General features: G+C 42.5%; 2 protein-coding genes and 1 pseudogene across 4 annotated transcripts; 1 reads left to right on the top strand and 2 right to left on the bottom strand.

The window, feature by feature from the left end:
* Nucleotides 1-124,679: 124,679 nt before the first annotated feature.
* Nucleotides 124,680-280,669, bottom strand: TOP3A (topoisomerase 3alpha). 3 transcript variants are annotated; one of them, XR_015690256.1, is made up of 19 exons: nt 280,566-280,669; nt 239,581-239,760; nt 239,303-239,431; nt 239,141-239,215; nt 218,961-219,050; nt 218,756-218,860; nt 206,837-206,871; nt 206,207-206,336; nt 205,536-205,588; nt 204,990-205,083; nt 196,337-196,375; nt 167,965-168,043; nt 167,725-167,796; nt 126,203-126,268; nt 126,082-126,117; nt 125,911-126,000; nt 125,688-125,799; nt 125,277-125,588; nt 124,680-125,072 (listed from the first exon to the last, which is right to left on the bottom strand). XR_015690256.1 is itself a non-coding variant. In XM_087674498.1 (18 exons), the coding sequence occupies exons 3-18, from the start codon at nt 239,312-239,314 to the stop codon at nt 125,336-125,338; spliced, it is 1,341 nt and encodes a 446-aa protein (XP_087530624.1). In that variant the 5' UTR covers nt 239,315-239,431; nt 239,581-239,760; nt 280,566-280,669; the 3' UTR covers nt 124,680-125,335. The 3 variants fall into 3 exon arrangements, 1 of the variants encoding a protein (XP_087530624.1); XM_087674498.1 differs by having other exon boundaries at nt 124,680-125,588; XR_015690260.1 differs by lacking the exons at nt 239,303-239,431; nt 239,581-239,760; nt 280,566-280,669 and having other exon boundaries at nt 218,756-218,856; nt 239,141-239,161.
* On the bottom strand, nt 148,052-149,730 carry LOC148038714 (uncharacterized; annotated as a pseudogene).
* On the top strand, nt 184,736-185,584 carry LOC148038713 (uncharacterized). Its single transcript, XM_087675567.1, has one exon. It carries the CDS (start codon nt 184,736-184,738, stop codon nt 185,582-185,584), a length of 849 nt encoding a protein of 282 aa, XP_087531693.1.
* Nucleotides 280,670-288,358: the final 7,689 nt, after the last annotated feature.

Genomic DNA, 288,358 nt, shown 5'->3' with positions numbered 1-288,358 from the left:
GGAAGAGAAGAGAAGAGAAGAAGAAGAGAGGAGAAGGTGGAAAGATTCACCTCCAAGATCCCTCACTCCTTCACTCCCTCACACTCCCTCCCTCAAGCACTCACAAGCAAGCAAGAGAAGAGAAGGAGAAAAGAAGAAGAGTCCACTTTGCCACACACCAAAGAATGAGCTCTCATTCACTTTTTGAACTTTATATACAAAGCCCTAAATTCCATTTGGGCAGTCATCGCCTTTTTACATGACCGCTCATAGCCTAGGCCCTTTTTCCATTGTCATTCTATCCTCCTTGTTTCCCTCCTACTGCCCATCTACATTTACAATTTGCAAAGGTCAAGGCCTGAGTCAAGGCCCGACACTTTTAAAATAAATCACGGTGCGCATTACGCTCTTTTGCAGAAGTATTGACTTGTGCTTTTTCTTGAGTGCCTCTCCCTCATTTAGGACTTTTTCATACTTGTGTTTATCGATTTTTCTTGGCATGCCTTCGTTCTCCATTTCACTTTTACCTTGGCTTTATCTTCTGCTTTAGATTTTCTTGGTTTTCCACCTTGTTTGTTTGAGGGTAAACATTACCCCCCTCCTAGTCCCATGGCACTTGTTGGGGGATTAGTCAGACCCTATTGCTGGAGTGGCCAAGTAGCTTTTTGAGTTTGGGTATGAGTTATGTTGGAGGGATTTATGGAACTGTAGGGCCCTTGAGTTGGAGAGAATCCCTTGTCTTGGAGGGATGGATGGACCTATTAGAGGGATTAGGGAACTGGGGCTAGGTAGGGGCCTTGATATTGGAGGGATTTTTGGAATTGAGAGGCCCTGGCGTTGCATATGATCCTTGGTGTTGGAGGGATGTTGAGGGGCAAGTCCATTTTTGCAATTCAAAATGGTGTTAAATGGATCGATGGTTGGGGGATGGCTTGCGGATATATTCTTCTTTGAAATTTAAGGTGGTGTAAGATGGATCCATCCTTTAACTCTCCGTGGCTGAGTTCACATGCACTATTCCAAATGAGTTTCTTTATTCACTTTCTAAGCATGGCTGTTGCGTTTGGCCCTAGGTTTGGTGGGTCGGCATGGTAGGATGTTTCACAAGATGGAGAGCACATTACATGGATGATGGGGTCTTTGAAGCAGGTGGTGGGGCCTTCTGTTTTACCTAGAAAGGAAAGAAAGGTGCAGTTTGTGTGGGTGTGTGCCATTGTCATGTGGTGCATTGTGTGCAAGCTAGTGGGATAGAGCTTAGGGTGACAAGTCTAACCATAGGCGAGTGTTACCTCCCTGAGTGTGTCTTGCCTTTGATGTGTCCTAAGCAGGAAGTGGGGGATCCCAATGAGGCTAGGGGGTTAGGGATGGAGCCTGCCGACTAGGGCCACCGAGCACGCCTAACTTGAGGACCCCTAGGTGTAGTGGCTGTGGTGGATGTGCAACTTGCGGTGGAGACGTGTGATTCCTTTTTTTTTCCACTGATAATAATAATAGTAAAGTTACATAGTTGTGACGAAAGTTCAACCTTCATCATTAGAGTGAGGTGGGGAAGGAGGCTTAATAGATTTACAAAGGAATTGGCAGCTTCGGAGATACCCCTAGAGGTTTAGGCGGACTTGAAGGGTGGTGAAGGAGAGGAACGGATGATTGTAGCAGGTGAAGCGGCTGTCATTCATATCCTCTAGCACAGCTAAGAAAAATGAAAGCAGTAGAGTGTCACACATCATTAATCGAGCCATCGCTCAACTATCTGTAGCATTAGGATCAAAATGGAACACTGGGAGGCCGTGTTCCTACGGGGTGGGGTCTTGCCTAAGAAGTATCCTAAGCAATCTAAGGTAATTACAAGTGGTAATAAAAGTAGGATCAGGGTATGAGGAGAATGTGTTAGTAAATTGGATTAGGGTCTCATACAGGTTTTCTAATGTGAAGGTGAGGGCATTTTCATATGTAATACAATGGGGATTATAGATTACAGGGAAGTTGTAGCAACTGTGGACACTGGGGTCAAAATCTACTCCGACCCTTTGAGGATAGGGCATGAAGGTTGGGTTGTTCCTCTTGAATGGTTGGGTGTTGCAAAAAGCCACCCACATGTCCAAGTTGGCGTCGTAGATTCTTCTTCTCCATGTAGGCTGGCATTCGTAGATGGGCATAGACCTCGGCACCTCAAAAACTTTATCTTGACAAAATTCATCATCTTCAGTATCCCATAAGGTGGGGTTCTGCTCTCTCTCCTCCAGCCACCTCTGTTTGAGTTTGCTGCCGACATTAATTACCTCCTCCACCACCTTGATGGGTAACACTCTTTGCAGGGTGGTGGGGAATTGGAAGTTGAGGTCGAAGGGGCTCCTGGCCATCTCTTGCCTTTCCCAGATTGAAAGATCGGTGTGGAAACTTGCTAGGTCATCATTCTTGATTGGTGGAATAGTTACATGGGCACCCTTACTCCCTTGGTATTCCATTTTTTTCGTGTCTCCTCCACCATTTGCTTCCTTCTTTCTCTCAGTGCCGCCTTTCTTTTTGTAGAGGTATCTACATGTTGTTGCTCTTCAGGCCTTGAGGAAGGAGGCGGTGGGACAAGTTCGTCTTCACATGGCCCCATTTCGAAGTTCACTTCCACCTCCCTTTGCTGGCTTGGTTCTTACTGCTCCTCTTGGAGGAACCCGAGTGCGTCCACTTGTTGTGAGGTTAGGCCCGCAAATAGGAGATAATGGCGTTGTTCATCCCGGCTTGGGCTTGCTCCCCTAGGTTGTAGTGGCATCTAGAGTCCTAGTTTCTTCTTTACGGCCATGATGGGCTCTCCCTCCTCTATTTGAGTGATGTCTAACAGGGTATTTAAGAAGGCACGTTGTTGCATTTGGAAGGTCATTTGGGAAGTTTCTACTTTGCTTTTTGCAAGTGTTTTTCTTTTCTCATCTTGAGCCAGATGGCATGCCAGGGTTCTTATCCGCTCTTCAGCATGAGTTTCCCACTCTTCAGCTCTCTTTGCCATCTTCGTAGAGCTCTCCTCCTACCTGCATGCTAGAGATGTTATGATTGATTCTCATTCTTTCCCTATGTGAGTGAGCTCTTCCTTCTCTTTTCTCCAGTCTTCCTACTCTTGTGCTCTCTCTGCTTCCAGCGCAGCAAGCTCCTCCATGCCCGCTTGAAGTTCTCACATGTGCTTCTTCGAGCTTTGCCTGCTATAGAACAAGGAGCTTATATCCCCTTTGCATTGCAACAAGCTCCTGTTTCTCTTTCTCCAGTCTTTTTTTCCATTGTTCTTCATCATCTTCCTTGGCCCTTAGTTCTTCTTTTAGCATATGGATTTCTTTGTGTTGCAAGGCCACTTGGTGGGTCCTTTCTAGGTAGGAGGCACTTGCTACTTCCCTTTCTGTTTCTAGTGTCGCCACTACCTCTCTCTTCTCTTCCCTTGCCCTTTCCAATTGAGCGTAGAGATCCTTGACATGCTCGTCCTGGTTTGTGGCCTTCAGCTCCGTGGCAATAGCCTCTACCCTTGGTCACTTGGGTCCCTATTGGGATTCGGCATTTGCAGTTTTCACTCTTGTAGTTGAGGTGCCCGCACTGGGGGTGGGCATTGGGGTATGTGCCTGATTGACTAAGAATTTCACCCATGCCATGAGGTTACTGGCATCCATTGTGGCAAGGGTACATGGCGTTGCTGTGATAGTTGGCGTAGTGGGAAAGAGGGTAGGTGGGTTCAGGTAGAGTGTGGCTTTTCCCTTTCCTTTAGGGATGGGTGGAGGCAAGTATTTTGCTACTTGGGCATTAGTTCCTAGCCTGTCCTACCTAGGCGGTCTCATTGCTGCTAGTTCCTCCTGCCTACACTATTGTTCAATGGACATGTGTACAGCTTATGCCAGGTCCTCCTCTTCTCTTCTTTTCAAATCCTCTTCTTGTTTCACAGCTCTTTCTGACTCAGCCTTGGCTTTAAGTAGGTCTGCTTCTTCTTTTTTCTTTATCTCTTCCTCTTGATTCTTCTTTGTTGCCTTCTTTTTAGGCATCTTCGCAATCTATTTGTTGGATTGAGCCTCTTGCTCTTCCTCTTCTTCACTAATTGTCCTCTCACTTGATGGCTCTTTGTCATGACGAGGAGGTGACTTCTCAAGTGTTTCATTTGATCCCTCTTCTCTGTCTGTGCCTCTTTTGTAGCCTCTTGGATAAGGGCAGTCAAGACTCCTCCATACCCTATGAATGTGGCCTTGGCTGAGGGCTTCTTCCTATCAGTTTCCTTTGATGCTGGGGATTTCCCACCCGCCGATTTACTTCCAAGGTCAAGTGTCTTGGCTAATTGGTTTATGGTTTTCCTAACATAGCCTTTGAATCCACTTCATGCAATGAGCGAGCCGCCATGTTCTCCAGCACGAGTACATTGATTCTATGCATGAGAGAATTGTACCTTAGGCTGGAGAAGAGGGTGTGGATCACCTTTGCTTGCAATCTAATCTCTGCGTTGGGAATGTCCTAGATGCTTATACCATAATTTGTTAAGACACTTTCATTCTTCATCCCCAGACATCTCTTTTGTGTTGCTTCTCCACCCTTGGTTCCAATCCTAGTGCCTTTTCCACTAGGGTCTTTCCGGGCAGGACGTGCATCTGCTTAGTTCCTTTCGTGCTCGCCAAAGACACTATGATTCCACTCTCCTTGTGAGGGTTATATATCCTCAAGAATTCCACACACCTAGTGTGTCTAGGCTCTTATCCGAACTTTTTGATATACGTGGCAAGGTTGCATTGATCCACAATCCTCCTGATAGCTTCTTCACTGGTCTCACCACTCCTTTGATATTGTGGATGCTCCTATACTTGAGCTGGTTGTATGCTCGATTTTCAAGGGATGGCCGTACTTTTCCCTTTCCTCTTCCGTGAAAGGTAGGCGATGGGGTCAATCTTGCTGCGACATCTTCCACTCGTGTCATAAGCCATGTTTTGCCATTACTGCTTTTCCACCTAGCTTTACCAAAAGACAAGATTTCATGCTAGGCAGATAAATCTATTTTAGTACATGATTAGACTTTTTCCTTCAATAGTCTAAGTCCATTGCTCTCAAGTTTTATTGTCAATTCCTCGGTCACAAAATACTTCATCCTACCATTGAGGTCCCTCATGTCCTACATGTGTTATTTCCTTTATGGTTCTTGTTGTGTGTTTTGGTTTGTTACCATACCTCCCCTTCTTTGAATTGAGAAGAATCCTTCCAAGGATTAAGGGGTTAGAGGGTGACGGTCATTCAACACCTAATGTGAGAGTGTTATCTTCACATGAGCCAGGCATAGAAATTCAAATTATAATCGAGATGAGCATAGCTGTCAATGTCAAAAGGTTGAATACCTATGTGTGTAATATAAGTGAGGACGTCAAGCAAGAAGTATCCTGAGTCCATTCAACTAGCGATATGAAACTCCTCCTCTATGATGATGCAATCTAAAAACGGATGTCTCTCAATGTGCTCTTCGAGGGGTCGGTTACGAATAGAAGACACCACCCTATAGGACGTTGGAGCGACATAGGTTGGGTCATATTCAGATGCATTGATTGCACGTTGTTGGTCAACATTGGTCATTATTTGGTGTGCCACTTGCTCCCATTGCAATCGTAGAGTGTACCATTTCTGTAAGAAGGAGTTATGGTGGACAAGCTATTCCAACTCTGCGATTTCTTGATTTGTGATCGGGGTTGTAGTCTTGTTATATGATATAATGAGATGTTGCTTGATGGCTTGTTCGTGGGATATCTCAGTTGCAATTAATTCCAGAGCTACTACAAAAGCCTTGACAAATACAAATTCTGACTCTTCCCAAGAGCAAGAGAGTGCTCGTACTTCCATTGCTATAGGTTCATCCAAGAGGCCTAAGTCTAGCCGTGCGCAACTTTTAGCCAAGGTCATGAAAGTAGCATCTAAGAATTGGAGGAAAGCAACCAAGTCGTCCCTTGTATTTTTAGTTAAGTTTGCGGCCAAAGTTAGAATTGATCGTCGTTCATACAAGGGTCGAAGGCCGGGGGGTGGTCAAGGCTTGACAGGGCTAGATAATTCAACTGTAATGGTCATTGTGTGGTTTGCTCTTTAGGTTGAAGTTGGGTTTCCCATTTGATGTTTTTGGTGGTGGTTGCGATTGCCATGAAACTAGATGCATGTGAGATCTGAGTGACATCATGTGCAAGAACTGGGTATTTTGTTAGTGCCAATCACGGAGATTGTGGGTGATAGACTGGTTCATGCTTTGTGGAGTCAGGCTTTGGAGATTCTATGGGCTTAGCGACCTGATTCATTGGCGGTTGGAGTGTTTCTTGCATGATGTTGTGGGTGGTCAAGCTTGAGGGAGGTGCTTGCATAGGGCCTTTGGTCACTTTGGTTTTAGGCATCCAAATCCAGGTATTGGCCTCATAGTAGCCTTGTGTGTGCAATAAGGTCTTAGGGACCCATTGCGGCTTGATTGTGCATCGACATTTATGGTTTCGCCTTGGCCTCCTAGGTTTTGGTGCAGATTTTTAGCCTCGCGAGACCATGGGTTTCTCTTCCAAGGTGGTGCTCCTTGTTTAGGTACCTAGTTGAACTGGGGCTTATGGGCTTCAGTGGTGATTCTAGTGGGTTGCTGGCCTCAAGGCTGAATAGGTTGTGACAAGTCACGACCTTCCTTCTTAAGTGTGACTGGGGATCGCTCTATCGGTGGCTCTGTGGACTTGGAAAGGGTTACGCCGGCCTTGCTGAAAGCAGTAACAATGCAAACAGTGCCTACGGCTAGGCGGATACACTATGACTTATAATCGACAGTGCAATGAGTTTGCTTCTTGAAATTCCATCATAACAGTGATTCCATGCCCACATTCTTAGTGCTGGGTGACACATAGAAGATTATTGTCATGCTTTCAAACTCGATAGAAACTGCAACCTTGCATTTTCCTAACAACATGTAGGGTTGTCCTCCATAAGGTAAGTTTAGCACTAGTGGGCTGCAATTGCAATTTGCCGATTTGGGTTCAATGGTCATGAGTCAAGATATTTAAATCAACTCCCTCATTGATCAACGCGTTGATGGTGCATGTGTGTTTAGCGGTGACTATCATGCGTAGGTAAGCTGGTGGTATTACTTCCTCATTTTCACCATCTATTTCAGTGATAGTTGCTACTCGCACGTGGATGTGGGGTGATGTCATTGGGGGATCATGCAATGGGTGAGTGGGAGGGAAGTACTTCTTTATCCGGCTACCGTTGAAGAAGCCAAGCCTTCACCTTTTAGGGTTTTGAGTTCCCTGTTGCCAGTTTGACAGATGCATTAGGGGAGTTTTGAGGTCTCGAAAATGCCTTTTAGGATGTGGAGAGAGAGTGCTCTAGACCAATAAGAGCAAAGCCTCCGTAACCGAACTTCTATTAAAAATAATTAAAAAATCATTTTACAAAAATATATAAATATAATAATATTACGAATTTGTATTTTTATTATGTATTTTTAGTCTCTTATATTCATGATTATGACATCTTTTGCATTAATGGCATAGAGTCTCGGCTACTTTTATTTAATGATGTTTCTAGATTAATGATAATGACTGATGTAATCGAAATTCAAATTGGTGAAAAGCATGGCGCTCAGTTTTTTCCCTCCTTTCTTTTATTCCTCTATTGTTTTTCCCTCCGTTATGATAGCCTAGTCCTCTCTCTCTCTCTCTCTCTCTCTCTCTCTCTCTCTCTCTCCTACCATGGATATAAAAATTGGACCTTCAACAAGGCGTCCAAGATCCCAAATCACATCCATATTAGTGTTTAACTCATTCCAAACTGATGGAAGATGGATTCCTACTATCATTAGCAAAGGTAGTTGGATCACCATGCAACAAGCAAAACGTGGAAAAAGGCAAAGACATGAGAGCTCGTTTATCTCTGCTTGGAAGGGCAGAATTCGAGATTTTAAGCTTAGAGCAAATAAGAATAGCATCAAAGAGGTACTAGTGCAACATGTGTTCATGCATAGAGAGCTATGTTTGAAACCTGGATCTTCAAAGCTTCCAATGCATAGACCAAATTGTAAGAATTTGATTCTTAAAGTTTTTCCTTTCTTAAACATGGTTTAGGTTTTTCCATTATAATATTTGTTTGTCTTGTAGATGTCTATCCCTCTAATCTTGAGGAATGGCAACCAGTGGAATCTATTATTGATGTTATTGATGTTATTGATGTTATACATGGTTCAATTAGAGAAGAAATATATAGAGACAAAAAGAAGACAGAGCTTGCAGAGAATGGAATATTCTTTTATGACCATTCTTATGTTATTCCTATGCGGCATTGCCAATGGGGATCAATAAAACTCCTTCCTTTGCTAGATTTTTCAAGCTTTGAGTGGCCTTTGCCAAGTCCAACTACTAGTGAGGGCTATAGATGTAAGATATTTTCTGAGATCCAAAAAGCACTAAAATCTAATATCTCAAGTAGGCTAAGCAAAGTTACTTTATTTATGCCTATTAATATATTTATTGATTTCTTCTCTAATATGGAGATAAGAATAACAAAAACCATGCTTTCAGTGAAGAGAATTACATATGATCATATCATACAATTTGTTGATGAAGGATGGGATACAAGGACAGAAGGAAAAATTATATGTAAGATAGATCAAGACTCTATAGCTTGTAAATATATGATTGCTACTCAAAATTTTATCCTTAGCTTTTACTATAGTCGATGGCATTTTGTTGGTAGTAGTCTAGTTGCTTTAGACTAGAATCTTAATGATTTCAGCAAAGATCCTATAGTGGATCTTGATATTTGGTTCAACGAGGATATTATTGCAATCTTAAAGATCAGAAAATCATGTACGCTACATCAAGTGAGGATGGATTTACAAAATGAAGACATTGAACTACCATGCTCCTTTGTATTCCAACTTGACAAGAAACGAGTAAGTTTTCACATCATATTATATCTACTTAGATGTATATCAAGATCTCACTTTCTAACTAACAAACATTTGTAATTTATTTTTTGCAGATATCGAAAAGGAGAGAAAATAATATACATTGCAAGGACATTCAAGAAAATATATCTTTACTATCAATATAAAATATATGTACAAATTTTGTAGCAGATGTCTATCTGCCATCTCTATGAGATATACAAGGGCTGAAGGGCAAATTTCTATATATGAAGGCTTACAAGGCGATATGGAAAAGCTATTTCTTTTTTGGAGAACTATCCTTTCTAGGAGTCCTTTTGCCTTTCTTTGATGTCTTGGCTATAGAAGGTGTTGAAGCTGTGGCTTCACCTTCCGTGGTTATAGGCACCGCATCTCCTTCATGATGCAAATCCCCACCAATCTCAGTTGTTGGTTGTATACAATTGACCATTATATACTTCAAGAGCTTTGCTCTGACATACCAAACATGCTCAGATGTATAGTAATCCTTCGAAAACTGTCACACATTTATAGAAAAAAGAGTTTTAGTTCAATATTGTTCTTACAATAGATTATATTTTTATCATCAATGGACTATTTGCAATTAATATCTATCTTAAAGTTTAGCATCTTTCATATTACCTTTACATGTTTATCATCATTAAGATAAACAAAGTTAACCATTCTTCTAGCATTTGCAATCACCCTCCAGCCACAAGAATGGCTATCATCCTGATGGGGACACTGCAACCACCAACACAAAGTAAAAGTATAAAGAGGACGAATGGTAGTTCATAGAATAAACTCATGTTTCAATTATTTTAATGAATAACTTACCGCAACTTGTCTATATTGCATTGTTGCAAGCAAATCGGACGGCATAGGGGGTCTTTTCTCTAGCTCTTCAATTAATCTTTTGGCACCTCTATATATAAAATATGTTGAAATTTAGAGTACCTACAAAAAAAAGAATTGAAATATCAAGGAGCCCTTGGACAATATAACTTACAATTTAGCATTTCCATGGCTTCCTTTCATAGAGTTGATTAAAAAACATTGCTTATCCACAAGTCTATTGCAATCAAGATCCAATGAGAACTAAAAGCAATCATATCTCAACAAATTAGTAGGATAAAATCTCAAAAACTCTAATAGAATATTGAATCACTTACTTTTCATTATATGGAATTATAAGGAGCTCCAAAGTATCAAAGTCAATCAGATTGAGCTAGTGCTCAATAAAACTTATATCAAGCTCGTTCCTCATAAAGAATGAGATAGATAGATCAAGAACCTCAATTTTTTGTTGTATATCCAAAGGAAACTCATGCATTATACACCTAGAAAAGGCATAAAAATAGTGAGTATAAACAAGAAGAATCTTATTGTTAAAAAAATATCAAAAAGTATAAGTAATTATGGATGGATATACCTTAGGCCAACAAGAATAATACTGTCTCTTTTTTTATCCTTAAGAATCTGAACACATACAACATCAAAGGAGATAACCTCAGTTCTTTTGCCTAAGTCACCAGGTAAGAAACAAAACACACTGAATCCTTTTGGATTAGCTGCTTCTAGAAGGGTGGCTAGCTCATTTTTTAAAGGACTCTAGTTGCTCTGTTTCCCTTTCTTCAACCCTTTGCCTCCTATACTATCTCCATTTATCTGTCTGTTCCTCTTTAGCTTTCTCCTCTTTTTCATGTTGCCTTGTATCCTTCTCATGGGTGCCCTGAGACCAGAATCATCTTTCTTTCTCCTAGCTGGGGGCACATTAAGGATATTAAATGTCTTCACATCAGTGAGGGGAATTGGCTCAAGGACCTTTGAAAATCTATATCTTAGCCTCCTAAGAATTACCATGTCCTTGTCCGTGAGTGTGAGCCTATGAGCATGAGCAGCACAAATATAGGCATCTTGAAAAAACTCAACTAAAAAATCCTCTGTGGCTTCTTGTATACAATTAAGAGCTGTTCTTGTCCATCTGAAACTATCCAAACTATATTTGTCACAAATTTCCCTGACAAGCCTCTGAAAAGACAACTTTGGAATTGCATTGTCAAGAGTCTTTACTGCCTTCCTAATCTCCCTTAGGCACCTGACATTTTGAGAAAACTTTCTCTTTGGCTTTGACTTTCTAGAGAGCTTCTGAGGCTTTGAAGACTAATGAATCTTTGATGCTAAATCCCTAGGATCAATCTTCTCCTTTCTTGCTGTTGCCTTAGTCCTAGCCATCTGCCAAAAAAAGACATGTTACTTCTTCTCCAGCATGTCCAACGAAACGCGAGTCCTAGACAAGAGGTATCCATGCTGCATGTCGTTTTCGCGTTTCAGCTGAATTTTTCTCGAGCGTGTCTAGTGAAACGTAAGTGTCAAGCAAGGCGCCTCATTGCAGCTGCTTCTTTTCACGTTTCACCGGACTTGTTGTCCATTGTGTCCAGTGAAATGCGAATTTAAGACAGGAGGCCTCCTTGAAGCACGTTCTTTTCGTGTTTCACCGGACAACTCATGAATATCATAGAAATCGACAAAACCAAGAAAAAAGAGTTTTAATCTAAGGAAAGCTTTTAAAATTACATAAAATATCCACAGAATTAGAGAAGAAGTTTGAAGATTTCCTTAAATCTCCACAACATGAAGGAATGCTCTCACTGTGGAAAAAATTCTTTTGTAGTGCTGATAAGCTCATAATAACATAAAGAATTAAGGAAAAGTATCAAAAGAATGCATTGAATGGAGCTTGTTATTGAAAAGAAAGATGTAGAAACTATACATTCTTTTTAGCTTGTTCTTCACAATCTCAGCCTAATGACAAGAATATGCTCGAAGGTTTCCTTTGTTGGGGAAGCAATGAAATGCTTGGAGATTGGAAGGAACACCAAAGGTAAAGGTGGAGTAGCAATGTTTTCTGCTTATTGCTGGAAATGCGGTGAAAGGCGAAGGCGGTGAATTTGCATGGACTCAACGTTCTTGGCAAAGTGCTAATAATACATGTGTGACGTATTCTCGCTTACCAAAAATTTTTTAAAACTTGGAAAAGTGTTATGTAACACACATGTGACGTATTTTCGAAAAAAGAGAGTGCGCACGTCTTCTGAGGAGTTTGATACGGTATGTTAAGTGAGACACGTATGCACGTATTCTGAGGCATTTCGTGCATGCAAAAATATTGGAAATTTCATTCAAATTTTCTGTCCCGTTTATTTTTCCATTATTACACAAAGTTTTTCGTTGGAACTATCACCACATGCTTAACGGTCAATATAAAAGCATTTCAAAGCCATTTCTCCGACATTGTCTTCTTTTCTGCCGAAATTTCGTCTCGACTTCCCTTCAAGGTCCTTGCTTCCTGTGTGGAGAGCAGTTCAACAATCTTTGATAGGTAACAAATTTTTTTTATTACAAGTATTTTAACAAAACAAATTTGATTAATATAGAAAGAATTTTTAATAACACTTGAATAATTACAGATGTTATGTGCTTTGTATCTTTTAAAAGCAACATAGCTTTTTCAGAAAGGATTTTATCATAAATTTCTATGTTTCCATAGAATTAATTTATAGTTCATGTTTCTCTTCTTGATTTGCATCTTTTGACCAATGAAACGCGAAATAATATCCATGTTAGTGATATTTTGCTAAGTATCGTGTTTCACCGGTGAGATATTGAAATAATTTTCGTTTTCAAGGTAGTTTCCGGTGAAACGCGATTTCTTCATAGGCATTTTTCTTGGACACTTTAATTTTCGCATTTCACCGGTCAACTAAAAAAATTTCTCCTTTTTTGATTTTTTTGTCTTGAAAAATGCAATTTTGGGGCCTCTTTCCATGGTTCCATCTTGTTTTATTGGATATTGGTTCTATTATGCTTTGTTTTCAAGGATAAATATTTTCCTAGTCAAGATGACAAAGAGGAAGCTATCTCTGGAAGGAATGGATGAGGAGGAGATAATTGAGACATCTGATGATAGGCTCTTTGATTTTTTACACACCACTGGAAATTCTTCCAAGTTTGGCTATATCAGGGAAATTTTCAATGTTCCTTTTGATTTGAAGGAGTTATTGGAGAATCTTGAAGATAAACTTAAGGAGTACAGATGTTTTTATGATAGACATGTGCAAGGTTTGGAAGTCAATGGATTTGTTCATTATAGTGATGTCATGGGAGCCACCAGTACATCCAGGTCAACTTGGCTAGGCAGGTTCAACCTCATTGATGAGGAATTCAGAAAGAAAGAAACATGTTGCCCTTTCCACAGGTATCAACACCAATGCCTTCTGATCCACAAGGACATAGGATTTATTGTGTATCTTCAGTACATGGAAAATTCTTCTCCAGATATAGACCAACAGGGAAAGCTAGAGGATATTGCAAGTATGGATAAGGAGGTCGAAGAGAAGGAGGAGATGTTCCAAGAAGATGTTGAGAATCAACTTGTCCAAGGTTTTGATGTAGGTTTGTTCAAGAGTGTGATGAAGAAGGTTCTCTTGCATGTGTTCCAACATTTCTCACTTATCTTATCAACAAGAAGAGATATGTGTTGCTAAATGATATTCAACATATTTTTTATCTTAGAGAAGATTATTGCTTAGCAATCCTTGCAGGTTGGGGCAAAAATGACATGAATTTTATAGGTTATGAACAAGAACCACTAGCAAGTCTTGATGTTGAGGGAGAGAATTTCCAAGTTAGCTCTATAGCCTTACATACATGTATTAATCAGATCATAGAATACGAAAAGGGGAGGCTACCTACAGAAGAAGAGTTCTTGCAGATCCAGAAGAAACTTCATATTGATGATGTAGGGTATGAAGAGAGATTGAAGTCTCCATCAGATGAGAAGCCCAAGAGTTCAATAAATCTTTATGATGATAGTCTTCTTGAAGAAGACGAACACCCTAAGGTATGAAATATAATTCGAAGTTACCCATTGAGTTTATGTTAGACTTTATTATGCATTATAGATAAATATCTTATATCTTGTACTGTTGTGGTTTGTTCTGTAGATTGAGATTGAAGATCTAGACAACTTTCTTGGAAGGGCCAAGGGCTCTAGGCCAATGAAGCTTGGAAAAAATCAAAGCCTTGGCCATTATATTGGAAACTTAAATAATCAAACAATTGTAATATATCATAGTAGATTGTCAAGCTCTCCAAGTCTACCAATGATGGCTTTGAGAACTATCTCAAAGGTAATTCGATCTCAAGTTTTCAGCAGAGGTTTGGACAAGATCATTTTAGTGGAGAAGGAAGAAGCCATAAGAGTTTTTGGCTTCAAGCCTGGATACAGTGGATCTAGAGCTGGATATTTTGGAGTTCTTGGCTCCTATTTGCTCTCTTATGTAGGAGATAGTAAGAATTTGAAGCTTCTTCCAAGCTATTGGAAATAAGAGTTTTTGAAATACTGAGGTCTTATTGAGTGGGATGAAATAAAAGATTCCTCTAGAGGCCCTGTCGAGCTACCTGAAACCAAGGACTCCTCTGAAGGCCCTATTGAGGTGCCTGAAAGTAAGGACTCTTCTGCAACACAATCAGACTAGAAGATGCCAAAGATTAAGGGTTTCTTGAAACCCATCTTTTCCCAACTCTTTGTTTGGTTTGTAACCATTCTGTAAATCTTTGCTTTGCGCAAGAATTTAAATATCTATCTTTTCTTCTTTGGGTAACAATTTGTATAGTCCTTGCTAAAGATGATGTATTGCTTGATGTGGTTGTATCTTTAAGCTTGAATTTATGCCAAATTTGTTGATAGAACCATTGAAAGACCTCTAATAAACTGTTGGCTTTGTGTCTTCCACCTCCATGTCTTGTGTGTCTGAAATATTTTGTTCTTGCTTGATAATGTGATTTTTCCATACCTTGGGTTGACAATATAGATAGAGATCCATATTGTTTAATAAAGTATGGAGCATGGTTGTATAGAATATGTTGCATAGTCAACAAATAAAGAAAGTTATTAAAAAATATTATATGAGTTCGATAATGAAGAAAAAAACATATACAAACTTCTTACCATATAGTGAGTAAAGTGTTGATCACCCCAAGCTTCTATCATCGCCTTTTTGAAAAGGTTCAATTGGTTTTTAAAGTCTTTGAGATCATCATCATTCCATTCAATCTTATCACAATAAAAAAACACTTTGTCTAGTGTTTCCCAAACTTTAGCTTTTCTATTTCGAGCTTTTCCATTATCAGTGTGATCCTTAACTGCATTATGTAGGGATTTCCACTTATTAAATTTAATAGTTGAGCCACCATTTCTCGAGTTTATCTTGCCAAGTGAAAGCCTAGAATTCTTCTAGTCTTCACTCTACCAATAGATGGTTTTTTTGGGACACAATTACCATCCTTAGACTTTTGAAGATATGGTTCAATAACAACATTGCCACTATGCAAACCAATTGCAGAGAGAACTTTTTCAACCTTTGTTATAGCATCTGTTCTAGTTGATAATGGCTTCAGCTTCCATGCAAATCCTATATAGAGATGAACAAGCTTTTCAATTATCCTCCAAAGTACATGAAGTGTACAAATATGGGCATTCGCTAAAGGAATGTCCAAGACTGGTTTAAACTGTGGATCCTTATTGTGCCTAGAGGGAGCTCTATTCCAATTGCTTGAGTTTAACTCTGCAGCTGGTGACATGCAGTATAAGCAAGGAGATCTCGAGTTAGCTCCCTTTGATACATTATACATACATTTGAGTGTCTTTAGGTCACCAGCTATGTGCCACTCAATCCTGTAGTTCCCAAATCCTTCAACAAATAGCTCTTCTCCTGCTTGTTGCCTTTGAATAACATTAGGTATTGATGTTTGATAAAAAACTAAATATAGTATATCAAAATTCTCAGTATCTACCTCAAATCCTCCTAGCCACCAGATGTTATATTCAAATTGAACACTAAATGATGTTGAGTGATTGCAATGACCTGACAAAAGTGCTCTATTCATCAATGTGATAGAGATTCTCTCCAATTTTTTACATTTCAGAATCTCACTTTCATCAAGTTTAATCATAAATCTAGCCACTCCCTGTGCCTCTGCTCTACTGACAAGTCATAAACTTTGATCATTAAGCATTGTAGGGTGGGGAAGTCAAGGAAAATATTGTTAAATTCATTGAATGTAACCTCCTTTTTCTTGCCCTTGAAGCTAGCCTTGATATGAAAAGGCTCACCTAGAATCTCCATCACTTTGTTATTAACTCTCTGTCTGATAGTCCTAACCACAAATGGCTTCAGAAGTATGCAATTGCGTACCTGTCCTTGCTTCATATTTGATTGTAAAAGTTGGAAAAGTTGCATATAAGCATCTCGACTGATACCAATACTATCCAGTGTCTTCTGTACTAACTCACAATCCAAAGAATGATCCTTTACAAATGACTCCAAGCATTGTTTCTTTGCCTTTTTAAATTTCTTCTTCTCCAAAATATCCTTTGAAACTACTAAAGGAAGAAGATGATAATAAAACTGAGCTGCTTTTAAAGAATCTCTTTCACTTGCATTTGGTTGTAGAAGAGATCTAAACAAATTAACAACACAAATCAATGCAAGTAGTTTAAATAAAGCCATATTTAAGATTTTTGAAGTGAAAAAAAATATACCTTGCTGCTTGGATTCTTTTACCACAGCCTCCTCCTCCTCGTTTTAGATTCTCAATATTTTTAAGGGCTCTTTGTCGATTTCGAATGCCTAATAAAGTTTGCTTTCGTTGATAAGCTTTGATACGCTTTTCCAATGAATGAATTTTTTGTTGACAATCCTCTAGCTTCTGCAACAACTTTATATTGTGTTTCATCAAAAGATGATTCTCTAGTCCAAGGATATCCTTTTCTGCAACAAGATTAAGTGTATAACCTAAAAATCCATTGTAGCCATCACCAATAAACCTCATTAATGACGAGCTATTATAGAAAGGAGGAGTGCTATTTCTGCTAGGATCTTTGGGATATAGCTTTCCATCTAACCAAAGATCAATATTCTTCTTTCCTGCAAACCTTAGTATATGTTTCATAGACTCTATAACTGTGATAGATTTTGTTCTCTTTCTTATTGGTTCATACTCACTTTCCAACTCAATATGAAGATGATAGAGAGGTCTTTTATGAGAGCTACAGAGATCATTAGATGATTGATCCATAGCTGAGTTACAGAGATCATTGGGTGATTGATCCATAGCTAAGGATATAATTAGAAGCAAGAATGAAAACAAAGAAGAGACTACTAAGGAGAAGAAAAAAAGAAGAGAGAAACAATGGAGGGAGACAATCGAGTATCCACCAAAATTCAAATTGAATATTACTTTTCACTTTAATGAGGAGAGGTAAGATCTTCATTATGACAACCTTGCCAACTTTATGGCAACCTAGATTTCTAGGTTTGATGTGACCACGAGAATATCACGACAATGACTTATTAACGAATTTTGATATTTTAACTTACCAAAATATAAACCTTTTAAAAATTCTATAAAATGATTTTATTTCTTAAATTGTTTTCTCTCTCTAGGATCTCTTACAGGGCATTTTCGAGACCTCAAAACTCCCCTAATGGTTCAAACCTTAAAAGGTTCGATCCCCCGAAACTTTAGCTTTTGCTTATGTCCTTTGATTGAGTATAGCAGTACTAAGTCACCCTGTTCAAAGTTGCGCTGCTTGACATGACTGTCAACCAGCTTTTGCATTCACCTTCTCACATATGAGCGCATGGGTGGCTAGAAGCTAGGTTTCTGTCAAGTGTCTGAGTTCAATCAAGCATTCTGTCCATGCCCCTTTTCCATCCCATCTTTCTTGAAGGGCAACCTTGAGGCTTGGTACAAAGAATTCCAAGGGGAGGATTGCCTCTGTGCCATATGTCAATCTAAAGGGGGTCTACTGCACAACTGTCTTATAAGCCGCGCGGTAGGCCCATAAGGCCGCCATCAACTTGTTATCCCAATCAATGCATGAAGCTGAGACGAATTTAGTTAGGACGTTGATCGAGATTTTATTGTTGATTCTACTTGACCATTTACCTGTGGGTAATAAGGTGAGGATTTTTTATGGATGATTAGGAAAGAGGACAGGAGGTGAGCTATCAATTCATTGATGAAGTGGGTGCCTTGATTGCTAACTAGTTTGATGGGGCAGCCGAATCGTGAGATCACTTGCTCCCATAGGAACTTAGCAGTGGTTCGAGCGTCATTCTTTCTTGTAGTTTGCACTTTTGCCCATTTTGTTAGGTAATCAATGGCCACAATAATATATTTAGCTTGCGAATATTGTGCTGTAGGACTAATAGGTCCGATGAAGTCAATCCCCCATTTCTTGAAGGGTTGTCATGCGATAATTGGGGTTAGCTCCATGTGATCCTTACGAATCGGGACTTTGGTCATTTGGCATTTGTCACAATGTTTCACGAAGCGTGTAGCATCTTAGAAAAGGATAGGCGATCACAATTGGGACTATAGTACTTTGAGAGCTATCGATTCCTCGCAGAAATGTCCTTTGGCGATTCTACCATGTGCCTTTGTTAGCACATCATGCATTTCATGTTCACACACACATCTACACAGTAGTCCGTCTTGTCCCAATGTGTAAAGTTGGCATGCTATCAACTGGTATGGTTGGACCTTTAGGATGAGCCGCCTAAGTCGGGCTTTATCTATTGGTCACTCTAGCAGTCCGTGCTCAAGCAATTGAACTATGTCATCTACCCAATATGGCATCAAGTCATCTCTAAACAAATCTTTTTCACTAGATAAGCGAAATAGGTGTGTGCTTGGCAATTCATCCACAATGCCTTGGCCAGCCAGTTCTCTTGTGGGGATATAGATGGTCAGCCATGTAGTGCTACTTCCCCTTATACACTACCATGGAGAAGTCAAATTCCAAAAGTAGAAGAAGCCATCTAGCAATGCGTCCTGTAGCACACGGTTTATTAACCAGATACAACAAGGCTTGATGGTCAACAAAGAAGGTAAAGGGCGTAGCCAAAAGATAGTGCTAAAATTTCTTTACAGTAAACACCATGGCCAAGCCTTCTCTTTCTGTCGTTGAGTAATTCGTTTAAGTCTCAATGAGTTGTCTACTAGCAAAGCTCACTAGATAATCAAGGTTGTGCTCACCAGGTTGGCACAATACGGCTCTTACCGTGAATTTTGAAGCATCGATGTGCATGTGGAATGTGAGTGTCCAATCTAGGGCTCGTAGTATTGGAACGGTGGTTAGGGCCTTTTTTTTAGTTTCTCATATACATGTTGGCACTCTGTAGTCCATTCAAATACAAACAATAGCTTGTATAGAGGTCTACCAATCAATGCATAGTTTAACACAAAGCGCCAATAGTACCTAGTGTGTCTTAAGGAGCATTGAACACCCTTGTAATCAGCTAGGGGTGGAAGGTCGATAATGACCTTGATCTTCAAGAAACGTGTGGCAATGCCTTTCTTTGACACCACATGTCCTAAGATACATCTATGCTTCACCCAAAACTAGCATCTCAATGGGTTCAATGAGAGACGGTATAGCCAACATTGTTCAAAGACCGCTTGAAGCCTATTTAAATGTTCTTGCCAAGTAGAGTGAATGCACAAGTCGTCCACGAAGACTTCTAACTCCTTCCTTAGCATGTCTTTGAATATCTTACACATCAGTCGTTGGAAAGTGGCTGGTGCATTAGTCAATCCAAAAGGCATGACGATGTAGGCAAAAACTCCCCATTTAGTGGCAAATGCCGTCTTATGCCTATCATTTGGGTGCACTTGCACCTGATTGAGATTAGGATGGACATAGCCAAGAGATGATGAGACGACCAACGTGCCCACACACCCAATGTGTGCATTGTGGTGGAAACCACTTGCCATTTGAGTGTCAAGACCCTAGGTCATGACCTTGTGCTAATTGTGGTAGGTTCGGCCATGACACCATGCATTTTCAATTACCTCGGAGGCTCCCATACCTGCAACCTTACGGTCAACCCTACCTTGCGAATAGGCCACCGAACTTCTTTGGAAGGGGAGCCCCATTAGCTCTTCCAACACCAAATGATTCCAAACCTACCATCCCTGGGATATCCCTGGGATGGAAATTAATCCTATGAGTATCCCTAGACCACCTGGACTCTATGTGACCCATCCACCGAGTGACACCCTAGTCCACTATGTGGACAAGCCTAGCAATGATGAGCCTTATGTAAACCCGTACATGTCATACGATGAGGAAGGCAATGCTATCCTCATGGACTATAGACCAGTACTAGTGATGGTATTGGAAAGAGGGAGAGGCAAGGGCCTAGGGGGGCAAGCCCAAGAGCCATTGGACATGCGATTACCCAAGGCATATTTCTTTGCGCTGCCCTGAGAGGGAGCAAGCAAACAGAGATAAGGCCGACCTAAGATGCGCGAATCTAGAATCACTCATCTTTTTTTCAACTACCCTAGGCAGAGACCATCCTCTAGTTTGGCAAATGAGCCATCGATCCATTGGGGTTATTCAGTGTCAAGACGCTCGATGGAGAGACCACACCTATCCCATTGCATGTCATGGCCCGTGCGCAAACGAAGGAGGCCATCATATCATTACCAAGGCCCAACAACCTTGATGCAACCTCACTTGGAAAGAAGAGTTAGAGAAGAAGGAGGAATAGATCAAACGCTAAGGTCACCCTCAAAACCGAAAGTGCCACAACTTTGCCAGTTGGAGGGAAAGTCATGGATGTAGAAGAAGAGACGTCGACATCTCGGACGGGTGAAAAGAGAAGTGCTAAGGTCGGGGAGTACCCCAACCCAAAGCACCAACTCGAAGCCATCAAGAAGGGGAAGGAGTGGGTGAAGGAGGCCCAAGAACACCTAAAGGACATTGAGCCCATATTGGAAGATGAGATCAATGATCTCTCAAGAATAAGCACCTCGGTCTCTCCCCCACAACCAAAATCAAGAGAAACGATGGCACCTCAGGCAGGGCCGCCTAGACAAAGCCTAAATGCTCCGGGACGACAAGCCAATCTGGGCCATTGGCCAAGAACCGCGGACATAGGAGAGAGGCAAGTGACTAGCAACCTCCTCAACACACTGGTGACCACCCCTGTGACTCTAAGCTTGGGTGACCTGCTTAGGCATCATCCTATGCTATGGCTAGAGCTAAAATGTTGGGTCAAAGAATCAAATGAGCCAATCATCGCAGACTTGCCTAAGCATGATGCAGAAACTCAAATACCAAGTCTTATGCTGCACCCCATGCCTAAATCCTTGCACGTCAATGATTTTTGGGAAGGCACGGAAATGCATGTAGTCCTCCCAGTCCTATCTCCGGGGGATGTCACAAGAAAGGGAATTGTAGACACAAGGGCAAGAGTGAGTGTACCAAGCCATCCGGTGCTCCAAACTTGGGGCAACCCACCAATTGAGACTGCTAGATTTAACGTCATATTGGAAAATTTTGAATGAAGGTGAAGCCGTTCGAAGTGTTAAAAAATCGGCCAATGAAGATTGCTAGAATCTAATTCTTAGTTGACTTCATAGTCATGAAGGGAGTGGACTATGACATCCTGCTTCTGGACCAATGGTCTTATCTTCTTAAGCAATCGAACAAAGGCTATAAGAGTAGAGATAGACACTTGGAAGGCTATGCCAATCGACCTAAATGCCATCTCCACCATGTTGAAGGACAATGGATAGCAGACTAAGGAATCCTATGGGGGTCTTACTAAGTATATCCTGTGCCCTGAGGACGAGCGAGACTAGATGCACATTCTATCAAGATTGTGGGAGAGAAGGAAGGAGTCTCACTTGTAGCTTTCTTGCTTGCATAATGGGGGAATACACACAAAGGTGGAGGCTGAAAACTGTTTTCCTCTTCTTAGTTGTGTAAGCCAAAAGAACTCTAGTACAAAGAAGTAGAAGAACCCTATATATGGGTCTCAAACCAAACTCAACTAACTAAGGTGGCATACTAACTGAGCCACGAACTAGAGTAGATAAGGATAGCTATCATGTAGCTATTATTCATGGGCGGTGTACCAACCGCATCTGCAACTGACAAGTCGGTGACATAAATGCACAACGGTCACCCTGGCATATCACGAGTGGAGCTCGATATCTCAACACTCCCCCTCGAGCTCAATCCCAATTCCTGCACACCAAGCAGGTCTCTGAACTTGCGTAGCTTCTCTGCGCCCAATGCCTTCGTAAATATGTTAGCTACCTGATCCTCTGTGCTGACATAAACTAGATCAATAAGACCTAGTAAAACCCTCTCCCGCACATAGTGATAATGTACCTCAATGTGCTTTGTTCTAGCATGATAGACTGGGTTATTTGCCAAGTGTATACTACTCATGTTGTCACAATAAATGACAACTGGCCCATCTGTAGGCTGATGCATATCATAAAGTAGCTTATGCAACCAAGCTACCTCACATGCAGCCATTGTTGCACCCCTGTACTCAGCCTCTGTGATGGACAAGGAAACTGTAGGCTGTTTCTTGCTGCTCCAAGTGACTGCAGCACTCCCAAAAGAGAACACATATCCACTGGTAGATCGTCTATCAGAGATGCTACCAGCCCAATCAGCATCAGTGTATCCATGCAACTGTATCTGAACCCCAGTCTCATAAAATAGTCCATACTGCAATGTGGACTTCACATACCTGAGTATGCGTCTAGCCGCATCCAAATGTGGTTTCCTTGGAGCCTGCATAAACTGACTTACCAATCCAACAGCATAGCTCAAATCTGGCCTGGTAATAGTCATATAAATCAAGCTTCCTACTATGCGTCTGTACATAGTAGGGTCTTCCAGAAGCTCACCTGCATCTGCGCTCAGCTTCACATTCTGCTCCAAAGGAACTGAAATAGGCTTACAGCCTGTCATCCCATATTTGGACAACATGTCCAATCCATACTGCCTCTGCAAGAGCTGCATCTCACTTGGTGATCTAATCACCTCAATGCCCAAGAAATAACGCAACTCTCCCAAATCCTTCATCTCAAACTTCTGCTTCAATAGCATTTTCACATGAAGGATATCTTCATCACTGTCACCTGTCATAATCAAATCATCAACATAAATGACAAGTAGCATAATACATTTCTCTGTTCTTCTCACATAAAGTGAGAAATCTGCCTTGGAAATCTGAAAGCCAATAGTGACAAGATACTGTCCTATCTTGTCAGACCATGCTCTAGGTGCTTGCTTCAAGCCATACAAGGCTTTCTTCAACCTGCAAACAAACTCAGGATGAACAGCATGCACATAACCTGGTGGCTGCTCCATATAGACCTCTTCTTGCAAATCACCATGCAAGAAGGCATTCTTTACATCCATCTAATGTAAAGGCCATCCCTTTGATGCAGCCATAGCAATGACTGCTCTTACGGTTGCCATCCTTGCAACCGGACTGAATGTTTCTTCATAGTCAATGCCATATGTTTGTGCATACCCCTTGACTACTAATCTTGCCTATCAGTGATCAGCTCCTGGACATGCATTGTAATTGGGTTATTAGAACATGACCTACGTTGAGAGGCAGTGAGGTACATTTAGCCATATGACCCATTTTACCACAGTAGTAGCATTCAACATTACTGTTTGCATTTTGGCCTCTTTGCCATCCACCACCACCTCTTTGGCTCCCCCTGCCTCTAGAGTTACCATGTCCTCCTCCATAGGACTGGTTTTCTTGAGTTTGCTGTATATTCTGATTTCTACCATGGCCTCCTCTACCTCTGCCTCTACCTCTTCCAGCATTTGAGTAGAAGACAGCTTCCTTTGAAGTTCCTCTTGAAGAAGATGCACCACCATTTCTCTGCTCCTCAGAAATTAGAAGAGCAATCAACTCCTCAAAATCAGGAAATCTTTCACGAACTGAAATGGATGTCCGAAACTGTGCATAATCCTTTCCTAGACCATTCAAGGTCACAGAAACTAAATCATCATCTTCCACTGGTGACCCAATGGAAGCAAGTGCATCTGCAATCTTCTTCACCTTCATGTGGTAGTCATTGATGCTCATACTTTCTCTTTGCACATTATGCAACTCTTGCTTGAGCTACATTTTCCTGGCTTGTGTATTTGTGCTATACATTTTTGACAAAGTATCCCATGCCTCCTTTGGCGTACTTGCATCCTGAATATGCACAATCATAGAGTCTGAAATACTGATAGACAGCCAGTACATAACTTTCCTGGCTCTCTCATGCCATGCTTTGAATGCCTGCATTTGCTGTTGATTGGGAACATCAGGAAGAACTGGTTCTTCTTCATTTCCTGCAACAAATTCCCAATATCCTTTTCCCATAAGGAAATTCGTCATTCTAAACTTCCATGCTTGGAAGTTGTTCTTGTCAAGCTTTTCAGTGACAATGTGTGAGAGAGAATCAGACGCCATTACAAAACACTGCAAAAAATTCTGTCACTGCAAAGAACGCAGCTTCAGCCTCACAAGGGCTAATCTGCAAAACTGACGGAAGTGGTATTTGACCACACAGTCACTTCCTAGTGACAATTTTGCATCAACAGGCAACAAGGATGATTCTGTAACTCCCAATGTCTCTGCGCACAGGCATACGATGTAATTTCTATAGTAAATTTTCATCGACCTGTAGAATAGTGGTTGCATAGCATAAAATTGGGTCTTTTCCTAAGTGCGTGCAGAAAACTTCCGCCTCCAAAACAGGCCCCGAAATGGCCTCAAATAAAAAAAACAGGGCCGCCGAGGGCTAAAGCCATATCCCGTAGCATGTACTGCCCTCTTGCTTCACCGCGAAGGGCGTCTCAACCTGAGACAATGCACTCTTACAATTTCCGACTGTGCTACCTGTAGAGATCTGCTCCCAAAATAGAAAATGAAAGCAACACTGCTCCTCTTACCAGAACACCGCGAGCTTGTCTTGCTTTCTTGAGCTCCTTACCACGAACAAGGCTCTGATACCATGTCAAGATTGTGGGAGAGAAGGAAGGAGTCTCACTTGTAGCTTTCTTGCTTGCACAATGGGGGAATACACACAAAGGTGGAGGCTGAAAACTGTTTTCCTCTTCTTAGTTGTGTAAGCCAAAAGAACTCTAGTACAAAGAAATAGAAGAACCCTATATATGGGTCTCAAACCAAACTCAACTAACTAAGGTGGCATACTAACTGAGCCACGAACTAGAGTAGATAAGGATAGCTATCATGTAGCTATTATTCATGGGTGGTGTACCAACCGCATCTGCAACTGACAAGTCGGTGACATAAATGCACAACGGTCACCCTGGCATATCACGAGTGGAGCTCGATATCTCAACACATTCTTGGTACCATCAACCTACCATTCTTAGATATAAAGGAGTATGAAAAGATTGTCAGGGCAGCTAACAAGTTCAAGGACACGCCTTCAGTGCCAGTCTCTATAATGACCGAGACTCTATGTGGGAGACCCACTCAGGATGCATCTCGAGTCCCAAGTAATATAGACGAGAGCTTTAGGAGATCCTAGGATACTTAACCAATAAGTGAACCTTAGGCCACTCCAAGATCTCTTGGATGAGCCTGAATGGCGATGGACCGAGGTGCACAATTTGAACTTGAAGTATAATTGGGCCTTACTTCTCGACCAACAAGAAGGAAATTCTCAGGACCAGGAAAATGGCAAGCAACTGGACAGAGACAGCTCAGATGACGAATATGGTGACTATTGTTCCTTCAGTGATGAGAAAGAAAAGGAAGTCGATACCCTAGAGTACGGCACTGGGGGGCATATAATTAAACAAATACAAGTAGACCCCAAACCACGCAAGAAAAGTACATTTGGAGAGGGGAAAGGAGTCAGGCATAGGGCTTGCGATTGAACTTGGTTGGAGCACATGGGTGCAATTGACTACGAGCTAGCAGGCCTAGCTCCACCACATGATACACCACTGCTGCAAATGAACTCACCTTCTGAGCTACGATAGCTGGGGGAGAGATCCTCTTCTACCGAAGACGGAGAGTTTGATTCCAAGTCAGAAGTCAGCTCATATAGTGACCCAAAAATACCTTGGCCTCCCAAGGCCACATGCACTAAGGGGGACCTACCCATCCACCTACGATGGCGATGATTAAAGGAGGAACGATGTGCACTAAGCAAAAAACATAGACGGACAAATAACAAAAACCGCAAAACCTACTGAAATGATTCACAAAGTTCAAGAAGGGAGGTAGGGTGGTGATCTTGCTAGGAGCCAAACGGTAGGGGCGAACAAGTGAACCAATCGAAGGACCCACCAAGGTCAAGGAGGTCAACTTAGCTAGGGAGGGGGAAATCCCACAGCATGTCTTTATAGCTGATGATTTGGCTGAGCAGGATGAGGCAAGTCTCATTAATCTCTTGTGAGAGTACATAGACATGTTTGCTTGAACTTAAAGGGATACATAGACATGTTTGCTTGGTCCCTAGACAAACTTAAAGGGGTGGACCCTAGCGTGGTGACCCACAACATACCCATGACGCCTAATGCAACACCAATCAAATAGCGACCATATCCCATGAATCCAAAGCATGCTCATGCTGTCAAGGAAGAAATCGACAAGCTAATGAGGGAAAGATTCATTTATGAAATTGAACACACGGACTTGGTTTCCCCCATAGTCATCGTATTAAAGAAGAATGGAAAGATTGGAGTGTGTGCCAATTGCAAGAAGGAGAACATAGCTACAAAGAGAGATAATTACCCACTGCCATACACAGAGCACATGCTTGAGAGAGCAGCTGGCAAGGAGGCCTACAGTTTTTTGGATGGGTCTATCTCTTGTCTCGACTCAATGCCCTTCCCTTTGTCTGCAGTGCCTGAGTCTACTCTCGCACTCGGTGTTGAGGCTCTCTCAAATATTCTGGCATCAAACTCTTCTTGATTTGAGCCTCTGGAGCTTCTTTCCTTGAGCTAGTTATTCACTCTAATAGCTTCTTCAAAGACCCTTGCTAGTGTGTCTTGCTACAAGCTTGAGTTGATGGCCAAGGCTTTGTAGAGCTCCTCGCTTCGTATTCCGTTGACGAACACAGTGGATACTGCCCTTTCAGTTGGTCTCTCACCCATGGGGATCCTCTTGAAGTGGCTCCTTACATGGGTCACATAATCCTGAATATTCTATTTCTCTTTCTGCTTGACGTTCATAAGCCGCACCAATAGGTTATCAGAGTATTCAGGTTCGAAAAATCTCTTTATGAAGAGATTTTTCAAGCCATTGAAATCAGCACTCTCTGCAACGTCTAGACTTGTGTACCAGGTTCGCCGACCCTTATCGCCTAAGCACAATCTGAAGGCTTGGGGGCATTGAGTAGGATTAGTGAGGTCGTTGGCCTTGCAGACCTGCTCGAACTATTTCACAAAGCTATATGGGTCATTGGTATCTTTGTATTTGTCTAGCTATTTTGCTACCACCACATGGATTTTTGATTGGCTTTTAGAGCCTTGGTTGACTCCTAACCTTGTCAATAGCGATGTTGTCAATGCTGCAACGCTTCGTTCACTGGTCCTGCTATCTAGTAGCCACTTTGTCAAGAGCTCGCTTAGTGTGAAACTCTGGCGTAAGTTCCTGGTTTGCTAATCTTGGTTATACACATCTAGGCCTTGCAAAGGCCTGAGGGCTAGTTTTCTTTCTTCCTCTAGGTCTGCTTTGATGTCCTCTATCAGCCTACCGTGGTGTTCTAGCCGGGCTTGAGCATTGTATCGGTTCACTAAATGTTGGACAACCTCAAGGAAGTCCCCTAGGTTAAGCTCCTTGTTGCTTCTACGGCTTGAGCTGCCTCCTTCCATGTCTAGGGCTTCCTATTTTTCCAAGTTGTCGATCAAGTTGATAAGGCCTGGTAGATCCACTTCCTCAAAACTGCTTGCCCTTGTCCTTGGCCTAGTCCTACTCTTGGGGATTCGATCTCCTTTCTATGCCCTTGGGTCTTCTCTTATTGGTGGGTTCCTTCAAGTTCTTATGTCTGGGTGAGTTCCTTATTAGTTACAACCAGTCCTCAATTTACCCTCACTTTGTGCATGTGTGCATGTGTGTACTTTTTTCTATGCACAGTGAAAAATCGGACTTTTAGTTGTTTTTCCTCGTGCTTGTGGGTTGGGATTCAGAGTGAGTGAGAAGAAAAGTGCCTAAATGATTCTATCGCTCTTGTCGTTGCTTTAGCATAATAGGCCCGTATCCCAGTTTTTGGCCACTAGTTTTTGGTCGTCTCTACTGATTTGTAGGGTTCTTTGCTACTCTCTCTGCCCCGCCATGATTCGATAGTGCTCTAATACTCCACTTGGTGCTATTGTTGGACTGAATTGCTAGATGGTCAACTCGCGTCGCCTCTATGCTTGAGTCTTGCTGATACCTTTGTTCCTTATGCCAGGAATGCTTCTCTAGCATATGTATGGTCTTCGAATGTTCGGACAACTGGTGTTTAGGTGGTCTGGTCCAATGTTCAAAAAATTATGAAAAATCAGATTCGTCCCAAGAGCTCCAAATTGTAGGGGCCGAATGTCTAATTCGGCCCGTTTGAATGGCTGAGGGCTGAGCGAAAAAGGGCCGAATGCAATTGGTCCAAGTGTCGGATTCAGATAGTCCAAGTGCGGTTGTTTGAGGGCTAAGCCAGTGGTCCGAATCGTTGACTCGGATGGGCCAATCGATGAGTGATCCGAGCTAGGTGATCCAAGTCAAGTGGTTCGAGGACCGATTTTGGGACTCTTCCCATAATTGCCGTGAGCCTTGCCGTGAGCCTAACGTGATGCGTTCTTTGCCAAACTTGCACAGAATTTGTCACATTGGACGATTGAGGCCTTCCTACTAGTCGAGCACCTCTAGATCCTAGCCACTAATGCAAGGGAAGGTGTGGGAGTACCTATAGTGGGCAAATAACTCCTCGATGGAAAAATCAAAGCAGGTCAATGCAATGAAGCTCTTTCTCTCTCTCCAACTCCCTGAATCCCTGAAATGCAAACTGAGGTCTCTCCTACCACTCCTAGCCTCTTATTACCCTGTCCAGGCATGTATTCATCTTAGTCTTTCTCCTCTTGCCCCCTCGTTGGTCAGTCTTCGTCCCCTTCAACTCTCTTTCCTCCCTTTTTTCATAGATCTGTGCCCTATTTGGCCTATTTTACAGCAACAAACCCTACACTTTTCGAATCGATTTTCTAACCTTAACCTACTCTAAATGCAACAAGAATGAAAAGCAAGGTATTGAACGAATTTATCCTACTAAATTAACCATCAAAGATAAAAAATACTTGTAGCACAGATTAAAGACCCAAAGCCTCCTATCTACCTCAAACTCTCATTTGGGGATGAAACCCTTACTTCGATGCTCGATTCGAAGTGTGCAAGCGCTCAAGCTTAAATCCGCTGGTCCCGGAAATGGAACCAAAATGTAGTAGCGAGCTCAAGCTCTACCGCCAAGACCCATGGATAGCTAATTGTTTCAAGAGTTCCAAGTGAGCAACAATGGCTACCTCTTAGGTACCCGACACGCCTTCCTCTCTACGAATGTAGTGAGCTTACCTTGAAGCCCGATTGAGTTACTTCCTCTCTCAAGCACGTCAATAGCTCCATGATTCGTGATGCAATCTCAATCATCCTCAAGCCTTTTCCTCCAAGAACCATCTGCCATAGCCACGTGCGAGACAAGGGAAGAGAAGAGAAGAGAAGAAGAAAAGAGGAGAAGGTGGAGAGCTTCACCTCCAAGATCCCTCACTCTCACAAGCTCACTCCCTCACTCCCTCACACTCCCTCACACTCCCTCCCTCAAGCTCTCACAAGCAAGCAAGAGAAGAGAAGGAGAAAAGAAGAAGAGTCCCTTTTGCCACACATGAAGAATGAGCTCTCATTCACTTTTTGAATTTTATATACAAAGCCCTAAATTCCATTTGGGTGGTCATCCCCTTTTTACATGGCCACCTAGGCCCTTTTTCCATTGTCCTCCTATCCTCGTAGTTTCCCTCCTACTCCCCATCTACATTTACAATTTGCACGCTTTTAAAATAAAGCATTGTGCGCCTTGCACTCTTTTACAGAAGTATTGACTTGTGCTTTTTCTTGAGCGTCTCTCCCTCATTTAGGACTTTTTCACACTTGTTATGTTTCTCGATTTTTCTTGGCCTGCCTTCGTTCTCCATTGAATCTTTTGTGCCTTTGTATTTACTGAAAACATGCTCTCAAAAATTGTCCAAGTTGCATGTGAAGTTTTTGCATTCCTGATATGTCCCAGCATAGTATTATCAATGACTGCAGATAGCCAGTACATCACCTTTTTGTCTTTCACATTCCACTCTTTCCATGCTTTTAACTCATCTGCAGTTGGAGGGATACCCAGCTCTGGCTCCTTTTCTTCACCTGAAACAAACTCATAAAGGCCCTTTCCAATTAGGAAGTTCGTCACACGAAACTTCTATGAAGCGTAGTTGTTCTTGTCGAGCTTCTCAATAATGGGATTTTCACTATTCTTTGCCATTATCACAAACAAGGATACAACACAGCAAGTTAGTCTTCTGCAATATTTCACAACACGTACATAGCAATACACCAAGCAACATTTTTCACTGATTTCTCAATAGTACATGTAATCTGCAACCTATTTGCAGATAAAAATTATGTTTGCTTCCTGCAAACACCTCAACAATTACAGATTCACAATCTGTAACCTGCCCATCTACTTTCGGCCAATACAACCGAAATCACATTGTACCCTGAAACTGTTGTCCGCAACCTTGTGGCTCTAAAATGGGGCTTGAAATGGCCTCAGATGCCCAAAATAAGTGCAAGAAAGCCCTAAAGTCCTATCTATAAAATATACAGTGATCTGCTTGCACACCAAATCTCACAGCAATCTGAGATTTTTACTCAACCCTGCTTCCGGTACCTCCACAGGCACTATCCAAGAGAGAGAGTGGAAGAATGAGAGAGCTTCTTACCTGTTACTTGCTTGCTCGAACCTTGATTCTTCTCCTTCACTTCAACCTTCAAAATCAGCCTCTTTCAGTGGCACGGCTTTGATATCATGTCAAGAATTGTGTGATGGGGGGATGTGCTTGAGCTACTGTGCCAAACACACACTGTATACACAAGAGGAAGCTCACTCAAGAACATAAGAAGAGAGATGGATGCCAAAACGTTTTCTTGCTAGTTTCTTCCTCTTCTTCCACACACTATACAATGTACACAAAGTATAGATAATATACAACATAAAGGAAAGTGGCCTTCTAAGTCAAACAATACATAACCGACTACACTAATCGACTGGTGTTATATCTTTGCCAGCTGTGGGTAGGTGTAACAAACTAAATATAATAAGTGATAAGTTAGTGGCCATGCAAGTATCATAATGACCACCAACGTATTGAGATGGCAAGCTCAACACGTGCGGACATTGATGATGGACCGCTAGGCTAGATGGGTCTGCATGTCTACACTTAGCACGTTGGTGGTCATTATGATACTCACATGACCATTGACTTATCACTTATTATATTTAGTTTGTTACACCTACCTACATCTGGCAAAGACATAGCGCCAGTCGATTAGTGTAGTCGGTTATGCACTGTTTGACTTAGTAGGCCACTTTCCTTTATATTGTATCTTATCTATACTTTGTGTACATTGTATAGTGTGTGGAAGAAGAAGAAGAAACCAGCAAGAAAACGTTTTAGCCTCCATCTCTCTTCTTGTGTTCTTGAGTGAGCTTTCTCTTGTATACAGTGTGTGTTTGGTACAGCAGCTCAAGCAAGTCTCCCCACCACGCAATTCTTGACATGGTATTAGGGCTGCGCCACTAAGAGAGATTGATTTCAAAGGCTAAACTGAAGGAGAAGATGCAATGTTTGAGCAAGCAAGCAACGGGTAAGAAGCTCTCCCATTCTTCCACTGTCTCTCTTGGATAGTGCTTGTGGAGGCACCGGAAGCAGGGTCGAGCAAAAATCTCAGATTGCTGTGAGATTTGATGTGCAAGCAGATCACTGTATATTATGCAGATATGCCCTTTAAGGCTTTCCCGTAGTTATTTTGGGCATCTAAGGACGTTTCAGGTCCCGTTTTAGAGCTGCAAGGTTGCGGACAGTAGTTTCAGGGTACACTATGATTTCAGCTATATTGACCAAAAGTGGGTGTGCAGGTTACAGATTGCGAATTTGTAATTTTTGAGGTGTTTGTAGGAAGCAAACATAAGGTTTATCTGCAAACAGGTTGCAGATTACATGTACTATTGAGCAATTAGTGAAAAATGTTGCTTGGTGTATTGCTGTGCTGCATGTGTTGTGGAAGATTGCAGAAGACTAGCTTGCTCTGTTATATTCTTGTTTGTGATAATGGCAGAAAACAGTGAAAATCCCATTATTGAGAAGCTCGACAAGAACAACTACCCTTCATGGAAGTTCCATGTGATGAACTTCCTCATAGGAAAGGGTCTTTATAAATTTGTTTCAGGTGAAGAAAAGGAGCCAGAGCTAGGTATCTCTCTGACTGCACATGAGTTAAAATCATGGAAAGAGTGGAATGCGAAAGACAAAAAGGTGATGTATTGGCTATCTACAGTTATTGATAATACTATGCTGGGACATATCAGGAATGCAAAAACTTCACATGCAGCTTGGACAATTTTTGAGAGCATGTTTTCAGTAAATACAAAGGTACGAAAGATTCAACTCAAGCAAGAGTTGAATGCCTTGAAGAAAGGGAAAATGTCTGTCAATGAGTATGTGTTGAAGGTGAGGAGCATTGCAGATGATTTAGCAATGATTGATGCAATGTCGGATGATGATGATTTGGTTTCATCTACTCTGAGTGGCTTTAACAATGAGAAGGCATGGAAATCATTTGTTACTTTAGTATATGTACGGAAGCCATTTCTAGATTTTGATGAGCTGATCTCTCTCATGATTACTGAAGAGATAAATATGCATGGTGATTCATCTGAAAGAAATGGTGAATAGGTCCAAGAATTTTACTCAAGTTCAGGAAGGGGACATGGTAGATCCTCTTGGAGAGGCCATGGTATGGGATGTGCTGGCGATAACCAGTAAAATAGGTTCAATCAACAATTTGGTGAAATGCAGGATTATGGAGGCAAAGGAAACTTAAGAGGCAGGGGGAGCTCTAGAGGAAGAGGTGGATGGTAAAATAGAGGTTCTAGAAATTCCGCTATTGTTTGCCATTATTTGGCAAAACAGATCATATTGCAGCCCATTGCTATGCAAAGAAGGATGATATTCGTAGTGGTAAATTGCAGCAAGGAAACTATGCATCGTCTTCATGATAGAATGAAGACAAAAATGAGCGTCTGTTTGTTATGCAACATATGATGAATGCAATTACAAGAAAGGGGACACATGATGATCTATGGTATGTCGATTCAAGTGCATCTAATCATATGACCAGTCATGTTGAATGGTTTGGAGAGATGCAAGACTTACAAAATCCAGGCTATGTGCAGACGGGTGATGATTCATGCCACCCAATTTCACACATTGGAAAGATTCTCTTGTCCTTGTATGATGGCCAGACAAAGAGTCTGACAGATGTATTACATGTGCTATCAGTTACAAAGAATCTAGTATCTGTTGGCCAAATGGTAGAGCAGGGGTTGTAGGTCCGATTCAATGCAAAAGGTTTTTTTGTAGAAGACTTTAATGATAAGTGTAGGTTGGTCACAAAAGGAAGTAGAGTTGGCCGAATGTTCACTTTAGATGTTGGAATTCCTGCAATGGGTGCTGCTATGTATGCTAAAGGAAAAGGAGTAGTTGCAGATATTGAAATATGGCATAAATGTATTGGACATGCAAATGTTCAAAGGCTGAAATTAATGTAGTCCAGAGGATTGGTTACAGGATTGCCTTCTTTTAGAGTTGCGGAATTGCATAAAGTTTGTGAAGCATGCTAGTTTGGTAATCAGGCAAGACAATCCTTCTGCATGATAGAGAAGTGAGTAGAAAAATACTTGATGTAGTGCATACAGATGTTTAGGGGTCTACACAAAATGTATCTCTTGGTGGTAGCAAATACTTTGTCACATTTATTGATGATTGTTCAAGGAAGTTATGGGTATACTTCATGAAGGAAAAAAGTGATGTGTTTAAGCACTTCAAATATTTTAAGGCAGCTGTTGAAACATAAACAAGCTTGAAAGTAAAGTGCTTGAGATCAGATGGAGGGGGAGAGTACCTCTCTAATGAGTTTAGTGGCTTCTTGAGGACTCATGGTATAAAGAGGCAATTTACTTGCAGGTATACCCCATAGCAAAATGGTATTGCAGAAATAAAAAACAGGCATATTGCAGAAGTTGCACGGGCATTAATGGATGAAAAGAATATGCCCAAACATTTTTGGTTTGAGGCTGTTCATACTGCTATCTACATTATGAACAGAACTCCCACAACTGCAGTTCATGGGATAACTCCTGAAGAGTGCTCTACTGGCAAGAAGCCCGATGTATCGCACTTAAAGGTATTTGGATGTGTTGCATATGTTCATGTGCCAGATGAACTATGGAAGAAGCTTGATCCAAAGGCTGAAAAATGTATCTTTACTGGGTACTCTTTAGAGCACAAAGGGTATCGCTGTTATATCCCTGTCACAAGTGAATTCAGAGTGAGCAGGGATGTTATCTTTGATGAGATGGACAGCTGGTATGCACCTTCTGGTGATATATTAGATGATGATAATGATCAGGACAGCTATGTACAAGAAGAAAAACAAGAATCACAATCTTAGTGGACCAGAAACATCATCTGGTACTATACCTACAGTGAGCCCTTGGTCTGGGAGACTAAGGAGTAGTCCCACATCTTCAAGTGGTTCTATAAGTGTTGTGGGGAAGGACAAAGAAAAAAAGAAAGTGTTGGATGGTAATGATGCATCTACCAATCATTTGGGATTTGATGGAGATTTTAGTGGTTCGGAGAGTTTGGATGATGAGCTTGGCATTCCTTCAGTCAGAACACCAGGTGTACAGAGAGCTCATAGTAATGTAAAGGCTCCATTGAGTGATCCAGTGATACATAGATCTAGCAAGGTCAGATACCCTATTAAAAGATTTGGTTTTGAAGGTTATGCAACTCACCATTATGCTTATATGGTGAAACTAGTTGAGGATGTTAAGCCCACTTGTTTTGAAGATGTTGTTGGTCATGCTCATTGGGATGCAGCAATGGATGAGGAGATGGCTGCATTAGAAGCCAATAAGACTTGGGATTTGGTACCCTTACCTAAGGGTAAGAAAGCTATTGATTGTAAGTGGGTTTAAAAATTCAAGCATAATGCAAATGGTTTAGTTAGCAAGTATAAGGCTAGGCTAGTTGCAAAATGCTATGCTCAAACATATGGCATAGATTATGAAGAGACATTCAATCCAATTGCTAGGATGGCAACTGTTAGGTGTGTGATTGCCTTGGCAACAGCCAAAGGTTGGAGTTTGTAGCAAATGGATGTTAAGAATGCATTCTTGCATGGTGAATTTCAAGAAGAAGTGTATATGGAGCAGCCAATAGGTTATGAGGATTTAGAGCATCCCACATATGTGTGTAGGTTAAAGAAGGTGCTCTATGGGCTTAAGCAAGCACCTAGAGCACGGTCTGACAAGATTGGAGAGCATCTTATCAATATTGGATTTTGTATTTCTGATGCTGATCACTCACTTTATGTGAGACAGGGAGATGCAGGTTTGGTCATCATAGTCATCTATGTGGATGACTTGATTATTATAGGTGATAGTGATAATGGGATCGCTGAAGTTAAGGACTTCTTGAAGAAGAAGTTTGAGATGAAAGATTTGGGTGAGCTGAGATACTTTATTGGTATTGAGGTGATCAGATGTGATGATGGTATATGGCTGTCCCAAAGGCAGTATGGCTTGGATATGTTATCCAAGTATGGTATGGCAGCATGTAAGCCTCTTTCAGTACCATTGTAGCAAAATGTGAAGGAGTGCTGATGTTGGGGATGAGATAGAAGACCCTACTATGTTTAGGAGGATAATAGGGAGTTTGATTTACATGACTATCACAAGGCTAGACTTGAGCTATGTTGTTGGCCTTGTCAGTCAATTTATGCAGATGCCTAGAAAGCCTCATTTGGATGCAGTTAGACGTATATTGAGGTACGTGAAGTCCACTTTACATTATGGACTTTTTTATAAGGCAAGTAAGGATGTACATGTCTTTGGATACACAGATGCAGATTGGGCTAGTAGCATGTCAGACAGAAGATCTACAAGTGGATTCATGTTTTCCCTTGGTAGTGCAGCAGTTACATGGAGCAGCAAAAAGCAATCTACATTTGCTTTATCGAGTACAGAGGTTGAGTATAGAGGTGCTGCTATGGTAGCATGTGAGGTGGTATGGTTGCAAAAGTTATAAGGTGATTTGGAGGTGCAAGGAGATGGTCCAGTTGTCATTCATTGTGACAACATGAGCAGCATACAACTAGCTAGGAATCCAGTGTTCCATGCTAGGACAAAACACATTGAGGTGCACTACCACTTTGTGAGAGAGAAGATACTTGTAGGAGAGATTGACTTGGTATATGTCAGCATACAAGATCAGATATCTGACATTTTCACAAAGGCATTGGGTGCAGAGAAGCTTCAAAAGTTCCGAAGCTTACTTGGAGTTGCAGAGATAGAGTTGAGCTTGAGGGGGAGTGTTGAGATAGCAAGCTTGATATGTGCTGACAGTGATGATGGACCGCTTGGCTAGATGGGTCCGCACGTCTACACTTAGCACATTGGTGGTCATTATGATACTCACATGGCCACTGACTTGTCACTTATTATATTTAGTTTGTTACACCTACCTACAGCTGGCAAAGACATAGCGCCAGTCGATTAGTGTAGTCAGTTATGCATTGTTTGACTTAGTAGGCCACTTTCCTTTATGTTGTATCTTATCTATACTTTGTGTACATTGTATAGTGTGTGGAAGAAGAAGAAGAAACCAGCAAGAAAATGTTTTAGCCTCCATCTCTCTTCTTGTGATCTTGAGTGAGCTTCCTCTTGTGTATACAGTATGTGTTTGGTGCAGCAGCTCAAGCAAGTCTCCCCACGACGCGATTCTTGACACAACGTGCTAAGTGTGGATGTGTGGACTTGTCTAGCCAAGCGGTCCATCATAAATGTCCGCATGTGTTGAGCTTTCCATCTCAGCACTATTGCCATTGGTGAGTTAAATGTGGCACTGGGGAAACTCCACTAGGTACTAGGGAAGCCTTGGAACAAGCCTCAAGTGATGGGAAGAAGTCGGGTAGAAGGTATAGCTCAATGCATACCTTGGGGTCAAGAAAAAATGGGGCTACCCTCCTGAAATGACTATTGTAGGTATTTGAATGGAAGCTATAGTGCTAGGTCAAAGGCTCAAGCTCTTGGGAAAGATGGCTTTGATACAAGTTGAAGGGGGTGAGCTTGGAGTGGAAGCATGCGAGTGGAAGTAAGACCTATGGTGAAAGGAGCAAGAGCAAGAGCAAGAGAGAGAGAGAGAGAAAGACATCAGATGTGGGAACTCCAACAGTCACAATGTGTGACCAACCTTTCCTTCATTCAAATGTCACTAAAAGAATAAAGTATGAAGTGATAATGATGGGTGCCCACCATTTATAGTGTACAAGTGTATGGGTATTGTCAGTGTAGTAATACACTCATGGTTAGGCACAAGCACCTTTACCCTCAACACATTTACAATTTTATAGCATGCAATAGTAGCCCAAGCATGTTGTTCGGAATAAAGGGAAATGTACTTGACCACTGGGCCTGCCCTCTCGGCATTGTACTCTATGTACCATATACCTATCCAAAACACCAAAAAAAGATACACTATTTTACCCTCACACTGTGTCATTCACACACACACACACACACACACACACACATGCATAGCATCCACCATTGAAGCTCCATTCTCTCTTCGATCCACACACTTCAAACTAGTATTAGAGATGAGATTCGGGAGCAGGAGCTTGGACAACACAAGAGCAGCAGCTAGCTTGAAAGCTCACAGATGGTAGCCATGGCAACTCTTGATTGAAGTTTTTCTTGATCTCATTTGCTTTGGAATCTATCAAGGCACCTCTAAACCTCATTAAGGCAGAGTTGGGACATTATTGAGTGTGTCTTGAGCTCTTTTTTGGAAGAGGACTTCAAGCTGCAAACATGATAGCCATGTATCTTTGGTTCTTGTGAAGCATAAGCATTACCGTTTCCTTTGAGCTTCAAGAGGGAGCTTGAGAGGGTCATTTGCACCCCCCCCCCCCCACATTAGCATTGAGTCATTGTAGCCTTCAAGCCCTCCCAACCAACCAAGCATCATCATGTAAGTAGCCATGAGTCTATCTTAGTTCTGGACAGATTGACCACATGTCACTATTTTTCTCATAACTTGAGCGAAAAAACATAGATTCAAAAACTATTTTATGAAAAGGAAGATAGCTTCGTGCTCTATGACTTTGTAGAAGAGCTTGTGAGCTGATTTTGAGTGAAAATATGTCTAAAATTGAAAACACAGAGCCTATTTTCTGAGGACAATGTATATAGATCTTGGCTGCACGTAGATTAGCCCACTATCTTGATCATCTCCATCATTGGAAACTCTAGGACCATCATTGGATATTTGAGAGCTCACTCTTGAGCTTGGCATTTGATTCGAGCTTGGTATTGGCATTGGGAGTTTTTTACTCAATTTCTTGGACTATTCATAACAATTTAGAGGGGCAACATTGATAGTTCATGCATATGCTTGAATATCATTGGTTATTTGATGCTTATACATGCCCAAATGGAAGCCTACTTGTCATGGGATGTTATGCCTACCATTTGGTACGGATTTGGAGCTGACTTTGACATTGTCATTGTTCATTTTGATAGTGAATTCATTGTTGTAATAGCAGGGGCTGAATGCAATTTTGTCAGTGAATGACATGCCTATTGGTTGCAAGCACCATCTCGGGTATCTTGGATGTCATATACCTAGGAATAATTTTGGGGATGCTTTGAGCTTGGGACATTTTGTCTTGCCTGGTTTGCAAGTACCGTAATAGAGAGGGTATTTTGGACAGTTGAATGGTTCCCATTGAGGTCCTTATGTATTGATTTGGTACTGATATTGTTGACATATGCTTGGGCATTGGGTGCACATGCTTTATGCCTCACTTTTAGGCTGAAATAGATCAGCCTATGCAAGCATTTTGGTGTTGTTTACAATGAATAATAGATCTTACTGGTCAGTTTGCATCTCTTCTTTGTGAAAATTTTTTTAATAGATTTGTCTTGTCATCTTGTCCTTTGAGCTGCAATTATGGCTAGTAGTAGTGACATAGTCATCTTATGCACATCAAGAAGCTTGAAGGGGCACATAACTTTGCAATTTGGCAAAGGCAGTGCTACAATGTCTTGGTGCAAAAGAAACAAGTGAAACCTATCAAGTTGAAAGGAGCATGACCGATGGACATAGAGCAAGAGGATTGAATAAGCTGGCTCGTTCAACCATTAAGCTTAGTTTCCAATGCTTTTTTGTTCAACATAGAAGGGCTTGATTCTACCTATGCCATTTGGAAGTGATTGGAGGAACTGTATGCTCAGAAGAATGTTGCAATTAAAGTCCCTTGGTTGAAGAAATTGATGGATTTATGCATGAAGGAGGGGACAACCATGTATGTACACCTCAGTGTGTTTAATTCCATTTTCAACCAGCTGGTTGCCTTGAAGCTCAATATTGATGATGAGTTCAAGGCTAATTTTCTGATATGTTCTCTACTTGAGAGTTGGGATACTTTCAGGACAACCATGAGCAACTCGAATGCTATGATGTTGTACTCTGATGTAGAGAGCTCTCTAATTATGGAAGAGATGAATCAGTAGAACAATGCATCTAACAAGTCATCCAGTGCTTTGCATACTAGAGGCAAGTCTCAACAAAGGGGGAAATTTGAAAGCAAAGGATGAAGTAAATCTTGTGGGAAAGATGTGGAGTGCCACCATTGTGGCAAGAAAGGACAATTTAAGTGGATATGCTTTAAGTGGAAGAAGGAGAAAGGAAAGAGTAAGAAGACTGATGATAGCAAGGATGAGAAGAAGGATAATCAACCAACTAAGAAGAGCAGTGTCAAGATTGAGCACGTGAATGTAGTCAGTCTCATGAGAGCGACAGTGGTCATGATGTACTCCTTGTCTCTTCTTGCTTCAGTGCACATGCCTTGGTAGCAAATACAGATGATGCCATGCATACCTAGATCTTGGATTCAGGTGCCTCATTTTATATCACTCCTCATCATGAGAGGTTCTCAGAATACATCGGGGGTAGACATGGTATTGTCCACTTGGGGGACAACTATGCATGTGACATTGTGGGCATTGGCAGTGTGCAACTGCATTTTTAGCGTGGATTTATCTTTACTCTTCAAAATGTATGGCATGTACCCTAGCTCAAGAAGAGCTTGATCAATACCAGGTAGCTGGATGATGATGGTTTTCATACCACCTTTGGTGATGGGAAATGGAAGATTTGTAAGGGATCTAGGGTTATTGCCAAAGGCTCAAAGAGTGATATTTTGTATCTATTACATGTATCTAGTGTGCATGACCATGTTGTCACCATGACCAAGTAGCCACATGTTTCCTTGTGGCATGGCCGGTTGGGACACAAAAGTCACAATGGAATGAAAGTACTTACCCATTTGGGTTATTTGCTTTGTCTTCAAAACGCTGAATTTAAGCATTGTGATCATTATGTTTATGGTAAACATGCATAGACTTCGCATCCTTTGTCAATGATGTTACCCGAAAATTCTAGGTGTACCCTATTGGTAGTAAGATGTACCCTATTGGTAGTAAGATGTCACTGAACAAGTCTTTGGGGGGGAGAGTCGCTTAAGAAGAGTGGTCGGGCAAGCCAACTTCATATTCTCATTTGAAAGTTCTTTGACTGCAAGACCTTTGTGCATGTTTGTAAGGAGGAATGCAACAAAAACTACAGCCAAAGTCCTATAAATGTATTTTCCTAAGATATGGTGATGAGGGTGAAATGGGGTAGAGGTTATGGGATCCCGAGAAAAGGAAAATAGTATGTAGCAATGATCTAATATTTCATGAAGATTGCATGCATAAGCAACCCAAAAAGATAGAGAAGGTCAGAAGGGTTGTTTTCAGGGAAGATATACCTATTGGACAACAACTTGTGCCCAATAGTAGACAACAATGAACACCTACTGTAAGTGACCCTAAAAATGTAGGGAATGATGTTGAAAATGTTCGGCAAGGTATTGCGCATGATGGCTCACAGTCTTAGTATGAAGACATGTATTTTGGATAGCTAGATGTGGCAGGATAACATGCTAAAATTTCAGGATAACAAGTTGTAAATGCAAATTTGCAGGCCCCACAACCCGCAAATGCCGAACCTTCACTTTGCAGGTCAACCCTACCTTCAAGACCACCTAATAGGTTTGTTCCTAGTGCTTAGTATCCTGCTGATTATGTCATTGTAATTGATTGTGGTGAGTCGTCCTGCTTCAAGGAAGCAATGGTGACTAGACTGGACAACAAGAAGTAGTTCAAAGCTATGCTGTCAGAGATGGAATCTCTTGAAAATAATGGTACTTGGGATTTGGTGCATATGCCTAAAGGGTAGAAGATTCTTCCAAGAAAGTGGGTTTACAATATGAAAGTCACTTCTGGTTCCTTACCATAGTACAAAGCATGGCTGCTTACAAAGGGGTACAAGCAGGAACATGGGATTGACTTTGATGAGATCTTCTCTCCTATAGTTAAGATGACTAATTTGAGAACCATCTTGGGCTTGGTTGTTGCCAAGGATATGGAACTCATCCATGGATGTAAAGATTGCATTCTTACACGGTGATCTACATGAGGACATATATACATAGCATCCTAAGTGTTTTGTGGAAAAGGTCAAAGAGAAGATGGTATGTAAACTCAAGAGGAGTTTGTATGGGCTGAAACAAGCACCTTGATAATGGTATCACAAGTTTGATACATCCATGTAGTCTTAGAGCTTTCACCAGAGTCAAGTGGATCACTACTTATATACCAAGAAGTCAGCAAATGGAAACATGATTATATTGGTCTTGTATGTGGATGACATGTTGATTGTAGGCAGGGATGTTCATGCCTTGGACTCTCAGAAGTAAAGTCTACATGGATGGAATCTTTGACATGAAGGATCTTGGTGATGCAAATCATATTCTTGGGATGCAGATACTCAAGGATAGACCAAAGGGGCTTCCCTATTTGTCCCAACATGAGTATTGCAACATTTCAATATGGAGGGGGGAAAAGAAATTGGGGTTCCATTGCCTCCATATGTGAAACTTGGTGCAGAGGATAGCCCCACATCTGATGATAAGAAGGCTGAAATGGCCGAGATTCCATATGCTTCAACTGTTGTTAGTTTGATGTATGCTATGGTTGCTACACATCTTGACATTTCCTTTGCAGTGGGAGTGGTTAGCAGGTACATGGAAAACCTTGGCAAGAAGCATTAGGAAGCAGTGAAAGGTATTATGAGATACCTCAAAGGCACAAAGGATTTGTGCATCTTCTTTGGTAAGCAGAAGGCATCTGTTGTTGGCTTTACAGATGCAGACTATGCTGGGCATGTAGACTATAGGAAGTCCACCTCAAGGTATGTATTTACCTTCATGAGTGGATTAGTCTCTTAGATATCCAAGTTTCAGAAGTGTGTTGCACTGTCTACTATATAGAGGTAGAGTATGTGGCTGCCATTGAGGCATGCAAAGAGGCCTTATGGTGGCTGTCACGTTTGATTGCTGAGCTTGATATTACTGAGGTTACTATCCTCCACTGTGATAGTCAGAGTGTTGTCATGTTAGAATGAAACCCTGTCTTTCATGAAAAGTCAAAGCACATACAGGTGAAGTATCATTTCATCAAGGAGGTACTTGACAACAAGAGCATTGAGCTGGTCAAGGTACACACTGATGATAACCCTGCAAACCTTCTCATAGAGGGTCTTCCAGTAGAGCGGTTTGCCCATTGCCATGACATATGATGGGGATTGGATAGGTATAGTCTCTTCATCTTTGTACATACTTAGACTTAGCTAATTCTTTTTCCTCTACCTTTGGGCACATTCCCTTTAGGGGAGAAGTTGTTGGGAATAAAGGGCAATGTACCTAACCATTGGGCATTCCCGCCTAGCATTGTACTCTATGTACTATATACCTATCCAGAAAACCAAAAAGAGGTACACTATTGTACCCACACACTGTGTCATTTCCCCCCCTCTCTCTCTCTCTCTCTCTCTCTCTCTCTCTCTCTCTCTCTCTCTCTCTCTCTCTCTCTCTCTCTCTCTCTCTCTCTCTCTCTCTCTCTCTCTCTCTCTCTCCTGCATAGCATCCACCATTGAAGCTATGTTCTCTCTCAGATCTACACAGTTCACATGTACAAAAGGCATAAACCACTCTTCAAGTTTGAATGGTGGTTTTTATCTACTTCCATTAGAGAAATTTGGCTAGGAACTTAAGTTTGGTTATACTTTTCCACCATAGTTCTAGATAACTATGAAATTTCTAGTTCTAATGATGGGCTAAAATTCACCTTTATGATTTAATAAACCTCTACCTTCTTTTTAGGCTGAGCATTTTGAAAAATGATCAATGGAGGCTACTATACATATCATGAGACCAAATACAATGAGCAAGTATGGAGCTGTCTTAGATGATAATAGCATGGAAAATATATTGACTCAACTCATGACTAAATTTATTGATCTAATGGCTTCAAGTATGAGTTTGAGTCTATCATTTAGGCATTCCTTCCTCATTGTACTTTTATTCATTTATAGGGCATAATGCTTAGCTTGCTTAATTATAAGTGGGTGTTTTATTGCTAGACACACATCACAAATTCATTAGGAATTAAAAAACAAAAAGAGACTGTCTACCTAGCTAGTGTTGCTTATTCAAATAAGGTCTAACCACATATACATTCATAAATGTTGGCAATTTGGTAAGCATAGTCAATGTAAAAGCATGGTAGCATTCATATTTTTAGACATGGATGTTCATATATTAAGCTTTTACTAGTTTTCTGTACCACCTATAATACTTTTTGAAATATATTGCTACAATTGAAGTAGGTTAGGAAACATGGGGGGCCACTTCTAGTATTCATATTACACAACCAAATTGGGTAGTTGGAACTAAAATGACATCTTCGTCGGAATGGGAACCTCGAGGAACAAGAATAGAAAGGAAATGTTGCATTGCTTATGCACCATCTACTATGGATGGTTTTACTTCTACCATCATCAAAATTTTGCATTTCACATTATAGGCAGACACCATGAAATGTTGTGAACATAGGAATTTTATCTTGGTGACAAAAAGATTATGAATTGGTTTCGAATGGGGGACATCCTCTATCATGTCCTTCACAACTACATCATTCATGTGCCACTATTGTAGTCTTATAGATTCAAAAGCTTTAGCCCAACATATTGAAGTGTGTTTACCATTGAAGTCCCAAACAATTTGGATAGTCACATACTTATCTAGGGGCTCCCATATTCTTTGTAAGCAAGTTATTGACTAAAATAGTGCCTCCATGACTAGCCTCTCAATACTCTTCCAAGTCTTTTTGCAAAGACTTGCTCTCCATATTGGGGATCCATATAGCAAGGCTAGGGTAACCAATGTATCAAATAGCCATAATCTAGTCTAGGGTGCTTGGAATTGAGTATATGCACATTTTTCCTTCAAGTGCTCCAAGTGCTACATACCTCATCCAACCTAGTAGTTGCTGCATCTTGCAATGGAAACATATGTAAAATATTACACGGCGCAGCGAACAGAATCTGAGAAAGAGATAGAGAGTACACAACAGATAAGAGGAGAATCAGTAAAATTCTTTAACTCCAAACAACTGATACAAAGATGGCTCTGTCCACCCGTGCGCTTCCACTGTGTGAAGCTTAGATGGCGATCTAGACAGAAGATAGGTGAAGAGCTTAAGGCTAGCTGGAACAACAACTCTGACTGGGTGAAAGATGAGTGTGAGATGGCTGCGAAGGGGTTTAGCTTTTATAGCCCGCGAAGGTCGTTAGGTCGGCCTGCTGACCGACCTACCATATGAGCCTCCACTAGTCGGCCAGGGAATATTCCAGGGAATATTCCCTTTACCATCGGGCCGGGGGCGCTGCCCCCGGACCCCCGCCAGGGGGGCCGCTGGCCCCCCTGGGACCCCCCAGCCAGGGGCCGCTTCCGCAGCCCCCGGACCCCACAATAGGGGCCCCTTTTAACTCCCTTACCACGCAACTCAATGCAATGTGCCTCGAGTTGCTACCAGCTTAACCACTCCGTCTAACCCAAAGATTAGACCCACAACAGTCACCTTTTTGCCATCCGGTCACATAGACCTCATCTGATATACAAGTCAGGACTCAACCAATGTCCGGGCTCACATTTGGCTTCTCCTCATAATGGGGGCCTTACAACTTTGAGCACCATGGATCATTGGTAGCACCTAATGAGGGTGGGGCATTGATCATATCTAACACCCCCCCTCAATGTCCACCCATAGGTGAACTATCTCCTCGGCCCAATGCCGAGTCTCTGAAGATGAACTTGAAGCAGATCCTTCGTAAGTGCTTTGGTGAAGATATCTGCTCCATTCTCCTCTGTTGGACAGTAGACCAATTCCACTATCCCATCCTCCATCAAATCACGCACATAGTGATACTGGATCTCTATATGTTTGGTGCGTGCATGAAACACTGGATTTTTGGCAATGGCGATGCAACTCTGATTGTCACATCTCAGCACAGTTGGTTCTTCATCCTGCACTCCCATATGCCATAGAATCCTTCTCAACCATACGGCCTCACATGCAGCAAAACAAGCTGCCTTGTACTCTGCTTCGGTAGAAGACAATGCCACTGTTGGTTGCTTCTTACTAATCCAAGAGAAAATTCCTGAACCCAAAGAGAAACAATAACCAGAAACTGACTTCCTGGAATCAATGTCTCCTGCCCAATCTGAGTCACAGTTCCCCACAAGAGAAGTTCCGAAACTGTATGTGATACCATAGTCAAGAGTTTTCTTCAAGTATCTGAGCACCCGCATCCCAGCCTTCCAATGACTCTCATGAGGTTTGTTTGAGAACCTGCTCAAAACACCAACAGCAAAACTGATATCTGGTCTGGTGTTACACAAGTAGATTAGACTGCCGACCAACCTCCTATACCTCCCAATGTCTGCTAGTGCTGATGTATCCTCAACGGATAACTTTACATTCACCTCCATAGGTGTAGCTATCTCCTTGCACTCGGTCATGCCAAATGCCTTCAAGATCTCCCATGCATACTTCTTCTGAGAGATGAAGATCTTTCCTGGCTCTTGCCAGACTTCAATCCCCAAACAATAGTGCAGCAAGCCCAAGTCTGTCATTTCAAACTCAAAACTCAAAGCCTTTCGAGTTTGGTTGATCATATCTTCATAGTCACCTGTAATAAGAAGGTCGTCCACATATAGGACAATCACTACAGACTTTTTACCATCCCTGTAAACATACAAGTTAGCATCTGAGGCACATCTTTTGAAGTTTAGGTTTAAAAAGAACCTATCTATCCGCTGGTACCATGCTCTGGGGGCTTGTTTCAGCCCATACAATGCCTTCTTCAGTTTACACACTTTGTTCTCAGAATGGGGGGCCTCAAACCCTGGTGGCTGAGCCACGTACACCTCCTCCTTGAGGTCACCATTTAAGAACGTTGACTTAACATCCATTTGGTACACTGGCCACTTCTTGTGGGCAGCCACTGCAAGTACCGTGCGAATAGTGGTCATTCTGGCAGTTGGGGCAAATGACTCTTGAAAATCAAACCCTTCAACTTGTGAAAATCCTTGGGCAACCAGTCTAGCTTTGTACTTTTCTAAGGTACCATCAGCCTTGTACTTTACCTTCCAGATCCACTTGGTGCCAATAATCTTCCGCTTTGCTGGCCGATCCACTAGCTCCCAAGTGTCATTCTTCATTATGCTGTCATACTCCGCCTGCATAGCAGCCTTCCATGATGGATCTGCAAGTGCTTCTTCTAAGTCAGTTGGCTCCTTTACTTCTCTCATAATCTCAACCATCAAGGCCATGTTGACTATGTGAGCAGAAGCCCTCCTTTGCTCCTCTATTCTCTGAGACCTCCTTGGTCCGTCTGCCTTCTCCTCAACAGATGCAGGCCTAGGATTATTGTGGTCATAGAGCTGCTTCACCCAGCGCGGCAATGGCTTTTCCGGTGGGGTGATGTCAGGTTGGTGAACTTTTTCCTCATCATCTGAAGATGATGCTTCCTCCTCCTTAAGGATAGGGATAGCTCTCGGGACAGGTTCATAGTGGACTACTTCTTCGCTTGATGATAAAGTGGAAGACCTTGCCTTCTCCTCCTCCACTGTATGCGGCTCCTCCTTGAACACCACATCACGGCTCGCGATGATCTTCTTTGCCTCTTGGTCATATAACTTGTAAGCCTTTTGCTCATCACTATAACCCAAGAAGATACATTTTCTGCTTTTTGGTTGTAACTTGTTTCTCTTCTCATCTGGAACATGTGCATAACATTCACATCCAAAAATTCTGAAATGTGAAATAGATGGTTTCTTACCAGTGTAAGCCTCATGAGGTGTTTTTCCCTTGAGAGCCTTTGTGTAGCTCCGATTTAGAATGTAGACTGCAGTATTAACAGCTTCAGCCCAAAAATGGTTAGGCAATCCCTTGCCCTTTAGCATGCATCTTGCCATCTCCACAATGGTACGATTCCTGCGTTCCACAACACCATTCTGCTGAGGTGTGTGAGGCGTCGTCAATTGACGCTTGATCCCTTTGCTCTTGCAAAAGCCTTCAAACTCCTTTGAGTTGAACTCACCACCACCATCTGTTCTAAATTTCTTCACACTTTTCCCTGTTTCATTCTCAACAAGTATTAGCCATTCTTTAAACTTACCAAAAGCTTGAGCCTTATCACGAAGGAAGTACACCCACATCTTCCTACTGTAGTCATCGACAATCAACATAAAATAAGAAGATCCCCCCAAGGCCTGTGTAGGCATCTTACCACACAAGTCAGCATGCACCAACTCTAGAGGAGCATGTGCTCTATTCTTGCTTTCTTGTGGAAATGCCTTTCTCTGTTGCTTGCCCATCATACAAGCTTCACATGGTTCCTTCAATTCAGTTATTGTAGGTAGGTGAGCAACCATACCTTGCTTTTGCATCTCCTTCAATACTGCAAATCCGATGTGTCCAAACCTTTCATGCCAAAGCTTACTTGTGCCCACTCCAGCGGTGGCTGTAAGAGCACTTAGCTCATACAGGTTGTTCCTTCTTTCTCCTTTGCCAACAATTGTGCCAGCACTATCAATAATTTCTGCACCTGTCTTCTTGAACCTCACTTCATGACCAAGATCAGTTATGGCAGCAACTGATAAGAGATTTCTCCTGATTTCGGGAACATACAACACATTTGAAAGCTTTTTGACTTCACCATTTGCAGCAACAAAAGAAATAGTACCTGTGCCCGCAGCAGGGCATTTAGCATCATTTCCAACCGTCACAGTGATGGATTCTTGTAGAGGCTGCATAGAACTGTATAGACCTTTCTTGTTGGTCATGTGACGGGAGGCCCCACTATCCAACACCCAAGAGTCAGTGGTAGATTCTTCTTGCGCCGAGGAGCACACTTCCTCAATGGTCGCCATGAATAATTCCAACTCTGCTTCAGCCGTATTGGCTGTCTCTTTCCCTTTAGTTTTAAAGGTACCATTCTTTTCATCTGCCTTCTTGACACGACAATCTGCAATTGCATGTCCTTTCTTCTTACAGTAGAAGCACTCTCCTTGAAACTTCTTCTTGCCGCCCTTTTTCTTTTTGTCACCATCATTTTTGGTGGAGGAAACACCTTTGCCTTTTGCATTGGCAGAGAATGCAGCATCTCCATTGTTGCTTCCTTCTCGGGCTTTCAGCCTCAACTCCTCCTCCATTAATAATGCACAAAACTCCTCAAAAGTCAAAGCTTGAGGTCTCACCTGAGTATTAAGGGCAGTTACTAGTCCATCAAACTTTTGTGGACAAATCCGAAGACACCTCCGAGCTAGCTCTTCGCTAGTCTTTTGTATCCCAGCGCCAGCCATCTGGTCGCGCAGATTCTTAATCCGAGTGATGAATGCTTCAACCGTCTCTCCTTCAGCAAACTTCTCCGCTGCTAGTTGATTCTCCAAGTTTTGAATCCTTGTTTGGTTTCGTGTTTCATACTGACTCCTTAGTACATTCCAAGCCTCTGACGCTTTGGTTGTATGCTGAATCAGAGTCAAAACACTGTCAGAACAGCTTGTAACTAAGGCACACAATGCATCTGCATTCCTTCGTTTCCAAGCTCGTAGAAGATCTGCATTCGGAGGAATCATCACACTAGGATTTGATGGGTCGGGGGTAGGCCGTGGTTCTGCGTCAGTCCCCAGCACAGTCTCCAGAAGCTCATAAGAATCAAGGATAGTTGTAATTTTGAACTTCCACAAGGTGTAGTTTGTACCATCTAACTTGCCTTCGCTGAAGGTTGGTGGACGAATCCTCAGTGTTTGAATAGCCGGTACAGCAGCACCACCTCCTGCACCGCTTCCTGATGCGCCAGAACTGCTTCCCGGAGTCGACATCGTTTCTCTTTGCTGTTGAAGCCTTTGCCTCTTGCACGCTCTCCGATCTCTAGAGCCCCCTGGGCTCTGATACCATGTAAAATATTACACGGCGCAGCGAACAGAATCTGAGAAAGAGATAGAGAGTACACAACAGATAAGAGGAGAATCAGTAAAATTCTTTAACTCCAAACAACTGATACAAAGATGGCTCTGTCCACCCGTGCGCTTCCACTGTGTGAAGCTTAGATGGCGATCTAGACAGAAGATAGGTGAAGAGCTTAAGGCTAGCTGGAACAACAACTCTGACTGGGTGAAAGATGAGTGTGAGATGGCTGCGAAGGGGTTTAGCTTTTATAGCCCGCGAAGGTCGTTAGGTCGGCCTGCTGACCGACCTACCATATGAGCCTCCACTAGTCGGCCAGGGAATATTCCAGGGAATATTCCCTTTACCATCGGGCCGGGGGCGCTGCCCCCGGACCCCCGCCAGGGGGGCCGCTGGCCCCCCTGGGACCCCCCAGCCAGGGGCCGCTTCCGCGGCCCCCGGACCCCACAATAGGGGCCCCTTTTAACTCCCTTACCACGCAACTCAATGCAATGTGCCTCGAGTTGCTACCAGCTTAACCACTCCGTCTAACCCAAAGATTAGACCCACAACAGTCACCTTTTTGCCATCCGGCCACATAGACCTCATCTGATATACAAGTCAGGACTCAACCAATGTCCGGGCTCACATTTGGCTTCTCCTCATAATGGGGGCCTTACAACTTTGAGCACCATGGATCATTGGTAGCACCTAATGAGGGTGGGGCATTGATCATATCTAACAACATAGGTCCTATAAATGTGACCCCCATGTATACATAGGATCTAGCATTCTCAACCATACCCTCTCATAGAGTAAATAGATGTCTCACTTGGGTCATCTAAGCTTGTGCGGTATTAAACACTATCACCTTAGCACTAAACTAGAAGTACACTAACTAACTAGCTTGTGATGAGAAAAATATTTATGAATTTACCAAAAGTCTCCATTAATAATAACGTCACTTCATTCAGTGTTGAAGGGAAGGCCTTTATACAAACAACAACATCATTCCTCAATTCTTATCACATATTTCTAGCATTACCATCCCAATTTTCAAGTTAAAGGTCTTTGTATGTGATACAAAAAAAAAAAGAAAAACTCAATGAGAAATGAAATATATATCTATTATGAAAATGACACTCTAAACAAAGTGTTTCTTTCCAAAGGATGCTATTAATTTTTAAACAAGAAAATAGTGGAAGAGACTCACCATGGAGTTTGATGAAGGAGATGGCCTGGCCAAGGCGAGAGGCTTGGAGGCCCATATATAACAATGAGTCGAGAAGGGCCTTGTAGTCGAGCTCTAGGTGAAAGTCATATCCCATGATGGGTTGTGCCTAGAGTCAGATATCATCGGAAGGGTGCATCATTGAGCTCTACACTTCATTGAGCAACTACACATGCCCACGCACATCATTGTTTGCCATGGACATCCTACTCTCCTCTATTTCTTTGGATAGAGAGAGAGAGAGAGAGAGAGAGAGAGAGAGAGAGAGAGAGAGAGAGAGAGAGAGAGAGAGAGAGAGAGAGAGAGAGAGAGAGAGAGAGAGAGAGAGAGAGAGAGAGAGAGAGAGAGAGAGAGAGAGAGAGAGAGAGACTCCATGCATAACATGGAGGGAAGAAGTAGTGCCCAAAGTTGTAGACTACTCTTGTGTTAGCATGGTGGATGAGATGCTAGTCTTTCGTTACACTTGTCATGAAAGAAAAACACATAACAATAACAAAGATCATTAGGCTACAATGAAACAATGTAAAGGAAACCAAAAATATTGTACCATAATTTAATTAGAAAATAATAATAAAATTTGGATGGCTTAACAATCATTGACCATGCTGTAGATGCTATGTGACCTTGATGCAAGGTTACATAGAAACTTAGATCCATAAAATTCATACCTCTCCCAACCTATAGGTATCCTATATCAGTATGAGGGTGTTTGAACTTTTTGATTTTGGTCACATGTAAAATCAACATGAAAGCATTGAGTATAGCCTAAATGCACTATCTCAATAAACAATGGAAACATAATGTCTATATTGTCATCAAAAGTCCATGTGCTCAATAACTCTAGCTAATTTCATTCTTAGATAGCAAGTCTCATTACTATATCTAAAGTATTTTGCAGTTGATTTTGATCCTTAGAAACTCATGGATAATATCTCCAAGCCGGAGTAGGCATTTGCAAAGGTCAAGTAAGTAATAAGAAAGCCTACTTCTATCTACAAGGAAAAATCCATTTTTCAAACACATATAAAAGAACAAAAAACACATGAGCAAAGTAATAGAAACATACCCACAAATTCATCTTCCTAAAAAGAAAACTTATATCATTGCACTCTCTAGAGTACATCCTTATACACAATATTTCTAGTGATATTTGTTCCAATAAAATTTTTACACCAAATGATGATTTTACCCTTGAAAATGCAACATATAAAGTTTGCATATTCTTAGAGAGCATTAATACATTAACATATTGCCACAAATGAGAGTAGCATAGTGCTCCATTAACAATACCCTCATAGGAGCCCTTAATCACAACTAGCAAGATCGATATAAAATCTCCTCCAAACAAAACAACCTTTCTATCAAATGGTTTATCACACCTCATAATACCCCTCAATTGCCTTGAAGGTGCAACGATGCATCATAGGATCCTCATTCCATAAAATAAGGCTAGATTGTCTCAACAACTGCACCATGTCACTTTGAATAGGAATATTACAAGTGGATCAACTATTTAATTCCAATGGAATTTTGAACCTTGAATGAGTAGTAAGACCACTAGGTAGGAGCAAGTTAGTAATGCTAGATGATGTTGTTGCCAATGCTATATGACAGTTACTTCGTAATTTAGCAAGCAAACATTTATAAAGAAAAGTCTTTCCAGATTGGCTTAGTCCTTCTAGAAAGAGTATATCTCTAGAGTTTAATTCCACAGCATCCATTACTATACAATATGCAACTCTGTGTTCAACATTCAATATGGTCTCCTTAGAAACATAAAAACTTTCATATTGCAGAAAAGGTAATTAATATACAACAAGTGAGCATCTTGTTTATGAGCATTCGATAACCTAGGAAACTTAGACAATATTCACCCATGCTAATGTTATAAATCTTCGAGATGTAATAATTCCATATTTTATGTCACTTGCTATAGAACAAAATTAGAGACATGCCCATATTGTTATTGCAATTGTATAAAATGTCATCTATCATTGGTTTCAAAAACCTTTCCCCAAAGTCAATAGGTTGAGAAGACTCACAAAAAGATCAAAATTACAACACATAAAGCATGAAGTTGAACATTGGTGTTGTGCTACTATGCAGACACGGTGTGAAAAACTCTAGAGTGCATTGTCATTAGACTTTCTCATTGATCTAGAGAGTCAATGCCATATTAGTAATTAGTGCCAGTGTCCATAGTGTGGATGGTTCAAAAATACTAGATTTTTGGACAAGTTTAGTCTATTTTTGATATTTTACATATTATTTCTTGTAAATATTCAAAAGCTATAGACAACTTCTAGAATAGGATGACATGTAAAAAAAATCAAGTGGCTTTCAGCCTTTTTTGGGGGATTCTATGCAAAAAGAAAGATTGGTGAAATCGTGCAACGTGCGATCGTAGTTTACAAGTAGCAAACAACACTCCGAATTGAGAGAAGAAGAAGGAGTGATATGGGAGAATTTTGATCAGGTATCCTGGTATTTTACCCCCCTTTCGCAGGTGTCCTACCCCCCTTTCAGAGCCAACAGAATCATAAGATTGGCAGTTTGAGCAACAAAGAGGAAGCTATTTTTTAATGCATGTTTTTGGTCTACAAGAGATTTATCTTCTCAGGATGCAGAAATAAATTGTCAGGCTTCACCTCTATGAGTATTCTTCTACGTCTTCTATTTCTCTAAGCCCCTTCTCTTCTATCTACTCCTCTCCTTGAATCTCCCTTCACCCTATTGTCTCTTACCCCCATGGTAGACTTTCGACCCCAAACGCTCAGACAGTGGTGAACCCGATGTAAAAGTTGGTAGTAGGTGTGGAAAGATGGGGGATTTTGGAGGTTCAAGTGGTGGTGATTGCTTTGTTGTAGCAACAACAACAGCAATAGTTGTTGTTACAATAGTAAATGCAAACTCGGTAGGAAGTAGAAAGAATTGATTCCTTAGCTGTGAATGCATTGCAAGCATAGTGGGATAGGAATTGAAGAAATTTAAGGGTCGGGCTTCATTTGATTGTATGAAGAAAAGATGTTGTTTCTTGGGGTATTGCAGTATGCAGCATAAAGTCGATATTTCTCACGTTTGGCCATGCATGCATTGTATGATCAGATTAATGAGTTACATAGAAGAGAATCATGCTGATTGGGCACTTTTTAAGAAAGCTTTGAGAGAAGAGTTTTTCTTGGAAGATGCAAGATTGGTAACTAAAATATATATATATAGATTGGATTGAAAAGCCCAATAAAGGGTTGGCTGCTACATTTTTGCTCTGTGAATTTGAAAGTTGGTATGCATAGTTGGATGCCAATGAGCAGCAATCATTGGAGAGTTAGAAAATTGATTTGTTTTTTAAGGCTACAGATATTGTCTTACAGGAGAAGCTAATTGATCATTTAGAAGATGCCTCTTCTGAAAAGGGATTGAAATCAAATTGGGCTAATGTAATTGAGGCAATGCATATGTTGGTAAAGAGAGAGCAGATGAAACTAAGATAGGGTATAGGCACCACACATGCCATTGCTCATAAGGGTGCTGAAATTACAACCAAGGCACCTATAGCTATGGCAAAACAGTTGGCTATACCTGTTGGTCCGGCCCTTAAAGGTGATGCTGTAGATGAATTAATCAAAGGCATGCATGATTTGAGGCCGAATTTGACAAAAATCTATGAAAATGTCAAAAAATTGGATGTCAAGGTAGAAGAGAAGGGTTGGGAAATAGTCCAAAGACCGTATAGAGAAGATACAAGAGGAGATGCATTTGGTATGATAGTTTACAGCATGAAAAGAGAGACTGTATAGCCTATCCTGAAGCAAAAGAAAAAAGGTTAGTCTTTTGGAAAGATGAATATAAGAAGAGATGAGGACAGTGTTGGTCCTTCCTCTTCAAGCCCATTAAGCACATAACACAACGTAAAATGAAGCAGCAGAAAGAGACTGAAAAAGCCATACCTGAGCATGTCACGGAGGATGCATCTCATGAAAAGAAATAAGAAGGGAAGAAAAGGAGCAAGCATCCCGATTACAAGTTACAATCGGACCTTGAGATTGCCACAAACCTTAAAAAGGTCTTGGAAGATCGCATACTTGACAGTAGAGTGGAATTCACACTTTGCAAAGTCCTTGGAATCGCGAAGCATGAATTTCATGATGTAATCATTGATATGTTGAAATGAAATAGATAGTTTGATGGTGAAGTTTTGTAAGCATTGATGCAGGTTGACCAAAACATAGAGAAACAACTTCAAAGGGAATATGATGTTGCATTTAATACTGATTTGGAGCAGCCTGATGTTGAAAATGGGTTAAATGGGAGTGTAGACATCAAGCTTGTTGGCTGAAATTGGTCTTATGGGTAGCAGTAAGCATAGAGAGAAGGCTATGTATAATAGGAATGTCCATCAACAAGTACATGAAGAAGAAGATTCTCCTTTTATTCCAACTAGTCATTATTCAAAAATGCATTGGGCTCGTGCTACAACAGAGACAAGTGTTAAAGTGAGAGAAAGAGAGATGCCTTGCATAGCTCTCTTGGATCATGGTTTTGAAGTCAATGTTATGGCACATAGCTTGTATGAGAACGGAGGTTAGCTGATTGATGTAGATCTGGGATGATGCACTGGCAGCAAACAATTCATCAAGGAACAGAATATTAGTGAGTTTGGGAATCTCCCAATTCTCATTTTTTGAATACTAAAAAGGTGGCACCCAGATAACATGCCCATAAATTTCTCAAAACCATATGATGTGACCTATCATTGAAAAGTGCTTCAAAAATGGAATCTATTAGAGTGCTCGATTTAGAGTTATAGTGTTCAAGTTATGATAAATCCAAAGATTCGACCACGTGTCCCAAACTTATGGGAAATTCCCATATTCCCCAATATGGTGTTAGGGGATCTTTATGTCGAATGTACCCGTGACTATTGGAGATGTTAGGGATGAACATCATTTTTTTGTGCAGCATTCATGTAGTAATCCAATGATTTTGGGGCAGCTCTATATTTCAGAATCAAGGCTAGAAACAAAAGCCTTGGATGATGGTTCTTCATATGCTCGGGTTCGGAATAAAGTCAATACAAAGGCAGTGCCGTTTCTCATTGTTTGTATGAATCATCCCCACAATCGGGATAGGCTATGAGATAATCCTATGCCACCTAATGCACAAGAGTTTAAGGGTTTTTAGACAACACTGCTATAAGTGGAGGCTATGCAGTGCCTCTAGGAAGATAATTATGCCTCCAAGAAAGGGGGAAACTGTGTTTGTGTCTAGATTGCAGGAATGGACAACATGTAGTCTTGGCAGTTTAAGAATATTTCAGCCATGTGCAAGGCCAAAAAGAAATATGTAGAATGGCTGAAAAAGAGCTAAAGACATATGGTCTGATGGCTGCAAATAAAGGTATTTCAAGGCTGTTTTTAGGGCTGGTTGATGTTGATACAATGGCTAAAATTTTTGCAGCAATTAATGCTAGAAATAGGGCAGAAAAAGAGGTTATTTATGTTGACACTCTAGAGATGTATAAAGTCATTCAAGAGTTTGCTGAGCATGAATGTTATGGGCTGCAAAACAAGGATGAAGTAAGAATGCCCTTGTCAAACCTCTTCTTGTTCTTGATCCTTGTAGTCTTTAGCTTTTTCATGGCTATCTCAATGTCTTCAAGCCTTCTTTCTAACTATTTAATATGTAGGACCAGTAACTCTTCTATATATTCAAACCCTCTTCCCATGGTAGAACACTTCAAGTAGCAATAGTCCCCTCAATAGGCATGATTAGCTATTGTCCATACATTAACTCAACACGCATATACCATGTAATTGCACTATGAGTGGTCCTATCAGCCATAAAGCAAAGGGTAACATTCTTGGCCACTCTTTCATCTTGCCCTTGCGTGACTTTGCTAATGCCTTAATGATAGGCTGATGACCTCTTTCACTTTTGCCATTTGCCTCAGGATTGTAGGCTGAAGTTAAAGCCAGCTTTATACCCAATCGTGAAAACAAGTCATGAGTCTCATCCATATCCAATTCTTCTCTATCTACAACCACTTTACCAACACAACCATACTTGGAAAAGACTTTTTCCAATAAGAACTTGCAAATTGCTTGAGTAGTCTTTGTACTAAGAGCTCGACCTTCCACTTGATTTGTCAAGTCTTCTCTTGCAACCACAAGATATCTCATTTTCCATAAACCTACAGGCATGGTAACCAAATCAATTACCCATTTGTAATGCATAGACAATGGATAAGTCAGTTGCAATCCATCCCTATGCTTTACTATGGAATACATATGCTGACAAACACTACATGATTTCACATAATGCTCCACATCTTTATACATGTTTTGCCACCAATACTTCTCTTTGATCTTGGCAAATGTGCCCCAAATTCCTCTATGTCCATCCCATAACCTTTCATGAAACTCTTGCATCACTTGTTGGTTGAGAAGCCTTATCTCCCAATACACGTCTAGAGCTTCTTTCTTTTTCTTTGCATGCTTCCATAAAAATCCGTCTTTCAAGAAAAACCCATAAGCTTTTCTTTTAATCCTTTTGAATTCAGCTTCAGACCACAACTTCAAACCACTCAGTCTTCTTTTTCATGAGACTGAGATATTGGCATATTTTTCAGCACATCATCCTCATACAACTCTTCCAAAAATTGTGTTCTCAGTCTTCTTTGTCATGAGACTGAGATATTGGCCTATTTTCAGCACATCATCCTCATACAACTCTTCCAAAAATTGTGTTCTCACTGAACCATAACACTAATGATGCTTTCTCTCTATTGCCCATCTCTTCTCCATGGCTATAAGCTCTTTTTATACTGCTAAAATCCATGTTGCAATAGTTATACATGTAGTAGTAATAGCAGCTGCATACTCATTCCTTGCTATCACAAAGTCATTTTTAGCACCTATCACATCATCCTCTTCATCTTCCATCAACTCCTCTTCATCTTCAAACCTTGCTCATGAAAGTATGTCAGACACGGGGTTTTATCTACCTACAATATGCTGAAAATTAGGGTTATGTGACTTAACACATACAATCCACCGTAACATGGAGATATCAAGAGTTGAGCAATTTACTATCATGCCCAATAGAGGTAGACAATCAATCTCTACCACTACATGAGCTCCCATAAAATACTCCCTATCACACTTAAGGGCTGTCACTATGCCCCAAAGCTCTCTTTTGACTTGAGAATACTGCCATTGCTATTCATTGAGGACCTTTGCTCCAAACCGAATGGCATACATATTCCCATCAGCATCATCTTGACCCACTACCCAACCAATGCCAATTGGGCTTGTATCCATAGTGATAATAATAGGCTGCCCATTCTCATAATTTGCCCTCTTTAGTGTTGGGGCTGAAATCAATAAGATCTTTAATGTCTGAACTACCTTCGTATGATGTTTACCCCACCAAAACTTTTGCCCTTTTCTCAAGAGCTGATATAAACTTTCATCCACATGAGCAAAATGCAGAATCCATATCAAGTAAAAGACACATGCACCCAAAAATCTTCTTACCTCACAAACATTCAAACATGTCTCCCACATCCTGCTTACGGCATCAATCTTTACCAGTGAGGGCTTTCTTCCATATGGTCCACACATGTGCACAACAACTAATACTTCCTCCACTCCAAAATCTAGCTTTTCTCGTGATGGAGTCAAATGCACTTCTTCAAGATGGCTCAAAAGCCTATCACAATCAACAATATGATCATCCACAAACCTTCTACATCCTTGCTCATTCAACTCTTCATTCTTCTCACGGATACCACACCCTTTTATTGGAGCATCATCAAGAAAGGGTAAGGTCAACTGAGGGATATAATCCCTCAAAACTTTATGCATAGCATTCATCATATGTGCCACTGAACTGGTTGCTCCCAGTTGTGGAACCATACACATCCTAACCAATCCAAGTAGTGTCTTCATGGTAGTGATATCCCAGCTTTCTAATGCAAGATAAAACTAATCTATCCTGAATATAAATCTCCCATAGAGTAAATTGTGTTGCTTGCAAATGCTTCTACAAATTTATCCACTATCGGGCATGATCCAACATTCCTTGCGGTGACTTTCTTAACTGGTTGTAAATCTTGTATAAATATCAAAGCACCATTCTTCTTTGAAACAGTAAACCATTGATTTGAATATGGAGCTGAAGAAGTGCTGGTCAGAAGATGGAAAAGTTGTGGTTTGGTCAATATGTGGTAAGGTTTGTTTTTCACAATGCTATCTATGCATTAAATGAGATGGATGGGACAACTCTAAAGATTCCAGTGGCTAAAAAATGTATCAAGCTCTTTAAATGTAGGGAGTCTTCAACATATGAGTTGAAGGAGTTGGATACTAAGCATGAACATGAGATTATGGAAGAAGAAAAGGTAGAAGATGAAGACATTGACATGGCAAAGGATACTTCTTCTGACATTGTAGATCCATAAGAATTTGGCACATGCCAGAGGATGTGTAGGTTAAGAGGGGGTGGATGTTGTGCCACTATGCAGACACAGTGTGAAAAGCTATAGAGTGCATCGTCATTCAGCTTTCTTATTGATCTAGAGAGTCAATGCCATTGTAGTCATTAGTGCCAATGTTCGTAGTGTGGATGGTTCAAAAATACTAGATTTTTTGACAAATTTAGCCTATTTTTTATATTATTTCTTATCAATATCCAAAAGCTGTAGACAAATTCTAGAATAGGATGACATGTAAAAAAAAGCAAATGGCTTTTAGCCATTTTTGGGGGATCTTATGCAAAAAGAAAGATTTGTGAAATCATGCGACGCACGATCGTAGTTTACATGCAACAAACAACACTCCAAGGAACTTGGAGAAGAAGGAGTGATCTGGGAGAATTTTGAGCAAGTGCCATGATATTTTACTCCCTTTCAGAGCCAATGGAAGCATGAGATTGGCGGTCTGAGTAGCAGAGAGGAAGCTATTTTTAATGCACGTTTTTGGTCTACAAGAGATTTATCTTCTCAGGATGCAGAAAAAATTTGTCAAGCTTTACCTCTATGAGTATTCTTCTATATTTTCTATTTCTTTAAGCCCCTTCTCTTCCGTCTACTCCTCTTCTAGAATCTCCCTTCACCCTACTATCTCTTACCCCCATGGTAGACTTTCGACCCCAAAAACTTTGCATGGATGTACTTCTTCCAACATGCCTTTTGGAATGCAAGCCTCCTTAAAAGTGTAATATACCAAATTGTCAATAGTTTGCAAATCCTGAAAGGAAGTACAACCTTGTGGTACTCTCAAAAGCATCCATAAGTAGTAATGCTTACCATAGGCACATGTGTGCCACAAAGTATATCCAACCACATGTCTTGCCACATTTTCTCTTGGTCCAAACCTTTCGTTGTGCATTCCATATCGAATACATTTGGTCGTTTTGATCAAGAATAGTCCTTGCCTCTAGATATTCTCTATTATAAACAAACTATTTAGTAAGAGTAGTTTTTTGGAAATTTTTATTTTTCATGACATCTAATATACTATATGTATCCTAAGACATTACATAATTCTCGCCAAGTAAGTGCACTTGCAAACATTGTATATCTAGTTTCTCAATATGAAGTGAAAAATCAAATATTCACCAACATGCCTCAGAAGCAAAGGTATATCTTGTATCTAAATAGCTTTATATTTCATCCACTTCATGAACACCTATTTGATTTTGAACTAAGCCAATCCCACCAGAGAATTTAACCATTGCACTATCATGTCTCTTGTATATATATTTATACAAATATTTAACAATAGCCACTTTTGAGCACATTTGTACATTTATATGTGCATTATATTTTTTTACTCAAATAAGGATTATATGGCACAATCCATCAATTATCAATGACATTACCGTTTATCAATCCCATTTTTCCCATCATCTCGCCTTTCATAAATGGGACATCTAGTATCATCAATGGTCATTGTATAAACGAGTATTTGGGGAAATTTTTAAGTGCATCGACCATCACGCATGCAAGGACTTTTAGAATTCAATGCATCATAAGGACCATGATATTAAATGTTGAAAATGTCTCAAATAATTTTGAAATTTTTACTTTCTTAGGTAAATCAACACAAACCAATCTGTCATAATAAGACACTTCAGGGGGCTTGAAAGGGTACTCTAAAACTAGCAAAGTATGAGAATGTGGCAACCCTCACTTTTAAAACTCAAATCACACTAACATAACCTATTATATTTCTAAAGAGTTTCCATTTTAATAGTGTATGCATCATATCAAAATGCTTTTTATGTAAAATCGGAGTTGTCAAATCAGGACAATCATGTACACTTTGTCCAAGCAACAAAGCATTAGTTATCTCTAACCACTTTGGATTGCATGTCATTGTTATGAAAAGATCAGGTTTCCCCTTACTTCACACTATGGCTATTGCATATTGATATAGTTCATACATATGCCCTTGTCCACTAGTAAAAGAAAATGATAAAACTGCACTTTTACCCACAAAGGCACCATTAAATTGTGCTTGTTGATTATCCATCACTCCTACCATATCTGCCAGGCCTTTATACACTTTTGTATGTAATACTATTTAATTTTGATAATATTAAGCCAATCTACAATGTCCTATGCTATAATAAACATCAATAATAAATTGTTGTAATAGTTGACCACACAACATGCACACTTCAATGTCTTCACATACTAAAGTCAAAATGCATAAAATTGCATTTGAGTAATCCAACCTTTATTCGATTATTCATATGCATGCATAGAAACATCCACATAACTATAAAGAACTTTGGCATACCATCCATCGTCACCTTTGGGAAAAAGAAGGGCATATAACATTGACATATATGCTCCATGCAAGTTTGAAATAGCAACACAATGACAATCTTGAGTATAAACATGAATATCTCAATGACTAAGAGTATCCTCATCACCTTGACTTGGCAAGATAGCTACAACCTCAATTCCTACCAGATGTAAGTGTCTAGTTTTGGAACATCAAAGATGGTCATTATCAATTCTAAATTTAGAGGATTATGTTGTACACTACAGATTTACAAGCTTGGGTATATACATTGTGATAAATCATAATTGACTGCAACTCTCCCAATAAGTTAGGCAATACATTGGCATAATCCCTAACTCATTAGATAGCTCATGCTTAGTATCATAAACATAAAGCTACACAAACTTTGGTCTTTCTTGCCACTACATATTTGGTAAGAGAGAACCTATGTGATGATAAATGGAGCCGTGCACTCTAAAGGTATAGGCATTTTTAGTAATTTTTTAAAGTTCATCAACATTGGCACCAAGCGACACAAATACAAGAGCAATATTATACACTCATATATTATTTTTGAACACTCTATTCAGAGGGTGCACATGTAGCATGCCCTGTCCCTTATCGGCTATCCAAGTACGTTTTAGCGGTCCATCGAGAAATGAATCTAAGCATCACCGCACGGCACTCCCATGGAATGTTCCAAGGTTTGTCACCTAGGGTTTCTCAAGTCCGCCTCGCAACGGAATTTTTGCTGCTGAATCCACTAGGATTGACCTGGAAATCTGGGTTTTAGGGATCAAGGTCTCCTGATAGCATTCTAGCATCAGGTTTTGGACACCCTACTTTATGCAAAGATACCCAATCCGAAGCAGATCCATACCACACTTGGTTCAGAGAGAATGGGAAACGAGAGGGATGCACCGCTCAACCTCTCTACCCGTAGGGCATAGTCCCATTCCGGTCCCCTAAAATGACATGAATAAGGTTCTAACCTAACCATACCTAGAGGTCAAATGACGGTAAAACCTTGTGAGAAGCTTCCCAATTCTCTAGGACCACCCTACCATAGAACAGACCCATCAGGGTTCTGCCCATCCACTTCCCTTGATAGCTTTAGTTTCCTAATTAGGTCCTATCACATTTATATATTACATTCAAAATTAGCTTCCTTAATTAGGCCTTTTAGGGAACAAGGTTTGTCTACGTAAATTATAGTGCTGTCACAAAAACAAAACAAGCAGTCCTTTTGACAAACAAGTTTCTTAACTCATCTTCAAGTTAATCTTTGTCTCCTACCATACAGGAGAATTATGTATCCCTTTTGTCCAACAAAATTACTCGATCCAAATCACATGGCACCATAATTTTATCCAGTATCTAGAATAGGATCTTCCAATGCCCTAGACGTTGGGCTCATGGCAGTCTACAACTCTGTTCGGACTGACAAGGGGTGTCCACAACTCCAATGACCCCAAGTGACCTAGGAGTGAGACACAACTTTCCGTGGTTGGCCTTTTTACCACTTGACCTCCGGCCCGTGAGTCGAGCAGTGCCCTCTCGAGGTAATCCATGGTGCGATCTTGGAGATGATCCATCCGTGCAAATATTCTTCCTTAATGAATCCGATTAAGAATCAACCACAATCAAGGCAATCAGCCTAATATCATCTTCCAGGAAAACATTCCTTTATTCCCCATGGCAATTTGTCATTACAAACCCCTACCATGCATTTACCATCAAACACAAGCACTTGGAATGATCTTCCAAATCACATCCCAACACATCAGTTTAATGCAAAAGCATTTAGGACATTATTTTATCAATCATCAAAACAAAGGTATCCTTTTCCAAACATTGCAGGGATACCTGCGATAATATTCCCATCGCGTACCCGCTCTCCCCCTTGGGATCAAAGAGTGATACTATGTAGAATTTTAAGTGACTTTATCTTCCTTTCCCCTAACAAGTGTGAGACAAATTTATAACGATGCAAGGATATCTTCTAATGCAAAGTAATCCTTGAATTATAGTGCGAGTTGTGCTCAAGTCATGGTTTGGCAACACAAGTCAACTCTTTAACCATTACTCAATGTGAAACCTTTCATAGAATGGATGCAAGACTTTAATGCAAGGTCAATTTGTGTACCATTGATGCATGTTTCATATAATCTTTCCCATGCATGTACCGTCTATGTTTATAACCCTTAACTACCCTTTATGTTCTTTATCCCACATATGACTTCGTTGTGTAGCACTTGGATGCAAAGTATTTGAGTATATGGGTTTGTGCAAACCTCAATGCGCCATATGCATAAATCTATGCAAGGTCATCTATGCTTGCAAAAATAATTAACCTATGATCCCCTATGAGTCGTTAACTATCGAAAAATAAATTCAAGCTACTTGTTGAAATGAATTCATGTGCATGCCTATGCCTCAATGAATAGCGGAGATGGTAATTAGTACCTGGATATTTGGATATGCATTGTCGTATTCGTATTCGCAGAAACGACATGGCCAGTGGCTCCATTGTTGGATATGGGATTATTGCTGATGCATGTCTCCCTCTGTTTTGGGGCCATGCCTTCAACTTATGAATCTCTCTCTCTTTCTCTTGTCGAAGAAATGGTGTGCCAAGGTGACTCCTTTCAATTGCAATGGGGTTAAATTGGCAGGGAGATGGGGGTTAAACTCGCTAAAAGATGGAGTGTTAAACTCGAGGGAGATGGAGAGAAGAGCAACACGTGTGGTCACCCTCTAAGGAGGGGAAGGGAAAGAATCTCTCTCCCTCCCTCCCTCTCTCTCTCTCTCTCTCTCTCTCTCTCTCTCTCTCTCTCTCTCTCCCTCTTCTTCTTCTTCCTCTCTCTCTCTCTCTCTCCCTCTTCTTCTTCTTCCCTTCTTCTCCTCCTTCTCTTCTTCTCTCCTCTCTCTCTCCCTCTCTCTTACTCTTCCTCTCTTCTTGTCCCTCTCTCTCCCTCTCTTCTTCTTCTTCTTCTCCTCCTTCTCTTCTCCTCTCCCCTCTCTCTCTCTCCCTCCCCTTCTTCTTCTTCTTCTCTTCTTCTTCTCCTCCTTCTCTTCTTCTCTCATCTCTCTATCTCCTGCTTTCCCTTCTTTTTTTCCCTATACGATTGGGGGGGGGGGGGGGGCGCACTCTCAGCAACAAGGGGTAGGGAATTGACATCCTCCCCTCCTTAGGGGGGGGGAGATTGATATGGGGGAAACAATAATGGGGGGTAATGGAGGCCCTCTCCTTGCCCTCCATCTGGGCGGCTGGATCTAGCATGTCGCCATGGAGTTAATGTTTGGGGGGGGGGGGGGGGGGGAGAAAGAGATAGTGGGGGAGGGAAGAGGTGGCACATGTGTGCCCCTTCCCCCCACAGTTACCATCATCGTCTCCAGCATCATCTCCCGCTTCTCTACATCGACTGCAGCTGCTCCTCCCTCATCATCATCATACTAACTCCCCCTTCCTCCGCTAACTGTCGGCATTGACAATGGGGGTGTATATTAAAAAAATTTCAATTTCCCTTCACCTAGTGGTTGTGGTGGATGTTGCAATGATTCTAACATTACTTTTCCATTTCCACAACAATGTTTACCATACAAAATTGATTGGTGCATTCATCATATTCAACTCCAACTTCATACAATGCAATTGGTTTCACTTGGATAATCCCTACTCATTCATAGTCTAGCACCTCAAGATATTCAAGCCAAGTTTGTTGGTCATTGTCTATTTTGACTATTCGATTTTCACTATTTCATCAAAAAGTAATGTAGGGGATTCTTTAGGCTTAGTTTCAATGATGCTCTATTGTATATCCATTAGTGTCATAGTCAATTTTCTCAAGTTCATTGCTTGATGCTTCTCCTTTGATTTGCAATATCGGTGTAAACACTTTCTATGTTTGGTTCATTAGAAGATTTTTCTCACCAGATGATGCCTTGTGGTTGCTTTGATCTAGAAGGGCCCAATTATACAAAAGATCTAAGTTTTGTAGCTTATTCCACTTCCATTTTGAGCATCCAAAAGCTCCTCGAGAGATTTCAATTTGCGCTCGGATTATCTCATCGTTCTCTCTTTAAAAAATCAAGGGTCCTCATTAGCTCTAGTTTGTTAGTAGGAACTTGATAGGTTAAGCGAGAAGTTATGTTTGTACTTCTTGCCAAAATGCAGATTGCCTTTGTTTGAGACAGCCATCATCCTCTTTTGCATTCTTGTGTTGCTTATTAGATCACCTGCTCATTTATAGTCATCCTCCTCATCCAAGAAGGGCAAGTCAATGGTTTTAAGGATGTCCATCTAGTATTGCATGTATCTAGACAAGGGATGTAGTTTGTGAGTGGGCCATAATTTGATGTGGTTTTAGAGTCAGCTTTGAGTATGGCTCAGATGGCATCTAGGTCAACAAGTGAGCTATTCTATGTGTTCATCTCAATTATAGCTAACTATGTGCAATTACCAAAGAATATCAAGACATTGTCCCTTTTCTTGATTATTCATGTGTTCCTTATCCATGGCATACCCACATCATGATATCATAATCAAATTCCTTCATGAAAATAAAGTTCCCAAAGAATCAAATACATGCAATCTTAATTGGCCAATCCTTTAGTACGTGGAAAGATCTAACTTTTGTTCTATTAACCAATGTGATATTAAAGCAAGCCATTTCTGTAGAGATGGAGTGTCCCAAGATTATAAAACCGTATAGCTGAGGATGCTGACTCCTATTCGAGTGCCAATAATCCATTTCTGGTTGTATCACCCAATGCTATGACTAGGAGAATTGCATGTATTTTATTTCTTCTAAGAAGGCATTGACTTGTAGAGTTCCTTATATAAGCTTTAGGATTAGGCTCAATATATGTCTTTTAGTGTTGTGTTCTTGCATGCTTCCTATTTCTGGTTGCAATGGTCCTTCTGTCCATCCTTCAATGCTTTCCAAAGCACGAAGATTTTTTAAGGAGGTTATTCAAGTAGTAAGGAGACATATGTTGAGATTAGTGTGGTAAGAAAACTCACATCCAATCCTTCGTACTTACCCCTTTTAATGTTCTATCTTCATTACTCAAATCTAGACTGCATTGCCACTCAATTCTTGGTCAACTTCTTTATGCCATTTGATTCCCCTCCAATCCCATGTGTGTGGGGGATGAATGTGGAAATAGTCCATGCGGTTCATTTTCTATTATTGGTGTTGCATTGTCAAGATTTGTCTATGCTTCTCTCACCCAGCTTCTAACCTTTTCTACTATTTGCAACTATTATTTTGGATCAATGTAGTCTCTACATTTCACACTTTCTTTTTCCTTCATCTTTGAAGTAGATGCCATCTTCAATGTGAATTTTGATTTAGCTCTATTTTTCTCTTATTTTATTATTTTTCCCTATTGATATAATACATCTAGGTCGATGCGTCCTAGCACTAAGATGACAACCTACTTCTCTTGGGCTACAATTATTATATTCAGGGGTATTGGAGTGGCATTATCATCCAATGCTTCGATGCTAAAAGGTCCATGTGGCACTAAAGTCATGATTTCCAAGCTAGTGAAGGGTTTCTATTTAGGAAAATCAACATATATGTGTGTAATGCCACACTATCAACACCTTAAATCATCCTTCCCTTAGTTAGCTTTTCCTTTCTTGGGATATTTTCATGAAATATATCATGGGTAGCTAGAAGTCCAATAGGTAAGATGTTCCTAGGTCCTCCCCACTCCTTGACCTCTTTCTCAATCCAAAGTTTTCATTGGAGCTCATCTTAAATCCATGAGGATAGGATACCCTTCCTCATCGTAAGTGATTTAAGGGTTAGCATAAGGTTCTTCTCATAATAGTGGCTCTTCCACAAGTGTATAGATGCATCACTTGGTGGATCAGGGATGATGGATCTAGGTGATCTAGGTATTCCTTTTGAATTGATATCCACTCTAGGTGTTGTGTGTCATTGGTCATTGGTCATTGGTCATTGGTCATTGGGTGCTAGGAGTGCAAATGGATCTCCCCTTTTGTAGTTGAGTGGTCTATCCATATGATAGAAATTTACTAGTAGTGTTGGCAGTATGGTAGCCTCCTAGGTAGCCAATAATGCATGGCCTCATGTCCAAAAATTATGAAAGTTGCGCAAATATGTGGTTAGGGATCAAGGCCTTCCATCAAAAGGTGGTTGCTACCACAATGAGTGCAGTAACATGCGGTCTCATAGGTTGCTTCAATGCATCTTAAAGCTTTGCAAGATTGAGCCTAAGGCATGCCACTTCTTGTGTGTGGCCCACATATTTTCCTCTATCTTAAATGTTAGAGAGAAGTTGCTCAGTAAAAATGGTTGATCTTTCATTGTGCATGGTAATAATGCTTGCTAGTTGAATAGACTTAGCATTTCTTTCCTTCAATAGGTCATTGACGTGTATTACTTCTTTGAAAGCCTTGACCAACATGTCCCTTTGTAGACTTCAATTTTTGGCTATTTCTTTGTAAAGCTCCTCATTTCTAATCCCATTAATAAACACCATGGAGATAGCCTTTTGGGTGGCTTAGTTTGTCATGAACATCTTGGGAACATGGGACATATAGTCGCAAATTTCTTCCTTGTCCTTCTAGCTCACATTTATGAATTTGAGTATTAGATTATCCACTACCCAGATTGTGAAAAAATCTTGATAAGCAAGTCCTTGAGCATATCAAAATCATTGCATTCGGCTTCACCTAGGCTGTTGAACCAAGCTCTACCGTTCTCTCCTAGACACAATGTGAAAGCTTGTCCGTGTTTCTTTGAGTCTTGGAGGTTATTGGTCTCATAGAATTGCTCAAAATTCTCTATGGAGCTATAGGGATTGTCTCCTACTTTGTACTTCTTGATCTACTTTCTAACTATGGTTTTTGCTTGTTCCTAGTGTTGGGTGTTATTGCTAACTACTAGGATTGAGGCTTCCAGTGCAACACTATTTCCTTTGTTGGTTGGAATTTCTAGCAATTGCTTGTAATAGTTTAGCCAAGGTGAGATCCACTTCCAGATTACCTATTGGTACTTTCTCCCAATCCCATTGTTTCCATGAATGCCAAGATCCACTGGTTCAATTTAAACTCTCTTATTTGTCTATCAATCCTCTATACATGTGTAAACCTAGCAACTTATTATAGTAGATCATTCCCTGGTCTCCTTTCCTGTTCTATGTCTACTAGTATATCTCATGTTGACCTCCCTATGTGCAATATTCTCATCTACTAGTGATATTACGTTAGTGCCTCTTATGGTACCCTCCCTACATACACTATACTTATCTACTGGTCATATTGTGCTAGCTATTGAATCTCCATTGGAATTTTATTCAAGATAAAACCAAAGTTATCCATGTTTGAGCTCCATGTAGACATGGTCCTTTACTCTTCTTGTGAAACTAGGGTCTCGATAATGCTGATTAGTTCAAATAAGGAAATGGTGGCTCTTGAGGAATACACTTTTTACTCTCAAAATTTGTTGTGTGTTCGATCTATTACATACCAGGTGCTAAAAAAGGTTATGATTTGATTCTCCCTTATTGGCTACTAGTAAGACTCATTAAGTAATGTGGTTTCTCTTGCATGTGAACTCTAGGATATTCTTGATGGTACAATTTTTTTCAAAGAGCACCTTTCCTTCAATTGGTTGTGATAGTCGAGTTTCTTGTGTGATGTACTTTTGGTTCCTCTATCTCTCACTTTCATTCAATTCATTTTTCTTTACTTAGAAATTGCTCAATTGTTTTGTTAGGTTGGTCAAATTCTTCTCATGTGGTTCCTTTTTTGGACTTCACAATCATCTGTTTGATGTTCCTTTTGAAATCGATCGATCTTTTTACCAACTCATGCAAGTGAATGTAAGTGCAATGTGCTTAATCCGAAGGCTTTTGTTTTTCCATAATCAGTATGATCCAACACAATGCAATCACGACAATAATTTTTTTCATGCATACAAAACCTTGGAAAAAGCACCTTTGAAAGGTTGAGATGACGCTTAAAGCATTGTCGGCATTTAGCTTTAAGGGTTTGGAATTGAGAGATGAAGAAAGATTAGTCCTGGAAAAGTGAGAGATCCTACTTTGAGAGGTTGAGAGACATATGCTTGGGTAAGAGAGGACTTGTGTAAGGCTTTGTATTACATTATAACAAAACTAAACTTTTCCATAGGATGATCTATAAGAGATGAAAAGTCATTAGGGTTTCACCACTGAGGTTAAGGGCATAATGGCAAATTGTGATCAATAAAAGATCCTTGAGTTGAACCTTGGCTAGTCATTAATAATTGAATTTTTGAATTTTTTTTCTTGAAATTCTCAAGATAGTGGTATTAGGGCACAAGTCAATCAAACAAACCCTAGCACTAGGTCACTACACCATGCTAACACTCCTTGGTATCTCTTGACTATGCATGCTAGTGTGGGTTTTCCTTAGCAATTGAGTGTGTGTCAACACCACTTAGGTCTTCACATCCCTTTGTTTCCCTAGGGGGAAACAAGGCAACTTTTCCAAATGATACTATTCCTTCCACCATTGATACTAAAAACATACAAGCTGAAGCCAAACTAAAAGCCATATCTAATTCAACTAAGTGCAAACCAAATTAGTCTCACCAAACCAGATCTACCTCTTGACCTAAAGCTCTCTTACAAAAGTTCAACCATTTTGGAGCTAGCTGCCAATATGGCCATTGATATAAGTGAGGATGTTGTCACATGCATTAGATGCATTGATGATATTTTCACCTTGTTCGTTGCAATTACAACATGCTAAATTTAGGCCTCCTAGACAAAAATAAAATCTAGGATGTGAGATCTCTATCCTAGTCATGGGAGGAATTTGAATTCATGTTCATCAAGCACCCCTCAATATTGAAAGATCTAATTTCCACTTGAATATTGCGGGGAAAAATCTAGCATGGGATGTCTCATAACCTCCTTTAAATGAAGTTTCATAATAATGACACCAAAAAATCTCAGACATCTAAATTAACTCACAAAATTTGAGCTTGTTTTCTGTCAAAAATGGTTCACCTTATGTGCACAATGGGAAAGAGCCAATTGTAAGATTATGACCAATGAAGAGAGTCATGCCATCAAGACTATTGAATATGACCTAACCTATGTCACCCCTAAAATGCTTTGAGTAGTCACCTTGACTTGAAATTGACCATTAGAGGAGAACACTATGCTTCACCCATATCTGGATTGAACTCTGAGTGAGGAATAGATTCATGACAACAAAAGAGGTTCCTGAGATTTTGTAACTAATATCCTTACCTATATAATGCATGTGGCCATACAATGCATGTTGATATACACCCACATGGTATGGATCACCATGTGATATTTAAATATAACCCTCAATTTTATAATTGGTTGCTTCCCAAGTAGCTATGTATACCTAGCATGTACTTAAATAAGTGTGCATGCATATTGTAAGAAAAACCCCACACCTTAGAATTAACATATCCACAAATCACCCCTCACAATACTAGGAATTATTGCATTCAAATAGGTAGGGGGAGGGAATCTCTCAAAATAAATTGAGAGTAAAAACCAAAAACCAAGTGATTCATTAAATATTCACTCTTATTATTGATTGTTGCCCAAATAGCTATGTATCTACCACCATGTGCACAAATAAGTGCACATGCATATTGTAAGTAAAACCCATACACCTTAGAATTAACATATCCACAAATCACCCCTCACAATACTAGGAAGTGTTGCATTCAATTGCATAGGGGAAGAGACTCTTTAGACTCATTTTTTTTTAAAAAAATGGAGTGATTCATCAACTATTGAGACTAAAACAAACTTAGAACAAAAATAAAAAATAGAGTGATTCATGAACTATTCAAACCCTAAACAAACTTAGAAGAAAAAAAGAAATGGAATGATTCATCAAATATGAAAGGGAATCTTGAGACTCAAAACAAACTTAGAACAAGCATAAAAGAATTGAGTGATTCATCTAATAGAAAAATTAGGGTTCATTAGAAATCAAAAGCTAATGTTTTTGTACACATGAGCTAAAGTTGTTATATTAATGAAAATGTTTTTTTTCTTTCATATCTCGCCAGCATGTAGTGATGTATTAGGTTATTTGACCTAGCATGTGGAGGATAGAAAATCATGCAGGAGAGAATCAGTAAGCCCTAGCTACCATTCAAGCCCTAGCAACTATTCATGAAAGAACATTAGGCCAAATACAACTTGAAGATAGAAATTGAGTGGTATTGCCACTTGGGATATAGTACAATGAGCAAAATCGAAGGGGCAATGCTAAAAAGCATAGTAGTAGAAACCCTAAACAAGAGAAACATCAATGCATATTTAAGGGAAACTATCCATGCGATATCCAAAATGTCGAGTACAAAAACAAAAGTCCCTCAAGAATCTAGACCCACATCGACAATCAGCAAGGGTGTAAAGAGGAAAAGGGCTATATTGGTGGGGTTTGGGGGCACCTTGACTTCAATTATAAACAAAAGGCCCTCAAGAATCTAGACCCACATCGACAATCAACAAGGGTGCAAAGAGGAAAAGGGATATATTGGTGGGGTTTGGGGGCATCTTGACTTCAATTATAAAGAAAACCACCAAAGACCCCCATGAAAGAAAGATGTAAGCATCCAAAAAGCCTTATAGTATATCAGTGCAAGAAGTAACTTCCATGTTAGAAGGCTACAAGAACAATGTGAAGTAGAGAGAGAAAATCAAGTATAGCTAAAAAGCCAATTTGCAAATGCCATTAATATGAATAGAAGATATGCAAATGCCATTAAGGACAAGATATGACTAGAAGAGAAACTAAATGCAATGATACAACTACAAGAGGCATACATAACTTTTCAAAAAAGGGTGAGAACCCAATCCTATCAATCCCAAGATTCGCCATTGTAATTCACTTTCTATTTTCTAATGGGACTCAAGAAATCACTTTGTGTTAGGAATGTAAAGGAAAACATTAGACTAGAAGAACGACTAAGAAAAAGGTAGCTAGAACATAAGCCCTAGGATCTCAAATTATAACTTCAGGAGCTAGTGGATTACTTGCATAACTAAGTGTTTGAGGTGCCCAAAATAGTCAAGACTATAAATCTCAACCAAGATAGAGAAGAAACCTTGTGGATATCAATATGGAGGCCTGAGTGCAAGATAGCCTCAACTTTCAAGAAAGAGACGGTGCCCTTCTTCAAATAGTTTGCATCGACTTTTTAAAATATCCATGATCCGGCTTTTATTACAATATGTAACACTTTGCAACTACTCACATTATTGAACCAAAGAATAATAGTAGAAGAAGCTCTTCTTTGACATAAATGCAAGAATAAATAGATATTCCATGGAAATATTAATCATTTTTGGCATGAAAGTTGCCACCTTAATGTATCAAGTTGATGGATGGCATGCATGCAAGGAGATTCGCTGGTTGTAATCACCCCTTATCTTGGCAATACCATTAGCAGTAAAACTAGACATGAAAAGTTATATGACAAGCAAGGCATGTATGAAAGAGTCTTTGAAGCCACTCCCTCTAACAACATAAGGAAGGGGAGAAAAAGAAGTGTAAATATTCTATTTTCTTAAAAGGAGAAATCTTTTTTTAAAAAACTTAAATAGAACAAGTGCACCCTGATCATATCACTCAAGGGCCCTCAAGTTGGGTGTGTCATGTGGCCTCAATCACGGGGCTCCATTCTTAACCGCCTAACTCATTTCCCAATACAAGTCACGGGGCCCATCAAGGGTAGGACACTCTAGGGTCACCTACTAGACCTATCATCTTGTGCAATGCACTACAACTCCCTTGACACCAATTAAGTCCTCAAGTGGTGTACAACACTCCAAGCTTACTTGGAGTTTGCTAGCTGCACTCACATGCACACAAATCCTCAAAGTACAATCACCCCCTAAGGAGTGTACATATTTTGCTTGTAGGTTCATGACATGGAGATGACAAGAAGACCCCAATGATATCGGTAGCCCTTGCAAAACTCTCAATCCTACCTCTTCTCAGTTATATGAGATACACCAAAACAGAAAGCCATCACTCCCTCAACAATAAGAACCCAAGATTCAATATCAGTTTCCTTCATCACTCTCCATTACCACCCTCTTCATGAACCACTAGCAACAATCCACACAATGATACTCATTAGCACTTGTCTAACAGGGAAGTAATGTTAACCTCTTCTTGGAAAGGAAAGAAAAATAATTTAAAGAAAGGTGAGCAAAAGAGTTCAAAGAAATCAAAATGTTAGAAAAACAAAACTGTAAGGCTTGGAAGCAGACACAAAGGCCAATTTCAGCACAAAGATGATTTTTGAGCACTTATAAAAAAATTTGAAATATTATTATTTAATTCTTAAAGAGATCCAAGCTCACTCTTGTGCAAATTGTAATATGTTTTTAAGTTAGACATCACATGCATAAAGCTTTAGCTCACTAAATTTGGAAAGGTCGATTAAATTGAAAAACATGCATAAAACAAGAGAAGCCTATTTTTAGGCCAAAAAGAGAGTAGGGTGCTAAAAACCAAACCCGTGTATAAAAATAAAAAAATAAGTGGATAAGCTCATTCTTTTGATGTGTGATCTTCCAGAGCTCTCTTCTTGCTTCTAGCTTTTATTTTCTTGCTTATATGGAGAGAGAGAGAGAGAGAGAGAGAGAGAGAGAGAGAGAGAGAGAGAGAGAGAGAGAGAGAGAGAGAGAGAGAGAGAGAGAGAGAGAGTGTGTGTGTGTGTGTGTGTGTGTGTTAAGATCTTCTCCTCTTTCTTCTTCTTCTTCTTCTTCTTGAAGCAAGCTTGGAGCGATCGAAGCTCTAGGGATGGAGCACACCTAAGAAGCATTGCTTGAATTATGGAGCCATTGCAAATAGACTACAATGAAGAGGTAAATTAGTGAGTTCACTAGGGTATTTGTGAGAGTGTGCAATGGTTACGTGAGAGGTAGCCATAGCCACATCCTTCAAAGCACGTGAATCAAGAAGCAATCTATCAAGTCTTGTATTAAGCTTAGAAGACCTTCAATAGTATTAGGATCTCTATCTCACGATATTGTATGATACATAATACATTTGATAGTGCAACTCAAATCATAAATAAACAACTATTTCAACTTTTTATATAAATTGTACTCCTCTCTACAATCATACATGCTTCTATTTTTGAAACTACACATCCTCAAAAACAAGTTGTAGTTTAGTTGTATTTGTTCAAAACATACTTCTAATACTAAAATATTTAGAAGAGACAATTACAATACTTTGTTTAAACATTTGTTGGAAAAAGATCTAATGATTGTAACTAGAATTGCCTTAATAGTCTTGAATATATCTCACTCCATGTTCCTTTGTTTACATAAATAGACACAAAATACATTACTTAGAACATCAAATAGTTTTGCTATTGTATGCAAACAGAGTTCTATTTTCCCCTATAAAATAAGGAACCACATTTGAAATTATATAAGACGTCTTGCATTAAGGAGTTCCCTTCTAGAAAATAAACATAATAACATTCTTTCAAATCACAAGTACATTGGAAACCAAATAAATAAAAATATATGGATTATAGTTCCACACATCCTAAATGTTACAAATTGCTATGAATCATTAAGGAATGCAATGCATGTTCTAGAACAACTACATGCTAAAGACTAACGTTTCAATTATGTGTGGCAATCATTCTTACAATCAATTTGCACTTCTAAATGCATGCATTCAATTAGATTGCTTTAGGACCCAATGCAACTTCATTAATAATAACAATACACTCACTTATTGAATGCAAAATGATTTGTGCCACCAAGGAAGTGGAACCTAGGGTTTGAACTCACACCCATGATAGTCCATCCACACTCAAACCAGTAGGGTATAACCCCATTCACCAACATAGTGGCTTATCATACTAAGCAATGCAAACACATGTTTTTGTAACAAAGATGGAAATAATTTCTATATTTAGCAATGCAAACACTCGTAAAAGGGATATACATATCGTCATTTTTTAACTTAAAAGGATATTTGACTTAATCCCAATTACATCCAAAACTAAACAAAAAAGAATATGAACAAAGCAATGTAAGGATAGATTCATTTCCTCCTCAAAAGATTCCTATTCATATGGGATTTGACTCTTAGATTTCTAGCCTCTAGGGATAGTAGTGAAAGAAAGAAAGTCTACTTGAAGAGATTATTACATACGATAAGATAATGAAAAATGTGAAAGATTTAAGCAATTTATTACAACATTTCCTAGCACAAGATATTGTATAGTATTTCTTTAAACGTGAAACACAAACATTGAACTCAACATTCTCTCTAAGACATGTACAATATGCATATAACATCCAAAGAATCAATAATAAAAAATTGTGCATAGATTTCCAACAATGATAATAACTCTAGCCAAAGATTGAGAGACAAGAATCAAGCTCCTAATATTCAACACAATATTGCTGGTATAAATACAAAATAGCAATACAAGTCACCCTAATGAATAGTTCTCATTTTTGTAATCATTATTTATTTATTGTAAAAACCTTCAAATCCCATGTTACAATCTGCACAACTAGGTATAATTGATTTAATTATAATAGCTAGAATGAAACTATATAATATTGTTACATGACACACAAGGACAAAAAAAAAGAGATTGAAATAGTAAATTTTCAGCTAGTTTTAATAAGTTGTACAAAATATACATCCAAGTGACAATACAACAACATTTACTTCACTAAATTAATAATCTAGAATTGTAATACTTGAGGTTCAAAATAGTTGTACATGATACATAAGAGTAAAAAAACATCCAAATTGAAATATTATTTTTATGAGCTTATTCAATTCTCTCAATTTAACAAATTATGCATTGGCACAACATAGAAACACAATTAATTTCACCTCTGATTCCCTTTGCATAGATATGTAATCAATCATATGATAGGAAAATAAGTTTAAGAAAGCATTAAAAGCATATGATATATATTATATCTACACAATATGTGCAATCACATTGTATAGATGAAACAACATGAGATATAGTATATCTACATAATATGTGGTATCACATTTTATAGATGAAACAATATGATAGGTATTATATCTACATAATATGTCCTATCACATTTTATAGACGAAACAAAATCAATTTTACTTTCCATAAAAAGAATAATTAGAATACAATCAATTTTTTTTTCAATTATTACAAACAATGCAATATGTTAATAACGCCAAATTCGAAAGAACTTTAAAATCTTCACAACTAGATACACTAATAAGAAAAACTAGACTTTAAGGACAATTCAACCATCTTCTATATCTATAATATATAATTTTGACTATGGCTAAGGAAATTCTCAAACCCTCTAGGAGGCCTCCTAAACCTCTAACATGTCCCTAACCTCTCAAAATTTAAATTGAAGTGGTTGCTTTGTGTGTGTGTGTGTGCGCGCTTGCAATAGCTACTATCCAACACAAGTATAGCAACATTGGGTATGCAACACAAAGAGAGAATGCAAGCGACATGGCCAATGGGATAGTGAGAGCATGACCGATGTGAGGCAAGAAGCACGTGTGAGGGTGACTGGTGGAGAAGAGGGCCAATAGCGCAAACAATGGCAAGAGGCATTAGAGGACAAGTGGTGCAAAGAGAGAGAGAGAGAGAGAGAGAGAGAGAGAGAGAGAGAGAGAGAGAGAGAGAGAGAGAGAGAGAGAGAGAGAGAGAGAGAGAGAGTAGTATCAAACGAAAGATAATGCTTGGGAGTACTTCCATGATACATGTCCTAATTGACTGTAGTACCAACACTTGATAATCTCTTTGGAATAGACCATTTCTTGCCCTCAACTATACTATAACATCATCATTGGAATGGGCTTATAGTTAATAAGGAGTGCCATGAGGACCAAAAAACACTTCCAAAAAGGTACTTGTAAGAAAATGATTGGAATGGGCTTATAGTTAATAAGGAGTGCCATGAGGGCCAAAAAACACTTCCAAAAAGGTACTTGTAAGAAAATGATTAAGCTGCTAATTAGTTGAGATTTTGGAAGAATGAAATTGCCAAATTTGGTTGCTCATATGTGATTAATGAGAGAATATTTAATTCATTAAAGGGGTGGAGTATTTGTATTTTCGATATATGTCCACAAAAATCATGTTTGTCTACTCTTGCATCTTCTTTTCACACACTAACCACTCTTTCACCATCTCATTCGCCATTCTCTTCTTTGTGCTAACTTTCTTATCACTGTGAGATCCATTTGTTGTTGATATGCTAAAATGTTTAGCAATACCTCTGCAAGTAATACAGATATACGAGCACATGCAAGTACAAACTTACCATCCAACTAGATCCAATTTATTCATCTTGGAGAAGTATACATTATCGAGTACTAACAGATGAGATGGAGGCTAATAGATTGCAAATTCAAGGAAATAAACATATAGATTTGTGGGTGGATGGAAATATTTATCCCAAGGATCCTTCCACAAGTAAATCTCCTAATTCTTTCAATATTCAGGACTATATGAGATATGTTGGGGAAGGCTATAACGAGATGCTTGGCTATTGTACAAGGTTATGCTGCATCTTACACATACATGGCTCAAATGAACAAAATAAAAAAAAGTATTTTAAATTGCACAAACAAGTATTTCTGAGCTTACAAATAAGATCGACGTTTTGAAAAATACTAATAAGTCATTAGAAATCAAGCTAGTTATTGAGGGCTAAAATGATGGTTGATTGTTTTGAAAGTGTTAAAGACTGTTTTGGATAAGATTGAATAGGTTTGAGAAGCTCATGATATTTTTTAGTAGAGATATGATGTTCTAGCATGTTTTGTTGATGTTTTGATAGTGTCTAATTGGTTCTATTTAGCTTTTGTTTTGCTCTGTTTTCTTTCTGTATGAGAGGATTGAATGATGATCGATGAAGTTTGAGAGTGTTTGCAAGCTTATTGAATGATTCTTGATGGTTTTGAATGGTTTTAGTTGAGCAAAAGCCTTTCTAATGACTTTCTATTAACCCTCTATTGACCGTCTGTAGAGTCTTTGCTTTTGTTTTATTTTTGTTCTGTATGTCTCTGTAAGTGTTATGTGAGATGAATGTATAGCTTGGGAAAGTTTTCTAACCTTGGGAAGAGATGAATATAAGTTCAAAATAGCTCAAAGAAGTAGAAGAAGTTGCTACTAAAGACTTAAGTAAAGACTAAAGTGATATTGAACCGTTGAGCTGTGAAAGGACACTATAGTGGCTATGGTGACCTTTCATAGTAGACATACCTCTTGGGAGGGGTATCCACAACCAAAGAGGAGTTATAGATAATTATTATTGATTATTCCATTGTACTATTGAGAGATAATATATTAGAGAGAGAGTGTGTGTGTGTGTGATAGCCAAATCTATGCAAAACAATGTATATATGAGTGAGAGATTGTAAGAGAGACTATGAAGACTATGAAATTATTTTGAAGACGAATACTATGTGATAATTTCCATTCAAAGTGAAGCATTCCTTTGTGTTCTCTTGTTCTTTGATGAGGAATATGAAGAATGTGTTGAAGTTTTGTTGTGATAAATCCGTGGGAGAATTGTTATATGATATTGCGTGAAGATTTGAGAAGATTGGTGTTTCTTTTGTTTGTTGTGGTCACATACAATATGAAAAACATGTTTGTTGATGATACAAGATAGATTTTCGTGTACTAGTAGATTCTCTTTTTTCTTGGTGTTCCTCTTGGGGCTTCATCAGCACACTTAAAGAAAACTCTAATAGGATTTAGAGAGAGGAAGAGACTATTAAAAAATATAACTAGCTTGTGTGTGAGAGTAAAGAAAAGAATATTGAATCTTGCAAAGAAAAATGTCTCTAACATATCACGCATTAATATTCAAGAGAGTGAGGAAAGGATCACTCTTTTAAAAAAGACCATGAATAAGAATCATATTTTGAGGATTCTTAAGTCACCTTAGAACATCGATTTGAGAGGCCCAACTCTCAAAGAATTGGTAAAGCAATTAAAGGACACATTAAAACCAAAAAAAATTGTAGAGGCATGTGATACTATGGGTATTAGGTGAAAATGTTATCATGCTATCTCTAGATTATGATTTAAATCTTAAATGTAATAGAATAACTGTATTTGGGTTGCCTCGAGCCCTTGCAGTATCAGTTGCAAGGACTATCATGAAATGTAAGATTCCACATGTTTTTGGAGAATACATTCATATTGAAGCATCTATGCCATACGAAAAAACAAAAAAAAAAACTAGTTTAGAATACAATGTATTTAACAATATATGGATTAATCTAAGAAGAGTGCAAATTGCAATGGTTTACATGTATAGACTCACATTAGAGGAATGCTACGGTGTTTTGAATTTTACCCTGAACTTAGATGAAGCACAAATTCAAAAAGGACAAAAGGTGGAAAGAGTCAGTATTTTCATCATGAACAGGATATTGGACTAGAGCATTAGTGGGGGTCAAGCACCAATGCATAACTTCCAATTTGAGATGGAGATTTGGCGGGCTGATGCAGCTCAAGTACCAATTGAGAATCATCAAACACTGAAATGATTGTTCACTTGTACAGGTATTCCAAACATTTTTAAGTCTCAAAGTGAAGGAGAAATATTAGTGGTTAATGGGATTGGTAATTTAAATGTGGAATGGCACATAAGCGCTAACTTAAAAACTATCAAATGTATGCTTGAAATATATAATGGGACAAATGCAAAATATCCTTGTATTTATTGCATGGAAAGTGTTGGGACTAAGTATTTGAGCAACTTATGCCTTGCAAGAAGAGCCCCAACTAGAGACTCTACATATCTGAGTAAATTTAAAAACAAAGATGATATATGGGATCCCATTCTTTCAATTCCTCTTAGAAATGTTCATATATGTACTTTGCATATAGAGATTATAATAGTTGACAAACTTCTCAAGCTACATATCGAGTATGCATACTCAATTAAGCCCTTGTCTTTATCAGATGAGTGTATATTTGACAATTATGAGGCATTACTCTCCAAAATGGATTTTCATGGAGGTCAAGTTCACTTAAGAAAAGATCCAACACTTCCAAGGAAAACAAGAGCTGTCTAGCTGATGTCTCAATGGGAGGCTCAAAAGCCAGATGCTTTTTAGGAAACCATACAAGAAAAAATGTGAGCATTACTTGGGAGCATTGGAGAGAGTTGTGTGGGATAACAACAAACATTGCAAGCACACTATGACTTGTATTTCTAATGATGGATACAGAACATCTCATAAGGCAAGTATAGGACAGACCCCTTTCCAGCTAGTGTATGGTACAGAAGCCATCTTCCCTGTTGAATTGGAATTTCCCTCTTTGCGAGTGGCAGTTAAAGAACGCTTGGGAGATGATGAGTTACTGCAATGCCGCCTCTTGCACTTGGAATGCTTGGATGAGATATGGCGGATGGCCCTATAGTGCATGGAAACCACTCAAGCGCGACGCAAGGCCTATCATGACAGTTTCATCAAGCACAAGGAGTTCAAAGAAGGTGATCTTGTTCTAGCCTATGATTCGAGATTTGGCAAGTTTCCTAGCAAGCTTCAATAACGGTGGATGGGCCCGTACAAGGTACTTGCTATCAATCCTAACGGTTCTGTTCATGTACAATCCGTTGATGTCTCTGATGATCCTTTCCTGATCAATGGTTATCGCCTGAAGATGTACTTTCCTCCCTGGGGATCTTGACAATCACAATCGACCTACCCTTTTCCTTTTGGGCATTGCACTGTCCTTCTTGTTGTGCTTTTGATAGCCCTTATGATTCTCCTCATGAGGCAGTCTTGTTCTGCTAGCCCCTCATAGATGCCTTTCAACCCGACCTTGTTCTCTTCTCATCTGATCCAACAACGGTGGCGAGGTTGGTCCTGATACATGGTATTTATACCATTCAATTTCTTAACAAAAAAAAAGAAAACAGAAAAAAAAAAGGCAAAGGAAGGAAAAAAAACAAAACAAAACAGTTATGGGAGAAAATGAAGAAATTCCCTGTCATAACAAGCCTTGTTCCAAGAAAAGGTGGAAACACCCTTGGGCGAGAAGCTGACTGTGGAAAAGGTGGTAACACCCCGTAGTTCAGGATAGCTGACTCACCAGCAGAACCTTTTCAGAGAGTAATTTGACACCACCTCCCTTGGTACGCTGTCTCTGCAATATCAGTCCATCTATACTTCTTAACAGACGACCCTTTTTACAAATTATTGAAGTACCAGACTTGTTGGCTGCCTCCTTGGGTATGCCTCATCTTCAAGATCCTCATGACAATGACAGCTGACATGATCTTCATCACCAACCCCTTGAGTGATGTGAGCTTTCATCTTAACAGGATGGGGACGTGAATATGGGCTGCCCTCTGTATCTATTAGAGCGTGAGACAGAGGGTGGGGTGAGTGACTAGTCTTTCCCTTCAAATTAAATGAGAGGTGAGATGTGTGAACAGAGCGTTGCACGCATGGGATGGGCCTCTTAATGCACAATGCACGATATGTTCCTGTGCACTGCACCATAAGGCTCCCTGGTCTTCCTTCTTACACTGTATGCTGGCACAGGGCGGGATGCACAATTGCACCATCAATTGCGCACAAGGCATATAACCTCTGCACAAGTGACAATGAGGATTACGTCAATGGGTTTTAGAAATTGTTTGCCCTCTGTATCTTTCAACCAAGAGTGAGATAGAGGGTGGGCTGAGTGTGACTGGTGTTTCTTCAATCAATTATCGAGAGGTAAGGATTGAGGGACGTTACGACTCTTGGAGTTATGTACATTTCTGTTTCCCTATGCACCCACGGAATGGGGTTTCTGCCATCAGTACAGGACACATCATTCTGTTCTATACATTCCACTGTAAGGCTCCCTGGCCTTTCTCCTTGCACCTATGCCAGAGGGGTTTGACGCACTGATGCATCATTAATTGTGCACCCTGGCATACTCTTTTTATACCACCCCCTTGTCGATTTCTAAATTGGGTGTGAGCTCTAGGTTTTCATCATTATTTCCTTGAGTGATGTTAGTCATGGGGCGAGTGACTACTCTTTCATTCCATTTGAGTGATCGTGAGTTGAGTGCAATATCCCTCGCCATCGACGAATTTCCTGGGATTCCTTCAACCAACTACCTCCCTGGGTGCTGCCGCATGGTCCCTGCCACGAAGGATGAAGGACGTGTGCTACGAAGACACCTTGTTACCTCCAACAGTCGACAACGATACAAGACGCAACCTCAATAGTCGACATTTCTCCTTAGTAATATGGGCCAAGTTTTTCTAACTTCATGCCTTCTATTTCTCATTGACGGTTATGTCCTAAGTGTGGGGACATTCGTGGTTGGTCTGATGTGAGGTACTAGGTCCTTGATTGTTCGGTTTACCCTTCCTGCTAAGGTTTTAAGTGTGGGCACGCGTCCCTACGCGTCTATGTTGCACACCCCCATGCATATACTTTGTTATGATCATGTATCTATGCCATGACTTCATTTTATCCTGATGGGGTCCCTTCCCTACCCTTTTGTTCTATTTTACCCTGTCCTCGGGGTTGTTTCTTGATCGTTTTTCTTTATCCTTTGTTTTGTGATTTGTCCATGCGAATGTACCCTACATTCACTGGAATTGTAGGAGCACTAGAAGAAATAGTAGGCACAGTCGAAGCAAACTGCTCTTTCAATTTTCCCACCAATTCTGCTTTAACTGACTCCAGTGTTAAATCCGTTATGCCTTTGATTATGTCATCAAGAGAGGTAGGCACCGACGGACTAGATGGTTTTGGAGCAGAAGGTGCTGGCATCGGTCATGGAACAGGAGGAATAGGAGGAGTGGAAACAGTAGGCACTGGCATAGGCCAAGAGACTGGCTGAGGAGAAGAAGAAAAAACAGGGATAGAAGCAGGCATAGGAGCAGAAGACGGTGTCGGTGTAATAGAACCATTCTGTAGGCGGGTCTTCCATATCCTCCTCTTGGTCAAAGTCGACCAAACTATCTATTTCTCCTTTTTACCAACCCCTGTTCCGACAGACGGTTCTTGAGTTATTAATTTTTGAAGCAATTCTTGTAAAATGGATGGTTTTCCATGTGAATGCGTCTTTATTGCATCGAAGCCCTGGTTTGATGCACCAACCCTATCCTACCCTTCCTCCTGACATTTTTCCTTTTTATTCCATGTCATTCCGATGCACAGTTCATCCATTATGAATTTTTGCAGGTTTGCGGGTCCTTTTCGTGCCTATTTTTCACATTTTCCCATGTGAACCTATCCTATTTTCACCAAAATTCTAGTTTTATTTGACAGCCATATCTTGCCAGCCTTTCCCCGAACTGAGTTTTGGTGTGCCAGCCTAGTGAATCCCTTTTTTTTGGACATTTTATTGTCCTCTATTCCGGTGCACGGTTCTTCTCGTATTAATTTTCGAGTCTATTTTTTGATCCATTTTTGGGGTTTTTCCCATGTGAACTTGTCCTCTCTCAATCGGAATTGTGTTTTGTCATGATAGAGTTGTAGGACACATCGTTTTGCATACTTTTCCTTCTTTTTTCCCCTCGTTCTAATACGCAGATTTTTCGATATTAATACCCGTATGTGTTTTCGGGTTTGTTTTTTGTGTTTTTCCCATGTGAACACCCTGATTTTGCCTTGGAACCCGCGTTGCATGTTTTCTTCGTTTTTCCCTTGTCTCCCAACACATTTTTCCTTCTTACGATTTTTTGATCCGACGAACGATTCGGGTTTTATTAATTTTTCTTCCTTTTTCCCGTGTGACCACGTTTCTCGTATCGCGTGTAAACGTGCATGTTTCTGGGTTTACGCGGCTCAAGACACCCCCGTGGCATACGTGTCTTGCGCATCGCCGTCCCTACCCCGTTGATCCCGTCACCGAAAATTTTTTTACTCTCGCCCCGCACATGCGCACGAGACGGGAAGGGGGTGCGTTCTTTTGCACATCCCTATTCAATTTCTTTTTAATTTTTAAAAAAAAACAAACAACCAAAAAACCAAATCATATAATCAACCACACCCCAAACCACATATACACAATAAAAATTAAAAATAAATAAATAATAATCTCAAATAAAAAATAATAATAATTCTAATACAAAAAAGAAACAAATAACAACAAAAATAACCCAAAAAAAGGAAAAGAAAACAACAAAAAAGAGAATTAAAAAAAGGAAAAAAAAAAGAGAGAGTGAAAAACCAAAAAAAAAGAAAAAAAGAAACAACAAAAAAAAAAACAAGAAAAGAGGAAAAAAAAGAGAAAAAAAAGTTAACTTTCTACTACGCGCCGTCGGATCCCTCCCTGTCGTCGTTCTCCACCATCACCATCTCCATCCCCTGTTTCCCTGCACCTATGCTCCGCTGCCTCCGCCTCGACTGTGCCCCCTACCGCCCTTGCCCGTAGCCAACGCACCCCATCGCCTCACCATCGACACCCGCCACTAGACCTCATCTGCCCCCCGTCTCTGCGACTGTGGCCGCCGCTGCCATGGACATCACCGCCCATCGCCAACCGCCGCTACTTTCCTCCTCCTTCCCTCTTCTTCCTCCTCCCTCCTCTTCTTCCTCCCCTTCTTCTTCCCTCCTCCTCCTTCCCTCTTCTTCCTCCCCTTCTTCTTTCCTCCTCCCTCCTCTTCTTCCTCTTCCTCCCTTCTCTTCTTCTTCCTCCTCCCCTTCTTCTCTCCCCTCCCCCCCCCCCTCCCCCCGCCCTCCTCCTCCTCTGGGCGGAGAGCCACCTCTCCTCTCCCCCACCCCACTGGTTAGTAACTAAACTAACCATAGTCACAACTAACCTAACCTTAGTCATAACTAAACTAACCTTAGTTAGTTACACTAACCTTAGTTACTTTTTACCTAACCTTAGTTAAGTTAAACTAACCCTTAGTTAAATCACTTAACCTAACCCTAGTTACACTAACCTAACCCTAGTTATCCCACTAACCCTAGTTAGACGCCCCTAACCCTAATTAGACTAACTAACCCCTAGTTAGTATAAACTAACCTCTAGTTCAACTAACTCAACCATAGTTAGATTGACTAACTCAACCATAGTTAGATTAACTCAACCATAGTTAGATTGACTAACCATAGTTACCTAAACTAACCCCTAGTTAGCCTAACTCCCCTCTAGTTAGCCTGCCCTCACCCCCAGTTCAGTTAACTCACCCACAGTTAATTAACTCACCCATAGTTAGTTCCCTTAACTTACCCACACTTAATTAACCTACCCATAGTTAGCCTAACTTAACACTAGTTAGTCTAACCTAATCACAGTTAACCTCCCTAACCCTAGTTAGATTAACTTACCTTTAGTTAGACCCCTAACCCTAGTTAGACTTAGTGAACCTAGTTAACCTGCCTAATCCTACTAACCTAATTTACCAGACTTAACCTAACTAACCAGACTAACCTAACTAACCTAATTGATGTACTCAACTAACTTAACTTAATCAACTTTCTCTGACTAAGCTAACTTAATTCACTTAATATACTCAGTTAGCCCTCGTTCCTGTCCTTTCTCCTCCGTTGTTTTCTTGCTGTGTACGAGTGTGCTAGCAAGCGTTCACGCGTGAGGACGCGATTCCGACTTGTCTGTGCGGTGGAGTATTGCAGTCCACCGTTCACACGCAGTCATCCTTCGTTGTTCACACGCAGCTCGAGTACTGCCTTTTCCTGCAAATACATAAAAATAAACATAAAACACATAAAAATTCCAAAAATTCATTTAAAATTCAAAAAAATTACCAAAAAAATTCTAAAATTTTACAAACATTGTTAAAATTATTTGGAATATTTTTTAAAGTGGAAATTAAAAATAAATAAATTGTAGAAATATTAAAATATAAAAATTCATTAAAAAATACATTAAAAATGAGTAAAATTCATTAAAAATTAGTAAAAATTCAGAAATAAATTCAAAAAAAAAATCCATAAAATTCCACAAAACCCTTTGCCCCTTTTACCACTAATTTCTCAATTAAAAATGTTTCCATTAATGGCCAAAATATTATTTGAAGCCAAAAATCCTAAATATAATATTTCACTTCATGAAAAATCATTTTAAATTAAAAAAAAAAACAATTGGAAAATCATGGATGAATTAACACACATTGTTGACACTTGCTAGATGGCTGAAAATTCACTCTTACACTTCATAACATATTCATTTGTCATATATCCTGATTTAATCATTTAAAAAAAAACAACAAAAAAAAATAAAAATAATACAACAACTAAACCAAACCAAATAATATACACAATACAAACACACCTAAAATATAACTTAAAAAACAAAAATAAATAAATAAATAAATAAAAATCAAAATAATACAAAAACACTAAGGTGCTTTATTTTTTCCAGTTAGTGGTGTTTGTTTTTGTTTGACTGGATTCCTTACCTTTAGGGGACCACTCCGTGCGCCTTCAGTCCATTGCATACACACCTCTACCATGTATTTATTTTGTGAGATTTATTTATTTTCATTACCCCTTAACCACAATTAATTGCTAAAATGAACTATATTCACCCGCCTTTTTTATGCGCATTCGCGCTAAACACACAGTTTCTAATAATTAAAAATCAACCAGTCGTTCACTTTGCACATGCTACGTGTGCTTAAGAGGCACCTTAATTTTTAATAAAAATCAACCAGCCGTCACAAAAAAGCACGCACTGGCAAAAAAGTGATCCACATCACTATTAATTTTTAATTAATAAATTTGCATTTAGAGATCCCAGTCTGGGAATCGTAGTCTAGGTTTCGTTTAAGCACCGTTTCACCCTAATAACTTGTAATTAAAATTTTAAGAAGGAACCGTTGTTTTCTTATTAAGGTTTATAACCTAATAAAATGTCACCCATTGTTAATAATTTCTTAAAATGAACCCTTCATTAAAATAAATTTCCCCTCACTGCACTTTTTCTCCCTTTTTAATAAATACGCTTCGTGGGATGGGCGCGTAAAGTCCTCTTAGTTGAAATTGTTGGTTAAGGTTATGGTTAGGTCTTGAAGTACATTTTTATGGTATTATGGTTTGTTTATGTGTTATGATTACGGGTACAGTTTGTAATTTTTTCTTTCTTTCTTGCCTAATATGGGGCTTTGGGTGCCTGTTTGTTGCATCACATGAAGTTTTCGGTCGCATAGGTGTAGAGGTCATGCCGAATTTTTTCTAGGATGTGGGCTGTTTGGGGTGGTAAATTGGTTAGTTACGTATATATGTGTGTGTCAGTTTTTTTGATTGATTTCTTTTTTATGGACCTTTGGTTGTTTTGCAGGCATTCTTTGTGATTATCTATGTTGTGGTGTGTGTGTTTTCCATTTGAATGGCACCTCACGCTCCTCCTCCTATCCAGTATGTCCCGCTAGTCAGTAGAGATTATTCTTCCCTATTGGCTTTTGAGCCTATAGCGAAAGCCGAACTTGCAACTTTCGTGGCTGCTTCATTTCCACTGATTCCAGATGATCCATCCCTGTGTGATGAGTTCCTTGCCTCATACAACAAAAAGTCGGACCTGGTTCATGGTGCTTCCATGATATTGACACCCCGAGGGTTATGAAAGGCTTTGTCTCTTCCCTACAAAGGAGAGTCCTTTGTTACAGCTAGACAATTATTCTCCAACGATGAGATTTTCAAGCTATTATAGAAGCAGACCAAGGAAATTCTGGATGTCAAGAAAGTGATAAACACTTCAGGTGTATCTTTTTCCATGATCACTAATCCTCTTTGGAAGTTAGTCTACCAGTTTCTCCAAGACATGCCAAAAAAACATCCCACTACTTGTCCAAAGAGCTCTTCACAGCTTCCAGGATGGTGTTGAAAGGGGGGTGGCTATTGATTGGAGTACTTACTTGCTTACAAAGATGAACCAACATTTTGTCAAAGTAACCAGAGGAAATGTTATAAATGTCACATATGGATCCTACTTGTATGCTTTCTTGACATACTCAGGCCTTAAGAAGAGTATGCTACCACCTCCTCCATCTGATCCAGTACCTCCTCCACTACCTTCAAAAGAGTCAGAACCTATTGATATAGAGGATCTTGATTCCCCTCCTCCACTGGTCATTCAGCGAAAGCGCTTGAAGCATGTGGCAGATAAAACTCCCTCAGTCATTCCTTCAGTCACAATTCCTGCTACTTCTGGCAGTGACCTCCCTGCTTACCTCACATGTAACAATTTGTTCAGGGCACATAGAGAGGGTTCTTTGGACATATTAGTCCCTTCACTAAACAGTTTAGTGTCAGGAGATGCCATTTCATTCCTCTGTAAAGATATCCAGAGTTCGATTGAACTTTCAATGACAGCATGTGCTCAACAGCTGTATGCTTCTTTTTATGAAGAACTGATGCAGTCCAAAGACCAGTTGCATAAGGCAACTACACAGTTAGCCTCTGCTAAAGACACACTTGTAGATCTGTTTAAGCAGATGGAGTGGCAGACCCAAATGATTGAGACTCAAAGAGAAGAAATATCTTCTTTGAAGATTCAGTTAACAGAAACTCAGTTAGAGGTCACTAAAGTCTCAGAGGAGAAGGAAAGAATGTCCAAAGAAGCTCAAGAGTTTCAGACTCTTTTAGATGCAAAACTCTCAGCCTTACAGACTACTCATGACACAGTGGAATCAAAAGCTTTCCAAATCAAGCAGTTGCAAGACCAACTAGCACAGACACGGTATGTTCCTCCAAGCCCCAATGTTCCTATTATTCCTTCTATCTCTAAGCAGGACTTGGCAGTTCTATAGAGACAGGCCACATTGTGTCCTTTGTTCCAAGATAAAGTGGAAAGATTGCAGTCTAGGATGGACTTGTTATGGTCGACATTTGAGCACTTCCAGGAGTATGTTCCTCCGGACCATTATTTCTTTATCCATTACCAGTTGTAGAAGCTGGCCTTCTATATGAAGCTTTCAACGATGGATCTTCCTCTTCCAGAGGATGGTTGGAGTGGGGCTTGGTCTCCTGAGTTGTTGACAGAAGTGGTCCATATGGTGTTTGAAGATTCTGTGACAACGGATACCATGTTGCTGTCTTACATGTATCTATGGGGAGATCTGTTGATTCCAGATAAAGTAGATATGGCCTGGTATGTGGGGGATGTGGTTTTGCAAGCTGTTTTGTATGTCAATTATTTGGAGTTGCGGATAGATGACATGTTCCAGTGTTACTCCTCAAAAGTGGCTACTTGTCCTAACAATTCATGGCACTCAATGATTGATTTTGTGGTCCTGAATCAGCGTCAGAATACAGCTTCTACCTATGTACAGAGCACTAACCAACTCAGGGTAGCTTACCTTTCCAAAAACCATCCATTTGATTCAACCTTTTTTTATGCCTATCAGAGAAGATCTGTCTTAGGTCCCTCTGTTCCTAGCCTATTGTACTATCAACAAATGGCTCGTCGCTATGATACCTATTTTTCCCTTTATCAAACCAATTCAGCAGCTATCTTACCTCTTCTTTTCCAACCTCAATCTTTTCCTCAAATTCCCATATTTACCTATTGCTCTTTTATCAAAGATAGAGTATTTTTTCATTCTCCACCATGCCCTTCTCCATCTATCCATATATCTTCTACTTTTCCTGTTTATCAATTAACACATTTCCTAACTGATTCCCTTAAATTTTCAGCCACTTCTTCTTTAGCTTATTCCTCCTTTTATGATTTTGCCTACCCATCTCTTCATCCTCTTTTACTTATTCCACTTCCATCTCCTGCCACTTCTATTTCTCAACCCCCTCAGTTGGTTAGTGAGTATGAAGGATTTGATCAACAGATTCCAAGAAGAAGAGGATGGAGCTCGACTGATTCTCTTACAGGACCTCAGATTAACTGGCCAATAATTCCAGGGGATTGGATTACTGCCAGTCAAGCATACCAGAATTACCTTCATTTTGCTCACCAATATTCACAATCTCTAGATCCTTCAGTGAGATTGACAACTCATTTTGCTTGGTATCTAGCATACATGCATAGGCATTCCCATAATTATCAAAAGGCCATTCCAAAGCTTTGTATGAATGTCAATGTGAACATTGATTCCCAATAGTTGGATGTCTTGTATTTTCATGCCCTATGTCTACCTAGCAGATACCTTGTTTTGCTAGAAAGAATGTGCTACCTGCAGTTTTTTCAAAATCCTCCAAAGACATTTGTAGATGAATCCTTCTCCATGGATCATTTTCGAAACTACTAAGCCTTCAAAAGGGATCACCTTCATTGATGCCTTTGCAATGTATTTTCGATGATTCTTAATGATAGATATATCTCTCTTTTTAGAGGTGTCATTCAGATGGTTGTGTTAGTGTTTGTGTGTGTTGCAATATTTGTATGTGATGAGTTCGTGCTGATTGAGAATAATTTGTTCGAGGGCTCTTTTCAAACAATTGATGGTGGATAGACGCCTATGGTGCAAAGCTGAAGAGAACCTCTTATATCCTTTACAAATTTGTTATGGCTTTTAAATGATTAATCAGATGTGTTAATTAATAGCAAAGTTTTTCTTTAGTAGCATTTTCTATCAGATACAGGTGCTAAGTTGAGGTCGTGTTTATTGAAGATCCTACGGAATATAAAATTGAGCTCTTTAGTGAACTTATATTATTCTTTTCCTTAGGTCACGAGGATGCTTCCTTTCTAAGTGTGGGGATATGTTGAGAGTGGAAAAAGACAGAATTTTTGACTGATTTTTGTTGTTTTTGAGGTTTGAATGATTGGTTTTTGATGGATTTAGAGTGATGTATGGTTGTTAATGGAAGTGTTTGAGAGTGTTTTGGATGATATTGATTATGTTTTGGAAGTTCATGATGATTCTCAGTGGAGATATGAAGCTCTATAATGTTCTGATAGGTTCTGTATACCTTCTATATAGCTTATGTTTTGTTCAGATTGTCTTCTGTATGAAGCATGGATTGATGATTGATGAATATTGAGATCGTTTGGAAGCTTATCAAATATTTTTTGATAGTATGGAATGGTTTGAGTATGAGTAATGAGATTCTGATTACCTTCTGTAAACCTTCTGTAGAGTCTATGTCTCTACTTTGTCTTTGTACTGTAACTGTACTGTAGCTGCTCTGGTACTATACTGCACTATTCTGTAGACCTTCTATAAGTGCTCTATAGAATGTATGTGTGACTTTGAAAAAGTTTTCTAAATTTTGAAAATGATGAATCTAATTTCAAAAGAGCTAAAACAAATGGAAGAAGCAGCTGTTGAAGACTGAAGAGAAGACTTAAGTGACAGTGACAGTAGTGAGCTGTGAAGAGACATTGTAGTGACTCTGGTGACTCTTCATATCAGATATACCTCTTAGGAGGTGTATCCACGGCCTAAGAAGGATTATTAAGAGTTATTATGAGAGTATTGTAGTGAGGATATGATGTACTATTGAGAGAGAGAGAGAGAGAGAGAGAGAGAGAGAGAGAGAGAGAGAGAGAGAGAGAGAGAGAGAGAGCTAGTCAATTCTATCAAAACAGTGTAACTGTATATGAGAGATTGAGAGAGAGAACTATGAAGATATTGAAGATGAATACTATGTGATTGATTTCCATTCAAAGATGGTGTATTCTTTTATGTTCATTGTTCTATTGATGGATTATGTGAAGATGTTGAAGATTATGGTTGATTCTATCAAATCCGTGGGAGATATCTACTATGATGCTGCGTGAAGAATTGTTGTTTTCTTTGTTTTGATGATCAAAAGAATGAGATAAAAGCTTGTTGATGTTACAAGATAGATTTTATTGCAGTAGAATCCCCTTTTCCTTGGTGTTCCTCTTGGGGCTCCACCATTCATAACCCTTGACTAATTCTTCCTTGTAATTGCTCTACCAGTAAATAAGCCATATGCAACTAGGTGCAATTAACTTCCCTTGATATATGCACTTCACAAACTTCATCTTTCGAGTAGGTGAGATGAAATTTATCATTTTCGATGGCCTATACTCGTGCATCATAGTATGGGGCCTAATGTATCTCATACGAGAATCAAAACATGCATCTATCAATTTGGAAATACATTACTTACGACTGGTACCGCAGTTGGATTGATAGTGATGCCTTTGCCCAAAGCTTCGTTTCTGGTTGTGGGATTACCATCCACACCTGACATTCTTCACATGGGAGCCATCGTCTGCAAGTAGACTCAAGAGATTAAGAAAGCGGAATAGATTCGAGATAGGAGAGTGTAAGAGAAGATGGTTAAGTTGAGGATCAATATAGAGGGAATTGTGCAGACTTACGGGGTAACTACTCTCTCTCTCTCTCTCTCTCTCTCTCTCTCTCTCTCTCTCTCTCTCTCTCTCAAGCTCTCTCTCACAATCTCTTGGAGGGGCATCCTTCTCTCTACCTCTCTCTTGCAGCCTCTCGGGGTCTCCTTGTGCTTCCTTGTCCCTCCCCATGCCTCATATTTATAGTGAATTAGAGAAGAGAGCTTGTGGCTGAGAAGTGGAGCTCTTTGTGGAGGGGGATCTTGGAAAAACCAGTGATCTGATGCTCAGATCATAAATCTGATGGTTCCATTGGCTCCGAAAGGGGAGTGAAACTCCAAAACACTTGATTAGAAAGCTCTCAGTTCACTCCTCCTTCTTTTCTCTGTTCAAAGTGCTATCTACTGCTTATAGACTATGATCACGGCATGCATGATTTCACCAGTCACTTTTCTTTATTTATTTTTTATAAAATCTCCAAAACTAACTAAAATGTCACTTGTCTTTTCTTTTAAATGACATCCAGTTCTAGAAATCTCCATATCTTTTTTTAAAGGATAATATCTAAAATATTTAAAATGTACTAGTTTTGCCCAAAATCTAATATTTTGGACCATCCAAACTATAGACATTAATACTAGTGATTAATATAGCTCATAAGTCTCGTTCCCGTTGTAACTTACGTGAAGGGTAGCTACGGTCCTTGTCAATCCGAGAAATATATCAGATTTACGACTCTCAATTTTTCTAAATAAAATATTTTAATCAAATAAAAATTATTAGTTATTAATGTTAGTTAGTTTTTACTTTAATTAGTCTTTAGTTAGTAATCTTACTAACTTATTATTTGACTAACTAACTTTCGAACTAACCAACTAACTTTTATTATGTGGAAATATTACATCCTCCTCCCCTTAGAGAAATCGATATATCCTCATCTTGAGAGAAATCGGGGGTATCATTTTGGAACATGTGGGTTATGGGCCCACCATGCTTTCACTACGCTACTCTGATCACTCACCAGACATGCGGTCTTTTGAAACAACAACCTATTGTATTTGATATATCGGAGTCTTGGTTACAATAGAAAATTTATTGTAGTTACTAGTGCACAAATCTTGTCAAGAGAATGAGATGTACACTTCCTTGTGAACAGTGCCTTCTTTGAAGGTGAGCTCCCAATAGGTATATGAACATATTCCTTTGCATTCATTTCAACTATAGGTAATGCAAGACTTTCAAACTCCGCAAACTCCTTCACAATTTTTTTAAACAAGAATTCAAGTCATGATCAATATCTCAGTCAGGGTTGAAAGTATCCTTTGCAAATCCATAGAGATAACTCGATGCCATTTTGAAGAAGAAAGTCTAGGAGTCTTTCTGAGGGAGAAGCCTCTATGATCCGAGATAATCCAAGAACCCTCAATGGTGACTTACCTTTGATTGGAGACTTCCTAGGCATTCCCGCACTTGCTGCTACTGAGTAAGGAGAAAAAGCAGTGGGAATCTCAAGAGAAAAGATAAGACCACTAGAACCCCTTGACCCTAAAGACAATCTCCTTCTTTTTCTATTTAGGGTGACCACATATTGGAAGCCTACAAAATCTTTTGGTTTAGACATTAAAGGATGCACGATACGGCATGAATAGATGAAGCCAACCACACGAAGAATGCATGCTCGCTTTGTATCATAGGTTGCATGATGTGGCACAAAAAGACGAACCCAACCACATGGAGAATGCCTACTCACTTCGTATTGTAGGATGTATAATACAATGCGAATAGACAAAGGAAACCAGATGGAAAATGGCTACTCGCTTTGTATCATTGGACGCTAATACGACGCAAAGATAAACTCCACCAATTGACAAATAGTAGTCCTCGCTTTGTATCATGATTTGCACAACAATTGATGAGATTGCACCCAAAATAACACAAGGAACTCAAAAATAGTTTAGGAGGATAAAAACTTCAATGGCACAATTTGCTTAAAAAAGTCACAAAATATTCATAGTAACACATATCTATAGACAAGGGTGTTGAGACTTCAAGCTTAACTTCTCATATGCATGTGTGTGTGACCGACATTACCTATAGTTGTGTCCAATTGTACTCATGTGTGGGAGATTAAATAAGTTGGTGTTGGCCTAACCATAGTTAGTCATGGTTAGTGGTAACCTAGTTGTACTATCTCTTTCATGTTAGTAGAGATTGAATAATGAAGATGAATGAGATGAGCTGACTTCTCACTCTTTGGCTCCACTCTGTCTCTCAAAGCCAACATGAATTGGCTCTTTGGAGCATGGCATTGAAGGAGATCTGGAGCTTGAAGATAAGAGTCTCTGTTGAAGAAGAAAGGCTGCCATTGTTCCTATCAAGGTGATATGCACTAGGGTTTATGCTTTGTGCTTGTGCAAGAGCTTGTTATGGCTTGTTTGGGAGCTTGATAAGGCTTCATTGAGCACTTGTGAGTGGCCATTTGACATCAAAGACATCATATCTAAAAAACATCATCAAAGAAGACTGTGCCTGCGACTCGTTTTTTTGCAAAAGCCATATCTTGCTATAGAAATGGATTTTAGAGAAACAATCTACTACTCCTGACCGTTTCGACGTGGTCTACAACTTTGTAGAAAGTTTTTTCAAATTCTTCACAGATTTTGATACATTTAGCACAGACCTGTGCAAACTGACTATTTACTGCAGTAAACAACAAGTGGTTCCAGGGCACTGGTGGCTTTTATCCTAACAATGTATATGCCCTTATTCTCATGCATTTGAACATGGTTTGGGAGTGTTAAATGCTCAGTTTTGGAAGGTTTTAATAGGTTGGAACTCTATCCTAAATTGTGGACATCAAGCATCTATTAATTCTTGAAGCAATCTATGACATTGGATAGTATATGTGGACCCTGATTATGGGCATATGTATGTTGGATGTTGTATGAACTGAAAAGAGCATTGAAGGCTAACTTTTGGAGCTGAAAATCAACTACATTGACATGATTATTGGTTGTACATGAACAATACAAGAGTTATATGACATTGGTTCTTGAAGACAAGGCATATATGAATGTTGGTATGATCATGTCTTGGTCTCTACATGTGTTGGCATATGTATGCTATGATTTGGGAAGCTTTTGAGCTTGGATTGCCCTTTTTTTGGCTGATTGTTATCAACTAAGAAGATATTTGACGTTTGTACTTGCTGTACATGTACTACAGTAGTGTGCCCCAAAGGTCATGTATGGAATCTCGCATATAGTGGCAAATGTCTAGGATGTTTTGGGGCATGTTTGACACATAAACTCTATTTTGACTAAGAAAAGGCTACTGGTCATTTACTGGTTACTGATTGCAGACTGTATGTTCCTCTACTGTTAGTAAGATTGAATGTACACAAGGTATGCATCAACTACATGCTCTATGAACTGGCTGATGTACCTACATGCTGTGTCACTTGATTGTGGATATATCTAACATGTTTGTGGAGTGAAATACTATGATTTCAACAAGGATATTGTTGTAGAAAGGATTGAATGTACACAGGGTATGCAACAACTACATGTTCTATGAACTGGTTGATGTACCTACATGCTGTGCCACTTGATTGTGGATGTATTTGACATGTTTGTGGGCTGAAATACTGTGATTTCAGCAATGATTTTGTTGCAGAAAGCATTGAATGCACACTAGGTATGTAGCAACTACATGATGTATGAATTGGTTGATGTACCTACATGCTGTGCCACTTAATTGTGGATGTATTTGACATGTTTGTAGGGTGAAATACTGTGATTTCAACAAGGATTTTGTTTAGAAAACTGTCATAAAAGTTGAAGGCTGAAAGTGGTCAGTAAGACATCTTGGTTTATAGGGAGTTAGATATTGATTAAAAACTGTATGTTGTAATATGTCAAATGCTCAGGGCACTGATAACATCACCCAAATTGTTGGTGATAAGCTTGATAACAAGAACTTCACACTATGGAAGTTCAGGATGCAAAATTTTCTAATTGGCAGAGAATACTGGGATTTATGCACGGGGATGGAAGCTAGAACCCGAATTACTTAAATGGAATCCAACACATGATCAGCGAAGAGCACACCGACAGTGGTTAAAAAGAGCAAGCAAAGTACTACATTGATTCTCTTTGTGCATTTCTAATTCAATGGCTATGCAGATTACCAATTGTTGTTCCTCGAAAGATGCTTGGGATACACTCATGAAAAATTATGGTAATGTCTCGCATGCAAGGAAGATAAGATTAAGCAGTAATTTAATAATATGTCTAGAAATGGCAGGAGTATTCAAGCATACACGATGGAGATAAAGACCATAGCTGACCAACTGGCTACTATTGGGTCTAGTGTTTCAGAGGATGATATGATTGCAGTGACATTGAATGGGCTTGGCAAGGAATACAAGGCATTTGATACTTCTATTTTTGTATGAGCAGAACCCCGTAATTGGGATGAACTGCTTGCATTACAGCTGCATGAAGAAGTAAAGCTTGTTCTTAATACAGGTTCCAATTTGTCTCAAGGTAGAGACACTATTCTCTGCTCTAGCCAGTGTGGCAGAGGCTGTGGCTCTTTTCGAGGTCGAGGAGACACTCAAAATACCTATGGACAATAATAACAAAATGCATGAAATAGCTTGAATATGTAGGGTCAGTGAGGGTGGCTTTAGAGGTAGGGGAGATCACCTAGAGGCAGAGGTGGTGGATCCTAGCAATCAAATGAGCAGTCTAACAAGGACAAAGATTGTCATTATTGTAGCAAATATGGGCATATTGCCAAAGATTATCATAAAAAGCAAGTAGGCATGAAAGAAAAAGGCAGACAACGTGAAAATTATGCATCTTTCTCAGTGATGCTCAGGGTGATCAGGGAGACAGGTTGTTTGCTATGCAGCATGTATCAAAGGATGTGCCTAAGCAAGGCAGAGATGAGAAATGGTACATAGATTCAGGGACCTCTAATCATGTGACACCCCACGGAGAATGGTTTAATGAGTTGGTTGCAGGTTCTCATGGATATGTTAGCACTAGGGATGATACCCAGCATAATATTCAATATACAGGTGTTGTCCCATTGCTTATGCCCCGATGGCAAGAAAAAGAGTCTACATGATGTGCTTCATGTACCATTGATCACTAAAAATATTTTGTCGTTTGGACAAATGGAAGAGAAAAATCTACAAGTTAGATTCAATAAGGATGGATGCTTTATCGAGGAATATAGTAATGGATGCAAATTGATTGTTAAAGAAAAAGAGATGGTAGAATGTTTACGTTGGATGCATCTATTCCGAAATTGAAGGCAGCCATGTTTGGCTATGATGATGGAGTTGTACGGGACGTTGAAATTTGGCATAAACGTATTGGTCATGTAAATGTCAAAAGTTAAAATCTATGCAACAAAAAGAGGTTATACTTGGGTTACCTAAGTTCAAATATAATGATCTTGGACATGTATGCTCTACTTGTCAGCTTTGGGAAACAAGCAAGGTTTCCTTTTATGAGACATTTCATGAATAGTTCTCATCCATTGCAATTAGTACACTCGGATGTATGGGGTCTGCCTCATAATGCTTCTTTCAGTGGTGCTCAATATTACGTCTCTTTCATTGATGATTTTAGTAGATACACATGGCTATACATTATGAAACACAAAGATGAGGTGTTTGATGCTTTTAAAGACTTCAAAAAACATGTTGAAAATGAAATGGGTTGTTATATCTCATGTTTAAGATCAGATGGAGGTGGAGAATATAGATCTAGAGAGTTTGATAGGTATCTTGCCAAATATAGTATAAAAATACAACTTACTTGAAATTATACACCACAAGAGAATGGTGTAGCAGCAGTGAGGAAAAATCATGTACTTATGGAATCGGCAAGGGCAATGCTTAATGAAAAGAGTTTGCCAAATGCTTATTGGGTTAAAGTAGTGGTTACTAATGTTTATGTGTTGAATAGAACTCCTACGGCTGAGATTCATGATGTGACTCCCTATGAGAAGTTGTATGAGTACACGCCTAACATTAGGTATCTTAAGGTGTTTGGCTACATTGCTTATGTGCATGTTTCTGATGAAAAGAGAAAGAAATTGGATCCAAAAGCTGTCAAGAGTGTTTTTCTAGGTTATGCACAAGATAGGAAGGCTTACAAATGTCATGTACCGTCCACTCATGAGACCTTGATCAATAGAGCTGTAGTTTTTGACGATTTCGCTTCATGGTATGGTAATCCTACTACAGTGGTTTTTGATGGATCAACTAGCACTACTAATGTTGAAAATTCTTCTTCAGTGAGAGTACTTCTATAAGCGGTCCTACATGTGATGCTTCATCTATAGTTAGTCCTTGGGTAAGACGACTGTGTAGTTGTACTCCTACATCCACTGACATGGATATGTCAGTGAGGGGGAGATTGGATAAAGGATAGGAAAAGATGTTTGATGATGTGATGATTGGTCTACTTATAGCAAGATATGAGTCACCTGGTAGTGATAGTTTGGACAGTGAGTTGGGAATATCTTTAGCTATGATGCCTTGTGTAAGGCATAGAAGGTATGTGCCACCTCATGAGAGGCAAGTTTAGAGTGAACCGTAGTTAAGAAGGTCTGAAAGAGTTAGAAAACCAATTGACATGTTGAGATATAGTGGATATTCAACCCATCATTATGCTTACATGACTAGAGTAACAGGTTTCAAAGAAACTAAAAAGTTAGATGATGCAGTTGTAGATGAGAATTAGTGTGCTGCCATGGATGAAGAATATGCAACACTGGCTAAAAATGGAACATGGGATTTAGTCAAGTTTCCTAAAGGGAAAGTACCCATTGAATGCAAATGGGTCTACAAAGTAAAATGCAAGTCAGATGGTTCACTAGAATGGAAGCCAAACTGGTTGCAAAGAGATATGCACAATAGTACGGCTTGGATTATGAAGAGACTTTCAGTCTAATTGGCAAGATAGCAACAATGAGTACGGTCATTGCATTGGTAGCATCTAAGGGATGGAAAATATGGCAAATGGATGTTAAAAATACTTTTTTGAATGGTGAATTGCTTGAAGAAGTGTATATGGAGCAACCTGAAGGCTATGTTCATCCTGATTTTCCAACATATGTGTGTAAGCTAAAAAAAACTTTATATGGGCAAAAATAGGCACCAAGAGCATGGAATGCTTGGATAACCAGTTATTTATAATAGTATGGATTTCAAATAGCTCATGCAGATCACAGTCTATTCATGAAGAAGACAGATCATGGTTATGTTTTTTTGGTGGTTTATGTAGATGATCTTATCATCACTGGAGATGATGATGAAGGGATTTCTGGAATTAAATCATTGCTACATGCTAAACTTAAAGTTAAAGATCTTGGAGAGTTGAAGTATTTTCTTAGGATTGAAGTTATACCTACACTGCACAGTATGTGGCTGTTGCAAAAACAATATGCTCATGATGTGTTGCAAAAGTATGGTATGACGGAGTGTAAAGCTATGGAGACATCATCGGATCAAAATGGCAATTGATTTTGGGACTAAAATAGAAAACATCACTATGTATAGACCAGTGATGGATAGCTTGATCTACCTTAATATCACTTTTCCTAACTTGAGTTATGCAATGGGACTGATCAGTCAATTCATGTAGAAGCCTCGTAAGCCACATCTAGATGTAGTTAGGAGGATTATGCGGTATGTGAAGAGTACTATGGATTATGGGCTATTTTATGAGCATGGGAAATCCCTTGACTTGAGAGGTTACAGTGATACTAATTGGGCTAGTTGTGCCTATGATAGGAGGTCAACCAATGGTTATGCATTTGGTTTGGGCAGTAGTATGATCAGGTGGAGTAGTAAGAAACAGCCTACCATTGCTTTGTCTAGCATAGAAGCAGAACATTAATGGCATGTGAAGCAGTTTGGTTGATGAAATTGCTAAATGACTTGAGGATACAATTGGACAGCAAAGTCAGATTGTATTTTTTGTGATAATCTCAGCAGTAGTGTGATGTTAGCTAGCAATCCCTCTATTATGCTAGATCCAAATATATCAGCAAATATCTTTACCTAGTCACTTGGTAAAGAGAAGTTTATCTACTTTAGATAGCTACTTGGAGTTCAACAGTTAGTTTGAGCTTGAGGGGGTGTTGAGACTTCAAGCTCAACTACTCATATGTATGTGTGTGTGATCAACATTACCTACAACTGTGTCTAATTGTACTCATATGTGGGAGATTAAATACGTCAGTGTTGACCTAACCATAGTTAGTCGTGGTTAGTGGTAACCTATTTGTATTATCTCTTTCATATTAGTAGAGATTGAATAATCAAGATGAATGAGATGAGCTGACTTGTTAACCCTCAGACAAACAAGGTGGAAATTTTGAAAAATCTAAAGCAGAAGACAAGGCCAAGGCAAAAGTGAAATGGAAGATGAAGGTGTACCAAGAAAAATTTGGAAACACAAGAAGTACAAAAACGTCCTAAATCAAGGAGGGAGGCGCACAAAAAAAAACACAAGTCAATACTTTTGTAAAAGAGCGCAAGGTGCACCATGATTTATTTTGCAAAAGAGTGCCAGGGCTCTTATCAGTGCAAATTGTAAATGGTTAGAGGCATGGGTTGAGGCCATGCCAATAGGAAAGAGCAGAAGAAGGGTTGGAGGAATGGGCCAAGCCCGGACCAATAAGGGGATGACTGCCCAAAGTGAGCTAGGGTTAGGGTTTTGTATAAAAGGAAAAAAGTAAATGAAGAAGCTCATTCTTGTGTGTGGCCAAAAGTAGCTCTCCTTGTCCTCTTCTTCTTCTTCTTCTTCTTGCTTGCTTGCTTGAGCTTGTGCTTGAGAGAGAAAGTGTGAGAGTGTGAGTAAGTAAGTGTGTGAGGGTAAAGGACCATGGTGGAGAAGCTCTCCATCTTCTCCTCTTTTCTTCTCTTCTCTTCTCTTCTCTTACTCATGGCAATGGAGCTTGGAGCATGGAGCTTGAGGATTGAGCTTGCTTTAAGCTTACACTTGGATTGTGGAGCTACCGAAGTGCTCAGGAGAGGAGGCAATTCAATCGGGCATGGAGGTAATCTCACTACACTTGTAGAGAGAGAGTGTGCGTTAGCTATGTGAGAGGTAGCAATTAGTTCTCGGCTTGAAACACTTAAAAAAATAAGCGGTCCGTGGGTCTTGGTAGTTGAGTTTGAGCTCGCCTCTACATGACTGCTTACTCTTTGGCTCCACTATGTCTCTCTTACCTTTGAACAAAGGGAAGGGATTTTCCACGTGGATAGCCATATCAATAGCCATGTGGATGCCCATGGAAAATCCTAGCCAATAATACAGTGCCACATGTCACTTGCTACATAAGTATAAAAGACCGATCTTGGCTTATGTGGCTCATTTTAGACATCCACAATATGACACGAACAAAGATCCCTCCCAAATTGACTTTCTTGTCTTTTGCACCATATTTGCTTTACTTTTACGCTTTCTTGTTTGCTTTACAACGATATGGAGCGAGAGGACCTCTTGTAGTGCTAACGCTCTTCTACCATCGCACCATATCGGTTCCTCAGGTTACAAGGCCAAACCACCTCCAATAAGGCTTATATTGCTTAGCTTTCCACGATATCGAGCTAGAGGATTTAATCCAAAGGTAATAATAATGATATGGCATGAATGGGTCTTCAACCACGCCATAGTGTCGTCAACCTCTTGGGCCGTATCTGAAGTTGCGAATAGGTCCCTCGTGAATAGGACTACGATACAACGTGAATAGGTAGTTTTCAGGATCCCATTTTCCTCCTCCGGTTTTGTATCTGCAATCCATGATACAACACGAATAGGTCATCTATGGGATAGCAGTTCCCTCCTCTTGTTCCATATCTACAATCTCTTATTCACGCCTTTGTAGTCCACGATATACTGCAAATAGGTCTTTTGTAGGATCATGAATCTCTCCTCTCACACTGTATCTATAGTCCATGATATGACACAAATATGTCTTTTTTCAGATCATGCTTCACTTGTCTCACATCATAGACAATAAGGATAGTAAGAAAGAGACAAGGCCATAGTTCCTAAAGCTTTCCCTCTCAAGATCCCTCCTACCCCTAGTTTCTCTCAATCTCCTGTCATGCAATCAAAGCAATCAAGTGCAAAGATTGTGTGTTCTCCTACCCATGGCAAGCTCCACGTTGTTGATAATCAACCCTGTGATCTTGTTAGATAGTCCTCTCCTACAATTGCCAACTTTCCAACCTCCCTTAGAGTACCTATTCAGCAAATAGAGTAACTTGGACCCTCCTTCTACTTATGGAGGAGAGCCTTCCAAAGCCTAAGAGAAAGAGAAGGTCTAGATTTTATTATGTTCAGAAGTGTTTTAGTGAGATAAGGAAGGCATAGAGAGCTATACAAAATGTCATTCCAAAGATACCTTTTATTAGAGTTGTTAATGATATTTCTGATAGAATGAGAGTTGTAGGTTTGAGGATGAATTTTGCAAGAGAAAAATCGTTATCCTTGGCCTTGTAAATTATAAGAGAATGGGGGAGGTATATGGATAAATGGCTGTCAATGCTTCTTGCACTTCTGAGGAAAAGGACTATCTTAGTATATCTCTTGAGGATAAGTCCATGCTTATCTAAAAAAATATTCAATTGTTAGATTTTGTAGTCTTGTTGCATAAGATAATGCATTTTGACTCTCAAAAATTTTAGTATATGGAATGATGATACTGTTCATTGCAAATGACACTCCTTTGTTTTTGCTCTTGGTTTGAGGGCGTTGATTGCTTCTCTCAATCAAGAAATCTCTAAAAGTATATTTATTGTTGATCCATTATTATCTGTGGAATTGTTTTTAGATCTGGTTTAAACATAGAAATATTTTTCAAAACATTTGATTCAATCACAAACTACCATATTTTTTTTCCTTACGTTGAAAGTATACAATTTTACAAAGGGATTATTGTATACTTCTTTATTGCATTCATTACTTACTAACATTTTACTTTGCAGAGGACATTGGAGCTTCATATATATTGATTTAATTACTAGATAAATTATCCTCATGAACTCTCTTAGTGGTATCTACGGCCAATCAAAAATGTACATTGAATAGAATACTGCTTGCTTTTTTGTTTATTTTTTATTTTATTTGGCTATCTATTTTAGTAACATGTTTTCATTTGCAATGGTGATAGGTTTGTGGTTACCTTTTTGGACACCAATATGAGGATATTGTTGATCTTAAAAAACTATATAGCTTTCTCCAACAAGAAGTACCCTTGGAAAGTGATACGCATTCTTGTGGATGGAGAGTGATTTCAAATGTTTACAGGACAATAGATTCAAATATACTCAAGATAGATGGGATAAATGTAAGTATTTTTTATATTGTTTGTTTTTTTAAGAACCATTCTTTGAGTCTTTCAACTTTTTATATTTTTTCTGGCAGTGTCAAGATTACCCCGATTCATACATGTGGTGGATAAGGGAGTAATGTATTGAGTTGACTTTGGATAGGGCAATCATACTAGTCGACCCAGACTCCCCTCCACAAAAATCTTCAACTAAGAGTAAAAGCAAGGGCAAGTTGTGTGGAAAGGCTAGTAAGGTGAACTCCAAAAAGAAAAGAATGCTAATACTTTCTCCTATGGAGTCTCATTTGTCTCCTCTTTAGCCTAAAGAGAAGAGGGCCCATGTTAAAGTCAAATTCTTCTAGTAACAACCAAAGAAGAAATCCATTGTATAGAGACTAGAGATCTTTGCAAAAAGCAACGAAAAAGTTACAAAGCCAAAAGAAGATAAATAGATGTAAACATAAACTAGGAGGAATCTCCATTTTTATTTTGTATCCTTGTATACTTTCACTTCAATTTTGTAACTCTTGATTCAATGAAAAGCTTTTTATCCTATGTAAATGTAATAAAAGTAATCATATTTATGGTTCAAAACTTACAATTGTGGGAGGCAAGCAACTCATACAAGAGAATGAGCATTCAACTCTTATCCCAATTGTTTTACCATTGATTTTGAAAGGGGATGTATTATCTAGCAACTCCATGGTATCCCTTACAACTTTAAGACTCCAATTAGAAGTGGCATTTATATTCTCTTCTTTTTCATGTGCTATAACTTGCACTTTAAGTTTGAAAGGCATGCAATCTGTATCAAAATCCAAGGGAATCCAAATGCCTAGTTTAAATTTATATATCCTATAATCAAAGCCCAATGCAAGAGTTTGTCATGAGATGTTATAATACAAAGACAAGGATTGGGGGCATACAATATACCTCATGGTATCGCCCTTATGGTCATACTCTCTAAATTTCCAAAGCCTTCCTATAATGTTGTGTAGTTCCTCTTTTGCAAAATTTCTACTAAGCCTAGATACCTTTGTCCTTTGTAAATTTGCTATTTTGAAGCAAGTCACAAATATATGCAAGGGTATAAACCATGATAGGTGTATTCTTCTTGAGATCCTTCCAACTGCTCATGAACTTTTCAATATCTTGAAATATTTTGAATTTAAAACTCTGCATCGTTGCCTTATCAAGGATCTCTCAATTTAGATATGAAAGACTTGGGAATTGCAAATCCCTGATATGTCCATATATATCTTCTCTAGAGGGAGCCATATACTTTGCATAATATATTAAAACCTTTCTCTCACTAAACGAACCCACGGTAACATCAATATAGATAATGTTAGCCTTATGAATTGCATGGAAGATTCCACTTAAGCTCTCCACAAGTTACCATTTAGTACTTGTGACGAAAATATATCTACAACCAAGAATTCGATATTAGTACTTACTTAAATGAAAAAAACTATAACATATGTTATCAACCTCAAGACTTACAATGTGTCTACTAGAAAAGATGTTCATTTGGAGGTAAGTGCATATCCTTGGCCATGTAAACATGTTGCACTTTGACAAATCACCCTTCATGCGTAAATTCGAAAGTAATGATACGTCCCTTCCAGTGATGTTTTATATTCTCTCATTTTCTTCTTTTCACCTTGTGAGAGTCCTTGCAAGAGGGTAACATGGTAACTCAATCATTTATGCAACAGGTTTTGGGCTTCCAATTTCCGTTAGCTCCTTGGTCTTTTATAGAGAGGCCCCACATTCTATTGAAATTCAACATTGGCATCAGCGGGAAGGTATGGGATCAATTTGGGGGCTTTAAAGTATGTAACTTCATGCTCAAAGAGGCCACAATTAGTGCATGCTCGAGCAGCCCTTGGCACTCTAATACCAAGTAGTCTCCATCACAGTACATGTGCTCTATATTTTGTTGGTATCATATGGACTACTTTAAAACATCCATGAGATTCATAAGCTCTTATTGTTGCCATTTGAAGGAAACTTGGATGTGGTATGTAACATTGAGCTCTAAGTGGCTTTTGCTCAACTAGCAATTGTGCAATCCAATGTTATGCTCATTACTATTTGTCTCCTTGTACACATCGTCAATGCAAATAGCCTTGTTGGGAATGGTGTTAATGTTGAATCTACCAAAGATGGAATTCCTTCATGCTATTTGAGATTATTTGCTCACACGCTTTCCACAAAGCTTTAGGGATCATCCCTTGTCTATACTTATCAAATTTCTCAACAATCAAAAGTATATTAGCTTGCTTGTTAGTACCAAATGTTATATCTAAACCCATTAGCATGGTGTTGATAATCTATGAACCTGCTTGAATTATACTAGAGTTATCAAGAAGCCACCTTTCAAGCCAAGTCCAATAAGGAGACTTTAGAGGATCCCACTAAACTTGAATTCAAGACTAGCTGTTTGATATCATTTATCTCCCTTTGCATTTTGGTTCTTTCTCTGTCTCTGTCTGTCTGTCTGTCTCTCTCTCTAAGTGGCTATGGTAAATTCCAATAATATATTGACTGTGTTTAAACCTCAGTTCATTAGGGTCAACAACTTATGTTGGATCACCACCACTTTTGACATTTATGTTATGTTCATGTCTATCAACACTTCCATTAGGGGAGTGTTGAACTAAAAAAATGGGCCTTCTAAGGAATGCCATATCATAATATTCCTCAAAAAATGCGAGCACGGTAAATTTTTTGCAAAAGAGCTCCAAATTTCTCAAAGTTTGAAGATCTAGATTCTACTCATCAAAACTTTTAGTGATATATGGATTGATAGGGTTTAGATGTGAAACAATGAAGTTATACCAAAGATTCCTTTTGCTTAGAGAATATTATCGTTACATCTTTTCAGTGATATGTGGATTGATAGGGTTTGGAAGTGGAACAATGAAATTCTACCAAAGGTTCCCTTTTGCCTAGAGAATATTACATTTCTAGTGATATGTGGATTGATAGGGTTTGAAAGTGGGACAATGAAGTTATACTAAAGATTCCCTTTGCCTAGAGAATATTACCAATCTTTGGTATAACTTCATTGTTCCACTTCCAAACCCTATTAATCCACATATCATTGGAAAGATCTTGACGAGTAAAATCTAAATCCCCAAACTTCAACAAATTTGGAGCTAGTTTGTAAAAATTTTACCATGCCTTTGGTATAACTTCGTTGTTCCACTTCCAAACCCTATCAACCCACATATCATTGGAAATATCTTGATAAGTAGAATCTTAATCCTCAAACTCTAACAAAATTGGAGTTCATTTGTAAAAATATTGCCATGCCCCCCTTTTTTAAGGAATATGGTGACATGGCATTCCTTAGAAGTGTTGGGGGTAAAGGCGCCTCCGCCGCCTAGCCGCCTGTGTATTACTACATTGACAGTACCCACCATTGCACAATGCAGATGGAAGGCACCTGTCATAGTCACTTATTCTTTATTCTTTTAGTGACAGTTTGAATAAAGGAAGGCCTTGCCACACATTGTGGTTGTTGGAGTTCCCACTTTCAACTCTCTCTCTCTCTCCCTCTCTCCCTCTCTCTCTTGGCTCTTGCTCTCCATCTGCCATAGCTCTCACCACCAAGCTTCTTCCTCCTGGGTTCCACTTCCCTTTCCACTGGTATCAGAGCAAAGGCATTGGAGCTTGCTCTCCATCTACCATAGCTCTCACCACCAAGCTTCTTTCTCCTGGGTTCCACTTCCCTTTCCACTGGTATCAAAGCAAAGGCATTGAAGCTTGCTCGACATTCTCTTCAGCCCGAATTTGAAGAGCTTCAACTCGAGCTTCAATGGTAGCCATGGCAACTTCATTTGCAAGTATGTTTTTATCTCCTACCTCCTCCCTAAGCTTTCAGACATTCAACGGCTTCTTCTTGGGCTGCATCGGAGCCCCCTCGACATTGCCAAGTTCCCATGAGGGATATAGAAGATCCCCTACCCCTAGGAGTAGCCATCGCAAAATGGGTGCATTTTTAGGGGGCTAGGCTAATCCCCTCCTGGCATTTCCAGCTCCTTCCCCGGCTTCCCGGCATTTTTTGCAACCTTTCCGACATTCTTCGAACTCCCTGGCATTGGATCTTGGCTCCCAGTGAATGATTCGAGTGCTTCCCCCTTCAGCCCTTTACTGTATACATAGTCCCAGGATTGTCAAAACAGGGTAGCACTTGACATTTACTGTTTAATGCTTCTTGGCATTGCCCGTTTGATGCCTATTGGTGCCCGGTGATGCTCGGATGTTATGTCTATGCTTTGGGACTAATTTGGAGCAAATTTGAGCACTGTTTAAGCTTCATATAATAGTAAATTACTTGCTGTAATACTATGGGCTGAAGCTCATTTACTTGGTGTATGCATTGGTTCATGGATACGAGATGCTTTCTAGAGGTTTGAATGATCATACCGATGTATCTGGAGGTTGTCAAATGCTTCTTGGTTTCGGAATGCTTTTGAGCTTGGATTAAGCTCCGAATTGGTCGTTCTTCACTAGCATTTGGCTTCAGTTGGCATGCTTTGGACCGGTTTATACCTATTGTCATTGCTTGACATTTAGGCTTCTTGCATTCACGCTTTGGTTAGATATGGATGCCACTTGGTTTGCCCATGCTTGACAATTACTTGGAGCTTCATCTTCAGATGTATTTGAGCATTTTGGATCTACTGGGAATTACATTTGGTTGTCAGTTACATGCTCTTTGAATGCTTTCAGGCTTATACTTTACGGGGCTTGGGATTTATGCTCCAGATGTACCCTACTGGGATTTGGCATGTCTGATGCTATGTATTCAATGTATTAGAGTGTTGCTTGCTCTCTTTGTATCTGACTTTACTTCGAGTGGGAGCCTCTTGGTATTTTTGGATGTACAGAGAGTCTTATTTATAGATGAGCTTGAGCTTGTGGGATAGTTACATGCATTTGCTCTCTTGAGAGCTTTATGTTTGCAGTTTGTCTATAGTGGGCTGATTTGATACGCCTATTGGGGTAGGCACCTATCTCTGTCATAGGTTTGTCAGTTTTATATGCAACTTGGATGGTTATGTATTGAGCTTCTTGCTCTATCAGTTATGCTTATGCTTAGTCTCTTCTCTTACCCCGAGACCCATTACATGTATGACTTCTGGACCTATGAGATGTCTCTTACCTGACAGGTTATTGGTTTGACAGTTCTTGGTACCTTCTTGCCCCTGGAAACTCACTGTTGGATATATCTTGCTACCTGGCAGTTGTAGTGACATATGTATTAGTGATTACTTTATTTTGGGACAGTTTTACATACTGCTGTCATTTATTACAACAAGCTGAAATCTGCAGATTTTGAGCACTTCTATGAGGGTAATGCTTACTATTTGATGTTATCTTGGTCGATATTTGGTGGATAGGTGATTCTCTTGGTTAAATCCACCCTTTCAACCACTTTTAGTAGTGGTTTTAGTGCATTTTCTGCTAATTACAACAACCTGCAATTTTACTTTTTTACTTTGATTTGGGACAGTATTGCTAGTCATTTGAAAGACACAGCTCTCTTTAACATTGCCAAGTTGGATGGTACCAACTATGGGTATTGGAAGTCCCAAATATAGCAAGTTTTGGTGCAGAAGTTGCAGATTAAACCCTTACGTTTCAAGGGTGTCAAACCTGAGGATATGGATGATGATGTCTAGATGGAAGTTGATGAGCTATGCAAGTCTACAATTATTTTGTCACTCTCAGAAGAGGTCCATCATAATGTTATTGAAGATGAGAATCAGAGTGCATGGGATTTATGGGAGAAGATTCAAGAGCTTTATGCATAACAGAGTCCTGCGTCATAGATGTATGGCTAAAGCAATAATGGACCTTCACATGAAGGAGGGGACCTCCCTTTCATCTCATTTTAGTCAGTTTCATGCTATCATGAAGAGTCTGTTGTCACAGGGTATTGAGTTCAAAGACAACTTGCAGCTGTTGTTTCTGCTTGGCACCTTGCTTGAATCATGGGATGTCTTCCGTACTACCATATGCATGTATAAGCTGGATGGGCTGAAAATAAAAGATGTTGAGAGTGCTTTACTGACTGAGGAAATCAACAAGAGAAACAATGATGCTTTCCGCTCTTCACATGCATTGACCATTAGAGGTGGTAGAAATGGCAAGCATAATAATGATCATAAGGGCAGGGACTCTCAGAAGTCCAGGTCCAAGTCACGTGGTCACAGTAAGTCTCGTAGACAGAAGTCTGATCTTACTTGTCATTATTGTGGAAAAGTAGGACATATTAGGCCGCAGTGCCATAAAATGCGCGATGATAAGCGCAAGGAAAAGAAAAAGACAAAGTGGAGGACAAGTCTTCTGAGCACAGTATTGTACCTGCAAAGTCCAATGTGAATATAGAAGAGGTTAATGTCATGCAAGCCATTGATTCAGATGATGATTACATACTTGTAGCTTCTTCATGCGATGCCTTACAGACTTTTGAGATACATTCTATGTATGCACAGTGTTGGCTCTTGGATTCGGGTGTGTCTTTTCATGTGACACCTTGTAGAGATTGGTTTCATACCTATCGTACCATGTCTGGTTCTGTGCGTCTTGGTTATGATAGGTCTCCTGACATTGTGGGCATTGGAGATGTTAAGCTGCAGTTTTCTTCTGGCAATTCTTTTGTTTTGCATGATGTATGCCATGTACATGCATTGACTTGCAGCCTTATGTCAGCTGGCGGGTTTCAAGTATTTTCAATCTCTAAGTCACATACTTATAATTTCATGATGCCCTTAATAGGATATGCTATAGTCAAATTCAAAGTACAACTCCACTTGCCAACAAGGATCCTCTTAATCAAGGATTAAGTTCAAATTTAACGGCTTTGAGCAAGACTTGTGGGGTAGGCTTTTAAGGTTTAAAAAGACTAGTTGGTCACATTTAAGGAGTCTAGCCTTTTGGTTCCTTCTTGTCTTAGTTAGGGTTAGTACTTTTGTTAAGTGTTTAATGCATGCAATCTCCCTTTAGGACCTTAAGCAACCAATTCAATGCATTGAGTGCACATCAAATGCTTCGCTTGTGCTTGCAAGTTGCCATTAAGTGTGTGTATGCTTTGAGAAAGCAATGTGCTCTTCGCGAGTTTAGTGAAAACTTGTTCAACTCGACTTGCTCTTTCATAGCTCATTGCCGCTTTAGCTTAACAATCTTAAACCTAGCTCCTAAAATCCTTAATTATATTTGCCACGCCTAATCACACCATCAACATTAAAGGGAAATGGAACAATGAAGTCAATCAACTTTGCATTGATATTGCTTGACACCCAACCTACTGTAAATGAAATTACCCTATGCAATGAAGGGAGCATAAACCTAGGGATATCCAACATAAGGCACATGCATCAGACCATACAAGGCCCTCAAAAAGCAAGACACCAAATAAATTCTCAATAACACTTCCCTATAGCTATACCGTATAAATCTATTCTTGAATCTCACAATTCAAGATGGTGCGCTTCATATCTATATGGAACCTTCACCAACCATGATGAGTTGTAAGAACTAATAGTGTGAGTAGTGACTATTAATGCAATTCAAGCAAAATTTTTATCCTCGTAATCAATGCTAGCTTGTTGAACATAGGCCTTTGCTACTATAGATGTGCTTTGTACCTCTTTGTGTACAATTTAAATCCTAAATGATAGAAGAATCATGAGAACTACTAGCAACGTGATGTGTAAATAAAGACAAGACACCTCGTTTACTAGTAATCCCTATCTCTTTGTAACATTGGGTTGCTTTAATGTTAGAGAGAACTCAATGATTTTACCTAACAGTGCCATAGCAAGTCGACTTGGCCAAGGGGGTAGCTTGTGCTCGATCTTGGAATTTCTTTATCTAGCAAGGGAAATATGCCATGCCTTGTGAAGAAGGGAAATATACAAATGGTATCAAAGGATCAATTTTCTCTAAAGAGAAAGAGAAAGATAACCTATTGAAGGTCACATCTCTTTTGATAACAAGGAAACGTAACAACAAATATCAATGGAAAAAGATCTTGAAACAGTCATGTAGACCACAGGTGTATGCTTATGACACTTGGGATCCTAGTTCCTCTCTCAATTGAGTTGGCACAAGAGTCTTTCCACATCATGCCTATCCCAAGGTATAAAACAAATCTTTCCTTTCATTGTCATGTGTTATTTTTCAAGCACAAAAGTATATGCCAATTGTCTAAAACATGCAAATCTACATTTGAAAGACTTTCTACCTTAACATATAACTAACTACATAGCCCTCATTATACAGCTTTTCAATGCGTAATTACCACACAACATTATTAGGTATAATATTCAATGAGCTAAGGAAGCATCAACTAGTCATTAATGATAAGAATAGTGAATTCTTCTTATATGCAATTGACTTTTTGGGACACATTGTATCACACCATTGTGTACGCATGGACCCTACTAAGATAGAAGCTATACATTCATGACAACATTTAAACAGTGTACATGAGGTCCACAATTTCTTGGAACTTTATTCGTATTCAAAAGAGTACATTCATCATTCTGCTGAAATTACTTCTCAATTGGATACTTTGCGAAAGAATAATGTCCCTTTTACATGGACAACAATGGATATTTCAATATTTGCTGACCAGGTGACTTCAAATCCAATGCTTGTGTTGTCTAATCACGAGGTATTTCATTGTGTAGTGTGATGCATGTGATAATAGCATAGGGGATGTTTTGATGCAAGATGAGAATGTGTGGTTGCTACAATGAGAGCTGTGTTTTACATGGCACAATGAGAATCATATCTTATATGGTATCTTATATGTTTTACAAGTTTACAATAAAGAATTTCTTGTTGTATCCATGCAGTATATATATGGAAACACTATCTTTTAGGATCATATTACACTGTATAGACTAGTCATCAAACAATATACAAACTAAGTTATCTAAGAAACATATGAGATGGTGGGAAAATTCTCTCTCTATGTTTCATGTTTAGATTGTGCATATAGATGGTAAGAAAAGTGTGATAGTTGGTGCATTGCCTAGAAACATTTAGATTTTAGCCATTATTATAGCTTATCACACTAAGTTGGGAGGCTTTCTTATGATGCATAGATTGTTATGTATTATAAAGTAGTTCGAGACCTAAAGTGATGATTGAAAGTCATGCTCCTTTGTATGCAAAACATAGAGCCATTGATGCTACAATTAAGATAGTGGAGCATTTCTTTTATTGCCTAGCTTTGAGACATGATATAGAGCAATTTGTGCATAGATTGATCACATGGCACATATTTTTATGCATGACATGTTTAAGTATCATTGCTCATATAACTAGTTTGTTTTGGAAGAGAGTGTTTGCGAATATGGATACCACATTGAAATTTTCTTCATCCTTCTACTCCCAAACTAATGGGTGGTGGCTAGTTTATGGATAAGACAATTTTAATTTTCAACCATGCATTAATTCTTGAAAATTAGAGTCTAGAGACTTAAGATTGGACTCAAAGATGTGTCACTTGTCCAACAGGGAGAGAACCTACAACACAAGCTTGTTGGGGGAGAGAGAAACAATATAAGAAATAAAAAAATATATACTAACGTTTAGTGAGGCAAAAGCCAACATACGAGACAATCATGTACAATGATGATCGTCACTGGGTATCGAAGTGTGGCATATTGAGAAGCCATATGTGATGGCAATATATGATTTGTGATGGTGATATATAGTGCCAAGAGAAACTAAAAAGGTATACAATACATGATGATGTGAATACAATAGAGACATAGTCAAGAATCTACGGATATACTGTGGATATACTAACTCCATCCAATGGCGATTGCCAGGAAGAGTATGTCATACATCCCCTATGGAGATGGTATGGGGGTGGTTTTTAGCTTGATCTCCCAATTGTGCCAGGTAATGGTCATTGTGTTGGTAAATCTACTACATCTCTCTCTTTGGTATAGCCTCTTGTGTCTAAAACCCCAATCTCCATGGTTAGTGTGCTACTTTCATCTCCTCAACTCTTTAGGCTGTCACTTCCCTATTTCCTGGTACTATGTGTGGCCACCATCTAGAAGAAGTCAGTAAGTGATAATTTCATGCTTCCCTTTTGTAATAAGGATATATGGAGCCTTTGGATCTCCATAAAAATTGGCTTGATCAACACTAAATTGGTGACTCCATGATGATAGATCCAAGAGAAAAACCATTCATGAAAAGTGGGGTGTTTTCCATAGACCATACTATAGGCTCTACACTTGCATACATAGTGCTCCTTGCTCTCTATCCCCACCCAACATAGTCTATAGATCCAATTTGCATGAGCGGATATAAGCCATTCTCACTATCTTGATCTTAAGAGATAATGGGATGAGACCTTGAGTTAGCCAACGGCAACCTAGATATCATGCGCCATGTATACATCCAAATATCCAGGTATCACAACAAACATGTCTATTGTAGTCCTCAAGAAATGGTCTCTATAGTAGGGCATCTTGGCAAGGAGGGGCTATCAAGGTGAACTCCATGTGTGCTATATGTGTAGCTAGTAAAGATTTTGTCATATAACTAGGTTCCTCTTTGAGTGATGTGTATGGAGAGGGAGTTAGGGTTGTACTAGAAGGGAGAGAGGTTTTCCATGTCAATTTTGAAACATGTAAACCACTAATCCACATATGCATACCATAAGATCTCACATCCTCTCTAAGCCAGCTATCAAGAAGACTCAAATGCTCTCTTGGATAGTTGATCCAAATGCATGTTCCACACACTATGAATAAAGCTAGTGGTGGAGAGGAGAGCCTCTATCATCACGGGGGTGTAGCAAACTCAGCTCATATGATCTCATGTGCTACTAATGGCATGCTACAAACCATCCATGAGAGCATGATAACATGCAGCCTCTCCATAAGTAGCCAAGCCAAGGATCCAAACTAGTACACCATACATCATGGCCGATGTGACTATGTGGTCTCTCAATCTATGTCCATAAGTAGCCAAGCTAAGCATCCAAACTAGTACACCATACATCATGGAAAATGTGACTAGTGTATTAAATAGCCATTTCTATGTGCGCAGCTTCTGGAAATGTGCATGGTGGCACTATTGCTCCAACCTTGCCAAAGCAACATATCCTTGTATGAGTCAATCCCTAGCCATGTACACCATTGTGAACCTTCCTATCAATGTAGAAAATGTGACTCCAAGTAAACATGAGTCTACCACCTCTAGTTGTTTCTCTCCTACGGTGAAGATTTCCCCCCTCCTCACAAAGGTTGATGTGTGGAAGACTAGAATCTTGGTCTTTCGAAGATACATTGTCAATCTATGTTGTGTAAAGAAATCCCAAAGGGCGTGTAGATGTCACTTTAGACCCTCCTATGACTTAGAGACCAAAATAATATCATCATAAATAAGAATAGAGACTAAAGCACTATTATATCCACTCCATCTCCTCGTATGATGTGGCTCTGTATCTCATCAGTGTGGAGTAGGAAGAGCATGGGGGAGAGAGGATATCCTTGCTTCACTCCTATAGTACTAGAAACGAGGAGCCACCCTCTCATATAGTGCATAAATATCCCAAGTGACATCGGACGAGATCTCTAATGTGTGCAACCTTTGCAACATTCTATCTTGTGGAACTGTGTCAAAAGCTTTGCAAAAATCCACAAAGTAGCAAATTCTTCTTCCTCATTTTTGCCTGCTCCACCATAGCCATGAGGTAGAAAAGCCCCATCTAAAGCCTTCATCATGCTGCTCTTTGGGTCTCTTTCTCCATATATGCACTGAGTTCTGTCTCCAATACTACTCTATATATTTTGGCCAGTTTGGAGTCTACAATGATGGTCTTGTGGTTCCCTCGATCTAAGGGAACCCTAAACTTGTGGATAGGCACAATGGTGTGCATGGTCCACTCAATCAAAAAGCCTTTCACAAGGGCCATATTAAACAAACAAGGAGAGGGGCCATAGTGTCTATAGCATAAAGGAAATTATCACCCTATCTACGTGTATGGTTCATCAACTATCCATGTACTCACTTGATCACTCTCCTAACCATGTCATGCGTAAAGGTGGATGTGGTAGGGCATGGCTTTGATGGATGGGGAATTGGATCATATAGCCTCTCTACATACACGTGTCATATCTCTAGGTCATTGATAGGTGTGGGCCACCCTAGCTCCCTCAATTTGCACCAAGTTGTATATGCATCTTTGCTCATAAATAAGTGGCATATCCCAATATTGCATCTCCTCATATGTTCTCTCTCATGGAGAGTCAACCTCCTCATTTGCTTGTGAGTCTCTTGGTTAGTAATAAGTTTTAATCTCCTCTAGGTTTGAACATACATATACAACTCCTTGCACTTATCATCATACCATTAGTTCTAGGGTATAGCCCCATGTTGTACAAAGCCACTAGTCCGTGTAGAGAGTAAAAGCTTTGGACAGAGACTAAATGTAGAATGGAGGTGAGCTTGAATGTGAGTGTCCCTAAGGAGGCACTATACTCGAGCTATGAAAACTTCGCATATACATGGTGATTATAGATGTCCAATAGCTCATGCATGAAGTAAAAAGTAGTAGGATAGGAAGAGGCAACAACTAGAGCATGTGCAATTGGGGTAAGAAAATAGTTTGAGAGAGATAGGTTTGGTCTACTCTGATCAAACGAGGGATGGTGAATAATTTGACTAACTTTAACTCCATTGTCTTAGGAGATTATAGCACATAGTACATTGTGTTGGACCTAATGGGCTAGAAGCAGTTTAATGCTCCAAAACAAGGCCACTTCTTCATCCCATTGTAGATAATGACATGATATCATCTCCCTAGCTCTAGTGGGTATTGGTTGTATTTAGTGTTATCTCCTTCTATGTTAGCTGATACTCTATATGCACTTGCCTCCATGACATCCAATAGTTGCACTCGTTCTAGATCCTCAAAGTCGTGTTGGATTGATTCATTGTGTCCTACCATTAAAATCACCCATTAAGAGGACCTCACCTAACCTAAAGTAGTGTAGTATCTCATCTGATAGATTTATGAAGGGGAACTCTCCACCTACTCCTCCATCTCCTCTCTTCCCTACTGTAGTGACTCCCATGTGGCATATATCGATCCTCTCCGAAGGGAAGTAATGAATAGCAATATGTAGCGTCAAATCCTATGATACATGCACTCTAACCCACACATATCACACCTATGGATCTCGGTCCATGATATTGAACATGTGTTGTACCTCCTATCTAATCAATATTGATACTCCCCGTTAAATTAATTTGGCAACTATTGACTACATTAAATGTGGATTTATTGCAAGTAACAACAAACTTGAATCGTTTTCAATGTTAAATCAATCCATTTTCCCTCAATTCAACAATATTTTTTTCTTTAATAAGTTATAGTCACTCTCAAGAATCTCCAACCAAATTGAGGGGTGCAACATTGCATTTACTATTTGAAACCCTAAGTTCTATAAATTTTAAGATTTCTCAATTGCCTCAAGAAGTGTGTCCATGAATTGGAAGGTTGATGATCAACACAATTGCTAGAATTAAAATAATAACAATAGCTCTAAAGGGAATTACACATTCACATTTGAGATTGACTCATACATGTATTTTTAGTCCAATCAAATTTGTATCAAAATAAAGGGGATCAAATTGGATCCTGATAATTTTGGTCAATTGTGACAACCCAAGTACTATATATATATATATATATATATACATATACATATATCAATGTATTAGAAATTCAAAACGATACAAATTGAAGAAATACAAGGGGAGCTAATTTTGGAGCCAATTCAATGTCAACTATCTAAGATTAATGTGATAAAGTACTTTTTCAATGTGAATTATTTAATTATTATAACTACTATAATTATTGTTACATCGACTAGCATCCTATCTATGAAATAAGGTTGATTTCAAACACTCCTTGCCAACCACTCCATATCTACACCAAGCACAAGCAAACCCAAATCTCCATGGAACAATACAAAATGCATATACAAATGTGCAAGTGAGCATCCTTTGCAAGTCCAACTAGTAACATTTGCACAAATATCTTGCAACATATTGCTTAAGAAAGCCATGCAACTATCATAAAAAACAATATAATTGAGTGGAAAACACACCTTGCTATGTTGAATGTTTAAAATCATAAGCCTATACTAACTTGTCATGCTTGCAATAAAAAGTCCTAGCAAACGTCAAATGCCACTTACAATCATTGCATGCCATCAATAACAATTCGTCTATTGCATACAATTGCATTGCCAATTGCCACAACTACTTTGTTCGAAAAATAGCTAGTTTATAACCTAAAATATTATCCACTTGATTATTAATCTATAAACTCTCAAACATAATTTTGCCCTATTTAAAATATTCAAGTTAGTAGAGCTCAATAAAAATATTCATGAGACTTTGTTTGGGCTTAAAAACATGTCTCTCTTTCTAATTGTTTCAAAATACAAATAATACTTGCACACCATCCTCCCAATCCAACCTTGAAGTTATACCATATCTATGTTAGATAGACCCATGAGAACCATCATGGAAGAAATTTGACCCTCTTCTTAACTCTACAATTTGTCATGTTGCACTTATTAAGCATTGCATATTGAAATATCTATTACATTTATAGTTTTTCATTTTTCCAACTATTTTTGTTTCCTACCTAGATGTTTGTTTGTATTATGTTTTCTTTACTTATGAAACATCATAGTTCCATAAGTTTCATGTGTATCTATTTTTATTCATGGGCCAATTTGGCCTCTAGTTTGGAAACATAATAGTTTCTTAAGTTGCAGTTCTATTTCTTTACCTAGGAAGCATGTATGTCAATCAACACCCCTACCACTTAATTACCGTGGAAGGATGCTTGTTACATCATTGGACATCCAAATGGACACTAGTAGCATTGGTCACAATGGTCATGAAATGACTTAGTGTACATGCACCAAGGACACTTCGAGCTTAGGACAACCAAGTCATATTCATTGTGTAATCATTCTTGAACTCTTGCCTTGTTAACTGACGCATCCATACACTAAGATGGTGTGAGATGGCAGTATGGAATGCCAACCCTTGGGAAGTGGATGACCCGAAGTGCCGCTTGCTCACAAGCTTGAGGATGAGCTCTTTTGGCTCTGGCTAGGAGGTGAGCCTAACGTCCAATCCCTTGTATTTGTGGATATGGCTTGTGACATATCTGTGGTATAGGTCGAATCTTAGGGGATGTTTCATTGGTATTAAAGCAACAACCTAAAATTGGACATGAGATTTGATGATGTGCAAAAAATCACTTATAATCATGGAATTGTAATAGTTCATGCTTGTAAGGTATGCTTTTATCTTGTTTAGAGTGGTGTCCAATGTTGTTAGCCTTGAAGCATCGAGAAAGTCCTGATGTCGAGGAGAGAAACAAAGAATGAGTCAAATGTTGATATCCAAGGATGTGACAATACTAGTGATATGGACACACCATCAAGCAACCCAATCTTGATGCTTTAGCTTGTTTATGCTTAATAGACCTACGGGGGACACTAGCGATGATTTTGGCTCCCTTCTCTACTCTCCAACTTGGCATATCATTCCACACTCATTTACCAATGCCATGATTGGAAAATATATCAAATACCTAGATTTTCATTTCCCAATTATTTTTGTTTCCGATTTAGATGTCGACTTCAATTATGTTTTCTTTACTTTGAAAACACGGTAGTTTCCCTTGTTTCATATGTACTATTTTTGTCTCATATGCCGACTTGGCTCATCTCTCTCTCTCTCTCTCTCTCTCTCTCTCTCTCTCTCTCTCTCTCTCGCGTGATCAAGTGGCTAACCCAATTATAAAACCCCTTGTTTTATCAATCCGCTGACCCGAGTTCAAATCTCCCTTTTTCATTCCTATTCTAAATGACCACGCAGGTGTAGGAATTGAACTCAAACCATCTGGTCACCATGCGTTCAACTTAATCAACTAAGCTACATCCATTGGTCTCTCTCTCTCTCTGCGACTGAATAATATAGAGACAGACTGTCTTTTGTCTCCTGTGGACTCTATACTTGGAGAAGTTCGAAGGAATCTACAAATTGCTGCAGCATTGGGTAGCTTGGTTATGTGGCAGACATTGCAGTTAAATCAAATTCAAGTGCTTGGCATCTTACTTGCCCTTACTCTGGCCTCGGGCATAGTTCTGCACGAGGCAGGACATTTCTTGATTGCTTATCTATTGGGAGTTCTTCCAAAGGGTTACACATTGTCAAGCTTAGCGGCATTGCAGAAGGAAGGCTCTTGGAATGTGCAAGATGGGACAGCATTTGTGGATGTGCAGTTTCAGGAGGAGGTGAAAAGTGGGAAACTTTCTTCATTGAAGGTGCCTCTCTGACATTCAACAGGTCTATCGAGGGGGCTTTTTCCCCGTGAGGCGACATGCCGCTCGAGCTCCATAACGTGGAGCTTCTAATCAGCCAGGCTATCAAGGAGGCGAAGAAAGATTTCAAGAAGGATGCGGATAATGCCTTGAACCAAGAAACCCACCGGCTCCATGAGAGGATCCGGCGACTGGAGGAGATGGTGAAGACACTCACGGAAGAGAGGAGGGATCTCAAAACCGACCTGGACAAGCTACAAACGGAAGTGTCACATCTAGGGAGGCAAGAGAGGACGCGGATTTCAAAGCGGACCTCCGAGAGGCTATCACGAAGGAATGCTGAGAGGACCTCCAAGTATGCATTAAAACCGAAGTTGAGGCTTCGAGAGAGGGATGGGAGGAAAAAATCAAAGCAAACATGAAGGAAGAATTAGAAAGGAATAAGGAGGGGTGGATTGAGGTAGTGAAGAAGAACATTAAGAAGGAGGTCCAGGAAGAAAATAAAAAGGAGGTAGTTTGGGTTCAAGAGGCCTGAGAGGAGGAGAGGCTCAGGAACGCGCGTAGATTGAACGTGCGTATTACCGGGGTCCCCAAAGGGGCCTCTCCAGAGGACGCATGCGGGCTATGCACCCGACTAGGGTACACGGGCATGCCCTTTACTCAGGCATGGCATGCAGGACGAGATACTACCAGGGTCAGAGCTCTGATATTACATATGAGCACACCGGAGGACAGAGCCGCTTTTTTTCGGAAGCAGATTTCGCTCCGAGGGATGACTGGGGCTCCCATCTTCATGGATGAGGACCTGACTCAGATGCAGATTGCACACAGACGAGCATGCATACCACAGATACTCCAAGCACGTAGAGAAGGCCTACGGCCTTCTATCGAGATGGCCGGATTTTTATAGATGGACGCCCCACCAAATAGGGAGGCGTGGCCTATGAGGCGGGGCAGAGGACTGTACAGGAGACCCCGATACGTGTAGCAGTTTGGAACTGCAACGGCTCCCTATGGTCACGACCGGACAGACTTGAGGAGATTTTACCCGACCATGATGTTATATACCTCACAGAGACACATGAGAGCCCAAAGAGAGGGCTTCCACGCATTACAGGATTTGAGTGGGTATCTGCATACCGGGCTACTACTAGGCAGAGCACATCTAGGGGCTCAGGAGGGGTGGCAGTTCTATTCCGTCAGGGGATACAGAGACATATCCAGTTAGTGAGACGAGATGAGGAGGCCAGTTACATATGGATCAGAGTGCAGATATCAGATGAGAGATGGATCTATATGACAGTATGCTACTTTTCACCACGAGAGTTCAAATATGCTACTACGCAGGGTGATATTCAGGCCAGAGATTCCCCCTCCCCTTATTCACAGCTCTCAGAGGACATTATTCTGTATTCTAGTTTGGGCGAGGTCTTCCTTATGGGGGACTTCAATGGGCGCACACAGAGCCGACAGTGTGAGAGTTTTGATATGGAGCAGCCAGAGATCATGAGAGCATTAGACCCTGAGGAGTTGGGGATCAGTAGGGAGTCAGCAGATATTGGGCCAGACGCCATAGGGTATGGAGGGCATTTACTTGAGCTTGGTAGTAGACATCATCTCGTTATTTATAACGGGATGGCACGATGGCCATATTCAAGAGGTCTTACATGCTTCCCACATGGGGGGGGGCGAGAGTACTGTAGATTATCTGCTCGGACCGATCGATGGGATGCATACTATCGAGTCCTTCGGCCTTGGGAGACTTCCACTCGGTGCCAATCACACCTTTCTCAGTTTCTCACTTCTCACCTCATTACCATCACCACCTGCAGATATCATACCCCACATGCATACTACCATACACTTCACTCATGAGCTCTCACATGTTTACTCACATCATCTGGAGGAGCACATCACGTCACTTGATCCATACGCACCCCTTGATACACTGACCACTGATATCACACGCATTCTGCATGATTCTGCTACACTCAGTTTTCCACATCACACATACACGCACCCCCCTCGGACCGGTACCATGCCACAGAACAGGTGGTATGATGATGAGTGCAGAGATCTACGTCGACAGCTACGCGATTTGGAGGCCAGAGGAGAGATCACACACAGACACGCGCAGAGACGCATGCACCGCTTGACCTGGCGTAAAAAGCGGGAATGTGAGGAGGAGAGATATTGGGATATATACCACCTTCTTATGAGCAGAGATTGTGCAGAGGCATGGAGGCAGATCAGAGAACCACGCTCACCCACACCGATACATGACCCTGCAGTATGGCATGGATACGCACAGAGTTTATATCATGTATCCGCACAGCCGCTGATACCCACACCATGTACACCGAGACCGGGTATTTCATCCTTTTTCACCACTAGTATGGTGAAACATGCTATCTCACGGTTACAGCATGGCCGCGCTCGAGACCAGTTTGATCTTCAAGCAGAGCATATTATATATGGTAGAGACACATTGGCTCCACTCATTGCTCACCTCTTCAACCGTGCATTGTCTGAGGGATTCCCTGACTCGTGGACAGAGCACACCATTGTACCTATCCACAAGTCAGGGAATCTTATGGACCTTAACACATATAGGACCATCATGATTGGGCTAGTTTTGGCCAAACTTTATGGCACGGTGATGGAGGATATATGGCATCTCAAGAGATGGCTCGAGCGGGGGATACCACATCATGGTACGCACAGACTAGAGCTTCGTTTGACAGACATGGGCTGGACATTGATAGACTCCCACCTCTTCTATATGATACTCAGGCTCCCACTTACACCCTCTCTCTCTCTGAGAGGAACAGAGTCATCAGACATGAGATATGGCATATTTGTATACAGAGGACATGGGTCAGCCCTGCACAGCCACTGCCATCGAAGATGGCACATTATTATACACAGTTCTTGAGCATATCAGAGTAGGGATTCATAGAGATTCCGAGATATATGCAGATCTATATGCCACATCGATTGAGAGTTCTTATTGGACAGCTCAGGGTATCATCACATCAGCTTATGATTAAGAGTGGCAGAGCCAATGGCATCCCACGGGAGGAGAGGATATGCCCCCTTTGCAGATCAGAGGTGGAGAGTGAGGAGCATTTTGTTCTCAGATGCCCGGCATACTCAGAGTTGAGATCTAGATACACATTGAGCAACTCACTTCAGGGATGTATGACTGATATGGATCAGAGATCATTTGGCCGTTTCTGGGAGAGGCATGGCACATCAGAGAGCAGAGCACACAGCGGGTCCCAGTCAGAGAGGGGCCCACCCAGACGACTATTACACAGTTCTTTCAGACAGACAGAGTGAAAGCTACTGTACCAGCCCCCAGCCAGACCTCCGGGCTCACACTACAGCAGGCTAAGGACCAGCGTACCCGACGCCGCACGAGGATCCGTGGGTTTTGGACCCCACAGCCACACCGACAGGAGATCCGGAGGATTCTTGATCTACATCGACAGCAGACTGAGATCCGACGACACTCGACACATTGGATCTCAGATCTCCAGTTTGCTCTTTCTCCACCGCCGATGTACCACATCCTGCATCCAGGAGGGATCACCTGCTATTAGCGACTTCGACGACTGCTACTACATCCCAGGATAGTATATCTCCTTGCATCTGTTACATATACACATCGCACCACTTTATCACAGCCGACAGTTGTTCCCCTATCACAGCCGACATTTGTTCCCCCTTTGTAGCCATTATCTGGAGTACCAGAGCTACATACGCACATACACATAAACGGCACTTATCGCGCTCACAGCACCGTATTTTCAGTTTCCAGTTTTTAGCTTTTCATTCAGCACTTTTATTTTGGATAGCTGGACCTCATCAGTTGTATCACAGTTTGTCTCATAGGCCAGTTTTGGTCTTTAGAAGACGTTAATATAACTTTCTTTCTTTCTTTCTCTCTCTCTCTCTCTCTCTCTCTCTCTCTCTCTCTCTCTCTCTCTCTCTCTCTCATGAAGATACTTGAATTAATGAGGCAAAATGTTTACAACAGGCCTTATGGCCAGCCAAACAAAATACAAAAGAAGCAATAAATATTGACGAAGCCGAGAGGCCATAAAATATGAAGGAGATCATGAAGTGGGCACAAGGGTGGTGGGAATGCTTTAGAAACATGGAGCAGTCACATCTCCAAGTATCAGACCAGCCAAAACCATGGAAGTAATCTGACATAACATCAATCCACACACGACCTACATGACCGCGAATAGTGGAGGCCGAGTCAAAAAAGAAAGCATTACATACAGTCCACTGGATGTGCCAAACAACAGTCCATCACATAGAATAAAAGAGAAATGGATGGTGCAGCTGTAATGCGACTATGCATGGCATCTTGCCCAAAACCCAGGAACGGGTAACGGTCCGCTGACTAGTGATCCAGGTCCATACAGGGGAAATGAAGTCCCAAATCTGTATAGCAACCAAGCAAGAGATAAGAAGATGAACAGGGTTGACTCACATGTAGTACAAAAGATGCACCTCACACACACACACACACACTCTCTCTGTCTCTCTCTCTCTCTGCGGCTGTTACTCTCTCATGGTTCTCTCTTTGTTTGTAGGTTAGGCTTATGATTGAAGGAAACTACTTGCAATCACACCACCAGATCTAACCTTTGCGTAGGAATTTAATGCCAGTCCAGATTTGTATGCATAAGCCAACTTCTGGTGATTTAGGAACTTGGATAAGGACAATTATTGGCCCAGTGTGAGGATTCTCCGCATTTAAAACAGCTACCCCTGTTAGATGTCTCGCCAGTAGCCCTCACAAAGGCGCCCTCCCTGCCTGCACCTGCCTGCTTGTTGCCTCTTCTTGCTCTTCCACCTCGGGTATTTGCAGTTGAGGGATTTCTTCCGGTGCTTGTCTGCATGTTTCTCCTTTGTGGATGACTACCAGAATCAGTATTATTTGCTGGATTTTCCCACCTGGAAAACAGTTAATGGCTTAACACTTTGATGAAGGTTTGTAAATACGCCTTCAGAAGACAGTATCCACCAAAGTACTCAGAAGAACCAACCACACACATGAAAAAATCACAGTTGTTAGATGGGCATCTATAGAAGCGCCTCCCACGGTTGTTTTCTGTCTGGGCTGTTAGAATGGAGCAGACTTCCTGACAGTGGCACATTACGGCCTCTAGATATGCCAGCAGGTAGACATTGTTAAAGTTAGATCCGTCAGTTGTAGTTGCATCTATCATTTTACAAAAAAATATAAGTACTGAGAAACATAGGATCACCAACTTACGATTTGACGACCTCTGATCGTGCTGCAGGCCACTCCTTTCGTGGTGGTTCAAATTAGATGGCCCACTGTTGCCCCCAAGTTGCCCTCCACCTGATGAATTTAATTGCAAGAAAGGTTTTCATGAATCTGGATGCTCACTTAAAGTCTGGCACTGCCAAACAATATAAATACCTCGCCCATTCGCGATCCCTCTGCCTCCCAATTGCCCTGCATGCACGAAGCAAAATACAAAATGTCACATTCTGGTGCTGCTTAATTATTCTATCAAGCCCATAACATTAACCTAAAAAACCTCGAGTTCCAGTTCCGCATATTTCAATCAGCTCCTTCAATATTGCATCACATCCTCCCACACAACCTGCAGTTCAAAACATGTGGTTAGTCCTATCTTTTGTGTCACAGCTCTATAAAAATGTTAGGTGGTAGAGTAGTGCGATCAAACATTATATATTGGATATAGAAGAGCAAAGTTAGATGTACTAAAATGGATTAACATGCACATTTGATGTCCTAAAGTTTGCCAATCACAGATGTCTTGGCGTTTCTTTCAGAGCTCTACAAACACAGGGAGTCAATCCACAGAGAGTGCCAACAGTGAGTTATTACATAGTTCTTTAGACCTACAGCCACACAGACCTTATCAGACTCTACTGTCACACCAGGTGCGTGGGTTGTGCGTGGGGGTGGTGTGGGTGGGTGATGCTCGATTGAGGTGTAGCGATCCAGCAGAGCAGATGCCAAGGCTCTCTACTATGACGGAGATACCATAGCAAGATCCGAGCCATTATCACCTGCTGTAGGAGCCAGCCACCACACTTAAAGACTCCAATACCTTATTTTCTATTTAACAATGCCCGATAAGAGACATCATAGGATGATATCCATCTAACACCAAAATCATGTTCCCACTCCCTTTTGTTGTGCCCTCTAGATAGTCTTTGCCATTTCTTTCATTTCCATTCAGCTTACCTTTACTCCATAATTGTAGCAATCTATCCTGCCATTTGTACAGTCATCTCTACATGACCAGACCTTATTAGCGTTTTCACTAACCCATCTTCTGTCAATCACCTACTGCTACATTGCATTTGCTGAAAGTTGCAGAAGATCATTAGGACAGGTAAAACTTGAAAATCCAATCTTGCCGAGGGTCAGAGTCAAAATCAGGAAGAGGAATATGCTGCCCAATTTCTCCTCTAACCTAGACCACACCAACTTATGATTTCTAGGTATGCAGGAGTATTATCGCAAACGACAAAAAGAACAAACAATTGACTGGTGAGCAATAGCCAAAATCTCCCATCATCTTTAAACCTAATCATGCCATTCTACTCAGCTTCTTTCTTAACAATGATTTATCTTGCCAATGCATCCATCTAGAAACAACCAGCAGTTCAGCTCATAAGAAATTAATGTTTTATCTAGACTTTGGTGGGTGCCAACAAGTAACAACAATAGGTCTTGCCAACAAGAGACTATGCAATAATAAAACTTAGTGCATTTACACCTCTCTCTCTTTTTCGTGAAGGTAATTGAATTAAGTAAATATTTTACATCAGACCATCAGGTCGGCTTAGAACTCTCTCTCTCAAAAAAAAAAAAATCAGACCATCCGGTCAGCATTCTCACTAAATCTCTTGCATTCTGTTACAACAGATCATCAGGTCCTCCAAGAAAGTGAGGAAAGACTATCAGGACATCAACACAAAGAGAAAATCACACTGCTGGTGTAGAACAAACAACAGCCAGCTAGGGAGCAGCAATGTCAGGAAGAACGAGGTCAGCTGATATCATAGAAGAAATTTGCCATAGCACTAAACCTTGAATATGGGCCACATGGCCATGGATGCCCGAGACCGAATAAAAAATAAAGGCATTTCGAGTACGCCTGATATGCCACAAGGCAGTCCATCCCGGGAACTAGAATAGGCAGGAATAATCAGAATGCAAAGAAGGCATGGAGGGCAGCTTTCCCATAATCCATGAACGGGCTGTTATGCGTAGCTGAGTCACCGAGAGCCACATGAGAGAAATAAAACACCAGATCTGTCACGCAACTGGACAAGAGGCAAAAAGATGAAGCAATGTTTTATCACATGTAGTGCAGAATACACAACGACCAGCAGAGATCTTTCGAGCATGCAACACCTTGCCAGTTGGACCACACATCTCTCTCTCTCTCTCTCTCTCTCTCTCTCCCCCCCCCCCGTGTGTTACAATGAAGCAGAAACAGTAAAATGATTACCAATAAATTGCAAGAAATAAGGAGTATGATAGAATAAGATAAAGTTCTTCAGTGTCTTCTCTCTCTCTAGTAGACAGAATAGGGACAAGAGTAGAGGTATGATAGAATAAGATAAAGTTCTAGCCGGATTGATAGAATAAGATAAATTTCTTCAGTGTCTTCTCTTCTCACATTAGAGTAGAAGAGGATGAGAGGCCTTCAGCGTATCCCCTTCCTTAGGTTGAATGGAATGATGTCTCTTCGTCTCATGGAATAGAATCTCCTCCTTCCCGATCAGCGTCTCGTCCTCGTCAAGATTGCTCTTGTTTTCCTTTCTTGGTCATCCCCAAGCCCTCAATTTATAGTTTTGCAGGGGGGGGGGGAGGGGGGGGGGGGGGTAAAAGAGAGGACACTTACTTTTTAGCGTTTTTGATGTATCATCGATGACAAAGAGATAACACTTTCTTTTAGCGCTTCTGATGACATCATTGATGACGTCAGAGCAGGAGCTCCACTTGAAAAGGGGTTCTTGCTTTTGAAATCCCATGTATGAGGTAGAGAAGAACAAAGTATATAGGGTTGTCCTAAGACTAATTACTGACATGTATCGAAAGAAGATAGTACATAACAAGATATGAAGAGGTTGCACCTGTTACCTGCAAGCCGGCTAGGTAGATGATTAGTAAGGACTAGTGCAAACAAACCTGCGTTGCACGTGTCAGAAGTGCAACCTCGTTGCCATCCCTTTCACCATATCTGACCATATACCTTGTTCTTGCAGAGGAGATGATGCCTTTAACCATCCCAATCATTGAACCTTGTCTGCAAAACTGAACAATAGGTGTCTACCAGGCCTCCTCCCGGCTGTTGAATCTTGGAAAAAAGAGAAACCAAGGCTATGTTACATCATTGGCAAGGATCTGAGGGCCCATAGCAAGTCAGCAGAAGTGAAAAGTACAGGTGATGCTTGCTGGAGACCTTGGTCACCATCCTTGCAACCTATAGAGGTACTCCCATAATAGGTTTGTAAGGTACTTGAGGGAAATGAAGCCTTGAATGCCGGAATCATGAGTTATTCAAGTGGTAAGAAGCCTAAATGAGACAATGGCTTAATAGATAGACACAGGCTCGCCTAGATCTTTCTATGGCCAACACAGTCCATAAAGGCAGACTGCTAAATCTGAGTCATGCTGACAATGTAGTCTCTTGTACATCCTAAACACTGACGGAGGAGACATCATCTCCTTACATTGCTATAAGTGCATGAAATGTCAACGATTGTCTCCAAAAAGGCCTGAGAAATCACAAGAAAAGAGCTCTGGATGGCCTAACATCTTTCCTATGCTTTAAAGCCATTTGAGACTACTGTCATGTTGATGCACAACTGCAGGTGCTCAAATTATGGGTGCTTCTCACTGGATTCAACCATGGGCAGCAATAGGTTGTATGGGAGAAAGACTTTACCGGTGCAAGTCCTCTTGTGCATACCATCTATCAGGCTCACCATGATGCTTCTGTGACTGTCCCTGCACTTACAGGTCTGTAACCTGGGGCTTCTTCACTATTTGTGAGGCCAGCCAATTCATATTAGCATGGCAAGTGTGAAAGGTGCCTCAGTGTCAGCATTATGCTTTGCAAGACTGGCACCCGGTTAGTTCAGTGGCCCATTAGCATTGGCTCTTGTAGCAGCTGCAACTGTCATAATCAGCCAAGTGTGTTGACAAGCCATGCTTGATACAGGGTCACATTCGCCAGCAAGTGTGGCATGAGTAGCTTGCTGGTCAGTACAGATCTTAAGTGGCCGAATGTGGCCACCATAACCAATACTGTGGGGCATGCCGATTCTAAGAGCATGAAAGGCATGAAGGTGTCAGTTGCTTTCCAACATAAATGTCACAATGGACTGTCAAAGCCGGCCATTCTGGTGGTATAAAAGTATCGGCATTTGTGATAGAAGGCACTATCATAATTAGTGGGGCTAATCAGTTGGCCAAAAGCTGCTAGCGTCACCCGTTTTGCAGTAGATTAGCTAGTTAAGAGAGTGCCACCAGTTGGCAGCAATGAATTTTTGGCAAGATCACCTCCAGTAGCATTAGTTCTAGGGAGGGGAGTTTTTATGGTAGCATTTGGTATAGGGCTCGGGAGTAATTGCTATATCATGTTTGCCTCACAACAATACAATAGTCACATCCATCATGGTTCCTGGATTTTAATCCCACCAGTCACATCCATCGTGGTTCTTGGATTTAATCCCAAGGGGAGTGTATCCTGTAAAGACTGCGAATAGCACTGAATATCTATGAATGCAAAACCCGGGCGGCATATATATATATATATATATAACATTGTCACCATCATCATGGACTATATGTAGAGAACACATAGCGAATATGAGAAGAACACAAACTGCTTTAATTTCAAACAAACTGATACAAAGATGGCTCTATGCACCCCTACACTTCCACTATGAAGCTTAGATGACGATCTAGACAGATGATAGGCGAAGAACTTAACGATAGCTAGAAGAACTTTGATTGGGTGAAAGATAGATTGACGATGGCATTAGAGAGGTCTTCCTTTTATAGACTGGGAAGGCAGTTTGCTTAGCATACCCAACCATATTGTGGAATATTCCTAGCCCCTCATAGCTCCCACACTTGGCAACTCGATGCATTGTGCCTCGAGTTACTACTAACATAACTACTCTATCTAACCCAAAGGCTAGATCCACAAAGATCACCTTTTTGCTATCTCGTCACTTAGACCCACAGTTTTCAAGTACGAAAGGTATGATATGATACAGTACGATAAAATACGGTACTAATTGGTACCTTATGATTTTATAAGACACAATACGATATTAGTATGAAAAAAAAATAAAAAACTCAGTTATTTTGGATTATAGATAATAGAACACATGTTTAGAGCTAAAATAGCAATGTCACTTGAGTTAATCGGATGAATACATGGAGGTAACAAGGTAAAACCTCATGCACAACATGCGCAACGCGCTTTTAGAAGATAGATGGGAGTGTATATGTAATACATCATCCAACAAAGCAAAGTGTAGGGTGGATGGACAAAGAGGCTCTTTATCGTGTGTGTGTGTGTGCGTGTGCGAGAGAGAGAGAGGCCTGGCAATTTGGAGAGAGAGAGAGGGGGGGGAGGGATGCTCTTGAAATTACATACTCATCTTGGAAGTTGGGGGAGAGAGAGAGTGAGAGAGACTTGAAATTATGATAATAAACATAAGGCTTAGGAGTAAAAAGATAGTGTGGTCTAGTCTTTATAGGCAAAAAATAGCCTATTGTTTTGTATGAATTGGTACAGATACGTACCGTACAGTACGGTACAAACCGTATGGTACGAACTAGTCCATACGTAGTACGAATGCAACTATGCTTAGACCTCATCTAACATACAAGTCAAGACCCAACCATGCTCACACATGGCTTCTCATAATGGGGTCCTTAAAACCTTGAGCACCATGGATCATTGGTGGCACCTTATGAGGTGGGGGATTGAGAATATCTAACACCCCCTCTCAATATCCACCACCCGTAGGTGAACTGCATTCTCTGCCCAACACCAGGTCTCTAAAGATGAATTCGAAGGAGATCCTTCATAAGAGCTTTGGTAAAGATATCTGCTCCATTCTCCTCCGTTGGACAGTAGACCAACTCTACTATCCCATCCTTGATCAAGTCACGCACATAGTGATACTAGATCTCAATGTGTTTGGTGCATGCATGAAAAATTGGATTTTTGGCAATGGCGATGCAATTCGGATTGCTACATCATCTTAGCACCGTTGGATCTTCATCTTGTACTCCCATATGCCATAGGATAGGATCCTCCTTAACCATACTACTTCACATGTAGCAAAGCAATCTGCCTTATACTCTGCTTCAGTAGAAAACAATGCCATAGTTGGTTACTTCTTACAAGTCAAAGAGAAAATTCTTGAACTTAAAGAGAAACAATATCCACAAACTAATTTCTTGGAATCATTGTTACCTACCCAATCTCAATCACAGCTTCCCACAAGAGCACTTCCGGAACTGTAGGTGATACCATAGTCAAGAGTTCCCTTCAAGTATATGAGCAACCGCATCCAAGCTTTCCAATGACTTTCTCGGGGTTTGTTTGAGAACCTGCTCAAAACCCCAATAGCAAAATTGATATCTGGCCTCATGTTACACAAGTAGATGAGATTGCCAACCAACCTCTTGTACCTCCCAATGTCTGCTAGTACTGATGTATCGTCAATGGATAACTTCACATTGACCTCCATAGTTGTAGCTATCTCCTTACACTCGGTCATGCCAAATGCTTTTAAAATCTCCCATGAATACTTCCTTGAGAGATGAAGATTTTACCAAGCTCTTGCCAGACTTCAATCCCCAAATAATAATGCAACTAGTCCAAGTCTATTATTTCAAACTCAAAGCTCAAGCCTTTCGAGTCTGATAGATCATATCTTCATAGTCACAAGTAATAAGAAGATCCTCCGCATATAGAATAATCACTACAGACTTTTCACCGTCCCTGTAAACATATAACTTAGTATCTAAGACATATTTTGAAATTCAAACCCAAAAATAATTTATCTATATGATGGTACCATACTCTAGGGGCTTGTTTTAGCCCACACAATGCCTTCTTCAACTTACAGACTTTCTTCTCAAAATAGGAGGTCTCAAACCCTAGTGGTTGAACCATGTGCACCTCCTACTTGAGGTATCCATTCAAAAATGTTGATTTGACCATAGAAACAGGGAACGGCCGTTCCGGCCTGTAGGAACGGCCTGACGCGTTCCAAACCCTCCAAGGAGGTGAAACGGCCAAGGAACGTTCCCTGCCATTCCCTTGTTGTTCCCTACCATTCCCTGCTGTTCCCCCTGCCGTTCCCTGTTTGGAACGGCCATTCCAGGCTTGTTTACTGAAAATTGACGTTTTTTCTTGTTTTTTTTTTAAAAAACTTGGGTCATAGTCCTACCACATATTCACCCATCTCCATTGTTTAATGTGCACACACTAATCTCTCTCTCTCTCTCTCGGATTGAAGATTCAAAGTGTCAAGACAACCCACAATCTAATTAGGAGTCTATGCAAAGTTCAAATTTGATGCATTATCAACTCTTGCAAATCAGAATCAAATTTCAGTCGATCCTCAATTCCAAGGTATTCATCTATTTATATTGTCTAATTTCAAGGGAACTTGGGATAATTGGGGCAATTCAAGGCAATTTGGAGCTATGGGGGTAATCGAGTCAATGTTGGGACATTTGGGTCAATTTCATGCATTGACGGGTATTGGGGCAATTAGAGGGACATTGTTTGGGGCAGTTTGGGTCATGCAGGGCATATTTGGGGCACTTAAGACATGTGCCGTTCCCTCCATTCCCGTTCCCTGACCTTGGACGTTCCCCCCGTTCCAGGGGGTCCCGTTCCCGTTCCCGTTCCCCGTTCCAGGTAACTATGGATTTGACATCCATTTGGTAAACTAGCTACTCATTATGAGCCGCCACTGGAATAACGGTCATTTCTATGCAACTAAACTGGCTTTGTACTTTTCCAAGCTACCATCAACCTTGTACTTTACCTTCCAGACCCACTTGGTGCCAATAATCTTCCTCTTTTCTTGGGCTGATCCACTAGCTCCCAACTGTCATTTTTCATTACGCTGTTAAACTCAGCTTGCATAGTTGCTCTCCATGCTAGATTGGCAAGTGCTTCTTCCAAGTCTACTAGCTCATTTACTTCTCTCATAATCTTAACTATCAAAGCTATATTGACTGTGTAAGTAGAAGCCTTTTTTTGCTCCTCTATTCTTAAAGACCTCCTTCGTCCATCTACCTTTCCTCAATTGTGGTAGACATAGGATTATTGCGATCATAGAGCTACTTCAACCATCGCGGCAATGGCTTTTCTAATGGCATAATTGCAGGTTGGTGAACTTTTGTTTTATCATCTGAAGATGATACTTTCTTCTCCATGAGAATAGTGACAATTCTTGGGATAGGCTCATAGGGAACTACTTCACCGGATAATAATGTGAAAAAACTTATTCTCTTCTCCTCCATTGTATGTCATTGCTCCTTGAACACCACATCATGGCTCCCTATTATCTTCTTTACCTCTTGGCCATACAATTTGTAAGCCTTTTGCTCATCACTATAACCCAAGAAGATACATTTTGTGCTTTTTGAATTTAATTTGTTTCTCTTATTCTTTGGAACTTGTACATAACATTCACATCCAAAATTTGAAAATATCAGACAGATGGCTTCTTACCAAAATAGGTCTCATGAGGAGTTTTGCCCTTAAGAGCCTTTGTATAACTCTGACTGAGAATGTAGACAACAATATTAACAACTTCTCCCCCAAAACTGGTTAAGCAATCCCTTGCCTTTAAGCATACACCTTATCATTCTACAATGGTGTGATTTCGATGTTCAACAATGCCATTCCGCTGAGGTGTCATCAGTTGACATTTAATCCCTTTGGTCCTATTATATCTTTCAGCCACCCCATAGTTGCACTCGTACGTGGTACGAACTGGTTCGTACTATATGGTTCGTACCGTACCGTACCGTACGAATTCGTACAAAAAAACAAGCACTTTTTTTTTTTGCGTGGTTGTTGTTGTTGGTGGTAGTTTGGGTTGTTGACTATTGTTGTTGTGGTGATGGTGGTGATTTTGTAGCCTTGATCGATCAACCAAGAAAGGGGGTGGAAGCTTGATTAGACTCCTCATACATGTTTTGTTATGATTTATCCTACAGCCAAAGGCCATACATAAGATATTCAAGCAGTTCCAAACGTTTCTAATTGATGTCCCATCATTTTTCACAATATGTTAGTATCATCAATAAATAAATTCAGCACCATTTGAGAATCATCAAGTAGCTTAATCCTATTGATTTTACCTTTGTTCACAGCTCATTTTGCACCACCCAACCCAAAGCATTAGTACACATTGCTAATAAAACTGGGCCAGAGGATAGCTTGGCCTAATGTACCTTCTGAGAGTACACGAATTAGTGAATGTACCATTGGTAGCTACTAAGCCTTAGCAATGCCAAAAAGTCTTCACACTTTATCTTGTTTCATTCTTAACAAGTTTTAGCCATTTTTTAAACTTATCAAAAGCTTGAGCTTTATCATCAAGGAAGTACACCCACATCTTCCTATTGTAGTCGTCGACGATCAACATCAAATAAGAAGATCCTCCCAAGTCTTTTGTAGACATTTTATCACACAAGTCAGCATGGACCACCTCTAGAGGAGCCTTTGCTCTATTGTTATTTTCATATGGAAATGCCTTTCTCTGTTGCTTACCCATCATACAACCTTCACATAGTTCCTACATTTCAATTATTGTTGATAGGTGAGCAAACATATCTTGCTTATGCATCTCCTTTAACACTACAAAACCAATGCGACCAAATCTTTCATGCCAAAGTTTACTTGTATCCACACCAGCGGTGGTTGTAAGAGCACTTACCTCATACAAGTTGTTCCTCCTTTCTTCTTTGTCGACAACTTTGCTAACACTGTCATGCTGCACCTGTATTAGTAAACCTCATCTCATGGCCTAGATCAATTATAGAAGCAACTGATAGTAGATTTCTCTTAATCTCTGAAACATACAATACATTTGAAAGATTTTTGAGTTCACCATTTGTAATAGCGAGTGAAATAGTACTTGTATCCTCAACAGGGCATTTTACATCATTCCCAACTATCACAATGATGGATTCTTGTAGAGGCTTCATAGACCTTTCTTGTTGGTCATGTGATGGGAGACACCACTATCCAATACCCATGAGTTAGCAGTAGATATTTCTTGTGTTGAGAAACACACTTTCTCAATGGTCACCATGAATAACTCCAACTGTATTTCAGCCGTATTGGCTCTGTCTTTCCCTTTAGTGTTCACGGTGCCATTCTTTTCATCTGTCTTCTTGACAAGACAATCTGCAATTACATGTTTTTTCTTCTTGTAATAGAAGCACTCTCCTTGAAACTTTTTCTTGTCAACCTTACTCTTTTTGTCATTGTTGGTAGAGAAATTAGAAAAATCACCTTTGCGTTTCGCATTGCTGGAGAATGCAACATCTCCACTGCTGCTATCTTCTCAGGCTTTAGGCCACAACTCCTCCATTAGTAGTACACAAAATTCCTCAAATGTCAAAGCTTGAGGTTTCACCTGAGTATTTAGGGAAGTTACCAATCCATTAAACTTTGGTGGACAATCCGAAGACATCTCTAAGGTAGCTCCTCACTAATCTTTTGTATCCTAGTGCCAGCCATCTGGTTGTGCAGATTCTTGATCCAGGTGATGAATGTTTCATCTGTCTCTCCTTCAGTAAACTTCTTTACTATTAGTTGAAAGTTCTAAATACTTGTTTGATTTTGCACGTCGTCTACTGACTTCTCAGTACGTTTCAAGCCTCTGATGCCTTGGTTATATGCTAAATCAAGATCAAAATGTTGTCATAACAACTTGTAACTAAGGCATACAATTCATCTGTGTTTCTTTGTTTCCAAGCTTGTAGAATATCTACATTAGGAGGAATCATAATACTTGAATTTGATGGGTCAGGGGTGGGTTGTGGTTATGGACCAGTCCCTAGCACCATCTCTAGAAGCTCATAAGAATCAAGGATAGTTGTGATTTTAAACTTCCACAAAGTGTAGTTTGTACCATTTAACTTACCTTCGCTGAATGTTGGTGGACGAATCCTCAGTGTTTGAATTACGAGTACAGCACCACCTGATACACCAACACTGCTACTTGATGCAACTTACGACATTTCTCCTCTTCGCAATTAAATCCCTTGCCTCTCGTGTACTCTTCACTTCTCAAAGTCCCCCTCGCCTCTAATACCATGTAGAAATTACATGGCATAGTAGACAAAATCTGAGCAAGGAGTAGAGAACACATAGTAAATATGAGAAGAAAAAAAATTGCTTTAATTTCAAATAAACTGATACAAAGATGACTCTATCTACCTGTGTGCTTCCAGTGTGAAGCTTAGATGGCGATCTAAACAGATGATAGGCAAAGAGCTTAAGGGTAGCTGGAAGAACTTTAACAAGATGAAAGAAAGATTGATGATGGCTTTAGAGAGATCTTTCTTTTATGGCTCAAAAAGGTAGTTTGGTCGGCATGTCCGACCATATTATTTATGAATCTTCCCTAGTCGGCCGCGGAATATTATGGCTTTGGAGGAGTCCCTGATAACTTCCATACCCTGCAACTCGATGCATTGTATCTCAAGTTGCTACGATCATAACTACTCTATCTAACCCAAAGGCTAGATCTGCAAAGATTACCTTTTTGCCATCTGGTTAGTTAGACCTCCTTTGACATATAAGTCAAGACCCAACCAATATCCGTGCTCACACATGGCTTCTGATCATAATGGGGGCCTTACAACTTTGAGCACCATGGATCATTGGTGGCACTTTACGAGGGTGGGGTATTGAGCATATCTAACAAAAAAGAAGATAGCTGCAATGATTGATCATGATTCATGGTTCATAGTATAGCAAGTCACAAGTCCCAAGTGGCAAGTACAAAAAGTAGTAGATACAAAAAAAAACTTAAGGCTAAGACTTAAGGTGAGCTATGTGCAATGCAAAGTCTTCATGAACAGGCTTAGGCGTTGTAATAGCGGTAAAGAATATAGAGATATAGATAGAGGCAAGGGAAGGGGAAGGGAAGGAAAAGGAGGAAAAGGAAGAGGAAATAGAAATAGAGCTACCCAGGGTATGAGACACAAGAGGAAGAGGAGGATGTAGAGGTAGAGAAAAGTGGATGGAGGAGAAACAGGAGTAGAGAAGCTTATAAAAGAGGTAAAAAAAAAGGTGGTGAGGTATAGATAAACGTCAATGAGGAAAAAGACAAAAAGGGTAAAGCAAAAAATAGCTTTTCTTTGAACACCAATTCCCAAAAAATGGACGAAAACTGGATGGATTATACATATTTGATCTGATTGGACAGATTGTACTATGTGGATTTGTCCATGGACGAAATGCAACCAAGATCAAGATTTAAATATTAAATTTCAGTTTATAGTTCATTATTCATTTTGTGTTTCAATCTGTTATTTTTAGAATCTTTCAATCTAGATTAATTGTAAGTTGTCATGACTTAGGACTCGGGACTCATAAGTCATAACTCATGAGTCATTCTTCTACCTGCCCTAAATCTAATTTTTGTTGGGTATTTGACTCACGCCTTACTTACGCCTATGCTCATATGGGAGTGTCAGTGATCAGTAGGACACTGGGGCACTTTTTACTCTCGGTAGGAGAGGTTTTTTCCCCCAGACTTATGATCTTATTGTCGTATGTACTTATGTGCTTATGTTACACACATTTGGGCACTTAGTGTGTGTCGGGTGTGAACACCCCCTACAACCCTAAGGTTTAAGGGTTGTACTTTGTACTTTCAAGTTACACTCATTCAATCTATTCTCTTGGGGGTCGTGCTTCAACTCTGTCTCTCACTCTCACACTGTCTACTGAATCCCAGCTTTACCTCGATCCTCCCATCTCACATTTGGTATCAGAGCACAGCTCTGAACTCAGCTTCTGCCTGCAGTGTGCAAGTCTGCAGTCTGCAGCCCACGCCAGTTCTGCTCCAGGCCGCCAGCGCACAGCTCCACGCAACTTGTCTCCAGCGCATCGTTAGTCTCGTCAGCAGTCAGGCGCCACCTTGTCGTCAGTCTGCCCGCGTTACAGCCCGCCAACGCAGCTTCACCAGCACGCTGTTCCTCAGCGCTGCCCGAGTCAACCCACAGCTCGCGACTGTCCAGCAGCTCCACGTCAGCCAATCCGCCCGCCAGATGACCTGCCACACGACTGTCCTGCGCCGCCTGTCATCCTATCCGTCAAACGTTGGCCAGCTTCACGTCAGCCAGTCCGCCCGCTAGACGACCTGCCACACGACTGTCCTGCCCGCCGTTTGAAACCTCCACGTCAGCTCTGCTCGCGACTGTTCGCCCGGCCGTCTGACCAGCACACGCCACTCTGCTCGTCAGCCTGCTCCACGTTAGGTACATTTTTAAACAATTTTTTTTTAATTTCAGCCCAAAACACACCTCTGGAAGAGGAGGTTCATACGCGCAGCATAGAACAGGTGGGGGATAAATTTCATGCAAATTTCTGGACTGGATCATCAGAAATTTTGGGGCTTTTGTGTATTTTGTGGACAGTTGCATTTGAACTGCTCGTACAGTCACAGAAAGACTGTTTTGACAGAAATTTTGGCAAAAAATTTTGGGGATTTTGAGATAACAGTGTTGCAGTGCACTGTTTGCACCTTGGGAAGCGTGCATTAAAAGACAGTTTTCTGACAGAGTACGCCCTTGACATTAATTGCAGAAACGTGTTTGCTGCAATTTCTGGAAATTTGCAGGTTTCCAGTTCATACTGCTTTGACATTGCTCATTTTGTCTTTGGAAATTTGTCATCATGGCAAATCAGGGAGGTGATGTCTTTACGTATGTATCCAAGGAAGACAGACTGGACGGAAACAACTATTCCCTTTGGTCATTCATGATGAAGAATGTATTAGTGGCCAAGAATTTATGGGATTATGTCAGTGGAGAGGAAACTCGACTGGGAGTTGTAGCTCCCGTTACTCCTCCCCCCCATGGCGCACGTGGACAACGAGGACCTCAGCCCGCTCCACCTCAGCCACTTCCTCCAAGAACTGCAACTCAAAAAGCACAGGCCTTGTCGCTGATTGCTCTGGCAGTTCAGCGGTCCATCATACCTCATATCCGTTCGGCATCTTCTTCACGAGATGCATGGTTGACTTTGGAGCATATGCTTGCAGGAAAGAATGAGACTCGGATCTCTTTCTTAAAGAAAGAGTTGGAAACTCTGAAGATGCATGAAGGTGATTCTATGCAGGATCACTTAAATAAGATTCAGGACTTGAGGGAGCAACTCATGAATGTAGATGAGTATTTTTCGGATGCACAGTTGATATCCACCACCTTGAATTGCTTACCTCCTTCGTACTTGTCTTTTCATACTGCATTGAGCCTCACCATGAGGATTGCTGAGCACCCACTCACTTTTATTCAGCTGGTTAGTTTGCTTCTAGAGGAGGAGCAACAACGGAAAAATAGTGGTGTGGATGCTATAGTCTCTGAGCAGGCTTTTGTGGCAAGACAGAAAGGCAAAAACAGCAAGGTGAAAAATGCTCCACAGAGTTCTGGCACTTCGGGCACATCGCAAAATCAGACACAAGGGGGGACGCAAGCAAAAAAAGGAAAATATCATTATTCTAAGAAGCCTGGCCAGTATATCACTGAGTGCAGGAAGCGCATTGCCAAAGAGAAGAAGGAGTCAGGAATGTCTGTTTCTACTACTCCTTCCACTGCTAGTGAGTCCACGTCCTTTGTTGTGGACAGGGACTATTGTTTTTACACTTGCAGTTATGACATCTCTTGGGCCGATAGAGCACTTAGCTCTACAGAGGATGTTGACACTTGGTTCTTTGACAGTGGTGCTTCTAGACATATTACATCTCGCAGAGATTTGTTTGCTTCAGTTAGTACACCTCCCGTTGCGAAATCGGTACAGTGTGCAAATAATGCATCATACCCTGTTCGTGGTATTGGGGAGATTCAGCTCACAGCCATTGATGGCTCTATTCTCCGCCTGCAGGATGCTTTGTTTGTGCCTGGAATCAAGAAGAATTTTCTTTCTATTTCTTCTTTGGCACGTTGTGGTTTGCAGGTCACCTTTGATGATGACCGTTGCATGGTTAGAGAAAAAGAATGCATGACTTTGGTCTTGACAGGATCTTTGTGTCATGGTTTATATGAGTTGGATGCTCTTTCAGTAGATCAGTCAGCATACTTGACATCCACTCTTACTCCTGCTATGATACAGGCGGAGTTATGGCATGCTCGTTTGGGGCATGTAAACTTTGGCAGCTTGATGCTTTTGCAACGTACTCAGATGCTGGATGGCTTACCTCTCTTGAAGAGACCTCCTAAGCACTTATGCGAGGGATGCATTTTGGGGAAAATGCATCGGTTTTCATTTCCTCGTGATGTTGCTTTCAGAGCAACAACCAGATTGCAGTTGGTGCATTCAGATGTTTGTGGGCCTATGCAGACCATGTCATTGGGGGGTTGTTATTATTTTGTGACATTCATTGATGACTTTACACGTTTTTGCTGGGTCTACTGTTTGAAAAAGAAGTCAGAAGTGTATGATGCATTTTTGGCTTTCAGTGCACTTGTTGAAAATCAGTCTAGATGCAAGATTAAGACTCTCCATTCGGACCGAGGGGGGAAATACATGTCCTCTATGCTGAATTCTTTTTTGCAGCAGAAGGGCATAGTCCATCAGTATACTACAGCTTATACTCCACAGCAGAATGGGGTAGCAGAGAGGAAGAATCCGTCACTCATGGAGATGGCCAGATGTATGCTGAAGGCAAAGAGCTTGCCTCATAGTTTTTGGATGGAAGTAGTCATGTCTGCTTGCCATATTTTGAACAGATGCCCTACCAAAGCCTTGAAGACCATCACACCATTTGAGGCTTGGAACAGCCGTAAACCTTCTGTTGGTCACTTTCGTACCTTTGGGTGTCTTGCCTATGCCCATATTCCACAGGTACTTAGAAAAAAATTGGACAACAAGGCTGTTAAGTGCATTTTTATGGGATATAGCAATGAGAGCAAAGGCTACAGACTCTATGATCCCGTTACAAAGAAGGTTTTTGTCAACAGGGATGTTGTTTTTGATGAAAAATCAGAATTATCCTTGGCTGGTTTGGACACATATCAGGCTGCCCGTGATGTTTTTGAAGGGCTGCTGCCCATTACTTTTGGTGATTCAGCTGGAGGTTCAGAAAATGAACCTAATGTTCAGCCAGCTGCTCCTATGGAAAGTGCAGAAATTCAGCCATTGGCTGATCGAAATATTCAGCATCATGCTGAAACTGAAATTCAGCAAGAGCTTGCACACAGTCAGGATGCTAGACAGTTACCTAGATGGTATTTGCAGACTATGCAAGATAGTCCTTTGGATGCACCCATGGCTGGTCGTACTAGAAGGCAAACTCGTTTGCATGATTCAGCACATATCATGGAGTTTATTATGGCAGCAAGTACTTTTGATAATAAAGAGCCTGAATGTTATGAGGATGCACAACACAGTGTGCATTGGATGGCAGCTATGCAAGCTGAATTAGATTCTATTACTAAGAATCAAAGTTGGGATTTGGTGTCCTTGCCATTTGGAAAGAAAGCATTGGAACGAAATGGGTCTACAAATTGAAAAGAAAAGCAGATGGATCCATTGCTAAATACAAGGCACGGCTGGTAGCTAAAGGCTACGCACAGAAAAAGGGCATTGATTATGAGGAGACATTTGCTCCTACTTCCCGTATGACGACCATCAGGTCTATGATTGCTTTGGCTGCAAATTAGGGTTGGACAGTGCATCAGCTAGATATCAAGACTGCATTTTTACATGGCGAACTTCAGGAGGAAGTTTGTGTACAGCAGCCCATTGGTTTTGCAGTTGAAGGCTCAGAACATTTGGTATGCAAACTCAAAAAGGCACTATATGGTTTGAAACAAGCTCCTAGAGCTTGGTATGAAAAAATATATGCTTTCTTGCTTGGTCAGGGGTTTCTAGACAGCTCATCTGAGTCTACCCTTTACATATGTAAAGAAGGGGGATCTATGCTGATTTTATGTCTTTATGTTGATGACCTTTTGCTCACTGGAACACATGCTGATCAGATTTCAGCATTCAAACAAAATTTGTAGCAAATTTTTGACATGTCTGACTTGGGAGTTTTGCATTACTACTTGGGCATCCAGTTCATACATAATGCTCGAGGTATTGGGCTATCACAGTCAAGGTATATTGGGTAGCTTCTTGAGAAGTTTGGCTTACAGGATTGCAAGCCAATTTGTACTTCCATGGAACCTGGATTGAAACTGTCATTACATGATGACAATGATTTGTTTGATATACATACATATGCTCCTGCAGTTGGATGTCTTATCTATCTATGCAATACTAGGCCGGACATACAGTTTGCAGTTTCAGCTTTGAGCAGGTATATGCATCAGCCACGTATGTCACATTGGCAAGCTGTCAAGCGTGTTTTTCGCTACTTGCAGGGTACTCGTTCTCTTGGGTTGCTTTATGCCAAGGGGGGACCACTGCAGTTACATGCTTACAGTGATTCTGATTGGGCTGGTGATTATGATACACATCACTCCACTAGTGGCAATTGTTTCTTTCTTGGCTCTTCTTGCATTTCTTGGCTTAGCAAGAAACAATCCACTGTTGCCACATCGTCATGTGAAGCTGAATACAAGGCAGCTTTCACTACCACAGTTGAATGCGTATGGCTTAGACGTTTGCTAGCTGATTTGGATGTACCTGTTACTGAGCCTACTCCTTTGTTCACTGACAGTCAGAGTGCCATTGCAGTGGCACGGAACCCAGTGTTTCATGCTCGCACGAAACACATTGAGATTCACTATCACTTTGTTAGAGAGAGGCTTACATACAGGTGATATCAGCCTTGTCTATTGTCCTACCACCAGTAATGTGGCAGACATCTTCACCAAAGCTCTCCATCGTGACAAATTTGAAGCATTTCGAGATGCTTTAAATTTGATATCCTTTGGTGGCGGATGATCCTTGTACTCTTGATCACTCTTCACTCCAGGGGGGTTTGTTGGGTATTTGACTCACACCTTACTTACGCCTACGCTCATATGGGAGTGTCGGTGATCAGTAGGACACTGGGGCACTTTTTACTCTTGGTAGGAGAGGTTTTTTCTCCCAGACTTATGGTCTTATTGTCGTATGTACTTATGTGCTTATGTTACACACATTTGGGCACTTAGTGTGTGTCGGGTGTGAACACCCCTACAACCCTAAGGTTTAAGGGTTGTACTTTGTACTTTCAGGTTACACTCATTCAATCTATTCTCTTGGGTGTCGTACTTCAACTCTGTCTCTCACTCTCACACTGTCTATTGAATCCCAGCTGTACCTCGATCCTCCCATCTCACAATTTTCATCTCGAGTCTTATCTCACCATCTATCCCAATATCTCTTCCACTTCATCTACACCCTTAATCTTGGTTTTCACCCACCTTCTCTTTCTCTTGTACCATGTAGGTTGGTGTGGCCACCAATGTGGTACAAGTGGTCAATAAAAATGCCTCCAATTGTCAAAGGATGGGACGCTTAATTGAAGCAAAGTTCCCATCTATTTTTTGGACCCCATGTGCCACCTACTACATTGACCTCCTCATAGAAGACATTGGATTACTTGATTGGGTGAAAAAGATTGTTGGGGATGCTTGCTACATTGCAGATTTCATCACAAAGAAAGTAAGTGTCTTAGCAATCTTTCATGCCTATAGTGATGTGGAGCTAAAGAAGCCTTCCAAGACCTATTTTGCTACCATGTGATTGCTTTTAGAGCGACTATATGATCTACAAAATAAAATTCAACAAGCAATGGTCTCAGAGGAATTTAAGGTATGGCTGCAAGAGGAGCCACTCTCGAGTGTAGAAGAGAAAAAATCCATTCAAAGGATTTCCTTGAAAGAGGCATTTTGGCACGATGTATGTGCATTGGTTATAGCAATCACCCCATCGTATAGGATGTTATGCATGACTGACATGAAGGGTGTCACCTTGGGCTTCTTCTACACTTTATGAGAGAGACCATTGAGAAGGTCAAGGTGTGCAAAGCACTTGATGTCAAGGACCCGACGTAATGGCTTTAAGTTTTATACAAGTTGACTCCTTTAAAGTTTTAATTTCGAAAGGCTAAATGTAATGTTTTTTTCCTTAAATGTAGAGTTGAAATATTGGATGCCACGCCAAGTTGTGATGACATCCTTTACTTAGTCAAGAAAAGATAAAAGTGAATGAGACAGCCCATACATAGTCTTGCTGCCCTCTTGCATCCTGCCTACAAATCTCCATCTCTTTTCATGGATCAAAAGTTGGCTGACAAATAAAGATGCCTACCTTCCAAAGGCATTGGATGAGAACTAACATGCAACATTCCTACAAGAAATTATCAATTGTAGCAACCAAAGAGACACTAGTTTTGCCAGTGCTCTATGCTGAAAGAGACTCTTTGATCAAGCCTCTATTTTGGTGGGAATCTTTTGGATATCAACTATCCAATGTCCAAAAAATTGCCCTTAGACTTCTTCCATAAGTGAATTGAACATTTGAAGTTTAAAATTTGCATTTTAAACTTGTAAGTTCTCACCTAGAGGCTAGAACCTTAAAAGTTTATAATCTTTAAATCTTGATTGCTATGTGAAGTTTGAACTTTGAACATTAAAATTTTTGTGTACATACTCACATATTCATGTACTGAACATATCGTACTAAACGTACAAACCACCTTGGACCATGGAGGAACCACACAGATCCATCCCGAACTTGGTGGTGTAACTCTACTACAGTAACAACTGCAAGGGGAGCCCTATAGGGAAAATAGCATGATGCTAGGATGAAAGAAAGGAAAAATGAATTGCACTTATGAGAAATAGTATGAAATCTTTATGAGAAGCATAGTTGTCATGATCAGTGGTGTCCAATAAGTTCTATCCAATGTTAACATTATACTAATCGAACTAAATAACACTTGAACGTATGTGCCCCCTCCGCACAACTCCTCCACCACATTGTTCCAGCCTTCCTCACTTGGCAACTCCACCCGGTAGGCCACCTGCGTGTCACCGTAGGGAGCCAGCCATAAGTGGAGTTCGGCACCCCTCCACCGCCCAAAAAACACCCCATTAAATATTATTTTAATTTTTTGTCCAATGTAGGGTTGCTCAACTATTGCGTATGAGAGAAATTGGTCAACATACTCTCTTATACATACTAAAATCCTAAATAAGTTGAGCATATGGCAATTAGAGCTACTAATTTATTCTCACTCTAACTTACGTATGCTACGGACTATGGATGAGATGCCTATGGCTAGACTCTAGTTTCAAGTTTCAACTCTTATATGGCCTTGCAATTCTTGTCTAAACTCGAATTCATGGAAACTTTGTGCATCCCATGATCTATCTTTAAGTTGCACAATTTATATGTGTATAGGCTGATTTTATATATAATTTTATATGTATTTTTTAATGAACATATGACAAAACAATGTATTTTATTCTTAAAAATTTTTGTGTGCATACTAAACCTCACATATTCATGTACTGAACATATCGTACTGACGTACAAACTGCCCTGGACCATGGAGAAACCACACAGATCCATCCCGAACTTGGTGGTGTAACTCTACTACAGTAACAACTGCAAGGAGAGCCGTATAGGGAAAATAGCATGATGCTAGGATGAAAGAAAGGAAAAATGAATTGCACTTATAAGAAATACTATGAAACCTTTATGAGAAGCATAGTTGTCATGATCAGTGGTGTCCAATAAGTTCAATCCAATGTTAATATTATACTAATCGAACTAAATAACACTTGAACGTATGTGCCCCCTCCGCACAGCTCCTCCGCCACGTAGTTCCAGCCTTCCTTGCCTGGCAACTCCACCCGATAGGCCACCCGCATGTCCCCGTAGGGAGCCAGCCATAAGTGAAGTTCGGCACCCCTCCACCGCCTAGAAAACAACCCCCCCCCCCCCCCCCCCGGCCCGCCGCAGCCATCACAGCAAAGTGTTTGGTAGGTTCTCAATAGGGTCGCGCAATGGAAACCTCTGGTCGGATGCCAGTGCATTTTGCGGGTGCCCCCCAGTCAAACACCTTACACATCATCCTCTCTAAGGAACAACTCTTAGTTGTTCGTGCGACGGAGCTGGAGCTAAAGGAAACAACGATCTTTGGTCAGATAGTAGGGCATTCCCCATCTAGGGCCCAGCTTCGGGACTGGCTTCATTCTACTTTGCACATCGGCACGACGCAGATCGTGGAGGCGGTTCTCATGGGTCGAGGGATCTTCATGGTACAACTCACTTTAGCAGATGCAGCACGTGAGCTACTAACTAGTTCACTCTATGCTTCCACGAAGGGTGTCATCTACATGGTCCCCTGGTACAGTGGCTTCACAGTGGAGGCATTCGCGCTCCACAACAGTTTCCTTAGACACCTAGTCACCCTACTCTTCCTTGGAGTGGCGATAGAGTACCACCAGTTAGTGAAAGACTTTGCACGACTCTTCGGCACCGTTCTTCCTGCTTCTTTCGCGGACGTAGTGACAACCACAGGTGTCCCAAAGGTACGGGTAGCAATGAAAGAGACAAAGAATATACCACAGTTTCTAGAGATAGAGGCAGGAGGACACTCCTGCAAGCAGCACGTTATCGTGACCACGCAGCCATGGCAGTGCTTGCGTTGCCATGACTTTGGGCATCATGTAGCAGATTGCACGCGCTTTGGAGCCAAAGCGGCCTCGCCGCCGTCAAGCCCACAGGTGGATGAGGATGGCTTTACACAAGTCCACAGACGACAGAGAGGGAGAAAGCAGGAGGGCGAGCATCGCCCCCCAGCAGAACGCTACACACCCCCCCCCCCCCCCCCCTTGCCCCACTTGGCAGGACCACAGGCCTACACACCCACCACCCACGGAGGCGTCACAGGCATAGTTGCAGGAAACATCGGAATGGAAATAAGAACGGAAACGAGAACGGGAACGCCACGTCATCAAGGAGATACGAGGTGTTCATACTGCATAGTATTCTACTTAAAAAGATTCTAAGACTTGCAAGAAAACTTAATTTATCAATATTGAAGTATTGAAGAACTTAAAGCTGAAGGTTGAAACTTGGAATATAAAGAATGAAAACATCTTTCTAAATTTATAACAAAGGGAAGGCCAAACTTACAAAAGATCAAAGATATAAAGGCTGAGTTTAAACATCAAGAACTAAAAGTGAAATACAAATGACATGTCAAGAAGAAGCAAAAAGAAAATACAAATACATCAAACATCTATCTCATCTAGAATCTCTTCCTCTTCGTCATCCTCATTAATTTCATTTTCTTGATTCTCTTCATCAGCATCATCCTTCTCTTCATCTTCAGCTTCTTGCATGCAACGTGGATTGTTTTCATCTTTATGAAAACTCGGATTTCATCTTTGTTAGCAAACACAAGTTTGCATTAACAAAGACTAAATCATCAGCCTTCTAAGTGTCTAGCCTGTTTCTCTTCTTGGTGTGTATATGACTAAATGTGCTCCAAAGTCTTTCAAGTGCACAAGATGCACAAACTTGGCTTAAGATTTTGATAGCCAAGTTTTGCAGCTCTGGAATCAGCTCCATAGTTTTCCCACCATGTGATTGCACCTACATGGAATCTACAACAGTCCAAAGTAATGTTTAGTTAGAAAAGCTGTATTAAAACTTTATATAAATTGAAAAACTAAGCAATTTTGTGAATTACCTATGACATTGCGCATCATGCCAGTCAAACATGCCTTCTTTGTTATGGTAGTTAGCGAGTTGAAATTTGATTTCTTGACGTTCCTCAGGACTTGCCACGGATTTCTGAAGTGTGGTATTCCAGCCTCGAGTTACTTCAGCCGACTGGAGTTGCTTTCCCTTGTGTTGGAACTCTAGATCCAAATTGTAAGTAGCACAATGAAGTGCTGAGTAGTATTGGTTCCATCTGCTGACCGCAAGCTCCTCAATTTCTTGTTTCTTGGGTGGAGCAAGATTAAGAGCACGGATGTTTTGAATGAGACGATCCATTGCTTTGTACACTTTACTGACACTTGCTGCAAGAGATTTACCATGGGTAAGCATAGAAGATGCAAATTTTTTGCTTCCTCCCAATACTCATCTTGGGTTACTGTTGTGTAGTACAACTGGCCCAGAGCTGACTTTGAAGTAGACCATGATGTCCAAGATGGACTAGCGACCATTTGTTTTAAAGTTGGCCTCATGTTGTATAGCCAACGAAGCATAAGGAAATTATAGGCAAACCTGGTCTCTGAATATTTTAGTAGCTCCTTTTTGGCAAATTGCCTATACAAGGCTAGAGAGAAATGATGGCGGGTGACAAAAGAAATGATTTCCTTTCCTGTAAAAATTGTACTCTTGATCCATGCTAATGCTCCAATGTCTTTTAAAAATTTATTAAGACACCGGGCCATACATGGACTCCATGTGATATGGGGATACTGTTGCTCTAGGAAGGCACCTGCAGCCCTATTTGTCACCTCTCCATCAGAGACAAATTGAATTACATTCTTGGGTCCAACATACTCAACAGCCTCAGCCCACATCTCACATAAGAAAAGAGTTGTCTTTTGCTAGGTACCACAATCTGTGGATTTTATATATAGAGGCTTGCCACGACATGCAGCAAGGACACCTTCCAAGGAATAGCTGCGTATATCAGACCAACCATCACCTATGAGACTCACCCCATAGGTATCCCACTGTTGTTTAATTGGTGTGATGGCAGCCTTTACGCTGGTCACTTCCTCTTGTAGAAGTTTCTCAAGTAGTGCATCATAAGAGGGAGGTTGGTAGGAAGTGCCAAACTCGGCAATTTCAGAAACCATCTCCTTAAAAAAAGGAGATCGTGCCACATTGAATGGAATTCCAATGAGTAAAAAAAACGTGTGACAATTGCATCTACTTGAGCCTTCCTTTGTGAGTGCCATGTAGTGAACAAATTGCCTTGTTTTCCACGGGGATGGATGATGTACCTTGTTTTCCGTTGCTTGTCGCAGTCGTAGGAAAAGCGGCAGACTGATTTGCTCCGCTCTCTCAAGCTCGACTTCCACCAGTGACAGTTGCATTGATGCTCGCATGACATCAGTGTCCTTTGGGGGCCTAGTTTCAAGATACATCTTGACATCCCTTGCCATGCGAGTACGATCTTTGGTGGTATCTTGTCACAACCTTTGATACCATGGCCGGGGACATTAAGGAGATGCGCCATCACTCGATCAGCACCTCCACCTCTTTTGATGCCACAAAAGTGACACTCAAAGCGTCTTGCTCCACCCACCTTGCTATTGTAGGACCCAACGATGCTAACTTACTGCCACCAATAGCCACTTTGGGTCATCTCTTTCTCTCTCGGGCTTTCATTTAGTTGGGCTTCCATGGTTTGAGGCCTCATTATGAGGTAAGGAGGGAGAGAGAGAGAGAGAGAGAGAGAGATTATAGGATAAGATATTGTGTTGAGATTTCACTTTTGGAAAAGAGAGAGGGAGGGAGGGAGAACGGGAGATGTATGAGTGTATGAGGCTTAAGCTGAATTGAAGTGTGTTGAGCTTGGAGGCTTGCTGAAGCTCGAGCTGAATGTGTGTGCGAGATGTGAATGTTTGAGGCTTAGGCTGAATCAAACTGACTTGTGGTTCGGTCCCTGAGTGAGATGAAATCACTTGATGTTTAGTGCACATATTTATAGGTATAGGAATCAAGATAAGGTTCAAGGTATAGGTCCCTGAGAGGCTCGAGGTTAGAGAGAGAGAGAGAGAGAGAGAAAGAGAGAGAGAGAGAGAGAGAGAGAGGCTTTTAGATGGAGAGAGAGAGAGAGAGAGAGAGATGCAGAGAGAGAGAGAGAGAGAGACTTCGATCGCCATCGCCTGGTTCCCCGTCGTCAGCACCTGAGCATCTGGTTCCACCTCGTCGCCTGCAGCTGCCTTCTGGCCGTCGCCCGCAGGCCCGTCGCCTACCCCTGAAGCCTCGTCGGCTGCGGCTGCCTCTAGCGCTCTGTTGCTTATCTCCCACGCCCCGTCGGCTGCGACTGAGTCCCCCACCCCGCTGCTGGTCGGCCCATCGTCAGCAGCCCCCGCCCTGCTATCGCCCGCCTGAGCGGCAGGCTCTGCACAAGCGTTTCGCTCGTTCGCCCTCTGTGTTTAGGGTTTCTGCTGGCGAGGCCCTTGCCCTGCGCCCACGACTATCCCACATGGCCATCGACTGCCAGACCTGTGTTCCACCCTCAGGCCCTTGCACTATTAGGGTTGCGCCCTGCCACACGCGTTCTTGGGACAGGCCACGACTCAGGCTGACAGGTAAAGCTCCGATTTCATTGGCTGTGTTTGTGGAATCCGTCCTTGGACAGCGCCGCTGTACAGGAAAGAGAGAGAACGAGAGCGAGAGAGAGAACGCGAACGAGAAGACAGCAGTATGGCTGGCCTGGATATGGATTTTCTCGACCGGACGATGGCAGCCCTTGGCCCTGATTCCGATGCAGAGGAGCCAGAGGATATGGTGCCATGCACGGAGGAGCTGCCTCCGGGTTCTGAACTGCCGGGTTCTGAACTGCCGCCTGCTGGCAAACGCTCCAAGCATACTTCTGATGAGCCAATGGGTCCTCAGGAACGTTCCTATGCGCAGGTGGCCTCTGATCCTGTGGATTCGCAGGAAATTGACTGGGAGCATTTGCTAGAATTTGCCAATACTCTGCTTGGCGATTATGTCCAGCATAATACTGAATCTTTTTCTGAAGCGGGAACGGATGATGTGCTGGAAGCTACGGTGGACCCTAAATCAGTCCTGCGATCCTTCTCGGTTTTTTATGATCGTGCAGTTATCCTTTTCTTCACTGGTAGGATCCCAGTGCTGTCACATATTCGCCAGTGGATGCACCATTTATTGCAAGGGGAGTGTGTTGAGGAGATCTTCCTTGGACCTCGCGGCTTTTATGAGGTGCTATTGAAATTGGAAACGCATCGAGCTGAGCTCCTGTCCAAGTTGCCACTATTCTTTGATCGCTGCCTGGTCCATGTTGTACCATAGCGCCCCATGGCCGACTTCCAGCGTCTGCTTCAACGAGAATGCCCGGTGTGGGTGGAAGTGGAAAATTGTCCGGTGGTCTATTGGCCAATGTTGAAGGATGCGATGGCGGTTGTGGAAACAGTGCTGGTTCCCCCAAGCCTCAGGGCAATGAACCGAAACCGTTTATGCATGTTATGGGACACGGCCAGGAGAAGGCCCGCGTGGCTTCGCCTCAATTGTTCAGGCATGCATCCTCTGCATTTTCGCTTGAAATGGGGCAACTTTGCGGGGCACTGCTTTTCATGTGGGAAATTGGGGCATTTCATGGCGGAATGCCCTGAAAGGCAACCGTCTTTGGAGGATGCGCACGTTGTGCTGCCCAAGGATGACATGGTGCTTGATGCCCCGCCCCAGGAAGTCATGGATAAAGGCAAACAACCGGTCCTGGGTTTGGATTCCCGTCGCACGGACTGGATTGAGGCACGTCCCAAAAAAAGTAAAAAGTTGGATGCAGGCCTGGCAGATCCTAGGCCTACTGCTTCCCAGGATTCCGTGCGCACGTATACGCGCAGAAAAGAAATGGTCACTTCACAGCAGGCTCCGCGCACTACGGCCCCGTCTGCCCCCCGTAATCAGGCTCCAAGGAAAGTCTATACCGACGGTCCCAAAGGCCCTCCTGCTAAGCTGGCGTTTGATACCAAAGGTAATGTGATTACACCGTGGGATCGGCGTTATCCCCGCCCCACTCCCAAGGCAGTGGATTTACCCTCTACCTCCAAAGCAGGTCGCCAGAATTCGTTTGCAGTATTGGCTGATTTTCTGGATGAGGGCGTCCTGGATGCTCTCGTGGAAAAGGTGAAATCAAGGCAATAGGTGCCTCATTCCTGACTTTCTTTTTTGAAGACATATGAAGATAGCCACGTGGAATGTGCGAGGCATTTGCTCTCGCCATAAGCAACATGCCATGTGGACCGTCTTGCATGAAAATCAGTGGGATGTATTGTGTGCAGTTGAGCAAAAAAGTCACGGTGAAGCAGGAAAAGTTGTGGATTGTCATGGATTCCGTCTGTTTTATGCAGGCACCCATGCTACGCACTATTCGGGCGTGCTGATGATTGTCCATGAGAAATATCAGCCTGTCCTTATTAAAAATGATGTGCAGGGCCGTTTTCTGGTTATCGAAGTCTTATTTGAAGGAGAGATTTTATGGTTATTGGGCCTCTATGCGCCGAATGATCCCGCATCCCGACGGGACCTTTGGTCCACTTTGCAGGCCTCCATGTCGCTTGGCCGAAGGGGGCTTTTGATGGGACACTTCAATATGTGTATTCACTCTTCTCAGTCCACTTCAGCGCATTCGGTAATGGATGTGCCGGAAAGCCGGGTGTGGAATTCCTTTGCTTTGCACGTACTTAAGCAGGATCTTTGGTCGTGGCTTCACCCTTCTTTTTCAGGGTTTACTTTTCATTCCGCACAATATGCAACTACTTGGTCGCGGCTCGACAGAATGTATATCATGCAAGGGGACGATTTTCTTCCCGAGATGCTGGAAATGAAGGTCTTGCAGCAGTATGCGTTGTCGGATCATTTCCCCCTCCAGCTGGAGATGCGGGCACAATCTATTGCACCTTTTATGCAGTTGCTGGAGAGGCTCCCTTTACGTTTCAACTCCTCTTATTTGAAGCATTCAATTTTTCAGGGCTATATGCAGCAATTGATTGAGAGGTTCTTATTGGACTTCGCCTCTGAGGGCTTGCCTTCATTTGCACGGTTGCTCTCTAATGTACAGCGTGTTGCTCGGCAGTATGGGATCCATCATGCCTCGCTTTGTCGCCGTCGTCGATCTGCAGCGGAGGAGTTACTGGCTTTGGTCCGTTCCTTGCTCCTGGATTCCCCAGATGATGATTTTCTGCTGTCATTGGAGAGGCGTTTGGCCCATCTTCTTCAAGTATTTCAGTTGAAATCTTATCAGCAGGCCAAGTTGCATAACTTGACTGACACATTGCAAGATAGTGCCTGCCAGTCTCATAAGTTCTTTCGCGCCTTGCATACGTCTCCGGCTCGCGACAATATGACCAGACTCCAGGTTTCGGAGAATCGCATGGTCACTGATCCGCAGACCATTGTCAATATGTGCACAAATTATTTTATGGAACTTCTTGGTTCTTCTCCCTTGCCTTCTAGCCAAGTTACGCATGCCCGCTCGGTCTTCTATCATCTGGTCCGCCAGCAGGTTCCATTGGATATGCAAGCCACTTTGGAGGCGGATATTTGCGAGGAGGAGGTCATGGATGTTTTGTTGCACCTGCCGACGGATAAAAGTCCTGGCTGGGATGGTCTCACTAATGAATTCTTTCAGAGCTCGGCCACGCAGTTGGTGAAGCCATTGGTGGTCTTGTTTCAGCAGGTTTGGGAAACGGGGGTCATGCCCTCCTCATGGAAAGAAGGCCTTATCAAACTGATTCCAAAGGTCCCTTCGCCGTCAAAGCTGCAACACTGGAGACCAATCTCTTTGATGGGCTCCATGTATAAAATCTACTCCAAAGTGCTGGCGAATAGGCTTCACAAGCACCTTCCCGCTATTGTGCATCCTCTCCAATATGGTTTCATTAAGGGCCGCAACATTCTGCATAACATCTTAAATGTGCAAATGGCTATTGACTATGCGCGACACTCCGGTCAGGAAGTAGTATTGATTCAATTGGACTTGGAAAAGGCGTTTGATTATGTGGACTGGTCTTTCATTGCAAATCTCATGTCTGCTATGGGCTTTGGTACCCGAATGTCCCGATTGATCTACACCATTAGTGTTGCGGCTTCATCCAGAGTTATGCTCAATGGTGGGGTTACAGAGCCCTTTTTCCTTGCACGCTCAGTCAGACAGGGTTGTCCTTTGAGTCCGCTCTTCTTTGCCCTAGCGACTCACCCGGTCCTTTCAATGTTATCCTCCATGGCAGATTCTGCTCAGCTGGCAGGGCTGTCTCTTCCTTTGCGCCAGCACTTCATTAGCCAATCTTTGGCTGATGACACCTTTATGATTTTGCAGGCGGACAGGGACAACATTCGCAAGGCATTAGATGTTTGGACGCTTTTTGGTCAGGCCTCTGGGCTTCGCATCAATGCCTTTAAGTTAGCCATTCTCAGTTGCACGGAGCTTGATTTACAATCATTAGGCTGGCAAGGCCAGGTGGTTTCCCGTGGCTCTATTGTCAGGCATCTTGGATACCCAGTGGGGGTGGATGTACGGCCAAAGGACCTGCTGGACTGGATTTCACAAAAACTGGCGGCAAAGTTTATGTATTGGAAGTCGCAAGCGTGGCCCTTCCATGTCCGCCTCAAAGTGGCTCAATCAATTATGCTCCCAATGCTATCGTATTTCCTGCCATTGTTGCCATGGACGCCTACTACTTTGAAGCCTCTCACTCATCCCATCCGTTTCATGCTATGGAAGAAGGATTCACTGCAGGCAGGCATTTCATGGATTTCATGGTCACATACATGTACCCCTAAGCGCATGGGTGGTGGAGCTCTTTTGGATGCAGGAAATCATATGCTAGCTCTCCGTTGGTCCCTTTTTCGTGCCATGTGTGTGGATCGTCACCCATGGACTATCATAGCCTGTTATTTTCTTGAGGACAGCGGGCTCCACCATGGTAATACCCGGCTTCGGGCCTCTTGGTGGCATGTCCTTAATGTTGACTCCCGTTTTTCCAGCCCCTCTTCCGCTTTGTTACTACACTTGGTCGGCTCTTGGAAAGTGGTGCTCCAAAAGGCCCGTTGGCACCCGGTAGGGGACCGCTTGCAGACTAACTCCTTTCAGCTGGAATTGTTGGCAGTATCAAGACTACTTTCGTGGGAAGATAAACATCAGCTCAGACTAAGATTTAACCGCATGGCCCGTTTAGGTGTGACGTCGGTTGCGGATGCTACCCTTGCCACGCGCAATGTCCTCGTATCCTTTCGGACTGCTAGGCGACTTTTCAAGATCCCGCGCGGATACCGTGATTTATGGGGAAAGCTTTCGGCGGAGCTTCAGGGTAGGCAACCCTTTCCTGCCCTGGCTGTGGATCGCCTTTGGCAGGACTGGGACCTTGCTGGCCGGTTGAGTCTGGAAAAGGCCTCTACTAATCAGGTGTATCATCTTCTCATTCAGGATCACCAATGGCTGGGTGACAAAGCTAATACTGTTTGGGGACTGCGGAAATCGCTGACATGGTGGCAGACAACGCTGATGGAGGGCTGGCTGAATAAGGCACCTTTCAAATGCAAGGTTTTTCTTTGGCGGGTAATGATTGGTGGTCTTCCTCTTGCCTCGGCCCTTGCCAAGCGTCGCATCTCAAATGGCAATTGCTTCTTCTGTACCACAACGGCGGAATCGGCTCGACATCGTTTTCTTTCTTGCCCGCTCGCCAAGAATATCTGGTCACTCTTGTCGCACATTTGGCGCACTGTGGTGGGGTCCTCACTAACTCCTTTCGACTGGGTTTTTGTGCGCCCGAAGTATCCCACACCGCCACAGTTGCATATGAAGATATTATTTCACTTTTTCAGATACTGGGGATGCTGGCACATTTGGACCACGCGCAATGCTTTTCTCTTGGATTCGGCCTCTAATGTACCGTGCCATATTGCCAGGCTTAAAGGCCTCTTGCATTGGCAGCTAGATCTCATCCGACACGCCGATTTGCTCCCTCGGGAGGATTTGCTTCCTTGGCATATGGCAATTGCCTCTGGGTCGTTGCCATGATTGGTGTAACTTTTTTAGTGCATTACTACTGGGATTTTCCACACGTTGGCCTAGGGCCCTCGTGCCTCTTGTAATCAGAAAGAGAGAGAGAGAGCGAGAGAACTTCTTCACCTGATGGCTTAGTGTCATCAACTATCTTGTAATCAAGTAATCTTGTATTTTTTCGTAATTAATACAATTACCTTTTACGAAAAAAAAAAAAAAGAGAGAGGCTTTTACGAAAAAAAAAAAAGAGAGAGAGGCTCTTTTACGAAAAAAAAAAGAGAGAGAGGCTGATCTGGCAGCCTGCAGGTGAATAATCTGTTACACAGAGAGAGAGAGAGAGAGAGAATGTTGACCTGATGGTCTCATGTAAATATTTACTACTTAATTCAATTATCTTCACAAAAAAAAAGAGAGATTATTTATGAGAGAGAGTTCTGTGACCTGTCATATACATAATGACTCAACATTCATGAGTAATCAGACCTGGCATAAGAATAAGGCTAGAGAGAGTGTGTGTTTGGTGGTTCATGTCAGAGAGAGAGAGAGAGAGATGTTATCTGTTATTAAAATCATTATAACAGAGAGTGAGTGTCCACTGTCAAGTATTACTGAGAGAGAGAGAGAGAGGATTCTCTGTTGCAGCCTCTGCACTGTGTGGGCCACTGGGCTGGGTTCATTTACTGGATTTGGTTACAGCACAGTGCAGAGACATCATTCGATTCACTGCTGATGAGGTAGGTGCGAAGTCAGAGAGAGAAACAAGAGAGAGGGTCGTTTTTCCCTATTTGGCATCAGCGACGTAAAAGAGGGAGATTCGAATCTGTTGCTCCAGAGTCCATTACACCGGTCGACTTCATGAGTATGCGTGGCGCAACCGTCTTCATACGGGAAGAATAATATGAAACGAAAAAAAGCTTCTTTTAAAAGTTGAAACATTAACATTAAAGGTCAGAACGAAACATTTTGTTAGTGACATAGAACGCTATGTAAAACATTCCAGCTGTCAAATTTAACGAAAAAAAACGTATCACCAAAATTTGACCGTCTTTTCTCAAAATGTCTCGCGAAATGTTCCGGACCCTGCCTGAAACACCACGTGGCGCCCAAACGGGAAGGCTGAGATGTTTCATCTGTCGAAATGCGTTTCCCCAGGATCATTAAAAGTTTTAGAGTTTCAGACCTGGTTAGGGGTCGTTTCGGGTAACTATGGTCATAGGCCACCTCACCTGGGAATCCACATCCCCCACACTCCCCCCCCCCCCCCAAGGTTTCGGATGATATTCTGATAGTATGTGTGGCGCAATCCTCTTCATACGGGAAGAATAATATGAAACGAAAAAAAGCTTCTTTTAAAAGTTGAAACATTAACATTAAAGGTCAGAACGAAACGTTTTGTTAGTGACATAGACTGCTATGTAAAACATTCCAGCCGTCAAATTTAACGAAAAAAAAACGTATTGCCAAAATTTGACCGTCTTGTCCCAAAACGTCTCGCGGAACGTTCCGGACCCTACCTGAAATGCCACATGGCGCCCAAACGGGAAGGCTGAGATGTTTCATCTGTTGAAACGCGTTTCGCCAGGATCATCAAAAGTTTTGGAGTTTTGGACCTAGTTAGGGGCCGTTTTAGGTAACTATGGTCACAAGCCACCTCATCTAGGAACCCACACCCTCCCCCCCCCCCGTTAGGGGCTGTTTCGAATGACATTCTGACAGACATTAAGGGTTTAGATACAAGTTATGGAATATGGGAGAAGCTGAAAACTACTTATGAAATCACCACGCCTGTTAATCAGGTGCACTTAATGCGCAAATTGGTGAATATGCGATTGGATGAGTCAAAGCCTGCAGCTGAGCACTTAAGTGCATTTACAGGGATTCTAAATCAGCTCAAAGATGAAAATTTGGACTTTGATGATAAGTTGAGGGCGACCTTTTTGATCATGGCAATGCCCGACTCTTGGGAGACCTTGGTGGTTTCACACAACAATAACCCCAATCTCTCATATGATAGGGTGAGGGGTTCTATCTTGAATGAAGAAATTAGACGTATGTCTAGTGGAGAAGGTAGAAACTCAGCTTATAATGTAAGAGGCAAGGTTGAAAAGAAAAATGCAAATGCAGGACATAGAAACAGGAGCAAGAGCAAAGGAAAGAAAAAGAGTGGCATTACCTGCTATCACTGTGGTCGAACGGGCCACAAGAAACCTAATTGCAGGTATTATAAGAAGAAACAAGAGAGAAAGAAGAATGCAGGAGATAAAAAGAAGGAAGAAAAGACAGATGCATCGGAGACAACCAAAGGCAAAGAGAAGGCCAATGTGGCCTCTAGTGTGGTCATAGAAGAGCTTTCAAATACAAAGGCTGATGTATTATGTGTAGTTGATTATGATGCCCTTGTATGTCACATGCAAGATATGTAGATTACCAAGGCTGATGTGATTAATGCACTCTTGTCAATCGATGATGGTGTCACTCAGAATTGGATTGTAGACTCTAGTGCCTCTTTCCATATGACTCCTTGCTTGGAGTGTTTTGCTATGTTCAATGCAGGCAGTTATGGAAAGGTGTATCTTGGAAATAACCATGCTTGTAGCATTGATGGGATTGGCACAGTACACTTGTCTTTAGACAATGGTCAATAGCCTGTGTTGAAAGATGTCAGATATGTGCCCGGCATTAAAAAGAGTTTACTATCTGTTGGTCAGCTTGACTTGCATGGCTACACCACACTGTTTGGTGGTGGTTTGTGGAAAGTAAAAAAGGGTTCCATGCTGATTGCAAAAGGAGCCAAGAAGGGCACTTTGTATTGTTTGCATTGTAAAGCCTTGAATGGCAAGTTTCTTGCAGTTGCTGAAATTTGCAGCCACTTGGAGTTATGGCATAAGAGATTAGGCCATATGAGTCAAAAAGGACTTGATGTCCTTACCTCTCTGAAGAGGGTTGATGGAAAAGGCTCTAAACTTGATTTTTGTAACGAGTGTCAGTTTGGAAAGCAAATAAAAAGTTCCTTTTACTCTGGTGTCTCACGTAAGTCCAATGTCTTGGACTTAGTGCATTCTGATGTACGTAGTATGCCCATGAAATCGTTGGATGGTGCTGCATATTTTGTCTCCTTTATTGATGACTGTTTCAAGAAGATTTGGGTGTACTTGCTGAAAAAGAAAAGTGACGTGTTTGCTATTTTTAAAACTTTTCATGCATTTGCGACCACTCAAACAGGTAGAAAGCTGAAATGCTTGAGAACTGATAATGGAGGTGAGTTCACATCGATTGAATTCAAGTCCTTTTGTGACTTGCATGATATTAAGAGGGAGCTTACAGCCCCTTACAGCCCTTCTTCAAATGGGGTGGCTGAAAGATATAACAAGACTTTATTGGAAGAGTGTGATGCATGCTGTCCACTGCTAATCTCCCTCATGCATTTTGGGGAGAGGCACTCAAAACTGCGGTTCACATTTGCAACCGCTCTCCAAACAGGTCCTTAAATAATGGTATCCCTGAGGAGGTTTGGTTTGGCAAATCGGCCTCATATGACCATTTACGCATATTTGGCTCTCATGCTTTTGTACATGTTAGGGATGAGCTAAGGAATAAACTTGACCCAAAATCCACCAAAGGCATTTTCATGGGCTATGGTAATGAGGGTGAATTTGGCTACAGAGTGTGGTTGCCTTAGTCCAAGAAAATTATTCGCAATTGTAATGTTGTGTTTAATGAGGCAAAATTGCTGAAAGGCGCCTTACCCTCTAATGAAGATCTGAAAAATGTGAAATTTCAAAGTTTGCAGCCACCCATTACTTCAAAAAATGAGCCTCAAGGTGCTGTACCACAGACTGAAACTGATGATCAGCCGGTTATTTTTGAGCCAAATAATGATGGACAGCAAATAGAAGCACAAGGAGGTCATGGACAGTAAGATAGGCTTGCTGATTATGAAAATACAGGTGCTGGAAATGAAAATGAAGGTGTTGTACAGCATGAACAGCATGCTGAAAATGGTTTACAGCAGCAGCCAATAAATGCTGAAAATAATAATCTCCAAATGTAGGCCCTGAAAATGTTGATCATTGGGCATGCAAGTCTACACATGTAAGAAGGCAACCACATAGATTTGACCCCTCCTTGCATTATGTGATGCTTGCAGATGAGGGTGAGCCTCTTACATACAAAAAGGCCAAGTCATGTGAGTTCAGCAGTAAGTGGGAGCTAGCTATGCAAGAAGAGATTAAATCTCTATATGCAAATGATACTTGGGATCTTGTGTCATTGCCCAAGGGAAGGAAGCCACTTCCAAACAAATGGGTGTACAAAGTCAAGACAGTCAATGGGAAACCCAAGTACAAGGCAAGGCTAGTTGCCAAAGGATATGCACAAAAGGAAGGGATTGACTTCCAAGAGGTCTTCTCACCTATTGTGAAGATGACCACTTTACGTGTGCTTTTTGCTCTTACTGTTGTTTTGGACTTAGAGCTGTATCAAATGGATGTAAAAACAGCTTTCTTGCATGGTGACATTGATGAGGAAATCTACATGAAACAGCCGGAGGGCTTTGTAGTTCTTGGAAAAGAGTAGATGGTGTGTAAGCTAAAACGCAGCCTGTATGCGCTGAAGCAAGCACCACGGCAGTGGTACAAAAAGTTTGACACTTTTATGCTATCTCATGAGTTTACACGTAGCCATGCAGATCATTGCTTGTACATGAAAAAGGATACAGATGGCAGCCCCATCATACTTGTTTTGTATATGGATGATAAGATACTAGCTAGGAAAATAAAGACTAGCTTGAATGCTCTCAAAATTCAGCTAAAATCAGTTTTCTCTATGAAAGATTTGGGGAATGAAGAGCATATTTTCAGTACGAAGATTCGAAGAGATAGAATGCAAAAATTGCTATTTTTATCTCAAGAAAAGTACATTGAAAAGGTACTGGATAGATTTAACAAGGCTTAAGCTAAGCCTTTTAGGATACCCTTACCTCCTTATCTCAAGCTTAGCAAAGCCAACAGCCCGAAAGATGACGTGGAAGCAAATGCTATGAAGGGAGTTTCTTATACATTAGCTTGTGGCTCTCTTATGTATGCTATGGTTGCTACTCGTCTGGACATTGCTCATGCAGTGGGAGTTGTTAGCAGGTTTATGTCAAATGCTGACAAAGCACATTGGGAGGTTGTCAAGTGTATTCTTCGATACCTTAAGGGTACACAAAGAAAAAGTATTTGCTATGGGCACAGTACACTTAGTTTGCAGGGTTATTGTGATGCAGACATGGCAAGTGACTTGGACACTCGTAGGTCCACCAACTTGTATGTCTTTACAGTTGCTGGTGGGGCTATTTCTTGGTGTTCCAGGTTGCAGAACATTGTTGCACTGAGTACCACTGAAGCTGAATACATATCACCTACTACTGAAGCTTCTAAGGAAGCTACATGGTTGAGCAGACTTGCAGATGATCTCGGCATGTCTATGGATACTGCAGTTTTAGGATGTGATAGCCAGAATGTTGTGTATCTGGCTAAGAATGCCATTTATCATTCACGCACAAAGCACATAGATGTGCGATATCACTTCATCCGACAGATTCTCGAAGATGGTCAAATCACATTGACCAAGATTAAAACACAAGATAACCTTGCAGATGTCCTCACTAAAAGTCTAAGCAAAGCTCAACACGAGCATTGCATTCGACTAGTAGGAGTTGGCTAGCTAGAGGTTCATATCGGACCTTTAAGTGTGAGGTTGTTGGGATATAAAGGCCCGGTAACCTCCGTGTATAGTACACGCACATCGTACATGTGAACGTACCCTTTACGTGCCCCAAGTATAAATACATTTTATTCTTTGTGTACCAACACAATGTTGGAACACTCTAATCGTCTCGTACTTTTCACTCTACTCTGATTCATTTCAGCCGTCACGCTCACACGCTCACTCCTGCTCGATCTCCATCTCTCTTAGTTGTGCCCCTATTAGTCCAACACAGGGGTGGAGGGGTATGCACCTCGATTGGCTCGAGCCTCACGACCTGTGTACGAGACCATGGGAGGATTGTGACAAGGAGGGTTCTATGGCTCAGACTGGATATTGGGGACTTGTGCCTTGGAGTCCTCAATGTCTATGCCCCCACTGAGGCCAGGGCACGCAACAGGTTCTGGGTGGAGATTGCATTAGGACTCCCAAAGGTGGACTCCTGGATTGTTGGAGAAGACTTCAACAACCTGGAGGCCTTAGAGGACCAACATGGTAGATGCAGAAACTACTAGGGCATGGCTAGGGAGGAGCAAGAGGCATGGGAGGTCTTCGTACTGGCAATAGGAGCTCGTGACGCTTGGAGAGACCCAGCTTTCCACAAGAGGGAAAGGTCATTGGACTTCTCTTGGGGATACAGATGGCTAGGCGGAGTCTTGCTAGAGAGGTTCTATGTGGAAGAGTGGGGATGCTCTCGTAGAGGCTAAATAGGGCAGTTGGTTGGCACCACTTTGTCCAATCACTACTCGATCCTCCCGACACTTGATCCCCCAACATCCTCCCTAGATACACAATCTTGTCAGATCCTTGACTCGATCTACAAGAGAGAGCAGGTGAAGAGACAGATTGAGTAGATTTGGACTAGGGAGTGGGGCAAGAGGGACCAGATCCCAGAGGAGGTTGCAGAGGTCCTAGCCAAGTTGAGCAGTATCTATCAGGAGGCAGCCCTACAAGCAGAACCGTAGTGCTGGGAGGTGGAGAGAGCACTCCGGAGGGACCTAGCAGCCATGCAAAGGTTATTATAGGAGCCACTGGGGGATCCCATTCTCCATGCATAGGAGGTGCACGCACAAGCAGCCATCGCCAGCGTAGAGGACAGGCACTTGGAGTTCTCATTCCGCACCTCAACAACCTTCTGGCAACGGAAGAGGGACACGATGTGTAGTGAGTTCTTTCAAGCACACCAGCCCCGCACCTTAGGAGAGCAGATACGCAGCCTTCAACATCAGTATGGGAGGATTCGTTCTAGCCCAGATGAGGTGATGGAGATTACCACCGACTACTACAGACGCTTTTCCAACAAGAGGCAACCTCAACCAGAGGACAGCGTTGTAGACAACAGGTCTGGGATCACATCCCGTCCCTCGTCATAGAGGAGATGGGACACTCCCTCCTAGCCCCCTTCACACAGAAGGAATTAGAGGAGGCTTTCCATACACAGGACGGGTAGAAATGCTCGGGAGAGGATGGCCTCTCTAAGGCCTTCTTCACCATGTTTTGGAAGGTAGTAAAGGACCCTTACTACTCGCTTTCCAAGAGATTTTCACATTAGATTGGATGCCAAGGAGTTTATCGGTAGGTCTTATCAGCCTCCTCCCCAAAGGTGGAGACCGGTTGGAGCTATCCTAGTGGAGACCGATCACCCTGTTGCTAGTTGTCTATAAGGCACTGGCAAAGATGATTGGTAAGCGACTCCGCTCCGTGCTTCCAGACATCATTTATGACACACAAACAGGCTTTGTCAAGGATAGGAGCATCCTAGACAATGTCTTTACCTTCTTTGAGGCGACAAAGTGGGCCCAGCACAGTGGTCAGGGATTGGTTGTACTACTCCTGGATTTTGAGAAAGCCTATGACAAGGTGGACTGGGACTTCTTGGAGGACACCATGGAGAGGTTGGGCTTCCCCCAAGCATGGATCCATGGGGTCTCCACACTTTACAGATCGGTTATCAGCATGGTTCTCATAGGTGGCAAGAGAGGGGAGGAGTTTCGGCAGGAGAGATCGGTACGGCAAGGCTGTCCGCTGGCCCTGTATCTATTCCTACTCTTTGCAGAGGCGATGTCTCACTTCCTTAGATCATGTGTGAGTGGGCTACCCGGCCTCCAACTTCCAGTGAGAGAGGAGACGGAGCTGTTAGACTCTGAGTATGCAGATGATACCACACTTTACATAGAGGACAATGAGTTGATGCTGGAGAGAGTGAGACTAGCTCTCGAGGTGTTTTGTACTACACTAGGAGTGAAAATCAACTAGGGGAAGTCGGTTGGTTTCCTTACAGACCCGGACTCTAGTATAGAGTGAAGCATCCACTTGGGATTTAGATGGGTATGCAGAGGGCAGACTATCCACTAACTAGGGTTCCATGTGGGACTCCACATCACCCCCACCTAGCAGTTTATCCTAGTCCTCGACTCTATTCGAAGGAAGCTAGCCTATTGGACTACTGCTCACCTCTCCCTAGCAGGCCGAGCCCTAGTGGTCAACCAGGTCCTCCTAGCGATGGCTTGGTACATCGCCTCATGTTGGTGCTTCTCATCCTATGTTGCTCAGCTTCACCGCCTAGTGCGGAATTTCCTTTAAGCCGGGTCAGACAGTTCAAGGGACTCTCGGGCCAAGGTGGCGTGGGCGATCGTCATCCGGCATCAATCAAAGGGAGGGCTTGGGATCATTGACCCAGAGTATCAAAGTATGGCCCTTTTGGGCAAGCTTGTAGTCCGTGGTCTCACACCACAAGAGCAGACCTGGAAGGTCCTATTGCAGGAGGGTCTCCAAGAGTGTAGATCCAGGCTTGGGGAGGATTGGAGACCGTCCTTGAGATGGATCTTCACGACGGTCGAGATCACGCCCCCCAAATCCTTAATTCTGTGTGGCAAGGCCTCCGCAAGGCCCAATTCAGAGCCCCGTAGGTTGCTAGGAGGAGATAGACCGTCAGCCAGTTATGTGAAACCCCCAGGTCAGAGATCAGGAGGGAGTCCAGATCGGCGAGTGCCCCCACATCCAGTGGGCTGGTTGGGACGCCAGCCCGACTCGCACCATCAAGACCTGGCGGGAGGTGTACAAGTTAGTGGACGAGGTGGTGTTGCAGCGAGCATCAGGTTGCCAGAGAGGAGTCGAGTTGAGAAGAAGGGAGATTAACGCAGCAATACCGCAGGAGTGACTTGGCCCCCAAGTACGAGAGCCGGTAGAGCTCGGGGAGGTATGGGCCGCTAAGTTTTCACCGACAAGTACCACCATACAAGTGGCAAGTAGAGTGGACGGCGCCTCGCATGGGACTTTCTTCACCCTTCAGGAAGGGGGACGTCTGGCCCTTAACACAAGGCAGCAGGATGAGGGGATAGCTGTCCTTTCGTGGAGGACGACTCGGGTGGTTGGCCTTCAAGGGAAGACATGGCGATTGGACCCCTATGTTTTCTGGAACGAGCTCCGGAAGTGGCGCCTCTAGATTTGGGAGGGCAGACCAATTGATGAGCTGGAGTGAGATCCAGGAGAGTGGCTATGGCCACCCATTGCAGTCGCCAAGAAGCCACTAAGGTTCCTGGAGTACACAGCCAAGATTGGTAGACACGTGCTAATGCAAGAGGACATGGACTGGGCACCGTCGCACAATAGGTATTGGGTGGAGCACAGCATCAAGGATGCTTTCCAATGGACTTTATGGCGCCGCCTATGGGATAGCTAGAGGCCGAGGAGGGTATTGTATTTCGTATGGCTGGTAGCACATGTAGCACCCAGCCTTGGATGTATCTCATGGGGAGCTTTCTACTAGCAGGCAATCAGCCAGGGTCGTCACCTTCTGTATGAGGTTGGGATGTAGGACACAATCTTCCTAATTGAGGCTCGGTCACGCACAGTAGTCGGCTCAGAGGCCCTACCCATCCGCCTGGTACTAGAGCCCACAACAGACCGCTCTGAGGTATGGGAGATTGTAGGGAGTCTCACTGGATGGCATATCTAGAAGACGCGGTGTCAGGAGATTTTTGGAGGAGAAAGACTTTCTGTACAGGCAACCTTGGCAGAGCTCTGGACCTCCATCATCCACTCCCTTCACGGTCGATGGGACCAAGTGCAAGGTGAGTCTCGAGCTGATCAGGAGCTCCGTCTTCACTTCATGTGCACTTGGGGCTGTCAAGATTTGTTTCTTGTGATGCAGGCAGGCAGTCCCAAATGGTGATACACCCCTCCATGGCTTCTTGCCCCCATCCCCCCTAGACCGCCCTGTGAGGCCTGTACATTTGATATACTTGTGACTCTGCATCAGCTCCAGCTAGTCAGTTGAGCAGGAGCACTTCTTTGTATTCAAGGTTTTTCTGAAGTAATATAATTAGCCACACTTTATTTGCAAAAAAAAAAAAAAAAGCTTCATGTAGAGGTCTCAAAATATCTGCTGCTACTCCGGATCATGCTCTCTATTGACACTTTTAAGGGTGCTTATCAAGAACCTGAACTCATTTTCTTTTCACCTACGAGTACTAAATTTAACTTCGATACTAAACATGGTAAAAGAGCTTAGGGGTAGAGAACTTGAATGCTAAGGGGTATAGAGCTTGAGGTAGAGAAGGCGGTGAACTTGAGGATAGAGAAGTTGAATGTTGAGGGCAGAGAGCTTCAGAGGTAGGAGGTAGAGAGCTTAAGGATGGAGAGCTTGAAAGTCGAGGATGGATAGCTTGAGAGCTTGACGAGGTAGAGAGAGTGTGACTCATGATTGCTTGAGGACTAACTTGTGTATTTAGTCACATCAATAATATGAGAGAGAGAGTTCTGGCATTTGAATGACAGGGAGAAAAAATTTAGTGTAGTAAAGAGAATGTATTCTGGCAAAGGGGAAATATAATGTATTGGATGAGAGTGTGTGTGCACACATGCATGTCTGTGTATTGTGGGAGGGGGAGCATAAACAGCACCTAAAACAGCGCCAAATGGTATCCCAAACAGTCACCGACAGTCACCCAGGCAGTGACACAAACAAAAGCTTTTTGGTTGACGGGCATACAACAATGACACACAATGACCATGGCTAATGTTCCTTTTTTGCAACTGACCACCAGTTGTAAATCTTCACCAGAAGTCTCCACGAAAGCAAGCTTTGAGATCTCATAAAATTACAATTCCAAGATTGTATCTTGCTTTTGCATCCTTATAAGAGATGGTACTGTACATGAGAATTCAAGACAGTATCATATAATTGCAATGCTCATATGCGGTATTGCACCACCCAAAGTGATTCACCATCATGGTATTCAAAACTTCTAACAACAGCACCATAAGAGAATCCAATAGTTTCTTGTCACAGAAACATTTGTACTGTCAACTTGAGCCTACAAACAACATGCAGAAGTTATGATGAAGAGAAACAAACCTGTGTATTCACAGCTGTACTGACGGGGTATTTCTGCTTGTCGAAACCTGAACCGTATTTTGCGAACAGGCCCTGCAGGAACATCAAGACTTATTTCATGAACCACCCACTTCCTCTTTCAAGAATTAAGACAAAGTAACTTTGGGACGATTGCCTGAACGAGTGTCATTCTAGAGCTATCTGCTCCACATAAGCTTTATTTTGAAAGTCTAAAGAGTTTAGCATGTGTCTTGTCCTTACCTGGTCCACAAGTAGTACAAGCATCACCCAAGACTGATGCTTCAATTAGTGCACTTGGCAACCAAACAACATTCCTGCACTGCCAATCACACCACAAGATCAATTTGTTTATCCCACTATAATAAATCCACATCTCAGAGAGGCAACTTTTCAGCATCATTGAACATTGCATAACCTCATTCCAACATTTTAGAAAGAAATGGTAATCTTGCATACCTAGTTGCATTATTAAAAAGTGGGAATCATGCAAAAGTCTCACATTTTGGGAAAAGAAATGTCAAGCATGGAGAGGAGCAAGAGGACAGAGAACATCTCAAGTAAAAATGATCTCAGCCTTGGTGGATACTGTCCACTTGGCCTCTGACTCACACTGAAAAATGTCCAATTCATCTAGAAGCTTTTCATATATATTTTGACCCGCATTGGAAGGGAGTGATAGCCTGTCTTGCCAATGAGATAGGTTGTAACTAGCAAATATATTATTATCAGTGTCTTTTGCAGCAATTGGATAATAAATATCCCTAGCTTCTGCCACAACCATCCAAATGCATCATGACCTGGATATGTCAAGTGCAAAACACTAGCAACGGTAGGAGAATGTGCTCACACCATCCATACAAGCAGATTTTAAAAGGCATAAAATTGTGAAGTCTTTAAACTTATACACCCAAGAGAATACAAATGAATCAAGAAGAAATTCAAGTGCTGTGTAAAAAAGCAGCCTCTATACAATTGCAGAGCTTGCATAAGGGTTACCAGCATGTGTTATGTGTATTACCATAATTTGATGTCTCATACCAAAACCATTAATGCCTGTGATAGAAACCCTTGTTTGGCATACAGAACCATTGCTCTGATTAGTATTTGCGAGTGCCAAAGTTCTGTAGCTTGCTGTACAGTTTGTAACAATGTCACATTGAGAAATGAACCGCTTTTAGCCAGTTCTGTGTATGGGTTTCCTGAGGCTCATACAAATATTAGTTGCAAAAGCAATGCCCTAACATAAGAGCTGCCCTCACTGACCAAGTGCCACCCCCTCCTCCAGCCTTCTGCCAGCCACTCCCAGCCTCCCACCAGCCACCCCTCTCATCTATCATGCCTCGCAGCCCTTTCTGCTGCTCACACTGCCCTCTAGGCTCTGCCACCAGCACATACCCGTCCCTGCCTTCACCTTAGCCTTTCTCACCACCTGCTTTTCCATGGACCCACTGCCTTCATTCCCTCCCTACCTTCACCGTGAGACTCACCACACTTCCACCTCCTCTCCCAGCTCCTTCACTGATGTTACCAGACAGCAGATGTAGCCCTTCATGGTCTTCTCTTTTCCTCCTTCCTTTGCCCCCTGTGGCAGTTTCCCACTCCCCTCTTGCAGACTCCCATCAGCTTATCTCCCCAGCCTTATCCCTTTTTTCTTCAGTCCTCCCTTTCACCTTCGAGATGGGCACTCTGAGCAATAGCAGAAGCAAACACTGTCCAACAGACCATAGCTCAGCAGGATGAAGGAAAATATGCAACTTCCAGGACAACAGCTGGTTTTCCACATTCACCCAAGGACTCAAATGCCACCCAAGGACTCAAATGCTTTCCTGCTTGTCTGTTTTACTGCTACCATGTAGCCTACTATCAAGACTTAGATTTGTCTGCACAAGATCATCACTTTTTTCAAGGAGAAGCCTGAGAAGGAAAGAGGGTCATTTGGAGAGAGGGGGTAGCTAGAGCATCATTTTCATAACTTTAGAGAGGGCAGCAACAGCATCACTTTAGAGAGACAAGGAGAGACATTCAATATGTAGATGAGTGGCCAAGAGGACACATATTGCCAAAGAAGAGATAGATTCAATAAATGAAGCTACATCACAGTACAAGTACCATATGAGAACTTCCTATTGGACATCGACAAGAGACACAGTTAATGTAAGAAAATAAAGCATAGCGGAAGATAGCAAGGAACACAAGTACAAGAGAGAATAGGAGAGAATTTCTTTTAAAAAAATCTTTCACCAAATTGGTACAATTGATGGTTGAAGGCTTTGTCCACCCGTACACTCCTTGGTTGAAGGCTTTGTCCACCCGTACACTCCTATGAGCTTCCATAGTTGCATTCATACTACGTCTTGACTGGTTTGTAATGTACCATACTGTACATATCAACACCAGTTTGTACCAAAAAACAAGCTATTTTTTGCCTATGAAGCTAGACCATACAATATCTTCCAACTTCCAAGCCTTATGTTTATTATCATAATTTCTAGCCTCTCTCACACTCTCTCTCCCTCTTCCAAGATTACTAACAAATTCCAAGCCTCTCTCTTTTTTTTTGTGAAAATAATTGGATTTAGTAGTAAATATTTACATCAGACCATCACGTCATCAAAGAAACTGACGAAAGTCTACCAAGACTTTAATACAAAGAAAACACATAGAAAGGACAACTAGAGTAGAGCGAACAATAGCCAGCCATGGAGCAACAATGTCAGGAAGAACCAGGTCAGCTGATATCATAGAAGAGATCTGCCATAACACTAAGCCACTAACATGGGCCACATGACCATGGATGCCCAATACTGAATCAAAAATAAAGGCATTTTAAGTATGTCAAATATGCCACAGGGCTGTCCATCTAAGGAAATGGAAAATACAGGAATACTCTGAATGCAAAGAAGACATAGAGGGCATCTTTCCCATGATCCATGAACGGGCTATTATCCCATGCTCAGTCGTCGAGGACCACATGTGGGCAATAAAACTCCAAATCTGTCTAGCAACAGGGCAAGAGACAAAGAGATGAAGCAGTGTTTCATCACATGTGGTGCAGAATACACAACAACCAGCAGAGATCATTCGGGCACGCAGAGATCGTTCGGCCACACAGCACCTCCCCAATTGGAAGACCACCAAGAAGCAACCTCCACATGAACACTTTACCTTGATACGGAACCTTAGACTTTCAAAGCTAAATGAATCTTTCCTACCACATCTTTTTGCTATCCCGAATATGCCATAATTTATTAACCTTTGCAGTGACCCTTCTCTAAGCCTCCACCATTTGATGATATATCTAGTTAGCTGACCTCTTCTCGAAATCATCAGGAAGCACAAACATAGAGTCACGCCATGGAAACAATGGTTGTAACACAAGCAAAGGAGAGAATCTCTGAAGTGTGTCTTGTATGGACGACCAAATGTCACGATATCCACAAGGCACCCAAATGCTAACGAATATGCCGGAAAGAAAAAGGATGGGGCTTCCCAAGAATAACACCATCAAGGACTGTCTGCAACCCCAAACAAGACATCTGATTAAACTTGTCTCACAGAAAATCTTTATCCAGCCAATCCAACAACTTGGAGGAAGCCAGCACTTCTCCTTGCAACGACTTCTCCTCCTTACGAATATCAGGAGGGTGCCAAACTGCAGAATGTATTATCTCTTGCCAGGATGCAATCAAATGAGAAAGGAGAAAAGACTGGGAGACCTTAATAGGCCTCATGGAATTAAGCACATGCCACCAAAAAGCATGAATAACCGTGCTACCATGAGAGATGCCAATATTTTCTATGAAAAATTTAGTAATATCTGACCAAGGATGACTCTGTACACATAGAGCCTGCAAAAGGGCTAGCCTCAAAGCTGCCATATGCAAAGTAATGTCCAACAAAACAAAGCAATAGCTCTGTGTGTGTGTGTGTGTGTGTGTGTGTGTGTGTGTGTGTGTGTAATGGCCTTGATTGAGGGACAATCACAAAGGCTAAAAATATATTGTTGTTTCATGGATTTCTGCAAAGCTTTTGATATGGTACCACATGCAAGACTCATGCAGAGGTTGTGAGCCGTTGGGGTCCCAAAGGATATGCTGTGGTGTATTTATACATTGTATGAGACAGAGACACGTACAGTATGAGTGACTAGAGGCACAACAGACTCAATATCTAGCATGGTTGATGTAAAGTAGGCTATCCACTCTCTCCTTTGTTGTTTGGATTGTACATTGATGAGATTTAAAATCACATACAAAGATGGTCTGGTATGGGAGCTAGTTTGGCTGGGGTATTGATACCAATTTTGTTATATGCAGACGATATTGTGCTCATCTCAAATTCACCTAAGGGGCTACAACGACATTTGCGGCCCACACCACTCTATGGTGCAGCCATTTGGGGCCCAAGCCTTTATCATACTAAGGCGCCTCTCGTGGACTGTAAGGGACCTGAAGCACAACATTATGATGGCTGGGAACATATGGAGACACTGCTGGTCATGATGATAGCACATATGATAAGGGTGAAAGCCTCAGTACCACAAGAGATCATCTGAGCAGTAGAGTAAGGTTGTAGCACTCATGCTAGTGGAGGCACTATTCCAAGTAATCACCTTCCTTCAGAGGATATGGCAGCTCCCTAAAGACCGATACCCTAGGCTAGCTTTGGAGTCTTCAAGACAACTTGCAGCAGGGGGAGATAGATAGTGTTTGTGTGCACATATGAGCACATGGCTGAACTTGCATGGCATGAATATAGACAAATTGCCATTGTTCAATTATAGCCTTGATTGTCCTACTTTGAGTCTGAGTTGTTTAGAGTTGAATAGAGTGATCAAAGTAGACATCACTAAAATGGAGACAAAAAGGACTTGGTCCAAGTCCCCCTTACCCATTAGGCACGAAGATGGCACAATACCAATGTCACTTCTTGCAGCTTTTCCATGATGGTTTCATAGTGAGGCCGAAATATATGGATGCTCAACTTTCTCACGGGCTTCAAGTTGCTATTGGACAGATCCAGACCTCATCACATCAGGTGATGATTGAGACAGGTCGATGGAGCCATGTTGTAGCAAATGAGAGGATGTGCCAACTTTGTGGATGGGAGCTAGAGACAGAGGAACACTACATTTGTAGATGCACTATATACTATGATATCCAAGGCTACTACCATTGCCTCTTTAAGGAGGGCTTTGGATCATTGAGACGAGCGATGGACTATGAGGACCAAAGATATCTGGGCCTTTTCTTATTGGAGATCCAATGACACAGAGTAGCATTGTTACAAGATTGGAGGCAACCCCAGCCACATCCACCCCTCTAGAGAGCAGTTACAAACCTTTTCACTATAGCTGACCCCCTGGCCACTGCCACCTTAGACACTACATTCACCTTAGACACTACATCTACTGACAGGTGCCGTTGAGGGACATCATCTAGTGGCATCACAGTAGACAACTATAGCATTATGCAAAGCATGACACCCTAGGGTACCACAATGCTCATATGCAACACATTCATGTCATGATTGCTTGGTATAGACAAAGATTACCACAATGACTCAGTCGGAGGTAGCTTGCAATGTCTTGGTGGATTCCATACATTGAGAGGGAGATACTCTATACTCTTTTTAGTTTTTCAGTTTTCCATATTTCTCATTTTCCAATTTTTCATTTCAATTTATCACGTAGACCTAGATATAATTATGTTTTCTTCTCCGATGAGAGATGATGATGCCAATTGTATTAGTTATGGTCTCATAGGCCATTTTGGCCTTCTAGAGATACAGTCGATAGCACCATTGGGGTGAAACAAGGCTGTCCACTTTCACCGACACTTTTTGGGCTGCATATAGATGAAATTTCAGAATATGTGGATAGGACTGGTGGGGCCAGAGCCAGCCTAGCTGGAGTGCTAATACCATTATTGCTTTATGCCAATGATATTGTACTTATATCTAACTCACCTGAGGGACTAAATAGACACTTGGATGCATTATCAGCTTTTTGCAGAGATAGAGATCTTAAGGTGAACCTTGGGAAAACTAAAGTTATGGTATTTAACACTTCAGCTGCTTGGGTGACAAGAGCTGAGCACCAGTTTACTTTTGATGGAGAGCGAGTGGAGATGGTTAGGCAGTATGTCTATTTGGGGGTCACATTGAAGGGACCACGGTTCTCTTGGAGAGAGACATCAGAGGCTCGTTTGGCAAAAGCATATGCAGCCTTAGGTGCATTGGAGAGGCAATGTGCTCACATACAATTTCATGAGCCGCGCACCAAACTGTGGCTTTTTGATACCCTGGTTACACCCACACTCCTATATGGGGCAGCTATTTGGGGTCCGAGTCTCTTTCACACGAGGAGACAGCCTTTGGGAGACCAGGATGGACCAGAGAAGGAATACTATGACGGATGGGAGCATATGGAAAGACCACTGGTCATGATGATCTCATGCATGATACGAGCGAAGAGCTCGACCCCACATGAGGTTATCAGAGCTGAGTTGGGAGCATCACCCATGGTGGCTGAGGCCTTGGTCCAGGCAGTGACTTTCATACATAGACTATGGGAGCTCCCCCAAGATAGATACCCACGGCTAGCCCTGGCCTCTTCTAGACAACTAGCAGCAGACGGTGACAGACACTATTGGTATGCTCAGATGAGTACATGGATGAGTCTACATGGGCTGCAAATTGACAAACTACCCCCCTTTGACTATAGCCTGGATTGCCCTACACTTGACCTAAGCCGCGATCAGAGCTAAACCATGTGATCAGAGCAGATATACTGAAGTTAGATACGGAGAAGGCCTGGATCCGACCCCCCTCCCCCCATGGCACGAGGATGGCACACTACCAGACCCACTTCCTTTAGGTATCTGAGGATGGTTTCATCACCCGACCCAATTACAAGGACACACAGCTACCTCATGGAGTACCGATCATGGAGTACGCATTATCCGTAAAAACTGCCCATGCTTCCATCCCTCTAGATAGGACCTTCGAGCTAAAGGAAGCTATCAGTTGTTGCTAAACACCTTCCAAAAACTGGTTTTACTGCAAAAAAGATTGATTAAACCGAAGAGGCAAATGGGCAAGGAGAGCCTTAAATGCATGAACATGTCAACAAAACAAGTTGTCTTTCCACACACATATCAATGACTGCGGGAAGAAAAGAGTCGCACTGGCAGATGTAGATCCTAGAGGTTGCCTGATCTGCAAAAACACAAGCATTAAAATCACCCATAACAAAGCCTTGACGAGCCATGGCAAGGCAGTGCACGTCATCCCAAAGTTGATGACGTTCCCTTGCATTAGGAGCATACACGCCTACAATCCACAAAACCTCTCCCTCATAAATTATTTCGAGAATCAAAAATCGGCCATGAGGGTCCTGAGAGACCATCGATGGCTGTAGGGAGGATTTGACAGCCAACAGAACTCTTGATTTGTGCGGAGGCCGACCACTAAAAAAAACCGCATAATCCTTATATACATAAGAAGATCTAGCCAAAACGTATTATTTATGCTCCACAGCACAGAAAATATCCCATTTTCCAGCTAGCACAACTTTCCACAACCGATATTGCTTGTTGCCTGAAGAAATACCTTTCACATTCCACAAAGCAATTTTCATGATGAAACACAAATGAGAAAAACTACTCAACCGCCGGTTTCCCTTTTCCTTTTACATCAATAGCCTTGGCAGCCTGGAATCTCTCCATTTCACCTCGAATAACATCAACAAGATCTACCCTTTACAAACCCACAATCAAAGCACGGGAAGGGAAAACATCCCGAGGAGGCACAAACCTCCCACGCACATCGAAGCGCAAAGCTGAATCAGAAGGCCTTTTATCTTCTACTGCCGAAGCATGCGAAGATTGAGCTTTCATATAAAAACCCCTACCTCTGCGTTGAAAGGTTTGAGTGATTGGGGGCAACCGAGGATGGGCAGGAGTGGAACGAGAATCCTATCTTGCATTACAAAGAACCACATTGACCCAAGAATCCTCCTAAAGAGACAAATTCTGCCCACCCACAAGCAAAGCACGCTCCCCTTCATTACGACCATGTGGGAAAGCTGCTCTGGATCGGCTATTGGCTTCTAAATCATCTGCTGAGGGAGGTGGTTTTGCATTTCCATGTCTGGATCCATAGAACATTACCCTACCTCCATATTTTTTTCGCATTCCGAAATGAAATGGCCCAATTGGCCACATTTGAAACAGTGTCTTGAAAAAGTACCCCATTTCAACTCATATACCAATGTTTGTAACCCTGGAACCTCAAAACGAATCTTTGTGAGGCGAGGTTTTCTTGTATCCCAAAGCATACATGCCCTATTCTGATTGTGGGAAGCCAGCCGAGGTTCCACCAAGACCCCCCCAAGGGTTCTCAAAACCAAAGGGAGGAGTCTCCAGAGATGCGCAGGGAAATCCACCACCTCTACCCAAATTGGGCATGCCTGTCTCAACGGCTCCTGAAACTCAGCCATGGGCCTCCCAGGGACCACATGAACTAGCTGCCCATGCATAAACAAAGGAATGTGTTGCATAATAAGAGCCCGTACTTCCGTAGAATGAAAAAGAACTTCAAAAAACCCCTTCAGACCATCATAAATCTCTTCAACCAGGGGAACCTGCATACGCCTTGAAGCATCATCTGAGCACTGTTCAAAACTGACAAGCATGGATTGAAGCCAAGCACAAATTCTAGTGATCAAAGGAATCCTTCTGGTAAAATAAAATATGGCTACTCTCTCATGAAAAGCAGCTATCTGTTGTAAGACCAAGTCAGTTCCCATGACTGCAACTACTTGATCCCCATCCAGTAATGCGTTAGCTTTATCCTCATTACAATGGACATAATCCGACATAAGATGATTGGCAATGGCCAGCATGAACTGTAAAGACACATCAGGTTGTGAACACGAAACATGAACCTCAGACTGAGGCGAATTCAGGCCTAAGACCGGTTCTTCAACCGACATCCTACAACGTTTGCCCAGCTCTTCACTATCCTGCAATGGCCCGAGTTCATCAGCCAATGAATCACCATCCAAGTCAGCCAAGTCTTTGTCATTCCCTTGCCCAATCTACCGATCGAGAAAGGCCATATCAATACCATTAGATTCCTACAGATTTTCCATAGCAGAACCTACTCAATTTAGTTCAACATAGCATAAACGTTAGCTTCACTGGGGCTTTTGAAACCTCCCAGACATTTTGTATGCAACATTTTGGTCTCATAGGCCAACTTGGCCTGTTGTAGACGTTAATATAACTCTCTCTCTCTCTCTCTCTCTCTCTCTCTCTCTCTCTCTCTCTCTCTCTCTCTCTCTCTCTCTCTCTCTCTCTCTCTCTCTCTCTCTCTCTTTTTCGTAAAGGGTAATTGTATTAATTACGAAAAAAGTACAAGTTTACTTGATTACAAGATACATGATGGCACTAAGCCATGATGTGAAAAGTTCTAGTTCTAAGAGTTACAAGGTCATGGAAAAGATATAGAGGAAATTGTCATATGCCAGGGATGCAAGTCCTACGGGGAAAGTAAGTCAGAATGCTGAAGAAGATCGATCTACCAATACAAGAGCCCCTTAAGTCGAACAATATGCCGTTGAACATTACAGGCGGAATCAAAAAGAAAAGTATTCCGAATGGTCTAGTTGTGCCAACAGCCCCAATAGCGAAGAAAGTGAAAAACTAGTTTCATACGTGGCTGTGCCGGTGTTGGGTATTTGGGCTGCACAAAGACCCAATCAAAGGGCCTTAACGAGAAACCAACCACTGCTCTCCAAACGGCTGACAAGAACGACCATATTTTCTTAGCGATAGGGCAAGAAATAAAGCGGTAACGGGCAGATTCGACACTGGTGGTGCAAAAGAAACAATTGCCATTGCATATTCGTCGCTTGGAAAGAGCAGAAGCAAGCGGAAGACCCCCAATCATCACCCTCCAAAGAAAAACCTTATATTTGAAGGGTGTCTTGTTCAGCCATCCTTCCATCACAGTTGCCCTCCACCATGACCCGGATTTACGCAATCCCCATAGCGCATTAGCTTTAGTGACCAGCCAGTGATGATCTTTAATCAGGAGATAATAGACCTGGTTAGCGGAAGCTTTATCTAAATGCAGCCGGCCTTCAAAGTCCCAATCCTGCCAAGGACGATCCGAAGCAAGGGCGGGAAAGGGTTGGCTACTCTGAAGCACCATCAGAAGCTGTTCCCATAAATGCCTGTATCCACGAGGAATCCTAAAGATTCTCCTGGCTGTACGAAATGATATTAGCACATTGCGACTGGCAAGGGTGGCATCCGCGACTGAAGTTAAGCCCAAACGTGCCATACGGTTGAATTGTGGTCGAAGCTCTTGTTTACCTTCCCACGAAAGTATCCGCGAGACTGCCAACAATTCCAGTTGAAACGAATTAGCAACCAAGCGATCCTCCGCTGGATGCCACTGAGCCTTCCGGAGGACCAGTTTCCAGGAGCATACCAAATGGGTAAGCAGGGATGAAGAGGAACAAGCGAATCGGGAATCGGCATTAAGGACATGCCACCACGAACTCTGGATTTGGGTATTGCCATGCCGAAGCCCCTGCTCCTGAAGGAAATAATGGGCTATAACGACCCACGGATGATGATCTGAGCACATAGCACGGAAAAGAGACCAACGGAGGGCCAGCATGTGGGTTTGGGCATCCAAAATAGCTCCTCCACCCATGCGTTTGGGGGTGCACGCATGCGACCAAGAAATCCAGGAAATGTCTGCATGCAAGGAATCTTTCTTCCATAACATGAAACGAATAAACTGAGTCAGAGCATTCAGAGTAGTAGTAGTTCAGGGCAGCAAGGGCAAGAAATATGTGAGCATCGGCAACATAATTGTCTGGGCTACTTTGAGGCGAACATGGAATGGCCAAGCCTGAGACTTCCAATACAGGAACTTAGCTGCCAGTTTCTGAGAAGTCCACTGAAGAAACTACTTTGGTGGAACATCAACACCCAAGGGGTAGCCAAGATGTCTGACAATGGAACCACGAGGCACAACGATACCCTGCCAATTCAATGACTGCAAATCCGACTCCGTGCAGCTAAGAATGGCTGATTTCAACGCATTGATGCGAAGGCCGGAAGCCTGACCAAAGAGAGCCCAAACATCCAATGCTTTGCGAAGGTTATCCTTATCCGCCCGCAGAATCATAAAACTGTCATCAGCCAAGGATTGACTAATGAAATGTTATCCAAAAGGAAGCGACAATCCAGCCAACTGAGTGGAAGCGGCCACATGAGATAACATCGAAAGAACCGGATGGGTCGCAAGGGCAAAGAAGAGCGGGCTCAATGGACACCCCTGTCTGACAGACCGGGCAAGGGCAAATGGTGCGGTAACGCCTCCATTCAACATGACTCGCGAAGACGCCACTGCACTGATGATGTAGATCAGTCTAGACATCCGATCACCAAAGCCCATAGCAGACATAAGCTCTGCAACAAAAGACCAGTCCAGATAGTCGAAAGCCGTGCATAATCAATCGCCAGTTGCGCATTTAACACATTGTGCAGAATGTTTCGGCCCTTAATAAAGCCATATTGAAGTGGATGTACAATGGCAGGGAGATGCTTGTGGAGCCGATTCGCCATTACTTTGGAAAAGATTTTGTACATAGACCCCATTAAAGAAATTGGGCGCCAATGTTTCAACATAGACGGCGAAGGAACCTTCGGAAGCAATTTAATAAGTCCTTTCCATGAGGAAGGCATAATCCCCGTTTCCCACACCTGCTGAAACAAAGCCGTTAATGGTTTCGCCAATTGGGTAGCAAAAACCTCAAAGAACTCATTGGTGAGACCATCCCAACCAGGACTTTTATCCTTGGGTAAGTGTAACAAAACATCTACAACCTCCGCCTCACAAATATCTGACTCCATAGTGGCTTGCATGTCTTGCAGAACCTGATTACGAACCAGGTCATAAAAGACTGAACGGGCCTGAGTAGTTTGGGCTGAAGGTGGCGAAGTGAAACCAAGAAGATCAATGAAATAATCCCTGCACATATGCACAATAGTCTGCCGATCAAGGACCAGTTGCCCGTCTGCATCCAGAAGTCTAGTCATATTCTCTCGAGCAGGAGAGGCATGGAGGGCTCGAAAGAATTTATGAGTCTGACACGCATTATCTTGCAAAGTCTCCATCAAATGCTACAGTTTGGCCTGCTGATACAATTTCAACTGAAATTCTTGAATAAGATGAGCCACACGCATTTCCAGTGCTAGTAAGAACACATCATCTGGAGTATCCATCAGCAGAGAACGGACCAAAGCCAGCAAGTCCTGGGCAGCTTGCCGACGCTGTCGACAAAGAGAGGCATGATGGATTCCATACTGGCGAGCAACCCGCTGCACATTAGAGAGCAATCTTTCAAAGGAGGCAGTGCCCTGAGAAGAGAAGTACAGTAAGAATCTATCAATCAATTGCTGCATATAACCCTAAAAGATTGCATGCTTCAAATAAGAGGAGTTAAAGCGCAAAGGGAGCCAGTCCAGGAATCGCTTGAAAGGTGCAATGGGGTGTGCGAGCATCTCAAGCTGCAGAGGAAAATGGTCCGACAATGCATATTGCTGCAAGACTTTCATTTCAAGCATCTCAGGGAGGAAATCATAATTTTGCATGATGTATATGCGGTCCAGCCGCGACCAAGTTGTTGCATACTGAGCGGAATGGAAAGTAAACCCTGTAGAAGAGGGGTTCAACCAGGACCAGAGATCTTGCTTAAGAACAGCAAGAGCCAACTCATGCCACCTATGGCTTTCCGGCGCGTCCATCACTGAATGCTTCGAGGTGGACTGCGAAGAATCAACACACATATTGAAATCGCCCATGAAGAGGCCCCGTCTGCCAAGTGACAAAGAAGTCTGCAAAGTATGCCAAAGCTCCCGGCGCGATAAAGGATCATTCGGTGCATAGAGACCAAGTAACCATAAGATTTCTCCATCTAGTAAAATTTCAATCACCACAAAGCGCCCATGCACATCATTTTTAATAAGAAGAGGTTGATATTTTTCGTGTACAATCATAAGCACACCAGAATAACGCATGGCCTGTGTCCCTGCATAGAACAGACGAAAGCCATGACAGTCTACAACTTTTTCAGCTTCACCGTGACTCTTGCGTTCAACAGCACACAAGACATCCCACTGATTCTCATGCAATACAGTCCACATGACATGTTGCTTATGGCGAGAACAGATTCCTCACACATTCCAAGTGGCTACTTTCATGGTTGTTGTAAAAGAAAATCAGGTACGAGGCACGGCTTGCCTTGCTTTGACCTTGTCCGCGAGAATATCCAGGACTCCCTCATCCAAGAAATCAGCCAACACGGCAAAAGAGTTCTGCGGACCAGATTTGGAGGTCGACGGCATATCTGCTGGCCTGGGAATGGAGCGGGGATAACGACGATCCCAGGGGGTAATGACATTGCCTCAGGCATCAAAAGTCAGCTTAGCTGGTGGACCCTTTGGACGATCCGAATACACTCTCCAAGGGGGCTGAGGACGGGGGGCAGAGGAAGCCATCGCAGGAGGAGAGTGCTCTGACGGCAACATTTCTTTCCTGCGCATATAAGTACGCATGGAATCTTGTGGCGTACAAGGCACAGAATTCTCCATACCAGCAATCGCCCTGTTATCTTTTTTTGCGCGTACTTCAACCCAGTCGGTGCCATGGGAGGCTAAAACCGAAACCTGTTGTTTACCTTTATCCAGAGCTTTGGGTGGATGAATAGCATCCTGCGATGGGACATCACATACCATATCTTCCATGGGGAGTGCTACATGCCCCGCATCTGAAGGGTGTTGCTGTTCTGGGCATTCGGCCATGAAGTGTCCTAATTTGCCACAGGAAAAGAAGTGTCCTGCAAAAGTGCCCCATTTCAAACGAAAGTGTAAGGAATGCATACCAGAGCAATTGAGACGTAACCACGCGGGCCTTTTCTTGGTAGTGTCCCATAACATACATAAGCGATTACAATTCACTGCCCTTAAACTTGGAGGGACCAGAACCGTGCCCACAGCAGCCATGGCTTCCTTCAACAGCGGCCAATAAACAGCCGGGCAATTTTCCACTTCAACCCATACAGGGCACTCCCGTTGTAGCAGGCGCTGAAAATCTGCCATTGGGCGCCATGGTACTACATGGACCAAACGGCGATCAAGAAACAGAGGCAGTTTAGACAGAAGAGCAACACGGTGCGTCTCAGATTTTAACAACACCTCAAAAAACCCGCGGGGACCCACAAAAATCTCTTCAACACATTCCCCTTGTAGCACGCTGTGCAGCCACTGGCGAATACGGGAAATCTGGGGGATTCTACCAGTAAAGAAGAGTATCACCGCGCGATCATAGAATACTGAAAAGGAGCGCAAGACAGATTTGGGGTCAACAGTGCCTTCCAAAACATCTTCCGGTGCAAATTCAGAAAAGGCTTCCTGATTATGTTGAACATAATCACCAAGCAAAGTGTTTGCAAACTCTGGCAAATGCTCCCAGTCAACATCCTGAGAGTCTGCAGAGTCCGAAGCAACCTGCGCATAAGAACGATCCTGAGGATCCATTGACGCCTCCGGAGTGTGCTTGGTGCGTTTGCCTGCAGGCTGAAAGTCAGGAGCAGTGGGCGTCTCTTCATTGCACGGAACCATATCATCAGGTTCCTCGGTATCAGAGTCCGGACCAAGCGCTGCCACCGTTTGGTCTATAAAATCCAAGTCCAAACCGGCCATGGTGTATTGCTGCGTATACCAGTTAGAGGCTGAACGAAAATCTCACGGGAAGCAAGACAGCACCGGCCGTTCTACCTCTTCGCAGGCAGAGACGGGCTCGTTCCCGTTACTGACTCACGCTGTCGCGCGCTCTGTGTGGCAACCTGGGGGTGACTGGCTGCTGGCCCTTGGTGGCTCAGGGCGGGCAGCAGGCAGGGGGCGACGGAACGTCCTGGCAGAGGGCGAGCTAGGTTAGGTGAGGTCGATCCTGCGCAGGGTCGGATTGCTGGTCCCCAGCTTCACGCAGGGTCCAATCAAGCCTGCGTTGCCCTGGGGGAAGGGGCCAGGCGGCACGCAGGGCAGGGCGGCGAAGAAATCGCAGGGCAGGGCAGCGCAGCACGCACGTAGGTCAAGGACGTCACGCAGGCGACGAAGGACGACGGGGCAGGGGGCGACAAAGGACACGCAAGGGGTAGCAACGGGCGACAGGGCAGGCGGCGACGAAGGACGACGGGGCAGGGGGCGACGAAGGGCGCGCAGGGGGTAGCGACGGGCGACAGGGCAGGGCGGCGCGCAGGGCAATGCAAAGGGCGTCCGAAGCAAGCGCACGTGCTCTCGCTCTCGCTCTCTCTCTCTCTCTCTCACACCTGGGTCGAGGCGCTGCCCTAGACGAGCAGGAGGTGCAGGGAAGATCGCGTCAGCAGGAAACGTCCCGTCACGAGCAAAGTTGCCATCGCTCCTCCACGACCATTCTCTCTGGCAATCTCTCTCTCTCTCTCTCTCTCTCTCTCTCTCTCTCTCTCTCTCTCTCTCTCTCTCTCTCTCTCTCTCTCTCTCTCTCTCTCTCTCTCTCTCTCTCTCTCTCTCTCTCCCTCCCGTCTGTTCGTTCGTTCTCTCTCCCCATTCGTTCTCTCCTGTCCATTCTCCCATTCTCCCCGTTCATTCTCCCGTCGCTACCCCGTCCCTTATACCCGCTCTCTCTCCCTCCGTTCTCCCGTTTGATCATCCGTTCGTTCTTCTCTCCATCCGTTCTCCCGTCGCTGCCCCGTCCTATGCACTCTCTCGTCTGCTGCCACTGCCCGTCAGTCGATCACGTCACTCCAGGAAAAGGGCAGAGATCACACCACTCCAGGAAGGGCCAAACAAGAAGGGCGATGGAATTATATTCGAAGGCCCTCAATTGTGTTCACACCAGTGGAGCAATATGTCGTAATCAACTTGTGCCTGACACAACAAGACGGAGTTCGCCCCCAAAATGGAGAAGGTCTAGATAGAGCAAATGATTACCAATGCCATCAACAAAGTCAAGGAGTATGAAAACGGACTGAGCATAGTGAACAGGCAGCTGAACGATAAGATTAAAAAGCTGGAATTAAAGATAGAAGCCCAAGATGGGGAGATTCAATCACTTAGGCAGCTATTGACTGACATTCAGCTCAGCCCCAAGCTAGAGGAAGGAGAAATTCAACCTAGCATGACCGAGGAGCTCACCCGCATCAAAGAGGAAGTATAACAACTCCCAAAAAAGGAGGAGACGACGAAGGAGGCTGTTTCTTGGGCAGAGATGCTCAAGAAAACCCAGTAGCAAGTAGAGGAGGCGGAACAATGGATTCAAATTGCAAAGAAGGGGAAACACCTAGCACACACACCTACAACAACCATAATCAATGACACATTGGAGGAGGAACAAAAAAGGAAAATGATAGCACTCCATGTTCGGGTGACAGGGCTGAAGATGCATGAAAAAGTGGATGAGGACACCGAGGTGCTATACACGTTAATGAATATCAAGAAAGACACGCATGTCTCCACTTGGAGAGTGGGCAAGAAAAGTAGAGAAAGGGAGAGCTCAAAAGAGCGTGCACTCATTCTCTGCTTCCCCACCATGGAGGCTAGGAGAGACTTCCTAGCTCAACGCCGTACATTGAAGGGGACCGGTGTGTTTTTGGGTGACGATCTCACACCAACCCAACTAGCCCACATGAGGGAGTGCATGGCAAAAATTAAGGGACCGGTGAGCTTTTGAGGAGACATTCAGAGGGAGAGATATAGTGTTCTACTCAAAGACACATCAAGGACCACATACTACACTTCCACGGGTGACAGGCTATAGGTGGGAGTCAGCTTGCAGGAAGGAGACACGCACAGACCACAGTAATCACGGGTCGCAAGAAGTGGTAGTGTTATTTAGGGAGGAGCTACAGCAAACGATCCACGTAGTCCGTAGAGATGAGCAGGGCATATACATGTGGGTGAGAGTGCGTGGTGAGCAACACACTTTGTATGTTGCCATATGCTATTTTCCCCCTATGACGTCCCGATACGCCCCACCCAAGGGGCAATCACTATATGTGGCTTTGGATGAGGATATTTGGGAGTTCTCGAAGGAGGGAGAGGTTATCTTACTAGGAGACTTTAATGCCAGGACAGCCTCCCATCAGGTGTCTTTCTTTGATGCATCTAAGGATATGCTACAGGAGCAGGATGTGTCAGAGCTACAGTTGGAGAGGACATCTCAGGATATGGGGGAAGTCACTAAATATGGGAGATACCTTGTGGAGATGGGCACAGCACACAGGTTGGCCATTCTTAGTGGCCTGGCTAGATACCCCCTATCCGGCGCCTTCACATGTTATCCTCACCGACATGGTGCCAGCATAGTAGACTATGTTCTTGCCCCACCGATGCTAATATCTCACATCCGGGACCTCTCAGTATCCCCACGCCTTCTCGGAGTTGCAGTGGATCATGCCTACCTATCATTCACCATCGACCTCCAATTCACTAACACGCAAGCCCATCATGCAGCTCACCGGCACCCGAGATACCTCTTTTCTACAGAGACAAAGGATACCTATGAGACGGAGATCCTTAGATTGTTACATGATGCAAAACCCGACGTTCCATTACAAGAGCTGACTCGGCAGTTCAGTGAGGCCCTACACATCGTTGCAAGTGTAGCCTTTCCACACTCACGACCCACACAAAAAGCCTTCACCGGGGTGACACCTCGGAACAGTTGGTATGATGATGAGTGCCCTGAGACCAGAGCACAACTACAGAGAGAGAGAGCACTGGGCACAGATACTCTTTAGACGCCTCACACGGTGGAAAAATAGAACATTCTTGGCCTAGCTGGAGCAAGACCTATATTAGTTATTCTTGAGCAAGGACTCTAGAGATGCTTGGAGGCTTTTCAGAGAGCATTGCCCGACCACACCTATTACATCCACCGCAGTATGGGAGGAGTATGTAGCTAGTCTTTATATTGTGGAGGGTCAGCCACCTCTTCCTGACCCACTTGAGCCTTGTCCAGACACCACCACTTTCTTTACAGAAAGTAGGGTCCGAGAGGCCATTAACAGACTTAGCAGAGGAAAGGCACAAGATCATGATGGATTAGTAGCTGAGCACTTGATCCATGCTAGAGATTTGGTGGCCAGATTCCTAGCTTACATGTTTAACAGAGCCATGTGTGAAGGCCTACCAGAAAGCTGGAGCACGAACACTATTGTGCCTATCCTCAAGTCAAGGGACCCTACTCTACCCAGTAACTATCGGACTATCATGGTTGGGCATAGAGTGGCTAAGTTATATGCTTCCATCCTTGAGTATGAGTTAAGCAGGTAGGCAGAGATGTGGGGTCTTAGAGCCCAGGGACAAGCTGGCTTTAGGAGAGGCTTCTCCACATTGGATCACATCCTCACACTCAGAGCGATCATTAAGGAAAGGGCCCATGGCCGACAGACCTACTGCTACTTTGTGGACATCTGCAAAGCCTTTGACATAGTACCGAGAGATAGGCTGACAAATAGATTGCATACCATGAGAGTACCGAAAGAGCTCAGTTGGGGTATTTTGGCACTGTATGAGAGAGTTGTGGGTAGAGTTCGAACACCTAAGGGCCTTTCGGCACCTATCTACTCCACCATTGGAGTGAAGTAGGGATGCCCCTCTCTCCGACATTATTTGGCCTGTACATTGATAGGATTGCTGACTACATTTCACAGGAAGAAGATAGAGGAGCTCCACTAGCTGGCACTTGGATACCTCTCCTACTCTATGCAGATGGCATTGTATTGATAGCTGACTCTCCAGAGGGTCTACAGAGACACTTGGATGCACCACACTCCTATACTTTGGACAGTGGGCTTTCAGTGAACCTTGGTAAAACCAAGGTGATGGTATTTAATACTACACCACAGTGGGTCAAGAGATCAGCACCTAAATTCACATACGGATCTAAGGAGTTGGAGTATGTGGATTCTTATACATACCTAGGAGTCTTATTCATAGGGCCACCTTTTCCATGCGAGAGGCAGCAGTTAGTCGCGGATACACAACACTAGGTGGTTTGGAGAGGATGTGCCTCACAGGTGCAATTCTACGAACCCCATACCAAACTATGGCTCTTTGATACACTGGTCACATCCACACTACTTTATGGAGTACAGATATGGGGGGCTACTCTTGACCACCGTAGCAGATCAGGGCGCACTTGTGACGGATGGAGGTCGATGGAGAAACCCCTAGTATCCATGATATCCAGGATGATCAGATGTAAGGCCTCATTGCCACATGAGATCATCAGAGCTGAGCTAGCAGTTACACCGATTGTGGTAGAGGCCCTCACCCGATCGGTCGCATGCATACATAGCCTATGGGACTTACCCAGACACAAATATGCACGGTTGGCCCTTGAGTCCTCCAAACAGCTTGCCAAAGAGAGTGATACTTCATGTTGGTATGAACAGATGTCGGCCTAGTTTGAGTTGCATGGCTTTAGCATGGACAAGTTACCCCCCTTCCAGTACTCCCTTGATGCACCATCTCTTGATCTAAGCAAGTTAGAGATCCGCAAGATCATCAGGATGGATCTTACCCAGTTGGATATCAGGCAGACATGGTTGATGCCAGGGCAGGAGCTAGGGACAAAGATGGCTTTCTACCGTGTGCATTTCCTTCATACTACAGATGATGAATTTATTGTTCGCCCGAGATACATGGACGCCCACCTTTCCCATGGGATCAAATGTACTATTGGCCAATTGCGAACCTACTCACATCAGCTAGAGATTGAGACTGGCAGATATAGATCCATCCCACCAGAGGAGCGCATATGCCAAATATGCCAATTAGAGCCAGAGACAGAGGAGCATTATATTTGCCGCTGCCCAACTATTATGAGGTCCATGGTCGTTTCCACTGTCTCTTAGAAGACAGATTTGGACCACTATCCAGAGTCATGGATTTTACCGATCAGCGATGCCTTGGCCTCTTTCTTATTGAGATACAACGGCTTTGTCACATGTGCCTCAGGAGTACAGCTACCCTAGGACATCGAGGCTCTTCACAGAGGCAACTCATAGACTTCTTTGCAAACGAGACTCAGAAGACTTCAATACAGTTACAACCACAGTCCACACGAGAGCCTTTTTCACCGCTACAATCCACACATAGATAAGGAGTACTAATTGATCGAGCCGTTCAGCTTAGCCGATCCAAACGTCCTAGGCCTCGGCACAGACACCGACGACACCTTCATAGGCGGATACAGGGGATTATTGCTCGGGCTAGAGCTAGGTCCTCCATACCCACATGAGACTGTACCATTTACAGCTCATTGTTACTAGATAGAGCTCTATGTTTTACACATAGCTATAGTTAGTTTCCTTTTTTATTTTTCTTTGTGCTACATACATATTTTGCCCAAACGGTTGTACCATCATACACATGATTGTAACTCATGGTCTCATAGGTCCTTTTGGCCTTTTGTAGCCGTTAATATATCATTTCATTTGTGTGTGTCTGTGTGTGTGTGTGTGTGTACAGAGGCGAGTCTGCTTTCCTTGTCTATGCGTAGGGGCGGCACAAAACTAGGTCATCACAAAATGGCAGGCACGCAGGAGCAAAAACAAGAACAGAGTTATTGTCTATCTCACCTATTAAGTCATTCTCTCTCGCTCGCTCTCTCTCGTTCTCTATGTCTACTTATAGGCGGACGCACAGAAGCAGGGACCCACGGTACCCTGTTCCGATTGCACACAGGAAGAGCAGGTTAGAGTGCAACAGCAAGTGCAAGAGGCAAGCCGAAAAGTGAGGTCAAGCGTGGCTTGCAAGAACAGGAGACGGAAAGGCTAGGCGGACAGGATGAAGGGTGCAGTCGATGCATAGAAGCTGGGCTTTAGAGTGGAGACCCAAGGCGTGGGCTGCACGAACAGGCGACAAGCAGCTGACAAGGCCATACACAAGCGACATGCAAAAACCCTAGGCAAAGTCCTATTGCATCTCCGCCATCTCTCTCTCTTGACAAGTTGCCATCTCTTCTATGTGTGTGTATGTGTGTGTAATGGGTATAAATTAATTACGAAAAAGAGTACAAGATAACAACATCACAAAGTACAAGGCGGCTCTACACCATCATATATGAACCAAATACAGAGATTCAACAAGTGCAGAAGGATGAGAGTGCAAGATGCACCTAGAACTAGACAAACAAAAAGGATCAAGAATGTTGATGGCATTTGGCCGCATGAGCTTGGGCCATTGCTACCAAAGTCTCTAGTACTCCATCTTCAAAGAACTCTCTCAACACCCCGAAGTCGTGACAGACTCCTCCAATGAAGTAACAAATGGTACATCAAGAGATGAAGAGGCCATCAAATTGATCTTTCCCAAGCAAACAAAGGCATAGTCCCTCACAGTGGGCATTATAAGCCAACTACCGAAGGAAGTAAAGACTTTGTCCATGGGAGAATATCTCCTGTCTAAACCCGAATTGACTTCTGAAATCACCTCTGACAGCAAAATAAAAGCATGGATGTAATGTTCTCCCTATTACATGGCGGTCGCAGAGACGGAGCCAGAGACAAGGATAGGAGCTGAGACAGAAGCAGCAATAGAGACAGAGAACATAATAGAGAGCTTGTTAGGTGGGAAGTAGAGCGAGGATACTTGTGACCCCAAGGCATGATGGCTTGACCAGCAACATCAAAAGCCAACTAGGCTAGAGGTTTGCAAACACTCTCCTATGGCTATTGATAATTGGGAGATTGTGGATCCTTGGGGGCTATAGGAGCTTGACCAATAGGCGCATTAAAAAACTTGTCTCGGTGATGCAAATAAGTGAGAAGGGGAACCCGCGATGAAGAGAAAGAAACAACTAAAGGAGTGACGTGAATCATAATCACCAGCCCAATCAGAAATCACAGTAAGCATGTAGCATGTAACTGCAATGGTTCCCCATTGGCATAAAGCAATCCAAGAGATCTAGTACCCTACAAGTAACGAAAGACACACTTAACAGCTTGCCAATGTGACATGTGTGGCTGATGTATATATCTGCTCAGGGTTGAAACTACAAACTATATGTCCCGCCTAGTGTTGCATAGGTAAATAAGACATCCAACTGCTGGAGCATATGTGTGTATATCAAACAAATCACTGTCATCATTCAATGACAACTTTAGTCCAAGTTCCATTGATGTACAGACTGGCTTCCAATCCTATAGGCCAAACTTCTCAAAAAGCTTACCAATGTATCTTGACTATGATAAACCAATGCCTCTAGCATCACGTATGAACTGAATGCCCAAGTAATAATGCAAAGACACTAAGTTTGACATTTCAAAAGTTCGCTGCAAATTTTGTTTAGAAGCTGAAATCTGATCAGCATGTGTCCCTGTAAGCAAAAGATCATTAACATATAAACAAATAATTAGCATGGATCCCCCCCTCTTTACATACCTAAAGGGTAGACTCAGATGAGCCCTTTATAAACCCTTGGCTGAGCAAAAAGGCATCTATCTTCCCATACCAAGCCCTAGGAGCTTGTTTCAAACCATACAAAGCCTTTTTTAACTTACAAATAAACATTTTTTAACAAAATTTTTATCCTCTATTTTTGGATCCCTCAACTACAAAACCAATGGACTATTGTACATATACTTCCCCATGAAGTTCCCCATGTAAGAATGCAGTTTTAATATCCAATTGATACACAGTCCATCCATAATGGGCAGCCAAAGCAACCATAGACCTGATGGACGTCATTTGGGAGGTAGGACAAAATGTCTCAACTACAAAACCAATGGGCTATTGTACATATACTTCCCCATGAAGTTCCCCATGTAAGAATGCAGTTTTAATATCCAATTGATACACAGTCCATCCATAATGGGCAGCCAAAGCAACCATAGACCTGATGGACGTCATTTGGGAGGTAGGACAAAATGTCTCCTCATAATCAATGCCTTTCTTCTATGCATAGCCTTTAGCTACAAGCCTTGCTTTATATTTATCAATGGATCCATCCGCATTCCGTTTTAGTTTGTAGACCCCTTTTGTTCCAATGGCTTTCTTCCAAAAGGGCAAAGACACTAAATCCCATGTTTGATTCTTAGTTATAGAATCCAATTCAGCTTGCATTGCTGCCATCCAATGCACACTTTGTTGTGCATCCTCAAAACATTCAATCTCCTCATCATCAAGTGTGCTTGCTACCATAACAAACTCCATGGTATGTGCAATATCATGAATACGAGCTTGCCTTCTAGTACGACCAGCCATGGGTGCATCCAGATGACTTACATAGTATGTAAATACCATCTAGACATTTGTCTTGCCTCCTGACTCTGCATAAGCTCTTGCTGAATTTCAATTTCAGCACTTTGCTGACTATTCAGATCAGCCAATGGCTGATTTTCTGCATTTTCCAATGGACCAGTTGGCTGAACATTAAGTTCACTTGCTAAAACTCTAGCTAAATCACCAAATGTAATGGGCAGCAGCCCTTCATATACATCAAGGGCAGCCTCATATGTGTCTAAACCAGCAATTCTGATTTTTCATCAAATAGTACATCCCTGATGACAAACACCTTTTTATGAGACAGGATCATAGAGTCTGTAGCCTTTGCTCTCACTACTATATTCCACAAAAATGCATTTGACAGCATTGTTATCCAACTTTTTCCTAACTACCTGGGGAATGTGTGCATATGCAAGACACCCAAAGGTACGAAAGTGTCCAACAAAAGGTTTCCAGCTGTTCCAAGCTTTATAAGGTGTAATTTTCTGCTTTGGTGGGGCATTTGTTCAAAACATGGCAAGCACACATAATGACTTCCATCCAAAAACTGTGTGGCAAGCTATTTGCTTTTAGCATATATCTGGCCATCTCCATGAGTGATCGATTCTTCCCCTCTGCAAACCCATTCTACTGTGGAGTATAAGCAGTAGTGAACTGATGAACAATGCCCTTCTGCTTCAAAAAAAAATTCCGCATAGAGAACATATATTCCCCCCCTCGGTCAAAACGGAGAGTCTTTATTTTACCGCCAAATTGGTTTTCAACAAGTGCCACAAAAGCCAAGAATGCATCATACACTTCTAACTTTTTGACCAAAGAGTAGACCCAGCAAAATCGAGTAAAGTCATCAATAAAAGTCACAAAATATTAACATCCTCCCAATGAGTTTGTCTACATAGCCCCACAAACATCTAAATGCACTAACTGCAACCTGGTTGTTGCTCTAAAGGCAACATCACGGGGAAACAAAAAATGATGTATTTTTCCCAAAATACATCCTTCGCACAAGTGCTCAAGAGGTCTCTCCAAAAGAGGTAATCCATCTAGCATCTGTGTACGCTATAAGAGCATCAAGCTACCAAAGTTCACATGCCCCATCCTAGCATGCCATAACTCTGCTTGTATCATAGCAAGAGTAAGAGTGGATGCCAAGTACGCTGATTGATCAACCAAAATAGCATCCAACTCGTATAACCCATGACATAAAGTGCCTATCAAGACCAAAGTCATGTGTTCTTTGTCTCTTACCATGCATCTGTCATCATCAAATGTGACTTGCAATTCACAACATGCCAAAGAAAAAATAGAGAGCAGATTCTTTTTTATACTTGGCACAAACAAAGCATCTTGAAGGCAGAGAATAGAGCCATCAATGGCTGTGAGCACAATCTCCCCGATACCTCTAACAAGGTATGATGCATTGTTGGCACACTGTACAGATTTACCAACTAGAGCTCCACCAACAGAAGCAAATAAATCTCTGCGAGATGTAATATGCCTAGAAGCACCACTGTCAAAAAACCAAGTGTCTGCATCCTCAATAGAGCTAAATGCTCGATCAGCCCAACAACTGTCATAATTGCATGAGTAAAAGCAACACTCCATGTTTGCAACAAAGGACACGGACTCAACAGCAGTGAAACGAGCATCAGAAACAAACATTTCTGACTCCTTTTTCTTATCCTTGCCGATGCGCTTTCTACACTTAGTGATGTAGTGGCCTAGCTTCTTGCAATAATGGCATTTGCCCTTTTTGGCTTGCGTGCCCCCTTATTTTTTACTTCTCAATGAGGTGCCTGAAGTCCCAAAGCTCTGTGGAGCATTCTTTACTTGGCTGCCTTTTGTCCTTCTGTCTTGCCATAAAAGCCTTCTCAAAGGCTATGATATCCACACCACTATTTTTTCTTGTGTGCTCCTGCTCTAGAAGCAAATTGACTAGCTGAAGAAAGGAAATAGGCTGTGGGACTATCCTCATTGTGAGGTTTAGGGTAGTGTGGAAAGCCAAGTACAAAGAAGGTAATGAGTTCAATGTAGTAGATATCAATTGTGCATTTGAATAGTACTCATCAACATTCATAAGTTGCTCACACAAGTCCAGAATTTTGTTCAAGTGATCTTGCATAGAATCACCCTCATCCATCTTCAATGTCTCTAGCTCTTTCTTTAAGAAAGAGATGCAAGTCTCATTCTTACCAACAAACATCTGCTCCAAAGTCAGCTAAGCTTCTTGTGAAGAAGCTGCCAAATGAATGTGGGGGATGATGGACTGCTGAACTGCCAATCCAATCAGCAACAAAGCCTGTGCATTCAGTGTATCCCACTCTTTTTGAGTTGCTGATCTTTGGGGAAGTGGCTGAAATGGAGGAGGTTGAATAGGCTAAGGTGCCCATTGTTCACATCCTCTTTGAGGAGGAGTAGCTGGAGCCACAACTCCGGGCCTAACTTCTTCTCCATTGACATAGTCCCAAAGATTTTTCATAACAAAAAGCACATTTTTCATCTTAAAGGACCAAAGTCAGTAGTTGTTACCATCCAATCTGTCCTCCTTAGATACATAGGTAAAGACATCACCTCCCTGATTTGCCATGATAATCAATGCCAAAAGAAGCAAAAGAGCAATGCCCAAGCTGGACCAACCTGGAAATCTCAAAATTTCCAAAAATTACAGCAAAAAAATAGCTTGCTGCAATTAGTACACTGAGGTATACTCTGTCAAAACTGTCTGTAATGCATGCAGTCCAAGGTGCATTCCGTGTTCAGCGACACTATATGAGCAAAAAACCCAAATTTTATTTCCCCAAAATTGTCCAAAACAGCCTATCTCTGACTGAGACTGTAGTACATGTGCCAATGTCTTCAAAAAACTCAAAAGCCCCAAAATTTCTGATAAATTTGCCCAGAAATTTGCATCAACTGTGTCCCAGACACATACTCAGAGTTATGTACCTGCCCAGGCAGAAGTCCCCCTTTTCCAAACATGAATCTGGAATAAAAAAGTAATTTTTACATGAAAATTTTTGTACCTGGCACAGAAACTAGTTGTGCTGGTGGCGGGCAGTGGCCGACTGGTGGTCTAGGCATTGAGGCTGCAGGGGCGGCGCTGCACACAGGCAGGCAGGCGGCAGTCGGGCACACACGGGCTGCGCTGGTCAGGGGCAGAAGTCAAGTGCAGTTAGCGGGGCAGCTGGCGCTAGCACTGGTACAGGCTGCAGGTTGCTGGCTCACAGGCGGCGCTGGGCGCAGCGTTTCTGCTGCAGACGAGCTGGAGGAGGCGCTGGGTGGCACAGTTGGTAGGAGCCGCGGGCTGGACAGGGCGCTGCTGTGGTGAACTTGGGGGGCAATGGCGACAGGGGGCAGAGCTGGACTGAGTAAGAACTCTTGGAGGCTGAGCAAAGCTGAACTGAACTTTGATACCAAATGTGGGATGGAGAGAGGATCGAAGCTCAGCTCAGAGTGCAGTAGACAATGTGGAAAGTGAAGCACGACACCCAATGCAATAGACTGAAAGAGTGCGATATGAAAGTACAAAGTACAACCCTTAGACCTTAGGGTTGTAGGGGGTGTTCACACCCAAACACAATAAGTGCCCGTAAGTGTGTGACATAAGCACATACGAAAGAAGACAATAAGTTTGGGGAAAGAACCTTCCATAATGAGAGTAAAATGTGCCCCGATGTCCTACTGATCACCGACACTCCTTTGTGAGCATAGGCATGAGTGTAAACCCAACATCAATTTCATGATAGATCTTGTGACAAGTTTTTTCAGACATATTACCAAGCTAGGGAGGAGAGCTAGAATAAGTCAGATCATAGCAGTGACAAATCCTGCCTAGCATTGGCATAGATAGGGGATCACCTTCTTGGCTGACTTTTGGAGCAGATTAGATGACAGCTTCAGGCCAAGGAAAATTACACAATTCTTTTGGTTGATAGCAAACAGGACACTGGCAATCGGCATGTGGCTTGGCTATGGGAAATTTCCAATTACCATAGTCACAAGTGACACAAAATGGGACAGGGCACGGGGAGGAATTGCTGTCACTTGTGACTATATAGTCACATGGAATGGGACGTAGGATGGAAAGAAGCTACTGTCCTTGCAATCCGTAAGTCCAAAAATGACCGTCACTTGTGACTATGCAAATTATGTGTTTTAGATACACATTGCTAGAGGAGACAGAAACTCTGTTTATGGAACAGTCCCAAGGTGGAGGGATGGAGAGGAGCCCTCAAGAATCTTCCAACATACAACTGGGATTATAATAGTCATGTAGGGATCCCCCATGGGTATACGAGTATTTTCAAGGCAGATAATCATCTCTTGTAGTTCTCCGTGGTATTCTTACAACATTATCACATATGTGACACCACAAGTTTCTTTTTCCAGAGATACACCATGGGTATTTTATCAACCAATTATGGAAAGGTTAAACTTTCCATAAAGAAATGCATGTCACCCATGAATATTGACTCAGTTGTTGCCACTCTCCAAGTCAGTAAGTTGAGACAGTGCATCCATCCACAGCAGCAAACTCATAACCATTTTGTCACAAGCATGTTGTCTTTAGAGCCATCTATTATAAACTAGAAATGCCCAAGTATGAAAGCATGCATATGGTATCCAAAAAATAATGGAACAAACCATGGCTTATGCTTGTGCAAATTTCTATTTACTTAGATTATTCAAACCATGCAAATCTAAGCACCGTGCAGTCTAGCAGCATAGTCATGAGTATCATAGTAACATTTCTATTTCCCTTCTGCATTGTCATTCAGTGACTAGAATGACTGTCTCTGAATTATGGAATTCCATCCGACAAGTTCTCAGGCTCAACAGTTTAAACCTAACCTACTTTGCCTAGTAATGAAAAGAATATTTAACAAAAATAAGGCTACTCCTCTAAGTCTCACGAGTGGGGATGTGGAGATCTAAACATTATGCTAATAATGTTTGCCTAGGAAGCAGATCCCACACATTATGTCACCCTTTGATTTCTCAAATCTTTGGATGAGATGTACATACTCATCTTCCCTGCCTTGTTCCTAAGAATAAGGGCATTTGGATCACAATGATATGAAGATGCTCCAAGCTGGTAGTTTTCCTTATCTAAGTTTGCATAATATATGCAGAGCATTTTTTACAAACTGTAATATCACTGCCATGACCATCATATAACATGAACAATAATTGCAGACTTATCCATTTTCATGCCTTATATTACATTGCCACTAGACAAAGAGTTTATAAGAACTCACAAATGGAAATTTTAGACATCCAACCATGAAGTTTCCATCCTGCAGTAATAGATGAAAGTACACTAAATTTAGGAAAAACATAATATAAAGGCTCTAGCATGCACAATGAGACAACATCTTGGAATATGAAAACTGTGGACAAATGAGTTCTGCAAAAGTAGCGTGCCAGCATCCAAGAGGATAGACAATGATATAAATTTATCTTCCCTTCAACACTTTAAATTACCAACACCTAATGAAAGCCTAAGCTCTTAAGACATTATGCAGTACATGATCTTCCTGTAGTCAACCAAAATCTTCTAGATACAAGTATTATGTAGAAGCAACAATAAAAATAGAACTTACAGAAACAAGATGCCTTAATAAGGTGGCTAGCTAACACTTTTAAGAGCTTGTGGCAATGGTGAGTAAACAATGAAATCATGATACTCGTGAAATAAAGGTCCCAAGCTTTGATACTATGGTTCTGTCAGCTGTATAGGCAACCCCCACATCCACGGTATAACAGAATAAAGTCATACCCACTTCAGGAATGCTTGGGAGCACACTAAAGGAGTCTGGCATACAAAGGTGTGCACAGAGTCTGGTTTGGTCTGGTTTAGAAATCCATATAAGCTAAACTGCAAGCACTACATGTCGCCTTCAGCATCCTCTTAGATTTTCTTCAAGCCTTCAATATCCTCTAGCTAGAACATGGTCTCTATTGCATCCTCTCACTGGACATTATAGCACAAGGCTATGATGCACTTGAGTCTTGCACAGATGGAGTGATACTGGCACCAGGCCCATTTACAGGAACTAATTGTGGCTTGTTGATACATTAGTCACTCCAGCTAAAATGCAGCACCTGTACAGGATCCTAGCCTCTCCACAAATGACTAGCCACAAGAAAATTTTGAAAATTATGAATGCATCAGAGTTCACTGTGCACAGATTAGGGTTTGATGTATATTAGTCAAATACCCTAACCCAACAGTGAATGAAAAACCCAGCAGCAATTAAGGCATACATATGTGTTGTGTAGGAAGCCAGGATTGCCCAAGGACCAACTGGTGGATTTTCAAGATCTATCCATCTGGGGTGCTGTGAGGGTATCTAATGAAGTGCCAGAGATGGAAGTGCCGGTTTTTCTTTTAGCGGTGAATGAAAAACCCTGACCCAATGATGTATAAACTAGGGTGATGTAATGACATGTAGTATGATGTGATGTATAAAAACAATGTCATGCACTGCGAGCTGACATGTGCTGTGTCATACAACAAGATTCCCACGTGGGACACATGATGGTGACACACCTATTTTTATGTGAATATCAAACTATGACAACAAGCACGGTGAAATGAATTGACATGTCACAGGATAGCTCAGTATTAGTTAAAGAACATGTATGCTGTCAATCTGCTCATTTGTGAGCAATGACAAAATGTGTTTGAGAAGACTTCACTGTGCCAACCATGTGTCATAGCAAGAAAGCTGATCGGGCACAGAAAAACAAAGTCCCCATCAAGTCATCATTGAGCCTATATTACTATGCTGGTGTGACTTGCTTAATTCTCTTTGAGATTTAGTTTTAAGGACTCAAGCCTTAGAGATGGCCATTCTTAGGTTGTGTGATGCATTTCTATAGAACAAGTTTCTGTCATGTGTAACTGGTAAGTATTTTAGCACTTCAGATGTAATTTTCCATGTGAAAAATAATTCCTGTAGCCCTAAGGAACTGGGACAAACATAGCACACTCTTTCATTGTTAAGACTACTGACACTTGGCTAACTATAGGGGACGTGTTGTTGTGAGCGATTGTACTAGAATAGAAATACAAGCACTCCAAAATCTTGTGGTGATGCAATTGCACGTGCCATGGGGCAGATAAAATAGAGATGGTGGAAATGCCAAAATACACATGTGATCCATAGATGTTCATGAGGGATGATGAACTAAAAGGATGTGCTTATGTATGGTGTAATGTATGTGCACGATGACCCAATGTTTGACTAAAGGGGAGTTTTAATTGACATTCAAGATTGGGCTAAAGGCTTCAGAAGCTTTAGAAGATTAATGTTTGAAACTCACAAAGTAAACAGTGGGGTCAAATAATTATGAACCTTAGCTCATTTTTCTTTGTACCTGTCTTACCAAGAGTCTGCCAGGCTGCACTATTTGTCATTCACCTACAGGCCAAGCAACCATTGCCCAGGGGCTTGTTCATTTTCTTCCCTTCCCTGGACTAAGTAGCTCTAATAAACAATTATCAGACGATTTGAGCGTCAATACTCATTTTTGCAAAATATCATGCTTGATTGATGAATGTCGCATGCACCATTAGCACTTCAGGTCATGGTAGCATGACAATGCAAATTAGTGCTACATAAAGCTTTCAAATAGATTCATGGAGCTACTACTGCAATTTGGATTTAGGCCCCCCAATAGTTTTTTGGTCATTTCAGTGTATAAGTATGTCCAAAGAATCTCACTACGCATGGTCCCTTTCTTTCACAAATGTTTCTCTCTGTGCCTCTCAAGTACCATTCATTCGCCTTCAAATTTTTAATATTCCAATGTGTTCGGCAGACACAACTCGCGAGTTACTTGCCAATTCACCATATCCATCCACAAAGGGGGTCATATACATGGTCCCTTGGTACAGTGGCTTTACTGTGGAGGCATTTGCACTCCACAACAGGTTTATTCGGAACCCGGTCACCCTTCTTTTCCCCGGCCTAGCGATAGAGTATCACCAGTTGGTGGAAGACTTTGGATGGCTCTTCGGCACTATCCTTCCTACGTCTTTCGCGGATGCAGTGACAGCAACAGGAGTCCCAAAGGTACGGGTGGCAGTGAAAGAGGTCAAGAATATCCCACAGCTCCTAGAGATTGAGGGGGGCGGGCACTCCTTTAGGCAGCAGGTCATTGTGACTAAGCAACCAGGGCAGTGCCTGCTCAGCCACGACTTTGGGCATCAAGCAGCAATTTGTACGCGTTTCGGAACCAAGGCGGCTCCACCGACAGGGCCGCAAATGGACGCTGACAGCTTCACACAGGTCCAAAGACGACAGAGAGGGAGATGGCAAGGGGACGCAACCAGCTCCTCAAACCTAGTCTCGACAGCAGGGAGCAGTTGGGCGAGTTACGCCCCCTCGGCAGAGCACTCCACAGCCCCCCTGCCCGTCCAACCCGACAAGATTGCAGCCCCCCACATCCACCACCCGCGCCACAGACTACCTTGCCTGAGGTCCCACAGCCCCCACACCCACCCCCACCCCACATCCCATGCCCCCGCCCCCCACTGACACTGGCCGACAACCCCTCCTTTTCATGGCCACCAGCCCCCCCCCACACCCACCATGCACCTCCGTCCATCCCACCATCCCTCGATCCTCTTCCCCCCCACCACCTCTCCTACCGAGCACCCCCCCGATCCGCACCTGGTTCAAGTGATCCCTCCCAAACCCACCCCCCCCCCCTCCCACAGGAGGTGATGAGCCACACACGCCTACATCCTCCTCGCACCAGCAAACTTCTCCCTCCCATACAGCCACCAGCTCATCCGCCCCTGCCGCCCATCACACTTTCCCGAGACAGGCACAACTGTCGCCACAAGAGTTCTTCCACAGTGGCCCATGGTCCTACCTGAGAGTTGCGCAGCAGGGAGAGTTCCCACTACCTCTAGAGGTGGGGATCTTCGTGGTTCGTAAGTCAAGGAGGGGCAAGGTCCATCTACTAGCACCACCGGATGGACCAAACTACGCCTTTTTCTTCAGTCCTCTCAATCAGGGGAGTGGACAACTACACAAATAGAGGAGGAGTTGAAGAGTCAGGTGGTGGACCACATCTCCCAGTGGATGGGAGAACAAGGACTAGCATTGTTTGCACAGCAGTGGCTTGGTTGCATGATGGACATTAACTGGTGGGCTGGTGCCGAGGTCCCACACTTGAGCATTATCTTTCGAGCCCCTCCACAGTGGAGAGCTCTGAGGGATGTGATCGAGACTGGCCCCTAGCACAAGCAGGCCGTTTCTACCATAGCGAAGCCCCCTATGGTCCGGCCGAGGGCCACCATGGAGGACTGGAGCTCGCCGTCCAGACCGGCAGCAAAGCGTACTTCCATACCTCATAGTTTCTCCTCCTCATCAACAGCCTCCACACCGAACAGATGCCTGTCCGGTTTGTCACAGGATTGCCCATGAGCTTACACCTTGCATCTTGGAATGTGAATAGTCTCCACTACAGTGGGGCACGTGGTTCCAAGAAGTTGATTGCTCAGCAGGAGCTGCAGCCTGCCCTTGCGGGACGGAACGACATCTTACTTCTACAGAAGCACAATTTCACCCCCACCCAGGCCCAGCGGGCAGAGAAAGTACTTCCAGGCAGCTCGCACACTTACTAAGAGCACACCATAGGTGCCCACGGCAGGAGTGGAGGCGTATGCACCTCTATTGGCCCGAGTCTCACTGCCTGTGTACAAGACCACAAGAGGATGATAGTGGCAGGGAGGGTTCTATGGATCAGATTGGATATTGGGGACTTGTGGCTTGACGTCCTCAATGTCTATGCCCCTACAATGAAGGTTAGGGCACGCAGCAAGTTCTAGGTGGAGATCCCAGATGGACTCCCAGAGGTGAACTCTTGGATCATTGGAGGAGACTTCAACAACCTAGAGGCTTTGGAGAACTAGCAAGGCATAGGCAAAAACTACTAGGGCATGGCTGGGGAGGAGCAAGAGGCATGGGAAGTCTTTCTGTTGGTAGTAGGAGCACACAATGCCTGGAGAGACCCTACCTTCCACAAGAGGGAGAGGTCATTGGACTTCTCTTGGGGATACAGGCGGCTAGGTGGAGTCGTGCAGAGACGCTTGGACAGGTTTTATGTGGGAGAGTGGGGAGGCTCTCGTAGAGGCCAGATTGAGCAGTTGGCAGGCACCACGTTGTTCGATCATTGCCCGGTTCTCCTAACACTTGATCCCCCAACATCTGCCCTAGACACACGATCTTGTCCGATCCCTGACTTGATCTATAGGAGGGAGATAGGAGGGAGAAGGTGACGAGATAGATAGAGCAAATTTGGACCAGAGAGTGGGATAGGAGGGACTGGATAGCAGAGGAGGTTGCAGAGGTCCTAGGCGAGTCGAGCAAAATCTACCAAGACGCAACCATACAGGCTAGGCAGCAGAGTGCGAGGAGGAGAGAGCACTCCGGCGAGACCTTGCAGCCACAGAGAGTATTACAAGACGCACCAAGGGATCCCACTCTCCACGCACAGCAGGTGCGCGTGTGAGCAGCCATTGCTGGCCTAGAGGACAGGCACTTGGAGTTCTCTTTCCAAACCTCAGTAACCTTTTGGGCGCGGAAGGGGGACACGATGTGCAGGGAGTTCTTCCAAGTGTACCAGCCTCGCACCGCAGGAGAGCAAATACGCAGCCTTCGGGATCAGTATGGGGGGAGGACTCGTTCTAGCCCAGACAAGGTAATGGAGATTGCCACCGACTATTACACGGGCCTTTTCCTGCAGGAGACAGCTTCAACTAGAGGACAAAGATGTAGACAGCAGGTCTCGGATCACATCGCGTCCCTCGTCACAGAGAAGATGGGACGCTCCCTCCTAGCCCCCTTCACAGCGAAGGAACTAGAGGAGGATTTCCATACACAGGATGGGCAGAAATGCCCAAGGGAGGATGGCCTCTCTAAGGCCTTCTTCACTACCTACTAGGAGGTGGTGAAGGACCCCCTACTGATGGCCTTCCACGAGATTTTCACCTCAGGACAGATGCCAGGGAGTCTTTTGGCAGGCCTTATCAGTCTTCTCCCCAAAGGGGGAGACCGGTTGGAGCTTTCCCAGTGGAGACCAATCACCTTATTGTCAGTAGCCTATAAGGCACTGGCAAAGATGATTGGCAGGCGACTACACCACGTGCTTCCAGACATCATCCATGACACACAGACAGGCTTTGTCCAAAATAGAAGCATCCTAGACAATGTATTTGCCTTCTTTGAGGCGACAGAGTGGGCTCAGCACAGGGCACAGACTGGCCATACTACTCTTGGATTTTGAGAATGCTCATGACAAGGTGGACTAGGATTTCCTAGAGGGTACCATGGTGAGGTTGGGATTCCCTGAGGTTTGGATTCGCCGAGTCTCCGCCCTTTACAGATCGCCCACCAGCAGGGATCTCATAGGCGGAAGGCGAGGAGAGGAGTTTCGGCTAGAGAGATCGGTTCAACAGGGTTGTCCCCTGGCCCCATACCTGTTTCTACTCTTTGCAAAGACGATGTCTCACTTCCTCAAGTCACGTGTGAGCGGATTACGCGGCGTCGGACTTCTAGTGAGAGAGGAGACTGAGTTGTTAGACTCAGAGTATGCACATGATACAACACTCTACATAGAGGACGATGAGTTGATGCTGGAGAGAGTAAGGCTGGCTCTTGACGTGTTCAATTCTGCACCGGGAGCGAAAATCAACTAGCGAAAGTCACTTGGTTTCCTCACAAACCCGGACTGTAGCACGGAGTGGGGCATCCACCTAGGATTTAGATGGGTGAGCAGAGGGCAGACCGTCCAGTACCTAGGGTTCGAGATGGGACTAAATATCACTCCTGCCCAGCAATTTCTTCCAATCCTTGATTCTATTCTAAGGAAACTGACCAATTGGAGCATGGCTAGCCTCTTACTAGCTGACCGAGCCCAGGACGTTAAACAAGTCCTCCTAGCGATGGCCTAGTTCATCGCCTCGTATTGGTGTTTCTCCTCATCATGCATGGTGCACCTTTGCCGCCTAGTGTGGAACTTCCTTTGGTGACGGTCAGATGGTTCCAAGGATTCCAAGGCCAAGGTGGTGTGGGCGACCATCATACGGCATCGGTCAGAGGGAGGGCTTGGGATCATAGACCTAGAGTATCAGAGTATGGCCCTCTTGGGCAAGCTAGTTGTCTGCAGCCTCACACTAGGCGGGCAAACCTGGAAGGTCTTATTGCAGGAGGGCCTTCAAGACTATAGACCAAGGCTTGGCGGTGAGTGAAGCCCGTCCCTAAGATGGATCTTCACGTCAGCCCAGATCACACCCCCCCCCCCCCCCCCGATCACCTTTCCTACGCAGCTTACTCCGCATGTGGCAGGGCCTCTGTAAGGCCCTAATCCAAAGCCCCCCAGGCTGCCAGGAGGAGATAGACCATCAGCCGGTGATCTGCAATCCCCAGGTCAAAGATCACGAATGGGCACAGATCGGCGAGCGCCCCCACATCGAGTGGGCTGGTTGGGAGGCCGGCCCGGCTCGTACCATCAAGACATGGCGGGAGGTGTACAGAGGGCAGCAAGATGACGGGATAGCCACTCTTTCGTGAAGGAGGATTTGGGTGGTGGGCCTTTAGGGGAAGACATGGCAACTGGACCACTATGTTTTCTAGGAGGAGCTCAAGGAGTAGTACCTTTGGATATCAGGGAGGGCAGACCACTTGATGAGCTAGTGTGGGATCTAGGAGAGTGGCTATGGCCGGCCACCACAGCAGTCGCCAAGACGCCACCCAGGTTCCTAGAGTGCGTACCAGGATTGGCACACACGTACTGATGCAGGAGGATATGGATTGGGCACTGTCACGTAGCAGCCACTAGGCGGAACTCAGCATCACGGAGCCTTTCCGACGGACCTTCTGGCACCACCTATGGGATGGCTAGAGGCCTCAAGGAGGGTGTCGTATTTCTTATGGCAGGTGGCACATGGAGGCTTGGCAGTGGGAAGTTGCTTGCCCAAATGCAGGAGGGAGGTTGTAAGCGCTGCACACAACAGCCTCTGGAAACCCCAAAGCACTGCCTTTGGTCATGTGAGGAGGCGTAGCTCATGTGGAGAGGAGCATGCTGCATCCTTTGCAGTATAGCACCCAGCCTTGGATGTCTCTCATGGGGAGCTTTCCGTTGGCAGGCAGTCAGCCAAGGCCATCACCTTCTGTATGAGGCCGGGATGCAGGACACGATATTCATTATCGAGGCAGGGTCGTGCCAGCGGTTGGTTTGGAGGCTCTACCCATCCGCCATGTACTACTAGAGCCCACAGCAGACAGCTCGGAGGTATGGGAGATCATAGGGAGTCTTACTAGATGGCATATCTGGAAGGCGTGGTGTCAAGAGGCTTTTGGCAGAGAGAAACTTTCAGTACAATCAACCTTAGCAGAGCTCTGGACCTCCATCATCCACTCCCTCCGTAGCTGATGGGATCAAGTGCAGGGCGAGTCCAAGGCTCGTCAGGAGCTCCGTTGTCATTTCATATGCACTTGGCGGCCTGGACCTGATTTTCGTGATGCAGGCAAGCAGCCCCAACTTTGCATCAGCTCCAGCTAGTCTGTTGAGCATGAGCACTCCGTTGTAATAAAAAAAAATTGAGTAATATAATCAGCAACATTTTACTTGCAAAAAAGAAAAAATATTCCAATGTGTTAATACTATAGATGCTGTTACTTCCCCCATTAGAAGACCACCCTGAGGTACACTATTTATCCACAGGCAATGAAAGCCAAAAGAAGGAGATGATCTTTAAGAAAACAAGGCTACAATAAAAGGCTTCATTAACAGTTACAAATTATGTATTTTCACAAGCATCCATTGGCATATTTCTTATCTATCACATTACAAAGCCTAATGGAGAAGAATGGGTTTGTGTGTATTCCTTACTGGCTTCCTCTTCAACACCATGTTTGATTCTCGACACAAGGGGCAATCACGCACAACCTCACCAACATGTTGATCCCCACTAGGTCTACCAGACCTGCAGACATCATATGTCACCGCAGCCTTACACATCACTAGTTTGACCATCTTACAACATTCTTGTTTTGACTTTCATGTCACATTGAGTTTCCTTCCTTGATTTGTAAATACCTATCAAACTTTCAATTACCTAAAATTTCATTTGGTTAATGGTTAACCTCCCATGCAGCCTACCTCATCTTTTGCAGGTTTATACTGCTTAGTCAGCATTTTTCTCAGCTGCCCCCATGCCAACCCACCCCCTCCCCACCCCCAAGGCCACAAAACAAACAAACAGAAAAAAATTGTGTATTTTTATATTTTTAAAAAAAAAACAGGAGACCTTTCCATTTTTCATCCCAAGTCTCTTTGAAGCAAAGCATCTTTCAACTGCTATTTCTGCAGATGTATCTGATGATATCATATTAATCATTTATTGGACAGCAGAAATCATCGGCAATCAATACTTACCTTTCAAAGAAAAGTTCCATTGCATCAAAGAGTTTTGACTTGTTCATTTTTGCCTGCAAAAACAGCTGATTGTTGCATTAGCATAATCTTTAGCGCATGTAACAAATAAAGCAACAAAAATTCCTGAGAAGTGCACCCAGCCTTCATTTCAATCAAAATCCCACTATCTGTGTGGAATCATTGATAGATTCCATTAAGGATTTTTTTGAATATATTTCTGGCATCAACCTACGATTGGAGCCTACAGATCACATCAATGGCAACGTTACATTGCTGGACGGATGTCGATCTCGAGTGGTCCCTAAACTAAACAAATCTGAATGGTGACACAGATGATTCAAGTACGAGCTGCGATATCTCATTAGTTAGTTGGACTGTGAAGCCGGGCGATTATTGCAATGCGAAAACTATTTATGAACGTTGGACGTCTTTTTAAAAAGAAATATCAAGTGGCTCGAATTTCCGGCTCAAATAAATATTGATTAGAGCATACGCTGGTACTTGCACATGTTCTGTTAATCACAATTTACAACTGGACCCCTGCTTGCTTCTAATCCAGATGTAAATTCTTGACTCTGCCTACAATGATCTTTCAAATTTAGACATGATGTGTATGCTCTTTTCTAACTCAATTCTGAAAGTGGTTTAAAAACCAAAGGTGAAGTGTTTACATCAAGGAAACACTCCTTCATTTGCCGCAATGAGGTCTCTAAAACCTCAGCCTTTGTTTTAGATCCATCGCTCACTGCTTTCATGTCCCTTTCCATCATGGCTCGAAGGTAGGGCATCCACAATTCATAGCTGAAAGTATGCAAGCATATAGCTGAAAGTATGCAACCATTCCTCTATATGGTATGTATTTCATAGATATAATCTTGACGCAGTAAACACAAACAGCCATTTTTAAAGTCAAAAAACACCATCCTGTTACTCTTTTTTCAAGAAAACCCGGTTCCTCAACTCTTACGCATGAAAACCAATAACAACAGTTGTAGTATCACCCGACAAAAGAATACAAAAATGAGCATGATCATCAAATCTCTTACAGTGATTGTACTCCATAAAATCATAACCCACTGAGATAATTTTGCTACCATGGGCTCCACAAATACAAATCTTGACACACTGTATGCTTACATTATCACTTAGTCAAAGTAAGTTGTTTTGAGTCTATCAAAACAGTTCCAATTTTATCCATTTCAAACATGAACAGTGTAACAATCACAAGCCTGGCAGGTAAATGAAGTAAGAAAGTAAAGCTTGACAGCCAATTCTCTTCACACAAATCAATGAGAACATACCCCATGGAATCATAACCCATGACAAGAGCTTCTCCCTGCACAGAATTGAAACCAAAGCAATGAGGAACTGGAACCAATGTCATTCCAGCAATTACGAAAACGCTTTTGTAAAAAATGCAGCATGAATTGAAAAGCTTCAATGTTTCCAACATGAAAGCATGCCTCGAACTGCTGTAGACTTGTAAGCACACTGACAAAGAAATCATACTTTAAAACATGCTTCCACAAAGCATTTGAAATTCCTCTTCATACAAGTAAAATATTGGCAAGGCTAGGATTGTAAATTTCAACACACAACATATGGTGAATTTCATTTTGAACTAGTAAGGCAAATAGCTGGATTGTACAACACATGCATCTTCATTGAGATGCATCCTTATGAGAGGACAAAAGCCCATACTTGCCTAGCCACACTTAAGAAATAGACACCACCCTTGCCTAACCATTGCAACATGGACCCCTGCAATTCTCTAGAAGAGCTCATGGCAATCTCGGTGAACATTTTGCATGCCTCGGTAGTATATGCATTCCCACACAGCCGTGATAGGGAAGGTCTTCACTAGTACTTTTCCTCAAAACAGCTGGTATGATGGGGAGTGCCAAGATACACGAGTCAAATTAGATCGAGCGGTCTCACTTGGAATCCGTACACAAAAACACAAGAATGCTCCTCCAATGCAAAGTGCATAAGAAGAAGAATGACTATTTGGCTAGACTTGAGGCAAAATTTTACCAATTATTGTCAGGACAAGACAACAAGAGGGCTTGGAGGATATTCCAAGAGAACGGACTGCCTACCATGATCACAACACCTCGGGCATGGCATGATTATGCTATAGCTCTTTATTATGTACCAAGACAGCTACAAGTGCCTTGGGCCGTGGCTTGCAAGCCGGTAAAGTAGCACTCTTTTTCACATGCAAAATGATCACAAATGCCATTAATACATTGCAAACAAGGAGAGCCCATGGTTTAGTAGCTGAACACTTCTTACATGCACATGAAACACAAACACCATCTTAGTACACATGCTTAATAGGGCCCTATCCAAGGGATTCCTAGACACTTGCAAAGACCACACCATTGTGCCACTTTTTAAAGATGGAGACCCAACAGTCCCTAGCAACTACCAAACCATAATGATTGAAACCATAATGATTGGTCACTATCTAGCCACAAGACCTATGACTCCATCCTCAAGCATGAGCTGACTGGTTGGGCAGAGACACACTGACACAAAGCTACACAACAAGCTGGTTTCAAGAGGGGACACACAGCATTGGATCATGTACTCACACTCCGGACTAACCTAGAGGAAGAGAGTGCACGGGTGAGAAGAATATATAGTTGATTTGTCGGCTTCCATAAAGCCTTTGACACTCTCCTACTAGCCACACTTATGAGAAGGCTACAAGATATCGGAGTGTCAAAGGAGGAGGAGTGAGGGATTTATGCCTTGTAAGAGTCCATGATAGGTAGAGTAGGTGTGACAAGAGAGCTATCGCGTAGAGTTAGCAGCACCATTGAGGTGAAGTAGGGACGCCCATTGTCACAAACTTAGTTTGACCTTCATATTGATGAGATAGCAAACCATGTAGACAGATTGGGTGGCCCCTGTGCGGCTCATGGAACTTTGATATGTAGATGATATTAAAACAATGCCCAACAAATGTTCCTCCTTTCAATTCATAAACTAAGGCCTGCAATCCAGGAGCCTCAAATGTATTTTGGTGGCAAAAGGTTCGCATGTACCCACAACATATAAGCTTTGTTTCTATTTCAAAATGCCAAGTGAGGCTCCACCAAAACCTATCCCAATGAGTGCAAGACCAAAGAAAAAGATGCCAAAGATGCAAAGGGGAGTTTACCACTCCCATCCAAATGGGGCATGCTTGCCTAAGAGCATCTTGGAATTCCTCTATACTGAGAGGAACAACATGAAGTAGATGTCCATCCAAGAACAAAGAAATGTGCTGCACAATCCCAACATGAGCTTCCAAGGTAAAAAAGAGGCCCTCCTCAAAGAACCCTTTGGGCCAATCCTGAATTTCCTCAACAAGAGGAGTCTACACCTGTCCATTATCAACATCACTATGCAAATCACAATGTGAAGGAAGGGAAGGCCTCCAACCGCACCTAATATAGGTGATGAAGGGAGTTTGGCCTATGAAATAGAATATGGCAACACTCTTACCAAAGGCTACAATGTGCCACAACACAATGTGAATCCCCAAAACCGCCAGTACATGTTCTCCTTCTAGCAAACCAATTGCTTTACCTTCATTTGCATGAAGATAATCACGCATCAAGCTATTAGCTTGAGGAGGACAAGAGTTCCATTGAGAGCACTCTAGAATGCCTAAGGGCAAAGGATCAACTGCTAGCTTGCACTGCTTGCTTGCTTAATCTTCTTCTCCATCGTGCGGAAAATCCTAAGCCCATGATTCCACATCTGAATTCACAATGTCTTTCTCCAACCAGCATCAATGTGCTGGTTGAGGAAATCCATATCAATATCACCAGACTTATGTAGCAAATACAATATTCAGCCAAGGAGCAGCAATGTCAGGAAGAACCAGATCAGTAGACACCATAGAGGTGATTTGCCACAACACTAAACCCCGATTTCGGGCTACATGACCATGAATGCCAAATACTGAATCAAAAATAAAATATTTCCTAGTACGCCAAATATGCCACAAGGCTGTCCATCTAAGGAAATGGAAAAGGCAAGAATAATCTAAACTCAAAGAGGTCATGGAGGTCATCTTCCCCATAATCCACGAACGAGCTAATATCAGATGCTGAGTGAACGAGGACCACACACAGAAAACAAAACTCCAAATCTGTCTTGCAACAGGGCATGAGACAAAAAGATGAAGCACTTCTCATCACATATAGTACAGAATATACATCACCCAGCAGAGATCTTACGAGCACGCAACACATTCCCAGTAGCAAGAGCCTCAATAAGGAGCCTCCACATAAACACTTTTCCCTAATACAGAACCTTAGATTTCCAAACCTAGATGAATAAGTCCTGCCACTTCTTCATGCTATTGAAACCGGTCAATGACTCACATAAAGCGCTAGTCCCTTCAATTAATACTTGGTCTTTTCACATACACACACAAACAGAGACCTCACTCCCTCGCTCAACACCAAACAGTACAAGCTAACCCATCCACTCAGGGTGTTGATGACGAGGAAACATATGTGATGAGGTATCCATGTGATGGAGGATGGTGCTACATGAGCATTCTTCAACATATAGCATATTCTCTATCTCATTGTGCAGAGCACCCCTTGAGTGGATGGCATTGCATGATTTCATCATCTTTGTACTAGGGCACTTGGACAAGTGAACAATTTTCCCATCAGCGGCACTGTCCAAGTGACACCTGCTACACGAGTATTCTTTAGCATGTAGCATATTTTGTATCTCATTGTGCAGAGCATCCCTTGAGTGTATCCTAAGCCGTTTTCACTAGTGGTTGTTGTTACCACACAACCATACTTCTTCATCACAGGGATACCTCATCACCTTTTTTCTCGTCATTGCACTCTCGAGTGGATGGCTAAGCTTGTACTATTTTGTGATGTGTTGGGTGTACCCTCCCTACTCCCGTCTTTGGGTTACTGTTACTCAATCGGCCACATCCCATAAAATTTAACTCTTTCTTTTTTTTAAAAAAAATTCAATGTGGTTTCATCCGCCTTTGCAAGGCTTGGTAGGCCACTGGGCAACTAACGTGCACCCTTTGTCCGATGCTTTCTTTTTTTCAAAAAAATTCAATGTGGTTCCATCCGCCTTTGCAGAGCTTGGTAGACCACTGGGCAGCTAACGTGCACCCTTTGTCCGATGCCTTGTCCTCTCTGGGGTGACTACTTGGACTCCCTTGGCGAGATAGCCATCACCTCTGTAGTCTTGGTAGGCCACTGAGCAGCAAATATGCACCCTTTGTTCGATGCCCTTGCTGCTTTGAGGTGGGACGCCTTGGGGTAAGTAAAAATCAAAGTGGATGTCTAACCTTTAGGCTCAGTTTTAGACCTGAGAGGGGGTGTTGAGCTAAAACACGCTCTTTAGCTAATTAGCATTCTAAAAGAGTCCCAAAATACACTTCGGAGATTTAGTGGTCCCCCAAAAACCCTAAATCTTTGGGACACCCTTCAACATCTATAAATAGACAAACTGCCCCCATTCAGCCTCATCCCTTTTTGTAGATTCCTTACCCTTGTGTGTAGATTTCAGCCATCAATCTATCTCCACGTGGCTGTTGCTACCTCTCCATCAGCCCTTGCAGTGCCTTGGCGCCTTCCTCTAGGCTATCGCCCACTATCAAGCACCATCTTCTAGGCTAGGTTTGGCATTCACCTGCCATCACCAACATCTCCACCATCTCCTTGTGCCTGTGTTTAACCCATATCAGTCAAGTGCCAGTTTTCACACCCTCTAGCTGCCTACATTTGGGCTCCCTCTGCCTGGCGACAGTGTGGCTACTTCCCTATCCATCAAGCGGCATCCTTTAGCTTGCGTTTGCACCCTTCTCGAGCCGCTAACATCATATCTCTCTTCTGCAGCTGTCGCCTCAGTCTCCTCAGCCTCCTGGCATCAGCATTTTGCAAATTCCTAACTCCACACTCCGATTGGTGGTCAGAGACTTGGGATCCGTCTCCGGTGGATGTCACTCCCCCACACTTTACTTTGCCATTGAGTATCTGTACACTCTTACATTCATTTACAGCATTCATTCACTTCAGAGTTGTGTTCTTCTCTCTTTTCTTCTGTTTGTGTTTTAGTTTCTGTGTTTGGGTTTTGAGTTTTGCATTCAGGGTTTGAGTTTTGCTTTCTATGTCTGTGTCTGTCTCTTTGTGATTCTGTCGTGGTCGTACTCTCTATGTTTCTGAGTACAAAACCTAGCAGTTTTCTTCACAGGTATATCTTCAGAGAGTGGTCAAAAGAAATTGGTGGGCTGAAACAAAGAGAATACGGTCTACAAGACAAGCCGGTTTCCGCTAGGGATACAATACGCTAGACCATATATTCATGCTAAGGGCCTTGATGCAAAGAATCTACTCTTGTTTTGTGGACATCCGCAAAGCCTTTGATATTGTGCCATGTGCAAGGCTCATGCAAAGGTTGCGAGCCATTGGGGTCCCAGAGGATATGCAGTGGTGTATTTATGTATTATATGAAACTGTGACAGGGAGAGTACGAGTGCCTAGAGACACAACAGACTCAGTCTCTAGTACGGTGGGCATAAAGCAAGGCTATCCCCTCTCTCCTTTGTTGTTTGGACTGTACATTGACGAGATCTCCGATTATATGCAAAGATGGGGTGGTACGGGAGCCAGCTGGCTTGGGTACTGATACCAATTTTGTTATATGCTGATGATATGGTGCTTATCTCCAATTCACCAGAGGGACTACAGCGGCATCTGAATGCATTGCATGTGTTATGTGAAGAGAAAGGTCTGAAGGTTAATCTCGGAAAGACTAAAATCATGGTCTTCAACACCTCAGCAGCTTGGGTGACACACTCAGAGCATTACATTATGTATGATGGCGAGCCTGTGGAAATGGTTAGACAATATGTATAAGTCGGGGTCACTTTCAAGGGGCCACAGTTTCATGGAAGGAGACTTCAGAGGCTTCAAGAGCCTCGTACCAAATTGTGGCTTTTTGACACTTTAGTTAAGCCCACGCTGCTCTATGGGGCAGCCATTTGGGGCCCAAGCCTTTATCATACTAGATGAATGCCAATTATGGACTGTGATGGACCGGAAGCACAACATTATGATGGCTGGGAACACATGGAAAGACCACTAGTCATGATGATAGCACGTATGATAAGGGCAAAAGCCTCAGTACCATAGGAGATTATCTGGGAAGAATTGGGCACTGCACCCATGGTAGTTGAGGCATTATTCCAAGCAATTACTTTCCTTCAAAGGATATGGCAGCTCCCTAAAGACCGATATCCTAGACTAGCGCTGGAGTCTTCAAGACAGCTTGCAACAGAGGGAGATAGACAGTGTTGGTATGCACACATGACCACGTGGCTGAATTTGCATGGCATGAGTACAGATCGACTACCACCGTTTGATTAAAGCCTCGACTGCCCTACTTTGAGCCTTAGTCGTGCAGAGCTGAATAGTGTGATCAGGGCAGACATCACTAAAGTGGAGATAGAAAAGACTTGGTCCAAGCCCCCTTTCCCATTAGGCACGAAAACGGCACAATACCAAAGTCACTTCTTGCAGCTTTCTCATGACGGTTTCATAGTGAGGCCTAGATACATGGATGCTCAACTGTCCCACGGACTCCGAGTTGCTATTAATCAGATCCGCACCTCATCGCATCAGCCGATGATTGAGACAAGTCGATGGAGCCATATTGCAGCGGATGAGAGGATGTGCCAGCTTTGTGGATGGGAGCCACAGACGGAGGAGCACTACATTTGTAGATGTACTGTATACTATGATATTCAAAGCCGCTATCATTGCCTCTTTAAGCAGGGCTTTGGACCACTGAGACAGGTGATGGACTATGAGGACCAAAGATGTCTAGGCCTTTTCTTGCTGAAGCTCCAACGGCGCAAAGCATTATTGTTACAGGATAGGAGGCGACCCCAACATCATCCACCCCTCCAGAGAGCAATTACAGACTACTTCAGCGTAGCCGAACCCTCAACCGCGACCACCCGAGACACTACATCTCCTACTGATAGGCATTGCCGAGATACAACATCAGGAGGCATCACACTTGACAGAGCTACAACGCTACACAGAGCACAATGCCCTAGAGTACCTACACGGCAACATAGGGGTGCCCATATGTGCCACATTCGCATCACAATTGCTCGGTACACAGGCAGATTGGCATGATGACTCAGTCAGAAGTAGCTTGCAGAGTCTTGGTGGATTCCATAGACTGAGGGTGAGATACCCTACACTCTTGATCTTTTTAAACTTAGGTCTTTTTCCAACTTTTTCAGTTTTTTCAGTTTCCATACATCTCATTCCAATATACCATGTAAACTTACACATAAATTTTATCTCTTCTTATCTGATGAGAGATGATGATACCAGTTGTATTGGTTATGGTCTCATAGGCCACTCTGGCCTCTCTCTCTCTCTCTCTCTCTCTCTCTCTCTCTCTCTCTCTCTCTCTCTCTCTCTTTGTTTGTTCATGTGTGTGTACAGAGGGCCCACAAGCTGGTTTTCTAACACTTTGAAGCAGAATCGCAGGTTTCAGCTATAAAGATTGCATTCACAATGTGTAGGAATCAAGGCAGCAGCCAACCTTCTCCTCTAGACATGGGGAATCAACAGGGAACCCTCACAACTTCATTAACAGTAGGTATGGCTGTTTTCATAAGACTACAGGCTGAGATCTTGACTTCTTTACTGATATCTTGGTCATCATGCACTTTCTAGACAATTATATCACAGAGAAAGTGACATTGCTATAGCATTGTTGCAAGAAATCCCTCTATTGGTGAAAGGAGCAAGGCAAGGATTCATGGGGATTTGTGCAGGATAGTAATCTCAAGGAATGCTTCACAAATTTCAGCTTAATTGCTGGTTTGCACTTCTAGAGTTTGGAAGGTTGAAATCTTCAGGTTGATGTTTGAAAAGTCCAGAGCTGCTTAGAGACAAACAATGAAGGTGATAGATTCATTTAGCACTTACGGATCAGTTGTGTCCCAAGAAACTGCTGGAAACCCAGTCTACTGTGACTAATTCAGAGCATTCTTCAATATTAGAAATAAATACGAAAGGGGGTGCCCAGCTTTGGGGCTAACAGGTGGCCCATACGGTGCAAGAGCACTCTAACACTAGTTGTGTGAATTTCAGTAGTTCAATCTAAGTGTTCCACTATTGTGGTTTAGCCCCCTTTTGTATCCAAAGGCTGCTTTGAGACCTGCAGAACCAAGGCCCGAATTGAGATACCATTAGAGGATCCAAGTGATTTTGGCACATCACCATGCAGCACCACCCAACCCTTCAATCTATCTATGTTGAACTGACCCATGACATCATCACATGAGGCTCAAATGCTTCATCACAATGCTCTAATTCCATCCTTGTACCCTTCTTTGTGATGATCACATGTACAGAGATCTAGTGTGAAAGGAGTTGGGACTTGTCAGGATCTCACATGATACAAAGGAATCAGACTATGGAGATCACTTGTTGGATGTAGAAGTACATGGATTGGGTATACTTAATGGACTCCCTCAATGGCCAAGCTCAAGAGCTCTCAAGTGCTTTTCACATAATCATGAAGAAAATAGGTGGCCGAGAGTGCATCCCATGATGGATAGACCCAATGTGAGTGTGCTTTACCTCGCCCCATTGTTAAAGCCACCAACCATGCATACCTCTCCTTCAACATCACATATCACTTCAATCCAATGCCACCACTAAGTATTCCCCAAAGACACCCCTCATACCACTTCACCATAGATACTACCCCCAAGTATGTTAGCTGCTTATATATTGAGTTGTGTGATATGAGCCCACACCTACCACCAGAGGACTTGTCACTTCACAACACAATTCGCTTCAATAGTCCATTTGGCAACTAGCATATACTTCCCTCTCACCGATATGATGATGTATGTCGCAACACTTGTGCTCATGTAATCCGAGAAAGAGTACTACAAGGGTCTTGTACACATTGCCAAGCACATGTAGCTTTTTATTCCGAAGAAAGAAAAAAGACAACTAGTAAATCCCTCGGGACAAAGTATCCCAAGACAAAGAATTAGCAGTCCAAATGTACCTACTACTAGGCAATGATGCTATGAGCTCCTATCTATGCCAATGCACTAACATGCCAATCCTACTTGAGAATTGGCCCCAAATGAGATTGGCATCACTCCCTTGTGTACCCTCATATCCAGAATCTAGGCCTCTATCCATTATCCATCCAACTGTCCCCTATGTCACAATCATAGACTTTGTTGAGCCATGAATCACCATCCTAAGGAATCTCTTCCATGCCTTCTGAACCTTGGGGGCTAACCCATATATAGTGTCTTTGCATCTCCCTCAACTCCCTACATCTAACACAAACAACTCAACCTCTACCATGGATGAGCCAATTGCCAATAGTCACAATCCCACATGCTACTAACAATAGAGAGAGTAAGATCTTTCTAGGCCTAAAGCTATCCTCCAATCTCCTCCAAAAATCAGCATGAAAAGATTGTGTGATACCATGTGCCATCTAATGCCCAATTGTCATTGGCCTAACTCTAGTCCTACATATTTGTATCCTCCTCCCCAATCTAGTGGTATATCCAAAGAAGGGGACATCCCTGGCTACCTCTACAAATTGATCTCTCCAAGAACCTTCTGGCAATGTCTTTGGGATAGTTGGCAGTCTGGGAGAGTCTCCTATGGCTTGAGGCACATGGATCTGGCAATCAGTAGTCAAACGCAGCAGGATGCAGTTCGCCAATGCCGCCCATTGCAACACCTAGAGACTCTAAAGCACTGCCTATGGTCATGTGAGGTGGCACAGTTGATGTGGAGAGGTGCCTGCAACTACTCCACATGGAGCCCAACCTAGGGTGTATCCCGTGGGAGGGCCTTCTGCTAGCAGTTAGTCGATCAAGGTTGCCACATACTGTACAAGGCAGAGATGCAAGATATATTATTTATCATTGAGGCTCTAGCTCACGCCTGGTGCATTGTAAGTAGATCCATAGCTTGGCCTCACAAGTCTTTCCCATCTCTAGGGCATTTAGTTAGGAGTGCTCAATGCACATTGCAAATTACTGAATTCAGAGTTTCACAGCCATATTTACAATTTTTTGTCTCTGTCATCATGCAAAGAAAGTGCAACAGCAGCAGCCTTCATCTCGTACCTGAAGCCACAGTCATTTTCTAATATAATACTGTGTATTACATTTGGTATCAGCAGCTTAGGATAGCATACCATGCTGGATGTCAGAATTTCATCACCACGTTGGCTGTGAAAATTTCTCAGCCAACTTCACATTTTTTCTCTCCCCTCAGGCAGAGGAAGTGCAATAGTAGCAGCCTTCACATCATACCAGAGTTAGTGTGAATTTACACAGTATAGATGCAGCAAATCAGACCTGTGTTTTCTTGTGGGCTAACCTATAACTGTAGTTCATCACAAAAAATGTAAGAGACTCAAGATCTCTTTACAACAGTTTGTCACAGAGATCAGGGTCAATGGAAGATCCCAATTAAATATCCAACCAGATTTCAAACCCATTTGGCCCTTTTGTCACAAAACACTCGACAGTAACTATACCCATTTGACGTTCCCCCCTTCCTACAGCGTATGAGACACTAACCTTGTAGAGAAAATGTAATCCTTCTGTTTTTGGTTAATACATTTCCTCTCTTGTATGCCTTTGCGTTCATACTCCATGTTGGCATTAACAAAAGGATACTTTTGTCAGCAAAAACATTACATAGCATAGCAATAACCCATTGTTTCTAACAAGTAGTTTGCTTGGTTGGTTAATTATGGGAGACAATGCTTCCCTGAAATTCTTCACACTTGTAAGTTGGTCCTTTGTCAGTGGCCATCCTACTACTCCCCGCTATCATTGTGTGCCCTGAAAAAGGAATCCAAGTGCTCTCTTTCAAACCTCTTAGGCCCTAGCGCAATCACATATACAAAGCTGTAAGTCTCCGCTATCGCTCCACATTTAGAACAGGCTATTGGAATTCTGACAAAACCCAACCAGATGCATACTCCCAGACTCCTGTGCACCAAAACAAAAGGAAAAAGTGAGATCTTCCTCATCCTAACACTATTCCCTAACCTCCACCAGAGATCTAGACAGCAGTTCGAGAGGAGGAAAGATGAGGGTCCATCCACTGTCAACCTGATAGAGAGCAACATGTCAAATGATGGTGGCGATGCTGATTTCATGGAAAGAGATCACCAGGAGAAGAGGAAAAGAGGACAAGAGGAAAAGCACCAGGAGAAGAATCTCAAAGAAGGGAGAACTGCACGTGTAGCCTACTCACTGCCTGATATAAACCAACCTGGTGTTTTTGCCAATAGATCACAGTATTGAATCCTTCATAAAAATGACATACATGTGTGCCCTAGATTACTGCAGTTAACCTCTTCACTTATCAAATCCTGCTCACAAGCAAATCATGTCTGTGCCTTACTGATGAAGCTGGTAAATGGTGTTACAAACTCATTTGCTCAATTTGGAAGTTACAAGTGACCTCAAAATCAGAGACGTTGCTTTTAGCAATGTATTGCAAATGCTTTGTAAGTGCCAGTGTAAGTGGTGAATATCCTGTGGGTTTGTCTCGATAAATGTGCCTCTTGATGTCAACATACAAATTATATCTTAGAAAATGGCAACCATTACTCCCAATTCTGTGTTCAGCAGATGTTCACTTACACAACCCATATGTGATTGTCTTAGTCTGGAACAGCTTGGCTAAGAGCACTAAAATTTAGTATTAACACTCGGTATGCTATTGGAGGTCCTAGCGATCTTGAAGGTTTTACCTGTGCACCCCCCCCCCCCCTCGGGCAGTGGGTCTTGTCATGTCCTACACAAGCAGTAGCTCTAACCTATGCTTTGACACCATAAGACAAATTAGGTTCCTTTACAGCAAAATAAGTGCAGATCTAGTGGACATTAAAATACTAAGCTAGCCAGATATAGTCACTCAAAAATGGTCATTTGTACACGACAAACAAATATTTATAATATCTGCTGCTCCGCAAAACAAACCTCCGATGTTCTTCGATATTACAAGACTTTAGTACAGGATGCTCAGAGCCAATTTTTTATGGCATTCAATGAATTATTTGGTTTCAATTGGTATTCTTTCCAAAGATAAAAATTAAAAGAGCTCAAGTTTCTGCACTTCATAGACAGTGTGTGGAAGTTTTACCAGCTTGGTTGGGCTAAAACGTGTGTTTGCATCCTTAACAACATAGAACCTGTCCAGCAACTTTTTGATATGGTCATGCATTGTAGCATCTGTACCAATACCTGCCTAGAATTTTTTGGGAGAAAAACTATGAAAAGGAATTAAGAATTCTGACAAAGTCAAACGATAGATAGGAAGAGCTGTAATTGAATAGCACCACAATCACCTGGTCCATAAGGCTTATCAAGTCTGCTTCACTGAGTAGAGGTGGTGGTGCTGTTGTTCCCATATCAAGTGTAAGACTTGTTGGGATAAACTGAAAATTTAGAAGAAAAAACTTAAATAGGAATTTTCAAGATTAGTAAAGATTTGCAAAAAGAGAATAAAGATTCAGCATCTTGAAAAATCTAAAACTACATTAACAAGATGCCTACAACCGCCTACATCTATAAGTACAGAAATCAGTCTCGTGACTGATTCACGCAAAGTTTCAATGCAGAGACCTGGATGTAGGCTTTTTAACAACCTAAGTCTTCTTTAAAGTTTTCAACACCCATGTAGAAGTTTGAAATCTCAATGTACCAAAAACTTTAATCGCACAAGGTTCCGAAAAGGGAGAAGGGGAAGATGGGGGATATTGTGTGTGTGCGCGCGCGCGCGCGTAAGAAGGGAGGGGGGAAAATCTTCAGGCCAAATCAATTGCATAGATATTGTGGGGGCTTCCAGCAGTTCCCACATCTAAACAGATATGCACCAACGTAGTTATGTATGATATGTTAGGTGCATTTCAGGTAAGCATCTTGTACATTTGGTCTCAGGTCGATGATGTTAGGTAAGTTTCCTCATTAAGTATGCAAAACACTGAGTAATGATATGCAAAATATATATGCTGGAGAAAATCTTAATGATATATGTGATGTATACAAAATTTTGGTGCTAATCATCACAATTTGGGGCAAATGTCACTACTTGGCCAAGATATATGGCTTCATTTTAGAGCATGTGCTTAGAGAGCTATTATAGAGGAAGGTAGGGCACATGGGAAGAGGATTTATTGCTACTTTGTGGATTTTCGCAAAGGATTTGACACTATGCCCCGAGCCACGCTCATGCAACAACTGCAAGATATTGGCACTCCAAAATGTCTACATGGGGGATTTATGCCTTGTATGAGTCAATGACAAGGAGGGTATGCACTCCAAGAAGGATTTCTGGTATGATAGGCAATACTATGGGGGTGAAGCAAGGATGCCCGCTTTTGCCTACTCTCTTTGATGTTTATGTTGATGAGCTTTGAGATTATGTCGATAGATTAGGAGGACCAAGTGCGAGCTTGGCTCACATAATGATACCCATCTTGTTGCATGCAAATGATATGGTACTGATCCTGGATTCACATGAGGGCTTGCACAGGCACATGGATGAAACTGGAAGTGTTTTGCATAGTAAGAGGATTGACAATAAACCTTTGGAAAACCAATGTCATGGTGCTTAATACTTCACAAGCTTGGGTGACCCAAGCGGCAAATCACTTTATGTTGACCCTTGAGCTATTAGAGAGGAAGGTAGGGCACAAGCAAAGAGGATTGCTTGCTACTTTGTGTTGGGAATAAAGGCTCACCGTGCCTTTTTTTCAGTGTTCTAGTGTGCATCCACCCTTGTACTTTATATATATATTATCAAAACCTAAAGTGGTACTTCTTGTCATTGTACCAAACACTTTGTGTATCGTGCTCTCACTCTTTTCTGCTTACTCTTCCTACTCTGAACACTGCATTCAAACTGATCTGCACTCTATCTCAATCCTAGCACATCGACATCAAACTCGTATCAAAGCGAGCAAGAGGCAGCTTAGGAGTGCACGAATTCCAAGACAATGTACAAACGAGCAGGTCAAACAGGTCAGCACGTGATGAATCAAGCAGGCGAGCTGGCGACATAATTCACTAGTCAGCACGTGACAAAGCAATCCTAGTGGGCGACCACACATGGCATAGGCGACAGTCATGCAAATCCAATGGGTGATAGCAGGTCAACACATGTGCAGGTGCAGCACGCGACATGCGCGCAGGGCCAACAAGCGTGCAGGTCGACACCCATGTAGGTCCAGCACGCGAGCCTCGCGCAAGTCCAGCATGGGCAACTGGTGCAAGTCTACGGGACCTAGTTAACGTCTCAACAGGCCGGATTTTCTTCCTTTTTTTCATCCTGCAATTCTTTTTCTCCTCCCCCCACTGAGTGTTTGCGTGCACAAGCACAGTGCGCCATCTTGCCCTAAAAATTTAGGGCTTTTCTCGGATTTGGGAACCCTGAGGTAGAACAAGACAATTTGACCCAAAAATTGCATAATCGGTGAACATTTGCCTAGCACATTTTGGGGCTTTTCACATTTTACTGAAATTTCATTAATTTCACTGAAATTTGTGCACACAGGACCCAAGAAAATTGGGGGTTTTGCAAAATTTCTTCAATTTGTGCAACAATTTCTTGGTATATGCACTTGGATACATGTATTGATGCAATCTAAACAAATTTCCCTTTGAAAATTTGGGGATTTTGATGGAAATTGTTAAATTTGTGCCCGTGAATGTTTTCGGAGCAGAAATTGCAGCCAAATTTTGGAGATTTCAAATGTAATTGGTGCATTGGACTCTAAATGTGGCTGTATTTGCTTGTGGAGTGCAGTAGTAGACACTCTCTAATTCTGAAAATCTATTCGCAAATCTGAAATTTCTGCTTTTTTTTTTATTTTCACTGCTGATTGGTACTTGCAGTGTACCATAGTCACTTGTGTGACATTTGGGCTTACATTTTGTGACTTTTGAGTCAATTTAGTGCTACAAATTATGGCTGGAAACAGTGATAGCTTTCAATTTGAGAAAGAGAAAGGCAAAAACAAAAACATTAAAGACAACAAGGCTGAGAAAAAGGACAACCAACCTACAAAGAAGAGTAGTGTGAAGATAGAAGAGGTAAATGTGGTCCCTCAAGAAGCGTGGTCGAGCAAACCAGCTTTATATGCTCAATTGAGAGTGTTTGGCTGCGAGGCATTTGTGCACATTCACAAGGAAAAACACAGCAAACTTAAGCCAAAGTCTTTTAAATGTATTTTCCCAGCATATGGTGATGAAGGTGAAATGGGGGAATTGATTATGGGATCCCGAGAAAAGAAAAGTAGTATGCAGCGATAATGTTATCTTTCAGGAAGATCGCATGCATAAACAGCCCGAAAAGACAAAGGAGGTCAGAAGGGTTGTATTTCGGAAGGATGTACGAATTGGAAAACTAAGGATGTCTGCTAGACAGTAGTAAATACCTATTGTAAATGTCCCTGAACATGCATTGTCCATGATGTACCACAAATTCAGCAAGAATAGACGCCTTTGGAACAACCAAAACCAGTTGTACAGCATGCTAAACCTGCAGAACAGCAAGCCGTTAATGCAACCATCTTGGGCTTGGTTACATGTGAAGATATGGAACTCATAAAGATGGATGTCAAGACAGCCTTCTTACATGGTGATTTGCATGAGGAGATCTAGATACAGCAGCCTAAGGGTTTTGTTGTGAAGGGGAAAGAGCACATGGTATGTAAACTCAACAAGAGTTAGTATGGGCTGAAATAGGCACCACGAGAATGGTATCATAAATTTGATATATTAATACAATCCCAGGGATTCCATCACTCTCAAGTTGATCACTACTTATACAACAACAAGGCAGCACATGGCAGCCTTATTCTCTTGGTTTTGTATGTGGAGGACATCCTAATTGCAGGCAAGGATGTTCATGCCTTGGACTCCTTAAAGCAAAGCTTACACAGTAGCTTTGATATGAAGGATCTTGGTGAGGCTAATCATATTCTTGGCATACATATACTCAAGGACAAATCAAAGGGTCTTCTCTATCTGTCACAACAAGAGTATCTTACTAAGGTTTTGCAGCATTTCAATATGGAGGGGGAGAAAGCCATTGGTATACCATTGCCTCCATATATGAAACTCATTGCAAAGAACAAACCTACATCTAATGATGGAAAGGCTAAGATGGACAAGAAACCTTATGCTTCAACTATTGGTAGCTTGATGTATGCTATGGTTGCTACACGTCCTGAGATTGCATTTGCGATGGGAGTGGTTAGTAGGTACATGGCATATCCTGGCAAAAAACATTAGGAAGCACAATGAAAGGTATCATGAGATACCTTAAGGACAAGGGATTTGTGCATCTGCTTTGGAAAGCAGAAGCCATCTATTGTTGGCTTCACAGATGCAGACTATGCTGGTCATCCTGACTCCAAGAAGTCTACTTCAAGTTATGTGCTCACGTTCAGAAGGGGAGCAGTCTCTTGGATATCTAGGTTGCAAAAGTGTGTTGCATTGTCTACTTCAAAGGCAAAGTATATGGCTGCAATTGAGGCATGCAAAGAGGCTTTACGGCTTTCACGTCTAGTAAGAGAGCTTGGTATTACAAAGGTTCCTATCCTCCATTGTGACAATCAGAGTGCTATCATCCTAGCACGAAATTATGTCTTTCACACAAAGACAAAACACATACAAGTAAAGTATCATTTTATCAGGGATGTACTTGACCACAAGAGGATTGAGCTTGTCAAGGTCCATACAGATGATAATCTTGCAGACCTTCATACAAAGGGTCTTCCAACAGAGCGGTTTGCTCATTGCCACCAGATGATGGGGGTTGGATAGTATATGTGTATTTCAACTTTGTACATACATAGACTTAGCTGATTATTTCCTCTAGCATCACACACATTGCCTTTAGATGGGAGGTTCTTGGGAATAAAGGCTCATCATGCCTTTTTTCAGTGTTCAAGAGTACACCCATCCTTACACTTGTACTTTATATATATATTATCAAAACCTGAAGTGGTACTTCTTGTCATTGTACCAACCACTTTGTGTATTGTGCTCTCACTCTTTTCTGCTTACTCTTCCTACTATGAACCCTACATTCAAACTGATCTGCACTCTATTCGATCCTAGCACATCGACATCAACTTTGTGGATTTTCACAAAGCATTTGACACTGTGCCCCAAGCTAGGCTCATGCAACAACTACACAATATTGGCAATCTAGAATATCTATAGTGGGTGATTTATCCCTTGTATGAGTCAGTGACAAGGGGGTGCACACTCCAGGAGGGCTTTTTGATATGATGGATAGTACTATGGGGATGAATCAAGGATGCTCACTTTCACCTACTCTCTTTGGTGTTTGTGTTGATGAGCTCTCAAATTATGTGGATAGATTAGAAGGAACAGCTACGAGCTTGGCTCGCATAATGATACCCATCTAGTTGTATGCGAATGATGTGGTACTAATCGCTTAGCGGCTGGCAAAGACACATGGATGCACTACAAGCATTTTCATAAACAAAGGATTGACAATGATCATTGGAAAACAAAGGTGATGGTGTATAATACTACACAAGCTTGGGTGACCCAAGCAGGACATCAGTTTAATCTTGGTGGGGATATGATTCTATGTATATTTGGGAGACACATTTATAGGACCTACATTTTCAATGCAAGATGCAATAGCTGCTAGGTTGGATAAAGGTTATGTAGCACTTGAAGCACTTGAGGGAAAATGTGCACATGCGCAATTCTAGGAACCCTAAACTAAATTATGGCTATTTGATACATTGGTTACCTAAACCTTACCATGCGGATCCCCAATATGGGGACCAAACCTTTGCAAAAAGACTTGAAAGAGTATTGAGAGGCTACTAGTGATGATGATTGTTTGCATGATACAAAGCAAACCATCAATACCTCATGAGATTAGTAGAGCAAAGATAGAGCAACACGTGTGGTCATAGAGGCATTATTTCAAGCCGTAACTTGCTAACAGAGAACATGGGAGCTTCCTAGATATAGATATCCACGATTGGCATTGACTTCCTCCAAACAATTAGGCAACACTCAAGATACACATTGTTGATAGGCAAAGATGCAATAATGTATTAGATATGGATGCACTCCCACCACTCCAGTACACTTTGGATTGCCTATACTTAGATCTCACCCATAGAGCGGAATCAAGTGATTAGGGTACATATTGTGAAGATTGATATATATTGTACATGGGTGCATCCCCTAGAGCCCCTTGGTACAAAGATGGCATAGTAACAGGATCATTTCCTACATGCGTCAACAGAGGGATTCATTGCAACGTTTCACCCCTGAAACGTTGTGTTTCACCCCGAAACGTTTCATCTTTGCGCAAGTCCCACAAGCAAAACACCAAGTGAAATAGTTGAATAATATAAATGAAATAGTTTTCTTTATAAAGAACGAGTTGCAACTTACATATTTATACCATGCGAATCCTCTCGTGTCAACAAATGATGTCTATGCTATATGTAAAGTGTATAAAAACCCTCAAAAAAACAAGAAAATATATTTCTTTTCCATTTAAAAATGTTGTTTCAATCAGTTGTTTCACTTAGGGCATTTTGTGTTTCACTGAAACGTTTCAACCATTTCCTGTTTCACTGTCAGCAAAACATGCTTCCCGGTTACCATGTACATAGTACTGTTTGACACATACGGACACCATCACACCACCTCTGGATTGAGATAGGACGGTATACACACATGTCCGAGGATGCACACTCCTACCAGTTATGCCCCTAAGAGGTTGAGTCTGAGGAGCACTTTATTTGTAGATGTATTGTATATTATCATATCAAAGGGAGATTTCATTGCCTTTTTAGGGGTTTGGGCCTCTCTGCAAGGTGAAGGAAAAGACCAGAGATGCCTAGGACTATTCTTATCGGAGATCCAAGGATACAGAGAGAAACTTCTAATAAGCAAGACAAAAACAAAGACACAGCCAACAAGCCAATGCATTCTTACAAATTTTTTAAATACTAGCTCCCAAGCTAGCTCACTAAATACTACCACTACAACTACACCATCTCACCATCCATGAGTCAGAGGGGTCATAGCAAACCAGGCAACCACACTCTAAAGAGCATGAAGCCCACCACCCTGTCGCCGTGCCCAACATCCTTACCTTCAAAAAATTCTAGCCATCGTCACCCGCCATCAAAGCCAAGTACCTCCCCTTAGTGGACTCCATGTCTTGGACCACCCCATGACATATTATTGCCTCCAAGAGGCTACATTATTTGTAGAGAGTCATATTGCTCAGGGTGGGATCCTACAAGCTAGTTGAAGGATCATCAAGAGATCATTTTCTAATGATGGTAGTACTTGATACTTGCAGCAATTGTAGTTAGTCATTTTCATTTTCATCGTTGTTTATAGTCGAGAAGACATGGTCAGATGTATTCATTTCTTTGTCTTATAGGCCATTTTGGCTTGTTGGAGACAAACTCTGTGTGTGTGTGTGTGTGTGACAAGGACGTGAAATTCTAAGATACTTTAATCTCGCTAATAATATTTGATTAAGTTATTAATCAAATGTGCAAGGTTATTTAGCACATGTGATGCACATGGCAGTTATTTCACGGTAGCATGCCAAGGACCCCGAGAATGCAGTGGATGTCACATGCAAAAGTTGTGATAATTATAGCAACCAGGCTTTGGAGGTCAATTGGTGTCAGTTTTGACCCTAGGACAATTATTTGGCAAATAAGTGTTCGTGCTGACACAAGGAACTAGCATTAATTAATTAATTAATGTCAATCTACAGAAGTTAGGGACCACTACAGGTTGCAAATGGCCTAGCCAATTTAATTATGGATGGGCACATTTATTTTTGGAAAGAGTCTAAAGGGCTAAAATTGTTGCCACTTGGAAAAAAACCCCACGCGGATTGAGAAAACGTTTTTGGGAAACTGGGTCTCAACCATTTAGTTAGTTTACAGCTTGGGAGGGGGGAGAGAGAGAGAGAGAGAGACATGGAACAACAAGGAGTCACCTTCTAGGGGCTCGCAACAACATTGTTGATCAGGTGACAGCATTTTGGAGGTGTACTGGCAGTAGCTGACTGCATTAAATGCAGACTAGAGCCAGAATTTAAGGTTTTCTCAAGAAAAAAACAAATTTCTCTCTCATCTTGGCTTTCTCTCACCTTCTCTAGCCCATTCTCAGGAGATCTCAACATCTCAAGCCAAATTCGATGGGGACAGCACAGAGATCTCTGCTGTAAACCCTAAATTTCTGCAGAAATAAGGGTCTAACTGTGAGATGAAGGCAGGATCAAAGCTCAGCACAGAAATCAGTAGACAGTGTGAGAGTGAAGCACGACACCCAATGCAATAGACTAAAAGAGTGTAAGCTGAAAAGTACAAGGTACAATCCTTAAACCTTAGGGTTGTAGGGGATGTTCACACCCGAACACGATAAGTGCCCATAAGTGTGTGTAATAAGCAAATACGAAATAATGGGCAACCAAAGCAACCATAGACCTGATGGTCGTCATTTGGGAGGTAGAAGCAAATGTCTCCTCATAGTCAATGCCTCTCTCCTGTGCATAGCCTTTAGCTACAAGCCTTGCCTTATATTTGTCAATGGATCCATCTGCATTCTGTTTTAGTTTGTAGACCCATTTTATTCCAATGGCTTTCTTTCCAAAGGGAAAAGACACTAAATCCCATGTTTGATTCTTAGTTATAGAATCCAATTCAGCTTGCATTGATGCCATCCAATGCACACTTTGTTGTACATCCTCAAAACATTCAAGCTCCTCATCATCAAGTGTGCTTGCTGCCAAAACTCCATGGTATGTGCAGTATCATACATACGAGTTCGCCTTCTAGTACGACCAGTCATGGGTGCATCCAGATGACTATCTTTCATAGTCTATAAATACCATCTAGGCATTTGTATTGCCTCCTACCTATGCATAAGCTCTTTCTGAATTTCAGTTTCAGCACTTTGCCGAATATTCAGATCAGCCAATGGCTAACTTTCTGCATTTTCCAATGGACCAGCTGGCTGAACATTACGTGCACTTACTGAAACTCCAGCTGAATCACCAAATGTAATGGGCAGCAGCCCTTCACATACATCAAGGGCAGCCTGATATATGTCTAAACCAACAAGGGACAATTCTGATTTTTCATCAAATAGTACATCCCTAATGACAACCACCTTTTTATGAGACACGATCATAGAGTCTGTAGCCTTTGCTCTCACTACTATATCCCACAAAAATGCATTTGACAGCCTTGTCATCCAACTTTTTCCTAAGTACCTGGGGAATCTGTGCATATACAAGACACCCAAAGGTATGGAAGTGTCCAACAAAAGGTTTCCGGATGTTCCAAGCTTCATAAGGTGTAATTTTCTTTAAGGCTTTGGTGGGGCATCTGTTCAAAACATGGCAAGCACACATAACGGCTTCCATCCAAAAACTGTGTGGCAAGCTCTTTGCTTTTAGCATATATCTAGCCATCTCCATGAGTGACCGATTCTTCCTCTCTGCAACCCCATTCTGCTGTGGAGTATAAGCAGTAGTGAATTGATGAACAATGCCCTTTTGCTTCAAAAAAGAATTCAGCATAGAGGACATGTATTCCCCCCCTCGGTCCGAACGGAGAGTTTTAATTTTACAACCAGATTGGTTTTCAACAAGTGCAATAAAAGCCAAGAATGCATCATACACTTCTAACTTTTTGACCAAAGAGTAGACCCAGCAAAATCGAGTAAAGTCATCAATAAAAGTCGCAAAATAGTAACATCCTCCCAATGAGTTTGTCTACATAGACCCACGTACATCTAAATGCACTAACTGCAACCTGGCTATTGCTCTAAAAGCAACATCACGGGGAAACGAAAAACTATGTATTTTCCCCAAAATACATCCTTCGCACAAGTGCTTAGGAGGTCTCTCCAAAAGAGGTAATCCATCTAGCATTTGTGTACGTTGTAAGAGCATCAAGCTACCAAAGTTCACATGCCCTATCCTAGCATGCCATAACTTTGCTTGTATCATACCAGGAGTAAGAGTGGATGCAAAGTATGTTGATTGATCAACAAAAAGAGCATCCAACTCGTATAACCCATGACATAAAGTGCCTATCAAGACCAAAGTCATGTGTTCTTTGTCTCTCACCATGCATCTGTCATCATCAAATGTGACTTGCAATCCACAACATGCCAAAGAAGAAATAGAGAGCAGATTCTTTTTTATGCTTGGCACAAACAAAGCATCCTGAAGACAGAGAATAGAGCCATCAATGGCTGTGAGCACAATCTCCCCGATACCTCTAACACGGTATGATGAATTATTGGTACACTGTACAGATTTGCCAACTAGAGCTCCACCAAACAGAAGCAAATAAATCTCTGCGAGATGTAATATGCCTAGAAGCACCACTGTCAAAAAACCAAGTGCCTGCATCCTCAATAGAGCTAAATGCTCGATCAGCCCAAGAAGTGTCATAACTGCATGTGTTAAAGCAACAGTCCCTGTCTGCAACAAAGGATGTGGACTCAATAGCAGTGGAAGGAGCATCAGAAACAGACATTCTTGACTCCTTTTTCTTCTCCTTGGCGATGCGCTTTCTACACTCAGTGATGTAGTGGCCTAGCTTCTTGCAATAATGGCATTTTCCCTTTTTGGCTTGCGTGCCCCCTTATTTTTTTACTTGCCTGTGATGTGCTAGAAGTCCCAGAACTCTACGGAGCATTCTTTACTTGGCTGCCTTTGCCTTTCTGTCTAACCATAAAAGCCTACTCAAAGGCTATGGCATCCACAACACTATTTCTTCTTGTTTGCTCCTCCTCTAGAAGCAAACTGACTAACTAAAGAAAAGTGATTGGTTGTGCGGCAATCCTCATGGTGAGGTTTAAGTCCATATGAAAAGCCAAGTACAAAGGAGGTAATGAGTTCAAAGTGATAGATATCATCTGTGCATCCGAATAATACTCATCAACATTCATGAGTTGCTCACGTAAGTCCTGAATTTTGTTCAAGTGATCCTGAATGGAATCACCTTCATCCATTTTCAATGTCTCTAGCTCTTTCTTTAAGAAAGAGATGCGAGTTTCATTCTTGCCTGCAAACATCTGCAACAAAGTTAGCCAAGCTTCTCGTGAAGAAGCTGTTGAACGAATGTGGGGGATGATTGATTGTTGAACTGCCAATGCAATCAACGACAAAGCCTGTGCATCCCGTGTATCCCATGCTTTTTGAGCTGTTGATCTTTGTGGCAGTGTGGCTGAAGTGGAGCAGGCTGAGGTGCCCGTTGTGCACGTCCTCCTAGAGGAGTAGTAGCTGGAGCCACAACTCCACGTCTAGCTTCTTCTCCATTGACATAATCCCAAAGATTTTTCGCCACAAGTAAATTCTTCATCATGAAGGACCAAAGTGAATAGTTATTTTCATCCAATCTGTCCTCCTTGGATACATAGGTGAAGACATCTCTTCCCTGATTTGCCATGATAATCAATTACCAAAAGATGCAAAAGAGCAATGTTGAAGCGGGACCAAACTGGAAATCTGAAAACTTCCAAAAATTGCAAGAAATAACTTTCTGCAATTATTATTCAGAGGTGCACTCTGTCAAAACTGTCTTTAATGCACGCAATCCAAGGTGCAATCAGTGTTCAACAACACTATCAGCAAAATCCCCAAAATTTCTTGCCCCAAATTTGTTCAAAACAGTCTATCAATGACTATCACTGCAGTACATGTGCCGATGTCCTCAAAAAACATAACAGCCCCAAAATGTCTGATAAATTTGCCCAAAATTTTGCATCCACCATATGTATCCACGGTTCTGTGTCTGTTGGGTAGAAACCCCCTCTTCCAAAAATTGATTCTAGAATTAAATTTTTTTAAAAAATTACCTCAAAAATGACAGGTTGACACGCGCACATGGATAGGCGAGCTGGCAGGCATCAGAGCTGTGGCAAGCTCGTGCATATTCATCAGTCGCAGTCGGGTGGCAGCTAAACGCAAGTGTGGTGTCAGGCAGGCATGGGGACTACCTTCTGCGACCGACATGGCAAGCAATGCCACAGGCGGCATTTCCAGAGACGGAGGGCAGCGCCCACTGCTGGTGCTGAATCGTCAGTTGACGGGCGGAAGAGCAGATGAGCAGCAAGGGTGGGCAGCACTGGCGAGCTTTCAGTCTGGCGGGTGGCACAACAGTCTGCGTGGCGCAGCACGGGGGCGGAGAAGAGGCAGTCTGACGTGTGGCGCAAGAAGCAAGTCGGAGCTGCTGCACGTCGTGGAGAATCTGACAGGGCAGAGTTGAACTAAGCCAGAAGCTCCCAAAGGCTGAGTGGAGTTTAGGAGAACCTAAGCTTCAACTGAACAGAGCGAATGCTGCTCTGATACCAAATGTGAGATGAAGACAGGATCGTAGCTCAGCACCGAAACCAGTAGACAGTGTGAGAGTGAAGCACGACACCCAATGCAATAGACTGAAAGAGTGTAAGCTGAAAAGTACAAGATACAACCGTTAAACTTTAGGGTTGTAGGGGGTGTTCACACCCAAACACAATAAGTACCCGTAAGTGTGTGTCATAAGCACATACGAAATAATACCAGAAGTCTAGGGGAAAAAACCTCTCCTACCAAGAGTAAAAAGTGCCCTAGTGTCCTACTAATCACCGACACTCCTATGTGAGCGTAAACGTAACTGAGGCGTGAGTGAGATACCCAACATTGACAACCACCTTGGGACCCGTGCCAATTGGTGAAAGCATCGTTCACTAAATTCAACACCTAAAATTTGTGTAATTGTTAGGGAATTGAGATGCCAGCCCATTCATTGTAATTTGGATAGCATTTGGCCAGTTGGTGGTTCCATTTGTGCAAGTCCTAGGTGAAAAATAAAGGGGCAATTGGCCTGAATTGATTATTGATTGTTACAACAGCAAAGAGGCTTTTGGAACAGCAAAGGAGATTGTAAATCTCAGCTTGTACGCATTCCATTAGCAATCGAGTTAAAGAAATACCGAAAGGGGTGCCAATTTTGGGGCCAATAGGGTGTCCAATGTCCGAGAATATTCAAGTAATTCATGCATTTTAAGTTATGTTTATTTGCTAATTGCTGTAATTAGTGCTTAATCAAGTTGTTTACCACCCTATCCGAGGAGGAAGGCTAGTTTCACTCTCTCTCTCTCTTTTTTTTCGTAAAAGGTAATTGTATTAATTACGAAAAAAATACAAGTTTACTTGATTACAAGATACATGATGGCACTAAGCTATCATGTGAAAAGGTTCCAATACTAAGAGTTATAAAGTCATGGCAAAGATGTAGAGGAAATTGCCATATGCCAGGGACGCAAGTCCTCCCGGGAAAGTAAGTCAGAATGCTAAAGAAGATCTATCTGCCAATACAAGAGACCCTTAAGCCTAGCAATATGCCGCTGAACATTACAGGCGGAATCAAAAAGAAAAGCATTCCGAATGGTCCAGTTATGCCAACAGCCCCAATATCGAAGAAAGTGAAACACGAGCTTCATATGTGGCTATGCCGGTGTTGGGTATTTGGGCTGCACAAAGACCCAATCAAAGGGCCTTAGTGAGAAACCAACCACCGCTCTCCAAACGGCTGACAAGAACGACCATATTTTCTTCGCGATAGGGCAAGAAATAAATCGGTGACGGGCGGATTCGACACTGGTGGTGCAAAAGAAACAGTTGCCGTTGGATATTCGTCGCTTGGAAAGAGCCGAAGCAAGCGGAAGACCCCCAATCATCACCCTCCAAAGAAAGACCTTATATTTTAAGGATGTCTTGTTCAACCACCCTTCCATCACAGTTGCCCTCCACCATGACCGGGATTTACGCAATCCCCATAGAGCATTAGCTTTAGTAACCAGCCATTGATGATCTTTAATCAGAAGATGATAAACCTGGTTAGCGGAAGCTTTGCCTAAACTCAGCCGGCCTTCAAAGTCCCAATCCTGCCAAGGACGATCCGAAGCAAGGGCAGGAAAGGGTTGTCTGCTCTGGAGCACCATCAAAAGTTGTTCCCATAAATGCCTGTATCCACGAGGGATCCTAAAAATCCTCCTGGCTATATGAAATGATATTAACACATTGCGACTAGCAAGGGTGGCATCCGCGACTGAAGTTAAGCCCAAACGTGCCATACGGTTGAATTGTGGTCGAAGCTCTTGTTTACCTTCCCATGAAAGTAACCGCGAGACGGCCAGCAATTCCAGTTGAAAAGAATTAGCAGCTAAGCGATCCTCCAACGGATGCCACTGAGCCTTCCGGAGGACCATTTTCCAAGAACATACCAAATGAGCAACCAGTGATGAAGAGGAACTAGAGAATCGAGAATCGGCATTAAGAACACGCCACCAAAAACTCTAGATTTGGGTATTGCCATGCCGAAGCCCATGCTCCTCAAGGAAATAATGGGCTATAACGACCCACGGATGATGATCTGAGCACATGGCACGGAAAAGAGACCAACGGAGGGCCAGTACATGTGAGTTTGAGCATCCAAAATAGCTCCTCCACCCATGCGCTTGGGGGTGCACGCATGCGACCAAGAAATCCAGGAAATGCCTGCATGCAAGGAATCTTTCTTCCATAACATAAAACGAATAAACTGAGTCAGAGCATTCAGAGTAGTAGTAGTCCAGGGCAGCAAGGGCAAGAAATATGTGAGCATCGGCAACATAATTGTCTGGGCTACTTTGAGGCGAACATGGAATGGCCAAGCCTGAGACTTCCAATACAGGAACTTAGCCGCCAGTTTCTGAGAAATCCACTGTAGAAGCTGCTTTGGGGGAACATCAACACCCAAGGGGTAGCCAAGATGCCTGACAATGGAGCCACAAGGCACAATGATACCCTACTAGTTCAATGACTGCAAATCCGACTCCGTGCAGCTGAGAATGGCTGATTTCAACGCATTGATACGAAGGCCGGAAGCCTGACCAAAGAGAGCCCAAACATCCATTGATTTGCGAAGGTTATCCTTATCCGCCCGCAGAATCATAAAGCTGTCATCAGCCAAGGATTGACTAATGAAAAGCTGTCCAAAAGGAAGCGACAATCCAACCAACTGAGTGGAAGCTGCCATATGAGATAACATCGAAAGAACTGGATGAGTCGCAAGGGCAAAGAAGAGAGGGCTCAATGGGCACCCCTGTCAGACAGAGCGGGCAAGGACAAATGGCTCGGTAACGCCTCCATTCAACATGACTCGCGAAGACGCCGCTGCACTGATGATGTAGATCAGTCGAGACATCCGATCACCAAAGCCCATAGCAGACATAAGCTCTGCAACAAAAGACCAGTCCAGATAGTCGAAAGCCTTTTCCAGGTCCAATTGAATCAGTACAACCTCCTGATTAGAATGCCTTGCATAATCAATCACTAGTTGCGCATTTAATACATTGTGCAGAACGTTTCGGCCCTTAATGAAACCATATTGAAGAGGATGCACAATGGCAGGGAGATGCTTGTGGAGCCGATTCGCCATTACTTTGGAAAAGATTTTGTACATAGAACCCATTAAAGAAATGGGCCGCCAATGTTTCAACATAGATGCCGAAGGAACCTTTGGAAGCAGTTTAATAAGTCCTTTCCATGAGGAAGGCATAATCCCCGTTTCCCACACCTGCTGAAACAAAGCCGTCAATGGTTTCACCAATTGGGTAGCAAAATCCTTAAAGAACTCATTGGTGAGACCATCCTAGCCAGGACTTTTGTCCTTGGGCAAGTGTAACAAAACATCCATAACCTCCGCCTCACAAATATCTGACTCCATAGTGGCTTGCATGTCCTGCGGAACCTAATTGCGGACCAGGTCATAAAAAACTGAACGGGCCTGAGTGGTTTGGGCTGAAGGTGGAGAAGTGGAACCAAGAAGGTCGATGAAATAATTCCTACACACATGCACAATAGTCTGCGGATCAAGGACCAGGTGCCCTTCTGCATCCAGGAGTCTAGTCATATTCTCTCGAGCAGGAGAGGCATGGAGGGCTCGAAAGAACTTATGAGTCTGACACGCATTATCTTGCAAAGTCTCCGTTAGATGCTGCATTTTGGCCTGCTGATATGAATTCAATTGAAACTCTTGAATAAGATGAGCCACACGCATTGCCAGTGCTAGTAGAAATGCATCATCTGGAGTGTCCACCAGCAAAGAACGGACCAAAGCCAGCAAGTCCTCCGCTGCTTGCCGACGCTGTCGACAAAGAGAGGCATGATGGATTCCATACTGCCGAGCAACCCGCTGCACATTAGAGAGCAATCGTTCAAACGAAGCAGTGCCCTGAGAGGAGAAGTCCATTAAGAATCTATCAATCAATTGCTGCATATAACCCTGAAAGATTGCATGCTTCAAATAAGACGAGTTAAAACGCAAAGGGAGCCTCTCCAGAAATTGCTTAAAAGGTGCAATGGGTTGTGCGAGCATCTCAAGCTGCAGAGGAAAATGGTCTGACAAAGCATATTGCTGCAACACTTTCATTTCAAGCATCTCAGGGAGAAAATCATCATTCTGCATGATGTATATGCGGTCCAGTCGAGACCATGTTGTTGTATACTGAGCGGAATGGAAAGTAAACCTTGTAGAAGACAGGTGCAGCCAAGACCAGAGATCTTGCTTAAGAACAGCAAGAGCCAACTCATGCCACCTGCGGCTTTCCGGCGCGTCCATTACCGAATGCTCCGATGTGGACTGCGAAGAATCAACACACATATTGAAATCCCCCATGAAGAGGCCCCGTCTGCCAAGTGACAAAGAAGTCTGCAAAGTATGCCAAAGCTCCCGGCGCAATAAAGGATCATTCGGAGCATAGAGACCAAGTAACCATAAGATCTCTCCGTCGAATAAAATTTCAATCACCACAAAGCGGCCATGCACATCATTTTTAATAAGAAGAGGCTGATATTTTTCATGTACAATCATGAGCACACCAGAATAACACATGGCCTGTGTCCCTGCATAGAACAGACGAAAGCCATGGCAATCCACAACTTTTCCGGCTTCACCGTGACTCTTGTGTTCAACAGCACACAAGACATCCCACTGATTCTCATGCAATACAGTCCACATGGCATGTTGCTTATGGCGAGAACAGATTCCTCACACATTCCACGTAGCTATTTTCATGTGTTTTTTTTTTAAGAAAATCAGGTACGAGGCACAGCTTGCCTCGATTTGACCTTTTCTGCGAGAATGTCCAGGACTGCCTCATCCAAGAAATCAGCCAACACGGCAAAAGAGTTCTGCGGACCAGATTTGGAGGTAGATGGCATATCTACTGGCTTGGGAATGGAGCGGGGATAACGACGATCCCACGCGGTAATAACGTTGCCTCTAGTATCAAAAGCCAGCTTAGCAGGTGGACCCTTTGGACGATCCGAATACACTCTCCGAGTGGGCTGAGGACGGGGGGCAGAGGAAGCCATCGTAGGAGGAGAGTGCTCCGAAGGCAACATTTCTTTCCTGCGCATATAAGTACGCATGGAATCTTGTGACGCAGAAGGCACAGAATTCTCCATGCCAGCAACCACCCTGGTACCTTTTTTCACGCGTACTTCAACCCAGTCTCTACCACAGGAATCTAAACCCGAAACCTATTGTTTACCTTTATCCAGAGCTTTAGGTGGGTGAATAGCATCCTGCGACGGGACATCACATACCATATCTTCCATGGGCAGCGCAACATGCCCAGCATCTGAAGTGTATTGCTGTTCTGGGCATTCGGCCATGAAATGCCCTAATTTTCCACAAGAAAAGCAGTATCCTGCAAAATTGTCCCAATTCAAACGAAAGTGTAAAGGATGCATGCCAGAGCAATTGAGACGTAACCACGCAGGCCTTTTCCTAGTAGTGTCCCATAACATACACAAGCGGTTACGATTCACGGCCCTTAAACTGGGAGGGACCAGAACAGTGCCCACAACAGCCATGGCGTCCTTCAACAGCGGCCAATGAACAGCCGGGCAATTTTCCACTTCAACCCATACAGGGCACTCCCGTTGCAGCAGGCGCTGAAAATCTGCCATTGGGCGCCATGGTACAACATGGACCAAACAGCGATCAAAAAACAGAGGCAGTTTAGACAGAAGAACAACACGGTGCGTCTCAAATTTTAACAGCACCTCAAAAAAACCTCGGGGCCCCACAAAAATCTCTTCAACACATTCCCCTTGTAGCAGATTGTGCAGCCACTGGCAAATACGGGAAAGCTGGGGGATTCTACCAGTGAAGAAGAGTATCACCGCGCGATCATAGAATACTGAAAAGGAGCACAAGATAGATTTGGGGTCAACAGTGGCTTCCAAAACATCTTTCGGTGCAGAGTCAGAAAAGACTTCCTGATTATGTTGAACATAATCGCCAAGTAGAGTGTTGGCAAACTCTAGCAAATGCTCCCAGTCAACATCCTGAGAGTCTGCAGAATCCGAAGCAACCTGAGCATAGGAACGATCCTGATGATCCATTGACTCTTCCGAAGTGTGCTTGGTGCATTTGCCTGTAGGCTGAAAGTCAAGAGCAGTGGGCATCTCTTCGTTGCACGGAACCATATCGTCGGGTTCCTCGGTATCAGAGTCCGGACCAAACGCTGCCACCATTTGGTCTATAAAATCCAGGTCCAGGCCAGCCATGGTGTATCACTGCGTATACCGGTCAGAGGCCGAACGAAGATCTCACGGGAGGCAGGAATGCGCAGGCCGCTCTCCCTCTTTCTTAGGCAAAAGGGACCCGGCACTAGACTAACGAAGAAGCTTGGGAAGCGCGTGCGCAGAAACAGACGGCCGCTATGCAGAGAAGGCACGTCCGCAAGCAGAGAAGGGCTCGTTCCCTTTGTTGGCTCACGCTCTCGCGCGCTCTGTGTGGCAACCTGGGTGTGACTGGCCGCTGCCCCTTGGTGGCAAAACGGGCAGATCAGGGCGGGCAAAAGGCAAGGGGCGACGGAACGTCCAGGCAGAGGGCGAGCTCTCTCTCTCTCTCTCTCTCTCTCTCTCTCTCTCTCTCTCTCTCTCTACCAAGGAAGAACCAGAGTGAGTCCAACAAGGGTGTTGTTACCGATATTATTGTATGCAGATGATATTGTTCTCACTTCAAATTCACCAAAGGGACTACATCACCACCTAGATGCTTTGCACATATTTTGTAGAGACAGAGACCTCACAATGAACATAGGGAAGACCAAAACCACGGTCTTCAATACTTCAATGGCATGGGTCACTAGATCTATGTGCCAGTTCACATTTGGGGAAGCCATACTGGAGCATGTGAGGGAATATGTCTATCTAGGAGTCACCTTTTGTGGCCCATGATTTTCATTGAGAGGGGCATCAAAGGCACATCAGCACTTAAGAGCCAATGTGCTCATATACAGTTTCAGGAGTCTGGCACCAAGCTATAGTTGTTTGATACCCTAGTCACACCTACACTACTATATGGAGCAGAGATATGGGGCTGCAACTTGTACCATAGGCATCTTAGCCCACTCATTAATCAAACTACAGCTGTGAGAAATTATTATCATGGTTGGGATAGCATGGAAAGGCCACTAATCATGATGATAATGATTAGGAGTAAGCCCTCCACCCCACATCCCATTCTCAGAGCAGAGCAAGGGGCAGCACTTATAGTTATGAAAGCACTCTTCAAGGCACTGACCTTTTGACAAAGATTATGGGAGCTTCCATGCCATAGATACTCCAAATTGGCACTAACTTTTTGGATGAGCCTACATAGTTCGGATATTGATTGTCTTCCACCTTATGACTATAGACTTGACCACTCTACACTTTCTCTAAGCCGACCAAAGCTGAATCAAGTGATCAGAGCTGATATCTTGAGGACTAAGACAACGAGGCCACGAACCCACCCACCACTACCCCTTAGGAAAAAGGATGGAGTTCTACAAAGTTACTTCTTGTGTCTCTCTGATCATGGTTTTACTATTCGGCCAACATACATGGACACCCATCCCTCCCACAGCATACCGGCTGCTATCAAACAGATTCACCCCTCCTCTCATAGGATATTGCTGGTGTATTACACAGAAATTTATACCTACTCTGCATTAGGTTTGTGGCACCTTGTACAACTATATGGAGGCTTAAGGGCAGATGTGGTTATTTTCTAAACCTTGGTTCTCAATGCATAACATAGACTCCCCAAACGACTTGGCAATAGGATAATGTTGATTTCAAGTCAAATGAAATTTCTGTTCATGAAATTGGGAAAGTCGAAAAACCCCAAGTAGTGCTTCTGGCCTACAAAGGGGAAGTTCGGTCATGGCCACTAACAGCAGTGCTTTTTCTCCTTTCCTAAATCCCTGATTACAGCTTTGAGCATTAGCATCTGAACACTGAAAGCTTTACTTTCCATTGTACTCTCCAGCAACTGTATTGTCCCATTGCCACTGTATTCCACACTACATAAACAACATTCCCATCTAGAAATAATAGCAAGGTAGAAATTGCCACACAGAGAAAGTAACATAACCATTTGACCTTTACCTGTTGCCCAACTTCAAAAGTTGGAATTGTTGAACCTCCCCATGATTCGTACCGGTACACATCCAGATAGTTTTTCTGTTGAACCAAATATACATTTCCATTATAAAGGTTCTGTCATGAAGAGATTTTGAATCAAATACTTATTTACTATCATTAACTTACAGCAGTAATCATGAGGCCTGATGCAGTGAAAGACTCCCCAGCAATATCAATAGATGCAGTTGTTCTATAGCCAATTGCTGGTTGGGAAACGCAAGCAAGAAAATGACGAGTAACCAGCTCATATAAACTCTGAATGACATTCGACAACAGCATATTACAACAGGATAAAACCAGTTGCTCTCAAATCATTGAAAGAATCCAGGTTCTTTCTGCATGCGAACATGAACTAAAAGCCATGGTTCTCTTCTAAAGTTTGCCAAGTAGTGTTTCAAACTTACACGATGATCATTAGTCCAATTAGGTTCACCGGCTGAAAATTTTGTTGGATGAATAGGTGGGTGAGCCTTATCATCATGTCCACCATTACCTGGTTGCCTCCATAAATTTTCATTAGGATCAAGTAGACGGTGAGCATATGAACCCCAGACTGAATGATGTGTTTGTTCCCGCACTATGTTCTACAATTTCCAACCAAAACAATTTTGAGGCCATTCACACTTAACCACAGCCAATCATTCAAGCTCAAGTGAGCTTTAAAAGTCGGTAGACAATAAATTTGTAGTCAAAAGCATCTGGTACAACGTTACAAGATACTTCAGACAAAAGAGCTCATTAAAGGAATTGGAAAATAGAACACCATGCCATTACATAATACACCCATGAATGTAAGCATGCAACTTCAAAACATCCAATAGCCTAGTTCAAGATGAATCTTTTTTAAGGATGCAACTATGGATAAAAATTGGTCACTCATGACGCAGCAATGTTCGCATTGTGCAAGGATGGGTTTATGGCATGAGAAGTATCACATGCATTCAAATTTCAAACACTAGTTTTCACCCAAATTTGCATACAACTTACAAGTTGAAGCTGAAACCCCCCATTCAGTTTTACAGGGTCAATAAACCTTAAAGAGATGCACAAAAAGGATGCTAAGCAAAGACAAAATGCCCTTGTAGGCTAAACGGCACCCGAAGCTCAAAGTTCATGCTGTAAAATGCCTTATTGTGGAGGACAGCCAAAGCCACCTGCCTAACATTTCACTACAGAATCTCCATCACAAAACAAAGGAGAATGCCTAAAGCTAAAACATTTAACCTGACAGACACCAATGTGTAGAAGAAGCCTATCATAGCTGGCCAAGTGAAGACAAATTGCCACCAGGCCCTCAAGGAAGTCAATACTGCTATATAAGTCACCCCAAGATAGAGAGGCTATGGAGGGCTTGCTGGAGCTCACGTGTAAGCATGAAATGTCACCTGATGTCACAATAAAGGTTGTCATCTTTCTGTTGATCAACGGTGGTTGATGCACCTATGCTACTGCTGATGCAGTGACAACCTTTGAAGAAATGGTCTGATCAAAGGTGAGAGTATAGGAAGTCAAGAGGGCCTTAGGCTGTAGAGCTACAGAAATTATACTGATATTATCATGGCAGTAGATGTGCTAGGGGCATGTCATTCAGTGAATGAAACCACTAATCACCATCCTCAAGCACCAAGACCAGCACGCCTTTGAAAAAGCTATTTATTAATTTTTGTCTACTGTTTTCGCCAATGTAGAGGTTTCCTTCTATAAGTGGCAATCATGTGCGCACAGTGTAAACAAAGAAATAAGCAGCCATGAACACAAGCAGTGCTGCACAATACAAAGAATTGAAACATAAGGGGATGGAGGAAATATTCAACAGTTGCCACATTCTCATAGATCTCAGAATCATCAAATGGCCCGTGGATGCCAATGACACCAGCCTCAGGTATTTTGTGTGGCTAAGATCTGTTAGAATGTCAACAAATTAATGCAGTAAAGAATGGAGCACAACGACATGACACAATGAGCAAATGCGTGGAAAGCAAAAACTGAGATACAACGAATAGTCCTGAGTGTACTTCATGAGGAACTGTCCCTAGAGCATGCTGGAGAGAAGAGATTGACCCAAAGTCTGGTGCTGAGTCTAAAGACTTGACAAGAGATTTGCATATTAGGAATGGCAAAATAGATGGGTAGACCCCAAGTGGCTTCCCAGAACTGTAGCACTGTTGACATAGTATAGGGCTTACAAGCAGGAAATGAACAAACTACAAACAACCCGTTTACAGTTCTAGATAAGGGTCAAAAAGCCAAAACAGGAATGAAAGCACAGAACACCATCTACAAGGTAATCCACCTGCACAGAGTCTGCAAGGTTTCTTCGATAGTAGTTTGTAACTTCACCTTGTAAGACTCCAAGAGGACATCAGTTGATCCAACAAAACAACAATGAGAAACATCCAAACATGTCAAGCCAGAATTGTAAGAGGCAATAGTCTCCAAAAGATCTTGGGTGGTTTTGAACTCAGCAGAAACCAAGCCAATCCAAGGTCTGTTAGCAGTCATCTCATTTCCTGTCATTAACTATGTCCCTCTCCTGGTTGTGAGCCTCAGTCTATGTCAGATGAGGATGTTTGGAGGGAGGAGCTCTGGCACTGTGCAAGTTTGTCAATTCTCCAATTGTCTCAGCAGTATGCATCCTAGGCACATTAGATGGACCCTTTCAGATCTGCCCACTGGCTGCCCAGACCTGTCCACTTTCTATGCAGCATGCCACTTGGCATCCCTCAGCAACTGTCACCAAGGACTGGCAGATTCCAGCAGGCATTAAAAGCAAGTTCGCCAAATCTGCATGATGTCCTCTGTATAGGGCTGTTCTCCATCTCACTCGCCATCACATTCTAAATACACCATACAATGTACTATGCTTAACCATTATAATATTTGCTGAAGTCACTATGAAATTCATTTTAAAAGCATACGAGCTCTTTTTCTATTGTCCTGTGACACAAACCATCTTCTCTCCACGGTCATGGTCAGCACCCCATCAGCTGTGGTACTCTTTCATTCCATCTGCAGTTTCTATAGGTTTCTCCTCTTCATCATCATGAGATTTTCTCTCCCCCCTTTCCTCCATTCAACAAGCTCATTTTACCCTTCATTGGCATCTCCTATTTCATGAAGAAGTTTGGATCAATGAATCAACATATTTACAAAGGGCCTTCTGGCCAACCAAGCAGACTCAAAGACAAGCAGAAAACAACACATGGAACCAAGAGGCTACAAACCACACACAGCTTCAATAACAAAACAAGGGGAGCAGGAAGCAAGCACAACTAATGCTGATGATACCTATCCATGGAGCAAACACCTCTTTGAGAATCACACCAGCAAGAACCGTGGAGTTAACTTGCCCTTTGTTGGCATCTCTCTGTTGTTGCGACACCATCTCATTATCTAGAATGAAACAATGAAGTGGCCCGGATCCAGAGCATTGACCTGCTTTTGACCCACCGGTTCCACCACAATGGACTATGTCCTAGGCTCCATTGAGACAATGCAGCTAATCAGATTGTTCACACCCAAACCACTCCCTCCCCCCGGGCCAATTTGGGGCAAACCATACCTACCTATCCCTCACCATATCCACATCCCCATACCCATAGGTTCCAACCACCATCCACACCCAGCCAACCACCTTCCATTTTACACATGACCTAGCTAAAATATACAATCACCACATCTATAATGAGCTCACCCAGTTTGAGCACACTACTTCCCTAGGGACACTCACCTCCCAACTTACCTCCATCCTGCACTCAGCTGCCCTCCAAAGCTTCCCACACTCAACACATACTGTGGGATGCACCCAACCTGGGACCATGCCCTAGAACCAATGGTATCATGATGAGTGCAAGGAGCTATATGGACATCTTCGCACCCAGAGAGGGCTACAGCACATTACAGAGGGAGGCCAGTAGACAAATGAGGACCCTCTCTTGTAAATAGAGAGCATATGAGGAGGCACAGTACTGAGATCCATACCACCTATTCATGAGCACAAATGTGGCCACAATATGGCACAAATTATGGGAGCATGCCACCCCACATCCCTTAAGTCCCAAAGACATGGCACTCCTATGCAAAGAGGCAATATGATGTACCACACCAACCACCGATTCTATACCCTCCAGAGCCTCACCCTACCGCATCCCCTTTCTTCACACATGATATGGTGAGGAGGGCGATAGAGTACTTACAGCTTGGGAAATCAACGGATCATACAGGTATACAGGGTGGGCACTTCATGTATGCAGTGGTCATTTTGGCTCCTCTCCTTCCTTTACTAGGGCACTAGAGGAAGGCTTTCCAAATGAGTCGACCATGCATACCACATTGAACCTGTCCATGAGTTTGGAGATTCCCTAGATCCAAGTAACTACATGTCCATCGTGGTGGGCCACATGTTGGTCAAAATAAATGGAGCAATGATGGAGGCACAATTAAGTGCCTATGCAGAGAGAGGGAGATTGAGAGCTACAAGACAGATGGTATTTATACTGGGGTTCTCTACACTTGACCACATCTTCACCCGAAGAGGCATGATAAAGCAAGCAAAAGCTAGAAAGAAGAGACCCTACTACTAATTTGTGAATTTCCACAAGGCTTTTGAGACAGTCCCACAACATAAACTACAACAAAGGCTACAAACATTTGAGATCCCCATTAGACATGATTTGGAGCATCTATGCACTGTACAGGAGGGTAATAGATCGAGAGAGAGAGAGCCAAGAGAAAACTTTCTGATGTGGTCTCTAGTACCATCAATGTGAAGAAGGGATGCCCTCTCCCCCCTACACTCTTTGAATTCAACATCGACAAGATAAAGGACCACATCACACAATGAGGAGATGGGTGGACATATCTCCATGCCCTACATTACATCTATACACTGTATGGATCGATGGTCAATCTTGGAAAAACCAAGATCTTGATCTTCCACACATTAGCCTCAATATGAAGCATATGAGTCTTCACTCTAGGAGCCAAATAGATGGAGGTCATGGAATCGTATACCTAAGTGGGGTCACATTTAGTATGTCTATTGGAAGATCCACTATGGCATAAGCAGCCAATTATCAAATTACACAACGATATGTAGAACTAGCCATGTTGGAGAGACAATGCCATCAGGTGAAATTCCATGGGCCCCACACAGGGAGGTAGCTATTCGACACATCAGGTCATGCCAACCATGATGTATGGAGCAACTGCTTGAACCATTGGCATGGCTACATACCTATGGACACAAACTAAGAGACCCGAGATCATCGAGCTCTCACGCAACAAACCATCAATACTACATGAGACCATCAAAGCACAATTTGTTGCACCCCCCATGATATTGGAGGCTCTCTTTTAGACCATCAACTTCACACATAGTGTATGCGGTATGCTCCCAAACAAATTGCCTAGTAGAGCTCCTCAAAGCATTTAGACAATTAGCACAAGCAGGACACAAAAACTCATAGTATCCATAGGTCGAGCAGTGGCTCGTAGGATATGGGCTTGACATGGACCACCTCCCCCTCTTTCAATATGACCTTGATTTTCCCTCAATACACTTCTCAAACTAAGAGGCACTTGATCATGCGACAGGATCTCTACCAAATGCATATATAGCATACATGGATCTCACCTCAATAGCCCCTTCCCCCAAATATGACATACTACAAGAACCACTTTATGCGGACTACAGCATATGTTTTTATTGAGAGACCTAGATACCTAGACATATATACATGCCACATCAGATGCAAGTAGCCATTCACCAACTTAAGGTCTCTTCTCATCCGCTCGGGATTGAGATAGGGAGAGCAGCCCACATCCCAAGAACTGAGAGGATCTAGCATATGTAGACTATGCTAGGAGGAGCTGGAGGGTGAGGATTCCTACATTGCAAATGTAGGGCCTACAGTACAATCTGGGCTAGATACCCTACATAATTCAAAGGAGACACCTCCTGCGAACTAGTCATGGAGAACCAGACCAACACTTCTTGGGTCAATTCCTACTTGAGATCCAGAGGCTTCATACATCATTAATGTAAGCATGCACTATGCAAAGATGGGGACAATAATCATAGCTCATTGATTTTTTCCAAAAAATGACCACACTTATAGCACCTACACAAAGGGCTGACAATCGAGAGGGCTGAGGACATTAGAGAGCATGTCAACCGAGGGTGCAAGGGTACCAACCACAGAAACTACACCTGAGAGAGATGAGGAACATCCAGTAGCAACACAAGCAATACCTAACAAAGCCGAGGGATTAATCGAGATGCTACTTCTAGATGGAGGTAGTCATCAATGTACTGTTATCCAATCACACAGCCAGCCATCTATTGCCTCATACATCCACCCCAACCTCTTCTTGTTGTATCCCTATATTGGAACTGTATTGTACATCACTTTATCTTTCTTTGCACACTATGTCATTGATCATCATGTCTGAGAATGAAACTAAAAAAACCATAGTACGCCAAGAAAGCAAATCCTCCTTGCGAATGTAAGCTAAACAATGCTAAACTGCCAATGAAGAATACCTCTTCTAGATACCCTATATATGCCAACAACCCCAAAGACGCAAAAAGTAGGAAGCAACCTTCACGTGTGGTTGTACAAAATCTGGCAATTTTGGCTTTCCAAAACCCCAACCTCTTGAATGAATGGTGGGTCCAACCACATGGCACTGAATAGTAGACAGAAAGATCACACTTTTCTCACCACCAAACAAGAAAGAAAGCGAAGATGAGAGGTCTCTTCAATGATAGTACAAAAGGAGTAAGAGCCATTGAAAATATTGTGTTTTGGCAACACAAAATCAAGACGAAGACCACCCACTAACATTCTCCAATTAAGCACTGTGTATTTTAAAGGGGTTTTGTTAAGCTAGCACACGACCAATCCTGATCTAAGATAAGCAAATGATACATCTAATTCACAAATGCATGTTCTACCAATAATCCCCCTTTAATTTTCTAATCCTAGCACGGATTATCCCAATTTAAGGGGGAAAGGTCTGCAAAATACGTAAGAAAAACCTTCGAACTGACTGAAAGAACATCACAGCAAATTGTGCAGCCAAAAGCACATCAGCAATAGTAATCAGCCCAAGCCTTGTCATTCTGTTCAACATGACCGTAGCATGCTATTTACCTTCCCATGAAACACACCTTGAAACAACTAGCAACTCAGCTTGTAGAGAAACCAATTGTAAGCAATCAGTATTTGAATGCCAAGAAGACTTTGCAAGCACCGCTTTCCATGAACGGACCAAGTGAGTCAACAGCATTGAAGATTTGAGATGAACAGACTGATTACAATTAATAACATGCCACCACAATGCACAGATAAGGTATTCCCATGCAAAATGCTTTGGTCTCGAAGAAAGAATCACACAAAAGGAACCCAAGGCTGTTGACCAGGACACATAGCTTCAAACAAAGCCCATTCGAGTGCAATCATATGAGTCTCCACATCTAAAATAGCTCCACTCCCCATCCTTCCCGATGTACAATTTGATTCCAAGAGAATTTGATTAAATGTGAATCATTGATGGGAAGAAGGCAAGTAAATGCAATCTTTGTGAGAGTCTCTAGTTTATGCCAAGAGGATCCGGATACTCCACACTCCTCCCAGAATCAGATTGATATGAACCATTGATAGGAAGAAGGTGTCTTGATACTCCACACTCCTAGAATCAGATTGGATACGAACTATTTGTCAAATAAAGACAAAGAGACCAAAGAGACAGTAGGGTTTGCAAGGAGAAACACAAAGTGTGTATGGCAAACACTTGTAGAGAAGAAACTCAAAAACACAAAAGAACACAAAGATAATGCACTAAATCAAGCTATGAGAAGAAAAGCTTATACACCGGAGCCAAAGCTCAGAAGATATTGCATTGTCCTATCTGAATCAGATGGCACGACTTGTGGGGAATAATCTGCATAGTGAAGGGAGTAAAACATAGTCCTCTGGGCAATGGGCTATCGAAGTAATCATTAGAGGGTGAAGGACAGCTATCGAGGGAGTAAACCACAGTCCTCATATGCTCGGAGTGGCTTGGGCAACAAAGACGCCTGATGAAGGGACAACAACTAGGAGGGTAAATGCACCCCCTGAAGACCTGTCAATCCAAAAACGCAGGTACCTAAGGCTGCAAAAACTGACGCCGGATGTGGGGTCGTGCCAAGTAGGAAGATGCTGACACCAAGCTAGGGAAGCTGATGCCAGATGTGGAGGTCTCCCAACAGCCAAACACAAATTTAGTGAAGCCTAAAGGGAGCGGAAGATGTCGCCAGCAATGGAGAACAAACGCCAAGGTAGGAGTGTTATCGCTAGTAGTTTGATGATGACACCAATAGGGTGGAGCCTCAAAACAATAGTATCCTGAAATAGCGCTTCGGGGCTGCCAAAACGGAACAACCGTTTTGGCTAGGCAATCGTGGAAGCAACTAGGGAACTCACACACTTATTTATTCAGCGTGCTATCCCTTTCAACGTGGCTACTATGCATCAATGGAAGAAGACAATTAGAGCAATGAGCCATATAGGGTGTGAGTAGGAAGGCCCATCCACAGCTACATTATGCACACAGGAGCTTCAAAAGAAAAAAGCATCCATAGAGGCTCAATTGGAGCCCTTGAAGGAGACGTGGGTGAAATATGGATGCACAATATTATGCGATGGATGGTCGGATATGCACCGAAGGAATGTTTACAATGTTTTAGTATCTTCATGCAAAGGCACCGTGTTTGTTAAGGCCACCGATGCCTCTATCTCAAGTCTTACCATCACAGGAGCTTTCATTTGGAAGCAGATGTGACAAGTCATCATGGATGTAGGAGTCCAAAATCTGGTGCAAGTGGTGACAGGTATGTAATGGAAGCAATTGTGTGTCTATGGGGCGTATGCTTGAGGAGGAGTTTTCTAGCATAGTATAGACTCCATGTGCATCCCATGGCCTTGACTTGCTTATTGAAGATATTGAGCAACAAGGTGGATAATATTTTCAAGAAGGCAACAAGCATGGTAAGATTTGTGAAGAAGAGGCCATCCGTCACAAGCATGTTTCGAGCCAATAACACACTTGACTATTGAAGCCCTCTGCCACTAGATTTGCTTATATGTTTATTGTATTAGAGAGGTTGATATGGGTCGGTCAAAATTTGATACGGCCCATTGCATGCCAAGAGTGCCTCACATGAAGTGAGAGAGAATCTCCAAAGGCTCTTACTTTTAGACCGATATTTTAAATGAGATTTCATGCATTGAGACAAGGGCATTGGTGAAAAGTCTCACTCCTATTTACACTATATTGTGTATCACTGATATGAAGGGGAGTACTTTTTTGCGTTCTATATGAGTACATGGATAAAATTAATGAGGCCTTGCTTCGCAATAACTTTTTGCCCCAAGACAAATAAGTTACTATTTAACTTTTACATATATAATTATTTCGTATTAATGGCTCATTAATGATTGACCATTGTTCTAACATCTAAGTTTCTAACTTATTTTATCTATGATTCATCATTCTTCTCTCTCAAGGATTGATAAGATTCGTGCAGTGTGGAATGCACGATGGGATTAATTCCGTAAATCAATCCATGTGGTCGCACATATCTTGCATCCCCTTTGGCGCAATGAGAAGCAATACACTAGCGATGAGTTAGAGGAGAGCTTCACGGAGAACATGAGGTGCCTCACATGAGATGATATAGATATGATGAGGGGAGTAGAGAATGATTTGCTAGCATTTTGCAATCATTCTCTTCATTTTGCGGCGGACTCACAAGTAGGCTTTGAGAGAGACAACTTTAGCCTACTATCTCTTGGTGGCAAAAATACAGCAATTCTGCTCCTACTTTGGTAAATGACTAGTTACTTATATATTTTGAATCTTGATAATCTAATGCATTACGCAACCTAGATAACAGATTCTATAATCTATTGCCCACTTAAATGTTGATTTTGCAGCTTCTCTATTAGTAATTGCTAGCATTGCCATCAATGTCCTCTCGTAAAATTATAGTTTAGCACCTACTAAGAGGAACTGGAGCACATGGACCCTCTTCCACACCAAAAAGAGGAATAAACTCACAACTACCTGTTGAGTGTTGAAATGACTTGTTTTTTGGCTGATTTTTGTTGTTTTTGAGAGCTGAATGGTTGATTTTATGAGATGATTGATTGGTTTGGAAGTGGTTTGAGAGTGTTTTGGATGATATTGATTGTGTTTTGGAAGTTCATGATGTTTATTAATGGAGATATGAGGTTCTGTGATGTTTTGAGAGGTTCTGATTGGTTCTATATACCTTCTGTATAGCTTCTGTTTTGTTCTGTTTTGTTCTGATTGACTTTTGTAAGGAGGGATGAATTATTGATTAATGAAGATTGAGATATTGTGAAAGCTTATTGAATAGTTTTTGAGAGTTTGGAATGGTTTGAGTATGAGTTATGTGGTTTTGATGACCTTCTGTAACCTTCTGTAGGTCTTCTGTAGAACTTCTGTCTCTGTTCTATTCTGTACTGTAGTTGTTCTGGTACTGTTCTATATGCTTCTGTATGTGTTCTGTTGGATGAGAGTATAGCTTGGGAAAGTTTTCTAGCCTTGGAAAGAGGTGAATACAAGTGCAAAAGAGCTGAAAGAAGTGAAAGAAGTAGCTGCTGAAGACTCAAGTGAAGACTGGAGTGAAGTGACAGTAGTGACCTATGAAAAGACACTGTAGTGGCTCTGGTGACTCTTCATATCAGACATACCTCTTGGGAGGGGTATCCACGACCTAAGAAAGATTATTGAGAGTGATTTTGAGAGATTGTAGTGAGGATATGATGTATTATTGATGGAGAGAGAGAGAGAGAGAGTCAGAGATAATCAATTCTACTGAACAGAGTGATTGTATGTGAGAGATTGAGAGAGAAGTCCATGAAGATAGTGAAGATGAATACTATGTGATGTATTTCCATTCAAAGATTGTATATTACTTTGCTCTCTTTGTTATATTGATGGATTTTATGAATATATTGAAGAATATGGTTGATTCTATCAAATCCGTGGGAGATCTACATGATACTGCATGAAGATTTGTTGTGCCTGGTGTTCTTTTCTTCATTGTGATCATATAGAACATAATAAACAAGCTTGTTGATGTTAGAAGATAGATTTTCTTGCAAGAGAATTCCTTTTTCCTTGGCGTTCCTCTTGGGGCTCCATGTTTTTGGTGCGCAGCCGGGGAATCTTGCCATCAACAAGCACCAGAAGAGGCTGAAAATGAAGGAAATGGCATTGCCAAGAAGAAAAGAATTCAATGGATGTTTGTAAAGTTCCTTCTTCCACTGAAGAGTTCGAATTTCTCATAATCAGAGCCACTTTCCACAAGAAGTTCATCCCATAATGGCAGAAACACATCACCAACCCATGATGCATGCTCTATGTGGTGGACAGTTTCCTCTTCCTATTGAAGCAGCAGAAACTTGCATCTTGGTGGCAAACTGTTTGGGGACAAACTGAAGAGAAGATACAGAGAGAATGACCATCCATGGAAGATTTGGCATTCATTGAGAAGTTTCGAGACATCAAGTGGGAGATTGTGAAGAAGCTTCAGAAGTCTTGGTCTGTAGAGATTCACAAAGACAAGAAGGAAGAGTTGGAATTTGTTTGTGGATGCTCAACAGCAAGATACGTGGGATGCTTGGTGCACTGATAATCTTCTGTTTGTTCAATTAGCAACCCACTGGATGTTGGTAGACAGAGTGTTCTTTACAACATACACTGTTGAAACCATCAGAAGCTGGCATTATTATGATGATGGCACCACCACAATGCTTAGACATATGTATTTTGACACCTTCAGAACCGAATACCTTCCTCTGTGCAGTGGTATGAAAGCAGAATTCCGGGACGTTGAAAAGGAAGAAGTAGAAGAAATGTTGGCAAGAGAGTCCTCCATAGACTGAAGCCTTCTGTTAACCCTCTGTGGAGCACTAACAACATAGTGGAGCCAACCCCCTGATGAATGACGCAATAAAGAGGCAAGCGTTAGAACGAGTCCAGAGGTACGTGAGAAGAGAGAAAGCAAAAATCAGAGCCGAGAACGAGCTCACAGCAGAAGCCGCCTTTGACGCCCTTGCGGAACTCTTTGGAGAAGTCCCAATGGCACATCAAGCCCTTCCTCCTCCTGCTGGAGGTCCACTTCCAAGCCAGATCCGTCCTGAAAATATTGATGACAGGCCAGCGAATGTAGTCCCATTACCAGTTTTTAAGAGAGAGTACAATGAAGACCCCGATCTTCATGTAGCAGAGTTTATGGTAGCATGTGTGGCTAACAATGCCAGAACCCCTGAGCATTGGTTGGCAATATTCCCCGCCACTTTCAAGGGCGCGGCGTTTCAATGGTATGAGAGACAAGCAGCAGGAACTTTTGGCACATGGGACGACCTGAAGTTGGCCTTCCTCACTAAATTCAGGCGTGAAGGTTTTGAAGAGCGGATGCGAGAGGAATTTATGAATTTTAGTCAGTCCTCTGGAGAAAGAGTAGAAGCTTATGTCTCACGAATGGAATCCATCCTGAAGAGATGGACTAACTATAATCTAGATGATGGCATTCAGAAGGGGGTGTTTCTTAGAGGATTACAACCTGAAGTCCGTAAGTTTGTGGAGTTGCAAAGACCAACCACACTGCAAGCTGCAACAGAAGGTACCAGACTGTACGATGAAGTGGAAGCTAGATTGGCGATGAATCCAGGAAGAGGAGTCCTACCTCCTCTAATGCCAGGAATGATGTACCCACCAAATGCAATCCCAGGGACAGTTCTCTACCCCTACCAACAGATACCCCCAGTATCACAGTACAGTGCACCAAATCCACAGTGGCCACAATCAATGCCTCAAATGATGGTTCAACCACAACAACAATGGTCCCAATCAATTTCCTCAATGCCAAATCAGCAGCAACAGTGGAACCCTACCAACTGGAGCCAACAGTCAACAGTTCAAACAGGAGCTCTGAATCAGAATCAGAGCAGAGACCCCTCTGCACCAGCCCAACCTATTTATGCAGTGATTACAGAGACTCCTCAAAACCCTACTGCCAGTACCTCAAGAGGAGAAAGCTTGAAGGATTACTTATCCAACTCAGTTGCAAATATCAAAAAGGAGTTGATGGATGTGATTACAGAGCAGCTACAGACGCTGAAAGTGACTACCGCTAGCATATCCAATGTTGCAGGAGCAGGAAGAGATGTGATGCGGTCAAATACTTGGTGTGGTAAGTGTCATCAAGTAGGTCATTTAGCCACTGAATGTACACGAAAACCAACCATTCCTGGAGCTTTCTGTTTCTACTGTTTGCGGAAGAACCATACAGAGGACATTTGCTCTCTGAAGAAGATGCATGATAGGAGAAGAAAGGAAGAAGATGCAAGATTCAACTTGCTGGAATCCAAAATGACAACACAGGATATTGGACCCAAGCCTAGAGAGTTTGGTCCTAATTTTGGACCCAGAAGATTTCCCTCCCAAAGTTATAGAGGAAGACAGTCTAGCGGTGGTCAGAGATCAGAAGTAGAGTGTTATAGATGCGGAGAAAAGTGACACATTTCACCAAATTGTCCAAATCCCAGAAGATCCGTGGATTACAAGTCCTTATGCAGTCGATGCAAAGGAGAAGGCCACACTGCAAAAGACTGCCCAAGCCCAGTCCCAGTGAAAAACAGTGCTACTGATAGTCCGGCCAAGGCCCAAGAGCCTACCTCCAATTTAGTGGAATTGGAAGTTGTTGCCATCACACGTGCAAAGAAGAAGGAACCACCTATCCAAAAAGAAAATAATCCTCCTGCCAGAACAGTGACGTTCAAACTTCCACCAGAAGAACAAAACAGAACAGAGCCTGACAGTGCCGTACAGAGCACTACAGTGCCACAGAGAGTTACAGAGACAGTTCCAGAGACAGGACTAGAGGTCCAGGAGATAGAAGAGGAGGAAATGCCACAAGTGACAGAAGAAGTTCCCATGATTCCTCTATTGGAAGAAACAAGAAAAATGAAAATGGGTGTTGCCCCATTCCCTAACCGGTTAGAAAAGCCAGTGGATCCTATTAAGGAATACGATCTGGTCAGAGATCTAGATACCTTTAAACCAAAGCTCACGTTTCGACAATTATTGGTATTGTCTCCCAGTTGTCGAAAAAGGTTCAAAAGTATACTAACAAAAAGACGTGGCTTAAGGATTGCTCCCTCAACAGCAACAAAGTCCGACAAAGCTCCAGAGCCTGTCAAAGAAGTGGACGTAGCTAACACCTTCCTAGATCCGGGTACCCCAAAGACGGGCGTGTGGATAGAAGGCTGCTTCATTGCAAATGCACTGATTGATGGAGGTTCATTAGTGAACATTATGACGGATGTGACAATGAAGGATCTAGGCCTACAAAGTGTGCAACCCACCCAATGGCTCATCAGATTGGCGGATCAGAGCAGAATCAAGCCTTTGGGCATTCTCCCATATGTGAAGACTACAGTGGTTGGAAAAGATTATTGACTAACCTATCTGGTGGTGAAGCCAAACTCTTATGGTACATCCTACCCTCTCTTACTGGGCAGACCATGGCTTTTTTAAGCCAGGGCAAGGACGGATTGGTTCAAAGGAACCTTGACCTTGGGTAGAGGACCTAATAAAGTGGTGCTGAAGTTATATGGTTCTCAAAAAGGACATGGGTCCACCTCCTTGGAATTATCTTCTGACTCACCTAATGAGGCTATGGATGGAACATCAGCAAACGAAGATGCTGTAAAACTGATCCTTCCAAAAAAAACAATGGCACGTTCCTTAACAGTGGATACGGTAAGCCGACTTCCAAAAGATGCAAAGCCATTATCAATGGGTGAATACTTCCTACCTGAACCAGAAACGATTTCCGAAATCACTTCTGACAGTGAGATAGAAGCATGGATGTACTGCTCTCCCTGTTACATGGCCATAGCAGAGCCAGAGACAGAGGCAGAAGAGGAAACAGAGAACCTGTTCTTCTCCTACAGAGCTCCTACAAAGACAGAAGCCGAGACAGAGACAGAAGTAGAGACAGAAACCGAGACAGAGACAGAAGCAAAGACAGAGGCAGAGACAAAGACAGAAGAGGATGAATATGATATGGACGAAAAAGGTTATGAAAGCGAGATGGAAGAGTCTATCCCACCTGCAGAGGATACATTTGAAGAAGAAGGTCCAGAAGCATCAAAAGCAGACGAGCTCATGCTGTGGGACAGAATGACGATGGTACCATTTGGTCTGGTAAATGGATCTTCTTATATGCAAAATCTTTATAAGAAATGGGTTAAGAAGAACAAGCCGTCTTTCAGCAGTGGCTCATACCGCCCTCACCTATCCTTGCCAAGAAAAGATGATGATGATGCACCATGCCAAGCACCAGTCTCACAAACCCACCAGAAATCAGAGAATCCTTGTTATGTGACGTTCCTAGATGTGTCATCAGAAGATGAGTCTTCAAGCCAAGAGGTACCTAATCTTGAAACCAAACCCGAAACGGCTCTAATCCCATTCCAACATCTCAAGGAGCAACCTAAGTCTCCATCAAAAGAAGAAGTTGGTTCTAGTGGGACATCCGAAGAGGACATCACTTCCTTGAAGGAGTCGGATCTGTATCCAGAAGCAGTTCGTGGGACCTTCATCCGTGAAGTAGAAGGTGAAAGGCAGTTAACTTTTGTGGATGCAGATGGTACTGAACGCCACTTGAAGATGGATAGCAGTCTCCCAGAAGAGAAGTTGTCAACCTTGTACAACTTGTTGAAAGAAAATTTGGACGTGTTTGCGTGGTCCTACAAAGACCTAAAGGGGATTGATCCCACAATATGTCAGCACCATATTGACTTGGAGCCTGATGCCAAGCCAGTACGGCAACGACAGAGGCGAATGAACCCGAATTATTCCACATTGGTGAAAGCAGAGCTACTGAAGCTTCCGGAAGCTGAGTTCATCTATCCAGTGGCAAATAGTGAATGGGTTTCACCCATCATGGTGGTACCCAAGAAGAATGGCAAGCTTCGTATATGTGTGGATTTCCGCAAGTTGAATTCCAAGACGAAGAAGGATCACTTTCCGATTCCTTTCACAGACCAACTATTGGACACAGTGGCAGGACATGAGTTTTATTCCCTTCTGGATGGATTCAGTGGATATAACTAGGTCCAAATCGCAGAAGAAGACCAGTCCAAAACAACCTTCACGATAGAATGGGGGACCTACGCTTACCGAGTGATGACATTTGGACTCTGCAATGCCCCTGCTACCTTCCAGCGAGTCATGATGGCCACATTCCAAAATCATTTGCACGACTTTATTGAGGTATATTTGGATGACTTCTGTGTCTATAGTTTGATCCGTGAACACTGGGGACATTTGGAACAATGCTTTGACCGATGCCGGGAGTATGGAATTTCCCTCAACCCCGACAAATGCATCTTTGGGGTCTCTTCTGAAGTTCTATTGGGCCACATTGTCTCTGCACAGGGGATATCAACAGACCCTGCAAAGATCGAAAAGATCGTAGCTTTGACAGCACCCACCAACCTCAAACAGTTGAGGGGATTCCTAGGCCATGTGGGTTACTACAGAAGGTTCATAGCTCATTTTGCAACAAAGGCAACCTCCTTGCACAAGCTTCTGAGGAAAGATGCAGAGTTTACTTGGACGGAAGAATGTGACAAAGCCTTCAACACTCTAAAGCAGTGTCTGATTGAGGCACCCATTCTGCAACCTCCTAATTGGACAAAAGAGTTCCATGTACACACTGATGCATCTATTGAAGGCTTAGGTGTTGTCCTATGCCAAAAGGGCTCCTCGAAGCTGGATCAACCCATCTATTACGCAAGCCGAAAAGTCACTGATCGAGAACGGAAGTATACAGTGACAGAGCTGGAGTGCTTGGCAATGGTGTTTGCACTGGAAAAGTTCCGCTACTACCTCCTATCCACCCACTTTATGTTTTATGTGGATCATGAGGCCCTGTCCTTCCTGATGAGCAAAGCAGATGTGAAAGGACGAATGATGAGATGGCTCCTTCTATTCCAGGAGTTCGACTTTGAGGTAATTACCAAACCTGGTCGTTCCCATGTTCTGGCTGATCATCTGTCGCGTATCCCACAAACTGCAGACGAGGAGCATGATGATCCAGACCTCCCTGATGCTTTCCTATTCTTGGTAGAAACTGTAACTCCCTGGTATGCAGACATTGCCAATCTGCTAGCAACCCAACAATACCCTCCTGGCATTTCTAGTTGGGAGAGGAAGAAGCTTATGTTAGAATCAGCCCCCTACACCCTGCTAGGCGGCGCACTGTACAAGAAAGGCAAAGATGAAGTGCTCAGAAGATGTGTTGCAGGAGATGAGATTGGGATTGTTTTGAAGGCTTGCCATGACGAGCCATGTGGGGGCCACTTTGCAGGAGAAGCTACAGCCAGGAAGGCTCTGCTAGCAGAATACTGGTGGCCTACCATTCATAAGGATGCCTATGATTACTGTAAAAGATGTGATGCTTGTCAGAGAATGGGAAAACCTACGAAGACCAGTGCCATGCCACTGCAACCTATCCTTCCTTTGAAGCCGTTTGAGAAGTGGGGTATCAACTTTATAGGCCCAATCGATCCTCCCACCAGAAGGAAGCAGAACCGATACATCCTCGTATAAACGGATTATGTCACAAAGTGGTGTGAAGCTAAAGCCCTAAAGCGGGACGATGGTAACAGCGTGGCCCTGTTCATGTACGAGAATATCATGGCCCGTTTTGGCAGTCCCTTAGAGCTGGTAAATGACAGGGGTACTCATTTCCTTAACAAAGTCATTGAAAAGTTGACAGAGTTGTATAAGATCCGCCATCGCAAGTCCACTCCTTATTACCCCAGAGCCAACGGCCAAGTCGAAGTCACCAATCGCATCCTCCGCTCGATTCTGACAAGAACGATAGCCGCACATCGTCGTGATTGGGATGATCGACTTACAGAAGCCCTCTGGGCGTACAGAACCTCCCATAAAGCAGCAACAGGACAGACACCCTTCCAGCTGGTGTATGGTACAGAAGCTGTTTTCCCTGTTGAATTGGAATTACCCTCTTTGAGAGTGGCTATCAAAGAGCGTTTGGGGGACGATGATTCACTGCAACGCCGTCTCCTGCACCTGGAATGTTTGGACGAAACTCGCAGGATGGCTTTACAGTGCATGGAAGCCACGCAAGCTCGACGCAAGGCTTACCATGACAGCTTCATCAAGCACAAGGAGTTCAAAGAAGATGATTTGGTCCTAGCCTATGATTCACGATTTGGCAAGTTTCCTGGCAAGCTCCAACAACAGTGGATGGGCCCATATAAGGTACTTGCTGTCAACCCTAATGGCTCTGTCCAAATGCAGACCGTTGATGCCTCTGATGATCCCTTCCTGATCAATGGATATCGCCTGAAGAAGTACTTCCCTCCTTGGGGATCTTGACAATCACGGTCACAAGATCCTTTCCCTCGTTGGCGTGGCACTGTAACTCTTATGATGCTAATTCTGATAGTCGTTCTTCCGCCACTCCTGATGAGGTGGACACAACCCTCTATCCCCTCAACCCTACCTTCCAGCCTTGATCTCTTATCCTTTATTTTCCACCAGCGACAGTGGCGAGGTGGGTTCTGATAAGTGGTATTTCTATCATTCCCTTGCTTAATTCAGAAAAAAAAAACAAAAAGAAAAAAATATACATATCGGTCATGGGAAAAAAGGACTTAGGTCCCTGTCATGCCGACTTATTCTTCGAGAAAAGGTGGAAACACCCTCGGGAGTAGGAGAAAAAGAAAAAAAAAAACTGTTATAAGAGAAAAGGAAGAAATTCCCTATCATAGCAGGTCTCGTTCCAAGAAAAGGTAGCACACACCCTTGGACGAGAAGCTAGCTGTGGAAAAGGTGGCAACACCCAGCAGTCCAGAAAGTGGATTCATTCATGGATATCCCCAGGATCCAGTTCCGAAGCTGCCTCCCTTGGTACGCTGTGTCCTGGGTCTCTCTACAGAGCGTCTACCTGTCCTCTAGCAGACGACATGTTCCTATCCAACACAATGTTCGATTTGATGGCTACCTCTCTGGGTACGCCTCTTCAACAACTGACAACGCGATCTTCATCGACAAACAATCGAGTGATGTGAGCTTTCATCCTAACCGGATGGGAAAGTGAGTATAGGTTGCCCTCTGTAACTATCAACAGAGAGTGAGACAGAGGGTGGGGCGAGAGACCAGTCTTTTCCCTTCAAATCAAATGAGAGGTGAGAAGTGTGAATGGAGTGTTGCACGCAAGGGACGGGCCTCTCAATGCACAAAGCACAATTTGTTTCTGTGCACTGCACTATAAGGCTCCCTGGCCTTCCTTCTCGCACGGTATGCCGGCACAGGGCGGGATGCACTGTTGCACCATCAAATGCGCACAAGGCATACAACCTTTGCACACGTGACTGTGAGGATTACATCAATGGGTTTCAAGAAAGGGATGACCTCCTGTATCTATCAACAGAGCGTGAGACAGAGGGTGGGTTGAGTGTGACTGGAATTTCTTCAATCAATTACCGAGAGGTGAGATTGAGGGACGTTACGACACGTTGAGTAAGGTATGTTCCTGTTTCCCTATGCACCCACGGGATGGGTCTTTACCGTCATCACAGGACACATCACCCTGTTCTGTACACTGCACTATCAGGCTCCCTTGCCTTCCTTCTTGCACTTATGCCAGACGGGTTGGACGCACTGATGCACCATCAACTGTGCACCCTTGCATACTCCTGCACCATTCCCTTTGTCGATTACTAAACCGGGTATAAGATATGGGTTTCAATCATTATTCCTCGAGTGCTATTAGTCATGGGGCGAGTAACAGTTCTTTCATTCCATTTGAGTGATTGTGAGTTGAGTGCAATATTCCTCATCATCGACAAATTTCCTGCGATCCCTTCAATCAGCTACCTCCCTAGGTGCTACTGTGTGGTCCCTGCCATGAAGGACGTGTGCCGAGAAGATGCCTTGGTACCTCCAGTAGCCGACAACGACACACAACATACCATTGACAATCAACCTTGATCCTCAACAATATGGGCCAAGTTTTTCTAACCCTACACCTTCTGTTTCTCAGTGACATTAAGGTTTTAAGTGTAGGGACGTTAGTGGATGGTCTGTGGCGTGGTCCTAGGTCCCTGTTATTCGGTTAAGCCTATCCGTTCAGGTCTTAAGTGTAGGGACGCGTCCCTGCGCGTCTACATTGTATACCCTTCTGCATATGCCTCAACCTACTAATACATCTATGCCATGCCTTGCTTTTACCCTGATGGGGTCCCTTCCCACCCATTCGTTCATTTTCCACCCACCCTTGGGACTGTTCCCTTGCCGTTCTCATTCATTCCCTGATTTTGAGGTCCTGCCATGTGAACGCACCCTACGTTCACCGAAGTCCACATCCAACCTTATAGCCCTGTTCCTCCCTCTGAACTGACCATTTTTCCTTTTTATCTACCCCTGTTCTGGCGCACGGTTTTTGAGTTATTAATTTTTGAAGCATTTTACGCAAATTAGCCGGTTTTCCATGTGAACGCGCTTTGCTTGCTTCGGAACCGTGATCTGACGTCATAGCCCTAACAACCACTTTTCCCTGACATTTTTCCTTTTTACTCCGAGTCATTCCGATGCACGGTTTGTCCAATATTAATTTTCCGATTTTTTCCAAGACTTTTTCGTGTGTCTTTTTGACATTTTTCCATGTGAACCTGTCCTGTTTGCATCGGAATTCCAATTTGATTTAACAGCCGTGTCCTCCGCACCTTCCCCCACCTTTTTCCTTTTTCCTCCCCCCTCTTTCGACTTCCGGATTTTTAATTATTAATTTTTAAATGTGTTTTCAGGAGTATTTTTGGTGTTTTTCGCATGTGAACCCCTCCTACTTTCGCCGGAACTACGTTCCGACATGACAACCCTGTGCCACCCCTTCCTGCGAACATTTTTCCTTCTTCCTGCATGTCATTCCGGTGAACGGTTCGTCCAATATTAATTTCCGATCCCATTTTCGGGTTTGTTTTTTGGGTTTTTCCCACGTGAACACATCTTATCTCAGTTGGAACTATGTTTTGACGTGATAGGATTGTCGAGCACGTCTTTCTACACATTTTTCCTTTTTCCTGCACCTCGTTCCGATGCACGGATCTTTCGATATTAATTTTTAATTGCCTCCGTTTTTTGTGTTTTTGCATGTGAACGCCCTGTCTTTCCCCCGAAACCTCCGTTGCGTATTTTCCCTGTCTTCCCCCTGCCGTCCTGTCCACTTTTTGTTTTTATGCCATTTTGTTTTGACGTCCGGATTGGGAGTTATTAATTTTTCTTTATTTTTATGTGTTTTTACGTGCCCCGTCCCGCGCGTGCACGCGCCCGTTCTCGATTTTACGCGTCTTAACGCGCCCCGGTCACATCCGCGTGCCTCTTCCCCGCATCCGGGCGCCCTTTCAATCCCGTCACGGCAAATTTTTTTACCCCCCGCCCCGCGCACGCGCGCAGGATGGGGACGGTACACCTCCTTTTTGGGCATCCTGCCCACTAACCCTACCCCGCCCACTCACCCTACCCATATCCCCTAACCCACCCCCCCTATGGCCTACCCCCCATCCCATGGGCTCCCCTACCCAACCCTCCCCCTACCCTTTCCCTCGGGCGCCCTTTCCATCCTATGCCCACCCCCCATGGGCCCCTACCCATACCACCCCACACCCTTTCCACCCCCCCCATACCCTTCCCTATCCCCCCCCTACCCCGACCCCTTTCCCCCCCCCAACTGCCTCCCTCCCTCTCTCTTCCCGTTCTCTGTGTATCCGTCCTCCTCCCCTCCATCTCTACCTTCCTCTCCACCTCCTTCTTCTCCCTCTCCTCTCCACCTCCTTGTTCTCCCTCTACTCCTCTTATTCTCCCTCCCTTCTCTCCCGCCCTGCCTGCTCCTCCCCTCTCCTTCCCCTCCTTCCCCTCCCTCTTCTCCTCGTCTGCCACCTGCCCACGCCTTGCTGCGCCCTGGACTCCGCCGTGGCCTGCCCGACGCGCGCCCTGCCCCACACCAAAGACGCCGCCGTGGAGCGCACCCTGCTGACGTGACGCGCTGCGTCCTCTGTCCGCCGCCGACCGACGCCATCCGCCTCCAGCCCCGTGCAGGCCCTGCGTGCCCACGCCTTCCCCCGCTCTGTCGCTGCTGTCGAAGTGCCGCCGGGCCACCCTGTGCCGCCCTGCTCCCGACGCCCTCTCGCTACGGTCCCGCTGTAGCCGGCAGCCGCCTGCACGCTGCGCCCTGTGCCTCGCTCCCCGCCTCCACCGCCATTGTGCCGCCCTATGGCCCGTTGACTGCCCCGCCTCGCGCCGTCCTCGTCCCACGCCGCCTGATGCCCTCTGCTGCTGACGCCATCCGCCGTTCGTGGCCCCGTTGACCCCACCTTCCCGCCTCCTCCACGTGCCCATTCAAACCCACACACCCACCTCCCCACCCCCAACCTAGCCCCCCTTCCCCCCCAGTAAACCCACACACCCACTTACACCCTCCCCTAAACCCCATTCCCCCCACTAAACCCCCCCTCACCTACTTTCCCACCCCCACTAACACACACCCCTATCTAACCCCCCATTCCCACCACCCACTCACTTTTCCCCCCTTCTAAACCCTCATTCCCCCCATTACCCACGTGTCCCCCACTAACACGCACTCCCTGTAAGCCCCCTATCCCACGCTGTAGCCCCAGTGCACGGCTGAACCACAGCAACCCCCTCCATCAACCCCCGTCCCACCTGTCGACACCCTCGTGGCCTCAACACACATGTAGGTGTGTACGCGCGCGTGGGCACTTGCGGTTGATCGTGCGCGGGTGCGGGACTTTGTTTGTCCGTTGCTGACACGCCGCTGCCACGCAGCTTATTTCTGGGTATTTTCCCAGATTTTAAATTCAAACACCCGAAACCTTTAAAACACTAAAAAAAAAAAATCAAAAAATACAAATTAAACACAAAACAATCTTTAAAATTCTAAAAAATTTCCAAAAAAATCTAGAAAAATTCCTATTATTTCTGCAACCCATGGCTTTATTTTTCTAAACCTGTAAATTTCAAAAAAAAAAAAAAACATTTCTGACCATTTTAAAATTCCCCAATCTTTTAAAAAAACCCAAACAAATGCCAAAAAATTCATTAAAAATGCTTAAAAATTCCCGATTAATTTTTGAAAAATTCCTAGCACTTCCATTAACATTTTTACTTATTTTTGGCATATTTTTCTAAGCTGTCACAATATTTCATTTCACACCTAAATTCCTTAAAAATACAACAAAAAAAATAAATATCCTTTTTCATCCAAACACCAACTAAACATCTAGAAAAAACATCCAGATATTTTTGGATTGAGGAGAGCGCATTCTTTGCATTTCCATACACCCACTACCAAGTATTTTCCTTTTTATTTGTTATTTTTTTCAGCTACCCCAAAACCCACGGTTAATTTAAAAATAAAAAACAAACAAACAAACAAATAATAATAAAACAAAATGAACCCTACACACCACCATGGCACGCGCATTCGCACTAAACTCACCATTTTTTTTTAAATAAAAATAAACCCCCCATTCACTTAGCACGTGCTAAGTGCGCTAAAGAGGCACTTTAATTTTTAATTAAAAATAAACCAGCCGTCACAAGAGTACACGCTGGCAAAAAAGCGCTTCATATCACCTTAATTTTTAATAAATGAACTTGCATTTAGAGACCCAGTCTGGGTATCGAAGTCCGGAATTCGAATTAAAGTATCACTTTCACCTAATAATTGATAATTAAATTTTTAAGAAGGAACCGCCGTTTTCTTGCTAAGGTTTATCACTTAATAAAAATTCACCCATTTCTTAATAATTTATTAAAATGAACATTTCATTAAATTAATTCCCTCTCACTGCACTTAATTCCCCTTTGTAATAAACCCGGTTTCGTGGGATGGATATGCGCAGTCTTTGGGGTTATTTCCATGGTCAAACACCGGTCTATCAAAGTTGTGGTCTTGATATGTGTAGGTTGTGGTGATGTTTTGGTTTAGTGTCTTTGTTACGGTTAAGGGTACGGTGTGTAGTTTTTTTTCTTTATTGCTTGATACGGGGTTTTGGGTGTTTGTTTGTTGCATAGCATGAAGCTTTCGGTCGCATATGTCTAGAGGTCATGTCGAATTTTTTTCTAGGCTGTGGTTTGCTTGGGGATAGTTGATCGAGTCACGTTTTATCGTTTTGGTTGTTCTCTTATCCTTGGTTTTTTGTCTGTTGCTTTGCAGGCATTCTCCTTGATTGTCTGTGTTTGTGGTGTGTGTGTAACCATCTGAATGGCGCCTTCTTACGCTCCTCCCCCTATCCAGTATGTCCCACTAGTCAATAGGGATTACTCTTCCCTACTCACTTTTGAGCCTCTCACGAAGGCGGAACTCGCTGCTTTGTAGCTACCTCTTTTCCATTGCTTCCAGAGAATCCATCGATGTGTGATGAGTTTCTGGCCTCCTACAGCAAGAAGTCGGGACTGGTCCAGGGTATTTCTATGACTTTGACACCTCGTGGCCTAGGGAAGGCTCTGTCTCTTCCCTTCAAAGGTGAACCCTTTGTTACCACTCGTCAGCTTTTCTCTAATGAAGAGATTTTGATGCTGTTACAAAAACAGACAAGGGAAATGCTGGATGTTAAGAAGGTGATCAACTCTTCAGGAGTTTCCTTTTCCATGATCACTGATCCTGTGTGGAAGATGGTCTGTCAGTTTCTCCAGGACAGGTTTATGCCTGCAAAAACGCCATCCCAGTACTTGTCCAAAGAGCTTTTCACAGCTTCAAGGATGGCGTTGAAAGGAGTCGCTATTGATTAGAGCACTTATCTTCTCACTAAAATGGATCAACATTTCGTCAAAGTCACCAGGGGTAATGTTACCAATGTCACCTATGGATCGTATTTGTCTGCCTTCTTGACCTATTCAGGTATACAGAAGAGTATGCCTCCACCTCCTCCATCAAATCCAGTACCTTCTCCTCCACCTTCAGATAAGTCAGAACCCATTGATATAGAGGATGATGATTCTCCGCCTCCCCTGATCATACAGCGCAAACGCTTGAAGCGGATAGCGGATAAAGCTCCTTCAGTTCTTCCTTCAGTACCCATTCCTGCTACCTCTGGCAGTGATCTCCCTGGGTATCTCACCTGTAATAACCTGTTCAGAGCACATCGAGAAGGTTCGTTGGATATATCAGTTCCCTCACTGAACAGTCTAGTCTCAGGAGATCCAATTCCTTTTCTCTGAAAAGACATTCAGAGTTCCATTGAATTGTCAGTGACAGCCTGTGTTCAACAACTGTACGCTTCCTTTTATGAAGAGCTGATGCAGTCTAAGGACCAGTTGCATAAGGCAACATCCGAGTTAGCCTCTGCTAAGGATGCCCTAGCAGATTTGTTTAAGAAGATGGAGCAACAAACCCAACTGGTTGCCACCCAACGAGATAAGATCTCTTCTTTGAAGATCCAGTTACTAGAGGCTCAATCAGATGTTACTAGCCTTTTAGAGGAGAAGGAGAGGATGTCCAGAGAAGCGCAAGAGTTCCAAACTCTCTTAGATGCCAAACTTTCAGCCTTACAGACTGCTAATGACACAGTGGAATCACAAGCTTCCCAAATCCAGCAGTTGCAAAATCAACTGGCAAAGTTACGGTCTGTTCCTCCAAGCCCTCATGTTCCCTTGATCCCTTCTCTCTCACAGCAGGACTTGGCTGCTCTTCAGAGACAGGCTACCTTGTGTCCTCTATTCCAAGATAAAGTGAAAAGATTGCAATCCAGAATGGATTTGTTATGATCTACATTTGAGCTTTCAGGAATATGTTCCACCCGACCATTCTTTCTTTGTCCACTATCAAATACAGAAGTTGGCCTTCTACATGAAGCTTTCCACGATGGATTTACCTCTTCCAGAGGATGGATGGAGTGGAGCTTGGTCTGCTGAGTTGCTGACAGAGGTGGTAAGGATGGTGTTTGAAGATTCTGTCACGACCGATACCATGTTGATGTCCTACATGTATTTACGAGGAGACTTGTTGATTCCAGATGAGGTGGATATGGCATGGTATGTGGGAGACGTTCTACAAGCTGTTTTGTATGTCAACCATTTGGAGTTACGCATAAATGACATGTTCCAGAGTTACTCCTCCAAAGTGGCTAATTGTCCTGATAATTCCTGGCATACCATGATTGATTTTGTGGTCCTGAATCAAAGAACACAGCTCCTACTTATGCCCAGAGTACTAATCAACTGAGGATGGATCTCTTAGCTTATCTTTCAAACATAATCCGTTTGATTCTACCTGTTTTTATGCCTATCATAAAAAATCTCTCTTAGAACCTTCTGTTCCTACCCTCCTATATTACCAACAAATGGCTCACCAATATGATCTATATCTTTTCCTTTGTCAAACTAATTCCACAACTATTTTACCCCTTCTTTTCCAACCTTCATTTTTTCCTTAAATTCCTATCTTTACATATTGTTCCTTTATTGAGGATAGAGTATTTTCCCCTTCTCCACCATGTTCTTCTCCATCCATTCATGTACCTTCCACCTTTCCTATTTATCAGTTAACACCCTTCCTTACTGATTCCCTACAAATTTCAGCCCCTCCTTTAAACCCTTCTTCCTTTTATGATTTTGCCTATCCCTCACTTCATCCACTTCTCCTTATTCCACTTCCCTCTCCTAACACTTCTATATCTCAACCACCTCAGTTGGTTCGTGACTACGACGGGTTTGATCATCAGATTTCCCGAAGACGAGGATGCAGCTCGAATAATTCCCTTACAGGACCTCAGATCAACTGGCCAGTAATTCCAGGAGAGTGGACAGCTGCCAGTCAAGCTTATTAGAACTATATTCATTTTGCTCAGCAGTATTCACAGTCTGCAAATCCTTCAGTGCGATTAACTGCTCACTTTGCTTGGTACCTGGCGTATATGCATAGGCACTCTCATAATGATTCCAAGCCTATTCCAAAGTTGTGCATGAATGTCAATGTGAGCATTGATTCCCAGCAACTGGATATATTGTATTTTCATGCTCTTTGTTTACCTAGCAGATATCCGCTCCTGTTGGAAAGGATGTGCTGCCTTCAGTTTTTTCAGAATCCTCCCAAAACATTTGTAGATGAATCCTTGTCTATGGATCGTTTCCGAAATCATCAATCTTTCAAGAGGGATCATCTTCATTGATACCTTTTCCAATGTATGGTGGATGCTTTTTAATGAAAATCTCTCTTTTTGGAGGAGTCATTCAGATGGTTGTGTTGTGTGTAGTGTTTGTGTTGTCAGTTCATTTATGTAAAAAGAACGTGGTGGTTTCCTATTGGATTGGATTTCGTACGAGCTACATTTTTGGAGAATTGTGGTGATGGGGTCGTGGTTGGAGAGTTAAAGATGCTGATGCAGACGAAGAAGAAGACGAACTCTTATATCCTTTACAAGTTTATTGTGATTTCTAGTTTGATAAGCAGTGTTAATGTATAAAGGGTTTTCCTTTCGTTGTATTTTTATATTAGATACAGGTTATAAGTTGGGGTCGTGGTTGGATTGATTGTTTTTTAAGATTTATTGAAGATCAAAGTTGAGCTTTTAAATGAACTTGTATTCCCTTTTTCTTGGGTCGCGAGGACGCTTCCTTATTAAGTGTGGGGATATGTTGAGTGTTGAAATGACTTGTTTTTTGGCTGATTTTTGTTGTTTTTGAGAGCTGAATGGTTGATTTTATGAGATGATTGATTGGTTTGGAAGTGGTTTAAGAATGTTTTGGATGATATTGATTGTGTTTTGAAAGTTCATGATGTTTATTAATGGAGATATGAGGTTCTATGATGTTTTGAGAGGTTCTGATTGGTTCCGTATACCTTCTGTATAGCTTTTGTTTTGTTCTGTTTTGTTCTGATTGACTTCTGTAAGGAGAGATGAATTATTGATTGATGAAGATTGAGATATTGTGAAAGCTTATTGAATAGTTTTTGAGAGTTTGGAATGGTTTGAGTATGAGTTATGTGGTTTTGATGACCTTCTGTAGGTCTTCTGTAGAGCTTCTGTCTCTGTTCTGTTCTGTACTGTAGCTGTTCTGGTACTGCTCTATATGCTTCTGTATGTGTTCTGTTGGATGAGAGTGTAGCTTGGGAAAGTTTTCTAGCCTTGGAAAGAGGTGAATACAAGTGCAAAAGAGTTGAAAGAAGTAAAAGAAGTAGCTGCTGAAGACTCAAGTGAAGACTGGAGTGAAGAGACAGTAGTGAGCTATGAAAAGACATTGTAGTGGCTCTGGTGACTCTTCATATCAGACATACCTCTTGGGAGGGGTATCCACGACCTAAGAAGGATTATTAAGAGTGATTTTGAGAGATTGTAGTGAGGATATGATGTATTATTGATGGAGAGAGAGAGAGAGAGTCAGAGATAATCAATTCTACTGAACAGAGTGATTGTATGTGAGAGATTGAGAGAGAAGACCATGAAGATAGTGAAGATGAATACTATGTGATGTATTTCCATTCAAAGATGGTGTATTACTTTGCTTTCTTTGTTATATTGATGGATTTTATGAAGATATTGAAGAATAGGGTTGATTCTATCAAATCCGTGGGAGATCTACATGATACTGCATGAAGATTTGTTGTGCCTGGTGTTCTTTCCTTCATTGTGATCATATAGAACATAATAAACAAGCTTTTTGATATTACAAGATAGATTTTCTTGCAAGAGAATTCCTTTTTCCTTGGTGTTCCTCTTGGGGCTCCATGTTTTTTGACACCAAAATAAGCATAAAAACAAGGCACAAAAATGTCCATGCATATATCATAATTTCATCTTTTGTAAAAAAGATAACAAGTATATGGTTACAAAATCACTAAAATACACACCTATATGAGGGGGCCACATCCTCATCCACATCCACATCCACATACACCATCATAAATAAATGATATACACAAAAGTGTTACGTGCATGTATTGGTGAAGGGTAGGAATACTCAAAATTAAAGGCTAAAGGTCTTATAATATCAAATGTATCAAAGTCAAAGAAATAATAAAAATATGGAGAGGTGTGCTTTTTGGGTGAAAGGATGGATTGAGGACACGAGTGGTTGCGTGTCTCTTTCTCTCCCTCTCTTTCCTGAGAACACACATTCTCTTCTCGTGGGTGTGAAAAATATTTGTATTTGGCTCGGCTCCTCTTTTTCTTTCTCTTTCTTTCTCTCTTCATTCTTTATTTCTAAAAGCTATGGAAGATAATGATGAAAGTGATGAAGATGATAGTGTTGTTTATATCATTATGGATATGGTTTCTTTTAAGAGATATGTTTGCAGTTTTGGGATCATGGGCTCAGCCTACTCATAGAATTTGAAGGTTCTTTTTCCCTGGTTTGTGTTTGATATTATAGCCATGGCAAGGTCCTCCATTTTTGGTGCACTGGCCGGGAAAGAACTGATCTTTGAAGCTGCAAACAGAGGGGCTTGAAGGAAAGGTGGAAGAGGAACCACTGTGCAGAGAGAATGTACCTTCACTCGTTCGAAGGGAAATAGAGAACGAGAGAAGAGGAAGAGATCTTCGGAGCCTAAGCAGAAGAAGCCATGCCTTTTGGCTATGAAGAAGGAGGCAAAGGCCAAAGGCCAGAAACGCCAGAAAAGCCCCAAGGATCCCAATAGGCCTAAAAGACCACTCTCTGCTTACTTCCTGTTTATGGAAGACTTTAGAGAGACCTTCAAACAAGAGAACCCTACTGCTAAGGGTACAGTAACAGTAATGTCTGCTGCTGGAGGTGCTGGATGGAGATATATGAACGAATGGAGATATATGAACGAACAGGAGAAAGCTTCTTATGTGGCAAGATATAAAACACTTAAGGAAGACTATGACAAGGCTATGACTGCCTACAACCACTCAAAGAAGAGTGGAAGAGGTTCTCGGAAGCATCATGAGCACCTTGGGAGCTCTGCACGTAGCCGCAGCGACAGCCCCTCGGCGTCTCTGGTAGTGCACTGTGGGAGCCCCTCGCGCAGCCCCATTAACCTATTATCGCACATAGACAGATAGAGAAAGAGAGAGAGAGAGCGCATGAGCATAACTGAATGGAGATTGGTGATTCGAAGGGGAGGTGTTTAAGTTAGAAAACACAAATGATTCGATGACCCATGAGATTTTGCCACGAGCAGATTCCATCACACTAGCAAAATTTGGAGCCGCGGAGCGCCCACAGAAACGACGACGATTTCTGACGCGATCAGGAACATGGGCATACTCTATGTTGCCATGCTAATTAGTTGACTGAGAATTATGTGCGCTTGGTGTTGTGAAGAGGAAGGAGGAGAGAGAGCGGAAGCAGGAGGAGGCTATGGCAGCCTTGACTTGGCCTCGCCTGGGAAGGGGCCGTGAGGATGGTGGTCTCCTTCCGATCCTTATGATCACATCCTCAATACAACTATGACTTCTTGACCTACTATTCAATTTGCCAAAAGAGGAAGCAAAAGAAGAGGAAGAAGAAAAAAAAGAACAAGAAGGAGAGGAAAATGGCGAACAGTCTAGATCCATCAAAGAAAACGATGAAAAAGTAGTAGAATGGAACAATCTAAATCCGATGCCTGTAGTGGGACTCCATGGCTTTGCGCCGTCTGAGAGAACGGAGACAAGGTTTCCCCCTTTTGACATACTCCGTGGCTTACCACACTCTGAGATAAGGAAGACGAGGCAGAGAGCTTCATTATCTTCTCCGCAAGGGTGGCTTCTCAAGAAAAGGGCGGCTTCTCCTATGCCTCCTCCTCGAAAGAAGGCGTCTAACCGACTCACACGCAACCGAGACACATCAACGAAGAAGATGAAGAAGAGAAAGAAAGAGGGGACGGCACCATCTGCATCTGCCATTTTGATCGATGGCTCACATGTTTCTTTTTTGTGTTTCTCTATTCCCAGTCTCGATCTCCCTCGATCGGCCGTGCAAAATTTGTGTAGAATTTGTTAGAAGACATTCTTCATCTATCTGTCCCTCTCTCCCTCATCCTCCACATGGTAGCCATGTGTTTCTTTCCTTATCCCATCATATTCCCCTCCCATCCTTAACCTAATTTTTAAAATAAAATATTAATATGAATATTAAATTAATTAAGCACCCATCTTGTTATGTTTCATCTTACCCCCTTCCTCATTTGCCCCTTCAATTGTGGCACTTCCTTCCACCCCTTAGCCCTTCTAACTTATTTATAATACCTTAATATTACCACCCTAGTTTTCTGCATGTGGTGCTTTTCTCCACCCATGATCACCATCAACCTCTCCTTTTAGTGTATATTGCTGCCATCCCTTACGTCTTTCTTCTTCTTTTTCTTTTTCCTCCAAACAACAACCATCAAGAAAAATGATAAGATAGACTAAAAGGACAAAAAAAAAAGAATTTAAAAGGATCAAAGCTTAGTAACCCTCCTAATCCATTGTTAACATTCAAAAGTGACACCTCTTTACCAAATCACAATACTCTCTCAAAGCTAAGCTTTCAAGAGTTTTCACTTTACATTCATATATGACAACACTATTAAATACTCCATGAGAAGATACATAAAGATAAACCCCCACATCAGAAGATACATGAAGCTACATATACAATTAAACCCTATTTTCTCAAGTGCCCCTTTGGAGCTACATGATGGAGTCTTATTTCTTTCTCCATTGAAATGGAGGAGTTGTGCTCATGATCCCTTATTGAAGATAGAACCCTATCTTTTGGAGATTATACAAGTTTTTCAGTGTGGGAGTGCAATGGAGGCAGGAGTTCCCTTACTCTGGTGGTCGTGGATTTAGCGTCCCATACCCTACCATGGCTAGGCCTTATGATCGAAGTTGTTTTACTAACAATTTTGGAAGTGTTTTGTGTTAGACAATGGTTCTTCTTTGACAAGGTTCGCGAGGACGCTTCACATTTCAGTGTGATGATGACACCAAAAGAAGCATAAAAACAAAGCACAAAAATGTCCATGCATATATCATAATTTCATCTTTTGTAAAAAAGATAACAAGTATATGGTTACAAAATCACTAAAATACACACCTATATGAGGGGGCCACATCCACATCCACATCCACATACACTATCATAAATAAATGATATACACAAAAGTGTTACGTGCATGTATTGGTGAAGGGTAGGAATACTCAAAATTAAAGGCCAAAGGTCTTATAATATCAAATGTATCAAAGTCAAAGAAATAATAAAAATATGGAGAGGTGTGCTTTTTGGGTAAAAGGGTGGATTAAGGACACGAGTGGTTGCGTGTCTCTTTCTCTCCCTATCTTTCCTGAGAACACACATTCTCTTCTCGTGGGTGTGAAAAATATTTGTATTTGACTCGGCTCCTCTTTTTCTCTCTTTCTTTCTCTCTTCATTCTTTATTTCTAAAAGCTATGGAAGATAATGATGAAAGTGATGAAGATGATAGTGTTGTTTATATCATTATGGATATGGTTTCTTTTAAGAGATATGTTTGCAGTTTTGGGATCATGGGCTCAGCCTACTCATAGAATTTGAAGGTTCTGTTTCCCTGGTTAGTGTTTGATATTATAGTCGTGGCAGGGTCCTCCACTACCCAACTGGAGCGTTTTGTGTTTTGCGATTGCAATCTTAGGCTTGTTGAGAGGACCGCTCTGTCCCCTGAGCCTTCACGGATAAATTGGCAATGAATAGTATTATATATAATTAACTTTTTAACCTTGACACTTAACACTGCTTGAAAGTTGGATTGTAAACTGTGATATATATATATATATAAGCATTGAACATGTTGAATTTTCTCTCATATCTTTGTCTCATTCATCTTTACATGTGAATTTTGACAAGATTGATAAAGAGAAGGTGTGTGATATCTTGAAGATACCACAAGAGGAGTGAGATATCTACTCGATGCTCTATGAGGAGCTATCCGCAACGGTGCATGAGACTTGTGCACAAAGAAGGGATTGAGCCAATAGAGCAAGGGCCACACATGATCGTGCAATATAGGTAGAGTCAGAGCCAGGGCCTGAGGCCAAAGCTGAGGCTACTTCATCATCTTCTCGATCAGGGCCCTCGGAGTCAGACGAGGTGGTGGTGCACGGATCCTCAGAATCTGGATGAGTCAAGACTCATGATACACAAAAGTCGGTTTAGCATTGCAAATTGCAATCGCCAGTTGTTCTTTGAGGTTGATACTTATTATTCACTAGTTACTAGAGTCTAGAGACTAGTGCCCAATGCTCATTGCTCATTGGACTTTGGAGTTTGGACAGATTATTCACATGACATGGTTACATGTATCATTGTATCTTGATTTTACTTATTATATATTTTGTTCCACTGTTCTTAATGTTAATCTCCACTATTCTTAATGTCAATCTTTATTGCTCTTTAGATCATAGATTATTTATGAGTCATAAATCATAATTGATTTTGTTGCCTTAAGTTTTGAAAATTGAGTCTTAATTGTATTAAGCTATCTTAAGTTTTAACCATTGAGTCTTGACTCCTAAATCTTCACTCATGAGTCGTGACATGTATAATGAATCATTATTTCAATCATATGACATGAAGACTCAAAAGTTTTGTATGAAATTTGGGTGCATGTTGTTGTAGGCATTCATATATTTACATACCCATATAATACCATATTTATTTTAGTGTAAAATCAAAAACGTTATTTTCCCGTTTCCAAAATTTCTTTGAAACTCGCTTATTCCCTTTTTTCTGTTTCTGTTACTTCCATTTCCAAAACTCCCATGTGCTCTGCTCCAAACACAGGACCTGAGTGATAAGGCAAGGCACCAAAAGAAGAACAAGGAGGGTGACCACGAATTGTGATATCCTCCAATAGGGGTATGGCTAGCAATGGAGTGAAGAGGGAAGAGTGTGAGAGTGACAGAGATAGAGAGGTGAAGAATAACTGAGGTGGTATAGAATGAATGAAGTAACAAGCTATTTATAGGCATAAGCCATCTAGGGTAGTGTGCCCAGTTAAAAAGTGACCAAAGTGTGGACACTAGCCCTTTTTTAGGCTGTGAGTGTAGGCATTCATATATTTACATACCCACATAATACCATATTTATTTTAGTGTAAAATCAAAAACGTTATTTTCCCGTTTCCAAAATTTCTTTGAAACTCGCTTATTCCCTTTTTTCTGTTTCTGTTACTTCCATTTCCAAAACTCCCATGTGCTCTGCTCCAAACACAGGACCTGAGTGATAAGGCAAGGCACCAAAAGAAGAACAGGAAGGGTGACCACGAATTGTGATATCCTCCAATAGGGGTATGGCTAGCAATGGAGTGAAGAGGGAAGAGTGTGAGAGTGACAGAGATAGAGAGGTGAAGAATAACTGAGGTGGTATAGAATGAATGAAGTAACAAGCTATTTATAGGCATAAGCCATCTAGGGTAGTGTGCCCAGTTAAAAAGTGACCAAAGTGTGGACACTAGCCCTTTTTTAGGCTGTGAGTGTAAAACCCTAAATGAAGAGTGTAAACTGAAGAAGTGGTTTCTCAACACCCCCTCTCAAGCCCAAAAAGGAATGAAGAAAGAGAAGCGAAGAGAGATACAATGAAGATGGAGAGGATCTCGAAGATCCAAGATTTCCACCTAAACATAACCTATAGTAAGGAGCAAAAGACGAGATGAACTATAGAACCTAACTCCACCTCAGGAGAGAAGCCACTAGCTCTGTAACTCTATGCTAGAAGAAATTCGAAAGCCTCGTCACCAAGTCACAGTTGAACCTCCAAGGTCCCAGTCTAGGTGGTACCTAAAGATCCTGAGTGTCAATAGGAGAAATGACTACTCAAAGATGGCCATCCCAAAAGAATAAATGGCGGGTGATGAACTTTATGATCAGTAGGTGCCCCACCCTGGGGTTGAAGACACAAGGGCTTCCTTTGAAGCCAAAGAAGTAGAAGCACCCTCAGAGGGCAAAAAGAGTACATTCCCCTCCAAATCCCCCTCTGCAAGAGATAGGGAATCTAAAAACTCATGGATCACAAACTCTGAATCATCTGATAAATGAAGAAAGTGCCATCGATCGTGCCGAAGAAGATATCAAGGGTGTCAAAGATGGTGAAAAACTCCCAGAGGTGGCCTCTCAACCGGAGTAGTCGAGGGTAGAGAAAGAGAAGGCTGATAGGGAGCCAGGGGTGGACAACAATCACTGTCTCTCAACGGAGTGGACCGCAGAGCCGAAGTAATGGAACGCGTCGAACAAAAGAGCAGACTACCAAGCGGACGGTATCCAACAATCAACATCTATCGATGGAGCAGAGTAGAGAACCGCGGGTTGTTGAGGTAGCATTCTTAAAACCTTGGAAAAAGTGGAAGTAACCTCCGTAGCGTATTACAGTAGTCACAAGGAGGCCATTGCACCTGACGATCCTCCTTATGCTGGATAGGGTTTAGTGTGCATTGGATGTGTCTTATTGCCTTGAGCATAAAAATTTGAAAGCTAGTGCAAAATAAGCGCAATGACCCAAAAGGAAGAGGTGGCACAATGAGTGCTTGGGACTAGAAGCATATACTCCAATGATGTAGGGAGCAAAGGTCCATGTCAATAAGCATAATTGGGGGTTCCGATAATGCCGGAAGAGGAGCACACAGTGGTCTATCCATCTACTTTGGAGAAGTCATAGCACTAGAGTGTCAACCTATAAAAGGGAGAGAGGGTAGGGGAGGAAAAGAAGGGTATCTCTGTCTCCCAGTGACGCAGCAAAAATGAAGGGGGAAATGAGTATATGATGCCGAATCCGGAACCTATCTTTGCCTTCTTAGATGCAGAGGATCTTTATGACTAATTGAACGCCTCTAGCTCTAATACCGTGTCAAAAAATGACAGAGAGACCAAAGAGATAGTAGGGTTTGCAGGGAGAAACACAAAGTACGTATGGCAAACACTAACACAGAAGAGAAACTTGGAAACATAAAAGAACATGGTGATGATGCATTGAATCATGTTATGAGAAGAAAAGCTAATACAACGGAGCCAAAGCTCAGAAGATGACTGCATTGTCCTATCTGAATTAAGCGACAGGACTTGTGGGGAATCTGCACATTGAAGGGAGCGAAACGCAGTCCTTCAAGCAATGGGCTATCAAAGTAATCACCAGAGAGTGAAGGACAACTATTGAGGGAGCGAACCACAGTCCTCAAATGTTGTCAAAGATGTGGAAGATGATCACTAGCTATCGAGGGAGTAAACCGCAGTCCTGAGATGCTAGGAGTGGCCTAGGCAACAAAATGTAAATCCTAGAGTGTGTTGGAGCCGTCAGACACAAGGAAAGCAGCCCAAATGCTAACGCCAAGGGATGGATGATGATGCCAAATGAAGGAACAACCACCAGGAGCGTAAATGCAGCCAATGAAGGCTTGTTAACTCAAAAAAGCAAGTACCTTAGGCTGCAAAAATTAAGGCCAGATGTGCGGTGATATCAAGCAAGAAGATGCTGACACCAAGCTAGGAAAGATGGCAGCAAATATGGAGGAGGTCTACGAGCAACCAAACGGAAATCTGGTGAAGTCTAAAGGGAGTGGAAGAGGCCACTAGCAATGAGTGTTGTCACCAACAGTCTAATGACGACACCAACATGGTGGAGCATCCAAACGTAGGACTTCAATGATGGGATAGGGTGCCTAAAGAAGAAAAGGAAGGGCGACCACGAACTGCAATATCCTCCAGCAACAGCGGAGTGAAGACGGAAGAGTGTGGGAGTAATGGAGAAAGAGGGGTGAAGAATGACTAAGGTGGTATAGAACGAATGAAGTGACTACCTATTTATAGGCACGAGCCATCTAGGGTGGCGCACCACTGTGTGGACACCCACTACAAAAGTGACCAAAATGTGGACATCAGCCTTTTTTGGGGCTGTCAGTGCAAAACCCTAAATGAAGTGTGTAAACTAAACAAGTGGTTTCTCATACTATTGATAGGAAGAAGCCAAGAAAATCCAATCTTTGTGGAATTCTTACTAGAATGGATATCTTTCACCATTCATCGTTCTCGTTCAAGGCATATGTAAGACTAGGGTAGTGTTGGACTAACTAATGGCCCCTGATTGAGACCACTCCTCAAAGATAGACAAATTTGAGCGAATGAATGAAGTTGCCCAAGCCATGTATAGTTATTTTATTGTGTTCAAAGATGCCAAGTGTCCTAATATGATCAACCAAGTCAATATTTATGAGTTTTGTCTATTTAAAACCACAATCTCATTTGGTGTAAGTAGACATTGGTTTCTTTTGTCATCTAGTTTTTCTAGCCTTGCACTTGAAATCGATTTGCATTAATAGCTAGGTTAGATGAGATTCCAATTGGGAGTCCCCGTCCTTGGACTCCATCTCTTGCACACTTAGCCATGCCCAATACCCTGAGGAGATCATCCATGCTTGTGTATAGATTCAAATTTCCATTCTCACTATTCATTTCTCTTCCGCATCTTACTTGTTTATATGATTTGTAATCTAAGGATTGAGTTAAAATAAACTCTTTGTAAAAGAAGAATTACCTGAAGCTTCTAGCCTAAAATTTTTTGTGAACCATAATCAAGTAATTGCAGGGACTCGATTCATGAATTAATCCAATACGTGAAGATTTTTAAAGCTTCACTCTTTGTTCATTTGTAGCAAGAACTTTTTGAATTCAAAATGACATGAATCAAAGCAAAGAGCCGATGAAAATGTCAAGTCATGCATCCACCAATTCTAGAATGTCTTTTAAATAATTTGATCCTACATGCTAGAAAGACTACTGTAGTGAATGAACAAAGTTGGCTTAAGACTTGGCACAATTCCCTGCTTGTTCTTATGATATTGTATCATAGACTTATTTGAAGGATAGATTGTCACAATCTTGAATTCACATATGCAAAACATGTCAAGATGATTGAGGACCCCAAGATGTTTGTAGCAAACAAATACCCTAGAAAGACAAAGAAATAAGCAACCTCAACAGAAGGTTAGAGCTTCTCCAAGGCTCACTCTTGAACAACTACTTAGCACCCTAATAAGAAATGTGCTTCAAAGGGAATTGAGGCCCTTGTCTAAAATGAAAATTGATGTATAGCAATTGCAAAACTATGAACGTGTCTACCATTGGTACTACAATTTATAATGGAACTAAAATGTTTCTGGAGGCTAACATATAGACATCAACATCAGATCCCATGTACCAAGGTGATTAGCAAGTTAGAATTCCTCTTTAAGATATTAGGTTGGTCTGTTTATATCTAGAGCAAGAATCAGAACATCAACTACATCAAATGAATAACAAACTGAACATCTTGAACAAGATAGGAGGTTTTCATAGATACAATAGGAGAGCCAATCTAAACACCACAAAAAGAGATTTGTTTCGGGAGTTCCACCCCAAAATTGTGATGACATGACTCCTACGATACAGATAACAATCAATGCCTTGTATAAATCTTAGAATCAAAGCAGAGAATATCTTTCCTATATATGAGTTCAAGATTTGTTCTATTTATAAGTATGAAATATTATTTTAAAACAAAACTTTCACTAGTTACTTGAACCACTCTTCACAACCTTGATTTTTTTAAAGAGAAAAAAATAACACTATTAATAAATCCCCTCCATACAAAATATCCAAAGGAAAAGTACAAAATTTTCCATACAAGTGACTCCAAGCAATAATGTTGGCTATTAGCTCCCATATGTAATGATGTTCCTTAGTCCACTCGAAGTAGCATAAGCCCTAGCCTATCCTATATATGTGTAGCCTAGCCTCTATATGTTAAGGCTTACGCTAGTTTAGACTAAGCTAGACCTAGGCTAAGCTAAGCATAAGCTAAGCTAGGAGTGTAAGTTAGACTAAGCGCAGGCTAGGCTTAGGCTAGAAGGAAACGTACAAAGAGTCTTGACATGGCAATCCTACTCGAGAGCTGACCAAAGATGAGCTGGGATTGACTCCTCTACATATACTCATATCCATAGGCTGGCCCCTCTATCCATAACCCAAGCAACAACCCCATGTCACTATCATAGTCTCTATTAGCAATGAAACACCACCCTAAGATCTCTCTTCCAAACCTCCTAAGCCCTGGGGTGTTCCCATGTATAGTCTCTTCCTTTGGCTCTACACATCTAACACAAGCAACTAGATCACTACCATAAGCAAGTCAAGTGCCAAGCACTACGCTCCTGCATACTAGTAACCACAAAAAGAGTGAAATATTTATGGATCTAGAGCTATGGTCCAATCTCCTCCGAAAGTCAGCTAGGACAGCTAGCATCACTCCTATCCTACTCATCTAGATCCTCTTGTCCAATCTGGTGGCGTATCCAAAAAAGGGGACATCCTTGGATCTCTCTACAGAGGGATCTTTACAAAAGGTACCACTGTAATCTCTGGAGAGGGGAAACAAACTACGATAGATGTGCCGGCACTAAGCATGCAGTAGCCATTGCCCTCGACCCACCTATCAAAGAAGGCTACCGAAGTCCAAACATAGAGTGGATTCGTGGGTAGCACCAATTCAAACTACTTCACAGAACTAAAACTGACCCTAAAACACCCTTCCCTAACAAGGTTACTTTCGTAATCCTGGCAGTGGTTTCTGTGAGGGCTGCAGGAATCATGTCCTTCAAGGAATGTGCCATTGATCCGAGTTGCCAAACCATCTCCAAGTCAAAGATAGCCCCACCATGGCCACCACTCTCCCTCCAATGTCTAGTTCTACATTAGGATCAATCTAATTGGTGGAAAGTATCATCCATGGGAACAATGGAGACCAGTTACTATCCTGCGAATCAAGTTTTCTCCTTCATCTTAGTGTTGTGAGGTTTCTTGTATTTTCTTGAGCCTCTATTCCCAAGGGAAAGAAGGATTGAAAAGGAGAGTGAGGAGGCCATTGCTTGAAATAAGACTGCTTGTGCGGCAGGGATGGAAGCCATGAGAGAGGATGAAGAGTGGAGAAGGGGAGCAGGAGACTGAGGGCAAGAGGCTAGTGGCATTGGGAGGCAGGAGGCTCGCAGTGCTGGGGCAGATGGGGGAGAGTGCCAGAGGAAACAGCATGCAGGCAGGCTGCAGGGGCAGCAGGCAGGCAGAAGGGAAGGTGGAAGAGTAGCAGCAGGCAGGTGGGGGAAAGGCAGGCAACAGGTAGAAACGCTAGTGGAATGACTGAGGGCTGGTGGGGGCAGCCCTGGCTGACAGGGGGAACTGGCAGAAAGAGTAGCTGCTGGCAGGTGGGGGGAAAGGAATTTGGCAAGCAGAAGGCTGGCGGAGTGACCAAGGGCTGGCTGGGCCAGCACTGGCTGACAGGGGGAGCTGGCGGCGCCACTAGCAGGAGCACAGCTCACAGAGCTGGATGTCATTTAGCAGTCATTGTCCAACCATTACTTTCACCACACGTTTTGTATACAATGTTACACCTTGAAGCTTCATATGAACCTGGCAACTATATCAACTTCCAACTTAATCTGTTCACAAGCCTCATGGTAAGGTTTAGAGTACTGAAGCAAAACTAAGATGGATCAAGAAAAATTACGAGCATTAGGAAATGCTTTAAAATAACTAGAACCTTTAAAACATTATGTATTGCAAACCCATCTCTCTTACCTGATGGAATGCTAAAGGTCCAACCATGATTTTTATCACGTGTTTGCTTGGGTATGCAAACAATTGCAAATGTATGTTATTTTTGAAGTATCTTTGGTCAAATCATTCTTGACTCTTTATTTCTTTTAAAAAATCATTCAACCTTCCAAAAACTGTTTTCAAGTCTGGAAAGAATGTTTTAAAGAAACATACTTGTTTCTTTGACACTTCTTAATAAGCTGTTTGATCTTTTTTTTCTCAAATGTGTTCTTGCCTTGTGTCATGTGTGTCTGTTGCAAACTTTGAAGTTGTCTGGAGGCACTACTTCACCTCTCTCTCTCCAAACTGCTCTCTATTTCTCTCTCAATTTTAATTTCCGTCTTCCATTTTTATGCCTTGTGACTGTGAGCTTAGAATATTTTTTTCCCCCAACTTCCTAGGCTCTATATATTTTGACTAGAATTTAGGGTCATGTATGCTTTAGCCTGAAGGTCCAAACATACTCAATAAATACTTTCATACCTGTATGCATATGCATTTCCTTCATGTATGATAAAAACTATGGGTCCAACCTAGAACTGCTTTGACTACCAACAGATCTATATGAACCAGTAAAGTTCCTCCCTTGCTTCTTCCTGCATAACAATAAATAGTACAATTTTATCTAGAAAGTTCAAGTTAACTTTGAAAACCTTCAAGGCAGTTCAAATGACCTGCAAATCAAAGTTCTCTGAGAAGAAATCTGTCTCTGTTCGTGGGTAGCTTATGTATCCAGCTTGGTAAAGCTCTTCAGCCACCTACAAAATCATAATCTCCTGAAATTATCAGGCTATGCTGTATGAGAGAGCTTTGACCATGCACACACGTGTACAACAAATGATTAATTTGCAAAAACTAGCCTTACTATGCAAGCTTGTCCACAAAACAAACAATCTAATTGCACAAATTAGCTTTACCATACATTGTGGTCTATGAAACAAATTGTCTATTTCACTTTGATAGACTCCAACAAAAAACTCATACCTATCACGAAAAAATCAGTTCATATGTTTGTGGTGAAAAATAATTGTCAGCTGAATTTCAAACATTCGAAGGTTAGATGCATACTCTCTCGTTCTAAATAGACCTCATGAAAGGTGAGAAGGATCGAAGCTTGCACTCGAGAGCTATGGCGGGAGAGCAAGAGCAAGAAAGAGAGACAAGAAATGGGAACTCCAACAGTCACAATGTGTGACCGGGCCTTCCTTTATTCAAACTGTCACTAAAAGAATAAAGAATAAAGTGACGGTGACGAACGCCCGCCACCTGCAGTGTGCAGTGGCGGTGACTGTCAGTGTAGTAATACACGGGCGGCTAGGCCGAGGCGCCTTTACCCCCAACAACCTCCCACTTAAAGGCGAATCTGCCCTAGTGAGGAGTGAAAAGAAAAAAGAAAAAGACAGTACAACATGTACACATGTACAACAGGATGAGGAAAGATGTCATCTCATTCCATGCCCATCAACCTCCTGAGAAAGGCAAAGCGCTCTGTAGAGAGGCTTTTCGTGAGCAGATCTGCAAGATTCTGGTCAGTCGAGATCTTGACAAGGTCAACAGACTTGTCCTCAACGACCCCACGTATGAAGTGATACCTCACCTCAATGTGTTTCGTCTTCGCATGGAAGACCGGATTCTTGGCTAACTGAATAGCACTCATAGAATCCGAATGCAGTGTAGGGATAGCATCAATACCAAGGTCAGCAACTAAATGACCCAACCAAATGGCCTCCTTGCAAGCCTCAATGGTTGCAACATACTCAGCCTCTGTAGTAGAAAGGGCCATGCATTTCTACACCCTGGACATCCAAGAAACAGCACCTCCAGCATAGGTGAATACATAGCCGGAAGTGGACTTCCTACTATCTGCATGTCCTGCATAATCAGAGTCAGTGTACCCCACGACTCCTGTATCCTGGCTGCCATAGCATACGCACATATCTGCAGTGCTCTTCAGGTACCTCATGATACCCTTCACGGCATCCCAATGCTTCTTGCCAGGTGTAGCCATATAGCGTGCCACAACACCAACTGCAAAGGCAATATCTGGACGAGTGGCGATCATAGCATACATAAGACTACCCACTGCGGATGCATAGGGAATCTTGGCCATCTCGGCCCTCTGCTCATCTATCTGCGGACAATCAATCTGTGATACCTTCACATAAGAAGGCAATGGACAGCCAATAGGCTTTATATCCTGTATGTGGAAGCGCTCAAGGACTTTATGAATGTACTCCCTCTGTGACAAGTAGAGGAGTCCCTGATGCCTGTCCCATCTAATGCGCATACCAAGTATATGAGAGGCCTGTCCCAGATCTTTCACCTCAACGCTCTTTTTGAGCTGAGCCTTAAGAGCATCTAGCTTATCATGAGCTTTCCCTGCTATCACTATATCATCCACATAGAGTACCAAAATCAATAAAAAACCATCACGGGCTTTCTTCGTATAAAGACACGGATCCATAGCACTCCTGTTGTAGCCCTGTGACTGCATAAAGGCATCAAACTTATGATACCACTCCCTAGGTGTCTATTTCAAGCCATAAAGACTTTTTTTCAATTTGCACACTAGATGCTCCCTGCCAGGTTCTGCAAAGCCCTTAGACTACTCCATATAAATCTCATCATGCAAGTCTCCATGTAAGAAAGCCGTCTTTACATCCATCTGGTATAAATCCAACTCAAGCAGCAGCATGGTGTGGACTTTGATGAGGTCTTTTCTCCTGTGGACTTTGATGAGGTCATTTTAACCACAGGAGAAAAGACCTCATCAAAGTCCACACCATGCTCCTGCTTAAAACCCTTTGCTACAAATCTAGCCTTATATGCCAGCTTGGGGTGTCCAGGGGTACTTTTCAGCTTGTACACCCACTTGCATGGCAAAGCCTTCTTGCCCTTAGGCAAGGAAACCAAATCCCAAGTCTCATTCTTATGCAAGGAGTTTATCTCAGACTACATAGCCCTCTCCCAAGGAGTGACTATCACCCCTGCGCATAGCCTCATCATAAGTGAAAGACTCTCCTACGTCTGTAACCAAGACATAATGCATTGAGGGTTGAAATCTATCAAGTGGATGTCTGTCTCTAGTAGACGGTCTCACGGCAAGCTCTGCTACCTACCCAGCTGCCTGTCCAACACCCTGACCATGAGCATCTACTGCAGCTATAGGCTGTTCAACTGGCTATGCAGGAGCTCTCGGCTCCTCCTGAAATATGACCCTGTGGATCTCAACAACTCTCTCAGGCTGCCTATGCATCTTGTCTTCATGAAAGACTACATCATGACTACGGATGATTTTCCGCGCCTGCGGATCCCAGAGACGATAACCCATCTCGCCTGCATCCCCATAACCAAGGAAAATGCATTTGACACTTTTAGGATCCATCTTACTTCTCTTGTCCCTAGGCACATGGCAAAATGTCTCACATCCAAAGACACGGAAATGCGCATAAGAGGGAGGTTTTCCAATCCATACCTCCTCTACAACCTGGAAACCCAAACCACTAGAAGGTGATTTGTTTATGACATGCAAAGCTGTACTAACTGCCTCAGTCCAAAAGCTCTGTGCTAGACATGCATGGCTAAGCATACTGCGTACACGCTCTTGGATGGTTCTATTCATCTGCTCAACCAAACCATTCTTGGGGGGGGTGTAGGGGGCGGTCAACTGACGCTTAATACCCCTCTCATCACATAACTACTCAAAAGCACATGAGACATACTCACCCCCATTATCTGTCCTTAGGCATTTTAGCCTATACTCAGACTGGTTCTCAACCAATGCAAGCCATCTCTGAAACACAACCAAGACATCGGATTTCAGCTTAATGGGATAAGCCCAAACTTTCTATGAAAATCATCTATGAAAGTAACAAAATACTTTGCACCACCCATAGACTGACAAGGCATGGGCCCACAGACATCCGAATGTACCAATGCCAAGGGCTCACTCATACGTGGCCTACCAGACTTCTTATGCGCAGATCTAGTATGCCTACCATAAAGACAATGCTCACAATGGGGCCCAAAGGGGATACAAATGGGGGCCAAAGAAGGCCTACACCAAGCCTCAGCAAGCCTTGATAGGCTAGAAGCAAAATCCAGGTGAAGGAAGCTCCAAGAGGTGTGAGCTATGGGTGCCCACAACCTGTGAAAACCCTGTTTACCTAGACTTGTGGACTGAGATAAATCTCTGAAATAATGAAGCAATACCTCAATGTCAATGCCCTAATGGTGCCTCAATAGGCCAGGAAGAAGCTCGGGAAGCCGGGGAGTGATGGGAGCTCAAGAGAATGAGCTATGGCTGCCGGGAAGGAGACCCAATGCGAGTGGAGAGTCCATGGGAAGCTAAGAATGCCACGAGCCAAGCTCAAGAGTCGGGAAGCTGTGCTCTGATACCAGTTGAAAGGTGAGAAGGATCGAAGCTTGCACTCGAGAGCTATGACGGAAGAGCAAGAGCAAGAAAGAGAGAGACAAGAAATAGGAACTCCAACAGTCACAATGTGTGACCGGGTCTTCCTTTATTCAAACTGTCACTAAAAGAATAAAGAATAAAGTGACGGTGATGGGCGCCTGCCACCTACAGTGTGCAATGGCGGTGATTGTCAGTATAGTAATACACAGGCGGCTAGACGGAGGCGCTTTTATCCCCAACATCTCAAACTAACATTTGCCCTTTTTCTCCAAAGGATTTAACAATTCCACTTATAAATCCCTCACAATAAAGTATCCCAAGGCCAAGTAAAAAAAAGCCTTGTAAGGGAATTTCCAAACAACAAGCCTACAACAAAGGGAAGCCTATTACAAGGCCTGAGCAAATAACCAATCAACAAGTCTATAGTGCCAAACCATGTGTGGCTAATAGTGAAAGAAAGTGCCGAAATTCCAGGTCCTAACGAAAGAGTCTCTCCTCCACCTGACAGTCTCCGAACAGCCTTGTATCCTCTCGAATCTCCCATAGAGAGTTTGAAATCTCCATCCAAATCCTGAAGAGAGTTTCTACAGTGGATATATCCAATAAATTTGTAGTATGATTACATCTAGCAACCCAAATATACCAAGTATTAATTCTAGCTATCACCTCTGCCCTATGATGGTGCCCCTTAGTACACACTAAAAATTCCAATTTGGCAATCCTGCTTCAAGAGCTGAACAGAGTTTAGATAGGCATGGCTCCCCTGTACATTCTTATATCCACAAGTTGGATCTTTGATCACAACCCAAGCAACCGCCCCCCATTTCACAATCATAGACTCTATTGTGCCATAAAACACCATCTTGAGGGCTCTCCTCCATACCTCCTAAGCCCTAGGGCAATCCCATACACTGTGTTTGTGTTTCCTCTAGCTCCCCACGCACCACATTTAACACGGGCAACTAGATCTCTACCATAACCGAGCCAAGTATCAACTACTAGGCTCATGTGTGCTAATAACCACAAAAAGAGTGAAATCTTTTCAATCTAAACCTATCCACCAACTCTTCCAAACATCAGCTAGGAGAGGCAATGAGATATCATATGCAATCCTTGTTACAGTTGGGCATTCCCCAGACAGGCAGCAGGTACAGCAGATACAGCAGGCGGCGATTGGTGTAGCAAGAGTGCCACGCAGCAGCTGCCACGTGTCAAATGAGGGCAGGCTGCAGGTCAGACAGCCAGTTAGGCAGTTTTGCTGACCAGTCGGCTGCATTAAATGCAGCCAACCTGTTATTTCTGCCTATTTTTGCTGGCATATTTATTGGCCTCGTTTTTCGCAGTCTTTGTCGGTTGTGCTCCCAATTTTCAGGCTGCAGACCGTGGAGGCTGCCCTCAAGGTTCTTGGTGAGTGAGATCTTCAAGGTGGAGACATATGCAGACATTCTCTCTGCACCCGTGTATTTTTTTGCATCCTTATACAACATTCATCACTACAAATTTTCTCTATTTCATTGTCTCTTTCTCTCTCCCTCTTCTCTCTTTGTTCACTCTTTGTCTTGGTCATTCGCTTCTGCTCTGCTTCACTCTGACATGGTATCAAAGCATTGAAGAACTGGACCTACCTGAAGAGGAGATTTCAGCACGACACAAGGCTGCGTTTTCAATGTTCAAGAGCGAGCAAGAGGGCTGTGCATTAGAACAAGGCTGAGGCAAGCGTGGGCATGCGAGAAAGGAGAAGATTTGCTGAAGATGCTATTGGTTTTTGCTATTAGAGAAGGAAGAAGGCTGCATTTTGGGCCTTCAAGTGCAGACTTTACCTTTTCATCACCTCTAGCGTTTGAAGGAGTGGGACGAGAGGTAAAGAGCCCTAGTAGGCTGCATTCTCACTTTCAGAGGGGGCTGCTTTGTGTGTTTTGTGCACACATTGCAGGTGAAGATGTCTTCTGAGACCACAACAAAGTTTCAAGCGATCATGGACCGGAAGGTGCCTATCTTACCGGCTCTTTCATCAGATAAAAAGCTTGATGGCGAGAATTACCGCACCTTGCGGGTCATGATGCTTGCCATTTTAGAGTCCTATGATCTGGCCAAGCTTATTATGGAGACTATTCATCATCCTTCTTCGCGATACAAGTTGAGACTCTCTTCCAATGATAAGGTGGAGTTAGCAAAGACTCATGCACATTGGGATAAACTCAATACTCACATTCGCCCGCTTTTATTTATCTCACGCACTATAGCTATTATGTCTCATATTGAGCATTTGATGGTGACCCGAGATATATGGTTGGAGCTTGATCAGATGTACAATCGTATGACCATCATGAAACGAGTCTCTTTTGAAGTGCCGATACAAACCATGAGTGTCAACAAGTCATCTTCCATGCAGGAGCATATTAACAAGCTAAGGCAGCTTCAGATGCAGGTACAAAATGCAAGAAAGGTGATCACTTTTGAAGACATGGCAATAACTCTTCTTTCACAATTACTACCCCGTTTAAGTGGTTTCTATTCCACTTGATAGCTTCAGGCGGTCTGAGACTCTTCAATGGGAAGAGTTGGTTACTAGGGTCTTCGACCAAGAGAAGCAATTCAAAGGGACCAATGCCTCCAAATCTAAGGCTTTGGTTGGTCAGTCCTCTCAAAAGAAGAGGAAGGACCAAAAGAAGAAGAAAGACGAAAAATCCAAGGAGGACAAAGAAAAGGAGTCCACTTGTCACATCTGTGGCAAGACCGGTCACTGGAAGAAGGATTGCCCCGACAAGGAGAAGAAGGACAAAGAGAAGAATGAGAAAGCTTCAAAGGATTCGTGCAATGGCTGCTTTCTCATCAGCTACTTTACTCCACTTGGAGATGATTGAAGATTCAACCATAACGGCTTCTCCTGCTGCGCTCATGACCCCATACACTCGTGAGTGGATTATTGACATTGGTGCCTCACAGCACACGACTCCTTCTTTAGCAGGGGTTGCTCATTTGTGGCCTTCGCATGACCCGATTCTCATTGGTGATAATTCGTCTATTCCTATTGAGGGATGGAGAGACGTGCATCTTATTCCAGATGGGCGAGGTGGTGCCCATACATCCGAGGTGCTTTATGTGCTAGCCTTGGAATACCATCTACGTTCAATGTACAAGATTTGTGCCCTCGACCACTTGGTCGAGTTTGATGTGGATTCTTTTCAAATTCTTGATCGTGGATAGATAGGTTCTTTCTTTAAGTTGTGAGGAGAATGGAATCTATAAGTTGTGGTCTTCTTCTACCTTGACTTGTCTTCTTTTTACCTCACAAACTCAATCCGAGCTTTGGCATCCTCGGTTTAGCCACCTCAACTATGATTCCCTTTGGCGGTCGTCAAAGGGCCAACTTGTTTGAAATTCACCAAATATTGTGGTAAGTCAGTAGTCGTGATGTTGTTTCCAGCAAGGCAGTCTTCAACACCCTTGGAGCTTGCTTCTACCGATCTTTGTGGACTGATGCAGACGGAGTCCCTTAGAGGGAGCTTGTATTTCATGCTCATTGTGGATAAATACAGCAGTATGACATGGGCTTATTTCTTGAAGCTAAAGTCGCATCTCCAACTCTAAGGATTAGTTGCTCTTTGAGGAGAACCTATCGGGCCAGAAACTAAAGACCTTACAATCGGATAAGGGCGGAGGATTTGTTTCTAATGAGCTTGCTCATTTTTGTGCAGATCGTGGTATTCACCAGGAGTTTTCCAATACCAACACCCCTCAGGAGAATGGCATATTGGAGGGAAAGAATCGCAGTGTGATTGAGATGGCCCGTACCATGATGGAGCATTGTCAGACACCTCAATGTCCATGGGCTAAGGCTATGGCTACTGTAATTCACATCCTTAATCAATCCTCTATTTCCATTGTTGTTGGTATAACCCCTTATGAGGCATATTTTGGATCTAAAACCAGATGTTTCTTATTTTAGGGTTTTTGGGTGTGATGCCTATGTTCACATCCCAAAGACACAACATGAAAAATTTGAAGTAGCTTCCAAAAGACAGGTGTTTGTGGGCTATAGCTCGCATTCGC

The sequence above is a fragment of the Lygodium microphyllum genome, chromosome 3 (genome assembly GCF_053477565.2).
Source record: "Lygodium microphyllum isolate KBCC chromosome 3, Lygodium_microphyllum_v1.1.10, whole genome shotgun sequence".
NCBI lineage: Eukaryota > Viridiplantae > Streptophyta > Polypodiopsida > Schizaeales > Lygodiaceae > Lygodium > Lygodium microphyllum.
This window is presented reverse-complemented; position numbering and strand designations above follow the sequence as displayed.

What these genes read in the sequence shown, in the direction of transcription:
- LOC148038713 (XM_087675567.1), top strand. Translation starts at nt 184,736, where the DNA reads ATGTGGGTGAGAGTGCGTGGTGAGCAACACACTTTGTATGTTGCCATA.
- TOP3A (XM_087674498.1), bottom strand. An exon ending in GATGTCTAAAATTTCCATTT is followed by an intron (nt 168,044 to 196,336) that starts GTGAGTTCTTAT and finishes TGTGATTGGCAG; the next exon opens with TGCAGGAATGTTGTTTGGTT. An exon ending in ATGCGGAACTGGAACTCGAG is followed by an intron (nt 126,118 to 126,202) that starts GTTTTTTAGGTT and finishes TCGTGCATGCAG; the next exon opens with GGCAATTGGGAGGCAGAGGG.